Here is a 288,358-nt window from a genome sequence, read left to right on the forward strand (position 1 = left end):
GAAGTTCAAGTAGTGACCCACCGAAGTCCGTCTTCAGGCTGAAGATTTCAAGGACTGCTGCGCTGATGTCTGGCACTCAGCGGCTCTCACCGGCTCGGCCTGGCTTATCTCCTGCTCCGCTGGTCTCGCCCGCCACTCTCGGGCTCCTCTGGTCCCCTCCCCCCTGCCGCGCCGACCGTGCGCAGGGGTCTTACCCCAGCGGAACAGATCCCTCCCGTGGACCCTCCGGTCCAGCCTGGGCTCCGAATCCGTCAAAGTCCGTCACCCACTGGATTTTACACCTCCAAAGTCTGGTCAGACTCTCCCCCCAGATATATCCAGAGGAGTTTTTCCAGGAGCTTAGGTGAGTCGTTGCTTTCACTCCGCCATCTTGGCTCCGCCCCCGGGCTGACAGTTTTCAACAGCTCTTCCTGTTGAGAATGTGGTTTGATCATGAGACTCAGTCACCCCCAGCCAACTGGACAAAGGAATCCATCTCTACCCAAATCACTCCAGTTAGCTTTCTTCTTCATTAGCTGAGTCACCCTATACTCTGATGGAGAGGTGCAAAGACATAGGCTTAATACTTTTGGACTGGAATTCACCTAGATTAAATTCTGCATATACTCTAAACAGAAATAAGGTCACCTACTTGAGGGGGGTCCTACCCAAGATCAGGGAGCATGTACCCTGAGGATTAGGCCAATCTTATATATCAACCTTGTCCTTCGAAGCCTTGCTGAGTAATAGGTGCCAGTTCCTGAATGAGGAAATAAAAAGCCTGGATCCTAATTAAGAACTGGTTATTAATATAATAGAAAAATGTTTTCCCTTCCTAGTATTTATATAGCACTTTAAAGTTTACAAAGTGCTTTACAAATAACTCATTGATCTTCAAAACAATGCTGGGAGGCAAATCTATTGTTATTGCCATTCTACAGAAGAGGAAACTGAGGCAGACAGAGGTTAAGTGGCTTGTACTAGGTCATGCAGTTAGGGAGTATCTGATGTGGAATTTAAATTGAAATTTTCACTCCTCCAGGATAAGAACTCTCTATATATTCATATATATGTATATTATATACATATATATATATATATACATACTGTATATGGCATTTGTGTTGCATACACACAGATAGACATACACACACATATATATGTTAATAGACTGATAGATCAGGGTAATGTTATAGATATAGTTTACATATATTTTACCAAAACATCAAGTATATTATGTGGTTATTGGGACTATAGAGCTAGATAATTAAATGGTGTTCAGAACTAGATGAATTGTAGGATGCAGAGTTTTAATTAGTGGTTCAGTGTCAAGCTGAAAGGAAGAATCTGTGCTGGACCCTGTGCTATTTAATGTCTGTATCAGTAACTTGAAGTCATAAATTGCATGCTTATAAAACATACAGATGATAAAAAACAAAAGAAGGATGGCTAATATAGTAGATGACAGGAAGTATTAAAGATCTTGTCAGTCTGGAACACTGATTCAAATCAAATATAATCAAGTGTTGACAAGGACAAATGGAGAATATTAATTTTGGACTAAAAAAACTAGAAATGTAAATTGGGAAAGTATAGTTAGCAGCTCATCCAAGAAACACCTGGAGGTCTGATGAATGCCGTTAATAAGAGTCAAGATGGTGATGGGGCAATGAGGCAATCTAATATAGTCTTAGATTGTAAAGAATGTGAGAGTATCCAGCAATAGGTAATTTCAGCCCTATCATATCAGGACACCTTATTCCAACCACATCTAGAATGTTATCCTTACTTCCGGGCACCACCTTTTTAGAGGGACATTGACAGACCAGAAGATAGCAACCAGCATTGGGAAGGGAACTGAGACCATGCCATTTGAACATTGGTTGAAGAAACTGGTGATGTTTAGTCTGGAGAAGAAAAATTTTAGAGGGATATCAAGATAACTTGAAGTATTTGAAAGGCTATCAAGGATTGGACGTGTTCTGTTTGTTTCGAGAGGACAAAACTAGGAATTGTGGGTAGAAATTGCAGAGATGGATTTACACTTAATAGAAGGCTAGAGTTCCTATCAGTTATGTCTAGCCATAAGTGGGATGGCTTGGCTTGGGAGTGGGTAAATTCTTTCTTGCTAAACATTTTCAAAGAAAAGGTAGGTGGCATTTGCCAGCTCTATTTTAGAGAGGATCTTTTTTTTCCGCAAGCTGCCTTCCAACTCTATCATTTTTTCAGATTCTCTGACTTTCACTTCACAAGTACCAAGGAATCTATGTATTGACCTGATGTTAACAGTGCAGGAATCTGTTGTCTTTCAATGGCTCATGTCCAGGATATGACAGAGAACCTTGATTCAAAAAATATCTAGGGACTATTCTCTATGTTTCTAAGGTTGGGAATTCTTGTTGTAATTGGAATTATTCCTCTCCTATACCTTTCTGAGGGAGGGATTAAACAGAATATATATGCTGTTACATGCACCTGCTTATAAGAATCAACCCTGATGAATTTTGGTTGCATGGCAATATCCCAGAGCACCTCTCAGAATGGATGATTATTAATGTAATCTTAGTTCTGACTGACCTGTAGCATTTCCTCCCAGAGGTGCCTGGAGGTAAGCCTTTTGTCACTGCCTGTCCTTGACAGTTGGGAGAACGTGAACTTGAGACAAGGGACATGAGCTCTATTGTTTTATTTGACAGAATGGAGCAAGTTTCCTCATTTCTCATTTCTTTAACCTGCAGACTTTTGTATAAGACACAACTCTAAATGGGAGAGGATTGTGAGGAGCTCTTTGAGGTACCAGGAAGTTTGTCAATTTCAAAATATTTTCTAGTTTAGATTTTGAAAGATTCCAAGAAAGCCAAGTTTTTATAGTGACTATGTAAAGGTGTGTGCCAGTGTAAGAGACAGAGGAGAGGGAGGGCTGAGAGAGTGAGAGAGGGGTAGGGAAAGCAGGGAAGAGACTGGGGGTAGATAGCATGGGGAGAGAGAGAGAGAGAGAGAGAGAGAGAGAGAGAGAGAGAGAGAGAGAGAGAGAGAGAGAGAGAGAGAGAGAGAGAGAGAGAGAGAGAGATGCAGGGAGGGAGGGAGGGAAGGAGGGAGAGAAAGAGGGAGAGAGAGATAGTAATGGCTGTCAATGATCCCTTATTCACATAAACTTATAGGAGAATGCCACCCAATGGATTTCTGCTGAATTTCACTTGTATTAAGACATTCTGTATTCCATCAAAATGCATATGTAAAGTGACTCAGAGTTCATTTATTTTTTCAGATTTTCAGTGAAAGCAAAACTCTTACAAGCAATGATTTGAGTCTTCACAGCTCTGGGAGATCATCTTTCTCTCTTTTCTAAAATTTTATTTTTCATGCTTTAACTCATCCTTCCAACCTGGGCCTTTCACTTGCTGCATGATCAGGGGATTCTCTAAACCCCTCTGTGTTTACTGAATTGAATTGATTCTATGCATCCATTTGCTTATCTGTGAAATGAGTCCCCTTATAATGTCTACTTTACTCTGTGCTATGAGAATTAAGTAGATACAAGGAAGTAGATTTTAAAATTATGATGAAAGAGTAGGATTGGTGCAATGAAAGGTAGTATCAATGCTTTTTTTAAATTTTATTTTGATTACTATTTTATCAATCTTTGTTTTATAGCATTTCATTTCTAATTTTATCCATCCATGATATGCTCTACTTCTAGTAACCCATCCCTTATAACAAAGAATCAAAAAGAAAGAGAAAAAAATTACTTCAGCAAAACTAAACAAAAACCCAACTGTATCTGAAAAGTATATGTAACCTTCCATACTCACAGATGTCCATCTTTTCAAAGTGAGGAAGGAAATATATTTTCTCTTTTGGATCCAAGCTTGGTCATTATAAGCACACAGTATTTATTTGCCTGTGGTTCCTTCTGTTTATATTTTATAGTCATTTTGCACATTCATATATAAATACATGTATGTATATACAAATATACATACATATTTTGTTTTCTATGATCTACTTAACTCATCCTGCATCACTTCAAACAAGTCTCCCTATACTTCATTGAATGCTTCTCTTTATTTTAAATGGTGTGGCGATATTATGTTACTTTAATGTGTCCAAAATTGTTTAGCCATTTCCAAAGTACTGGGTGCCTCTATTTTCTCCAGTTCTTTGCTACCATAAAAAAAGGGCTGCTATAAATATTTTACCATATATGAGACTTTGTTTTCATTCTTTAACTTCCTGGAAGAAGTGTAGCCATGGGAAACCCAAGTAAAAACCTGGACTTTTTAATCCCCTATCTCGGTGATTAATTCCATATTAATTCCCAAGTGGTCTGACCACATCACAACTTCCCTAATTATGGATTAGTATGGTCCCAGTGGAACTAGAAAAGTGGCCTTCTTTTTGGAGGCAGCTAGGTGATACAGTAGATAGAGTGCCAGGCCTGGAGTCAGGAAGACTTAAGTTCAAATCCAGTCTCAGATTCTTATTAGCTGTGTGACCCTGGGCAAGTCCTTTAACCCTGTTTACCTCAGTTTCCTCTTCTGTCAAGTGAGCTGGAGAAGGAAATGACAAGCCACTGTCATATTTTTGCCAAGAAAACTCCAAATGGGGTCAAGGAAGAAGCAGACATGACTGAAACAACTGAATAACAACAACTGTCCAGTACAATTACTTTGCTTATCTCCTCCAAGATTATTGGATCACAGGTTTAGAGAGTGGAGGGACTTTGGAGATCGTCTATCCCAAAGTCCTCAGTTTGCTGATGGGAACTCAGTTTTCTTATGTGTAAATGGAGGGGGTTAGACAAGACTTTCCTTCCAGATCTAAAACCATGGGTCTATGAATCTGTGAAACAGTCTCAGAGAACAGACATCATTTCCTCAGTTCATCCAATAGTCAGGGGCAAACAATAGGGGCTTCATAAAGTCTTGTTGAGTCTATTGACTAATTGCTTCGTTTCTTGGAACGATCTCGAAACATCAGCACACTGACAATATTTTAAAAAAATAAACACAAATGAGAATCATTAGGCAAAAAACAATAAACAAGATACCACAGCGGGAAACATTACAAAGACAGGTGGCAGTTATTTAGCAGATGATGGGAAATAAATAAATTTATTTCCATTCCCACATCTGGGGTGCTAAAAACTGTTAGGAAAACCACTGTTTTCTTGCAGGGAAGCCACTTATAAGAGACACTTTATGTCTTCAGGAATTAAGATTAAGGGCAAAAGTAGGTCCATGGGTAATATGGCTAGCTTGGGGCACATGCAAGAATCATTAATTTTGTTTAACATGCTAGCTTCATGTGGTAGTAGCCTTATGGGGATGTTTGAAAGCAGTATGTGAAAAAAGGTGAGTTTATTATAATGGCAAATATATGTTTCTGCACAATCTGATGAAAAATTTGCCCTTGGGGACCCAAGCTGAAGAAGAATCAATTTGATGACGGAAAATTACTGTCAGATATATTCCAGTCAAGCAAGTCTAGAAACTCTTGCTTTGCTTCGCAGCTTGAGTGCATAAGCGAGGAATGCAAATATTCCCAATGAAGTGCAGCTAACAGTGCATAAATCTCAAGAAGACAGTAGGATACACTTATTAAAACTTGGCAAGGATCAGAAATGAAGGACTTTTTCTTTTGGAAATGCCAGCTTCCTTTTTTTCCTCCTCCCTCTCTTCAAGATGAGCTTTATCCCCGGGTTCCATCAATTATAAATAATGGTTTCTTCACAAAATTGGCACCACTAACCTAAAAGCAAATAAGTTGAGAAATTAAATGAATTGAAAACCAACATTGTGACAAACATATTAGTGATTTTTTGATGATTTGAAAAACATGCTCCAAGTTATTTTCCTATCTGTGTCTGAATATTAATGGCAAGTGATGAGAGGAGGAAGGAGAGCACAGCAATAACTAGAAAAAGGAGAATAGAGCCTCAGGATAGTCTTGGGCTCTACAGGATGTTACTTCATAAAAGGAGCAGTGGGGCGGGGTGGGGGGGACTTCTGTCAATGGGCACTCAGAAGTGTTGTGTAGTGGGGATCAATGCTTCCGTGAAACTGTTTTCTGGTATTATGCATGGCTGAAGTTGCCCCAGTGTGGACAATCTCTCCGGATATCCTCATGCTTAGAACATTCTACCCCCTCCCTGATTTCCTTTAAATCCCAACTAAAACAGTACCTTCTATAAGAAGTCTTCCCCAACCCCTCTTAATTCTAGAGCCTTTCATTAATTGTTTCCTATTTATCCTGTATATAGCTTGCTTACTTTGCATGTATGTGTTTGCATGTTGTCTCTCCCATTAGATTTTAAGCGGTTTGAGGGTCAAGACAGTTGTTTGCCTCTTTTTGTATCCCTGGTGCTCAGCACAGTGCCTGAAATATATTAGGTGCCTAATAAATGTTTGATTATTGATTGATTAATGAGACAAGTCAAGGAAGGGAGAGCAAGTTAGCTATAATGTCTGGGGTCATGGTCTCATTTCATTTACTATCACAGCATCATAAATTATACATGGAAGGGACCTTAAAAGTCATCTGCTTCCACCTCCTTATTTTATAGATGAACAAACTGAGGATCAGAGAAGGAGAATCCATCTTGCCTTGGGATCCTGGCACGAAAGACTGATTACATACGTATTGAAGAGTCAGGTTGCTGGGAACCATTCTCAACTTATTAATGTATAGATGTCATGAGCTTCAGGTCAGAATATGTAGCAAATGTGGTTGGCTCATTCTATTGGGCAACTTTCCCTTTCCCTTTCTTTGTCTTTTCTCCCTCTCTCTTTTTGCCCTCTCCCCTTCTTTCTTCTATCTCTGCCCATCCTTTCCCTTTATATACTCCCTCTGTTTATGCTACCCCATAGTCAGTGAATCAATAGACATTTATCAAGCACATATTTTGTTCCAGGAACTGTGTCAAGTGCCAATGTTACAAAGACAAAAATGAAGCAGTTGCTATCTTCAAAGAACTTGTATTCTAATGCATGCTGAATGGATAGACAGAAGATAATATTAGTGGGGAAAGCATTAAGTACTGGTGGGAACCAGGAATGGCCTCCTGAAGAAGATCTTATTGATCCAAGTTTTCAAGAAAATCAAGGGTTTCCTCTTAGAACTTGGGTTTCCTTTAAGACTCACTTCAAATAAGTAAGAATAGAGAACACGCCAAGCCTAGAAGGGAGTCAGTACAAAAGCATGGAGGTGGGAGGTTACCTAAAAGATGACTTTAAAATCATGTATTTAGGGTTAGAAACTATCTTAGAAGTAATTAAATCCATTCCTCTCATTTTACAGACGAAGAAATTGAAAGGTAGAGAGGTTACATGACCTACTCATAGTATCTTGGTTAATAGAAAGTGACAATTTAACTGATATGCAGATTACATCATGCAAAATGCCAGGCTAGAGGAATAAAACCTGGAATTAAGGTTGCCTGGAGAAATAGCAACAATCTCAATATGTAAACAATACCATGTTTGTGGCAGAATGTGAAGAAGAATCAAGAAGCTTCTTGATGAGAGTGAAGGAGGAAAGTGTAAAAGCTGGCTTGAAGCTTAACATCAAATAACTATGATCTTGGCAAGTGGTCCCATTACTTTCTGGCAAATGGAGGGAGAAGAAATGGAATCAGTGCTTGACTTTATATTCTTGGGCTCAGAGATCACTGCCACCATGAAGTTAAAAGACTCTTACTCCTTGAAAGGAAAGCTATGGCAAATCTGGACTAAAAAGGGAGACATCACCTTGCCAACTGAGTTGTCTGAATAGTCAAAAACATGGTTTTTCCAGTAGCAATGTATGGCTATAAGAGTTGAACTATAAGGAAAACTGAGTGCTTCAAAATCAATACTTTCGAATCATGGTACTGGAGAAGACTTTTGAGACTCCCTTGGACAGCAAGGAGATTAAATCAGTTAATATTTAAAGAAATTAATTCATGCTATTCACTGGAAAATCAAATACGGAAGATGAAGCATAAATATTTTGGTCACACAATGAGCAGGTGGGACTCATTGGAAAAGACCCTGATATTGGGAAAGATTGAAAGTAAATGGAAAAGAGGACAGTAGAAATTAGATGGATGGATAGTGTCATGGAAGCGACAAACATGAGCTTGGACAGACATTGGAAGATAGCAGAGGATAGAAGGGCCTGCTTGTTATGGTTCATAGGGTCACAGAGAGTCAGATGGCACTGAATGAAGAAAAACAATTGCGACAGATAACAACCTGGGGAACAGATTTAGAACTCAAGGGACCTTAAAGTTCAAACACACTCAAGCCTAGACAGGTAAAGTCATTTGCCCAAGATCATACAGGTAGTAATTAGGAGAGGAGAGATTTGAACTTAGGTCCTCTGATTCCACCTCTCTTTCTGCTTAGCTATGGGTGTTTTATAAACTAGCATTTTCTAGGCTAGATTATAAATTAGAATCAGAGTATCAGAGCTCTAGAATTTAAAAGGATTTCAGAGATCATCTCATCCAATTTCTTTATTTGATAGATGAGGCAATTGAGGTCCAAGGAGGTTAAATAACTTGTCTAACACAAGTAGTATGGCTCAAAGGTTTGGGAACTCCTCCCATTGATGTAGATCATGTGAATTACAGTATAAGTTTAAATAGTATGTAGTGGAAAGAACCCTGGATGAGATTCAATATCAACCCTGGCAGAAACTATGTGTCCCAAAGCTAGTCACAGACTCTCTAGACCTCAGTTCTATCATGTGAAAGGGAGGTTTGGGGAATAGCTGAACTTATAAGCCCTTCTCAGCTGTAAAATCTTATATATCTATGATTCCATTTCTGGTGATTCTCATGATAAACAACTTTTTAAAAATACATAAACTTACTTACATTGAATTTCCCCATTTACAAGTCCTTTCCATACTGGATGTGAAATGTGGAGAGATGCTATATGACATATTATTATAAAGATGGCCATATTAGTGCCATAGTCTTGGCTGACAATTAGCAGACAGGTAAACTTCTTATCATTTTAGTATCTTCCTTTCCCCGAGCTATTCTACACCTTCATGATTCTTATTTCCTTACCAAGATCTCCTGCTACTGTCCTCTCCTCTGATCTCCTTTCTTGCACAGTGCTCATTCTTTTTCAACTTAGCTGCCTGGTCATATTCCACAAAGACTTTTCTAGGTGTCTTAAAACTCATGCTAGGAACGTGCTTCTATTCTCAGATCAGCACAATGGCCAGCACCATGAAAGTCATGGCCAACTATGGGGAGCCAAATATTTTTCTGATACCCCAGCCTGTAGCATCATCAATTTCTCTATAATCTTCTGACCTCCCTGTGCTCACTAGGTGTCACAGAGGTCAAAATTCTAGTTAATGTTCTTTCAACAATGAAAACAAACAAAAAATACTGCCAAAATAGTACTCCATAGGTCTGTTCTTGTGGCAGGAGGTCTGAGGTTCTGCTCCCAATTTCTACCAACTGAAATATGGCTCTTCTCTTAAATCTAATTTTCTAAAATGTAAAACTTGTTCACAAATTGTTTTTCTACACTGTAAAATTTAAGCATAATTTCCAAAAACTTCAGAAAATACTTTGTATTTGATATGACTTGTGAAAGCTATATTCTCAGGCCTTAGTTGTCCCTGAATGGCTCCTCCTTTTGGAAGTGGGACAGGAGCCTTTTGGCTTTGGCCTTCCAGGGATTTCTACATTTCAATAATTACTGAGTTAATGAAAAAAGGAATTGAAATGAATAAAAACAATTATATGTGCTTACTATACACCAAACATTGTGCTAAGTGCTAAGGCCATAAACAAAAAGATGGTCCTTGTTCTCAAGGAGGTTACATCCTATTGGGGATCTGGGAGACAAGGGAGAAACATCAATTATCTATCTATCTATCTATCTATCTATCTATCTATCTATCTATCTATCTATCTATCTATCTATCTATCCATCCATCCATCCATCCATCCATCCATCCATCCATCCATCCATCCATCCATCCATCCATCCATCCATCCATCCATCCATCTATCTATCTATCTATCTATCTATCTATCTATCTATCTATCTATCTATCTATCTATCTATCTATCTATCTACCTGTCTGTCTGTCTGTCTGTCTATCTGACTGTCTGTCTATCTAATCTATCTATCTATTGGAAGGTTCATCTACAGAGCAGATATACTTGGTGATCCTTAGAGTACAGTGGTGGGGGACCTCCTTGGTTCTTACCTTATTTCTTCATTCCTTGATTTCGAAGATCTGCTTCTTCTCAATCCCCAGTTCCCTTTCTCCTCTTCTTCAACTGTCATTTTCAATCCTGGATATCCTGTTTGCCATGTAATCTTTTGGCATTTATGTCTGTCCCCCTGGGGCAGCTAGGTGGTGTAGTGAATAGAGAGCCAACCCTAGAGTCAGGAAGATGAATTTTCCTGAGTTCAAATCTGGCCTCAGACACGTACTAGTTATGTGAGCCTGGGCAAGTCACTTAATTCTGCCTCAGTTTCCTCATCTGTGAAATGAGCTAGAGAAGGAAAAGACAAAAACTTTCAGTTTCTTTGCCACAAAATCCCCAAATGGAGTCATGAAGAGGCAGACACAACTGAACAAATCTGTCCCCCTATACACTACAGATTGCAAAATTGAGTTTTCTAGGGTTTACTCATGAAAGGAAAAAGTATCACCAAATTGAGAAGTAATACATCATATTCAGGTAATCAGAAGCACATGTAAAAAAAATCATTTCCATTCCTAGGCTAGGTGGCACCTAAGCTTTTTGACTGAATTCTTAGGTCTCTGAAATCATTCATTTCCCTTAGGTCAAAGGCATCTAGTGTCTTATGATCCCATTTGTTAAATGTGGGTTGCCCTCATTTGAGCATTCTGGGTGGAGTTCATTGGGATGTTATATAGTTTAGGGCTTACTCTCATTCATAAAGCCTCTGATTCAACAATTCAGTTCAACAAACATATTGTAAACACCAATCTGTGCAAGGCATTGTGGGATACAGACCAATGTGCAAAATAGCTTCTGCCCTCCTGGGGATTATATTCCACTAAGGGTTTGTGTATAAGTGTGTGAGGGCTGGGGTGGGAGGGTGAGTGGACATAAAATGAACAAAATATGAATTAAACTGAGATTCAAGAAGTCATGAACAACTGGAGAGGGCATCAGAAAAACCTTTCTACAGGGTGTGGAAACCTGAGCCAAGTTGTGAAGGAAGCAAAGGATCCTGAAAGATGGAGGAAATGTATTCTAGGCTGGGGGCAGGGCTGGCCGAAGGAACAGAGTGATGGATGGCTGAGTCTGGGGAACAATCTGGCTGGTTTGACAGAGAATCTGAAGGGGAGGGAATGTCAGCCTTTTAGTGATCTACACACATGAACCACAGGTCCATCTTTTTCTCCCCTTTTCTCTTCTCTAGATAGATCCCTACATGATTGAAAACCCACTACTTTTAAAGTTCTACATCTTGATTTTGGTCATCATATATTCAAATCCATAACTCTGAGCCTTGACCAATACATCTTTATGTCAGGTCAAACCAGAAAAACCATGAATTCAGAGCCAAAGACATTTAAGGAAATATAAATAGCAGGGCATATAAGAAATTTAATCAAGCAATAAATGGCATTCTGGATCAATACCAAATGACTGCCACCTCACGTTCCGCCAGTAGAACTTTAGCCAAGTCCTCTCTTCATCCCTAATGTAGATCATTCCTAGTTCTTAGGTGTCAGAAGAGAGTAGGATCCAAAGATTTTTTACCTAACCCCTTCTGTCTGGAACTCTGCACAGCAATCTGGTAAATGTTGACTTCTCTTAGAATGGAAATCTTCCCCCACTGAGAACATCTTTGCTACTTGGACAGGCTTCCCATCTCTGACTCTTGTAATGATTTGTCAAACTTCTTTGCTGGAGAGTGTTCTCATCTAAACAGATTCTTTATCTTGTGACATCCTTATTCTGTAGGTTAATGCATAGACTTGTGAAATATGTAGTCAATAAATTTCCCCCCAGTGTTCAAGGGTGTCTTGGTCTCTTGGATACATAAAATTGCAAAGTGCTGATAATAATAGCATTTAGAGTTGTTATGAGGATAAAAATGAAATAAAATTTGTAACGGGCTTTGCAAACCTTTGATGTTATTAATGACATATTTTCTATTAAGAATATCTCTTTCCTAACTTTATGTGACACAAAAGGAAAACACACTTATATCACAGTTCAGAATATATTTCCTGGAAACTAAATGACTAGAATAGAAAGATAATAAGAAAAAGCAAACAAAAAACAACAGTATTGAGACTTAAACAATTGGTTCCCTGCTACTCCTAATGCTATCCCAATGCTTACCTGAGTTCATGAATGAATTTTCCAAGGGGAATGCCAGTTATCTGGAGATGTACAGTTTTAGTGTGATCTGAACTCATGCCCTTTCCTACTCTCAGTCTTTAGCCCCTTGAATCAGGTTGACATGGAGTCTTTTATTGGGGAAGTACTCCTTAGGTTCTGAATTCAAAGATTTAAAGAAAAAGGGAAGCTAACAAATCTCATCCAAACATGTTATTCTTATGGTCAAGTAACTCATGAACTAATGCTGTCAGCTAACTGTCTTTGCTACATCTAAGATGAAATGGAATTTCCCATCTAATTAGGCATGGTGCCACATGGGCCAGTAGTTCCTTGGTTTCTAGCTCTAACCCACAGATCCCCAAGAAAATAATAGAAATAGAAAGTAGGGGGATTTCCTAAAGGGAAAATGACCTACCTGGCACATTATACCATCCATATGTCTCTTGCCAGAATTTCTGTCTAGCTATCCTGGCATATGGCCTGGCTACAACTCTTCCTGGTACAGTTCCACCAAGAAGCTAGACCTTTGAGTTTTTAAACTCATTGACTCAATACAGTTTCACAATTCCATCACGTAGGGCCATAGCTCTAGATTTGGAATGTTCCTTTCCTCCAGTGTCCTCATTTTGACAGGTGAGGAAACTCAAACCAGAAACGTCAAGTCACTTGCCCAAGGTCACACTGTAGGATCGCTAGTTTCAAGTTCTCCTTTTCTACTCTTTATTTCTCATCTCTGGAATGAACTGGCCTGGGTGGAAACCAGGAATGTGAGGATGAAGGCAAAGCTGCATAAACATGGATTATGTTACTATAACACCAATAAATCACCTCTATACAGGACTAGGCCTCATAAAGTGCTTATCTCACAACAATCTCCCGAGACAGGAAGTGGAAGGATTGTTTGCTTTCTTTTAAAGATGAAGAAACTGAGTCCCAGAAGCATTAAGCTGTCTCTTTAAGGTCACACAGCTGGAAAGAATCAGTCATCTCTCCCTACCAACTCTACTATACCTGGATGACTCACTTCCCCATTTTCTTACAAGAGGCAGAAATGGAAATACAAATGGGTAATTATGCCAGGGATAATCCTAGCATCTCAAAAATCAGAAAAAAACCAGTTCAATATAGTTCACCCCCCAAACACACAAAGGAACAAAAATGAGTTATTTGAATCAGGCATGAAGGCTAACCCATTTAATTCCTGCTGCTATGAGGCTGATGGACTGCTTCAGTTTGAGAGTTCTGAGCTGTAGTGGGTTGTGAACTATGTGTGTACACTAAGTATGGTACCAGTGTGGTGAGCTTCTGGACTGAGGCCAGACATGGGTGGGCCCAAGGATGGGGGAGCTAGGACAGGTCACAAACATAGGCAAAATTCCCTTGCTGCTCATGAGTTTCTTTTGTGAATGGGGGAAGCCAGGATTGTGTTGAGGCTAGCCTTAAGAGTTGATTGTTAAATTTTCAGTGTGAGCATTCACACCTTGGAAATTGATAAATAAATACAAATTAAGGCTCATTTTTTCTTGATTGGCTAGTCTGGAGAAAATGATGCAGAAAATGTTAATAATTGAAATTAACTTAAAAGTACATTGTGGACAATTTTTGGGGAAGAGATTGTTGTTAATAATTTACCAGCATACTCCTGTCACAGGAAGACCCAGTGTCAAAAAAGAAAGTAAATTATTTGAAAAAACAAAACAACATAGGAAGCATCTTAAATGTCCTTAAGAAATTGCTTATGTCTCTGTATTAGCACGTTATTTTCTGAGGCTATTGTTTTATCTTCTATTTGCGCTTCCCTTTGTCTCTCATCAGAGGTTTGAGAAGGAAGGGCTCTGGATATGGTTTCAGAATACTTTCTCATAAGGCATCACCTTAATAACAATTTCTGGCTCTTGCACTGCTCCACAGTAGTTGGGAGATTCTTATAAATGTAAATGAGATTGTGTTGCAAAAGGTTTTTGGTGTCTGTTCCCTGGCAGGAGCTAAATGATCCTCATAGTTTATTGGCTTGTAAAGTTGGGTCATCTGCCCCCAGTCATTTGTCTGGTGCGGGGTGCCGGGGAGTCAGGAGCAGACTTGGAGCCTCAGAGTCTTAGCTTAGCTGGGGGACCTCGGCCAGTCCCTTAGCGCTTTTGGCCTCAGTTTCCTTATCTGTAACATGTGATAGGCTCCCCGGGTTGCTGAGCGGATCGGAGGAGATCCTGCGTTTTGTAACCCTTACATCCTCGCAGCGATGCTACTTGTTCATTGGGCCACAGAGGAGGAGTTCGGCGCTGGGGATGGAGGCTGCACAGGTGGGTCCCGCGAAGCTCTTCCACCTGCCGGGGATGCCAGGGCGTGACTGGGGCGGAGCCTTCTCCCCCTCACACCTGGCCCGCTTGGAACGCGCCGGTCCGCTCTCCCTGCGGCCCAGCTCCAGCGTGGTACAGTCCGGCCGGAGTGGTTGCCACGGACACGGCGGTCGCCAGGTAACCAGGGAGACAAAGGCGGAGGCGCCCAAGCGCGCGGGGCTGGGCGGCCCGCCCGGGGCAGGCGGCGCTGAAGATGGAGGCGCCGGGGGCCGCAGGTGGGTCCGGGATCAGGTCCAATTCGGAGGCGGGGGTGGCCCGAGGGACTCGGGGCGGGCGATCCGAGCTCGGAGGTGGCCCAGGACGCGCGGGGCTGGGGACCGTAAGGGTGTGAGGGACCGGGCCGGGCCGGGGCGGGGGCCTGCTACCTGCCCGAGGGGGCCCTGCTGCCCTTACCTCCACCTGTGCTTGCCCCACCCCTAGGGCTGAAGCTGGAGGGACAGACACCTGCCCAAGGAGCCCACAGTCCACCCCTTCTCCTTTTACAAATGGGGAAACTATGGCCAGGGTGGAGAGGTGAAAGCACTTCCCCCCATGTTGGTCACACCGATAGCAGGATGATGCGGGAGGGAACGAACAGTGTGCCCATCATTGTGCTAAGCACTTTTCTAAATATTTCATTCGATTTTCACTGGAGGTAGGTACCGTTAGTATCTCCCTTTTATAACTGAGAAAACTGAGGCAAACAGTACATGTGACACAACACTTATCCAGAGAGGATGGTGCCACCACGTATGACACCAGGCAGCTTTCTTAGTCCAGCGTCTTCCTTTTACATATGAGGTGACTGTGGCAAAATTACGTTTATAAAAGGACCTAGGTATCAGAGTCCGTTTAACTCAATCCCTACCTTTTACTTGTGTGGGAATGGGTGTGTGAAGTGATATGCCTCAGGTAGTTATCTGGGTCATGGAACACAGGCCATCTGTTTAACCTCCTCATTTTACACTAGAGGAAACTGAGCTCCACATAGGCCATAGGTTGAGAAAGTGTCAGAGGGCAGGTTTGATTGAGTCCTCATGGTAGGAGGGACCAGCCTCTTAGGGTCTGTCCAAGTGACTGCCCACTCCATGGCCTCACAGTGAATGCCCTGGATACAACCTAAGCTGCTTTTCCTTTTGGCCCTTGTAGTCTCAACCACAGTCAGAATGTCAAAGTAAAAGATAGCTGGCTTTGAATCAAGGAAGACCCTAGGTTCTAGTCTCACCTCTGACATTTCCTGATCACTATGGTGAAGTCATGGGGGAAGTCATTTTAGCGCCTCCCCCTCACCTCCGGCCCCAGGCTCTCCAGGAAAATCTCCAAGAATCTAAGTTTCAGAGAAGGAGCTGACCTTCTTCAGTAGAAGATGTTTCCTTTACCTATGTGGTCCTATCTGATTTTTACCTATGTGATTTTAGTCACTAAAATTACAGGTCCATTCCTAGCCTAGATAGGTATTGTTAGTCCTGAAATAAATCAAAGTTGTAAGTGGAGGAAAAGGCATCTTTAATCGAGATAAAGGGAGTTGAGAGCCTGGGTACCCCCCCCCTCCATGTATGTATGTATGTATGTATGTATGTATGTGTGTTTATGTGTATATATATATATATAATTTATATGCTCTAATTTGGCCCAAACCTTAATGAGGAGGATAGGACACTTCAGAATCAGTTTGGCGGCTGTGGCTAGCTGGAAACACCTCTGTTTACAGGATAAACAGAACAAAGATTCCCTGGGGTGAGGCCCAACCCAACCTAGTACCTAGTAACTTACCTCTAGAGATGGAATGAAGGGACATTCCTATGATTGTTTAGGGAGGGTCCTCTCTTCTTGTCAAAAGATCACTTGGACAGTGAAAAGGGAGTATTCCATTTGATATTAAAAATATGTAAGTTAATTTTCCTGTCAGTAACAAATACTGAGTAAGCATTGACCATGTGCTAGACACTATGCTACTAAGCACTGAAGATAATGATACAAGCCAAAAGAAAGACAGTTCTTGCTCTAAAGAGCTTATAATCCAATGGGGGAATACTGTAGGGTTGGGCATTCTATCCAGTGTGCCATCTAGCTGCCCCATCTACGTGTCATAGACTTGACTTAAACCCCTCTTCCTTATTTCAAGGCTTGCCCTTTCTCTATGTCTGGCAGAGGTACTTAATTAAGGTACTTTAATTAAGAGGTACTTAATAAAAGTCAAAGCAAGTTGTGGAATTCTCTCCAAGTATCACTTCTAATAAAAAGAAAAATAAGGCCCACTTTTCTCTAAAGTCTCACTGAAGTCACATCATGGTATAGAGGTGACTCTGGGTTCTTAAAGCTATACCTGTGGGGTACAGCAGATCCTTCTAAGCTGGAAAGGTTACAGATCTGGGCTAGTCATGAGCAGATTGGCCTCAGACTGACAGCAGTTTAGCCAGTAGTTAAGACCATGTACAAAAACATAGAAGGAAAATAGAAGAAAGACCCAGCTTCATGAAATTGCAGATCTGGGAAGTGTTGCAGTAGAGACAATTTGGTATTTCCATTTCCGTCCCTTCCCTACAGGGTTTTGATTCTCACAACACTTTTATCTCACTTTGCCCCCAAATAAAGGAACACATTAAATCTGAATGAGGAGTTTAGGAATAGTACTAGTATGAGTTTTTTTTAATATGTTGTTTAGATCATTAAGGCAATCTGTCAACAAAAGACCAATGCATTGAACAGTTATGTGTAAGGATTGAAGTGTAAGGAGGTATGGATTCCTTATATACTAAGGTTTATGGTCTAGTTAGGAAGATTGAGCATAACCCAAGGCAAATAAGAGTATAACGTTCAAATGAATGACACAGGGTCAGACATATTCAGAAGGAGGAGGGAGTTAGAGAAGGGAAAGAGCATGTCTTAGGGAGAAGAACAGTTTCATAGTAGAATTGAGTCTTGAGCCTTTGGACCATAAATAAAGGAAGCATAAGATTATTGAATTAAACAGAGAAGGAAGGACAAAAGAGTATTTCTGAAATACATAAAAGTTTTGAATAGGGTGTATTCAGGGATCCAGAGTAGGATATTTTAGTTGAAATGTAATATTTCAGCTAAATATAATATTTCAATTATTTAGCTGAAGAATATGGAGCCCTCTAGGGAGACAAAGTTAGGAGGTAGGATGGGGTAAGATGGTAGAGGGAGAAGTCTGAGTTCCAGTCTTGGGCATATGGACATTGGACTTGATTCTGTAGAGAGTGGGAAGCCATTTAAAGTCTATAATAAGTGGCGTGTTATTTGAAATGCAAAAGCTGTTTAAGCTATTAAAAACATTGTTGTAAAATGTAGCAAATAGGGCTTTCAAAAACACAATAGATTTTCTTCCAGATTTTCTTATTTGTTACTGATTAAAAAGGAGGGTGATAGAAGAATGAATACTTCATCAACAGTTTTCTTAAAGGAAATGAATAATCTTTGTAAAGATATAGGATGCAATTTATGGGATTATGTGAGCATAGAATTTGGAGATGGAAAGGACTTTTAGAAATCTTGCCACTTTCTTAGCAGATGAGAAAATAGAATTCTTTTCCAGATAAAAGGGACTATATTTTAAGTCTAGTTTTAGATCCAGTTTTTGTAACAGGAAAATGATCAGTATTGATAAGGTAGCTTCACGTGTGCATTGTTGGCTAGATGGCATCATACTCATTTTCTGTGGTTTACACAAGATAGGGTAAGATCTGGACCAGTGATTTCAGCAATGTAGGGAATTCTTGGATGAAGAAACTCCCAGAACCTTCTCTGGTTCTAGTTTCCTTACCCTGATTCTCAATCCAATATGCTTCAGAGGCAGTACTTGAACCCAGAGGGTACTTTCAGGCCCTTTAAGCCAGCCCTCTATGTTTATATTTTAATGGGAGAAGGCAAGAGAAATGAGAGCTTGAAGGTATGGTGAATGGAGGGTAGAGAGACAGAAGTATAACCAGGAATGGGGATGAAGGATGGCCAGTCTGTATCCCTCCCCAAAACTGAGATCCCGGAAGGAACTCCACAGTTGAGGAAGGGGCCAGAGCAGAGATATGGTCCAGAGTGAGAAGGTCCAGGAAGCCGCAAGGAAAGTGGGATGCCCAGAAGAAGCTCTGCATTGGGGTACACAGCACCTGCATTCAAAGCTTACCCTGTTACCATCTGGGTGAAGTGGGTCCAATCACTTCACCTCCATAGGCTTCACTTTTCCCATCTGTCAAAGGAAGAGGTTGATTAAATCAGAAGTGCCACGTACACAGCTGGACTTCATGTAGCCAACTGTCAAGGATAGCCCAAACCAGACTAAAATGTAATTGGGAAACATTTAGCAAAATAAATAAAAAACACAATAAAACATAGATAGTATCACGTTTTAAAATAAAGTCAATATGCAGCCTCTCGAGGCTCCTTACATACAGAGAAGTGGCTCCTCTTTCTATTTGAGTTGGACACACTGTATTAGATGACCTCTCAGTTTCCTTCCAGCTCTAAAATTACACAATATGAAGCCAATATTGGAGAAATGTTAAAGTGAACTTTCATAAGATTAAAAATAGAAGACTTTTAAGCTGAGTGTACTTAAAAAATCCCTCAAACCTTTGGTTTGCTGTGCTCATTTGCACTGGAAATTAGCGAGGGTACCAAGGAGCTGGACAATGTTAACTCACTTAAGTATATGGTAGAAAAAACTCTTTATGTTTAACGGATCCTAAAATGGTCTACAGTTTTAAAAGTACTAAGGCTTTGAAATGAACCATTTCCTCTCCCTTTCCCCCCCAAACTTTCCACTTATAAATTTTAATGTACTTGAATAAAGTACTTTCCTTAACCTCCTTTTCTCCTCAGGGCTCCAATAAGGTTATAGATATTAGAGACAGATGAAGTTTGCCTCTAAGGTAGGGTGACTCATTGTGACAGTTGTGACAGTGTGTGTTCTGATGGAGTCACCCAGCTTTTCAGGCCTTCTTGCTTTCCCTGGCTTCATTTCATTGACTGCTTATAGTCTGTTTCCTCAGAATGGGAACATGCATTGTGGGACCATCAAGCCAGTCTTATAATCTAATAAATACAGTGCCTGGAAAAGACATAACATGCTCAAAAGACTTGGGGATCCCATCATCATCACCATCACCATCATCATCATCATCAAACATCTTAGCTTTTAGTACTGATGTTTTTACTTGAATCGTACATTTGTGGTTTTTTCTTATTCTGTTACACTCTTTGACCACAGATTGACGCTTTACTATATTCACACTGGGATTGTCTTAGTATCCCAGCAAAGGTCACTATTTCTCTTTGACTTTAAGAAAAACACTCCTATATACATACAATTTTCATCTCTTCTTAATACCACCCCCCCCAAAAAAGAAAGAAAAATGATTTTGTTCTGTTGTTTATATAAAACACTTAATTGAGAGGAAACTTCATGAGTGAAGTGAAATGTGTAAAATAATTTGGCTAATTTGCATGAAAAACAGTAACTGTAAATGTGTAACAGATCAATATTTAGGAATTGACATGTTTTTCCAGAAGGCAAATAAAGCCAATTGTTTACAACCTATATTATCCATACTTTTTGCAGCAGAGTAATTCCAGAAATTTTGCCAGTCATAATTAAGAAACTTTTCATTCCATTTTTGCTAATGAAGTAATGACACCACTATGATCATAACCAAAGAGCATGTTAGAAATAGCAGACTGAAACCTGGAGCCGCACTGAATTACTACCCTCAGTGTGTTCATGCTTCATTGCCGAAGAAGACCATGCCGTGAGAGAAATGATGATATGACTTGCACTTGACTTTGAGTGAGGGAGGGCTGTGCAGGTCACCAGCCTCACTTCTCCCCCAGAGCCATCTGAATCCGGTGACCAGATATTCATCAGGATGACTGGAGATGACCCAGGATGAGGCAGTTGGGGTTAAGTGACTTGCCCAAGGTCACACAGCTAGTGAGTGTCAAGTGTCTGAGGTGAGATTTGAACTCAGGTCCTTCTGACTCCTGAACTGATGCTCTATCCACTGTACCACCTAGTTGCCCATACTACCCTCAATATGTGCTAAATGGATAGAGTAAAATTTTTCAGACCTTTCATTTAAAACATTGGAAAAAAGATAATTTTCTACACATGAATTTACTAGCCTCAAAGAACTGTCACATTTTCCACATCATTCAGTCAGTGTAAAGAACTTGTGACTCTCAAACATCATAATCAAGTCATATACGTAGTAGGTGATTTTTAAATGGTTACTGAATGGAATTGAACTGAGTTGAACTGAGTGAATGACTTCTGGAAGCCAGTTTTGTTTCCCTCATCTTCTCTGAGGGAAATCCCTCACCCCAATCATTGATGTTTATTTTCTCAGGAGAACTAAGCTGGGCTTAGTTCTCTCCAGGAAGAGCAAATGACAGCTCTGCTTCCCTTGCAAACCTTTGGAAAAGCAACCACAGTCAAACTTTTGACCCTGTCTTTTTCTTCCCTTCCCTTCCCTTCCCTTCCCTTCCTTTCCCTTCCTCCTTCCTTCCATCTTATTAATGGACCCCATAATAGAGTACAGACTTTTTCACAATTCTTACTCCTACTCCAAGTCAATACTCCAGTGACTTCTAGTTTTTGCCAGTATCAACTATGAAATCCTGTGTTTGGTTTTTGAAGCCCTTTATAGCCTGATTCCTTCTTAACTTTCTAGTTTTACTCACCTTACTCCACTCCACATACCCTGCTATATAGTGACACTGGTTTCCTTGCTATTGCCGTCATAAGACAGTCTTCTGACTATGCATTTCACTGGCTGATCCCTATGCCTGGAAGCCATCTCCTAGCTCTGCTTCCTGGTTTCCCTAGTCCATCTGGCAAACAGCTAACATTAAGTATTTAATATATACTAGGCACTGTGCTAAGCATTTGTAATACAAAGAAATGGAAATAATAAAGTCAATTGACCAACCAACCAGCCAACCACCACCACCAAAAGAAATCCAAACAAACCTGTCTCTGCTCTCAAGCAACTCCTAGTCAAGTGGAGAAGGAAACAAGCAAACAATGTAAAAACATACACAGGATAATCTGGGGGTACACTAAGATTAAGGAAGTCTGAGAAAGGTTGTAGCTGAGACTTGAAGGAAGCCACAGATGTTGAGATGGAGATGAGGAGGGAAGAGTATTCCAGGTATGGGATAAAAAGAGTTGAGTCAAGAGTATCCTGTAGGAGGCCAGTGTCACTGTGTCATCAGGTTAGGAGGGCTTTAGAAAGAGATGAGATTAAAAGAGAAGCAGAGGATTTTATATTTGATCTTGGATAGACCAGAGAGTCATCGGAAGTCATAGAGTAGGAGGTGATATGGTCAGACCTATGTTTTGGGAAGATAAATTTGATGGCTTAATGGAGAATGGATTGTAGAGGGGAGAGGCTTAAAGGAGGGAGACCCATCAGCAGGCTAGTGCAGCAGTCCAAGTGTGAGGTGATGAGGGTCTGTGCCAGGGTAGTTGCTATGTCGGAGGAGAGAAAGGGACTTATATAGTAGGAGAGAGTTTAAGATAGTAAGATGGTAGAAACTGATTTTCTCTCTGATTCGTGAAGAATCATGTTTGCCTTCCATTTACTTTTCAAATTTATTTCATTTATTGATATGTTTACCCTATTAGAATGGAGCTCCCTGAAGGCAGAAACTTTTTTTGCCTCTCTTTGTAACCTCTGATATTTACCAGTATCTAACATTGGTTGAGTTGTTGTTATGACTGACTCCTTGTGGCCTCATTTGGATTTTTCCTGGCAAAGATACTGGAGTGGTTTACCATGTCCTTCTTCGCCTCATTTTGTAAATGACACGTGGTAAGTCTGTAATAGATGCGTGATGAATGACTGAAGTCATTTGATCTCCAGTGGTGTGGACATTAAACTGTCTGTTCTTGGTCCCTCCACAGTACTCTCTCATCACCTCCACTTTACCTGATCCCTCTCTTTCTTCAGGATACTATTGAAGCACCACCTTCTCCCCAGCACACTTCCTGTAACCCTTGCCCCCAAATGCTAGTGCCCACTGACCCCTGCTGTTTTGTCTTTCTATTTTAATCTCTCCACATGATTTTACCCCATATATACTAATATTTGAATATTTCTTCCGTGATAGATCATAAGGGCTTTTGAAGCATGGATTTTTTCATATTTGTCTTTTTATCCTTCCACTTAGTATCATGCCTGGCATATAGTAGGTGTCTAATAAATGTCTGTTGATTGATTTAAAGCTGAGATGATAAAATCCTAGTGGATCAAACAATCTACCAAATAAAAGAGTGAATATGCTCTCTATCAGTGAAAGGAGAATCTAAACTTATCGAATAAGGGATCTTTGAAGTTTTCTACATGAGAGACTGTGGGCTCTAGTGGAAAGAATGCTGACCTTAGGGTCAGGGGACTCAAGCTTTAATCTTGGCTTCAACATTTTTAGGCATTTAGGCAAGTCACTGCCTTTCTGCCTCAGTTTGCTTATCTGTATAATAGGTTATCTATAATAAATGGCACTGGAATGGTTTACTTTCTGTATTGTTGTAAAGGAGACTGCTTTGAAAATCTTAAATCATAATTTTAATCCAGCTCGGTCAGCAGTATTATGGATTATATGCCACATTTGTCTAAACATATAGTTCAAACTTTCCTCTGCCCACTCTCATGGCCATGTGGTTTGTATATAAATGGGATGCTGGCATCATTTCTTGCTTCATTTTCAATGTATACCTAATAGCATTTTCCTTTTTAAAGCAATCTAATATTAAAGAGTATACCCTCTACTTGGCAGTGCCTTTATTCAGACTAATACAGAATCTCAGATGTTACATAGAAGAACTTGAGCTGGAGCATGTTATCATGAATTTTTTTGTTTTGTTTTTAAATTTTTCATTGTGTATATGCAGTTTTGACTTGCATTTTATCTTTTTTTTTTTTTTGGCTAAAGCATATCTATTCCATTTGATGACCAGGTTATATGGCATAAAAGAATTCATGAATCAGAATACTGTGGAGAGGATATTATTACATCATAAATCATGAACACCAATGATTTTATAGTTCTTCCGTGGGGAAAAACTGGAAACTCTGTAAAGCTAAAAACCAAGTAAGTGCATGTATTCCATTGACTGTAATTGAAATAATTATGAAAGTTTGTAGATGTCAGAATTTAAAAGTGTTTAAATATAGCTTTCAAATTTAAATGTATAATGTGACTCAAATGTTATGCATCCATAATCCCATTTTTCTCATCCTTCACTATCCAAGTATTTCAAGATATAAACATGAATGTTTCATGCCTAATTTGTCTATAGTTGAGAAAAATAATGGGGATTAAATAGTGTTTGGGCACTAAAATAACTGAAGGAGAAAGTTGGATGTAGATAAGAATGCTTAGGCAGTAATCTCAGCTAGAGATGGACAACGCCTCCATCATGGCTTTTATGACTCTCAGAGATGCTTTCTCATTCAGACTGTAGAAAGTTCTTCAGGGAGAAATAGAGATTTAGGGAGACCTCTAAGCTGTGCGTTACAGTGGAAGGACCGTTTAGCACATAGTTAGAACACACAAGTTCAAGCCCTAGTCCTGACGCTGACTAGTGGTTTGACAGTGGGTAGATTATTTCACCTCTCCAAGGTTTGATTTCCTCATCTGTGAAATGGAGATAATAATCCTCCTATTACCTATGTCACCAGGTTGTTCTGAGGAAATTGTTTGTTGGACACAACTGAACAATCACAACACTGCTCCTAATTCAGGCTGTATAATAATGTGATGGTTGCTCTCCTTTGTCTTTGAACAGGACCAAAATGACATCACCATTTAAAGTGAAATTTCAGTGTGTCTGACTGTGGCTGATCAGATGAATATGAGCTCAGAATGATCTGCCAAAGGTTGAGCATAGATAGTCCATACGAATATTTGAGGTGGATATCCCAAATTTGTGCATCCTGCATTTACTTTGTGCTGTCTCAATTCTGCTTTGCTCAAAGAGCACAACACCTTTTCTTACGTGGGCACACCATGCTGAGTGATCCTGTGCAAGTGTCTCCCATGTTGCACAGTCAAATCCAAAGTTCTTGAGAGAGACCTTGAGAGTATCCTTGTATCGTTTCTTCTGGCCACCATGTGATCGCCTGCCCCATGCAAATTCTCCATAAAATAGTCTTTTTGGCAAGTGTACATTTTGCATTCAAATAACGTGGCTAGCCCATTGGAGTTGAACCCTCTGAAGCATAGTTTGAATACTTGGCAGTTCAGCTTGAGCAAGGACTTCAGTGTCTAGTACTTTATCCTGCCAGGTGATCCTCAAAATCTTCCTAAGACAGTTCAAATGGAAGCAATTCAGTTTCCTGGCATGGTGCTGTTAGACTGTCCATGTTTCATAAGCCTGTAATAATAAGGTCAGCACAATGGCTCTGTAGACATTCAATTTGGTAGTCAGTCTAATACCTCTTCTCTCCCAAACCTTTCTTTGGAGCCTCCCAAACTCTGAGCTAGCTCTGGCAATGCGTGCATCAACCTCATTGTCAATGTGTATATCCCTGGAAAGTACACTGCCAAGGTGTGAACTTATTCACAGCATTCAAAACTTCTCCATTTGTTGTAACCAATGGTTCCACATATGGATGGTGTGGTGGTGGCTGATGAAGCACCTGTGTTTTTTTGATGCTAATTATATAATGTATAATGTGTAATAATGTAAGGAAACTTGAAGAGATGGAATATTTGGAAGAATTTTGATGGCTTAAAACTATTTTAGGGGAGTCTCAGAGGATAACAGTATTTAGTCTGGATCACCAGTTGTAAGTGGAAATTGGAAACACCAGAAGGCTTTGGAAGTGTAAGGTCCTAGTCCTACTACAGTTAACTTTCCAGCCAGCTTATTCCTGAGGGTCTCCCTCCCACCTAGGCTCATTCAGGATACAGTTTCCTGCTGCTGTGATGGATGAGGCTATCAGGTACCTCCTACAACTTCTCTGAAACTCATCTGATTCAATAATGAGAACTCATGTCTGTATTTTACACAAACAAAACTTAGCTAGCTGGGTAACTCAGTTCATCCTCTCCCTTCTGTCTCCTTCTCTCCTTCCTTTGGGGCTTTGGGGTTTACTGGCTAGATGTCCTTCCTTCCTTCCTTCCTTCCTTCCTTCCTTCCTTCCTTCCTTCCTAACCTTAAACCTAGTGCACTTTGAAGCCTATGGGCTGGACAACACTAGGTCCCTGCCCAAGCTCCACTTAATGGCTGATTAAGTGGAGCTAATAGAGATTATCACTGGTAACAGTTCCTGTTGATTTAGTTATTTTTTTCTTTTGTTCATTAAAAGGGCCATTCCTTGACTACTCCTTGTAGAGGCCCATTCACTCAATGTGCATTACCTCCCTCTAAGTGAGTACCTGAAAAGGTCAGCCTAAAAAGTCCAAGATCTCCCATTGCATCCTGGGCCATATCCAGTTATCCTGATGAATATCTGGTCACTGGACGTAGATGGCTCAGGAGGAGAAGTGAGGCTGGTGACCTTGCACAGCCCTCCCTCACTCAAAACAAAGTCAAGTGCAAGTCTTGTCATCATTTCTCTAATGTCTTCTTCGAAAATGAAGGAAAAACACAGAAAGATGGACAGGCAGATTAGAAGGGGAAGTACTGTGGGAAAAACATTCTCCTTAAGGTGGAGATACAAATTGCTAAAGCCATTTTGGAGAAAAATAGTTATTGTACTAAAAAAGTTCCTAAGCTATGCATGCTCTTTGTATCAGTAATACCACCACCACCACCACCACCACCACTATTACACACACACACACACACGCACGCACGCACGCACGCACGCACGCACGCACACATTGGATTTCCTAATTTAGAGGCTGCACCAGGCAGAGTATAACCCCCTCTGGTACCCCTGTGCCTCCTCCGCCTGTGACTAGGCACAGATGAGGTTCACTGCTGTTCTAACAGAATACTGTGTGGTTTGTACCAGCAGCAACTGTAGCAACGTGGACATTTCTGAGTGGGTCCCAGACACCCATCCAATTTTTGGGTTCTGCTGGAGAATGGAGGATGATGGAGAAAGGCTATTGGGTTAGCTTTAGGGATTAGCATTCTCTACTGTGCATTCCTCCAGCCCTGGAGAAGATGCCGGATCCTGTAGTTTGCTGGCCTGTGACTCCTCTCCACAGGCAGTGCGTCTCATCGCCTCTGTACTGTTTGTTTCCTCTGTGCCCATGAGATCAGTGTGTGTTTGTGTGTGTTCCTGATTTTGGAGGCAGTACCATTCTTGTTATACTATCACAGTCATTAATTAAGTCTGACGATAATCATGTAAGCAATAGAACTGGATATCTGGCCCCTCTGGATTGCTTTATAGAATCCTGTGGTGGTGGTAGTGAGTCATGTTCTGGGAACCTGACTTGCCAAGGTGAGTGGGAGTTGGGGGAGTAGTCCCAGAGTGAGTCTCCAGCTACCTCCAAGACTGACATGAGCAGATGCTGGCTCTGGAATGAGAGCAAAGGGTCCTGGGTACACACAGGAGGAACCACAGCAAGCACAGTGGGGGTGGTCCTCAATAGAAGATTTACAGGTAGACATGGGCACATGTCTTAGAATGAGGACAGATGAATGGTTTCCTGTGTGCAGTGGTGGAGGGAGTCTGCATTGTTGAGATTAGGATGCCATTGACAGACTAATTTATATACACCACATCAGCTCTGGAAGCTTTCTGGAAGAGACCTTGTTCAGTTGATCCGTCTTGTTTGACTCTTTGTGATCCTGTGGATCATTCAATCCAAGGGATTTTCTTGGCAAAGATGTTGGATTGTTTTGTCACTTCCTTCTCTTGTGGATTAAGATAGAGGTTTAATGACTTGCCCAGAGTCACACAGCTGGTAAGCGTCTGAGGCTGGATTTGAACCCAAGTCTTCCTCCCTCCAGGCTTGGCACTTTATCCATTTAGCCTCCTAGCTGCTCTTGGAATTTGTCTTGGAGATCTTCAACTTTGTTTTACAGTGCTATCGATGAGATGCTGAGGGACTTTAAGGGACTTGCCAGAGGTCATACTGGTAAACGCATACCAACACACACACGTATATCTCCTTTACTTATTTCCATGGGATCATAATCTTAGCAATATAGAAACTCCCTCTGCCTGTGCATATAGATGCAATGTATCATATGTACATGCATGCGTATCTATATGCTATATGCACATATCCATAAGCATATGTTACAGATGTGTGTGTTTGCCCTTCGTTGCCGAAGAAGACCATGCCATCAGAGAAATGATGACATGACTTGCACTTGCCTTTGTTTTGAGTGAGGGAGAACTGTGCAGGTCACCAACCTCACTTCTCTTCCAGAGCCATCTGAATCCAGTGGCCAGATATTCATCAGGATGATGGGAGATGACTCAGGATGAGGCAATTGGGGTTAAGTGACTTGCCTAAGGTCACACAGCTAGTGAGTGTCAAGTGTCTGAGGTGAGATTTGAACTCAGATCCTCCTGACTCCTGAACTGTACCACCTAGCTGCCCCTATATTACAGATATGCCTACATTTTACACACATAGTTCCTTTTCTACCTTAGGCAAGTAACTATATTCAGCAGATGACTTCTAGGGTGTATTGCAGCTCCATCTCTGTTTTCCTATGACATAAGCAACATATGAATGGGATACAAACAGTCACAAATATGTATGTGTCAGCATATGATAAATACATGTCATCACAAATGCATATATGTGCCTATCCACGTATGATAGATACACGTATTTATGTACACAAATGTGTATTTGTATATGTGTGACACAACTCATGGTGTCAATCCATTTGTCTGGTTGCCTTTCTACTGAAAAACTGGACTTATCGATGGCTGAGTATTTGTGGGGGAATTGACATTAGGCTTTGTGAACCCCAGAACTTTTTAAAAACTACAGCTGGTAATCTCCACCCCACTGAATACCTTTTTATTATTTTGAGAAATTTGTTGTCATTACAATTTCACCAACCACTACTTAAAATATTAGCCGATATTTATATTGCTTTACACTTTACAAAAATGTCCTGTGTATTAATTAGATTGTCTCTAAAACCCTTTGAGGAACGTGTCCTAGGCCTTATTATTCCCACTGAATAGATGAATTAGAATCACTGTAGTTAAATTACTTTCTCGTGCTTACATAGTTAGTGAATTGGAGGCAGAATTTTACCTGATTACTTCTGAATGATCTCACTTCTAGTACACCACATGGCTGAATTAGTCACTTCCATTTTGGGGATGAGGAATAAGTAGAAGGTAAACAGAATATAAGGAAGAGACAGATTTATAGAGAAGAGACAAATTCCTAGAGGGTGGGAAGGCTTGTGGGCTCTTTTTATTTATAGCTTGTTATGAAGTGGATTTGATGGGTTGCTTCATCAGTAAGATCTTAGATTTGTTTGAGTGTGAATTATGCCTGTTTGTGTGGACATCCACTTCTGAATCATATCTGGAGATGAACTGATGACGTATAGTAGCAAGGAAGGCAAATGGATCAATTGACATTTCATTTATGTTTCTATTTTCTAGCCTAAGTATGCATTAATTTTTAGTAAGATGTTCCACTCGGTTTGCAACAGTTAATATTAACAGACGTGAATTAAAAGGTGTGTAGTTTTCCCTTGTTGAGCATTTCATAGAAGGGAGCCAGGTTTTGCACTCACATTTCTCCCAGGTCCTGAAAGAGATTTCCCTTAGTTCTTCTACCCTATCTAGTACTGACATCTTGATCAAGCTCTGTGTTGAAATTAAACTAAGAAATACATTTTAAATAGAAGGATGAAAATAAAGCTGAATTTGAGAATTTTTGCTCTTGTACTTTTAGTCATTATAAATTATAGTAATGAAACAATTAATCTGATTTTGGTCTGTGCCGTGACACATTGTGTTATTTTTCTGCATACGTGTGTATGCGTTAATTTATACATATACACATGTATATGAACTTCAGATAGAAATTACTAATGTTTTCAATAACTGAACTAAGATTTCAGCTTCTGGCATAATTCAAATGTTGTCTACATTGGGAATATTGTCCACGTTGAAGAATTACTTGAAATGATGACAAGAATTTTGACTAAAAGCTATTGTGACTCTGAAAACTTGTTGGAGGAAAGGCACTATTTGATTCTGTCAAGCAATTTTAGATAGAATTCTTTCACATTATTTGGCTAGTGTATTTGAATTTTCTGGGCCCAATTCATGTATAAAAGAAAATGATTTATAATTTCCACTTTTAACGGAGTAGTAGCAGCGAAAAAGTTTAAGATTCAAACAAGCAGAGCATGTAAAGGAAATCTTAACAGAGGCAGCACCTCAGAGATTGAATGCTACCTTTGGGAACATTTTTTCAGAGAAAGTGGAAGCACAGCCATTGTATTCCCTTGAAATTTTCTACTTACTTGCAAAATTTGTTTAAAGGGAAAAAAAACTTAAAATATAAGCTATTAGTGACCTATTTCACTGTTTTCCTCCGGTTATTAAATTATATATTTCATTTAACATAGTATATTATATATAATACTTTTCATATATATGTATATATGCACGTGTACATAATACATCTATATGCACATGCACACACATATGTGTGTATACATATATGTGTGTGTGTATATGTGTGAGTGTGTGTGTATACAAGACAAGTCACTGCCATACACTTCAATCCTGTTTCTTCAGGAACGTACGAGAATTGCGGATAGAGAAGGTACAGTTAGAGCTGGAAACCCAAGAATTGGAAAAGAAACTTCAGCAATTACAATCAAGCATGAGCCGGGAGAAAGAAGAAAGAGAGTAGGTGAAATTTCTGAAATTCTCTAAGTATTTTATATACTAATATCATTTGAGCAAAATGTTTTCCTTAGGAAAATGAGTTATTTCTCTATAATCCAGTGACTTTTATTCCCTGAACATGCTGAAGAATAATGACTTGATTTTACTTCTTTGTGATATCTTATAATTCTGGTTCACATTTTTTTTCCACAGTGAATTTCTTTCACACATCTCTTTCTTCAATAGAATGGAATAGAAAAACATTTATTAAACCCTTTCTAGGTGCCAACCCCTGGGGATGCACCAAGAAAAGAAAGACAGTCCTTGTTTTCAGAGATTTTGTATTTTAATAGAGGAAATGGAACAGAATGGGCAGTTTAGTTTTATGGCCATGGAAAGGCCAAGTGGAAATTAGAGTTTGGCAAGTGAAGTGCCAGGTCAGGTGTCAAGGCCTTCCTTGGTAACAATGGCAGTGCAGTTGCTCCCCTACCCCCCCTCCAGTGACTTGGGAGGAATATAGTAGGGTAAAGGGTAAGGGAGGAGTCAGGACCCTGGGCTGCTTTCAGTGGAGGTCAGGATGGGGCAGGGAAAGTCAGCAGCTACTTCAGTAGAGCACCTGTTTGCCCCGAGCAGTAGGGACTGGTTCGGAAAGGGGTTCTTTTAGACGGTATCTACTCACTTAGAATAGTTGAATAGATGCCTTCACTTGGAATTTGGATGCTATCTGACAAGAGCTTCTTTCGTTGCTTTTCTTAACTCTTCAGAACCCCTCAGCCTTCCTTCCAGTCTCTGAAGAAGGCTCCACCCGCCTGGGCCATGGCCTTGCTCAAGCAATCAGTCCATCTCTCGTGCATTTTCAGTCTCTTCAAATAACTATGTCTATTAATCCTCAAAGGGCTTCCCCTTTATCCTTCTACGCAGTTGAACTTTCAGCCCACCTCTATTATCACCTTTACTGCAGAACCTCTTCAAAAGTTATCTATAGACTTTTGACTCCACTTTATCAAGTAATCATCAAGTATTAAGTGTCTATTATGCACAAGGCACTAGGCATGAAAATACAAGCATAAAATAATATTGTTTTGTTTACTTGTTTCAGTCATGCCCAACTCTTCTGTGATCCCACTTGGGATTTTCTTGACAAAGATACTGGAGTGGTTTGCCATTTCCTTCTCTGGCTCATTTTACAGAAGAGGAAACTGAGGCAAACAGGGTAAAGTGACTTGACCAGGGTCACACAGATAGTAAGTGTCTGAGGTCAGATTTGAATTCAGGAAGATGAGTCTTCCTGACTCCAAGCCAGGCACTCCATCCACTGCATCACTGAGCTGCCCCAAAGGACCACTGACCCTTTTCAGTTTCTCCCTTTTCTGCCATAGCTTAGTCCTACCTTCTCATCTTCCTGTCATTGGTTGCTCCTGGGCTGATAGTTTTTCTGGTTCAATTCTGGATGTTCCCTCTCTCTCTCTTTTCTGTTGCCAGACCTGGCATTAAAATCCATCTTCAGACGCTTACTATGTGTCCTTGGACAAGTCACTTAACCACCTCAGTTTCTCAACTATAAAATGGGCATAAAATAGCTCCTTGAACCTTTGCAGGATTGTTGTGAAGATCAAATGAGTGTTCAGGACAGTTCTTTGTATGTGGTTGGTTGCTTGGCTGTTGCCCTTCATTCTCGAAGAGGACCAGAATGACATCACCATGATAAAGTGAAGTTTCAGTCTGTACAACTATGGCTGATCAAACCAGTAAGAGCTCAGAATGCTCTACCACAGATAATCCATGTAAACATTTGGGGTGGATTCTCCAGATTTGTGCATCCTACATTTCCTTTGTGCTATTTCAATTCGATTTTGCTCATAGAGCTCAGCACTTTTCTGATGTGGGCATGCCATGTGGAGTGGTCCTGTGCCAGTGTCTCCCATGTTGCACAATCAAATCCAAAGTTCTTTAGAGAGACCTTGAGAGCATCCTTGTATCGCTTCTTCTGACCACCATGTGATCACCTGCCCTCTTTGAGTTCTCCATAAAATAATCTTTTTGGCAAGAGTACATTTTGCATTTAACAACTTGGCCAGTCCATCAGAGTTGCGCTCTCTAAAGCATAGTTTGAACTTAATAAATGTGTTTTCTTTTATCCCCTCCCTAGGATTCAGTACTTCTTTCAGTGGCACTACCATTCAAATCAAGTTCCATGTTTTAAATCTCAGTATCTTGGACAGTTCCTTCTGCCATCTTCTCACCCCTTGTAGCTTATCCATCACAAAGTTCTGTCAATTCTGTCTCCGAATCTGCTCTCCTGTATTAGTGTCTTATGACATCTTGACTGTTCTTGATGGTTCTTCTTTAGTACAGAACCTCATTACTATCTCTGGATTATTTGCAGTAGCCTCTTATCAAATGTTTTCAGTTCCATCCTCTTCCCCCTCCAATCTATCCTTCTAGTGCATACTAATTTACCTTACTTACATGTGATCATATCATGTCTTTGTTCCCAAAATTTCAGTGGTTCCTGATAACTTGAAGATCTAACTTCAAATTTCCTTGTTTGGCATCCATGATCTTGGACAATGATCTTTTTCTTTATGTCCTTCTCCTCTCCATTTCTTCTATGATTCAGCTACTTTGGGCTACTCTCTGTTCACTAAACATGCCCAGCAATGTCTTGTGTTCATGACTTTCTTTGTTCCCCTTATTTTGTCTCTCTAGAACTAGGATCCCTATTTTTTGTATCAGAGCCCTTTGGCAGTGTGACAAAGCTAATTGACCACTTTTCAGAATAATATTTTAAATGCCTAAAATAAAATACATAATATTACAGAAGAAACCAATTATCTTCAAATACAATCATTAAAATATTATTATTTTATAGTTCCTGGACCCCAGGCTTTATAAGGCATATCCCTTTCTTCTTTGCTTGTTAAATTCCTATTTGACCTTTGAAACTGAACTCACATGCTACCTCCCCCAAGAAACTTTCCGTGATCTATTTAATGGCACCATTAGGTATCATTTTGTTATATAATTATCAGAGTAGGTGTCACATCCAATATTACACTGTTGGTTCCAGGTGGGTTAAGGCCAGAGCCTATCTACACTTGATTGATTTCCCAGCTCCTAGGGAGGTACTCTTCACATAGGAGTTATTTAATAAAGATTTATTTGATCGAATGAAGAGACTGCTTCTATGCTGTTCACCAGTTACTTTTGGCTGCTCTGAATATTCAGTTGAAAGCTTTAACTCTTCTTCATTGCTTTGGATCAAAGGGTCTGTAATTCATCCTCAGGAGAGTAGATTGTTGAATTCTCAGCTTGGAAAAGTCTTCAGATGTTCCTAAAAATTGACATCATGATGCCTTCCTGGAAACTTGTGCTGCCTGTTAGTGCTGAAATGTTGCCTATTAAAAAAACATATTTGCTTCCCAGAATATTTATAATATTGGATACTGGTCAGTAAGTGTGGGAAACTGGGTGATGATCTCAGGGGTTTCTGTAAGACAGAGTGCCCATAGGGTGGTCAATATTCCACAGTTGAAATTCTAATCTGTATTTTGCTTGTCATTTATACTTTAAGATAACCTTTATGGAAGGGGTTATATGTTCAGAATTATGGAGAACATAATGACTTTTGAGATATATCATTAATCATTTTCATCTAATGAGTCTATTCCAGGCCCTAAACTAGATTTCAATTTCCTGTAAAAGGGAAATATAGATTTGTTTTCATTAGCAATGGAAATATATGTATGTGTACATGTACATACATACATACATACACACATAGTAATTATATCTTTGTTATTTGTGTATGCAGAAGGTCAAGTGGCTATCATTGGAAATCTGGACAGCCGGGCAAATTGGGTAATCCATCACAAGTGATGTCACAAAATAAAGAAAATGTTGTTAAGGTAAGAATACTTCATTTGATAAGTAATAGGATTTTGACTTTCTCTGGCAGCTTGCATTCATCCACAGAGTTGACAACTGAATGTTTTTGAAATAATAATACGGTTGTTGTACATTGTTAGATCTTAAATTGCCCAGCCTTTTATCTCAACATACACCTTTCTTTCTTTAAATAGGATTTAAATCTGTCAGCTAAGAGTTGATGATTTTTCATTTCATTTAGTCTGGAGAAGGTTCAGTCCTGTACTAAAGTAAGCAAAATCATGTTTTATTAGATGTTGTATATAAAGGGGAAAGCTTTTTTAAAATGTTAAATGTTAACATTTTAACATTAATTAACACTAATGTTAAATGTTAAACATTTTCAGCCTTCCCTTCATGAGTATTTCTACATGAGTATAAATTTCTATTTCTATAAAATGTTTTTATAGAATCTCTAGAATAATTCTGTGAACTTTTACACAGGTATAAATTCTATTAGAATAGTACGTCGCTTTTGTGTATTCAAAATAAAAGAAATATTTGTGAATTTCTCTTATTATTATTAATTTAATGATCACATCCCAAATAACTTTAAATAATTTCAAGATTTGTTTTATCAGTTCCTGATTCTCAATAACATTTTGTTATTGGGAATTAGTATTGATAAGACTTGATTATGGCCCAGAATTGGGTACCATTGTGTTAAAGGAGAGGAGGAAATCAAAGGTTACTTCCAGGTTTCAAGCCTAAGCTTATGAGGTGACAGTGATAGCCCCTTAGAAGAAAGAAGTCAGAAGGAGGTTTGGTGGGGAAATGACTCCTTTCAAAAAGACAGGATTTCAAAATGGGAAGAGATCTCAGAGGTTATCTAGGCTAGCTTCTCCCTAAATGGGAGTCTTCTCTACAACATAGAATTCAAGAGGCCCTCTAACCTTTGCTTGAAGACCTCTCTATCTCTGTCTCTGTCTCTCTCTCAGAAACTCACTATTCCTTCAAGCAGCAGCCCTATCCAACTTTTGGATAACTCATTTTGGGGAAGTTTGCTCTCATAATAACCAGGATTTCATAGCATATAGCAGAAAGAAGTTATTAATCTGGAAGAGTTTGGATATAAAAGGCTGAACTGGAAATGAGTGAAGTTTGGAGAAAGCAGGGAGGAAGTGGGAAGGGTGAGAGAGAGATTTTCACTTCTCAATGAGAGTATGTGTCACACAGTCACTGGGGTATAGAAAGCAGGAGGTTGGGAGTTGAGTTATAGAAACCATTAGATCACCCTGGCATTAGATTGTGACTCCTTGAGAGTAGGGACTACCTTTTGCCTCTTTTTCTACTCCTAACACTTAGCCTAGCACATAGCAGGTGCTTAATAAATAAATAGTTGACTGACCGACAGAAACCTGTAAGTGGCAGAAGAAGGGACAATGATAGACAGATAACAATTTTGTTAAGAGAAGCTTGGAGGTTAATTAAATCCAAGCTTCTTATTGGAGGGCTGCTAGGTAACTTAGTGGGTAGAGTGCTGGCCCTGGAGTCAGGAAGGCTTGAGTTCAATTCTGCCCCTCAGATACTTACTAGCTGTGGAACACTGGGCAAGTCATTTCACCCAGTTTGCCTGAGTTTTCTCATCTGTAAAATGAGCTAGAGAAGGAAAATGGCAAACTACTCCAAAATCTCTGCCAAGAAAACCTCAGATGGGGTCAAGATGCATCAGACATGAACCACCATGAGTTCTTGTTGGGATGTCCCTGTGTGAGGGACCCTTGCAGTTGTGCCTCTGGCTGTGGTGGGGTTGGAGGGGGAGGGAATCCTCTCCACATTTCTAGTGAGTGCTCTGCCAGCCTGGCAAGGGGGATGGCCTGGTCAGTGGACCTTTCCCGGGGCCCTGGGCTGACTGTGTATTAAAGGAAAACACTGAGGTAGGGATAGAGATCAGATGAAAATCAAAGTGCAGTAAGTGTGTGCCTTGCTTGAAGAAAAGCAGTCAAAATCTTCATTTTAAGTTGTTTTCTCTGCTTTTTGAAGAACCTTTTAACTATCAGTATATGGTGCAAAAATGAAGTGTAGAATTACAAAAACAAGAGTTTATCTATATTTATATCTGTTTACTCAGTTTGTGTATCTGGCCTGACCCAGCATGATGATGTCCAAACCAAATGATTGACCACATCCCAGTTAGATGTGTTAATTCCATCTGTCTATCTGTCAAGAGATTAAAAAATAATTTCTATCATCAGTAATAATTTTTAAATCAAAATGTGATTTGCTGGACTGGTGATTTTATCTTTTTTAGCTTTTGTGTGATGGATTGTTTTAATACACACATAGAAAGGTTCAGGACGCCAGGTCTAGCACAAGGAAACACTGAAGCCACAAGAACACGGGAAAGCAGCTGGTTTTGTTGAGGGGGCCATACTTACAATAAGGACAAGCAGGGATGATGATGAGACAGGTCAGGGTCTCTGGGATCCCAGGTGGAACTGATCCTGATTAGAATTCTGCTAGTGCCTCAGAGGGAAACGAGCAACCTCCCTCTCCCCCCAACCCTTAATCAGTCTGGTAGGTTTTTACAGGGTTATTACTTGGGTCCAGCAGGACATTAGGCATTGGGGGAAGGGATTTAAGAGCCTAGACCTGGGGACTGGTTCAGAGGCCTGCTAGTGGGGGGAAGAGAAGTCTCTTGAGGAACTGGCAGCTAGTTTATATTCATACCTTCTGCCAACAGCAAAGGAACTTTGGGTCATTACTGCTGGACTTTCTCTGACAGGCTGACTCAGAAGTTTTCAGTTTCCCTTGGGCTTTTTTGTTTACCTGGATGGGGAGGCTACTCCTGGGGTCTTGATGTGGCTTCGTAGAATCCAAGCAACCATGACTTCAGGAATGATGGACGTTGAATTCCATTTCTGAAGCAAAATTGCTGATGTCGTTGAGAAAAAATTAGGGTCATATTTGTGAAGGAGGAGACCGAGGTTGATAAATCCATTATTCTTATATTTACATGTACAAGTTGAGCAACTAAGCATGCAAATTAAAAATTCATCATGAGACATGAAATACATTTGTGGGCAGATTATCCAGTGTGCTTGGGCGTTTTCTTCAGAAATGAATTTAAATCAAATGACTCCGTGTGCAGACAGTTTAGCAAGGTTATCACATATGCAGTTCTCTTATTAATTAATTTCTTGGGCTCTTTGAATCTTCCATACTCTCTAGGCTTATTTTGAAATTCCTGTTTTCATTTATTACCTAACCTTAAATCTTTTTGTCAAGCAAAGTGAAGACATTGGAAAGTGGCAATGGCTGAACCTTGGGAAAGACATTTGAGATCCAAAAAAATGTATTAAGAAATGTAAAAATTTCTTATACTTAGGTGTCATAGACACCAGATGGACAGAGAATGATCTCTCTTGTTTCATGTATAGTCGCACATGTACATGCAAATCGATATGTGTATACACATACGTACATCCTTTTCAATTATATGTGGAGTAACTACAGGTCTTGGTCTGGGAGGACACTTGTCATTGGGGTAACAGAGTTAATAGCTTATATACTTATGGACATAGAGCATATTTAGAGTAACTCAATCTGGAAAAACAGAATCATAGAATTATAGACTTTTAGAGCTGGAATGAACCTTCAGGATCCTCAGAACTCCTTATTTTACAGATGAAGTACATGAGGAAAAGTGACTTGTTCAAGGTCACACAGTCAGTTAATGGTACAAATGGGACCAGAACCCAGGTCCAGTGGGTTCCTCCCAAGTTCCTATACCATGGAACTTCACCTAGAATCAGTTTCAAAAATAATGGACCCAGTGAGAAGTTATTGTATAGCAACTGAATATTTACCTATAACTTTTCTTTACAGGAGACAGTTTCATTTTGTTGTTAGAATTCTAAATAATGACTCCTAAATATTTTTTCCAATTCTTTTTAAAATTTACTTTTTCATGTCTATTTTCCTTTTAAATTGGAAATGTTTAATTGTAAAACATTAGTTTTTATATTATTATGCTTCAGCAGGAAAACTTTCCATTCAAAGTATTGCAAAATGTGAATTATCTTTAATACTTGTTTTCAGTAATAATATTGTCAGTTTTCTTTAAATAAGTCCTATGCATTCTTCAATAATATGGTAAGAGCTCATATTTCATTAATACAGATATCTCCAGGAAAAGTGAAATTAAAAATCCTGAAGGATCAGGTTCAAGGTAAATATTTTAATATTAATTTTTTTGAAGTAAAAAGTATAAAATATTTATTTTTTAAATTTCAACATATGATTCCTTGGTGGTCCTTAATTATGCCTTCAATTAGGAACAATAATAATATTGGAAATTATTTATATTTCTAGAGGGGAAGTTTGTTTTAGGAGCTGGCCATGAGTGTTGACCTTCATGTCAGGAAGGAATAGATTCTAGAGATTCTTCTAGTCACCTTATGGCTGAGTGAGTATGGTCAAGTCACTTCTCAGCAACTCAAGGCACCATTTTGAGATTATAAATTGTAGGCAAGTTGCTGATTTGCATCATGAAGAGAGTTACCACTCTAGGTGTTCCCTATGCTGATATAATCATGAGGCTCCCCACCCTGACCTTTGTATACACACACACACACACACACACACACACACACACACACACACGCACACACACACACACACACACACCCTTTGCTTTTCAGCTACAGAGAAGAATCAATGCAGTGCTTTCAGTACCCACAGAGAGGCCATGTGCTTCACTGAGAGTCATATGCAGAAGTTAAAAAGGAAATATTGTCAATATTTTCTGAAACTCAATTTCCTCATCTTTACTATAGTGACAATAATAGTCAAACTACCTCCTTCATAGGGTTGCTATGGGTAGAGTATATCATAAACATCCCTGCGTGATATAAACGTGGGCTCTTGTCACTATTTTATAATCCTCTAATCCAGTTAGGTGGCTCCTATTATGTTTTCTACATCTGGGGCATGGGATTTCACTAGTGCAGATGTTCTTCCATGACCCTCCTGTGCCTGACTTAAGGGATGGTCTTCTTGGTTGCTGAGGCCAAGAGAATTCATTACCTTCTGGTGATGAGGCTCTTGAAACTCAGTTAAATTGACCTTTGCATGGTAGACATACAGTCTGTGTTCATAGAAAGTCTTTCCTGCTACTTGGTGGGACCATTCAGAGATTTCAAATCTATGGCAAAACTTTGAGAGCTCTCTAGGCCACAGTGAGGGACTCTGGTAGGGAATTCAGTGGAAGAGAACACAGAAAAAAATCAGATTAATAAAGTGATAGGCACAAAATCACATGGCTAGACACGTAATTCAGAACTTGGGTTGACTGCTGCTACCACTGGCTACTGAGACTCTATTCTAAAATCAATCCTAAAATGTCCAGAATTGCTCCAGGTTGCTGGATAAAACTAAAAACCAAACCCAAAACAATCACATGAAAACTGAAAAAGATAACCATATTTGAAATTAGGTTTCATTCAGTTTACTTTGAGTACTTTGTAAGAAATAAGATTAGAATTTGCCTGTTTTGTGAGTACATTAGTGATATTATGACTCTCTCCCCCTTTTATAAAACACGATTTTTCATGTCAAAATTCTTGAGATTCACTTAAAAATCTTAGACAATTGAAAGCTATGTTAGAAGCCTAAAATGTAGTATATTCTTTAATTAATGGAAACTAAAAGAACATGAACAACCTTTTTTAAAATAATAATGAAAACCAGGGAGATCTTTTGAGTTTATAAAAACTCTTCAGAAAATCACGTCAGTTCCCTAAGTTCAGCATTTTTTTTTTCATTATACTTCTAGCCCTTGGGTCAGGATTCTAAATAATATCAAACTCCTAACTTTCTTTTTGGGGGGATATTTTCAATTTCCTTGGTTCAATTTCTTACCCACAAATCTGGGGAAATTTCTCTATTAAACAAGTAGAAAGATTGATACCAGTATCTCCCATTCAAACATTCTCGCTAATGTATAAATCAAATAATATTTCATATTCTTCATACTGACATGAAAGAGAACTTGGTTTTATTGCAGTAAAAAAAAAAGTTGAATGCAAAACTCAGAAACAGCTTATAGAAATGCCAAGTTTAGTGCTTTTAATCACAGGTATTGAGTAGAGAGCCAGGTACCGAATCCCTTTGCTCCTGATTTGGCAGAAGAGAACTTCCTTTGACTAGAGCCCCATAGAGAACTCAGGGCACAGTGAGGCCTCATTGTCCCAACATGCAGAGATGGTCTTCCCAGTTCCTTTGCTTTAGCCTTCTCCTCAGCTGGTGTTCTCCTTTAAGGTTCTGTTCCTCTTTGGTATTTAAGAAGTCTCCTTGGGCTCTCTTTGGGTGGATTGGCATGTCCCATGTTCCACTAGCATCCTGCCTGATCCCCTGTGGTTTACTCAGGCAGGTTTCTATGTTAACTGTCACAAAGTAGGTAACAGCCATCTTTGAAGACATTTGGTACAAAGTTATAGTATGTCCCTAAGGAGATTTCCCATATCTTTCAGTTATGATATACACACATACACAGTTATATACGTATACATATGTATATACATACACACAGACACACACAAATATTTATAGCTGAACATTTTATTTTGATTTGGAAGAGTTGAAATATTTTGGAAACTAAAATTGTAAAATTACAGGATAGTTAATCTAGAGATGAATTATTTTTATGAAATGTCAAAAGTGGAAAAGGATGTATGGTTCCATACATTTTTGCTCCAATATAGACTCCTTTGGTCCATTGAATCTGTTGAGAGAATGTCTAGTTTGGGTACGTAAATATGTAAAGATATGTGTGGTTGGTGGATGGAGACAAGACTAACCATAATTTAACACTGTGTGAACTGGAGTTAAAAATAAAAGCTGTTACAGAATTAGGAAAATATCATCTAATTTACTTCATCAGGAAGTGAAAGAAAACTCCAGTTTACAATTATTTAAGTAATTCAAAAATTTCTTTCTTTTAGAAACTGTAAAACAGCCACTTAACTATAAAATGACAGACATTTCTACCCAGGAGAAAACTAACGGAAAGGGGAAGGTTTGTGGACAGTGTGAGAACAAGTTTGCATTGCTAGTAAGTACCTTTCTTCAGGATTCTCTATTTGAATTTCGGATGGTAATGCACATTCTGTGGAAGTGTTCGTTTAAAAAGAGATGCATGCTTAAATGAGTTAAGATGCATGTCTTATTCCAATAGTATGATATATATCTTATAGTTGGTGAGTAGAAGTTTAAATTTTATTGCTGAAAGTTAAAAATATTTCTGTTTCAATTCATTTAATGGCAGCTTAGATTTAGAGCTGGGTCACCATTTAGTCTACCTTCTCGCTTCGATTTTCCACATGAAGGAAGTGTCACTCGGAGAGATTAAATGACTTGCCTGAGGATGCATAGGTAATAAATGACAGAGCTGAGATTTGGACCCACGTCCTCTAACTCCATGGCCGTCATTGATTCCCCTGGATAACAGCTAAATATGCTGTTGCATATGCATTTATCATTGCGCTGGTGAAATACTATAACGACTATATAAGAGCCCTTCTAGGTTAACCTCTCTAACCTGGTTGGCATTCGTGGACTTGCAGAGTGGGTTTTCTGGGGGTAACTACTCCCATAGGTTCAAAGGATTTTTGATGTTTCTGCATTTTTACAGCTCCTTCCTTTACTGCACGGTTGAACTGTTTTCAGTCATATCTGACTCTTTAGGACCCAGTTTGGGGTTTGGCAGATGTACTGGAATGGTCTGCCATTTTTTTCTCCATCTCATTTGACAGATCAGGAAACTGAGGCAAACAGGGTGAAATATCTTGTCCAGGGTCACACAGCTAGTAAGTGTAATTTGAACTCAAATCTTCCTGCCTCCAGGCCTTGTGCTCTATCCATTGCACTACACAGTGTCCTACAAGTCAGCTGGGAAAAACAATTAGAGCAAATAAAATGTGATTACTATGATAACATATTAGGAACAGAGAATGTAAAATGTTTCCTTCCTGTAAACCTGGGGTACATCCTCTCCCAACTGCCCAAAAGGTCCATGGCAAAAATCATATTGAGTCATGTTATCAAATATTAGGTGCTTACTCTGGGTCAGACTCTGTGCTGAGCACTAAGGACTCAAATAGAAAAGCCAAAAAAAAAGATACCCTTGCCTTCAAAAAAGCTTTCATTCTAACGGTGGGATACCCCACATCAAAGGGGGAAGGAGAAGGGACAAGGAAGGCACATGAATGAGGCATGGATGGCTCAGATAATGAAGGAAAGCTAGTCTGGGGTCTTCCTCAGAAGGAAAAGAGAAGTGAGCCCGTGGGAAAAGGGGGCCACAGTCCTGATGGGAGAAGGCAGCTGAGGCATGGTGGCAAAGTCCAGAGAAAGAAGAGGCCATGGGCAGAATGGAAAGAAATTTAGAGGATGCTGGTATGGAGGTACATAACTGAAAAAGACCTGTGGCCAAGGTCCCTCATGCCTTTGGTTCGATAGGGTGCCTTCCCAGACTCATATTTCCCTTTGGGGACAGGATCTTTGCTGAGCAGTTCGTTGAGCTGGGCTTATTCCTTACCACAACACAACTCTCCCCTTCTCTTGAATGACTGGACTTCTCTGCTGCCATGTTATGTTCCTCAAAGTTGTTTTCTGCCTCAGTTGCTTTCGGCTCTGGCTGGCTTATCTTTTTGGGGTCTCTGACAGTGAGGCTAATCTTTGGCCATCTGATGGCTAGCTGCTCTCTTAATTCTAGCAGAGGTTACTCCTTTATGCCCCATAAAGTTTTAACAAGAAGGCACACTTATTGCTGTACTAGATTTTAATTTAATAACACATAACTGCTGATATCAAGAAGGTTGTGTGGGAACCAGTCCTTCCTTCTCTCCTGACAAATTCAAAAAGCTTTATTTCCTTATGCCAGGAGATTGTTAATAGAAACAGTGCTTTATTGGTCTGGCTACAGTAAATGTTATAGTTCTTTTCAAGTATGATGTCTATTGATTGCCTACCATATGCATAGACCTTTATATGATATGCCATTTCTACCCTCGATGAGTTTGGAGTCTAGTTGGGGAAAACACAGCCACCTGAAAAGTTAGAAGTAATGATATAAAGCTATGATTCCATGCCAGATGAATGATACCAAGTGGTGCAGTTATTCAGTGATTAGAAGGGGTTATTGTGGACTGCAGTGACTGAGGGAAGCTGAAGCACAAGGAGCCATTAGATTAAGATTAAAAGACTTAATTGAATTTGGATAGGCAGGGAGAACGTAGGGCATAACAGTGATTGGGCCCTAAGGAAGGATAAATGCTTGGTGATTATTTGACAAGGGAAAGAGAGACCAAGCATACGCTGAGGAGGAAAAAAAAAAGCATATTTAGTAGTCAATTAATAGACCGTACTAATTTCATTGAAATCTATTTTTTAGAGGTAGTAAGTCATATGACTGGAAAAATATAATGGAACCAGATCATGGAAGGCTTGAAATGCACACTTGGTGAGAGCTGGAACTTCACTGTGTTGGTAACAAGTATTGGTCACTGAAGATTTTTTGAGGAGGGGATACTAAGAAATGGTATGTTAAGATGGTTAATGTCACTTGACCTCAGCCATTTAGAGTCAGAAGAGATTAGAATGGGAAGACTCTTAGAGACTATTGCAAGGCTCAGGAAATGAAGTATTTATGACCTTGCTTGGGTGGTGATAGTGGGAATGGGCAGGAGAGCCTAACTAGGAAAGATGTAATGAAGGAAGATACTGTAACAGTGGTTGACTCATTATGTTTAAACAAGAAGGAAAGAAAATTCAAAGATGATTGGAAAAAATAGTTATTCCAACTTTAATGATCATCAACAGCAGCTTTTTATCAATAAAGTGAGTTTTCAACAACAGTTTGGCTACCAGGTCATGAATTATTTGGTCTTAGAAACCCAACACTGACATCTTGATGCATTAAAATCATTAAGGAGCAACAGTTTTTAAAAAGAGCAGGATTGTATGGATTCAGACCCTGATAATTTAGAATTTGTTATTGATATAGAAGCTAGACTTTATTTACTTCTCAATTTTTTAAAAGTTTTCTCAGGAAGTTAATGTCTTAAATAAGATTTCAGGAGCACTTTCAAAATACACTTTTGAATTACCGTCAAGTAGTTCAGAAACATCCATTCACATATAAATTATTAGTTTGTTACATTATTTTATTGCATTAATCTGAGTAGAATAATTTGATAGAATACTTTGAGCTAATTTTGAAAGGAGAGAAATTTGATTTGTTAAAACTTCTGTAAATCTAATATTTTACTTATCCAGTCTGCTCTTCATCAAATATCTAGAATTTGTTTTAGAATTGTTTTATTATATTCATTATAAGAAGATTGAGAGAATGTTCAAGGCAGTTAATTTCAAGGAATTGATATGATGGTGGAAAAGGCTCACATAAACACTAAAAAATATAGCAGGGGGTACAGTAGAAAGGCTACAGAATTTGTGTCAAAGGTTTTGAGTTCAAATCTTGACTGTGATCTTGGACAAATACTTCTCTGAACCTGAAGTCTACAAAGGAGTGGGTAGACTAGAAGGATGCTAAGATCTGGAACACTGATTTATGATCCTATGAATAAGAAATGACAACCAAACATAGTTACAAAGAAAAAAAATATAAATAAATGATAAATGAGGAGTGGGAAGAATGAAGGATGGACTAGAGATGTTACCACAAGGTAAAGAGGGTTGCGTCAGGACTTAGAAGCCCCAGCTTCTAGTCGCACTTCTGTGTGATGTTGAGCAAAGCAAATTCACCAAATCTCATCTAGGGCATCAGTATGTTGCCAGATTTAATGGTGTGTTGTGTAGAGGGGCATATCTTTGTTGTTGTTCAAACAAGTCTGACTCTTTGTAAGCCCATTTGAGTTTCTCTTTGGCAGAGCTACTGCAGCGGTTTGCTGCCATATCCTTTTCCAGCTCATTTTTACAAATGAGGAAACAGACGCAAATCGGGTTAAGTGACTTGCCCAGGGTCACGCAGCCAGTAAGTATCTGAGACTGGATTTGAACTTGGGAAGATGAGTTTTCCTGATTCCAGGACCACTGCTGAATCCACTGCACCATCTAGCTCCTCAGTATCATGAGGAATAGTGTTATAATGTTTAGGTCTCAGGACATTGAAATCATAAAGACTTGGGAACAAATCCTATCAGAAACTTAGCTACACTGGAAAGTCACTTAACCTCTCTCAGCTTTTATTCCCTTATCTGTAAAATGATGATAAAACAATTGTACTGAAAATGCTTTTCAAATTGTAGAGCACTGCTCTGACGTTTATCACTATTGCTAAGAAAAAAGTCAGAACATTGGCATCTATTTGTGAGATATTCCATAACACTTGGTCAGGATTGGAAAGGCAATTTTTTCTAGAGTGAATTGAATGGAAGTGGAAGCACATTGTCCCTAGCAGAAATGCCTTTTCTGTTAGTTTGCAAGTGATGAATATGTTTGGCAAGATATTTTCAGGGATCCACCAGTGGGTGTGCCAGACTGAAAGGGGTGCAGGAGGCAGATTTGGGTGAGAGGTAAGATCAGACAGGAAAGGGAGCTGTTGAAGGTCTTGTTAAAGGATATGAAAGTGATTGCAGGGAACCTTAATTTAGCTATCAGGCATACTTTTGTAGCTGAAGTTGTTGTATTTTTTTTTAAAGGAGTTCTTTGATCTGAACTGGGGCCTGAGAAAGATGATTTGTGATACTACACAAAGAAAGGGTAGATCAGAAGTCTTCTCAACAAATAATTAAATAACCAGTAACAAACCATTCTTAAGTCAAACTGAGACAGAAAGTCTTGATGAAGTAGGTAAATGACTCAGTTGTGAAATATGTATGAGTGTTCTTGGAGCTCTGGTGAATGGATAATTAGAAGACTTTCATCATAATGATTGTTTTGTGATAAAGTTCTTGTTTATAAGAAATTTCTTTTGACTTGATGCATTAAGTCCCATTACCCACATTTGTAGGCAAAATAAGCTTATTTGTTATTAAAATAAAAATATCAAGTCACTAATAAGCATTTAATAAATGCTTCCTGTATGCCAGCCATGCTAAGCTCTTGAGGATACAAGGATTATCTCAAAGAATAAAAGCCAGTTCCTGCCTTCAAGAAGCTGGGGAATAAAAGGAAGCGACAGAAAAGGAAGCTGAGAAGGAGGGCCTCTGAGGCAGACTAGATAACTTCCCGGCAAGGAGAATGAACACTTGAATGGTCTGGGAGTTGTCCTTAACATGGAGGAAGCCATCCCTGCCCCCTTTCTAATAGGGAAGACAACAAGGGCATACATAAGCATGTACAAAGCATATAAAGTCAATGAACACAAAGACACGCTGAACCTGTGAGGGTCAGCACTAGGAGATAAGGGAAGGCTTCCTGTAGAAAGTAGTGCTTGGGCTCCATTTTGAAGGAAGAGGGGAAATGAGTGGGAAGTGCCTTGCAGGCATGTAGGAGACAGCCTGCATGGGGAGATGGGGAGATGGGAGATGGAGCATGGTATGGGAGGAATAGAGAGAAAGCCTGCTTGGATGGATCACAGATGAGGAAAGCGAGTCATATATTGGGAAGATCGGTTGGGGTCAAGTTGTGAAGAACTTTAAAAGCTAAAGAGAGAGAAGCTGATAATTTGAGCCTAGAGATAATAGGTTGACACTGGAGATGACTGAGTGGGAGAATCACATGCTTACCTTTGTGTTAAGGAAAAAATCACTTTGGCAGCAGTGTGAACTAAAGAGGGAGAGACTTTAATGCTGTGGCATTAACATGGGCAAGAAACAATGAAGGTCTGACCTAACGCCGTGGTTGTAAGTCAGTCAGCAAACATTTATATGTGTCAGGAACTGCACTAAACACAACATATGAAGACAGGTCGTAACATTCCCAGTCTTCAAGATGTTCACTTTCTAATGGGGGAGACAGTGTAAATGAGCAGACATGGACAAGATATATGGAAAGAGAGTAACATGAGAGGAGAGTGGAAGGCATTAGCAGCAGAGAGGACCGTTTTCTGCAGAATATGGGATGTGAGTTGTCCTGAAGGAGGCCAGGGAAACAAAGTTGAGGATGAAGAGGGGGAGCATTCCAGGCATGGGGGACAGACAGAGCAAAGGCACAATAATGGAAGATTGAGTGTTATGGATGAGGAAGAGAAAGCAGACTTGTGTTGCTGGATCACAGAGTATGTGGAAGGGAGTAAAGTGTGAGAAGATTGGAAATATAGGAAGGAGTCAGGTTATTAAGAGTTTTAAATGTCAAAATGGACAATTTATGTTTGATCCTAGAAGTAATAGCCACTGGAATGCATAGAGGTTGACATGGTCTGACTAACATTTTAGGAAAATCACTTTGGTATCTGAGTGGATGAATGGATTGGAGAGGTAAGAAATCTGAGACAGGAGACTGATTAGAAAGTTACTGTAGTCCAGAAGAGAGGTGGTGAGGGTCCTGGATCAGTGTAATGGTGATGTTAGCAGAGAGAAGTGGGTGTTTATGAGAGATGCTGTGAAGGTAGGAATGATAAGATTCACCAATGGATTAGACATGTAGGGTGAGTGAGTACAAGGAATCAAGAGCAAGATATGAGCCCATGTAATTGGAAGAATGGTGGGATCCTTGATGTTACAGAGAATTTGGGAAGAGAGATGGATTTTTTGGGAAAGAAAATGAATTTTGTTTTGGACATGATGAATTGGAGATGCCTACATCCAATCAAGATGTCCAGAAGACAGTTGCTAATTTGATACTGTAGCTCTGGAGAGAGATTAAGATGGATATATAGCTCTGGGATTCATCTACATAGATATGATGATTGAACCCATGGAAGCTGATGAGTTCGCTGAGCGAGATGGTGTAGAGTGAAAAAAAGAGGACCCAGGGAAGAGAGTTGGGAGTCATTTATGTTTTCTGGGTGTGATATGGGTGAAGAGAAATAGGAAAGGAGGTGGATAATTGGGTAGGTAGGAGTAGAACCAGGAGAGAGAAATGTGGGAAAAGCCAAACATTTTAAAACCCAGAGAAGAAAGTAGAGAAGAGAGGTCAATAAGGCTAGAGAAAAGACAATTGGATTTAGTAATTAAGAGATCATTGCTATCTTTGGAGAGAGCAGTTTTAGTTAGATGATAAGGCTAGAAGCCAGATTACAGAATATTTTGAGGAAAGTCAGAGGACAGCAGTGGTGGGACCCATTGTGTACGACATTCCCAGGGAATTTAGCTGAGGAGAGGAGAGAGAGCCACAAGGGATGATAGGATCCGTGGAAGGGTTTTTTAAGGATACGGGTTGAGGGGCATGGGCATTTTTTTGTAGGCAACAGGAAAGTTTTGACCAGTGATAGAAAATTGAGATAAAAGTGAGGGCAGACTGTTGGAAAAGGTAGGAGTGGATGAGACTGAGGGGACAAGTCAAGGATGAGTTGGTCTTAGCAGGTAAGGAGTATTAATTGAATTGGGGAGGCACTAAAGCAGGAAGTCTAGTTAGGAGGTTCTTGCAGTAATACAAATGGGAAGAGCTGAGGCCCTGAAATATGGAAGTGGGGATAAGGTAGTTGGTACAAACTAGGAACAACTTCAGGTAAAATATCTAGCAACCATATGTAGATTTGTCAAGGATTAGGGGCAGAAGAGAGAAAAATAGAATAAAAATTTTTAAAAAGTTCTCAAAAATTCTTTGATAAATTTGTGATCTCTTCCTTGGTATGGGTATCTCCTCCACTTGGGGAGCTCAGAATTCTTCCATTTTAATGAATGAATTAAAAACATTTTATTAAGGAAGCATTCATCATAAGTAGAAAAGCTGGACAGGCCTTACAGCCTATATAATGGGCCCAAAACCCAGGAAGATGGAAGGATTCATAGTTTTTTCTGGGTCTTCTTATGCATTTCTTTTCATAACTGCACCATGGAAGGAGTCTGTCAACTTACTGTATGGATTTCTCTGTGTCTTTTGATGATGTAGATCAGTTACATCAATGCCTTCTCATACTATGCTACTCTCTCTAAAATATTATGTATTATAATTATGTACATATCATATATAATATTATCTGTATAGTGTCTATATCACTCTGTAAATCTTATACAGGATGTCTATCCAATGTATTGGGCCCCCTTCCTCTGGTTCCCTTAACATTGTGTAGATAACAATGGAAACCCCATTATATTTAATTTGGAGAACTTTGAGTCAAATCTGAGCTTTGCTACCACTTATATAACCCACCTCTCTGGGGCTCAGTTTCTTCAACCATAAAATGAGGGGGTTGAACCAGGTAGCCTTTAGAAGCTCCCTTTTAGCTCTGAATCTGTGATCTTATGGACTGTTCTCAGATACTTTTGTGTTTGAGCCACTCTTTTACAGAGCAAAAAGCTTCAGATACTGCAAAAAAATACAACTCGAACCAGTGCTTTTTGATGTCCTCAGTTCTCTGCCACCTGCCTCTTGTTATCACCATGTAGGGAGAGGGGTGATGGAATAAGCCACACAGTAGAGTTTTGGTGGTAGTAGCAGATCAAAAACAAGTATTAAATAGGATATCATAATTAGACTTCCTGTCTCAGCCTTCCCCCCACCCCCACTCTCATGAGCTATCCTTGTGTTTATGGTCAGTGCTCTTCGCCTCCAGATCTTGTCTGAGACACAATGGGGAGCCATCCCATGGTTGGCATTGCTCTCTTTTGAAGTGGCACTGATGGTGGCAGTGGCAGTAGCAGCAGCACATTGTACGCTCTCTTTGTTTAAGTGAAGCTATTTAGAATAAGATGGTTTACCCTATGTTCACCTGGTTCTCTTGCTGCTTGGGAATCTCTCTCAGACAAATGTGAATTTCATCCTTTCATTTTTGAGCCATCTGGAAGATCTTTGGGTGCTACGTTGAGGACCACTGGTAAAAGTAAAAAGTTAAGCATAGTTCTTAACACATAGGAGGCATTTAATAAATGCTCTTTGACTGACCAAATAATACAATCCAAATGGGAAAAAGCTGTAGTATGGAAACTGAGCCAAAGAGATAAAAGCACTGCAGAAAAGCAGCAGCTCAAGCTCAGAGAGATCCTGTTAATGTCGTCTGAGCGACCTTTATCTAAACACTGTGTTTTCACAGGCTCCCTGCACAGTGTGACTTGCCCTGCTCCTGAGCAAAGACCACTCGTCCCTTAGTGAGCTTCGTAGTGATTCCATAAGTGTAACTCTTCAGCGTGGCAGCCTTGACATTACTGTGCAGTATTAGCAGCTACAGCTTGAGGCAGGTTTTCAAAAACGAAAGAGAACCCTTAAATGAATTGTTTTCACAGTTTCTCTAAGCATTCCATCATAAATGCTACCTTGGCATGCCGGGAAAATAATAAGAAGAAATGAAATGATTATGTGAAATTTCACTAGGGATTGTATCTTAAAAGTATCTTTTACTGTTTTTCTCCCTAAGGTTTGCCTTGAATGTGGAGAAAATTATTGTTCATCCTGCTTTGCTAGAATCCATCAGAAGGGGGCACTGAAGCGCCATAGAACAACTCTTTTACAGGTTGGGATTTTTGAAATGCTTTATATGTGTTTTTGTTTCTTTGTGAGAAAATTTGAAAGTATATGTTTCATTATGTAGAAGACAGGATATTTTTCATTAATTTCCAAGACTCCTACAGATAATCTGCATATATCTCCTAAAATTACTTCACTGGATGCTAAATACTTCTTTTCAGTTAATTTTTGTTTTAGAATGAAGTTTTACATTCTTGGTGGAATGATTGGAAATTTCAGGTAAAAATGGGTAATAGTTTGATTCCATGGAGGTTACAAATGAATATAGATTGTCTTAATATTCATATTGTTTGTTCTTAATTTTTGATGCATTTTCATATTGTAATATTTGTTGAAAACCATCATGCAAGACATTTTCTTCATAAACTAGCCTGTCACTTCACTTCCTCTTTTTCCACTTGATTCTTTTTAAAGTGGATTCATTTCTTCAAACGTCACAGTTATTTCCCAATATGCTCCCCGCGACCTGCCAACAAATCTTCTTTTGGGACACAAAACAAAAACTAAACAGTTCAGCAAAATAAGCCAGCAAAGCACCCATATCTGATTGTGTCCTATTTACAGGGGGAAAATAGCCCTGTAATCCTCTGTTTTCTGGGACCAAGATTGTTAATTACAGTTAATCAGATTTCAGGTGCTTTCATTCATATTATTGCAGTACTTATCTGTTATTATTTTTATTTTGTTTTATTTTTTCTGTCACATCATACACATTTCCCAATGTTTCTCTTAACTGCACTTGATTGTTAATTAACTGTAGTTTTTCTTAATTGTAATGTCTTTCAGCCTAATAATGTTCTATTATGTTCCTATAGTATAATTATCCAACTGTTACATATTTTGGGCATTGATTTGGTTTCGGTTTTTTGCTACCACAGAGGGTGCTGTACTGGGGCATTCTTAGATTACAAATCAAAGAAATGCCAAATTAATTTCACTATGCTGCACTTGCTAGAGTAAGAAACAATAGGGTCTGTTAATTTAAAAAAATCAATGACTTGAAAAGAGTTAACCTGTTAAGCTTTAGGGTGGTCTTGTGGGAAAAAATGCTCAATCTAATTTCAGGAAACAGGGCTTTGTATCATGGTGTTCATATTTTCCAGTATATGGCCTTAGGGTAAGTAATTTAAATTATCTTGGATGCCATTTCCTTATCTGTGAAATGGGCACAATGATACTTGCACCATCTGGGTTCCTGTAGGCAAAGCATTTTGTGAGCATTATTATACACATGTGAAGGATGATGTTCATTTTGTGCCCCAATGGATCTGCCAACCTCTTGATATGAGTGTCCCCTTTATAAGTGCAGGTCACACCCCAGACCTGCCTGTCTTCCTATGTGATTCTCATCCATTTCTCATTCTTTCATAGACCCTCTCCAGAGTATCTGCCCATGAAGGAGGCTTGACATTTTCTGGGTATCAGTGAAACTCCCTGTTAACCCTCATCATTACAATGCCATCAGCCGTTTTCTGTCAGCTTTTTTGATAATACCTCTTATGTTACTTCTTGAAGTTAAATCATTATTGGAACTACGTTTTTGCTCCATCCACTTCTCCATTGCCCTCTGGGTAACCCCCAAGTTCGATTCCTCAAGGAATTCCTCAGTATTCATAATTATAGAGTATCACTGCAGAAACATTTTCATTGCAAAGATGGGTCTTTGCACATGAAACAGCTTGGGATAGTTAGAAAGCACTATGCCAATGTTCAAATCCTATACAATTTGCTGTCTTCTTCCTATTCCATTTTGACTCCAACTATAGCCCATCTGCAGTGCTTTCCCCAAATACATGTACTGATGTACTAAGTCATTAGCCTGTCAATGGACTGGTCCTCCAGCTGCCTGTCCTAACCTGACAATGGGCAATTTCTAACTAGTTTTTCCTATAAGATAATTGGGCTGATCATTTTTTGAAAAAGCACAGATTTTTGTAGAGGAGACCCTGCAGTGTTCTTGGAATTGATGTAATTAGAACACAGTCATCCATAAGCAGGGACATCTGGTAAATCTTAGCATCTTTAGAATCATGTTTGAACCTTATCCAAAATATCTCCCATGAAAGTGGTGAAGTACTTTGGATGGGCATGTATCTCTTATGTATTTCACCTTCCTTGGTATGAATAATCAGAGATCATTGAAGCAAGTTATGTCTTGTTGCTTTTATCAACTAATCTTGTATGACCTTGACATAAGTATGAAAAATGCCTTTTGGGGGAGACAATCTTTAACACTGAGCTTTATTCTGCCACTGCCAATGCCTGATTTGTTTGTGGTCATTGCACAGTAAATCCAGTGAGATCTTGTATTCTCTGCCTTTTAGTCAATTATGACAATAAATATGAAGTTTACTGTAGAGAACTATTTATAAAAACTTATATCTTCCTGTTTTCATTGAAAACCCTTTTATTAAAAACAATAGAAAATATTCATATGGACATAGATCAGAATATTCTCCTGATTTTCTTTCTGGGGTATTAATATTTATCTGTGACTTTATCCCCATTTTTTAGATCTTCCTTTCCCTAACAGATCTTTAAAAATGTAATCACTCAGTGCTTTAAAGATTTTGTCATTTCTAGGATAAATTTCCTCAGTATATCCTTGTACTGGTCAGTCCACTGTTCCAAAGCTGGCTTTCCAAGTTCCAGTTCTTTTATTTTGTGTAGGATACTGGAAATTATGTTACCTTTCTCATTCAGAGGAAGATTTTTTTTTTTTTTTTTTTTACAAAAGATGAAAATAGGTCAATTGACATTTATTGAGGCCTTATTATGTTCTAGATACTTTGGTTGGTGCTGGGTTACAAGAGTAAAAAGGAACAAGTGCAGCTACATTGATGTATTTCCTCCATTTTATGCACATATATTTCCTTCTATTTTCATCCATGAATATTCTGGGGATTTTAGAGCTCATTTTGGTCCTGGCCAAGATTTCCGTAGATTCGTCTTTGTCGCTACTGCTTTTCGCTGTTTTAAAAGGTGATCCTTCTCATAATCTTTGCCAGTTTTCTCCATAGTAGTTCTCAAGTGAGATTTGGTTTTGCCTAAGCTGGTGGAACTCTTGGCTATCCTTTTTTTCTCCAGTTGACAAGGAGATCAAGTGTATGCTGGTTCATATTTGTTTCTGCGTTTGGGAGGGCTCTTTGGTGACTCAAACCAGGCAAACTTTCTATAGGGAATGGGGATTTTGTTTGCAATTATGTCTGATTCTCCATGACCCCATTTGGGTTTTTTAGGCAAAGACACTGGAGTGCTTTGCCATTTCCTTCTCCAGCTCATTTTAAAGATGAAGAATTCAAGCAAACACGGGTAAGTGATGTGCCCAGGGTCACACAGCTGGTCAGAGTGTTTGAGGCTGGATTTGAAGTCAGGATGATGCGTCTTTCTGACTCCAGGCCTGGCACTCTGCCCTGCACCACCTAGCTGCTTTCCAGGAATGGTGATAATGAAGGTAAATATTACCTTTTTTCAATTTCCCAATTTTTGGAATCTGTAACTCATTCTTGAACAATTCATGCTGCTGCTGCTGTGACTGTTACCTTTGTCTTCTCATGTTTTAGCTTTTATTATGCTGAGTTCAGACAAGCAGAAAAGTAGGAAACCTGAAGACCAAGAAAGAATTATTGTCAGGGAGAGCTGCTAAAAGCTAGAAATGCAAAAAGCTTAAAAGGGCTGCACTTTGGGTAATTCACTGTGAAACCCAAATGGACATTCCCATTTGTTTGTGATGACCATGAAAGCTATTTTAATACATTTCTTAAAATTGCACAACACATGGCTATCTCTCCTTGATTGAATTAAGACAGTGACATATGTCATCTATCTTAAAAAGCTTCATAAAAATATGGAAGCAGAAAAAGACAAATGTTTTGGGGCTCCAAGTGATCACCTTTGGTTAAACAGAGAACTCTGCTGTTCAGATCATCTCTTATTCTGACCATTATGAGTTACTGAGGTGCCTCTGTACTTTATATTGGGCAGACTGCTCTGCTGATTCTATCGTACTGTTTAAAATAGTTTATCATATTTTTAAATCTAATCCGCTTTTCTTTTAATGGGACAGTGTCATCCTGATTTGAAATCAGCGATATTCCATTGCTTGAAAAAAGTTTTAAAAATGTGAAATTGCTGATCCTCTCTGACAGGCTAGCCGCACTTCCTTCCTGGGTGTTCCTAACATCCAGGACACCTGTAGAATTCTACCTGGCTTTTCTTGCTTTGGCCATCCCAGCTTGTAAGACACAGCGGTCACTGCTCTTAAGGGTGCCACTACTTCCTCCACAATAGCTGATTCTTCCACATTGATGAGAATGCAGATCCAGCATTTCATTCTTCATTCATTTCTTTTCCTTCCCAGGAGCTCCCCTGGACAACTGTTGTAAACATTAGGTGGATTCTGTTATTTCTGTTTATTAAGAGTTACTTATAAATAGCTGTAATTCATTCATTTATTTATTTTTCTATTATACATCCCCTTGGCAGTCTGGGAAAGCCTGTGAACCCCTTCTCAGAATAATTTGGACAAATGCATAAAATAAAGTACATGGGATTATAAAGGAAATCAATTACATTGAAATAAATTAAGGAAATTATTTGTTAAAAAAATCACAAATCTCAAGTGAAGAACCCCTGCTGTCTAGAGCAAAATTGTATTTGGAGAGGAATGACTCTGGACTAGCATAATTTAAAAATGCTCTTTTCAGAAATTAGAAACTTACCTTTATGTGTTTTATATGAAAAGTTACATATGAATACATTTAATAATTCTGAGGGAGGAATGTTAAATTTCCTGTTCTTTATTAATGAATATGGGGGGAAGGAGATAAGAATTTCTATAGTGAATACCTCTGTCAGGTGCTGTGTTAAAAGTTTTTAAAAATGTTAATTTTCCTGTGTTGCATCCTGTAATGCTGTTGGGACTGGAAGCTCAATTCCGTGTGGACAGTCTCGGGCAGGTAAAAGTGGGACTTCTAAATCTTAGAGTCTTACGAGGCCCTCCATGAACAGCGGGGGTTCGAGAAGGTCAGACCGAGCTAGCTCGGCTAGCTCGGGTATTTCCGCCTCTCCCCCGGAGATACCTGATGGGTGGAGTCTCCCTGCCCTCGAGGTCGTCCCGGATTGGAGCACACCTAGTTACCTAACAGCACGGTATTGAGATGCAAACTGTGTGGCTGAAGATTAAGTAGGATTGAGGAAGCCAGAAAGCTCTTAGCACGTGTGGAGCCAAAGAGAAAAGTAGGGCTCCGCTTCTTTTCTTTCCTCTCTCCCCTCCCCCTCTCTCCCCGCTTGTACTTCTACTTCCATTCCCTTAAGCTTAGCCTTCTTAGGAAATCTCCCCCTCTTCGTCCTAAGAAAGAAGAGCCCCTGCACTTGTAACTGAAACCCTGTAATAAAGCTCAACCCCTGTTTGACTCTGGAACGTCCTTTCTCTCATACGTGCATCCGGCGTGGCCAGCCGAAGACCTCGGGAGGTGAGGTAAGAAAGACTCGGGTAGCCCAATACAGGCCTCTAGGCTTGGCATAATGCCAATGTGATACCCCATAGCAGTAGTTATGAATATGCATGTGTATTTCCTGGGTAAAAGTTCACAAAACATAAATAACTCTTTTCCTCAAAGGCAAAACCAAAATATTTATTTGGAACATCATTAGAATACCAGGAGGTAAAGTTTAACAGGGTACTTATCACTAATCCAGGGAACTCTGACATCTTAAACCTTCTTTCGGTCAGTTCTCTCTACACAAACAAGTTCCTCTAGACAAATTCCTCCCTCCTCCCACTCAGAACTTGCTTCTCACTCTTTGTTCCTCCTCTCTCTTGCTCTCCTCCTTGGGCAAGCTCCTTCCAGTCTGAGCTACATGTGACCCTGGCTCCATATGATAGGCCTGTTAATGGGCAGGGAAGATCTTCCTGTTCTACTAACATTATACCCACAACAATCCTGTAGAGTATTTTTAGAATATACTACACACACACACACACCCACACACACACACACCCACACACACGCACACACCCCCCCCCACACACCCACTACACCATAATTTATACTATATCATAATATGACATGATAAGTCTATTAATTATGATCTCCACTTTATAGCTGAGGAACTGAGGCAGGTAGAGGTTATAACTTGTGTCCATGGTCACGCAACAATTAAGCGATGGAGGCCAGATTTGAATGTAGGTCTTCCTGGAGGCCTATCACTGTCCACTGCACCCCCAACCAGTTACCTCTAGTGAAACCATGTGTGGAATATGGAAGCCCAGAGACAGTTCAGTGACTTTAACTTTGTGAAATTGCCTCTTCCATTAAATTTATCTTGATTTTAGATAGGAATGACATATTTCATTCTTCTAAAAGAATGATATGGTTTGGGGAATATGGATGCTGTGATTAAAGCCTTGCATTTTTTATTAAACACACATAATTTAATATTCATTTGACTTTATTGAGTTCTGTTATTTTTGTTGTTATTTGATTTCTGTCCTTTCCCCTCAGCCTTTCCCACCAGATGAACCCTTTCTTGTTATAAAGAAAACATTTAGATCAAAGCCTTACCAACAGCATTGGTATGTGCCATGTATCACATCCATAATCCTCTGCCTTTCTCTTCAAAGAACAGACATTGAAGTTAAATGTATCTTCACAGTTGTTTCATACATTGAAAAAACTATCAAGATACAGAAATTCAATAACATCTTATGAGTTAATTTTCTCACTATGTTCCTTTCCATTCTAAATCACCATTTTGTGGGAGATAGTAGGGAGGCCTGTCTGTACAGTTGTGGCCAACCTAAAGTCATCAGTAACATGTACCAATCTTGATTTTTGCTGGTAGAGGCCACCTCTAGAGCCCCATTCATAGACTTTATCAGAATATAGTCTGAAAAATGTTCTAATACTGATACTTACGGAATGGTCCATGAATGTCTTTTGTATAGATGAAACCAGAGCCAATAAGTCATTTTGACTAATTCTAAGAAAATGAGTTTAGTTCAAATAAAAGAAAACTGCCTTAGGGCACTTTTCAAAGTGTCCTGAGTATATGAGGGGGGAAATATTTGAGAAACTATGTGGGCAACAGCCAGAAAAGAAAAAGATTATAGTTTAGAGTATATCAAATAATAATGAGAATATAATGATCACAAAACCTTAAGATTGGGAGTTGTTCAGTTGTTTCAGTGTGCTCAACTTTTCATGATCCCATTTGGGCTTTTCTTGGCAAAGATACTGAAATGATTTGCCATTTCCTTCTGTGGCTCATTTTATAGAGAAGGAAACTGAGTCAAATAGGCTTAAATGACTTGCCCAAGATCACACAACTAGTAAGTGTCTGAGACTGGATTTGGACTCAGGTCTTCCTGAGTGCAGACCCATCACTTTATCTACTGTGCCACCCAGCTACCCTATTTAATAAAAATTATAGAACAACCAATTTGAGATTTTATTATTGAGATTTGATTCTGTATATTTTTTAAGAAGGGGTATTGTATTTTATTTAGAAGATTCATGGTTTAAAATACTTTTCTTGGGAAGTTTTGGGAGCAGAGACAAGAGGATGAACTAATTTTTCCTTTTGCATTTGGAAAGTGGGAGGGCAGGCATCATTGAGTGCCAGTGGACTTGGCCAGTTTGAGTTCTGAAGCTTGAGAACTCTGAGTGAACCTGATTTCTCCTGATATATTAGTTGCTGAAATTCTGAGAGAGGGGGTGAGTGAGCTTTCCAAGATGTTCGTCAAACTATTGACAATGATTAACCCTTTCTCAATGAGTAAGTTGGCATTTGAGATTATAGTAGTAGTTTGTATGTTCTATCCCATTGACACAACCACCAAAAATAATGTTTTCTTAACTGACCTGAACCTTGTGTTCCAGGACCTCATTTTCTGAAAGGTATCATCTGTCTTGAAATGCTATGAAATATCAAACCTGTTTTGTCCTGATTAATGGTACATTGTCAGAGTGATGAATCCTTCTGGTGGGTAATTTGAAAGATGATATCGTTCTAGAGAAAAAAAGTTCAGGTGAGAATTTAAAACTGTTACTGGATGAAATTCTACCATCTTACTGCAGAGTGAGGAATGTTAGAGAATTCAGGAACATCAGTGATAAATCACCGTGTTTGGTACTTCCTAGTTCGAGCTAGTGTCCTACAGTGAAGCAGATAATATACTGTGTGTTCTGAAGGCGGCTGGATTTGAAAGCTTTTGCAGACTCCAGAGAGAAGTCATCCAAGAGATCTGAATCTCTTTCAAGTGTTTTGCAGTTGTAAAAAGAATAGTGGTACAGTAGAGAGTTGTGCCTGAAGTCAGGAAGACCTGAGTTCAAGTCACACCTCAGGCACTTAGTAATCCCATGTCTCTGGGCAAGTCACTTAACCTCTATCTGTCTTAGTTTCCTCATTTATAAAATGGACATCATAATAGCACCACCTCCCAAGGTTGTATAAGCTATGAATTTGCTAACAGAAATAGTAGCTGTTTAAAAATAAAATAGATAAAACATTAGGCAATTTGATTTTTTTAAAGAAAGAATAAAATGAAAAAAACATATTTAATCATCTCTTATTTTCTTAGATCATTTATCTTGATTATATAATATAGATTTAAAAAGCAAGAAATCTGAGATAATGATGTTTTCCTGACATTATGGAAATATCTGATGCTATCTGTCTGTGACTTTGCACAAGTTATCATATTCTAGATCGGATTCATGCAGTGAATGACAATAATAAAATAATATTTTGCACGCTTTACCAGATTGTTGCAGAGAAAGTTTCTCAGTCCTCTTTGCTGGCTCTTCATCCAGGTCTTGCCCTTTGAGGTATTTCTTATGGCGTTGTCTTGAACCTTCACTTTTTCTCCCCCTGAGTGATCACACTTGGCTATTCCATCAGTTCCTGGGTGTTCAATTATAATCCATATTCAGATGATTCACAGTTGTATAAATTCAACCCTCAGCCTTCTCCTGAGTTCCAGTCTCACATCACCAACTGCTGTTTGGATTATCTTAGACTGAACATCCCATAGCTATCTCAAATTCAGAATTTCCAAAGTGGAACTCACCATCTTTTCTCCAAAACCATCCCTTCCAGATTTCCCCATTGCTTTACCAATGCCATCCTTCTAGTCAACCAGCTTCCCAATTTTGGTGTTAAGTCAACAAGCAGTATTAAGCACCTATCATATAACAGACAATATACTAATAAGCCCTCTGTTGACAGGTGTCATTTGTGACTCCTCTCTCATACTCACCCCACATATCCAGTCTGGATATTCTTTTGTGTCAAGGAGGCAGCATACTACTCCTGCTGAGCCTGACAAAGAAGAACCCACAGATTGTCTGTTTCACATGGGAAAAGATAAAAAGAAGGACTCATGCACAAATTCAGTAAAGATAGAATTTGAAACATTAAATGTTTCAGGAAAAAATAAAATAACTCATTAATTATTGCAAAGGGGCAACACTAAATTTAGATTCATTATTTTGTTCTTGTTAGTTCAAAGATTTATCTATGAAGTTTAATTTGTCTTATTGTATTAGGGTTTCTCATTTATTTCACTTTTTCTTGCTTCTTTTTAACAATCCAGGCACAAACACAAACACATTTTCTCGTCACTGGGTCCAGATGCAAAACTTCCCCTCATTAGTAGAACCTTGAGAGTTTAAGCGCCCAAGGCTATCTTAATGTCATAATGAGATGTTAGAATAAGAATTTAATCTAGGAACATGTGTTTTGGCAAAAAAATAAATATAAGGAAATTTTCCTTCAAGAGGATAGCCTAGATGTGTATGAGTCATAGAAACCTCTCCGTTCTTGCAACAATTGGTGATACTTATCTTTAGTTATTGTGTTTCATCTTGATAATCATTTACCATCATTTGCATCTCTTACCATTTCTCAAAATGTTTTCAAAATATTAATATATTTTTCTTTGACATCCTCTTCATCTCCAAGCATCTCCCTCTCCCTCTGCAGGCTAGTGAGCTATTCCTCATAACATAAATATTATAAAGAAAAGGGGAAAAATCATAGAAAACATTTCAGTCAAACTTATCAACATATTAATTGAGTCTGACAGCTTACGAAACATGTTCCTCACCCATTGACCCTTACTTCTCCAAGGAAGGGGGAGAACTGTCATCTCTCCATCTCCTATTCTGAGACGAGCTTGATCATTGTATTTCCATAGACATGAAATTGTTTTTGTGCGTTCCTTCCATTTGCTTTGTTGTTGTCATCTTTGGACTTTGGTTCTGCTGATTTCATTTTGCATCTCTTTGTATGAATCTTAAGTGCTTTTCTGAACTTTTCATTGTCACCATTTCTTCAGATGCATGTACTTCATGTTACTGTGAGGCATCTACATTGTTTAATGTTACTGGCTGCCATAAGAGTGCAGCTATAAATATTTGTGTTTATCTAAAGATTCTTTATTTTTCCTGTTTTTGATGTTTGGTGGGATCATGCCTAGTCATTGTGATCTCTGGGGCAAAGGAAATGGACATTTTTATCACTTTATTAACATAATTTCTAATTACTTTCCAGATTTTTTTGGAAACAATTAATGAATCTGCCATTAGCGTGATACTGTGCTATCTTTCTGAAGCCCCTGAAGATCAAACATACACATACACACATTCATTTTAGATAATTCTTGCATTTTTAAAAAAAGTTTTTCTGATAGTAGGATTGGTAAAATTTTTGTATCAGGCAGCTTCATGGTGAATATGTTGGACTGACAATTAGTAAATTCAAATTCATTCAGTCTTTTTTAGTCTTTTGTTATTATTCAGATGTTTTCAGTCATGTTTGACTGTGACCCCCATTTGGGATTTTCTTGGCAAAGACTTTTATCATTAATATTTTATTAACATCAAGTGAAAATAGTTATTTTTGTCATCTCAGACATCTGTAAGCTTCAATGCATAGAAATCAAGTTTAAACTTAATGGATTAATCTGTTATATTCATTTTTTAAATGTATGTAAATATCTATGAGGCAAAAGTACAAAGTATAGTGGCAACTCAGTTTTTCCTTTAAAGGAATATGCGTATTTGATTAGTTTTAAATGATCATTTGCAAAATTTGTAGCATATACCACAAATTCAGCTCTACAGACATGTCATGTTTTTCATTATTTCACAGATAATTTGTGAATATAGTATATGATAATTCTGCTTAATTTGGGGTCCATTACCTTATCTTAGAATTAAACTGTAATGAATTGTAGCGGATTTAAAACTGAAGTCATGTTATTAAAAGGTTTGCTGTAGTTTTATCTACTGAAGAGATACAAATGAAAATAAAAAAAAGAATATTTCTAAGAGACAGTACTATTTACACTTTATTATCTAAAAATCTCCTACTTCATTTTAGGAAAGGTAGCGCACTCTCATGGAAAGACTGGTAGTTTTCGAGTCTGAAGGGACCTGGGTTCAAATTTCACATCTTACACTTTGGGTTTTCTGAACATTATCAAGTCATAACTTCTCAATTTTCTCATCTATAACACTGTAGAAATAGTATCATCAACCTGATAGGGTTATTATTAAGGTCACCTGAGATATATATCAAACACATCAGATAGTTGTAGTTCTTTAGAAAATTGTTTTCATTTTTTTGATGGTCTTCATATACTTGTGTGATTGGGACATGTTATTATTATTCATGTGTGTATGTATATATATACGCATACATACATATTTAATATAGTATATATAGGATATTATGCAGATAGATAAGTAACTGCTTTTGGTAGTTGACTAAACCTTATATAGGTTTAAAATATATTAGATTTTATATTAGAATATAGAAATTGAAGTAAAGTGGATTAAGGTATAAGTTTATTTTTGTAGATTCAGTGAAAGCCTATTGATACAGTTCCAGTAAAAACAGAAAAAAGATAACATTTCTCATCCTCTTCCTATATAATTTTGATTTTTTTTTCATCTAGGTTTATTTATTATGAAAGTTGTTTGCCTTATGTAGATTAGAGGCTATGAGTATTGGGTATGGTTACATCTATTAAAATATTGTCCTCAAGTTTATATCTGGGCAGTTGTGGGCAACAGTCCTCTTAGGAATTATGCTGTGGCACCAGTACAGTTTGTTTTGTTAATTTGCAAGGATATTTTAGGGTACATATTTTTAGTATGGAGTTTTATTGTTTCTGAGTTTATAAAGGATATTGAGGTTCTGGCTATACCTAGTTGCCATTAAAATTCTTGCCTCCTGATTGTGCCTTTCTGGAAACCAAGAAATTATACATTTTTACCTTTTTCACTGATGTGCTACACAGGTTCCAGCACTTCATTACATAATTTACATTGAATGATATGTTGGTCCTCCTTAAGGATAACCTTGCTACAATCTCTTATTATTACTACAATCTCTTCCATCTCATTTTTTTTTTCATTGGATTCAGATAAAAATGGTCCTGGGAGAATACTACCATTCTTTTATATCATGTTCTATGGCTTATTGAACAAATGGATAAAATAACTGCTTTTTGGAGTTGAAAAAATGGTAGAATGTAAGTTCATCCTGTGTATGGTTGCTGAGAGCATCTCTGGTTCCTCTCCAGCAGCAGACAGAACCACAGAGATATGTTCTTCATTCTATTACCATACAGCCTCTATTTTGTTGATGCTCAACGCTTCATGGCCCCATTTGGGATTTTCTTGGCAAAGATGCTGGGGTGGTTTGCATTTCCTTCCTCAGCTCATTTTACAGTTGAGGAAACTGAGGCAAACAGGGTTAAATGACTTGCTCAGGGTCACACAACTAGTAAGTGTCTGAGGCCAGATTTGAACTTAAGAAGCTGAGTTTTCCTGACCCAGCACTATATCTACTGTGCTACCTAGCTGCCATTATAATATTCTCTGTTAGACTCCTGTATTTTGGAAGCATTGTTTTTCTCATGTAACTCCAGCATTATAAGTAGTTGACAGGACAATGCATATGGAAATGATTTTCAGTTTTTATGAATTTGTTATATCTGGGTGATTATGGACCTAGATGCATTTTGATCTGTGATAAGTGATCTGATTGACCTTATTGATTGGAATCCTTATGATAGCTGTATGTTTCTATTTGTAGTATGGGGATTTGTCATCTGTCAGAGCACAGTGGGGTTCTGATATTGAATTCTAACCACCAATCTATGTCTTGCTAGATATTAGATAGGTGATAAATTTCATTTTTTTTATACCTATCAATAAGTCTGGGATTTTAAAGGATAACCCTTCTGTAATTTGTATTGGCAATGACCTACCCTTGAATTCTGATAACAAACACCTCTGTTTCCCACTGACAAAGCTGCACATCAGCCATTTGTTTTATCCTGCTTTGTCTATGTGTTGTTGCTGGAATTCACGTAGATGTCAGGGAGGGCTATTGATTCCACTTTTGGATGTTAGCCATTTTGTAGACTCCATCTGGTGGCAGAATACTCTTATGTTTGATAAATTCAATGGTTGTATCTGTTATTAATCTTTACTATTACTCAGGGAAATGATGTTCACTTATTCTGAAAGTATTATGGTCGATTTTGAATCTGTTCGTTATGTGCTCTAAGAATATCTACCAATTCTATTTCTTCTTTTTAGCAAGGAAGTATTAATTTTTCTTATAGCATCCTGAGGATGATGGACTCTGTTTGGTTAAGATTATACGGGTTTTTGTTAGAATATTTTACAAATCTCTTTTTGTCATTTTTACAATTGTGTAAGTGTATATTAAACCAGGTTATTACATAGATACTGGTTGTTTCAAGCATCATCTCATTCTACTTTGGTTTCATGATTCAAATAAATTTTCTTAATGTCTGTAGTCAGTCTGATACTTGTCTCAAAGAGACCAATAATTTATCACTATTGTATCCATCCATTGGTTTAATGTAATCTCCTATTGAAGCTCAAAGCTTTCAGTCTCTATCTTTCCTTGATATAAGTTAAGAAGTTTTGAGTTATTGAATGCAAGTGAAATTTTTATATCATTGGCAAAAGATTCTAAGAAATGAAGAAAATGCTTGATATGTTTTTTGGTGGACCCATGTGACTTGATATAATTTATGTACATCCAGTGGTTAATACAATGTTTAATTGGGAAACCATTTATAAGGCTAGGCAAGAACCTAGCTTCAAAGGACGTCAACTTTTTTCCTAAAATGATCCTGTTTCAGATCATTTATTCTTCTTAATGTTGTGTTGGTGGCAAGTTCCAAATGCAGAGCCATATTCCATGTGGATCTCCGGGCATTCTAGTATTCTCACTTTATCTGGATCAATTACATATTTGGAGTATATGACTAAGCCATTGGTTGAGAACTCAGTCAGAAGCTTTGTAATGATGACTGAGGACATTACAATTTTTACAGGGCTTTCAGCAACTTGGTCAGCAGAGAGAACACCAGTTTTGTAGTCAGGAAGACCTGGATTCAAATCCAGCCTCAGATATTTGCCACCTGTGTGACCCTAGGCAAGTCACTTAATCTTTGCCTCAGTTTCCTCATTTGTAAAAGGGAATAATAAGAATATCTACTTTGTAATGTTGGTATCAAATGAGATAATATCTGTAAAACTTTTAGTACAGTGTCTGCCACATAGTAAATAACAAAAAGTTTAATTTCTCCTTCCTTCCTCCTTATTGAATCAATAAGTTATTCTTTACTCCCTGTTGCATTTTTGGTCCATCCTTTTTTTCTCAACCAATAGTATTGTTTTCTTGTAATTATTTGCAGATTTTTAAGTTGATATGTGAATTCTTCATATAAATTGGCATATATTTGGTGAGGTAAATGGTATTCTCATTTTTTAGTTATAAATACATGAAACCTTCACTTAAGGGAGGTAGATTCAGGTTAGGTCCAAGTGGAAGCTGAAAAGTGCCTTGCCTAGTAATTCATGTACAATTGCAGAGTACAGAGAGAATGAAATTTTAGTTGCCTCTCTCTTTGTAACTGTTCTCCTTCATCACATTAATGGTGTGCACACATTGTCTTTCTCTGTTGACCTAATTTGAATTTTCACTATGTTGGATTTCTTGTTATGTAGTAGAAATCACAATGGTCTCCAAAGTGGGAGGAGCAAGACATGACCCCCTAAGTATAGTTGATCAACCATTCAGAGGGTGGGAAAACAGGTCATATTCCACTCATATTTCAAGAGCCAATCATAGGGTTTTTTCCCAACAAAAACACACCTAACCAGTATTCCCAATATCGACCACACAACTCCCTCCTTTTTCTCCAAGATAACTCCCTCACGGCTTCTGAGACTTGTCATTTCATCAGCAGATTTTTAAGCTGAGCTAACTTGGGACCTCAGGCATTCATCTTATTAGTAACTTCATTTTCAATTTCTTGTTGTTTTCAAAAAAGTGTTCGTGAATCTGCTCCAGAAAGTGCTAAAGTGACTTCTCCAGTGGGAGATGTGTGAATTTGAGAGAGAAAGAGAGAGAGGAGAGAGGGGGAGAGAGAGGAGAGAGAGAGAGAGAGAAAGAGAGAGAGAGAGAGAGAGAGAGAGAGAGAGAGAGAGAGAGAGAGAGAATGAAAGTGAAAGTGGACAAGTTTGTGGGTAGATAATGGGTGCCCCAGTCTTCCCTCTGGTGCTGGCACTGAATGGAACAGCTCCTCAGGCCTGGCCAAGCCAAGCCAAGCCAAGCCAGCTGGGACTAATCCTCAAACATGCTTTTCATAGGAGCACAGTTCAGCCAGTAAGTGGAAAGGGAGATTAGAGGTGGCAGGTGTTGCCCCTTTCTCATGTTTTCCCTTTGGCTTCTTCTGACATCACCCTCCCCATCCTAGTTGATGTTGCCTGTCCTCTCCCTAGCATTTTATGGGTTATTTCATGATTATTGTGTCAGGAAGTGTGTATAGTTTAAGAATTAGTATTGTGTTATAAAGAATTGTATGCAGAAAAGAGTATTTTCAGCAATTTCTAGTGCAAATAACAGTTTTTGGTGGTCTTGCAAACCTAACCTCTGATTTTCTGTAAGTTCAGTATATCAATGTTCATGTTTTTGACTTTCACACCATTTTCTAGGAATATTATTCCATGAAAATTGAGGATTGACTGTAATTGCTACTCACCACATTTGTGCAGGTACCATTCAAAAGATTCTCTTCCCACCCCCTGTCTCCCAGATCACCTGATGGTTATAATGACTACTTCTTGAACCATGGGGTTTTGTGGTAGCAACAGTGAGTGAGCACCCTGCTTTTCTAAACCCTTTTTATTTTAAGAGCTGTGGGACAGAATCAAACAGATGAACTGGTATAGCTAGATTGAGTTCTGTATCAATAGATATCATTTTATTCTTTTCCCCCAAAGCGACCTTTTCAGCCTCCCTGATGCTGTCTGAGGGCACCACATCCTTCCAGTTCCTCAGGTGCTCACCACCTTGGTGTGATCACTGACACCTCACCCACACATTCAATCAGTTGCCAAATCTTGTTGGGTTTACATCTACATCTTTTATATGTATCTCCTCTACACTCAGACAGGCACTGCCCCTCCAGGGCTATTGTAATGGCCTCCTTATTGAATTTCTTGCCTCAAGTCTTTTCCATCTCCCTGTCGTCCTTCACACTGCTGGAAAAGGGATTTCTGACAATTGTCTCTCTTGTCTTACCCCCTTCCTCATTAAATATGTTCTACTTGCTTTTCATTGAATATGATAGGATATAATTTTATTTTTTCATCCTTTTTCACTTCTGTTTTCACTTGTAATGATAGTAATTATTAAGATAGTAGCATGCATATTAATTTCAAAATGAGTAGATATACACATATTGGGGTGGTGCCTAAGAATTTTTTACTGATAGGATTTTGCAATCAAAAAAACTTGGAAACTGCAGATAATGATGACCAGAGATTTTCCCCAGCATTTTCTTTGGAGATTCTCTCTTTGTCCTAATTTAATTACTTCTCAAACCTTCATAATAACGTTTTGATTGAGGTTGGATTGTTTATTTCATCCTTTGTACTGCTTTGACTACTTGTACCACTTTTTAAACTTTTGCTTTCTGTTACTGTTAATTATCTTATAATTATCTTATTCTTTTCAATGGAACTCACATAGAGGTGCTCTTAGGAAAAGTTGCTTTCCAGCAGTTGCTCTTTTTTCTTTAATCTTTGGTAAATGACTGTGTGGGTGTAGAAAACAATTGCTTTTCCTAAGAAAAGAATTGGCAAATAGGCTCATCTGTTGGCCCTCTGAAAGCATTTTTAACCAACTACAGTCAAAGAAAGAATGACATCTCACTTCATCTTTCTGTATGATTTTAGTTTCCTCTGCTAGATCTCTTTTATGGTAGCTTGGATTTTATGAGTATTTGGTATGACAACAACCATTTGAAATGATCATTTTTTTAGATAATGTTAATGGTCATGCATCTGTAGTTGCATCTACGATAATGGTCTAGTTTTGGTACTGTACATTTCTTCAATTCTCAAGCATATTTTGCAGTTATATTTGCGGTGCAGAGATTTGTTGATTGCTAACTTATGAAGAATATCAAGGCTCTGCAACTAGGTGGTTCAGTGGATAAATTTCTGGGCCTGGTGACAGAAATTCTAATCTGAGTTCAAATCCAGCCTCAGACACTTACTAGCTGTGTGACCCTGAGCAAATCACTTAACCCTGTTTGCTTCAGTTTCCTCATTTGTCAAATGAACTTGAGAAGGCAATAACCAACTATTCCAGTATATTTGCCAAGAAAATGGGGTCACAGAGAGTCGGACATGACTGAAATGATTGAACAACAACACAGCGAATATAATTCTGACCATTTTATTTTATCTTGTTAGAGGCCAAGGTTATTAACCTCTATTACTACTACTACTACTACTACTACTACTACTACTACTACTACTACTACTACTACTACTGCTACTACTGCTACTACTGTTACTATTATTACAACCATTTTAGCACCACCATCATTACTACTACTATCAATCAGTAATCAATAAACATTTATTAAGCACCTACTCTGTGCTAAGCACTGGTGATACAAAAAGAGTCAAAAGACAGTCCCTGCCCACAAAGAGGTTACAATACAATAGGGAGACCATATACAAACAAATATGTACAAGACTATATAGAGAATAAATAGAAAATAATTAACAGAGAGAAGGCACTAGAATGAAAGCGGTGGGAAAGACTTCTTGTAGAAGGTAGAATCTTAGTTGAGACTTAAAAGAAGCCAGGGAGGTCAATAGTTGGAGTAGAGGAGGGAGAACATTCCAGGCATGGGGGATGGCCAGAGAGAACGCCCGAAGCTGCAAGGTGGTGTGTCTTGCTCATGGAATAATCAATGTCCTTGGATCAAAGAGTAAATCTTGAAAAGTAAGATGTAAGAAGACTGGAAAGGTGTGAGGGACTGAAGTTTCAAAGACTTTGAATGCAAAATAATCACTTTGTATTTGCTCCTGGAGACAACAGGGTATTACTGGAGGGTATTGAGTGGAGGTGGGGGGGGGGGGAGATTTGATATGACCTGCATTTGGAAAAAATCACCTCAGTAGCCAAATGCAGGCTGAAATGGAGTGAGGAGAGACTGGAGACTGAGATGATGAGGGTCTGCACCAGAGTGGGGGTAGGGCCAGAGGAAAGAAGGGGCCCTCTTGGGGAGTTGTTGCAAAGGTAAAGTTGGCAGGTCTTCACAATAACTTGGATATGGGACCAAGGGACTGGGATAGTGATGTTGCTCTCTACAGTGTAGGGAAGGTAAGACTTATAGGAGAAGGAAGAGTTTAGAGGGAAAGATAATGAATTTTGTTTTGAATATGTTGAGTTTGAGGTGTTTACTGGACATCCAGTTCAGGATGTCTGAAAAGCACTTGGAGATGTGAGATTGGAGGAAAGGTACATTACTCAGGGGTCACGAAACTACTACTACTGCTACTCCTACTCCTACTACTACTACTACCACTACTGCTACTACTGCTACTATTGCTACTACTACTACTTTTGCTACTACTGCTACTGCCACTACTACTACTACTACTACTACCACCGCCACCACCACCACCACTACTACCACTGCTACTACTCCTATTAATATTATTTTATTTTGTTCTCATCTTTTTCATGGAATTCAGATAGAAAAATCAAAGGATAAGTCACTGTTCTGCTCTTTATGTTTAATGTTGTGGAGACTGCTATAGCAGTGGCTAAAGGGACTGCCTTTTGTAACTGAATTAGAGCATTGGTATGTAAGCTCGTCTTCTGTGAACTCACTGCAGTCATCCAGTGATAACTGATCAGGTTCCTTTGCCTCTTGTGCTGTTCCCACATGGTTTTCATTTTTTCTGCTTGGCCTCTATCCTTCCATGTAGTTTGGAAATTGAATAGCTGATGTTTTTGCTGTTTAGTTGTATCAGACTCTTTGTGACCCCATTTGCATTTTTTTTTTTTTTTGGCGAAGATACTGGAGCGGTCTAGCATTTTCTTCTTTAGCTCATTTCACTGATGATGAAACTGAGGCAAAGAGTGTTAAGTGACTTACTCAAGGTCACACACCTAGTGAATCAGGCCAGGGTTGAACACAAAAAAGAGGAGTCTTCCTGACTCTAGGCCTCGTCATCTATCTACTATGCCTCCTAAGTAGTTGATGTGGTCATAAATAATAAAACATTTTTAAATTTGTTATGCCTCAATCCCTAGCCTGGGGGGTCATGGAGAACAGTCCCATTTGTGCTGATGCCCTGATTCCAATGCAGCTTAGTCCTTGCCCTTCTTAAGTTTGGGGTTTGCACTTGCAGCATGGGGATACAGTTAATAGCAGTGACCTTTTCATGCATCATTAGCCATTCTTCCTTCCCTTTTTAGGTATCTTGTAGATGTCAATTTTTATAGCATTTAGTGTTAATGTTGCACAGTTTCCAGGACAAAATCCTCATTGATCAATAAGTATGGTCTTCTTAAGAGGTTAGCTTTTCTATAAGTTATGTTGGTAACAAACTGGTCCTAAATCATAAACTTTTCCTTTTCTGTAAACCAAATCCACACTTCAGCCCCTTATTCAGTTCTTTGTTGATGTTTTTCTTGGTAGAATTCATGTGAACGTCATGAATGGGTCACCTTTTCGTTCCACTTTTAGTAACTTTCAATACTGATGATAATGAAAAAAAACATTTAAGTACTTACCATGTTCAAAACATTGTGCTAGGTCATGGGCATTTCAATAGAAAAAAAAAAAACCCAAGACAGTCTCTGGTCTTTAGGAGCTCACATTTTGATAGAAGACATTCCTATCCAACACAAGTTTCCCCTGCAGGTCATATGGAAAGTCTGTGTTGGTCCTCAGGGTGTAGTTACAGAGTATATGAAAAGGTATGTTCTTTTATGTCACTTCTGTTGATGGGCACCATATTTGTTTCTGATTTTTTTTCAATTTTTTAAAATATATAATTTATTTATTTTTTCAGTTCTCAACATTCACTTCCACAAAAAATTTGAATTAAAAAATTTCTCCCCATCTCTTCCCTATTCCCAACCCCAGGACAGTATGCACCCCAGCCACCCCTTCCTCCAGTCTGTCCTCCCTTCTATTATCTATCCTTCTTCTGTCCCCCTTCCCTTCTATTTTCCTGCAGGGCAAAATAGATTTCTATATGCCATTGCCTGTATGTCTTAATTTCCAGTTTCATGCTAAAACAATTTTTAACATGCATTCTAAAAGCTTTTAATTCCATATTCTCTCCCTCCCTCCCCATTCACCCTCATTGAGAAAACAAGCAATTCAATATAGGTTAGTCATGTGTAGCCATGCAAAACACTTCCATAATAGTTACATTGTAAAAGACTAAGCACATTTCCCTCTGTCCTATCCTGCCCTTCATTTATTCCATTTTATCCCTTGATGTGTCCTCCCAAAAGTGTTTGCTTCTGATTTTCCATTTCCCTCATTTGCTGTCCCTTCTATTATCATCCTTCTACTATCCCCTTTCCCCTTGCCTTCTGGCAGGGTAAAATAGATTTACATATACAATGGAGTGTGTGTTATTCCCAGCATAAGCCAAATACCATGAGAATAAGGCTCAATCGTTTTCTTTCATCTCCCCCTCTTTTCTGTCATTGTAAAAGCTCTTTTTCCCCTCTTTTATGTGAGATGATTTGCTACATCCTACCTTTCCCTTTTTCTTACTCCTAATACATTCCATTCAACAGTAAATTATATTTCTTTTAGGTAACCTACCTTCATATTCAGCTCACCCTGTGCCCTCTATGTATTTGTTTGTACATATATATGTATATATAAACATATATATACATACATATACACATATATGTACATATACATATATACACACAAATATATATACATACACAATAAACCCATGGACATATACATAATTACACACATATAATATGCACATACATTCCTATATACACCTACATGTGTACATATATATATTCCCTCTAACTACCCTAATACTGAAAAAGGTCTCATGCGTTACAAATAACATTGTTCCATGTAGGAATGTAGACAGTTCAATTTTACTGACTTCCTTAAGGCTTCTTTTTCCTGTTTACCTTTTCATGTTTCTCTTGATTCTTTTATTTGAAAGTCAAATTCAGCTCTGGTCTTTTCAACAGGAATGCTTGGAAGTCCTCTATTTCATTGAAATTCCATTTTTTCCCTGAAATATTGTACTTAGTTTTGCTGGGTAAATGATTCTTGGTTTTAATCCTATCTCCTTTGACCTCTGGAATATCATATTCCAAGTCCTTCGATCTCTTAATGTAGAAGCTGCTAAATCCTGCATTATCCTGATTGTATTTCCACAATACAATGTTTATGTTTCTTTCTGGTTGCTTGTAATATTTTCTCCTTGACCTGGGAACTCTGGAATTTGGCTACAATATTCCTAGGAGTTTTCTTTTTGGGATCTCTTTCAGGAGGTGATTGGTGAATTCTTTCCATTTCCATTTTACCTTGTGGTTCTAGAATGTCAGGGCAGTTTTTCTTGATAATTTCTTGGGAGATGATATCTAGACTCCTTTTCTGATCATGATTTTCAGGTAGACTAATAATTTTAAAATTATCTCTCCTGCATCAATTTTCCAGGTCAATTTTTCCAATAAGATATTTTATATTGTCTTCTATTTTTCTTTTTATTCTTTTGGTTTTGTTTTATAATTTCTTTGTTTCTCATAAAGTCATTAGCTTCCATCTGTTCCATTCTCATTTTTAAAGAACTATTTTCTTCAGTGAGCTTTTGAACCTCCTTTTCCTTTTGGCCAATTCTGTTTTTTAAAGCATTTTTCTCCTCATTGGTTTTTTGACCTCTTTTGTCATTTGAGTTAGCCTATTTTTAATGGTGTTATTTTCTTTAACATTTTTTTTGGTCTTCTTTAGCAAGCTGTTGGCTCGATTTTCATAATTTTCTTGCATCTCTCTCATTTCTCTTCCCAATTTTTCCTCCACCTCTCTTACTCGATTTTCAAAATCCTTTTTGAGCTCTTCCATGGCTTGAGATCATTGAATATTTTTTTTTGGAAGTTTTGGGTGTAGAAGCCTTGACTTTTATGTCTTCCTCTGATGGTATGTTTGTTCCTCCTCATTTGAAAGGATGGCAGAAAATACCTTTTCACCAAGAAAATAACCTTCTGTAGTCTTATTTTTTTCCCCTGTTTTGGGCATTTTCCCAGCAAGTTACTTGAATTTTGAGTCCTTTGTCAAATAGAGGGTATACTCTAGGGACCTGTAAGTTCTCAGTTTCTCCAAGGTGGCACAATCAGGGGAGAGGATTTTCCTCCTCTCTTGGCCTGTGCTGTGGTCTGGAAGCAACCACTCTTTTCTGCCCTGAAACTGAGAGTAGGATTCCCTCTGCACTACTGCCATCAGCTCCTCCATGCCAGGGCTCCTCCTCACCCCAGGATGGCCACTCAGGACTGAGACCCAGATCAGCAGCTTGATTTCCCCAGGGTGTTTAGACTGAGGGTTCCAAAAGTGGAGGCTGCTGCCCCAGTGGCTACCATTGCCCTGGTTCCGGGGCTGTGCCTAGACTACCTTCTCACCCAGGTGAAAGAGCTATCTTAGTGACCTTTGAAGCTGTCTTTGATGTTTGTGGGTTGAGAAATCTGGAAACCACAGATGCTACCCATGATTCTGTGCCCTGAAGTCTGCTCTAGTCCTGTCCTTGCCATGTGGCCCAGTCTGGGTTGCACTCTTCTCCAAGCTGGTGTGATTGATCTTTCTTGTCAGCCTTTCAGGCTGTCTTGGGCTGGGAATCTGTTTAACTCTGTCAATTTGTGGCTTCTATTGTTCTAGAATTTGTTTAGACTAATTTTTTACAGGTATTTTATGGTTTATGAGGAGAGAGCTAGAGCAGGTCCATCCTTCTACTCCACCATCTTGCCTCCACCTTTGTTTCTGATATTGTACTGTATAATACAGGAGACTTCAGGGGAGGTAACTTTTGTTTCTGGGTCTTTAGTAGCAGTGACTGCCTAGAAGGCAGGTGGAAATTTCAGTACCTGTAGACAGTTGCCAGGTGGCATCTCCACAAGAGTGGCTCTTCTGGATGGTGATTGTAGAGACTGGGCTAGAAGTAGGGTCAGTGGTCTGGGTGAAACTATTATTCTTGGGACACTTTGATGCAGGCTCCTCAGCTGTCTTTACCTAGGTCTGAGGGGAGCTGCTGATGACATCAGTTTGACCTGCCCAAGAACATGCTACCTCTTGTTGCTCCATTGGGAATTTTTCCTGCTTTAGTCAGGCTGACTTGCCTGTCTTGACAGTGGTCTCATTGGTGGAAAAGATGATGGACCTTTGCTCCACAAAGGCTACTCTTCTTGGTGAGGTGCTTCATCTCATTCCCATATATTTTTATTTTTTTGTACCAGCCTTTTGTATTTCAAAATCTTTTGGTTTGGGCAGCTTGGTGATTCTGAATATTTGGTATGCCTTCATCTGTTTAAATACTGCTTTTAAGTTTCTATGGATGCATGTTATAGAGGGTGATTTTAGGCCACAGTTTGATACATGATAACATGTAAACCACACCAGTTTATAATTTAATTTCTCAAGGCTATTTGGAGATCTTCATTTGTAGTTTGTCAGTCCAGGAACATAGCTAACCTGTAATGTGTCATTCTAATCTAGACTCTGGTTTGACCACCTCTTACTTAGATCTGCCAACATCTATTTTACTATGACAACAGTTTAGGACTAGTATTGCATAGATGTTAATTGCTTAAAATGTGTTCTTCCCGTTAAGCTTTGACTTCAGGATGCCAGGCAGTCCTGGATAGCTTTATGCTCGAAGTGTTTTTCCTTGAGAAGACCAAGGTATTTGTGAGTATTGTTTTCATCCATTGGTTCAAAATTAACTTCCAGATTCAGGCTTAAAGATTTCAGGCTCTATTCTTGGTGCACTTTATGAATTTTTTTCTTGTTGAGTACATAAATACTTTGATATTATTGAAGAAAGTTTCCATTAGGTGAATTGTGTAATGTTCTTCTCAGTAGAGTCATGCAACTTATTTTATACATATACATCAAATGCTTAATATAGTGTTTTGTTATGACCAAGTTATATATCTTGAAAGCCATATTCAGTTCTATTCAAGAGAATTTAAAGTTCGGTAGAACCATAAGGAGCTTAAGTTGTCACTCTGGCAGATGGCAAATTTTATATAAATTGTTATTCATGTTATTATTTTGGTGTGACCCTTTTCTCCTAATATGAAATTTCTTTTGGTTATCCCATCAGCTCTCATAGATCTAATTATCATCTTGATGCAGATGATTCATAGATTTCTATCTAAGCCAACACTCACCTCTCTCCTAAGCTCCCTTCTAGCAACACCAACTGTGCTCTAGGCACCTTGAACTGAATGTCTCTTAGACTTCTCACACTCAGCATATCCAAAACAGAATGCATCATCTTCCCATCCAAACCTTCTCCTTCTCAGAACTTTTCTGTTACTATCCAGAGTGCTACCACCTTTTAAGTTACCCATGCTTACAACCTTGGTGTCACCATTGACTCCTCTTTGCATATTTCTAGTCTGTAACCAAGTCTTGTAGCTTCTACCTTCATAACACATCTTGTTTATTTCCCCTTCTCTTCATTCTCACAGTTACTAACCTGTGCAAACACTTGTCACCTCATGCCTTGACCTTTACATTAGCCTTCTGGTTGGAATCTCCACTTCAAGCCTCCTTGCTCTGATCCATTCGCTTTTCAGCTACCAAAGTGAAGTCAGACCTTGTCACTTCCCCATCCCCAACTCTAGAAGCTTCAGTTTCTCCCTATTCCATATTAATTACAAAATCCTGTTTGACTTTTAAAGTCCTTTACAATCCAGCCTTTTCCTACTTTTCCATCTTCATTTTCACTACCTTGTCCATACTCTGGGATCCAATGATAATGGCCTGTTTGTTGTTCCTTACATTGGATCTCCTGTCTCCTGCCTTTGAACCTTTGTACTGACTCACTCTCTTACCTGGAAAACACTTCCTCTTTTTCTCATTCTCCTGGCTTCTTTCAGAACTCAACTCAAACCCCACCTTTTGCAGGAACTTTTTCTTTGTCCTCTCCTCTGCTCATGCAACTTCTCTGAAATTACCTTCCATCTTCTCTCTCTCTCTCTCTCTCTCTCTCTCTCTCTCTCTCTCTCTCTCTCTCTCTCTCTCTCTCTCTCACACACACACACACACAGACGCACACACGCACACATACACATATATATGTGTCTTGCAGCTTTTCTCCTCTGTTTAAACGTGATCTCCTTCAGACAAGGAGTGTGCTTTTCATTTTCTTTTTGTCCTCAGTGCTCAGCACTGTAACTGGAACAGAGTAACAATCAACAAATGTTTTCTCACTGGCAAGTATTAAATAGAGATCAGTTAGCATGTGGTCATCGAGTGCTTTTGTGTTCTCACAATGTTTAGGTTCATTGTAAGTGACTTGGTTATGAATGCATAAGTCAAGTAGTGCAATAATTAGTAAAGATAATCCAAATGTTATAGAGATTCCAGATTTCTTGTTCACTAATCATCAAACCAATTGTGAATCATTCTTCTTTTTGCCTTTGCTTTTTGTTCCTCAGGCAACATATTGGTTTCTAAGTATTTGTGGAATTTTAAAAATTGATACAAGCTAGAAATGATTTGTATAAAGCACATAAACTTATAAGTAGTCTGTAGTTGTAGGAGGCACTGGTTTTCTCATCTTGTAATCCATGTGTGATGCCTTCTCTATGGAAAAAGGGGTCAAGTTTGCATTAGAGTGAAAGCTGGTAAAGTGTTGTGCTTTTACATCATACACCACTGTGAAGTAGAGTCAAGAAGACCTGATTTATCTGTGTGATGCTGGGCAAGTCATTTTACTTCTGTCTGCCTCAGTTTCTTTATCTGTAAAATGGGTCTAATAATGGCCTTTATCTCCTAAGGTTGCTGTGAAGATCAAATGAGATAATATTTGTCAATTTTTTGGCACACTGACATGTAGTAAGCATTACATAAATGCTAGCCATTATTGCTATTATCATTATTTTGACTTGCTTTCCAGTTTTGAAGAGTATAGGGTTCAGCTACCGTTCTTAACCTAACTGCTCATTCCTTATATTAAAGGCTGGTAAGCTTTCTGTCACACTGGATGAGTCATGATGCTTTGGATGATCAAGCATTTTTCACATTCTTCTTGTCTGGGGGTTCGTTCTAATTTCTTTGCTTCTCAAGCTTCTGTCCTGGAGCCTTTGTTTGTTGTGGAGATGTTTTATTCTTTCTGTCTTGACTTCATGTTGCTTTAAACTTTGGACTTTCACTTTCAGTTTTTGACTAAACGTTTTAGGTATTTCTGATATAGTTCTGTGTTTTGAAGGTCTTTCTGTATTTTCCTTTTTTGCTGTCTTAAGTAAGTGAGAGATGGTGTTCTGGCTTTTACTGGGCATAGCTGTTAGATGATGATGTAATATTCCATTAATTTTCCACTGATCTTGTGTCATTGTCACAAGTAATTGTGCAAACTAAGTAACTGTGACAAGCTGCTTTTACCATAGTGGGATCTGGCGCCTTTCCTTAGGAATATTCCCATACAGCATCACCTTTTCCCCTAACTGTTGCAACAACCACAGCATATACTCTGGAATGCAGTGTCTGGAATGTTTTTATATTTCCTCTGAAGTACTGTTGGAAGAATACTTTTGTTCATAATGTTTATAGCAAATTCCAGCCTTTTAAAAATGTCTTTGGTATAAGTGGTAATTGGACTCATGCTGTGACACTCAGAAAAGAACTGCAAGCATTCCACTCTAAGTACATCCATCTCCCTTTCAAAATCGTTCAGGACATCTGCATTATTTTTGCCATCTGTTTCATTATTCAGTCGCACTTGTGGAGTTTGTTTTACATGCATTATTTCAGTACCTTCAGCTATAAACAACTTTCATTTCTGCTCTTATTTGTTCCAATTTGTGCTAAGGAGGGTAGTCATTATGATTCTTCTCCATTACATTGATTTAGTAATTGGCAATACATTGTTGTGTAACTTAGAACTAAGGATATCACTGAGAAAAAGCAAGATGGCATCCTTGCCTTTAAGTGGTACAAAACCTTTCCAGTTCTGCTGTGATGTAGCAGTGATGCATAATAAGAGCACATGCATCTTCAGATAGTCTATTTCATGTGCACCCAGGGTTTGCCTGCTTGAGTGGTCAGTACCCTATGTGCTGAAGGATTACTGCCCTGTGGGGTATTATTATTTTTTGATTTGTTCTGCTATAATGTACAAAGACATGAGGGAATGCTCCTTTCCCCTTTATCCTCTGTGCCAATCTTATCATTACGATACCTCTGGGTAGGGCCAGCATGCCTCTGTATACCACCCCATCCATCTCTTAGATTCATAAGAGCAGCTAAATCCCATTGCCTGGGGTGCCAACCTGATCTGTGGGGTCACTAGCACCCAGTTGGTTGGCATTTTAGGCTTCTTGCCAGACCGAAACAGTGGCTGGAGTCATCACAGGGCACACCAGCTCCTGTTTCTTTGAGAGAATTCTGGAGGAGTGTATGAATTTCGTGCCTCTGAATATTAGATACTCAGATTTATTAAAAGTTCTGATATTTTTGTAGTAGTTCTCTTTAATTATTTTGAAATTTAGTTTATAAATTATGCTTTGTATAGGATGCTCATGAAGAGCCCTTAAACATACCGTGTTTTTGAGTTTTTTAGACCTAGTTTTGAACATTCACTTCTAAGAACCTTATTTTAGGCAGATGGACTTCTACCACATTTTTCTTTGTTCCAGCAATGACATTTTGGTCTCCTGTAAGTGCTTATCAGGCACTAAACCCATCTAGCTCTATTAGGATAGTTTCCTACAGGGACTTGTGCCTCTTCCCGTAGTATGTTGTCCTGCCATCTGAGGAGTAAAGTCGACTGGGTTTTGACATAATGCATGAAGTGCATGAATTCGGGATATTTGAGCCTTAGAAATAATGGTTCTTGACAGCTTGTACCTTGAAAGTTATAATCCCTTGTATCTTTCATTGAAAATAAGAGCATAAACTTGTTGTCTTAATAAAGTGTAGTGATGCATTTTGTTTTTATATCAGAGTATTTCTCATCATTTCATCTAGATTCAACTCCCTCTTATGAATAAGCAAAACAGTTAAGCAAAAATATTCCCTAAAGGTATTGTGTGTGACACTGTATATTCTGCTCTCATGGTTTTTCTCCATTCTACCACGAGAAAGGAAGTATGTTCTGTTATCTGTCTTAGAAGTGGAATTTATTAAACATTCAGAATTAAGATACTCATTGGTCATGTGGGGGAAATATTAGCCCACAGACAAATAAATGAGCATTGCTCATCCAAATAAGGACAAACTTTATCAAATTATTTTGCAATTGGAACTTTGCATTAGCAGCTCCTTCCAGTAAATCCTACATCCCACAGTCAAACAGAAAAGACACAAATAGAAGGGAAGTGAACAGGTGTAAAGTTCATGAGAGGGAGAAGACACACACACACACACACACACACACACACTGTTGGGGGTGCATAGTCAAGGTACTTTTGGGAAAAGGAGAAAGAGCAATAAAGACACATTCTCTAGCTCTTTCTGGGCTGCAGTGACACGACTGGTTATACTGCTGTGAAAACTCCTTGGAGCTGCTAAGCTTTTAGAAAGAGAGATGGCATGGTGGAGGCCGAGTTGGGGCAGGGGTTCGAGAAGGGGCGGGAAGCTTAAGGGGGAGAATGGTTTGCAGAAGAGTACCTTGTTAGCTCTTTTCTACTGCAGAGAGTGAGAAAAAAGAAATTAAAAACCCATAACTTAAAACCATTCTTTCCAAAACACAAATTACCAGAAAGAGAGAGAATATGAGGAAGAAAAACCTGTCCTATTGCAAAAAAAGTCTGCCTCTACATGTTTATGTGTGTGTGTGTGTGTGTGCGTGAATTTCAAATGTCAGGTATATCTATGTCATCTCCTGTTCTCTCATACTGGAAAGATAGATATAAGTTAAACACTTTTCCACTAAATATGAACTCATCATATAAATACACACATAATATAAATGTCCTTTTTTTCCTTTTTTAAACTATTATATAAGCATTATTTATTTTGTTTTTTTTTTAAATTTATTTATTTTAGGTTTTCAACATTCATTTCCGCAAAATTTTGAGTTCCAAATTTTCTACCTATCTCTCCCCTCCCCCTACCCCCAAACACTGAACATTCTAATTACCCCTATCACCAATCTGTCCTCCCTTCTAGCATCCCTCCCTTCCCTTATCCCCATCTTCTCTTTTGTCCTGCAGGGCAAGATAAATTTCTGTACCCCATTACCTGTATTTCTTATTTCCCAGTTGTATGCAAGAACAATACTCAACAGTTGTTCCTAAAACTTTGAGTTCCAACTTCTCTTCCTTCCTCCTCCTCCACCCATCTCCACTGGAAAGACAAGCAATTCAATATAGGCCATATATGTATAGTTTTGCAAATGACTTCCATAATAGTCATGTTGTGGAAGACTAACTATATTTCCCTCCATCCTATCCTGCACTCCATTTCTTCTATTCTCTTTTGAACTTGTCCCTCCCAAAGAGTGTTGACTTCTAATTGCTCCCTCCTCCCGTTGCCCTCCCTTTCATCATCCCCTCCACCCTGCTTATCTCCTTCTTCCCCACTTTCCTGTATTGTAAGATAGGTTTTCATACCAAACTGAGTGTGCATTTTATTCCTTCCTTGAGTCAAATGTGATGAGATCAAGCTTCACATTATCTCTCTCACCTCGTCCCTTTTCCCCTCCATTGAAAAGTTGTTTTCTTGTCTCTTTTATGAGAGATAATTTGCCCCATTCCATTTCTCCCTTTCTCCTCCCAATATATTCCTCTCTCACCCCTTAATTTCATTTTTTTTAGATATGATCCCATTTTATTCAACTCACCCTGTGCTGTCTCTCTCTCTATTATGTGTGTGTGTGTGTGTGTGTGTGTGTGTGTGTGTGTGTAATCCTACCAACTACTCAGATACTGAAAAAGGTTTCAAGAGTTACAAATATTGTTTTTCCATGTAGGAATGTAAAGAGTTCAACTTTAGTAAGTCCCTTATGATTTCTCTTTCCTGTTTACCTTTTCATGCTTCTCTTGATTCTTTGAAAGTCAAATTTTCTTTTCAGCTCTCGTCTTTTCATCAAGAATACTTGAAAGTCCACTATTTCATTGAAGGACCATTTTTCCCCCTGAAGTATTATACTTAGTTTTGCTGGGTAGGTGATTCTTGGTTTTAGTCCTAGTTCCTTTGACTTCTAGAATATCATATTCCACACCCTTAGATCCCTTAGTGTAGAAGGTACTAGATCTCCTGTTATCCTGATTGTATTTTCTCAATACTCAAATTGTTTCTTTCTAGCTGCTTGTAATATTTTCTTCTTGACCTGGTAACTCTGGAATTTGGCTACAATGTTCCTAGGAGTTTCTCTTTGTTTGGATCTCTTTCAGGAGGTGATTGGTGGATTCTTTCAATATTTATTTTGCCTTCTGGTTCTAGAATCTCAGGGCAGTTTTCCTTGGTAATTTCATGAAAGATGATGTCTAGATTCTTTTTTTCATCATGGCTTTCAGGTAGGCCCATAATTTTTAAATTGTCTCTCCTGGATCTATTTTCCAGGTCAGTTGTTTTTCCAATGAGATATTTCACATTATCTTACATTTTTTTCATTCTTTTGTTTTTGTTTTGTGATTTCTTGGTTTTTCATAAATTCATTAGCCTCCTTCTGTTCCATTCTCATTTTTTTTTATTTTGTAATGTTTAACAGTCACTGCCATACAATTGTGATTTTATCCCCCCCACCTACCCCCCACTCCCCCCCTCCCTCCCCACGACTGCATACAATTCTGTATAGATTCTACATATACTTTCCTATTGAGTATATTTTCACTATAGTCATGCTATGTAGTCAGACTAAGATAAATGAAAGAAATCGTATAACAAATCAGAACATGATACACAAACACATACACATACACAAACATGATCTGCTACAATATGTGAGTGACTTCCATATTTCTCTCTCTGAGTGTGGCAGGCATTTTGCCTTGAGATCCTCCATTGGGATTTTTTTTTTTGGTAAGAAGTTCTTGTGTTATTACAAAAATCTAAGTCTACCAGAAAAAACTCTCACACACTGTGGTTGTTGCTGTGCATAAAGTTCTCCTGGTTCTGCTCCTTTCACTCAGCATCAGGTCATATAAGTCCTTCCAGGCCTCTCTGAAGTCTTCTTGTTCATCATTTCTTATGGCACAATAGTACTCCATTACATTCATATACCATAATTTATTCAGCCATTCCCCAATTGATGGACATCCCCTTGACTTCCAGTTTTTGGCAACTACATAGAGTGCTGGTATAAATATTTTTGTACATGTGGGACCCTTTCCCATTTTTATGATCTCTTGGGGATATAGTCTTAGTAGCGATATTGCTGGGTCAAAGGGTATGCACATTTTTGTAGCCCTTTGGGCATAGTTCCAAATTGCTCTCCAGAATGGTTGGATGCGCTCGCAGCTCCACCAACAATGAATTAGTGTTCCAACTTTCCCACATCCTCTCCAGCATTTATCATTTTCTTGTTCTGTCATGTTTGCCAATCTTATAGGTGTGATGTGGTACCTCAGAGTTGTTTTGATTTGCATCTCTCTAACCAATAGTGATTTAGAGCATTTTTTCATATGATTATAGATAGCTTTAATTTCTTCCTCTGAAAATTGCCTGTTCATATCCTTTGACCATTTATCAATTGGGGAATGACTTGTATGATTGTACATTTGGATCAGTTCTCTATATATTCTAGAAATGAGGCCTTTATCCCCGAGCTTAGCTGTAAAAATTCTTTCCCAATTTACTACATCCCTCCGGATTTTGGTTGCATTGGGTTTGGTTGTGCAAAAACTTCTCAGTTTAATGTAATCAAAGTTATCCATTTTGCATTTCATAATGCATTCTATCTCTCCTTTAGTAAAGAATTCTTCCCTTCTCCATAGATCTGATAAATACACTATTCCTTGCTTCTCCAGTTTATTCATGGTATCAATCTTTATACCTAAATCATGTACCCATTTGGACTTTATTCTTGTGTACGGTGTCAGGTATGGGTCTATGCCTAATTTCCGCCACACTGTTATCCAGTTTTCCCAGCAATTTTTGTGAAACAATGAGTTCTTATCCCAGAAGCTGGGGTCCTTGGGTTTATCAAACAGAAGGTTGCTATATTCCTTGCCTACTGCATCTTGAGTGCCAAGTCTATTCCACTTGTCTACCTCTCTGTTTCTTAGCCAATACCAAGTGGTTTTGATAATTGCTGCTTTATAGTACAGTTTGAGGTCTGGTAGCGCTAGGCCACCTTCCCAAGCATGTCTTTTCATTAGTCCCTTTGATATTCTGGACCTTTTGTTTTTCCAAATGAATTTTGATATTATTTTGTCCAGCTCTAGAAAGTAATTGTCTGGTAGTTTAATTGGTATGGCACTAAATAAGTATATTAATTTGGGTAGAATTGTCATTTTTATTATATTAGCCCGGCCTACCCATGAGCAACTAATGTTTTTCCACTTACTTAAATCTGACTTTATTTGTGCAAAAAGTGTCTTGTAATTGTGTTCATATAATCCCTGGGTTTGTTTTGGCAGGTAGACTCCTAAGTATTTTATACTGTCTACCCTAACTTTAAATGGGATTTCTCTTTCTATCTCTTGCTGTTGGACTTTGTTGCTAATATATAGGAATGCAGAAGATTTGTGTGGGTTTATTTTGTACCCTGCAACTTTGCCAAAGTTGTTTATTAATTCTAGTAATTTTTTACTTGAATCTCTGGGATTCTCTAGGTAAATCATCATATCATCTGCAAAGAGTGATAACTTAGTTTCTTCTTTGGCTATTTTAATTCCTTGGATATCTTTATCTTGTCTAATTGCTACAGCTAACATTTCTAGTACCATATTAAATAATAGTGGTGATAATGGACAACCTTGTTTCACCCCTGATCTTATTGGGAATGCATCTAGCTTATCCCCATTGCATATAATGCTTGCTGAAGGTTTTAGATAGATACTGCTTATTATTTTATGGAAAGTTCCCTTTATTCCTACATTCTCCAATGTTTTTAGTAGGAATGGATGTTGTATTTTGTCAAAAGCTTTTTCTGCATCTATTGAGATAATCATGTGGTTTTTGTTAGCTTTGTTGTTGATGTGATCGATAATGCTAATAGTTTTCCTAATATTGAACCAGCCCTGTAGTCCTGGTATGAATCCTACCTGATCATAATGTATTAATCTCGTGATAAGATGCTGTATTCGTTTTGCTAGAATCTTATTTAAAATTTTTGCATCTATATTCATTAGGGAAATTGGTCTATAATTTTCTTTCTCTGTTTTGTCTCTTCCTGGTTTGGGTATCAAAACCATATTTGTATCATAGAAAGAATTTGGGAGGACTCCTTCTTCCCCAATTTTCAAGAATAGTGTATGTAGTATTGGAATTAACTGTTCTTTAAATGTTTGATAGAATTCACTTGTGAATCCATCTGGCCCTGGAGATTTTTTCCTAGGGAGTTCATTGATGGCTTGCTCAATTTCTTTTTCTGAGATGGGGTTGTTTAAGTAATCAACTTTCTCTTCTGTTAATCTGGGCAATTTGTATTTTTTAAAATATTCATCCATCTCATTTAGATTATCGAATTTGTGGGCATAAAGTTGGGCAAAGTAGTTTCTAATTATTGTTTTAATTTCCTCCTCATTGGAGGTGAGTTCACCCCTTTCATTTTTAATATTAGTAATTTGGTTTTCTTCTTTCTTTTTTTTAATCAGATTGACCAAAGGTTTATCAATTTTATTAGTTTTTTCATAAAACCAACTATTGGTTTTATTTATTAATTCAATAGTTTTCTTAATTTCAATTTTATTAATCTCTCCTTTGGTTTTCAGTATTTCTAATTTGGTATTTATTTGGGGATTTTCAATTTGTTCTTTTTCTAGCTTTTTCAACTGCAAGCCTAAGTCATTGATCTCCTCTTTCTCTATTTTATTTATGTAAGCATTCAGAGATATAAAACTTCCCCTAATAACTGCTTTTGCAGTATCCCATAAGTTTTGGTATGTTGTCTCACTATTGTCATTCTCTTGAATGAAATTGTTGATTGTTTCTATGATTTCTTCTTTAACCCAACCCTTCTTTAGAATTAGATTATTTAGTTTCCAATTGATTTTTGCTTTCTCTTTCCCTGGCCTTTTATTACATGTAATTTTTAATGCATTATGATCTGAAAAGGATGCATTGATTATGTCTACCTTTCTGCACTGGATTGTGAGATTTTTATGTCCTAGTACATGGTCAATTTTTGTAAATGTTCCATGTACCACTGAGAAAAAAGTATATTCCTTTCTATTCCCATTTAATTTTCTCCAAAGATCTATCATATCTACCTTATCCAGAGTTTTATTTACCTCCTTAACCTCTTTCTTGTTTATTTTGAGGTTGGATTTATCGCGTTCAGAGAGGGGGAGGTTGAGGTCCCCCACTAGTATAGTTTTGCTATCAATTTCTTCCTTCAACTCCCCCAACCTCTCCTCTAAGAATTTGGATGCTATACCACTTGGAGCATACATGTTTAGTAATGATATTGCTTCATTGTCTATGGTGACTTTTAGCAGGATATAGTTTCCATCCTTATCCCTTTTGATTAGATCTATTTCTGCTTTTGCTTTGTCTGAGATTAGGATTGCTATTCCTGCCTTTCTTACATGAGCTGAAGCACAATATATTCTGCTCCATCCTTTGACCTTTATCCTATGTGTATCCCCCCGTTTCAAATGTGTTTCTTGTAAGCAGCATATTGTTGGATTATGGCTTTTAATCCATTCTGCTATCCGTCTCCGTTTTATGGGAGAGTTCATTCCATTCACATTCACAGTTATGATTACAATCTGTGTATTTCCCTCCAACCTCTTTCCCACCATTTGTGCTTTTAGCTCTCCCGTCTCCCTTCCCCTCCTCAATAGTATTCACTTTTCTCCCCCTCCTCCTGCAGCCTTCCCCTCCTTCTTTTGACCCCCCTCCCTTTTAGTTCCCTTTACTCTTATTGCTTCTTTCCTCCCTTTTAGCCACCCTTCCCTTTCTTCCCCCTTCCCCTCCTACTACCTATAGAGCTAGTTAGGATTATCTACTTAAGATTATTGTTCCCTCCTTTGAACAAATCAGATGAGAGTACCTCTCAAACAATGCTCATCTCCCTCCCCTCCTTCCCTCTACTATAGTTTTGTACTTCTTCCTGTGATATAATTTGCCATTTTCTGCTTCCCCCTTTCCACACCTCCTATTACATTCCCTTCTCATACTTAAATCATATTTTTGACATGACATCATTTACTTTATGCCCGTTCCCTCTACATATATCCCTTTTATCATAATAGCTGCACAGTTCTCAAGATTAACAGGTATCATCTTCCCTTATAGGGAGGTAAACAGTTTGCCCTAATTGAGTAGCAAGTTTTTGTTTTTGTTTTTTCCCCTCTGTTTACCTTTTTATGATTCTCTGGAGACCTGCATTTGAAGATCAAATTGTCTATTGAGTTCTGGTGTTTTGGTCAGGAAGCTCTGGAAATCCCTTATTTCGTTGAATGACTTTCTCCTTGCCTGAAATGTTATGCTGAACTTTGCTGGGTAGTTGATCCTTGGTTGAAGTCCCAACTCCTTTGCCTTACGGAATATTGGGTTCCAATTCTTTCGATCTTTTAATGTAGAAGCTGCAAGGTCCTGTGTGATCCTGACTGTGTGTCCTTGATATTTGAATTGTTTCTTTCTGGCTGCTTGTAGTATTTTCTCCTTCACTTGATAGCTCTCTAATTTGGCAACTATATTTCTTGGGGTTTTGAGTTTGGGATCCCTTTCGGGAGGGGAACGGTGGAGTCTTTCGATGACTATTTTGCCCTCTGAGTCTAGTACTTCTGGACAGTTTTCCTTGATGATTTCCTGGAAGATATTGTCCAGACTCTTTTCTTCATCATGGGTTTCTGGCAGGCCAATAATTCTTAGATTTTCTCTCCTGGATCTGTTTTCCAGGTCAGTTGTTTTTCCAATTAAATATTTTACATTTTCTTCTATCTTTTCATTCTTTAGATTTTGTTTGACTGATTCTTGTTGCCTCATTGAGTCATTAGTTTCTACTTGCCCAATTCTAATCTTCATCGTAGTGTTTTCTTCAGTTAGCTTTTCCATCTCCTTTTCCATCTGACCAATTTTTCCCTTTAAGGAGCTATTTTCTCCATTTAATTTTTGTACTTCTTTTTCCAATCGACCAATTTTCCCAGTTAGGTTTTGGGTTTCCTTTTCCATCTGATCAATTTTCCCAATTAGGTTTTGGGTTTCCTTTTCCATTTGATTAGCTCTTCCTTTTAGGGAATTATTCTCTCCAGTTAATTTTTGAACTTCCTTTTCCATTTCTTCAATTTTCTTTTTCAGGGTGATGTTCTCATCAGTGAATTCTTTTTTTATAGTTTTAAAATCATTGGCCAGTTTTTCTTTTATATCCTTCTTCAGACGTTCCAGGTAATCTAGTTGTGCTTGCGAGAAATTCATAGTCCCATCTGAGGTTTCAGATGGAAGTACAGTCTCAGCTCTAACCTCTTTGGTGTTTGTGTTTTGGTCCTTATCCCCATAGAAAGATTCTATGGTTTTTTCACTTTTCGTCTGCTTTTTCCAATTCATGATGTTGGCTGAGTGTTGTAGCTTTTGGTTCTTTCAGTCAGAAGGTACAGATCTTTAAGTTGAGCTGATGTGTGTCTAGGCTAAAAGCAGGCTTTTGTTTTTTGTTTCCCCGATCAACCTTGGGGTTAGCTTGTTAGGTGTGTGGGAGGTGTGGTCTGGTCTCAGGCTATCTCCTCAGCTGACTTGAGGCAAAGCCAAGGTCAGGGGATGGTAATCCCAGCTTCCCTATTGTCTTCCCTTTTCCCCTGGAGGGCTGGGGCACGCCTAGAAGCTAACGCGTGTTCCCGCCCCTCCTTGGGCTCGTCTCCCGGCTCTGAGGCTTGCGTGGGTCTCAGTGCGAATTTTCTCTGCCCTGGGTCGTCTGTCCCTCCAGATCGCCTCCACCACACTAGGAAGAATTCCCCTTTGCCACTTTTCCAGCCTCTGGTGTTATGAGACCACCCGCCCCCTTCTGCTGTTCCCGCTGATCCAGGATTAATCTGGGGAAGAATTTTATGGTTCCCTCAGGGTCATGAGGGGGGAGGAGAGAGCACTTACTGATCACTCTGCCATCCCAGTTCCTGGAAGTTCAAGTAGTGACCCACCGAAGTCCGTCTTCAGGCCGAAGATTTCAAGGATTACTGCGCTGATGTCTGGCACTCAGCGGCTCTCACCGGCTCGGCCTGACTTATCTCCTGCTCCGCTGGTCTCGCCCACCACTCTCGGGCTCCTCTGGTCCCCTCCGCCCTGCCGTGCTGACCGCGCTGCGCTGTGCGCCGGGGTCTTACCCCCGCGGAACAGATCCCTCCCGTGGACCCTCCGGTCCAGCCTGGGCACCGAATCCGTCAAAGTCCGTCACCCACTGGATTTTACACCTCCAAAGTCTGGTCAGACTCTCCCCCCAGATATATCCAGAGGAGTTTTTCCAGGAGCTTAGGTGAGTCGTTGCTTTCACTCCGCCATCTTGGCTCCGCCCTCTCCATTCTCATTTTTAAAGAACTATTTTCTTCAGTGAGCTTTTGAACTTCCTTTTTCATTTGGCTAATTCTGCTTTTTAAAGCATTCTTCTCATTGACTTTTTGAACCTCTTTTACCAATTGTGTCAGCATATTTTTAAAGGTGTTATTTTCTTCATCATTTTTTTGGAGTTTCCTTTAGCAAGTTGTTTACTTGCTTTTCATGATTTTCTTGCATCTCTCTCATTTCTCTTCCCAATTTTTCCTCCACTTCTCTTACTTGATTTTCAAAATCCTTTTTGAGCTCTTCCATGGTCTGAGACAAGTGACTATTTATTTTGGATGTTTGGGATACAGAAGCCTTGACTTTTATGTCTTTCCCTGATGATAAGCATTGTTCTTCCTCATCCATAAGGATGGGAGAAGATATCTGTTCACCAAGAAAGTAGCTCTCTATAGTTATATTTTTCTCCTTTTTTGAGCATTTTCCCAACCAGTTACTTGTCTTTTGGGTCCTTTGTCAAGAGTAGGGTATTCTCTGGGGCTCTGTAAGATCTCAGTTCCTCCAAGGTGACACGGTCAAGCATGTACACTACTCTGGGAGTAACCAGAAACTTTTGTGCCCAGAATCTGTGAGTAATAGAGTTTCTTCTCCACAGCCACCTGGCCTCCAGTTCCACCAAACCAGCACTGAGGGCTGAGATTAGATAAGCTTCTCAACTCCCCCAGGGGCTTTCAGTGGGGGCAGGGCCACCATTCAGTGTGAGATAAAGATCAACTGCTCAATTTCCCCAGGAGCAGTAGGTGGGGGCAGAACCACCACACAGAGCTGAGGTAAGAATCAGCTGCTCAGTTCCCCCAGGGGTTTTATGATCTAACAGTGAATGCTGGCTGCTGTGGGATCTGGTACTGCTTGATGTGGTCTCTGCTGCCACCACCTGAGGCCAGAGCTATGGGAAGACCCCTTCTCCCTTGGATTCCTTGTTCAGTCAGCTGAAAAAGCCCTCTCACTGACCTTTGGCACCTGTGGGTTGAGGGATCCCCAGACCACTGCTACTGCCACTGGAGATTCCACCCCTGAGGCATGCTCAGGTCCTCCTCCAGGCACCATGCGCAAGGCCAAGGCTGGGCTGGGCTCTGCTCCATGTCTCATGCAAAAGACCTTTCTTGTTGGTTTTTCAGGTCACCCTGGGCTGGAAATCTCCTCCACTCTGTTGTTCTGTGGCTTCTGCTGCTCTAGAATTTGTGAGAGTCTTTCTTCACAGTATTTTATAGGCTGTAGGGGAAGAGCTAGTGTATGTGCATCTTTCTACTCCACCATCTTGGCTAGGCACAATCCCTTTCTTCCTGGACGCTCTAACTCATCTCTTTATACCTCATTTAGTCTTGCAGCCATTTCTTTCTTTCCTAAATATTGCTACTACAAACCAGAATTTATGTAGTATATTAAAATTTGCAAAATGTTTTACATTTGATGCTCACAACCATCCTATGAGGTAGGTACTATTATTACTCTTTTTTACTGATGAAGAAACTGAGACTGGAGGTTAAAAGTCTTACATAGAGTCACACAAGAGCTAAGTGTCTGAGGCAGGATGTAGGATTCAAGCTCTTGTATTTCTCATACCAAATCTAGTGCTTTCACCCTTTGCCACTTGTGGGGGTACTTACTTTTTTTTTTTTTTTAAAGAATCAGTTTTATATTCTTCAGAAAGAAAGAGGGAATATCTGTGGTGACCTCTTGTACATTGTGTTGTGGTAATTATTACTCCTGTAGAGCTGTTTTCTGGGCCCATATTATTCTTACACCCTTTTAGTCTTAGTTAAAATATGATTGTGATAGTTTCAGTTCCTGTGGTGTAGTTTCATACTGTGCATGGTCTATCTGTAATAATCCTGTCTGTGGGCAGGCTGAGCCTTGCACTTTTACCAGGGCTTCAGCATGTCTTTCATAAGCATCCTATCAAGCAGGGTGCCAATAACTCAGAGGTAAGATTTCTTGGCAATTTCCTACATTAAAATTTTCCACTGAAGTTGAATTTTCTGAGAGCTTGTAAGTAAGTAGTAGTAGTCAGAGAATGTTTTTCCTATGTTATATTGAATTCTTTCAAGTCATGCTAAATATTTTGGACCTAATAGATGCTTAATAAATAAATGGACCTAATAGATGATTGATTGAATGAATGAACAAATGAGCTTTTACCACTTACATATATTGTGGTTAAAAATTGATCAGTGCCAGTACCAAAGAACAATCAGCAATTTCTGAATTATCCTTCTGTTCACATGGAAATTGGAAGTTCAACTTTTTGAAAAAGGGGATAATTTAAATCAGTACCCATGCCTTGATTAGTGATATTATTGTTTGAAAATATTGGTTGAGTTTGTTTTTGTTGTATGAAATGCATGCACAGTTTGTAATATTTGCATATATTTTCAATATATAGTGAGAAATTTAAATAGTATTTAATTTCAGTGGTTGCTAGAGCCCTATAATCAGCTGTAAACTCTTAATTGAAAAAAGAATTAACATTGATATACTTTCCACTGTCTTGTTGAATTGAATTCTTGAGTTGAATAAATTTTCTAACTTTTTCCTCTGATGCAGATAAGTATTAGCTATTAATTGGGTTCAGTAGAATATCCAGATTATACACATATCAGGGTTTTATCATTAAATATATTAATACAAAACATAGTCTTAATATAATAAAAGGATTTATATATATGCTCCCTTTCTTGATTCAGGTTTCAGCCTTTCCCCTCACCACCTGTCACCACATACACTCCAGAATATAGACTCAGACACTTTAATAAATTGTTGTGACTCCAAATTAAATCATTGCCTACATTTGGCCAACCAGTTCTTTGCTGGTGAACAGCTATACCTGGAAAGAGGCTGTTGCTTGGCTGACAGATATACTCCTCTTTGTTTATTTTGTACTCAAAGCCCTTCCAGCATGGTGAGACTTATTAGATATTGTGAGTCACTAGTTTGAGACCTTTGGAAAGCCTGGTTTATGACTATACCAAGAGGAGGTCTCAGAGTAGCACTTTCATGGTGAGGATATGCAGATAGTGAACTAAAATTCCTATTGCTGTGCATAGATGTTAAAGCTCAAAATCAAGCAGTAGTCACAAAGTATATATTTAGAGTTTATACTTTTGACTTTATAGTCATATGTTGGTCTTCTTTTATAGACAAGAGCCCAAGTTTTATCCAGATTGGATGTTGCCCATCGATTTTTAAAGGAAATTCATCCTGATGAATCTCAAGAGGAACAGAATTTGAAAAAAGAGAGGAATAAAAATGGAAGTGCCTTACAAACTCAGTCTATGCAAGTCAGTGACGCTGAGGTAAGGGGAAGGAAAACAAGCTCAAACTTTGTCTTATGTGAACTATAATTCATGTTCATCTAAATCTCTATACTTATTTTGGAACTTTTATTGCAATAAAATTTAGCGTTTCCTTTTTAAGAAGCAAGTTTGTCCTTATTTGTTAAATAAGCCTAATTAAGGATAACAAAAAAGAATGCCCCAGAGCAGTCATGCTTCATCCCCTCAGCTTTGGCCTTATGCCTCATTGGCCTTCTCCCTCTTCTCCTATAGTCCTCTTCTCTTGGTGAGTTCCTCCCAGAACCTTCATTTGGAGAAAAGGTTCAGACCGACCATGCTTGACTTTCTTGACTTTGCCTTCATTCTCCAAGCTGGGAATTTACATTTTATGTGTTTTGTTTCTCCCCAATAGAATGTGACTCCTTGAGGACAGGACTGCCTTTCCTTCTGCTCATATTTGTATCTCCAAAACTTATCACAGAAGGCAGCACATAATGAGCACTTAATAAGTGCCTACTAGGTGACTTTCCCTCCCCCCCAGAAATGCCACTGAAAAGCGACATTTTGTTATAGAGTTTCCAGGCTGCATGTGAGTTTGAAGGAATGAGAAATGGAATTTGGGTCCCATGTCTTGTGCTGCAAATACCTCTGTGCATGTCTCTGTCTCTGTCTCTGTCTCTCTCCCTCTCTCTCACACACACACACACACGCACACACCCACACACACACACACACACATACATATTGTCACACCAAAAGAATGTATGTTCTGAGGAGCCTGGTATTTTACGATTTTTATCATTGTCTCCTCATTTGCCTAGCACAGAGCCCAGCAGATAGATAATAGGTGCTTAATAAGTTCATGCTTAGTGACTGAAAGATTTATTCACAGGCATGTAATACTTGGAAAATTTTGCATTGCAAATGTGTTTTTTTTCTTTTAGGATAACAGTATAAGATTGTTAAAAGTGTAATGCAGTTTCTCCAATGCAAAATGGCCCATTCTCTTCCTACTATTTATTTTTGGCCCCAATTCTCATTATAAATTCACAGTTTTTATTCAGAGTATTTGCATTGATGAACCAATTGAATGGGTCTCTATGCTACAGAGTTTTGCTGTAGAAGACTCAAAGATCTGTAAAAATATACAACAGTTTTGATTGTGCTATTTGTACCTGTGTTCTTCCTGTAGGTTAGGCCCACATAGTATTGGGGTTTCTTCAATTAACTGAAATAACAAGAAAGTATAATTCTAATAGTTATATGTAATAATTAACTTTTTAAAGTCACGTAGTATCCCTATAGTTATGGAACTAGAAAACTGAGGATCTTGAATTAAATGATAGGTACAAAAGAGAGTGTTCCTCTGTCCATAATATGCAGTGCTGAGATTTGACAGCTATGTAATGGATTTAATTGCTGTAGAAAGCCATGTTAAATAATTCAGGTCCCAGCAAAGAATTATTATTATCCTTTTTTAGTTGAATTATCCAGTTTGACTGGCTACAGTGATTTCCTTCACTGAATGATTGAAGAATCTCTCCTTTGTTTTGCTCTCAGTGTAGGCAGAGGCAGTCTTTACATATACATACGTACATACACACATGTGATACACAGTATCACATGTGTGTATGTATGTATGTATGTATATAGTTAGTGAATCTGTCTAGACTTCTGTCACTGAACTTTAAGTTGTGTGCAGAACAATAGATCAGGTTGCTTCATCTTATCTAGTATTGTTTTTCATATGTTCACAAACTCTAATTGGAATGTTCACAATGCTGAATAACTATAGAGAACGTTGGAAAGTATAGAAACATGCAGGTTTTTGATAAAAATTTCAGTATAATGTTCATATTTGGTAGTTAGTAGATAGAATTTAATTTTAAGAGGTCATGATGTAATGCCTAAGATGTTAAAATCATAAAACTTTGCCTAACAATTTTGATTAATGCTTGAAATTGAATTAGGTTGATTCTATACCATCTGAAAAGGCTGAATCGATAAATCAGACTGGGGGGCTCCTGCTTCAAGGTTCATTTGATGAGGAGGAGTCTGCTCGATCATTTCAAGAGATTTTAACTCAGTGGAGAAATGATAATCATGTGAACAAAGAGAAACATATCCAAAAGAATCCCAAAACAGGTAGAGATGGACTTTCACAAATTCATGTCTTTTTTTTTTTTTTAAGAAAGTATGGTTATTTTCGTTTCTGTTTGGAATACTATTTTGTGGATTGTTACTTATTCATTCTCAGAAATCCCACTCTATCTCAAGTCTACTGGAAAGAGAAACACATAAACACGAGATATCTAGATGGTGTGGTGAGCAGAGTGCTAGGTCTGGAGTCAGGAAGACATGGGTTCACAGTCTCAGACCTTTATTAGTTGTGTGACCCTGGGCAAGACATTGAACTTCTTCCTACTACCACTCCCCCTGTGCACCAGATTTCCCAAAGACATATCTGTTTCTTGAAAAAAACCCAAGATATCAACTGAATATTGTCAGTTTAGGAATTATATCTTAATATAATATAGAGTTATGGGTGTGGGCATTGCAATTATACTGGAATCTCATTAGTGGGTGGATTTCTATATACTTCTCATTGTCCACAGTACTTTTGTGTTTCTTTTATTTACATTTTTATATTTTGTATTTGTAATCTTTTCTTTCCTGTTAGGGCATAATCATTTAATGGGTAGAATCCAGAACAGAGATTCCCAAATTTATTTAGACTACTACCCCTTTAGAAAAAATTATGAAGTACCTTTCTGGAAATCTACTTTCTTTAGCCCTTTAGGGGTTTTTTTTAGATTTGCATTATTTCAAAGAATTTAAAATATTTTTTAAAAAGATATATCTTAGTATAATTTATTGTAAATTTGTACTATTTTTTCCTGCATTGAAATTTTGATGATGAAATATCACATCATGGTGTATATGTGTGTGTATGTGTGTGTGTGTGTGTGTGTATAGTATCGTATTGTAAACAAGTCATTACGCGCAAATATTCCTGTCCCTGCATGCTGGTCTTCTTGTCAAAGTGCAACACATTCACCTACCAACACTTTCTTATTAAGGCTTGTTGGCGGAATTGACCACTGATAGGTTATAACTTACATTTTGTGTTTATTTGGAAATAATGTTATCATTCTGACTTTAACTGTGTCATTCAACAGATGACACACAGATGAATGAGTTTTTCAGATTTTTCGTATCATTTCTTCTTGTGCTTCCACTGCCCCTTTGTTTTAATTCAGTGCCCCCCATTTGCTCCCGAGACTACTGCTGGATCATTTGGATGCTTGGATCATTTCAGTGCCCCTGGCGAAGGTGTTGCCCACTATGGGAACCGGTGGCTAGAAGAAAGAGAATTTAAGAACGTGAACATGAGCAGTAGTTCTTTAATTGCTCTAAACTTCAGTTTTATCATCTGTCAAATGAGGATAATAATGCCCTCCATGTTTACCTCGAAGTTTTTTGTGAGGATCATCTCAGATCATAGCTTTTCAAATACAAGTTCTTAATGCATTCCTTTAGGATTATCCATCTTGCCTCTTTGAGATGTTCTCTTATGATTAAGTAGCCAATAATTTTTTAAATAGATTGATGAATGCTTCCTGTCATCCAAAAGTATTATTGTGCCCCTATTGACAATAAATATGACTTTTGAAGGTAAAAACCTAATTTTTTATTGATATGTGAAGCATTTAGCCCAGACCGAGCACACATAAATACTATATTAATGTTAACTATTATGATTTTTACTATTAACTGTTAATTTTGATGTCATAAATTACAGTGAAAATTTCCTAGATTTGGGAAATCAGTGCATCAGATTAAAGAGAAAGTTTTTCATTAATAAATATCTGAGCATCAGCTTGGAGAATATCCTAAAGATATAAATTCTGGCAGGCAGTTGTCTTCTGCGAGTGTCATTGTTGAATATTTCTTCACTCTGTGCTCTAGAGTGTTAACGTTGTATGGCTGATGGAGGAGCAGTACATCTATTTAATTTCTCTTTCTCCTTCAGAGTAATCAGTTTGCTCAAAAAGACAAGCATAGGAATTGTTATAAGGTTGTAAGTAAAGAAATAATTGAAGAAAATAATATATGCATTTCAAGCTTAATGATTTTGTTGCTAGCACTTTGTAAATTGAATTTGTATTTGTATTCTAAAAGTCTCGTATATTCAGTAGAGTCTTTTACAGTTCTTTTGAAGTCTAAGCCTACTGATCACAGGGATAGACAAAACAAACACATACTTCTTGAACTGAGCTGCATTTGATGAGTTATGGTAATTAATGAATTACTTTTGAATGATAGATGAACAATTTATTTTTTTTAGAGCAAATGGAAGCATCTGAGGTACAGACAAATCTTAAAATCTGGAGAGAACCACTTCAAATTGAATTTAAAGATGACAGCCTGACTTATATGGAAAGATTGTGGCTAAAGAAACATAGAAGGTATTTACCCAATTTATACAATATTAACGAACAACACAAAAGCTATTAAACATTCTATACTTGTGTAAAGTGCCTCTCTACAGCTAATTTATCCATACTCTTCATAATTGAATAAATAACAATTTGAAGGTAAGATTAAATCACTATGAAACTCCTGTTTTTCTGCTGAGAATTCTAATTCCATTTGTTAGTATGACAGGTCATTATTTTTGGACCCAGTGTTAGAGAATAAAATTTTTATATAGAAAAAAAGACAAATCTGGCATAAGAGGTCAGAAAACCAGTAAGTTAGAAATAGGCTAAAGTTTCATTCACTTGAATGAAGGATTTATTTTACCTCAGTTTCATACTTAGTGTTTAAAACTTTAAACCCAAGAAATGTTAGGAGTATTTCAGTCATATTGTATTACATTTTCCATTTAACTCTGCATTGGTATGCAGTGCTGAGACAGAATTCAAAAACAAAATATTTCTGAGAATAATGTCCATTATAACTCTTGGTCGTACTGGTTCATGTTCCTTTGTACATTGTTACTGGTCTCTGTAGCTGTAGGCCTGGGTAGATAAGTCAGGCCTATCAGTTTGACCAAAAGTTTGACCTAGAACCATGATTGAAATGTTTCTGATTTTGAACATGGAGATAGAACTAGATAAACTCCTTAGGCCCAGCCTTAACAAAAACTCATTTTTTTCCAACATGTAAAGGGCAATACCTTTGGACATTTTAGTCACAGTTGTAAGACATATTTGAGATCATGTGGGCCATCTGTCTACTCAGATTGTTAGTCAGCTTCTGTTTGAGCACTTCCAGGTGTGGGCAGTTTACAGTCTTACAAAGCATTTCATTGTATTTGTGAATTCTTCATAATTTCAAAGATCTTCCTCCTGCCATTTGAATCCCTGAAACTTTCACCCATTGGTGATCATGCCATCTTCTGGTGCTATATAGAAAAATTGTAATAATAATTTCAACGACTATAATTCCATGTATTATTGGTTAAATGATTTCTCCCAAGTACAGTACAAACAGTGCAGAAGGTGATCCGTGGTGTGAATTATCACTCCTAATGGAAAACAAAACAAGACAAAACTTGAGGCCAGGAATATAAAGACCTATGTCTTCTTCATTCTGGTTGTTTCACTTGACAGCCTTGCAACCTCGACATTATGCCATGTGAGCAGTCACCTGAAGTCATCTCAGACTTTACTTTGAATATTCTGTAGTCTAAGATCTTTTTTTTTCTTGTCTGCAAATACCAACTTTTAAATAGAATTTCCCTATTAGGATTCATTTAGCTCAATTAGAGAAAATGTAATAACACTAGGTAAAGACCAGTCTTTCAATCATTCTATAATGATTGTTAGATTATTTTTATAGAGAAAAAGCTATCTTATGGTCCCAGACTCTACCCATGCTGTGCTGAGGTGTCTCAAAAAGGTGTTCCAGTGGTCACAAGGATGGACTGGTAAGAATGTTGAGAGCTCAGTAGACCTTGTTTTTACCATTAGAAAAATAGCCCAAAGTAATCTACTGACAAATGTCTCTCTCTTTCATGTTTATCATATATACCTGTGCTTATTTTTACATACATGTGGATTTGTATTCCTATAGTTTCACTTTCTAGTTACAGTTACACATCAGTATTAAAGACCAATGATCAATAAGGAAGTTCCCAGTCTTTCCCTTTCCTAGCATATAGATCGCATAACCTCACTTCTCAGAGACAAAGACTTCTTGTCCTGTTAGTGTGGAGTGGGTTTCAGTCATGGTGCAAATTAGCATCTCTGAGTTAGAAAGAACCTCAGAGGCCATACAATATGGTCTGTTTCCCTGAGAACCCCCTTTATAAATCTACTGTACAAAAGTGATCACACAGCTGTTTTCATTTTATACTTGAAGTTCATTGCTGAAAGGGAATCTCCTCTCTAATGAGGTATTCCTTTCTTGTTATTATTTTTCATTTAGTCGTGTCTGACTCTTCATGCCAGTACTGTCTGTGGAGTTTTCTTGGCAAAGCTATTGGAGTGTTTGCCATTTCCTTCTCCAGTGGGTTAAGGCAAATGGGAACCAGTGACTTGCCCAGGGTCACACAGGTAGCAAATGTCTGAGGCCAGATTTGAACAAAAGTCTTTCTGACTCCAGGCCTAGTTCTCTATCCACTGTGCCACGTTGCTGCCTCCTTCAATTCTGAGAGAGTTCTGATTCTCTGTAAGTTCCACCAATTGTTACTCGGGGCAGTGGGGGTGGAGTGGGGGAGAGTAGAACAAGTTTAATCCCTGGTCCATCAAAGATCTTTTATATTCTCAGAGATAGCTATATGCTTGACTTGTTCAAATCTTCTCTTTTTCAAACTAAACACCCCATGCTCGTTCAATGACTCTTCATCTTGTTTTCCCTCTTCTAAATGAATCCACATTATTAATGCCCTCCTTTAAAGGTGATCGAGAACTGAAGCCAGTGCTGTGGATCTGAAAGTGGTCAGGGTGTTTGACCCTCTTCATGGAGCCTGCACAAGAGGGCTCTTAAGGCTACTGAAGATTGTGCTACTGATGCATGCTGAGCTTGTAGTTCTTAGGATCAGTTACTGCCAATAATTTTAAAAGCAGCTGTATTTTGTAGTCACTCTTTCCTGCAGACTTGGGCTTCTTTCTATTACAGGAATAGTAGGAATGGAGGAGAGATTACAGGAGATTAGTTATCAGACACAAATCAGAAGAATATTGACTGTTCTGTGTTCCTGATTAGCAGCTTGATTAGGGGTAAGACATTTAGCATTTGTATGCTCAGTTTATAGATTTATTAAAATGAAGTACTTGGACTACGTGATCTGTAATATTCCTTCTGGTCTAAAATTACATGACTATGAACAGATCTGTCATGCCTTATCATGGAAACCCCAAACTTTATGTAGATGTTTCTGATTTTTCAGTGAATCTAAGCACTGTCTGTGAAATTCTTATTGGTTTAAGCTTGTCAGGATGAAAATTTTAGTGTCACAGCCCAATGAGTGCCATGTCTGGGGAACTGGCTGAATGGACCTACTACTTGCTTGGAAATTTAGCCAGTTTCTTGCAGGACATATCTTTACAAAAATTAATAGGTTTTTTTTTTCATATTTAGTGCAGAGGCATTTTGTGAACTTTAGCATTTTGTTGATAGCCTGATGTTTTCTTAGAGGACCATGCTCTTCTAACTAATTAGGCATAATCTCTCTTCTTGGTAATATATTGTGAAATAAAGAAGTCAAACTTGCTTATAGGAAAGGTTTTTTTAATCACCTTTTAAGACTTTCATTGCTCTTTTGTTTCACAGGAACCCACTTCATTGTGCGAAGGACGTATCACTGGAGAGAGAGCTAAGTCCATGTATACCCATTAGTGAACCATCTACTCTTTTAGCAACTTCTATCGAAGACATGATACTAAGTGAAAAAGATGATAGTATTGAAGGTGCACTGAAATTTGATAATATCTTGATTATATATGATTTTAATTTTAATGCATTAAGCCTCTATCAGGGACATTTGGTTTTTCTTGGATGTAAATTACCCTCAATTAGAATGGCCAGTCAGAGATTACCAAATCCCTCAAACATGCTTTCTTTTTTCTTTTTTTAAAGGTCCTTAGTCTTCTATGGAATGAAAAAAAAATAAAATAACCATCTTGTATTAAGTAAAATGCATTTTTAAAAAGTAAAGATGAGAGACAGGAACTGTGCCTATGATTTTACTGCCCTGGGGAGCTCTTGAGTGAAGAAAGTCCCACTAGTATAAGTTGGAATCTTCTCATTGTCTTATCTGAATTGTCTAGAGCACTGATGTCAAACTCAGATAGAAATGGGCACCACTAACCCATACACAAGAATCCCTGTAGGCAACATATTGACTTTATTTTAAAATGCATTATATATGTTCTATTGAATTTATTTTGCTAAATACTTTCATTTTTTAATTTTAAATTTATTTATTTTAAGTTTTCAACATTCATTTCTACAAAATTTTGAGTCCCAAATTTTCTCCCCAACTCTCCCCTGCCCCTACCCCAAAACACCGAGCCTTCTAATTACCCCTACCACCAATCTACCCTCCCTTCTAACATCCCTCCCTTCCTTTATCCCCATCTTCTCTTTTGACCTGTAGGGTTAGATAAATTTTTATGCCCCATTACCTGTATTTCTTATTTCCCAGTTGTATACAAGGACAATATTCAACAGTTATTCCTAAAACTTTGAGTTCCAACTTCTCTTCCTTCCTTTATCCCCATCCATGCCCATTGGGAAAGCAAGAAATTCAATATAGGCCATATATATGTAGTTTTGCAAATGACTTCCATAATACTCATGTTGTGTAAGACTATTATTTCCCTCCATCATATCCTGCCCCCCATTTCTTCTATTCTGTTTTTTGACCTTGTCCCTTCCCAAGAGTGTTGACTTCCAATTACTCTCTCCTCCCTTGCTCTGCCTTCCATCATGCCCCCCGATACTGCTTATCCCCTTCTTCCCTACTTTTCAGTACTGTAAGAGGTTTCCATACCAAAGTGAGTGTGCATTTTATTCCTTCCTCAAGTCAAATGTGATGAGAGTAAGCTTCACGTTTTCTCTCTCACCTCCTCCCTTTTTTCCTCCATTGAAAAGTCTTTTTATTGTCTCTTTTATGAGAGATAATTTTGCCCATTTCATTTTTCCCTTTCTCTTCCCGATATATTTCTCTCTCACCCCTTAATATCATTTTTTAAAAATATGATCCCATTCTATTCAACTCACCTTGTGCTCTCTGTCTCTCTCTCTATTTTATGTGTGTGTGTATGTGTGTGTATCCCACCAACTACCCAGATACTGAAAAAAGTTTCAAGAGTTACAAATATTGTCTTTCCATGTAGAAATGTAAACAGTTCAACTTTAGTAAGTCTCTTATGCTTTCTCTTTCTTGTTTACCTTTTCATGCTTCTCTTGATTCTTCTGTTTGAAAATCAAATTTTCTTTTGAGCTCTGGTCTTTTCATCAAGAATACTTGAAAGTCCCCAATTTCATTGAAAGACCTTTCTTTCCCCTGAAGTATTATACTCAGTTTTTCTGGGTAGGTGATTCTTGGTTTTAGTCCTAGTTCCTTTGACTTCTAGAATATCATATTCCACACCCTTAGATCCCTTAGTGTAGAAGGTGCTAGATCTTGTGTTATCCTGATTGAATTTCCACAATACTCAAATTGTTTCTTTCTAGCTGCTTGCAATATTTTTTTCTTGACCTGGTAACTCTGGAATTTGGCTACAGTTTCTTTTTTGGATCTTTCAGGAGGTGATTGGTGGATTCTTTCAATATTTATTTTGTCCTCTGGTTCTAGAATATCAGGGAAGTTTTCCTTGATAATTTCATGAAAGATGATGTCTAGGATCTAGTTTTGGTCGTGGCTTTCAAGTAGTCCCATAATTTTTAAATTGTCTCTCCTGGATCTATTTTCCAGGTCAGTTGTTTTTTCAATGAAATATTTCACATTTTCTTCCATTTTTTCATTCTTTTGGTTTTGTTTTGTGATTTCTTGGTTTCTCATAAATTCATTAGCTTCTGTCTGTTCTATTCTAATTTTTAGAGAACTATTTTCTTCAGTGAGCTTTTGAACCTCCTTTTCCATTTGGCTAATTCTGCTTTTTAAAGCATTCTTCTCCTCTTTCACTTTTTGAACCTCTTTGCCAATTGAGTTAGTCTATTTTTAAAGGTGTTATTTTTCTTCAGCATTTTTTTGGGGTCTCCTTTAGCAAGTTGTTGACTTACTTTTTATGATTTTCTTGCATCTCTCTCATTTCTCTTCCCAATTTTTCCTCCACTTCTCTTACTTGATTTTCAAAATCCTTTTTGAGCTCTTCCATGACCTGAGACCATTGAATATTTATTTTGGATGTTTGAGGTACAGAAGCCTTGACTTAATGTCTTTCCCTGATGCTAAGCTTTGTTCTTCCTCACCCAAAAGGATGGGAGAAGATATCTGCTCACCAAGAAATTAACCTTCTATAGTCTTATTTTATTCCTTTTTTGGGCATTTTCCCAACCAGTTCCTTGACTTTTGAGTCCTTCTTCAAGAGTCGGGTATACTCTGGGGATCTGTAAGATCATAGTTCCTCTGAGGTGGCACTATCAAGGGTGTACACTGATCTGGTAGCAATCAAAAAGTATTGTGGCCAGAATCTGTCAATAGTAGTTTCCTCTCCATAACCACCTGGCCTCTAGTTCCACCAAGCCAGAACTGGAGGCTGAGATTCAGACAAGCTTCTCAATTCCCCCAGGGACTTTCAGCAGGGCCAGGGCTGCCATTCAGAGTGAGATAAAGATCAGCTGCTCAATTTCCACAGGAGGATTAGGTGGGGGCAGGGCCACCACACAAGGTTGAGGTAAAGATCAGCTGCTCAGTTCCCCCAGTGGCTTTATGATCCAACAGTGGATGCTGGCTGCTGTGGGAGCTGCTGCTGCCTGATATGGTGTCTGCTGCCACCACCTTAGGCCAGAGTTATGGGAAGACCCTGCTCCCTTCTTGGTCAGCTGAAAAAACCCTCTCACTGACCTTTGGCACCTGTGGGTTGAGGGATCTGCAAACCACTGCTACTGCCACTGAGTATTCTGCCCCTGAGGCCTGCATGGGTCCTCCTCCCAGCACCATGCGACACAACCTGTTGCTACAGGCCTTTCCCATTGGCCTTTCAGGTCACCCTGGGCTGGAAATCTTCTCCACTCTGTTGTTCTTTGGCTTCTGCTGCTCTAGAATTTGTTGAGAGTCTTTCTGTACAGGTACTTTATAGGCTGTGGGGGAAGAGCTAGTGTACGTGCGTCTTTCTACTCTGCTATCTTCCTCCACCCCCACTAAATATTTTCCAAATGCATTTGAATCTATTTTGGGTCACATGTGGTCATGGCAACATGTTTATTCCCTCTGGTCTAATGCACTAAAAGGTTATGTGATTTGCTCAGGCTCATACAAGCAGTCTGTGGTGTTTGGCCTTGAGGCCGAAGGGCTACCCGAGTCTTACCTTTCACCTGTCGCAGGTCTTTGGTGGCCAAACTGGATAAACGTGTTGAGAGAAGAGACTTTCCAGAGTCGAACAAGGGTTAGGCTTTATTCAGGATCTCAGTTACATGTGCAGGGTGAATTCTTCCTCAGGAGAGAGGAATCCTCCTCCTCCCAAGGAGGCAAAGATCGTACAGCAAGAGGTTGGGAGCGGGAGAGGGGAGGGACCCTCTGCCCTCTAAGGGCCCCTCAGTGCAAAGAGTGCCTTCAGGCTTTCCTGACCCTACTTAAGCTCTCCCACCGCATAGTTTGCACCTGAATACTGTGCCTGCTCTCAGCCTTTAGCTAGTCAACGACAGGTGTGCTCAGACCATGGGTTAATCTCAAGGGTGGGATGTTCTCCCCAGCAAGTTTCCCACGGAGAAGAGGCGGAAATGCACGAGATAGCCCATGTCTTATGCCTCAATTCCCAACTGTTCCCTGGGGGGCCTCATGAGAACTCTCAGGTTTAGAAGTCCTCACCTTTACCTGCCCGAGACTGTCCACATGAAACTGACCTTACACCCCCAACACTGTGGCAGAGGCTTAACCTCTCACCATGATTTCCTGATTTCAAGGGCAGCTCTCTATCTTCTACATCATACTTTGCAAACTTAAAATTATTTCACTTCTGATGTGGGCTTTTGTTAGAAGAAATAAATGATCTTGCATTAATTCAATATTTTGATTATATGCTTAAAGTTATATTTCACTTGTGAGCTTTTGTGAGAACCAGATCCTTTTACATTCATGAAAACATACTTATAATTACATAATTAAAATGTGTATTTTACTTGTGGAAAGTTATAGTCTTTATACCCTCGTGAATGTAAAGGAGAGCAGCATCTCTGTACAGAAGGTTATACTATTTTGAAGAAAATCATTCAATAAAGTAAGAAATATTCTTTGATATGTGATGCTTTTCTTTTATGTTACCTCCTAGTTGAAGTGCTGAAAGAAAGCTATCCAGATCCTTTCCTGTCACAGCAACCTGAAGTAGAGAACATTGAGTCATCTGTGAGGATAGTGGAACTTGATGATGTGAGTGTCTCATGAAGAATGACATTACTTCTCTGCAAAGATTAGTATGTAATAAAGTACAGAAACTCATCTTCAAGAATCAAAAATTAGAAGTCATTTAGGAGGAAAGGTAGAAGTGATGGAATTTAATATAGTTGTAGAATAAAAACCCAGCTGATACATTTCTGAAGAGAGAGCACAAATTTGCCAACTGGATTGAGGCTCAGTTTCTCAGGAGTTTGAAGGCTGATTTGCAGATACAGTTGACTTAGTATTGGTGCTATAGCATGTATGTGGAAAAGCAAATTCTTACCATAAATTAATTCTATCCTACCTTAGAATTTCTATTTGTTTATGGTAGTATAATATGGATCCCTCACCCAATATTACTCAAGGGGTGGGCTCTTGAAAAACTATATGTAAATAGATTTTTAAAAGAAATTATTTTTATAATTTTGGTGAGGTAGCTGTGTTCAGCGAGACTGTTGTTTCTACCCTGAATATGTATTAATAGCATGTACTGGAAAGATTTCTAGAGTGGATAAAATACATTTTAAACTTACTTTATGTATTGAATGATTTTATCCCCCTCTCTCTGTAGGTGTCTCCCTGTTCTCCCATAATATAACCCAGTTTTGAAAGCCATTTGATGATATGAGATCTTTATAGATTTTCTTCTGGTTGTCTTTGCCTTATTTTGTCATTTGATGTTTCTTGAATAGAATACATGTATTGATATTTTATTATGGGAGGGGAGTCAGAACATTCAGTTTGTAAGAAACTTAAATTCATATTTGGTTCTTGCAGAATCATAATGCATTTTACAACTCTGAAGATTCAGAATTCCTGGGGTAGTAGTGGGATGAAAATGAAACCTATACATCCCCCAAGTTAATTGTTTTGTTTATGTTAAGCATACTGAGTTATATTAATATTTCACAACTTATTTTTTGATAAGAATTATGAACAGGAACCTGGAGAGTCAGGGGATTTTGTGCCTTACAAAGTTGATTTGGCTGACACTGATAATCAACAAAGGTAAGAAGTCATCAATGAGACAGATTGATTTCCGCATTGCTGTCTCTTCCCTTTGTTTTCACCTCACATGCACTTCCCAAATATGCTATTCATACCACAGAACAGTCAAGAAGATCTGCCTGTGGTGACTGTCTGTCAGAACATCACACAGTGTCCACTACCTGGCACTGCTTGCCTCTCTATGGAAGAGAGGGATGGGCATCATCATTTGTTCTCTGGGACCAAGACCATATTTGTGTCTCTAAGTGTCATTTTTATTTTCCACGTTTCTTCCATGGTTTCATAGAATCTCTCATATTTTTTGCTGCTTCAGTGTGTTACTATTCCATTGCTTTCACATCGTAATTTGTTCTTCCATTGTCTAATCAATGGGCACCCACTTTATGTCTAAGTTTCTTCTTTGTTAGTATAATTTAGTTCCTTATAGAAGGAAGTACTTCATTTATTTTTTAATTTAAATATTTAATTTATTATTGTTTTCAGCATTCACTTTCATAAGTTTTAAATTTTCTCCCCTTCCCTCTACCCTTTCTTCCCAAGGCAGCATTGCAATCTGATATGGCTTCTACATATACATTTCTATTAAACACATTAGTCATGTTGCATAGAAGAATTAAAATGAATGGGAAAAACCATGAGAAAGAAAACAAAAGAAAAGAGAAAAGACTCTGCTTCACTCTGCAAACCAATTCCATAGGTCTTTCCCTGGATGTGGATGGCATTTTGCATCATGAGTCCTTTGGAAAAGTTTTACATCCTTGCATTACTGGGAAGGGCTAAGTCTCTCTTGAACTCCTTGAACACTGTTGCTGTTACTGTGTACAGTATTCTCCTGGTTCTGCTCACTTCACTTAACATCAGTTCATATAAGTGTTTTCAGGTTTTCCCAAAGACTGCCTGCTCATAATTTCTTATACAATAATAGTATTCCATTGTATTCATATACCACAACTTGATCAGCCATTCTCCAATTCATGGGCATCACCTCGATTTCCAGTTCTTGGCCACCACAATAGAGCTGCTATAAATATTTCTGTACATGTGGGAGAAGGAAGTACTTTAAAAGTGTAATTATCAGGCTATTTAGGTGGACAATTCATGCTGACTAAATAGTTCAACTGAATTTTGCAAAATATTTTATTTTTTTTGTTTTATTTTTTAATTATTAATTTGTTTTTACTTTTTCTGCAATCACTTCCATAAGTCTAAGGTTTTCTCCCTCTCTCTCCCCTCTCCCTCCCCAAGACAACATGCCATCTTACATGATTTTTACTCATACACTCTTATTAAACACAATTTCATATTAGTCATTGTATAAAAGAATTAAAATGAATGGGAAAAATCATGAGAAAAATGAAAACAAAACAAAACATAACACAGAAGAAAATTTTCTGCTTCATTTTGTGTTCCAGTTCCATAGTTCTTTCTCTGGATGTGGATGGCATTTTACTTCAAGAATCCTTTCAGAATGATATAGGACCCTACATTGCTGTGAAGGGCTAAGTCTACCAAAAAAATTCCTTGAACACCGTGGTTGTTGTGTACAATGTTCTCCTAGTTCTGCTCCTTTCACTCAGCATCAGTTCATATAAGTCCTTCCAGGCCTCTCTGAAGTCTTCCTGTTATAGCACAGTAGTATTCCGTTACATTCATATACCACAACTTGATCAACCATTCTCTAATTGATGGGCATCCCCTCAGTTTCCAGTTCTTGACCACCACAAAGAGAGCTGCTATAAATTTTTTTTATACGTGTGGGACCCTTTCCCATTTTTATTATCTCTTTGAAATACAGTCCTAGAAGCAATATTGCTGGGTCAAAGGGCATGCACACTTTTGTAGCTCTTTGGGCATAGTTTCAAATTGCTCTCCAGAATGGTTGGATCAGCTCACAGCTCCACCAAAAATAAATTAGTGTTCCAACTCTCCCACATCTTCTCCAGCATTTATCATCTTCCTATTTTGTCATGTTAGCCAATATGATAGCTGTGATGTGGTACCTGAGTTATTTTGATTTCCATCTCTCTAATTAATAGTGATTTAGAGCATTTTTTCATATGACCATAGATAGCTTTAATTTCTTCCTCTGAAAACTGCTTGTTCATATCCTTTGACCATTTATCAATTGGGGAATGATTTGGATTCTTGTACATTTAACTCAGTTCTCTATATATTTTAGAAATGAGGCCTTTATCACAGACACTGGTTGCAAAAATTTTTTCCCAGTTTTCTGCTTCCCTCCTAATCTTGGTTGCACTGGATTTGTTTGTGCAAAAACTTTTCAATTTAATGTAATCAAAATTATCCATTTTGCACTTCATAGTGTTCTCTATGTCTTGTGTGGTCATAAATTCCTCCATTCTCCATAAATCTGACAATGTAGGGTCCTATATCATTCTGAAACAATATATTGTTCCTTGCTTCCCTAGTTTATTTATAGTATAGTATTTCTCCTTAGAAAATGTATCCATTTGAACTTTATTCTTCTGTACAATGATAGGCATTGGTCTATGCCGAGTTTCTGCCACACTGTTACTCACTTTTCCCAGCAGTTTTTGTCAGGCAGTGAGTTTTTATCCTAGAAGCTGGTGTCCTTGGGTTTACCAAACAGTAGATTGCTATATTCATTGATTAGTGTGTCTTGAGTACCCTAACATGTCCCACTGGTCTATCACTATGTTTCTTAGCCAGTACCAAGTAGTTTTGATGATTGCTACTTTATAGTACAATTTGAGATCTGGTAGGGCTAAGCTACCTTCCCTAGCATTTCTTTTTATTAGTTCCCCTGATATTCTGGACCTTTTGTTCTTCCAGGTGCATTTTGATATTATTTTTTCTAGTTCTAGAAAATAATTTTCTGGTAGTTTGATTTATTATATTAGCTCAGCCTATCCATGAACAACTGATGTTTTCCCACTTACTTAGATTTGACTTTATTTGTGTGAAAAGTGTTTTGTAATTGTGTTCCTATAATCCTTGGGTTTGTTTTGGCAGGTAGAATCTCAGATATTTTATGGTTTCTACTGTACCTTTAAATGGGAATTTCTCTTTCTATCTCTTGCTGTTATGCTTTGTTAGCAACACATAGAAATGCACATGATTTATGTGAGTTTATTCTGTAACCTGAAACTTTGCTAAAGTTGTTCATTATTTCAAGTAGTTTTTTGCTTGATTCTCTAGGATTCTCTAAGTGTATCATCATATCCTCTACAAAGCCATAACTTAGTTTCTTCATTGCCTATTCTAATGGCTTCAATTTCTTTTTCTTTTATTATTGTTAAAGCTAACATTTCTAGCTCCATATTGAATAACCGTGGTGATAATGGACATCCTTGTTTCAGCCCTGATCTTATTGGAAATGCATTTAGCTTATTTCCAATGTGTATAATGCTTGCTGATGATTTTAGGTAGATACTGCTTATTATTTTAAGGAAAGCTCCATTTATTCCTGTGCTCTCCAGCATTTTCAGTAGGAATAGGTGTATTTTGTCAAAAGCTTTTTCTGCATCTATTGAGATAATAATATGGTTTCTGTTAGTTTTGTTGTTGATATGATCAATAATGTTGATAGTATACCTAATATTGAACCAGTCCTGCATTCCTGGTATAAATCCTACCTGATCATAATGTATTATTCTTGTGATAAGTTGCTGTATTCTTTTTGCTGATATCTTATTTAAAATTTTTGCATCTATATTCATTAGGGAAATTGGTCTATAATTTTCCTTCTCTGTTTTGGCTATTCCTGGTTTAGGTATCAGAACCATATTTGTATCATTAAAAAGAATTTGGTAGGGCTCCTTTTTTTTTTTTTTTTTTGCCAATTTTCACATATAGTCTATATCGTATTGGAATTAACCATTCTTTAATTCACTTGTAAATCCATCTGGCCCTGGAGATTTTTCCTCTGGAGTTCATTGATGACTTGTTCAATTTCTTTTTCCGAGATGAGGTTATTTAAGTGTTTCACTTCCTCTTCTGTTAATCTAGGCTATTTATATTTTAAAAAAAATTCGTCTTTCTCACTTATATTGTCAAATTAATGGACATACAGTTGGGCAAGGTAATTTCTAATTATTGTTTTAATTTCCTCCTCTTTGGAGGTGAGTTCACCCTTTTTGTTTTTGGTATTAGTAAATTGTTTTTATTCTTTCTTTTTTTAATATGAGCATTTTCAATTTGTTCTTTTTCTAGCTTTTCCAGCTGTCTGCTCAATTCATTGGCCTCTTCTTTTTTATCATATAGATGTTCAATGATATAACAGTCCCCCTAACAACTGCTTTTGTAGTATCTCATAAGTTTTGGTAGGTTTTCTCATTACTGTCATTCTCTTGAATGAAGTTGTTGATTGTTTCTATTATTTGTTTTTTAACCCATTCCTTATTTAGGGTTAGATTATTCAGTTTGCAATTAATTTTTGGTTCATCTTTCCATGGTCTTTTGTTACATATAATTTTTATTGCATTATGATCTGAGAAGATGCATTGACTCTCTCTGCCTTTCTGCACTGGATTGTGAGGTTTTTATGCCCTAGTACATGGTCAATTTTTGCATATGTGCCATGTACTGCTGAGAAAAAAGGTATTTTCCTTCCTATTCCCATTCAATTTTCTCCAGAGATATATCATATCTACCTTATCTGGAGTTTTATTCACCTCCTTAAGTTCTTTCTTGTTTATTTTGCAGTTAGATTTATCAAGTTCAGAGAGGGGGGAGGTTGAGGTACTCCACTAGTATAGTTTTGCTGTCTAATTCTTCCTGTAACTCCCTTAACTTCTCCTCTTAAGAATTTGAATGTTATACCACTTGATGCATATATGTTTAATAATGATATTGCTTCATTGTCTATGGTGCCTTTTAGCAGGACATAGTTTCTTTTCTTGTCTCTTTCATTTAGATCTATTTCTGCTTTTGCTTTGTCTGAGATTAGGATTGCTACCACTGATTTTTTTTTTACATCAGCTGAAGCATGATATAATCTGCTTCAACCCTTTACCTTTATACTGTGTGTGTTCCCCTGTTTCAAATGTATTTCTTGTAAACAGCATATTGTTGGATTATGGTTTTTAATCTATTCTGCTATCTGCCTTCGTTTTATGGGAGAGTTCATCCCATTCACATTCACAGTTATGATTACTGTCTGTGTCTTTTCCTCCATCCTCTTTCTGCCTGTTTATACTTTTAGTTCTCCCTTCTCCTTTTCCCTCCACAGTAGAGTTTTAATTTTTGACCACCACCTTTCTCTGTCTTCCTACCCTTCCATCAGCTCCCTCCCTTTTATTCCCCTTTTCTCTTACTACTTCTTCCCTCCCTTTTATCCTTCCCTCCCTTTTCTTTCCCCTTTCCCCTCCTACTGCCTATAAGGTAAGTTAGATTTTTATACTTACCTGAATATGTTGTTCCCTCCTTGAAGCAAATCAGATGAGAGAAAATCTCAAATAGTGCTCTTATTCCTTCCCTCTTTACCTCTGCTGTAATATGTTTTTGCCTCTTCCTGTGATGTAATTTACCTTTTTCTGACTCCTCCTTTTCACATGTCCCATTACAATACCTTCACACCCTTAAATCACATTTTTTATCATCACATCATTTAATTTATACCCACTCCCTCTATGTATAGCCCTTTTAAATATCATAATAAATATACAGTTCTCAAGATTAACAACTATCATCTTCCCTTATAGGGATGTAAACAGTTTGCCCATATTGAATAACAAGTTCCCCCCCTCCCATTTACCTTTTTAAACTTCTCTTGAGACTTGTATTTGAAGATCAAATTTGATATTGAGCTCTGGCTTTTTCATCAGGAAGGTCTGGAAATCTCTTATTTCATTGAATATCCAACTCCTTGCCTGAAATATTATGCTCAGTTATGCCACAGCAAGATCCCACTATTCTTGGTTGTAGTCTGAGCTCCTTTGTCTTACAGAATATCAAATTCCAATCCCTCCAGTCTTTTAATGTAGAAGCTACAAGGTCCTGTATGATCCTGACTGTAGTTCTCCGATATTTAAATTGTTTCTTTCTGGCTGCTTGCAGTATTTTCTCCTTAAATTGATAGTTCTGGAATTCGCAACAATATTCCTTGGTATTTTCAGTTTAGGATGTCTTTCAGAAGGTGATTGGTGGATTATTTCGATGACTATTTTGTCCTCTGGATCTGGGACCTCAGAGCAGTTTTCCCTAATGATTTCTTGGAAGGTATTGTCCAGGCTCTTTTCTCATCATGGCTGTCCATTAGACCAACAATTCTTAGATTTTCTCTCCTGGATCTATTTTCCAGGTCAGCTGTTTTTTAAATGAGATATTTTACATTTTCTTCTATTTTTTCTTTCTTTATATTCTGTTTGACTGATTCTTGATATCTCATAGAGTCATTAGTTTCTACTTGCCCAATTCTAATTTTTAAGGGATTGTTCTCTTCAGTTAACTTTTGCATTTCCTTTATCCATTTGTTTGATTGTTCCAGTTAGGTTTTGTATCTCTTTATCCATTTCTCCAATTTTCTTTGTAAATTCTTCCATGTATTATTTTTTCATATTTTTAAAGTCATTGGGCAATTTTTCTTCTACCTCTCTAATCTTTTAAGCTTTTAAAATCCTTCTTCTGCTCTTTAAAGAGTGCTCTTTGTGCTTGAGACCAGGTCATATTCCCTTCTGAGGTTTCAGATGGGAGTACAGTCTCAATGCTCACTTCTGCAGTATTCGTATTTTGGTTCTTGTCCCCATAATAAGAGTCTATGGTCTTATCTTTTCTGGTTTGCTTCTTGCTCATGATGATTGCCTTTTTCCTGACTTTTAAAGTGAATGTCTGTTTCTGCAGCACAGGGGCCTCTGTCCCATGGTTCTTGGGCTTAGAACTTGAGGCTTTGTGTATTGTGGCCTCTAGTTCTTTCAACTAGAAGCTAGAATGCTGCAGCTTTGCTAGGGCTGAGCTGGCTGGTGTGCCAAAGTAGAGGCTAGGTAAACTCTTTCTGTGTTTCCCCAGAGTTACTCTGTATCTTGCTGCCTCAGGCATGGGGGAGAGGTGTTCTGGCCACAGGAGTTCTCCTCACTTGAGCTAGAACACAGGCAAGCTCAGTGGTTGGTGGACCCCCATCTACAGTAATATCTTCCCTATTCCCCTGAATGTGCTAAGGCATGCTTGGGGTCCTGGTGTTGGTGCTTATGAATTTCTCCCCTTGAGGCTCAGGATCTCCTCCTGGTTCCTTGAGGTGGGGCTGTGTGGGACAGCTCTAGGCCTGCACTGCATTCAGCCACAGCAAGAGGAATCTCCCTTTGCAAATTTGCTAGCCTCTTGAGCTAAGAGACTGTTTACTCCTTTGATTGATTCCACTATTCCAGTATTTTTCCTGGGGAAATATTCTCTGGGTTTTTCTAGGTCAACAAGGGGAATGGGAGAGCCCTTACAGATCATTCAGCCATCTTGGCTCCCAGAATTTAAAGTAGGTGACTTACAGTCATTTAATCTGTGGACTGATAGTCTCAGGAGTGCCTGTTGCTGTTACCTGGGCTTCTGTGCTTCTCCCTTACTCAGTTCCACTGGACTCTCATCCAGGACTGATAGGTTTGAGAATTTGCACTGCTGCTTCTTCTTCAGTCTGCCTGGTGGTTCCTGCTCGCCTGTGCTGTGGTGGGGTCTGCCCTGATTCAGCCTGTGCCCTCTGTTCTCCTCAGTCCTGTGCAATAGTTCTTCCCTGTTGACCTTCCAGCCTCTCCTGGGCTGGAAATCTGCCATACTCTGTTTTCTGTTGGATTCTGCCACTCTAAAATTTGTTCAGATTCTCTTTTTAGAGGTACCTGAAGGGGTTTGTTGTAGAGCTTAGATGGGTACGTGCTCTCACTCCTCACTCTTGGCTCCACCCCCAAAATATTTTATTTAAACCATGTTTAAATTTGCACGTGCCTTATAGTTGATTTATCATCATCATTATTACCTTCATCTGAAATTCACATAGTAGTTTTAGCTTTGCAGAGTGATTTCCATATGTTATTTCACTTAATCCTCACAAAACCCTGTGATGCAGGGATCACTATTATGCTCCCCTGATAGACTGAGAGGTTAAATCCCCTGGACAGAAATGCATAGGTAGTCAGTGTGTGAGGTAGGATTTGAACTTGGGCATTCCCAGTGCTATCTTCCCTATGCCACCTATGGAGCACAAATCTGATTCATTTTCTGCAGAAGGAGTGGACACTCACAGTGCCCTTCTGGAAACTATTTTCTGTCAAGATTTGCTTTGGTTATTATGAACTCTGAATAGTTTTCTGGACCTATACTCTTCTAGTGCTGTTTTGATTATGTTGAAGGGATGGTTTCAGACCTTTTTAGTTCTGGTGGTATATCATCATGCTACCTGAGGTGGGATTTTCACTCATGTCTTCCTGACTGTATCAGTTTTATCCTGCAGGCACCTGGCTGTGCCATAGCAAGGAGTGGTCAGTGAACTGTGGCCACATCAGCTAAAATGAACTGACTCCTAAAACTTTATCAAATTGGCACCATTTTGTTTGGCCTGAAAGCGATCCTCTCAGTGGTGTTTATTCTTTTTTGTTTTTCCTCCTTAACATTGTGCTGAACATGATTTTGGACCACAGACTCTTGCTTTTGTTTTTGTATATGCATCATCTACACCAGAGGTGTCAGACGTAGATAGAAATGGGGGCCACCAAACAACGCCTAAGAACCTCTGTGTGACACATGTTGACCTGGAAAATGACATATTAATGTCATCCAAGTTCTGGTGTATTTTTACTTATTTTAAAAAAATATTTCTCAGTTCAATTTTAATCTGGGTCAGGACAAACTTGGGAGTATTACAGGCCTCAGTGCAACCTTTGGGCTGCATATTCAGTATCCCCATCTTGCTTTATGCCCGGCACATGGTCAGTGCCTAATGTACATTTCTTGGGTGAATGGAGGAATAGGGAATTAAATTGTAACCAGCATCACCATTTCTCACTTATCTTCTTAATAAAAAATTAGGTGGTTAGACGGTGAAAACTTAAGGAAAACTTAAAAAAAATACAAGTTTCTACACCAATTTCACTTCTATTAAATATACTAATTGACATAAATATTTTAATTTATGAAAATTATATGGTTTTAAGATCTTAAAATGAAAAATAATTGAGCTGTGCTTATTGATAATGATACATACTTTCATATGTACTGCTGATGTATGTTGTATGTGTTTTACTGGTAGACTTAATTTGTAAGTGATTGATCTTTTGGTTTTCTGAAATGTTCTCTTCTTCAATTTTTTCTTGCTTTTCTTAATTAGAATAATTAGAATGGGAAGGAGAGAATATTTTTTAAAATTAGAAATGTTCCAGTTGTAAGGGTAGTCAGAATATTAAGGAGAATGCTTTGTTTTCTAAGTTTTAAAGCAAATTAAGGTTCTTCTGTCTGTTTTCTTAAACTGATTTTTTAAAAAAAATTTCTTTAGTGATTCATTTTTTTCCACGTTTTTTTTTTTTTGGTTTGAAACTGAAGTTGGGCAGTTCATCAATATCAGAAGAATGATTTTCACTTTGGAAAAGACTTACCCCTTTCACTGATGAAGGTCACTGATGCTGTGCGACAGCATGGATATTCAACTAAGGATAAAGACGTGTTTTCTCAATGCAGCAGAATAATCTCTTCAGCCTCCAAAGATACTCTGAAAGGTGTGATTAAAAAATATCCTCATTATAAGTGTTAATATAATTTAAACTGATACCAATTTACATTTGTAAAAATTGTAATATTATACAGTTTATTCTGAAATCACAGTTATGTTTCTATTATAATTCTAATCAATACATTGTAAAATAAAGACATAAAATTCCTAGCTCTGGATCTGTTAAAATAACGAAAGGCAAAAAAAGAAAAAAAAAGATAGATGGAGACAAGGTGCAGTGGAAAGATTCCTGGCTTTGAAGTCAGAGGACCTGAGTTCAGTTCCATCTCTAAGACTACCTGTGTGGCATGGAAAAGTAACTTATCCTATCTAAGCCTCAGTTTCCTCATCTGTAAAATGAGGATGATGGACTAGATTGCCTCTGAGGTCTCATATACTTCTATATCTATATTTGTATAAAGTAAAAAGAAATAAATAATAGAAAAATATAATGATAAAGAGAAAATGACAGATATGAAATCTAGTAAATATTTTAACAAATTTCCATTAATTTCAGCAATATTTACCTCGGTGAGAAAAAGTCACCAAAAAAGAACTTCTCTAAAAAACATTATTTTCTCTTCCCACATTATGATCCAAGCCATTCATTAATGGAGCTTTTAAATCTGGAGTGGGGAGCCTGTGGCCTCGAGGCCACATGTGGCCCTCTAGGTCCTCAGGTATGGCCCTTTGACTGAATCTGAACTTCACAGAATAAATCTCCTTAATAAAAGGATATAAAGGCTCAGTACAAAGCTCAATGAACCTTCACATGATCACCTGCTGAACCATCAAAGCCTTCCATTGACATCATTTACGTTGCAGACCTCAGGACCTGGATAAGGAAATGACTTTCATCCTTGGATTAAGTCAAGGAATTGATGTCACTCTCTTTTTTAGTATGGTCATATTCACGTGTTTATAGAGGTACTTAGCCTGTGCTCATGTTAGATCTTAATTTCTACGACCTAGTAATTCTCATAAGCAAACAGCTCACGTATAGGATGAAATCAGAGAATTTTTGTTTTACATTTACATATGTATGTATGTATAGTTATAGCATACGTGCCCTGTGCAACTACTTTTAGCCAGGGAAGCTGGAGTTCATTGCTTCTAGCAACCTCCAGATTAAGAAAATGAATAAAGGCAAAGTTGAGGCAGGTCTGTCCCAAAGTGAGAGACTTGATTGTCCACTTGTCCCCACAGGACAGAATTACAAGTAGTGAGTGTTAGGTGCAAAGTGGGAAATTAGGGCTTCATGTCAGGAAAAAGAGCTGTCCAAAAATGGGCTGCCCTCTAATGACGGTGGATCAAAGGAATTCTTCTTTGGGATCAAGGGGCCGTTTCTTCAGGCTTTGAAGGCTCTTTCACTTTTGAGCATCAATGTGCTTTGAAATCAGTATAACTTCAACAGCTTTATGAATTTGATTATCCTCAGTAAGGTATCTCTCATGTAGAGATCTCTCTCTGTTATTGATAACATAGACACTTGGGCATCCCTTTCCCTCTTTGAAATTTAAACTGCAGTTTAATTTTAAAAGACTTTGCAAAGTCTAACTGCTTTGCATCTTTACTAGGCTGCGTGGGACCCGTGATGGGCTGTGAAGCCATGGCCTCTACTGTTTACAAGTCCCTTAGTGACTTCCTAGTTACAACACTTCTAGGGGAGGGGACAGTCTACTGGCTGCTCCATTCAGACCAGAGAAATTGTGTCATTGCATTGCAAAAAGCAAAACAAAAAAAAACACAAAAAACTCATAAAGAATTTTCTTTCCTCCAAAATTAGACTAAGAAGTCTGAAATCAAATTCAGTGGCAATTCTTTGAGCTGCCAACTTTGTATTCATATACGTAATACAGGTTTGCCCACTGCCCCCTGTGTCTTTACCCCTTTTGTTGTGTGCCCATTAGCCACTCTTCATCAATGGGCATTTAGAGAAAAATTGAAACTCAAACTGCTTCAGTTTTGCTGCTAATTATTGTTGCTGTTTGTCCTTTGTTCTCGACGAGTATCATGAAATCAGGAAGGTGATGCCATGACTTGCAAGGGAATTGGATTTAAGTGAGGGATGGCTGTGCAAAGGCGCCAGCCTCACTTTCTCCTCTGGAGCCACTGGGTCCAGTGGCAAGATACAAGTCAGGACTACTGGAGATGGTCCCCACTGCTCATGAATAGGGCTCTTATAAAGTTTGAGTGGGGGAAAAATTTCCCTAACTGAGTCAATTATAAGAAAAATTCAGATTGACTTTCCCATGTTTAGAATGTTAAAATTGATCCAGTGGATCATTAGAAATTATCTAGGCCCCACCCTTTATGCTATAATAGATAAGGAAGTGTCTACAAAGAAGCATGACCTCCCCAATGCTTTTCTGGTAGTTGATGTCAGAACTTGGGCTATAGGGTAGGTCTCCTGAATTTCCCTATCTCCCCCTTGGTGCAGTTTATTATGTTAACAATATCTATAAGTAGATGTGTGTCTACACACACATCTCACATTTGAAATACATGCTTGCATGTATATACAATACTTTCACACCAAACCACTTTTAAATAATTTGATAAAAGTCCATTATGTCATGTTTATTTATAGATCTATGTCCTGTGTAACTTTCGAATGACACGGACAAATCATTTATTGTTTCTTTTTATTGTAGCTTCATTATCAAGAAGCTCTACTTCAGATTCTCCTCGAGTAACAGAAAGAGTGTCGACTGTTTCTAGTGAAAAAAATGTAACAAAAAAGAAAAGCTTTGTATTGGAAAATAGAAAACCTGATGAGAAAATCCATTCTTCACATCAAAGGACCCCTTACCACCATAATGTTGATTTAAGGGATTCCCATGGTGACAGACTGACATACAATTGTAAAGGTTCCCTGGAAGGGAACAGTCTTCATGAGAACAGCAACTCACATGAACCTAGATCTATGAAGTCTTCCAAGGTAAAGCAATAGGTTGTTTAATGATTTAAAATTGTTCCCTCAATCTAATTACACCCTATAATTTGACCAGTGAATTTCACATTGATTAAAAGAGGATTAATATTTATTATGGAGAGACAGTGCTTTGATGTGATAAGAGCTTAATAAGTAACTCATTTGGGAGTAAATGATAATGAATTTAAAGTCATATCCTGTTACAGTGAATAACCATCAGGGCAAAAAGGTTTCCATCAGAAAATGATAACTGATACATTGTGATAGTGTAACATGCATTCTGAATGATGAAATTCACTACTGTGAATAATAATTCAGTACAAAATCCCTTTTATCTAGTTGGTACTTAATAAGTCACTTATTATAAGGATATATATATATGTGTTTTATATACATGAATTTGCATAATATACATGGTATATGAAACATGCTGATTTAAGTAGGAACAAAAATGCATTGTCTACTCATGGCAAAACATTTTTTTCAGTGGACCAAGGAAATAAATGAAAAAAAAAATTCAGGTTTTTTTTTGAAGGGGAGATGGAAACAGTGAGTGAGTAAGTCATTCTAGTGTGAAAAAAATGAGACGATAAGTATTGATTACCATCTGTTATCATGTGTATGCAATGTCTGGTCTGTAAGTTGGCATAGTGAATTGGTTAATACTAAAGAGTAAAACATTTAAAAAAGTATTATGTTTTATTTGACTTTACTTTGAGTAATATCAATTCATTTTAAAATTATTTATCCTTAATTTTTATATAGCTTTCACTTATCCATACATGCTTCTCCACTTTTCCCTCTGGAGAGGTATCTTTTATGCCAAAGTACAAAAAAAGAATGAGAATAAGTTGAGCAAAGCTCACCACTTCACTCACATCTAACATTATATTGGATATTCAACATCATCTGGGAGCCAATCCCTATGAGGCACTTCAGTGGTGTAGCAGATATTGCTGTGGGCTTGGATCATGAGGACCTGAGTTCCAGTCTGGCCTCAGACATTTACTGTGTGACCTTAGCATCTGTCTGCCCCAGTTTCTTGAACTACAAAGCGCAAATAATAACGACACTTACCTCACAGAGTAGTGAGGATCAAATGAAATAAAAAGTGTTTGTGAAGGACTTGTCACAGTGTCTAGCACGTAGTAGGCTGTTTAAATGCTTATCCGCTTCCCTTCCCCATCTCCTCCCATCAGTGCAGTCTTTGAGACTGAAGTTGATCATTACAACTAAGCAGTGTTTGGTGTCCTTGTAGTCATTGTTCTTTTGTTTTACGTTTCTTAGTCGTTGTGTATATTATTTTCTTGGTTCTACTTATTTCATTTTGTATCAGTTTGTATAAATCTTTCCATGCTTCTCTATATTTTTTATATTCATTTCTTAAAAGCAGGGGTGCTTAACCTAGGTTACAGTTTAATGTCTTAAACTTCTGTGATGTTTCAGGGAAAAAGAGGCATATTTTTAATGATTTATTCTAAAAGCATAGAGGCTATAAATAACAGAATCCCAGATACTTGCTGAATAAATTAATTTATGAAAATATGGTACCCTTGCTTGAGTAGCAAGAATGTTGAATTTGGCACCGAAGGACCTGGGTTCAAAACCCAGGTCTGTCACTTGTTAATTTTGTGACTTTGGGAAAAAACAGTTAACCTCTTTGAGCTTCATTTTTCCATCTGTAAAATCAGGGAGTTGTACCAATGATCTCTAGAGTTTCTTTCAGCTCTAGATTTTATGATTACCAGATATTCTGGGAGATATAGAAGTATAAGTAATGTTTCCTGCTTGTAGTAAATCTTCATTGTAGTTGTGGTGGTAAGATAGGTGAAGTATCAGTCAATAATCTATTAGAAATATAACATAACTCTTTTCACCATTTTTCATTTCCCCATTCTGCTCATTTTATGCTGCCTAATATATATCCATACTCCAATTCAAAAAACACTCAATGAGAACCTGTCATATGCTAGGTACCATGCTAGGCGTTAGGTAGGGATACAAAGCCAGGAACATCCCAGGTCCTGCAATCAAGTAATTTATTTTGCACTGTGAGGTTACACCATATACAAATAAGTAAGGGCAGTGACTGTACAGGAGGAATTGGAAGTAATATCAGGGGTGCTACCAACTGGGGGCAATCAGGAAAGGCCTCAGGAAAGGATGTGTCTCTTGATCCAGAACTCAAAGGGAATAAAGGGTTCTAAGAAGTTGATATCATGACGAAGAGTGTTTTAGACACAGAGGAAAGCCTACAAGGTGTGGGTGTGAGAGTATCTAATGCATAAAAAGGAGAACTGTACTTAGATTGGCTGAAGCCAAAGTGAGAAGGGTTTCTAATTTCCATTCCCCACTTCCTCCAGGATTGGCTACCTACGTCCTAAAGAGTACTTAAGCCAGGGAGACTCCACAACCAGATGATAGTATCACAGAACAGAATTAAGATAAAAGATTTTGAGCAGGAAGGGGACCTAGATGGCGCCAGACCAACCCTTTCTTTTGAAGGTTGGGAGACTGAGCCTGAGAGTGGAAGAAAAGTGAAAAGACTTGCCCAAGGTAATCCACAGAGTTAGTAGCAGAGCCAGGATTTGAATCCAGGTCCTCTGATTACACACCCATCATTCTCCTCTAGCCAACGTTTGCTCTAAATCAGTGAATAAGTTAAGTTGTTAAGTTTGCTTCTATCTATCGCTGAGTCAGTGGCTGCATTAATGTAAAATCCATGGTGCAGATTACAAACCTTGCATATCTCTTCCTCTTCCTCTTCTTCCTGGTTGATATTCTTGTGGATGTTCTTCCATTACCACCCCAGAGAACACCTCCTCCATGAGGTAGTTTTTCTCCTTAGGTCTTTTTAGCTTTTATGAGTAATGATATAGCACTTGAGCTGCCTGTTAGTGGCCATTTCCACTACATGACTAACCTTCCTTCTTTCTTATAATTTCTTTATGGCAATCTTTAACTCACTTCTCACATGTCGTTCACCATCTGAAATGTACTACAACCTCCTTAGTTCACCATGAACATCTCTCTTCTAGACAATAGATGGGTTACTTGGGTTATTTGAAATCTTGATGCATTCTAAATTGTTTTAAGATTTGTTGTCACACAGCATCACTGGAAAAATGTTCATGTTACAACAATGAATTGTAGCTTAGGATCATTAAAAGTCCTGCATGACTTTCCAAATGAAATCAAGCCTGTTTTCTTCCTCCTCTTCAATTCTAGGCCAGGTCATGTCCATCATGTCATAGATAGATAGGTAAAGATAGATAAATAGAAAGATAGATATACCGATAGACAGATAGATAGTTATGTTGGCCATCCACCTAAATGTCAGAGTACATTTTCATCCATTTAGTTCATCTGGTTAATGATGGATCTCACTGAGGAAGTCCTTTCATATCTTGATACAGTCATTACAATGTCATTCCCATACAGGAAAATCTGGAGGACCACAGTATCTGTAAGGAATTGATCTTCCATTTAGACGCTAGATAGGATGTTTTCTATTACAATGATGGTGAACACTATTGCTGAGTATGCATCTCTGTCTTCTGCCTCACTTAATGATAATAAAAAGGGGATGAAAGTAAATACTATGAAGAAATATTGGTCAATCAAGAATCGTCCAAGTGGAAAACACCAAAGAAAATACATCTGCACTAGAAACAAAAGTCTTAGAGATAAAAATGTCTTAAAATATAAGTACCTAGAAAAATGAAGCCAATGAGTATAAATGACAAGAAAGTTATGGGAGAAGGAAACAGAGAATTAATTGTTTTAAACAAAAGGTAGCAAGCCTTTCCTCTTTTGTTTTGCAATTTTTTTAAGTTTTAAACTTAAATACAAAATGAGACAAGGAAAAGAAAACAAATTGCCATGTGTACAGCAGGCCATGAGAAGATTCAATATAAAACAATAAATTTACATTTCAAGAAAATCTATATAATCCATTCAGGTTTATACTTAATATTGTTGGCTAAGTTACCTTTGGTTGCAACCTTGGCTCTTTTGCTACACAGAATATAGTAGTATTTCAAGGTTACAGTCCTTCAACATAGTAGCTGCTACGTCTTGTGTAATCCTTATTGTAGCCCCATGATATTTAACTTTTTTTCTTATTACTTCCAATATTTTCTTCTTAACTTGGGAGCTTTGAAACTTGGCTATGATATTCCTGTAAGTTTTCCTCCTGGTTTCTCTTTCAAGTGGTGATTGATGAATTTTTTCTATTTCTTCTTTACCTTCTTGTTCTAGAACTCCTTGACAGTTTCTTGTAATATTGTATCAAGAGTTTTTTAAATCATAATTTTCAGGTAGTCTCTGACTATTCTTATATTATTTCTCCTCAATCTCTTTCCAGATTGGTTGTTTTTCAGATAATGTGTTTCACTTCTCTCTCTCTCTCTCTCTCTCTCTCTCTCTCACTTTTCTTTCCATTCCTTTGCTTTTGTTTTATGATTTCTTGTTGTCTTAGAATATCATTAGTTTTCTCTTGCCCAGTTCTAGTTTTCAAGGAATTATTTTCCTCCTTAAGTTTTTGATTCTCTATTTCCAGTTGGTTGATTTTTTTCTCATAGTTTTCTTGAATTACTCATATTTTTCCTGTTTCTCCTCAATCTCTTATTTGATTTTTAATTCTTTAGCTCTTTTAATTCTTTTTTAAGTTCTTCTAAGAACTCCTTTTGTTCTTGGAACCATTTGACATTTCTCATTGAAAAAATGAGAAAACTGAAGAAAATGCAGAAATGAGAATATTCTCATTGAAAAACTCTTATTGTAAAAGGAGTGTTTTTTTTTTTGTTAGGCTCCATTATCTTCCTCTGAATTTGAACCCAGATCTTCCCTATCCCCATAGTAATTATCTATGTTTGGGTTCTTTCTCCTTTGTTTACTCATTTTAATTTATTTATTTTTGTTTTATTTTGTGTTTAGCAGCTGTTAGTGTAATCAAGTGGTAATCTCAAGGTATAGGGGATGATGCCTCAGGTCCTTCTTACTGTTATTTTCTGAGGTCTCTTATGGGGCCAATTTTGGGCCCTCTTCTCCACTCACAATCCACAGTTAGGGCCCCCAGCCATACTGTCCTTCAAATGATCTTGCTCTCTCTGATGTCTCCAGTGGCTGCAAACTATAGTTATTCTCTCTGTGACAGAACTGAAACCAAAGTCTGTTCTCCTGCAAGTGCCCACAGTCAGTGGAGCCTTTGCCCCTCACTACTGCACTCACCAGGTAGGTGCTACCTTCTCCTTGCAACCACAGTCCAGGACACATCTGGTCAGCACAACTGTGCTTGGCATACTTTGATAGTGGAAGATCCTTTAATCTTCTACTCAGCCCTCACACTGTTTACAAGATGAAAATTTCTAAGACTGAGACTGCCTCACAACCCAGATGATCCTAGGGTTTGTTTCTTGTTGATTCTGCAGAGTTGGTCTGGAGGTGTTCACATTTCATTCAGGCCAGACCTCCACCCCTGCTGGTCAGGTGTTTTCTAGGTGTTCTCAAAAGTCTTAAGAGGAAAACTGCTTAATCCTTTATGTACTTCTGTGTTCTGAGGTGATGTTCTGTCTTATTTGAGGAGAAAATTCACAGAGCTGAAAGTTTTCTGACATATTCTGCCAGAATCCTCTTGGCTAACCTTTCCTGAGAAATGAACTTCCTGAAAATTGAAATGGATCAAACATAAATCAATAATTCCATGATATGAGGGAATATTAGAACAAAACAAAATATTACAATTTATAGTATCTATTTTAAAAGAAAACAAAACAAAGGAATGGCCTGAAATATAGACCCATGAATAATCACAGAGCATCATTGAAAACATCAAAAAACTTGCATATCATTTTTCAAAAAAGTTACAAATTAAAATGTCCTAAAATCTATTAAAACTGGAAGTCAAAGTAAAAATGGAAAGAATCCACCAACTATCTGCTAAAAGAAACTCCAAAGTAAAGGGTCCCAGCAAATTGCATAGCCAGAATCCAGAACTTCAAGGTTGAATAGAATTACTGTTGGCAGCTTGAAAAAAAGTTCAAGTACAAAGGTACTATAGATATCACAGAAAACTTCAAAACTACTACATTGAGGGAGAGGTGTGATACTGGAATACAGTATTAGGGAAAAAAAGCTAAAAGATAAATGCTCATATCCACTGTGAAACCCAACAGCATATATTTTTTTTTAAATAAGAGACACACTTGAAATATAAAGATTCATAGAGAGTTAAAATAAAAGGCTAGAGTAGAATTTTGCATGCCTCAGGTGAACTCTGCTGTAGGTGTTAATTAAGCAAGTTCTTCCTTTTCATCTTTGACTTTGGGATGCCCACAAGTCTCTTAACCATAGCTTTCTCCATGGGTTTATATTTGACACAGACCAAGATATTTGGAGACTAAGATATTTCTAGGTTTTATGATCTTCATCTACAATAAAAGTCTAGGATGGACAAAGGCCCTACTGAGCATATTGTGACTGGTATTCTATTACTTTTGCTTTTGTACCACTTTTGCATTCATAATGGAAAGATGTTACAATGGACTTTAAAGGGAGAAGGAGGAGGTGGAGGATGAAAAAAAGATGAAGGAGGAAGAGGAGGAAGGTGAAGGAGAAGGAAGAAGTAGAAGAAGAAAAATAAAAAGAAGGAAAAGAAAGAGAAGAAGAGGAGGCATAGGAGAATGAGAAGGATCAGTGTATAGTGGTTAATGATCTCTAAAGTCCCTCTGAAATTCTGATTCCATATATCATAGAAATAGACCATTCAAGCTGTAATTATTAATTAACTATTAATTAAATTAATTAAATTCTTACATTTTATGTACTCTTAAGGTTATTTGAAACTTTGATTTCTGAAGTTCTCAACTTGTTTGAAATCAATTATTTTTAAGAGGAAGATTCTACCTGATAAAAGACTCGAATATCAGATATATATGTCTTTGGCCTCAATTTTCCCAGAAAAAAGAATGCCATTTTAAGAGGCTGCCATTTCTGAAAATGAACCTTTGTATACAATAATCCAGTGAGTTTTCCCATTTGGACTTTCCCTCTGTGGACATTGGGTATGCTTAAACTGAAACCTTCAGTGGTTGGCACAAGCAATAAATTTACGTAAGATCTAATTAGGTTTACAGAATGCTGCCACGGTGGGTTTTGTTTAGCTTTTGCATTACCATCTGCCAGTGGAATTCAGTCACCAGTCAATAAGTAAGTCTTATTGTCTAAGAGTATCTACAAAATGTGACTAAAACCATAGGTGGTGAATGTGGCTACAATTCGGTTTTTTGAGTCTCTGGATGATCATCCATCTGAAGGCATTTGTTTTTGGCTTCCATAAAGATATAATTTATGGCTGATGGACTCATTTGAAAACAGTTCTATAAAACGACAAATCTAACATTAGCATCATGGAGAAAGTATCCTCATTTTTAAAATGTGATCATAGAATTTTAAAGTTGTAAGTAACTTAAACTTTTTTTTTGTTCATTGTTCTCTAAATATTATTTTCAAGCATTTGTTAAAGTTCAAAGCCCCCATCATTTTGTCTTCCATTTGTAGCCCCTTTTGTGTCTGTGAGACCTTTGGTGAGGATTAGCCCCATGTTTAGAATGGCTTGCTGAAATCCTTCCCTGCCCTTCAAGGCCCACCTCAGGTGCCATCTTCTCCAGGAAGCTTTCTTAGTCCCTCCCCCCTCCTCTCTCTCCAATTTTTCGTAGAACAAAACATGGATCTTTGCATCATAGTTACTTCTGTTCCTCTTGGAAGTGGGTTAACTTCCATTGTATTCTTGTACACTGTGTGAACACTACCTTACACACAAGAGGTCCTCAATTGTTGTTGTCCTTCATTCTCCAAGAGAACCAAAATGACATAACTATACTAGAGTCAAGTATCAATGTGTCCGACTGTAACTGATTAGACTAATACAAGCTTGGAATGCTTTACCACAGGCAGGGCACAAATAGTCCATGTGAACATTTGGGATGGATACTCTAAACTTGTGCCTCCTGTGTTTCCTTTGAGCTGTTTCAATTCTGCTTTGTTCATAGAATACAGCACCTTCTCTGATGCAGGCCTGCCATGCTGAGTGGTCCTGTGCCAGTGTCCCACAATAAATTCTGAAGGTCTTAAGAGAGACCTTAAGAGTGTCTTTGAGTTGCTTCTTCTGATCACCATGTGAACACTTGCCCTATATGAGTTCTCCATAAAACAGCCTTTCTGGCAAGCTTACATTTTGCATTCAAACGAGATGGCCAGCTCATCAGAGTTGCTCTTTCTGAGGCAGAGTTTTAATGCTTGGCAGTTTAGTTTGAGTAAAGACCTCAGTGTCTGGTACCTTATCCTTCCAGGTAATCTTCAGAATCTTCCTAATACAGTTGAAATGGAAGCAGTTCAGTTTTCTGGCATGGTACTGCTAGACTGTTCAGGTTTCATAGTCACTCAGCAATGAGGTTAGAACCATGGCTCTGTAGACCTTCAGTTTGATGGTCAAGTTATATGGCAAGAGAAGGTTATTCCTTAGAAGTTCAAGGATGCCTCCATTGTCCATCTCTCTTTAGAGATAAAGGAAATAGGGTAAAGGAAATAGATTGTCCTGTGATAATCATGGGGGTGTCTCTCTCTTAGTCATTTCTGGCAAGATTCTTGCCAGAGTCATTCTCAATAGGCTGATCCTTCACCTGAAAGATGGTCATCTACCTGAGAGCTTCAAAAAGGACTGAGGAAGAGTCGATATGGTGGTTGCTACCCGACAACTCTAGGAAAAATGCCTGGAGTAGAAAAGAGTTCTGTACACAATGTTTGTAGATCTGACCAAGGCCTTTGATACTATTAGTCATGAGGACTTATGGAAAATTATGTCAAAATTTTGTTGCCTAGAGAAGTTTATTAGCATTGTACATCAACTGCATGATGGCATGTTTGCCCGGTTTCTAGATAATGGACAATGCTCTTGTGCTTTCCCAGTCCCCAGTGGAGTGAAGCTAGACTGTGTGCTTGCTCCTATGCCTTTTAGCATGATGTTTTCAGCCATGTTGTCAAATGCTTTCAATGAGAATGAACACGGCATCAAGGTGAGCTACCATGCTGATGGTAAATTCTTCACCTTGCAAAAGCTCCAAGGCAAGACCAAAGTGGAGGGAATGTTGATGCATAATTTTCTGTTTGCAGATGATTGTGCACTCAATGCAGCCTTTGAAGCTGAGAGGCAACAAAGTATGGATCAATGCTAATTCTGACCTAATAATTAACACCAAGAAAACACAGGTGCTCCATCAACCACCACCACAATCAGTTACAGCAAATAGAGAACTTTTGAAAGCTATGGATAAGTTCGCTTACCTTGGCAGTATACTTTGCAGGGATGTACGTGTTGGTAATGACGTTGACACACGCATTGCCAGAGCTGGCTCAGTGTTTGGAAAACTTCAGAGGAAAGTATGGAAGAGCAAAGGTAGTAGCAAAGGTCCTCAGTTATAGCACAAAGGAATTAATCTTAATGTCCAAGAATATTTGCTTCATCCTCACATTCCTTTCGCTTACATAGCTTGTATGTATGGTAATAATTCAATCCAATTCAGTCTAGTGAGCCTGTTAAGTACCTCCTATGTGCCATGCACTATGCTAAGCACTGGGAATACAATTACAAAAAGAAAGTTTCTGCCCTCGAGGAGCTTACAATCTCATGGCAGGGGTGTGGGGGGGAGGCAGCACACAAAAGGAGAAAGAAAAGGGTGCGGAGAAGAGACCAGGGGCCCCTGGGCAGGGGAGGGGGCCCCCTTATTCCATGGAGTTAAAACCAGACAGAACATATGCAGAGTGGAGAGAGCTGAGCCTAACTTCTGCCCTCCAGAAAGGAAGGCATTGGGAGGAGTTTTGCACATCCTCCTGCTCTCCATAGTCCTGCCAGCCTTGAGGTCGCAGCCTGGTGATGAAATTAGAAGTGATGAGCTTAACTTGGGAGGGGTACCTTTTTCTTGGGAGTTGAAACTAGGAAGAGCAGCAGCTGTAGGACAGGCTCTGTCTCCACTAGTAATCTTAGAAAATCTACAAAATTATTTTCTGTGTAGGTGTACATTCACTGTGTATAGCTCTCTAGAAGGTAATTTCTCATAATTCCTAGGAAAAATTGGTAAGGGAAAAAGACAGGAGAGGGAAAAGAAAAACAATCAGAAGAAAAATGGAAATTCTCTTTCCCGAACTCTTCATATTCCTGTGTAGATAAGGTTGGGTTATGTAATTGTTATTTCCAAATGATTTTTATTTTGAATTATGCCTTTTTTAGTATTTATGATTCCAATTTATTTCTTCGTGTTGATAAGTGATCAAGTTATTTTTGCTACATGTTTTGTTTCCTAGTTACAAAAAATTGCCCTGAGGAGTAAGCCCATAATGGAACAGTATCAAGGACTTGAGAAATTCTTTGTCTTTGGGAAGAACCCTTTACATGAAAGGTCCAGATTAAACCTGGCAATGAAATCAGAGATCAGCCCTTCCAAGAGCAGGATTGCACTCGCAGGTAAGGCTGCATTATGTCATACCAGTTTGCATTAGAGTGCTGTAAGCTGTATGTTATCCATTTTTTCCCTTAAAACTCTCTCCCTATTAAAGATACTATGGTAGCATTGAATAATGAACAGCATCATTCTTTTCTATTTGCCACTCAGACATCACTATTAATTTTATGCAAAGACCTATGGGATGATTCTAATGCTGTTATCTGAATAGGAACCATTTTTCTGTGAGAAAAGTAAAGAGAACATTTTAGCTCATGGCCTATTTTATTTGTAAATCAGTAAGAAACTTTGGAATCAGATTACTTTATGTACTAATTATTCATGTATCTTAAAAGGAGAAAACATTTGCATTAATTGATTTGATTAATGGATGAAAGACTCCACTTATTCTCAGGTTACCTCAAAAAACAAGTTTCAGACTCTTTGAAACTTGAGAAACTTTTACATGTTCTCTTAAAAAACAAAACAGAACAAAATCAAATATGTTGCTGCTGGCTTTTGTCTTTACATGGTAGGCATTTTCCTCCTCTCCAGACTGAGACCTCCTTTGTGACAAAGAAAAACAATTAAGTCAAGATATCCTGACTTTGTGTAATAATTTATAAAATATTCTGTCCTGGTTGTTCCCTACATCTCTGCCATGATTTAAGATGCGCTTTAGAATCTACAGTTTTAAAGTTTTGTTTCAGATACATCCACATGTACTTTGTGTTTGGAATTTTTCATGTACTAGGAATATGGACATATTTATTTATCTATTATTATCTATTATAAACAACCACCTTGATGATAGTATAAATACCTGTCTTTGAAATGCTTATCACCAATATGTTTTTTAAATATCAAATAATTATTTTTTATTTTCTATTTTAATTCATTATAAATACTTAGGGAATATCAACTGTGTAAAAATGTTATTCTCATTTTTCTTATTAGTGTATGCTTATGTCATTTTATATTTAATAACACAATAAATAAATATATATTCTTTTTACAGCTAAATCAACTGTGCTACAATGGTTACGTATTCCATTTAAGTACAACTCTTAGAGCAAACATCACGAAAATGGACTATTTTTCAGTGTTTAATGTTAGATTTCTATTTTGCCTTTTTTGATTTCAGGAAATCGACAGTGGATATCTGAGAGTAGTTTAAGTGAACATGCTGATGATTCAATAGTTCAGGATGTTGTTTGGAATAACCAGAAAAAAGTATCAGGTGTGCTACATCCTGGTAAGGATATTTCTGAGACATAAATAATATCTGTTGGTGTTGAGATAGGGTTGAATAACTTGTATATTGAAACTTTCTCTTCTGGGTATTTGGGAATTATTCAAGTCAAGTCAGCAACTTTTATTATATACTTGCTATGTGTCAGACACTGTGTTAAGTTCTTCGGATACAAGAAAAGGCCAAAAGAGCTCCTGCCTTCCAATAACTAAGCATCTAAAGAGTCAGGCAATATGCAAACAGATTGGGCTTTCAGAAGGAAGGCACTAGCATTAAGGGGATCAGAAAGGTTTCTTGTAGAAGGAGGAACTTTAGCTGAGACTTGAGGGAATTTAGGGAAGCTGGGATATATGGGGAGGAGGGAGAGAATTCCAGGCACAAGTGAAAATACACACTCCTAGAGGGGAGAGTGTCATGTGTGAGGAACATCAAAGATGTCAGTGTCACTGGAATGGAGAGTTTGAGGAAGTGAGTTTTATATAAGAGGATTAGATAGCTAGGAAGGGTGAGTTTACAAAGGGTTTTGAAAGTCAAACAGAGGACTTTATATTTGATCTGAGTATGATAAGGAATCACTAAAGTTTATTGGGTAGAGGAGAGACACAGTTCCATGTCTGTTTTAGGAAGATTGCTTTGACAGCTGAGTGGAGAATGGACTAGAGTGGGAAGAGGCTGGAGGCAGAGAAACCAACTAAAGGCTCTAATTACATAGTCCAGGTGTGAGGGGTTGAAGGTCTGTGTGAAGGTAATGGCTACGTATGTGTAGAATAAGGGCTTTATCAAAAAGATTTCTAAGGTAGCATTACCAGAACTTGTTAACAGATTGGATATGGGGCTTGATAATGAGATGTCAAAAACAATCCTTATATTACGAGACAAAGTAACTGAGATGAAAGTTGTGCCTTCATAATAATATGAAAGTGAGGAATAAGGGCATGTTTGAGAGGGAAAGATAATGACTTCAGTTTTAAATTGTGTTGAATTTATGATGTCTATAGAACATCCAATTTGAGATGTCCACTTGGCCATTGGAGATGCTACAATAAAGGCCAAGAGAGAGGGAGGGTTAGCGCTGGATAAATAGATCTCAAAATTATCTGAATTGAGATAATCGAATATATGGGAGCTGATGAGATCACTAAGCAAAATGGGTTAAATGGAAAAGAGAAGAGGGCTAAGGATAAACTGAGCCTTGGGAGATTCCCACAATTAGTGGGCATGATCTGGATGAAGGAAAATACAGCAAAGGAAACTAATAAGGAATGATCAGATAGGTGGGAAGTAAAGCAGGAAGGTACAGTGTCTCCAAATTGTAAATGGTTCCATTGTGGTGGTGGTTGTTGTTTGTTTTAAAGATGAGGTGGAGGGAGGGTGGGGGACATAAATTTGTTGCTCTAGCAAATGGGGTTGCATCTTTAGTTATAGGTGCCCCTCTTTGATTGACAAGGCATTTTGTTGAAATAAGCACCTTGGTAAATGAAAACTCCCTTAAAATACTACAAAAGTTTTAGTAATGCATTGATCAAGTTACTGGATTTGTTTTGTAGGAGTTAATTGCAAAGAATTAGAAATGTAGTGATGAGGCTGCTCTGTTGGAGAATTGTAAATTATAAGTTAATCTTGCAAATGTTTTAAATGCATTCTCTCTCTCTCTCTCATGCACAGACACACACACACACACACACACACACACACACACACACACACACACACACACACACACACACACACACCAAAAACCAAACCAAACCAAACCAAAAAACCCTAGAGAGAATAGATTATCAAGGGAAAGAGAGTGCTCAGCACTGACAGCCTACAGCATGATCCAGAGGGATGAGAATTAAAAAAAGGCCATTAGCTTTGGCTGGTAACAGATCAATGGTAACTGGAAAGGAGCCATTTCAGTGAATCATGAAGTTGGAAACTTGACTACAGAGATAAAAAGAGAATGAGAAGAAAGAAAGTCGCTGCACAGGTGCAGACAACTTTCTCAAGAAATTTAGCCATAAAAAAGAAAAGAGTTAGAATATGCTATACAGCAGAGAGAGATGGATCAAGAATTTTGTTCTTGCAGTTCATTGGTTTGTTTTAAGATGTTTTACTTTTGTTTATAAAATACAAAGCAAGAACTAGCTATCTCTGGGAAAAGTGTGAAAATATTACTAAATATCCATCTTTCCAGTACAACTGATCTGTTTGGTTCTTGATGGGATGAACTCCTCTTAATTGGAAATTCTTATATTTGTCTTATTGGAAACAAAATAAAACAAAAAATGATCAGAAATAGAATGAGAGAATAGTTATGAATCTCTTTTTTCTCTTAGGAATGCTTACTGTTCCTTAAATTTTGTAAGTGTGTATCATAGTTCAATGGGTGGGCATTGTAGTAGATGTCTGCTGGTTGCAATACCTGCTTAAATCAAATCAGAATTTAGATTTATTTTTTGATACTTAAATTGAAACAATTTGTTTTGCAACTCTTTAATGTTATTTATTTTTACACTTAAGAACTTTGATTGTAGCTTCGTTTTGATCTTGGTAGCTGAGATTTAAAGGACATACCTATCTTTGTTCTCCGTGCTTTGGACTCTTCCAGTAATTTTTCTTTAGGCCCAAACGCTGATTACATGTAATCTACTGACCGGTTTTCAGTTAAGCCACAGTTAAAAACTGTAGTTTTTAATATCTCAGCATTGAATAGGGTATATGGCAAACACTGTCCAACTTTATAGTCAGTTTGATTGAAAATTGTTATTTATGATTTGGTGAATGATTTGATCAACTCATAGTAATACTTCACACACATTCATATTATGATTCCCCTTTTATTTAGGAGGTGTCCTTTTTAGGTAAAAAAAAATATAACTTCCATTAAAAATTTTTACATTCGTTTCATAAAAGCACTCAGAAAATAATATTCAAACTGAAATTTATCCCATAAGATGATACTCTGTGCAGCTATGGGCCAGCATTTTCTAGGCTACCTCTTCGTTGCTGGCTGCTGCTTCAGTCCCATGCCAAGAGAAAACCTGTGGATTTGTGAATCCCCACACAGTGAGCACAAGTAAGGGCCCTCTCCCCTTGAAGTTTGTACCGTCTCATATCCTCTCCATCTCCTTTTTATTGTACTTTAGGTCATTTTCTCCCTTCCTCAATGACTTCAGTATCTGATTCTTAGGTTTCACTTTTATCCTGGACCCCTAACATCATGCTCGGTGACCTCAGTATATTCGCACTGATGACCCTTAGAACACTGGCTTTCTAGTTCACTCCTTTCCTTAAGTGCCACGATCTCCCTCTCCATTTGACCTCACCCACCCATAGGTTAGTCATCCCTTGAGCCTTGCCATTACCTTAAACAATTAACTCTCCAAAATTCTGAACTCTGTAATTCCTCTCTCTGATTTTCTTCTGACCTTTTTCCTCTCCGACTGCCTTATTCCTCCTGAATCTGTTACTATCACTCATCCCAATCTCTATTTAGTTTTGGGTTCAATTTCTTCCTAACCTTGGCTTTATGGTAATCATTTACTTAATGACTGACTCCCATGTTCATTTGTCTCACCTTTTTCTTTCTTGTGTGGGTTATTCTCCCTTTTCCCCTCCACATCCTCTCATATCATCTACATTTTGGGGCTTCTATACCTTAGTAATAGATCTCTTCTGGAGAATGTTAAAAAAAATGTACTGACTGGACTTATTATAAATCCATGCTCTGAATCTCATTTTGGGCCTCACTGCCACAAAGATTCTTCTTATTAATTTCTCATTGACATCCTATCACTTCCCCTCATGGCTGATGAGACAGAATTTCTCATCTCTTTTCTCAGGCCTCTGATTCCATCTTTGTCAGCTGATTACCTTGTGTGTCAGCAGATTGCTTTACTGAAACAAATAAAATCATCCTCATGACGTCCTTCCTATCTTCCATCCTTTCTGCATCTTCATCTATGGTATCCATATTTGCTTTAGCTTCAGAGGGTGAAAGGGATCTCTTTCTGGTTAAGGCCAAGCTCTTGATCCAGAAAGAATTCATTCTGCGTCCTTCAGTCTCTCTGCTCCTCTCTCTCTCCTTTGTCTCCACCTCCCGTTGCAATTTGCAATCATTTTCAAGTCTTCCTGTCCTGAAAGCTATTCCTGCAGGCCAGTCTTCTATATCTCTTCTTTTATTTCACTGTTAGATTTCTAGAAAGAATACTTTACAGTCTTCCACTTCCTATTGCCTTGCATAATCCTTAGCTTTTTGCAGTCTGACATTTGAATTCATACTTGACTGAAATCATTCTATGCATAGCCATTGGCTTCCTACTTGCTAAATCCAGCGGTCTCTTTTCAATGTTGATCTTTATCAAACAAATAATTCTCTTGACAATTTCAATTAATACAGGTTTGTTGAATCAAATTATATTATTGGATTAGATTGAGCACTTATTTTATAGGAGATAGGAAATCTGAATTGTATTTCTAGTTCTGCTATTAACTCCCTTGTAAAATGCCTTAGCTTCCTCAGCCTTACTTTTTCCCATCAATAAAATGAGAGCATTGAACTGTCCCTTTAATTCAAATTATCCAGCATTTATTAAATGTCTGTCATATGTCACATATTTGGGATACAAAGAATTTGTTCCTGCCTTCAAGAAACTTACATTCTTGTCAAAATTCTAGTTCAAGGTTTGCATATAAAGCTATACCTGATTGGTTCTGTCATATAATCACAGAATTCTGGATTTTGGAGGTGTCTTAGAGGTCACTGAACGCAAACATTGAGTCCAGTCTGAAACATGAACACCTTTTATAACATCTTTTCAAATCTGCTATGTGTAAGGTACTAGTTTAGCAGGGCTGGGGACACAGAAGAATCATGGTTCCTGCCCTCACATTGCTTACTCTGTAGCAGAAGTAAGACATATACACAAATGACTGCAGTAGAAAATAATAGAATAACATCCTGCCTCCCTGAAGATCTCAGCACTCCCAGATAAAGCAAATAGCCAAAAAAGGGACCTTCACCACCAAAAAGAGGGTCAGAAAGTCCAAGTACTGAAGGCACATGGGCTCACAACTGAGGGTCATCCTCAACCCCTCCCTCTCTCTTACTCTCTATTCCCAAACAGTTGTCAAGTCCTGTCATTCTTACCTTTGCAGCACCTCTACAATATGCCTTCTTCTCTCCTATGACACAGCCAGGACTCCAGACCCAGCAAAAGTTACTAATGGGTCTCCTTCCCTTGAGTCTCTGCTCACTGTGGTCCTTCTACCACCCAATAATGAAATTGAGCTTCCCACAGCACTGAGAGGTCTGACTGCCCCATGCACCTTATCAGTGAACTCCTGAGGCTCCTTGTTACATCCAGGATGAAATCTAAAATCCTCTGTTTTGCTTTCAAAGCCTTTCATGTCTATGCCTTTAAACTCAAATCCCTCTGGCTCTCACTGATTGACCAATAGTAGGTCCCAGTGCAAGCCTTACTTGCTCATTGTTTGACTTTTGCTGACTCAGAATGAGCGTAAATGGCAGTTTCTGCTCTGACCAGAAATTCTGAGGGTCTTCCCCTCCCAGCCTGATTCTTTTGATTAGGCAAACTAGGCCATTTTTTGCCTCCATTGTTATCTAGCCTTTAATCACTGAATGGGTGTTGCCTCAGACAAACTGAGACATGGGAAAAACCTTAGCTTAAAACAACTAGGGCCACCCACTGTATGCAGGGCCGTGCTCCCAGTCAGTCATCCTGACCTGTGTCTTGCTACTGGACTCCAGTGACTCTGGAGAATCGAGGCTGATGACTTTGCAGAGCTGTCCCTTCTCTCTCCTGCCTTCCCTGCAAGTCTCATGCATCTTTTTACTTTCTGCAAGAAGTATTGCCCAGTCCTTCTTGATCCTGGTGCCTTCTCTCTGAGACTTACCTCAGTTGAACTCGTGTGCTTGTGCATACCTGTTTACACATTGGCCCCTGCATTAGATGCCAAGCTTCTTTAAACTAGGGATTCTGTGGCTGTTCTTGCTACTGTTTTCCTTTCTTTGTATCCCTAGCTCTTGGCACAGTGCTTAGCTCATAGTAGGCACTTAATAAATGCTGATTGACTATGACCGTGGCCATGGGTAGAGAGCAACCCTTATTCTTACTTTGGCCCTAATCTTCAGTCATGACGTTTACATGTCTAAGTTTAAAGCAGATGAGAAACAGCAGATCAGAAGGGAGATAAGGACTCCTAGCAAGACGGCCACTGACTGGCACCCTGATGGTGAGGACAAAGAAATTCAAAACAAGATAGACACAAATACTTCAAACACACAGCTGTCTCTGTAGGGCAGCATCAGAACCCTTCCCACTTCAGGAGCCACACTGTTGGTCTGCCATTGTGCTGGATTTTGTCTCTGTAGGTGATGCCACTGACTCACTCGATGGTTTTGAGTTCTCTCTCTGCGTGTGTGGCTGGACTTGTGCTGAACCCCCTCCCCCCCAGCCTCTTATGAATCATCACACACACATAGGGGAAAATGATTGAGTTGGGGCCTCTGCCCATCAACATGTTTGTTCCCATGCAAGGCTCCCTGCTCTGTATTTCTCCAGTTGGTCACCAAAGACTGATCAGGTTGATGTTCAACCTAAATTAATGTTCCATAAAATTACAAGATCATACTTCTCATTCATTAATATACTGGAACCTATCCATGCCCATAACTGTATTATAGAAAAACTCTATTTCATAACTTTTCTGTATAAAACAACATTTTGTATATCTAATAATAAATACACCTCAACCTCCCATATATTGGATTTTGTGTTATGAGATTCCCAAGTACATACACTTTTTAATAAACTGAATCAAAATGATGACTTGATGCAATGGAGTATTGGCCAAATATAAACATAATTTAATGTAACTAAATATAAAACTAAATATAAAATTCCATGCCAGAATTTACTATCTCTGAATGATAATTGTGTGGCAGATCTACTGGGGCCTTTTAACCCTCTTCTCTGACTGCTTTACTATAGTTTTTCTTCTTTGCTTGGGTTATTTAACTCCTTTTTGTATGTGCTGTTGCCTCACACTGGTGAGCACCTGTAGAAGAATATTTGTAATACTTGCCCATTCTTCAAGGAAATCTCTAACACTAAATCAGAAATGTTTTACAGATCTGCCTCTGCAGAGGAACTCTTCTTCACCAAGGAGTACCCATCCCAGATGAAATCTCAGGTTCAAATTAAGAAACAAAGCATTCAGACTTAGATCAGCTTCTAAGATTGAATATCCTTTTTTTTAACTCCTGAGTCATTTAGGAAAGTACCTTTTAAGTCATTTGACTTTAGAAAATTGATTTTAATCATTATATATCTTATTCTCTTAATTTATTCTGCATACCACTGAAGCTAATCATATTTGCTTTTTCACAAAAATCCCTGTATTATGTCACAAAAATCTTCCCTATCCAAGATATTATGGGATCGTAGATTTAGAGTTGAGACCTTAGCAAAAGGGAAGAGAGTAGACGTTTATGAAACACCTGCTATGTGCCAGTCAGCATAAAGCATTTTACAAATATCATCTCATTTGATTCTTAGAAGACATATGTTCCCAACCCTCTCATTTCAAAGATCAGGAGCTGAAGCCAGGAGGGCCTGCAACATGCCCAGAGTCACACATCTGTGAATGGATAGATGCTGGATTATGCAGTCCTAGAAATCAGCATTTTGAGATCAGGCACTAATGCTCTAGTGTCTGAGGCAGGATTTGAACCTTGGTCTTCCTGACTCTAAGTCTAGCGCTTTATCTACTGCACCACACTTTATCCTACTTGACCCCAGATTTCAAGACTCCATGTCCAATGTACTTTGTGCCACCTCATGTTCTTTTATCGACATGTATGGAACCATGAAAGTTACCAAATCGATTGTTGATCTAGAGGTTATTATAGTTTATATCCATATCAACAGTATTCATACATTTTTATCATCATGATGGGTTTTTATATAGAGAGTACTGTATATTTAATCCATTCACAGTCAAGACTGAGATTTTACTATTCTTTAACAAAACTGGTGGGCTTATTGATACAACCCACAAGAACCAGGGGGTGGAGTAGCTTAGAGTTTTATTTCCCATGGTCTTGTTAGTTGTCACACAACATCTGGTTGGCATCAAGGACCTGAATTTTCCTTCATTGTGTTTTGTATTGATATACAGGAATGCTTTCCTCAAACCCTATAACATAATTTTCCAGTTGATTGACATACTTAACCTTAGATGTAAATTAATTATAGTTTTAGCTGAATTAGTATTGACAAGTGTCCTGGAGCTCTCTTTTGTTCCTTTTTGACTCTGCTCTTATGGTTTAATTTTTAGTTTTTCTTTTGGGTTAACAGTCTCAAAATAGTCTCAAAAGTTGAGCCAAAAATGGACCCTGTTAAAAATAGTCTAACTTTCTATGAAAGTAGTCACCTTTTCATAATCCACAACCAAAACAGACTTTTGGTATTAATACATTCATCTCCTACAACTTTGATATGTTGACTAATTTCTTCAATTTCAATATTTCTTGATTGATGGATATTATAAAAATTAACATTGATCTTATGTCTGATTTTCTATTATCATTGTTACTATTATTTTGCACTTTATCACCATAACTCTTTTTTAGCCTTCACCGAAGTCTTTTACCAATGCCTTCTCCTGGTGTGGAAGTGACCCTGGTTTCTGAAATGCTTTGCCAGCAGAGCTTGGCTCAGGAGTATTACCTTCAGGGGAACTTATTTCAGAAACAGTGACTCATACAAAGGCACAGAGGAGTTGCCATTTGACTTGTAACCTTGATTTTTTGACATGAGCAGCCAACTATGTTAAAGCCCACACTGGTCTGGCTTTCCATATCTTTTCAGAGACTTTAGTGCACCTCTGTTTGACTGTCTGCTCTTCAGACTTTAACCACTAGATGGGAATATTTCCTTTTTTTGATAGCATGAACCATTCGTTCTTCATATTCACCAGTTAATAACTTTAGAAATGTTAAGACAATTCCATGCCTAATTTTATTTTTATTCTTTTTTTCCTTCATAAATTAACTCTTTGTCAAAACATAAGCAATAATATTATATAAATTTTCTCTGGAAATAAATATCATTCTAAGTTCATACAAAGAAAATATATAACATGTCCAATTGAGAATATTTCATTGATATTTTCCCCTTTTAATTGTTTATGAACTAGAATTTGGGCATATTCCAAGGACATTCTGAATTCTGTACACATGATGAAGGAAGTCCTAACCTTTACCAAATTCTGAGAATCCAAGTATTATTTCATATTATAAAGATTAGTGTTTTTAGTTAGGTTCTGTAAGTGTTCTCTGTTAGTATAAATATTGATCCCACCCCCACAAAAAGAGTAGTCTCATATTTTTTTTAAATTATATTTTATTCTTTCTCCTGGCAACATGTTAAAGCAATTTTTCAATTTTTTTTTAACGTTTTGAGTTCCAAATTCTATTCCTCCCTGAGACAGTAAGCAATTAGATATAGGTTATACAAGTGCAATCATGTAAAACATTTCCATATTAGTCCTTTTGTACAAGAAGACTCAGATGAAAGAAAATGAAAAAATAGCATACTTGAGTCTGTATTCAAACAATATCAGTTCATGCTTAAAGGGCTATAGAACTGCATACCCTTTGATTCATCAATACAACTACTAAGTCTGTATCCAAGGAGATCATAAAAAAAGGAAAAAGGACCTACATGTACAAGAATATGTATAGCAGCTCTTTTGCTGGAGGCAAAGGGTTGGAAATTGAGGGGATGCCCATCAACTGGGGAATGACTGAACAAGTTGTGGTATATGAATGTGATGGAATACTGTTGTTCTGTAAGAAATAATGAGTAAGTGGATTTCAAAAAAACTGGAGACTTACATGAACTGAGTGAAGTGAGCAGAACCAGGAGAACATTGTACACAGTAACCACAACATTGTGCAACGACTGACTTTGTTAGGCTTAGCTCTTCTGAGCAAAGCACTGATCTAAGACAATCACAAAAGACTCATGATGGAAGATGCTATGCACCTTCAGAGAAAGAGCTATGGAGTCTGAATGCAGGTGGAAGCATATGATCTGCTCTCTTTCCCTCTTTTTTCTTTCTTGTGGTTTTCCCCTTTTGTTCTGATTCTTCTCTCACAACATGACTAATGGGGAAATATGTTTAATATGATTGTACATGTAGAGCTTATATCAGATAGCATGCAATCTTGGGGAGGGGAGAGAGTATGGAGGGGGAAAATTTAGAACTCAACATTTTATAAAAGTGAATGTTGGAAATTAAAAATAAATAATATTAAAATAAAAATAAAGTCTTAGCACGTTTTTCTGAATCATCCTCCTTGTCATTTCTTATAGCACAATAGTATTCCATGACAATCATATATCACAGCTTGTTTAGTTATTTCCCAGTTGATGGGCATCCCTTTGATTTCCAATTCTTAGCCATCAGAGAAAGATGCTATAGATATTTTATACATTTAGGTCCTCCCCCTTTTTTTTCCTTAAAAAAAAACCCTAGTTATATTTATTAATAAGAAAATATTAGCTGATGTTTATATGACATATTTTGCAAAATACTTTATATATACTTACATACCTACACACACACACATATACACAATTACACCTTCATAAAGACTGCTTTAAAAATCAAGTTCTGAAACATTAATCAAAACTGGTTTCTACTGGAAGTCATACCAGTAATTGGATATATAATTATTCCTTGTAAATTTTTCTTTGGGAACTGGCTATATGGAACAGTTAAGTGGCTTGGTTTATAAAGTGCTGGGCCTAGAGTCAAGAGGACCTGAATAAATGTGCCATGTACTGCTGAGGAAAAGGTATACTCCTTTCTGTGTCCATTCAGTTTTCTCCAGAGATCTATCATATCTACCTTTTCCAGAGTTCTATTCACCTCAACTTCTTTCTTGTGTATTTTGATTTTAAATTTATCAAGTTCAGAGTGGGGGAGGTTGAGGTCCCCCACAAGAATAGTTTTACTGTCTATTTCTTCCTGTAACTCCCTTAACTTCTACTCTAAGAATCTGGATGCTATACCATTTGGTGCATATTTTTAGTAATGATATTGCTTCATTTTCTATGATGCCTTTTAGCATGATATAGTTTCCTTCCTTATCTCTTTTGTTTAGATCTATTTCTGCTTTTACTTTGTCTGAGATTAGGATTGCTACCCCTGATTTTTTTACATCAGCTGAAGTGTAATTTAATCTGCTCCAACCTTTTACCTTTACATTGTGTATGTACCCCTGTTTCAAATGTGTTTCTTGTAAACAACATATTGTTGGATTATGATTTTTAATCCATTCTGCTATCTGCCTCCATTTTATGGAAGAATTCATCCCATTCACATTCACAGTTATGATTACTATCTGTGTCTTTCCTTCCATCTTATTTCCCCTCATTTATGCTTTTAAGGAGTGAATTCTCTTTTCATATTTTAAAAATCACTGGCTTATTTTTCATCTACTTCTCTAATTTGGCTTTTAAATTCCTTCTTGAGCTCTTCCAAGAGTGCTCCTTGGGTGTGAGACCAGTTTATATTCTCTTCTGAAGTTTCAGATGGGAGTACAATCTTAAAGCTGACCTCTTTGGTATTTGTGTTTTGGTCCTTGTCCCCACAGTAAGATTCTATGGTCATTTCTTCTGTGGTTTGCTTCCTGCTCATGATGATTGCCTTTTTCCTGGCTTTTAAAGTGCATCTCTGCTTCTGGGGAACAGGAGCCTCTGTCCCATGGTTCTTGTGCTTGGAACTGGAGGCTTTGTGTATTGTGGCCTTTCATTCTTTCTACTAAAAGCTAATGCTGCAGTTTACCTGGTGCTGAGCTGGCTGGTGTGCTAGAGCAGAGGCCAGGTGAAATCTTTTTGAGTTTCCCTGGAGTTACCCTTTAGTCTGCTGTGTGAGGTTTGGGGAAAGTCTGGTCTGGCTGCGGAAGGTCTTCTCTCCTGAGCTAGAGCACAGGCAGGTTTAGCAGTTGGTAAACCCCTTCTGCTCTAGTGTCTTCCTGATTCCCCTGGCTATGCTAAGGCATGTTTGGCGTCCTGGTGTTGGTGGTTATGGAATCCACCCCATGGAGGCTCAGGACCTCCTCCTGGTTTGCTGAGGTGGGGCTGTCTGGGACAACTATGGCCCTGCACTTGTCCCCTTCAACCACATCAAGAGGGATCCCCATCTTTGCAATTTTCTTAGCCTTATGGGCTAAGAGACTGTTTACCCCTTTGGCTAATCCCACTATTCTAGGATTTTTCCTGGGGAAATATTCTCTAGGTTTTTCAAGGTCAGCAGTGGGAGGGGGAGACCTTTTACAGCTCACTCCCCCATCTTGGCTCCCAGTGTCACAGCTTTCATTCCACTTCTTGAGCCTTTAAGAACCCAAGCAATAGTCTAAGCCAGTGTCTGGCACTGGAAAAGAATTGTGAGAATTACAAAAAATAACTCATGTCAAAATTACTTTGATTTCTGTGAACTTATATCAACAAGCGGTGAGAGGAAAATATAAGTCAGAAATCTGCTTCCTGGTAGGAGAATCCACATGAAATATATACTGTAGTGAATCACAAAATTCACAGTTGAGATGATTGCCTAATGAACTTTTTTTGTACAAATTGATTGCTTACACATATAATATGTTTACTTATTTGCATCCTCTGATGTTTATTGATAATAATAATAATAACAACATTCACATTCTTTGCATTGCATTTTAGGGCGTATTTCCAAGAGACCTTCATCAGCAAATATACCAATTTGTAAAATGATTCTTAGTGGCTCCTGGAGTCACACATCTCTGCACCAAAGACCAAGAAGCGCAGTTTCTCGGGCAATATCCAGAGCTCCTTCAGAAATTTCAGAAATTGAATACCTTGATGTAACTGACCACAATGAACCATTCCTTGATGATGCTGCAGATAATCAAACCTTAGACAATTTGGAAAGAGAATTAAATACATTGAGGAATCTTTCAGGTAATTTGAATTACTTTTAAAGAATATATTGTGCATTCATTCTGATTTCAACCATACTTGCCCCAAGATGGGGGAAAAGTTCTTTCTTTTAGCCTTTGTCCATTTTGAGCCACCAGCCTATATTTTACTTCCCTCTGAAATTCTCTTCTAAGCCTTTGGAGGTAGTAGAAGATGTAAAAATAGTAACAGAATTTCCCTTGATGTACAACATTCAATAACTGAGCAGACCATCACTAAATCTGTATACTTCACATGGTAGATGGTGAAAGAATTGCACTGAAATTCACCCTTTTGATTGGCCAATCAGAGAACATTTTTCCCTTCCCGTGAGCCCATAGAAGTTTCTTTTTCTAAAAAGGGAAGAGTACAATCTGCAAAAATCTTGTGGATTATTATTATTATTGTTATAATTTTTAACAAAGTCTGTATTCTATTCGGTCTGACTATATACTTTTCTGACATTAAGCAAGATAAGGAATCATTCCATGAATTCATAAAATGCATAATTCACCTGCATATATGGCTATTCTCTCTGTTACTTTCCCATATGACTACAGAGGCAGTATAGAGCTGTGTTGGGGAGTTCTAGGGCTGCCATTTACATCCCAGTAGGAGCGTGCGCTTATTGGCATAGTCAGAAGTATTACATGAAGCTACTCTCTTCTGGTTGATGTGGGAGGAAACATTATTTTCCTTTTTATAAACTTCAAGGTTTGTGTGCCCTAAAAAGGGGGAGGGAAAAGGAGTTGTATGAATATATTTCAGTAATTTTGACTTAATCTCCTGGCAGAATTATGGGACTTAGTGAAGGAATGGTTTGTTAATATTTAAAAAGGGAAGTGAATACTACCAAGAGCTGTATGACTTTATTAAGCCATCCATATTATATTTTCTTGACATGCCATCCACAGATTGTTTTCTTCTTTGATGGAGAATATTTGCTGTGTATGTTGTCTAGATTTCAGGATGGCATTGAACAAAGTCTTAAGCTATCATGTGACAAGGATGGAAAAGTGGGGACTCAAGGACACTTAGTTGGATTTTGAATTACTTGAATGTTTGGACTGAAAGACCAGTTATTAATGCACCAATGTTAACTTGGAATAAGGTGTCTAATAGAGTGCACCAAGGATCTCTCCATGCCACTGTTCTAGTCAACATTTTAAGGAATTATTGGAATAAATCAATCACATCTTTACAGAGTCTCTGATGAACGACTTAGGAGGGATGACTAACATCCTAAATATTAAGATCCAAAAAGAGATCAACAGATTAGAATAAGCCATTTCTAGTGAGATAAAATTTAATAAATATAAATATGACATATTACTCTTGGGCTCAAGAAATTGACTTTAGAAGTACAGTGAGGGAGAGCTTCAGCTCGATAACAGTCCATCTGAAAAAACTGGGTTTTGATTTCTGGTAAGAAAAGTTAATAGCAATAAGAACCTTGCGACATAGTGTCAAACACAGGGGAACTGAGTAGTCTGAAGGATCTCCGGACTCTTCCCTGGTTAGAGGACATAGATAGCATTGTGTTCAGCTCTAGTTTCAACATTTTTGGTGAAACATGGGGAAGTTGGAGAACATTCCAAGAAAATTTACTGAAGGTCATGAAGTCCATGCCATGGAAAGTCTAACCTCGGATTTCTCGTCTTTTTCTCTCTCCTCTCTCTTGGTGGCCTCATCAGTTCCTTAATTCTTTCTATACTGATGACTCCAAGATTTGTAGATCCATCCCGAGCCTTTCTTCTGAGTTCCAGCTGGGTATTTTATACTTCCTATACTGATTCATTTTGAACTGGATACCCCCAAAGCATGTCAAACTCAGTATGTCTAAGCAGAATTTGTTGTTTTTTACATGAAATCCACCCCATTTCTTAAACTTCCTCTTTAATATTGAGCCTATCACATTCCTTCCAGCTTCCCAGGTTCTCAACCTCAGTGTAATCCTTGACTTTTCCTTTTCTCTCTCCAGATGTGTCTAAATCAGTTGCCACATCTTGTCATGACATCTCTTGAGTCCATCTCCTGTCCACTGACATAGCCAACCATACAAATTCAGCCCCTAATTGACTCTCATCTGGACTAGTGGCAGTAGTTTGTCACTGCATTCGGGCAGCCTCAGGTCTCTCCTTCATTCTAATCCATCTGCCACTTGACTGCCAAAGTAACCTTCCTAAAAGCACAAGTACATCCACACCAGGGAACTCCTTTGGCTCCTTCTGTGTTCAACAGTGACAACAACAGTTCAATAATTCAGCACCTCTGTTGGGCGTTGAAGTCCTTCACCACCTGGACCCAAGCTACCTTTCCAGCCTTATTGCACATTCCTCCACATGATCACTATGGTCCATCCAAACTGACCTCTTTCCTATTCCTCATATGTGGTTCATCATCTCCTACTAGCAATGCCTGTATATTGCTGTCCTTGCCTGAAATTCATTCCCTTTGCATCTGTGCCCTTAGAATGCCAACTTTCCTTAAAGACTCAACTTAAGCACTGTCTTCTAAATGCAACTTTTCTCAATCCTTTCAATTTCTAGTACCTTTCCTCTACAATTATCTTCTATTTTTACACATACTTATGTTTGTTTATGTTGTCTTTCCTGACTGTATTGTCAGGTCCTTCAGGGCAGGGACTGAACCAAATTTTCTCCCATTTCTCATGGAAAGGTGATCACACTTGTTCCTTTTGGCATCAGGGGCAGAATTGGGAACAGTGGTAGTGATTTCAGAAAGGCATATGTAGAGAATGAGAACATTCTCAACAATTTAAACCATCCCAGTGAGGGAAGGAGGTAATGCATTCTCCTAAACTGAGGTTCCTTAAGGTATTGATGAGTGCCAGCTTCTTGGTAGTACTGTGAAGAGAGTCCTGGATAAGGATGGATTAGCCTGGAAGATCTCTGAGGTTCCCTCAACCTTTAAGACTGTGATGATCATGTTATTAGCTTCTTTACCTTTTAGGAAAGCCTGCTCCAGCATGCCTTTCCTTGAATGTTGGGTTATTTCTTTTGAGTATTTAAACTTAGGGCATTCTGCTTTCCCAAAGTCCGTGAATACAGTCTAGTAAACCATACTCATATGTTTGAATATACAGGATCTCTGTTCTGCAAAGAAGCAATTAAACCAATAAGAGCAAAGGATCTTCTTTTCCTTTGAATTTAGAATGTCCTTTACTATGTCCTATAGAACGTAGAAGTAACCTGCATATACACAAGAAGCCCTCCAAATTCCCTGCCTCTTGCACCTCCTACTACCTGCTTCGGATCAAGTTCACAGTCTCCTCATGTTAAATAAGTTCCCATATTAAAAAACTATAAAAGCAAGTTTTGTAGTAATCAGCATCTCAGAGGCCAGGTGGTAAAATTTATACAAGGAAATAACCATCTGGTATGCATAGGAAATATCTATGTACATATGTATGGGAAAATAACACATGCTGAGCTAGTTAAGTTCTTCTTTTTGTAATCCATTCATTAGGAAATGATCAGAACATTCTTTTAACATGTGCACACAGTCCTCAATAATGGAAATAATGGCCTTGGAGAAATAGACTTCTATCTCTGCTGTTTTAAGTTTCCTTCAATAGCATTGTTTATGATAATGTAGAGCTATCAATTTTCTGCTTGGGAAATTGGTAAGTCCCCCATTAAATCATTAACAGTCTACAATTATATCTCTATTTTAAGCTTCACTTAATGCTTTCCTGACAGCAACCTTGTAAAATGTAGGTATTATGAATTCAATTCAATTTAATAAGTGTGTATTAATCACTACTATATCCAGACTACTGCACTACAACCAGAGGATACATACAGTCATGGCCCTCAGGGGACTTAATATTTAATAAGTCATTTATTACCTGGATTCATAAATTCAGGATTTTTCAAAGGGGTTGTATTTCCCCATGTCAAGGCTTTTTGTTGACTGTTATTTTTCTAGCGTTCAAGTTCCATTTACTAACTGTACTTTAATTCACCCATGAATTCTGTAATATAGTGGCATTATAGTCCATACACATATCATGACAGATATACTTAGGGAAGTCCCAGTCATGGGCTGACCAGAGCTCATGAAAAAACAAAACAAAAATGAAACCAACCAAACAAAAAAGCTTATTCATTGCTTTGCATCTAAACAGTGGGTTATTTATTAGATAGCGGCATGAAGAAAAGTTCCCCAGGGCGGACACCCCTCTCTGCTGGCTGTGCTAGGTTTGAGGCTAAGCTAAGTCAGGCTAAAAAGGCAAATCAAAAAATACAAAAACCTATTCAATGACCTTGATCTGGAGGCCAAGACTTTGTTTAGATTAGAGCGAGCATTTTTTTTATTCCTACATGTATACACACACATATATATATATATAGGACTGCATATATGCATACCTGCATGCATGATTGTATATGTCTATATAGATATATGTAAGCATATGCATATCCGTGGCTATGTAGATATATGATGCACACATATGTGTGCATATATGTATGTGCGTGTATGTGTGTATACTGAAACCTTGAAGAATCATATGTGATTAGTACAGCTTGAGCAAGTCAGTTTAACCTCTCTGGACCTCAGTTTCCTTATCTGTAAAATGAAGGACTTGGATTCTCTAAGACTACTTCCAAGTTTATGATCCTCTAGTTCCCTCCCCCCTACCTCTTATTTTATGATAGCAGTTTTTGAAGTCCCATAGCAAATTGCATCAGACATACTCCCCTCATAATTACTCCTTGGTTTAAAAAAAATAGTACATACCTTTCATGTGCCAATATAAACCCATTTCTTTTTTGTGGAAAACATTTCTTTCAGCAGCTTGGCTCATCTTATTTTCTGTTAGTCCTAAGCTAAATCTTCTTCCTTCCTATGTAGATTTCTTATGAAACAGCCAGACTCAGGAGGTAGGAGGAGGAGTGCTGTAGCATCAGGATGATTAATGCTACCATCCCTGGCCTTGCCTTTTAGTCCAAATGGGTATGGGTCCTTTAACAAGGTCATGTTAGAAAGAACCTTACCAGGGAAAAGTTATATCCTACGGTGGATGCTCCATTAGCAAGCATACACACATGCACGCGCACACACACACACACACACACACACACACACACACACACACACCACCACCACCACCACCACCACCACCACCACCACCACCACCACCACCACCACCATCACCAGCAGCAACAACAACAGGCACTTCCCACAGAAAGATGTGGAACTTCCCAGAAGAGTGCCCCATAAACACATTGGACTCCCTTCCCTCCTCCATTTCTTCATCACCCCCACCTCCACCCTGGGGCATGTGGAGTTGAGCTGTGTTAGCATTCCTTCCCATGTAAGAGATTTGGCAAGGAAAATACAAGAAGAAGGACTTCTCAGTTTATGGAAAGACATTGAAAGTCATTTTATCATTTCTCTTCTATCATCATGGCCTGGAGAGATGCAGATCACTGAAGGAAAACATACTACATTGAATGTTACAAACACTACACTTTAAAGCATTCCCTTTTTGTTAATTCTTTGGAAAATATTTCCCCCCCTGAAACTGATTGTATTTTTCAATTTAAGGACTCTGTTTGAAGCCAAGGAGATATTGGTAGAGTCTGTAAACCCCTATGGTGTAGGAAAGTCTGGAAAAGGTTCCCATATAGTTAAATCAACTAAATAAATGGAGGAAAGCAGTTTTTCTATAACATTGAAAAGAAAATTCTTGAATATCGACAAATTTAGCAGTCTTGTTTAGGAAATAAAGCATTGCAGCCACATCTTCATCAGAGATTGTGTCCTATTTTGTAGGTTAATATTAATCATAAAACAGTGGATAAAAGTTGAAATTGCTATTCTGATAAGAGACTCATGATAACTAAAATGACCGGACCAGAGAAGGTGACTCTTTTTACTATAGAAGTTGATTGAGTGGAAGTTTTTAAAAGAGAAAAGTCAGGAAGCTCCTACCCCCCAAAAGAATTTGTACTCTACAAGGGGAAGTTCTTGGAGAAGGAGAAAGCAGGTGGCTTGCTACATCTCCTTTCATATGCTCTTGTCTTTTTTCTGGCATATACCCATTAGATTGTACCCAGGACCTGAGGGAGGAGACCGTTCAGGCCTGGGTCTTGGGTCACTGTGGTTGATGTGTGTGTGTGTGTGTGTGTGTGTGTGTGTGTGTGTGTGTGTGTGTGTGTGTGTGTATGTGTGTGTGTATAATCCTGCCATTAGTAATTCCTTTATGCCTCCTGATTCGTGCTGCCATAATGAACTACTTAGAATGCTTGAGGCCTTCCTCTGGATCCTTTGCCACTTAAAGAAGAAAACTTAATTTAGTCAAAGTGCATCTTTAAAAATGAAGAAATGTAAACTATTCTTAACTTCTTTAGAAATTAAAACCAGGAAACAGGAAACAGTACAACAACTAATACTCACTAAAAGTTTTATAGAACTTTTAACTTTACAAAGTGCTTTACAAACAACTTTTGTCCTTTAAGGCAATCCTGCCATGAAGGCAGTGGATGGTATTATTATGCCCAATTTCAAAATAATGAAATGTCCAAGTAAATTACTCAGGGTCACATAGAAAATGACGCAGGAGTTGAGCCCAGGTCCTTGGACTAAAACCATCTGTTCTTTTCCCCATAATAATTCCTATTATTGTTTGTTTGTTGTCCTTCATTCCAGAAGAGGAACAAAATGACATCACTATGTCAAAGTCAAGGTACATACAGTGTGCCCAGTGTGGCTGATCAGACCAATATGAACTTGGAACAGATTGGGCATAAATAGTGCATGTAATTTCCCTATTATAGTCAAGTAAAGGAAGTAGACACAATTTATTTATAAAAAAAGAGAGAGAAAATGGAAAAAGATGAGTAAGAAGAAAGGAGAGAATGAGGAGCAGAGCAGGAAAAGAAAAGGTTAGACAGCTCTTGATGGTTTCCAGGCAAGAAGTCATAGATGGGCTTGAAGTGGAGCCAGTTGGCCAGCTTCTCTGTAATGGTCTTCTCTTCTCTTACCCCATCATGTCCCAGCTCTGGACTCAATACCTCAGTATATATTGTGCTATACAAGTAAGTGAAAATACTGCATAAGAAGATGGTTAGCCAGAAGAAAGGGATGTAACTCATTGTATACAGAAGATAGCTAAGAGAAGGGGCATAATTTTAAAAGGCTGTCTTCAAGATCAATCCTCAAGCACTGTTCTAGGCACTGCAGAGAAAATAAATGAAGTAACCCCTACTTTTAGAGCACTTACAGCCCATTGGGGATGACAATACACACATGTCAATGTATACATGATAATTAGCAAGAAGACACAAACTAGTCAGGGGGGAAAAGTGGTAACACATGCACGTGGAGAGATCATAAATTTCTTCCCATGAGAGGATGAAGGAAGAGAGGTAAGCTGTGAGGTTAAAGTGAGGCATGAGTGGGCTGCCCAGATGAGGGACCAACAGGCAACACAAGGACACAGACAGGATTTATTGTGTGTAAACAATAGACAGAAGCAAGTATGGCAGACTTGCTGAGTGTGGAAGGAAGTAAGAGACAATGAGTCTGGAAGACAGACCATGGAGCTCGGTTGTGAAGGACTTTAAATGTTAGAAAGAGGACTTTCTAGTTTACCCTAGAGGCAACAGGGAATTATTACACCTATTGTAATTAAGAGGGCCCTTTGACCTGCCTTACAGTAACCCTGGGAGGTCCAGGGAGTATAGGCATCATTTAAAAAAAATATTAAAAAAAATTTTTTTGGACCAAAGACAATAAGATACTCTCATGGGCTGATACACCCAATGTATGTCTGGTCTGGAATTAAGACTTCTATTTCTAGCCCCAAATCTAGCATTCCTCCTAATACCCTCCATGAACCAGAGGTGTGGTTGGTTTTCACCTATGTCCAAACTTAGTTCTTATTTTCTGTCTAAGCTAAACTGTCATTGACTAGAAGAAGTTTGAAAATTATGCTGACATAAAAAATGTTGATTTCTGTGAATTAATTACCTTTTTTTTGAGCTAAATCAGCAATTTCCTCTTGTAGAACAAAATAAAATTGGGAGGCAGCCTGATGTCTGATGGACTACCTGGGAGTGAGGAAGTCCTAGATTCACATCCCATCTTGTGTTATGAGCTGTGTGACCTTTGGCAAGTCACTAAAAATCTGACAACTTCAGCTTATCTGGAAAAAAGTAGATAGGATACTACTTTATATGGCTGTTATGAGGTGAGATGTGTAGAATGTGTAGAATGCTTTGCAAAGCTTAAAGCACTCCCTAGATGTTAGTTATTAGTGTGATTACATTGGCATGATCTTAGAACACTATGCCCTCTGTCCTGCATTATCATCAGCAATTTTTTTTCAGTACTGGGCTCTATTCTGGGCACCACATTTTGGAAAATTGACAAGCGGAGAATCCAGAGTAGAGTATCCAGGTGGATAACGCCAAGGGCTAGCTAGAGGCTATATCATAGGCTCAGTTGAGAGAATTAGGGACTTTTCTTCTGAAAGAAGACAGAGTAGACAAAATACCTGTTTGAAAGTGTTTAGGGTTAAAGAAAATAAAGGTTAATTTGGCTGAGACAGAGCTAAGATGAGAAATGATAGAAAAGCATATTACAGTTCACAAAATTAGCGTGATTCTAATGAGCATAATCCTGAAGTGGAAGAGGCTCCCTCCCAAGGGAGAATTGTTCAGGAGGGATCATTTGGAGGGGAGTTTGATTCATGGCTGAGAGGTGACGCTGACTCAGGGCTTCAGGACTTCCAAAGCACCTTATGTTCCATGTTTCCTCTGATACCTCAAAAGTGGGCATGGACTTAGGCCACATGAAGGGTGACAGTGTCTAGGAATGAGCAGGGCATCATTCATGTGTACTCTCCCCTAGAAATAGTTTGTTGAGTTCTGGATGGCACATTTTAAAAAGGAAATAGTTACAAGGGCTTCTTTGACCTGTCACCTTGTCAGCGTCATAGCTGATCATTGAACCTTAGTTATCTGTAGGCGGAAGGGTCCCCTCCTTCACCTGACTCAGAAGGCACAGGGGTAACCCTCAGGGTTTTGGTGATGGGGGAATAAATTTTTATTGTGAGTTTCTCACACTTTTATGATGATTGTAAAGGATCGCATCTTCATTATATTTATTGGTGGCGTTTTTGATAGTTGTACATTTCCAGCGATCTAGGAATTTCCTCTAATGGTGCATATGCCTAAGAGCTAGAAACATGTATTAGAATTGTCTTTTTATACTTTCATGATGGAGCTAATACTTTTTGTTGGTAGTGCATGTGTTTCATAGTCTGCATAAAATCTCTGTCTTTCTCTGTCTCTGTCTTGCCTATCTGCCTGTCTCTTGAAATTGTATTTATATCATTGTTTTGTGGGGCTCCAGTTTCCAGTAACTCCCAAGTCTACAGCCTGATCTCTCCCAAGAGTGGCAGAAGGCACAAGGATGTACCTATCCTCAAGTCTTCACCTCTTCATGCAGATTCAGGAATAATAACGGTGAACTAAAGTGCATCCAAAAGGTCAAATAGGATGATGAAGGGCCTCAGGCAGTTAAAAGATCTGGGAATATTTCATTCTTAAGAGAGTTAATGGGATATGATCATTTTTTTTCAGCTATTTGAATGGTTTCCACATGGAAGAGAAGGGATATTCTCCCTCTCACCCCTTTGGTCCCATTGGGTAGAATTTGGAACAATGAATAGGAGATGCAAAGATGCAAACTGAGGCTTCAAGACAGTAAGGAAAAACTTCCTAAGAACTAGAGCTATGCCAAGGTGAAAGGGGGTAGTAGTGGTGATGGCTCTCCTCTCACTAGAGATCTTTAGGTTTGATATGTTGTAGACCAGTGGTGTTAGAAATGGGACTCACTAAAGGCTGCATATTGACTTAGAAAACTACATGTTAACATTATCTATGTTCTGTTGCATTTTTGTTCATTTTGTTAAACATTTTCCAATTCCATTTTAATTTGATGCTAGTGCCCTTGGAGTACACCATATGTTTGATACCTTTGCTGTACAGAGGATTTTTGCACAGTTGTGGTTGGAACTAAGCCATATCTCATGTGCTTTCTAGCTCTGAAAAGTCTGTGATTTTGTTACTATGTGAAATAAGTGCCATTTTGTAGAGAAGGGAACTTCTGAGAGATCAGCAGACTTGCCACAAGTAGGTATTTTCAGAGGTGGGCTTATTCCTCATTTTATGTCCCACACTTTTTCAAATTTTAGAATCCTCAGAGGAAGAGCCAATTGACTTTCCCAAAGTATGGCATGCAGCTACATAGGTAATTGTTGAGTCAGTAATATGCATCTCCCTCAAACCACTGCTGCATTTAGAAAATAAGTGTGCTGGCCCATCATTGAATATAGGAGGATTTTGTACCAGATCAATAAATTTGGGAAAATGTGTAACACTTTCAGTGATCTTATGCTAATCCCTGCTATATAAGGTCATTTTTTATATCAATATTCTTCCATTTTGCTATGTGAAAATTGCAGAATGAGTTTTCACTAGACAGATTGACACAGAATTTTCTGTTTGACCTTAAATAAAGATCAAAAAATAACTTAGAACAACTAGTTTATAATTCCTAACTACATGTTCCTCAAGGGATTTAAGAACCAGAACCACGATTTCACAAATGGGAGGCTTTCTTGTTCAAAGAGATGCAAAGTAATAAGGGGAGTTAGAAGGACATGGTGAATTGGGATGGCCCTGCCTGCCCTGGTCTGGATGGCTACAATCTCCATCACCTAGAGCTAGTCTGACTCTTTGGGTGGTGATGGCAGGTGGTATTTCCTGCAGGCGCTATAGGTACCTTTTCTTACATGGTAGACGGATGCTGTGGCATCAGGAACACTCTTGAATCAAAAGTAAGCAGAGACAAAAGTCAAAGAAGAGATTGTGTCTCAAACAGTAGATTTCACTGCTTGCAATTTAGATCAGGGCTTAGTTGTTAACTGTGTTAAGCCTGATAATAGAAGACATTGGAGTTCTTTATGACTATAACAACCCATAGTTATATAGCATTGAAAGTGCGTTTCATACTCATGGAGTTCACAGGAGGTATTTAACTCCTTTTTGTTTTGTACTACTAGGTCAAGGTATATTCATACAACATGCAACATTCCATTCACAATATGGCTCAAAACTAACATCACTGGTGGAAATTAAGATTCTCAAAAATAAGACTATAATGTGAAGTTTTACCCTCTCCCCTTCCTCCCACCCCCAACAAAAGAATATGAGAGTAAGCAGAAAAATGATTGAGGCTTTTTTTAGGTCAGCAATGAACTAGTTTATATTAGCCAGAATGACTTAATGTCTCTGAGGTTGTATATTTATTTTCTTCTTATGGATGAGGTGAGATGTTTCCAAAACATTCATTCTTTTATTTTGTAAACTTTCTCACTAATATAGTTAATAGCTAAGGTGTGACACCATTCTAACAAAATATTCTCAAGGGGGGGGGGTGTATTTTGATACCCCAGGGCTCTAAGTGTTCTTCTTTGATTGTTATAAAAACAAAGCTTTCTAATTAAAGAAAAAAAGACTTTTCAATACTTCAGAACAAGATGTTAACATGTTGTGACATTATCTTAAAAGTTGGAAGACATCTGGTATAGATATTCAGTGAGGTTAAAGTCTTTAAGTCTGAAAACTGTAGTCTTTTCAAAACTAGGTGTGTATTTTCCTGCTGTTATTTTATTCTAAATCCATAAGGACTTTTTTACAATGGCAAGATTCTCAATTTTCCTATCCTATTGTTTGATATGAACTGAATTTTAAAATATTATCAGAAGCTCTAATTAATTTAACCATACACATTTCCCAATTTTAGTTTTAGCTTGAATTTTGTCTTTATAGAGGCAGCAAGCTGACTCAGTGGATAGAGTGTGTGAGACCTGGCTTCAAATTCAACTTCAGACATGCACTTGCTGTGTGACCTTTAACAAATTACTTTAGCCTCTGTTTGCCTAATCCACTGGACAGTATATCATGACTGAATGACAGTATAGCCTTTCTCTCTATAGCATTCCAGATCTAAGGCACATTCAGTATTATATTTTTAAGGAAACAAAACAAAAATTTCCAAATAGAACTTCTTTCAAGCACATTTGAAATATCACACTATAATACATATATTTTAGGACACAAAATGTCATGATGTTTTTACTTTAGAAATAAAATACATTTTTGTCACTTCAGGAAATGTTAGCTCCAGCTTACAAATCATTGCTTCACCAGTGCTTCTAATAATTACTTGATCACAGCAAAATAATCAAAGGTTATTCTCATCTGTTTTAGGAATTCTTTTAGCACAACTAAAAATACTTCACAGTTCTACTTTGAAAACAAAATACTTTCCCCGTTCTGAAGAACACTATAAATATGGGTCTGTTACATAGGTGTAAGTAGAGAAATGCCCATATTCTGTAATTCTTTCCTCTCATTAAAAATGAATTACAGATATTCAGTCTTCTTTTTTTGCTTAAGTATTTTAAACCTTATATGATAAGATAATCAGGAAATCCATACCATGGAAAACAGTCAGAGTCTGATTACATTTGTAAACTTAACCTCAAATATTTAATTTCTTTGGGGCTTTTTTTTCCTTCTAGAAAAACTATAAATATGGGTCTGTTACATAGGTGTAAGTAGAGAAATGCCCATATTCTGTAATTCTTTCCTCTCATTAAAAATGAATTACAGATATTCAGTCTTCTTTTTTTGCTTAAGTATTTTAAACCTTATATGATAAGATAATCAGGAAATCCATACTATGGAAAACAGTCAGAGTCTGATTACATTTGTAAACTTAACCTCAAATATTTAATTTCTTTGGGGCTTTTTTTTCCTTCTAGAAAAGACATCACCCTTGGTATATTTTTCATGGCAAAAAATGTTTCAGAAGAATGGAGAAATAGTGAAACCTGTCTTTTGCCTCATTCTTCTAGTTTTCTGCCCTTTCCACAACAAATCACCAGATTCCAAATAGAAAGGAGAGATTCACAGCTGCTCAAAGTTAAGGGTACCTGGGAATGGCACAGGGCTTAGAACACCTCTGATTGCAATCGCCATCGCCCCAGTCTGAAGCACCAGACTGATGGAGAGTCCTGATAACGTCAATGTAACCAGGCGCCTCAACCTGTCTTGGGTGAGGAGACCTACTCAGGGAGTCCCTGAAAATCTGACAATCATCATGACTTAAGCTTAGTAACTAAATATTTAGGAAACTTAGAATAACTTTACTGACTTCACTTGACTTTCTAAAAGAGACACTCAGATACTGTAGCTATATTAAGTGTCAAGCGTCAGCAATGCCAGCAAGCACAAATACATACTTCCTCCTCCATGTTAATGGAACCAAGAGGATAAAGGTTACTGCCCAGCTTAGGGCAACAGTTCAATTTAGGGAGGTTTCTTATCATATACAAATAGACACAAATCAAACCAAATATTTTCCAAAATTCTCGCATACTTAAACATCTTAGAAAAAGATAAAGATTCACATCTAGACATGCTTTTTTTTCCATAATTGCCTATCCTGACAATTAAATCTCTGGAGAGCAAATCATAGAGATACTGGTGATCCCTTTGTTATGAAACTTTCTCAAACAGATTAAGGCAAATGGAAAAAGTAGTGAGAAGCTATTAGCTTACACCCACATTTCCAAGGGAGTTCAACTGCCATGGAGTCAAGAAAGCTTAGCTGGGCTGGGAAAAAAGAAATTGATAGAAGAAGAGAAAATCCAAAAACATACAAGTGGGCTTGGCGGGGCTGGAACCAGACAAATAATAAGCTCATTTTCTCGAGGGAAAAACAGTGTGCACCCCCCCCCCCCCATCTGGCAACTTCAACAGTCATTTACTAAGCACAATACTATGTGTCAGGCATTGGGCTTAGTGTGAGAGATACAAAAAAAGGCAAAACAATGCCTGATCTCAGGGGACTCACAATAGAATGGAGGAGACAACCTGCAAACAACTATGTTAAAACAAAATATAGATCTGATAAATTTGGAGTAAATAAAGAGAGAAGGCACTATCATGAAGAGGGACCAGGAAAGGTTTCTTGGAGAAGCTGGTATTTCAGCTGAGATTTAAAGGAAGTCAGGGGAGGCAGGAAGTGTAGACTAAGAGGGAGAGATATGGAGGAGAGCCAGTGAAAATTTATGAAGTGCCTTGTGTGTAAAGAACTGCAAGGATGCTAGTTTGTCTATTGCAGATCATGGAGAAGGGAGGGAGGGAGTTTAAGACTGGAAAGGTAAGAGGGAGGGTCAGGTGGATGAGCTTTTACAGCCAAATGGAACATTTTATATTTCATCTTGGAATTAATGGGGAACCAATGGAGCTTATTGATTGGTAGGTGGAGGGGGATGTAGTCAAACCTGCAATTGAGGCAGATTACTTTGTCAGCTGAGTCAGATAGATTGGTGTGGGGAGATTTGAGGCAGGCAGATCCTACAACAGGTTATTGTAGCAGTCCAGGTGTGAGGTGATAAACGCAGTGCCAGGGTGGTGATACTGTCAGAAGGGAGAAACAGATGCATATCACTGATGCTATGAAAGTAGACTCCACAGGGGATTGCTGGGGGATAGATTAGATATGGGGAGTGAGAGAGAATCCAAAGGGTTGAGGATACCAGACTGGGAGCCTGAGTGACTGGGAGGATGGTAACACCATCATCAGCAGTCACAAAGAAGCAAAAGTTGTGAGAAGATGATGAATTCTGGTTTAGCCATGTTGAACTTAAGAGTCTGTGGGTCATACACTTTGAGGTTGATTCCATACTGGAATTCCCAATAGAAATTAAAATTGAATAAGTAGATCTGAGAATCTTATCTGCATTGAAATGATCATTGAATCCACAGTGACTAATGAGATCACCAAATGTTAGAGAATAGAAATGAAAGAAGGTCCAGAAAAGAGACTTTGGCCCAAGAGAGAAATGAAATGAAATGAAAACTTAACAGAGAAGAGGGTGATTGGCACTGTTAAAGGCTACAGAGAGGTCCAGGATGATGGGGATGCAGACGAGACCGTTAGTTTTGGCATTTAAGAGATCACACTAATTTTGGAGACAACAGTTTTAATTGAATATTGAGGTTGGAAGCCAGACTGTAGCGAGTTCAGAAAACACAGAGGAAAGCAAGTAGAAATAACCATTGGTGTGTTAATCCTCAAGGAGATCAGCCATGAAAGGAGGAACGTACTGGATGTTAGCTAATGAGGATGGATGGATCAAGTGAGTATTTTTAAAACTGGGAAGATATGAGTCTGTTTGTAGGGAGTGGGGAAATAATAAGGAGAGACCAATAATTAGTGAGAGAATGGGAATGATAGAGGGGGCAGTTTGCTGGAGAAGAATATATGGAATGGGATTACCTCTTCATGTAGAGGAGTTTGCCTTGGCAAGGAGAAGGACCACCTCTTCCAGTGAAACTGGATTTAGGAAGAGATAATGGCATAAGACATTTGGATGGAACTCTTGCAAATAAATGGCCTACGCTTTTTTAGTGAAGTATGAGACAAGATCTTCAGCTAACAGAATGGTGGGAGGGGCAGCCATGGGAGGGCTGGAAAAGGTTGGGAAAAGCCTCTGTAGTGAGTTGTATAGTGAATTGACCATATATATATATATAAGGATTGCTAGTGATGGCTCAGTTGAGGTTATATAGGATTAATTTGTTATGGACCTGGTCAGCATGTTTTCACTATTTTCTCCAGCTTCATTTTGTGATATATGAATAGGAGGCAGATGTTCAACAGACCACGTCTCCCACAATCCTTTCTGGAGGTAATAACTCAAGTTCTATTGTTGGTTCTAGGGCATCAGAAGCTTAGGATCCTAGAATCCTAAGAACTTGAGTCAGCTAGACTCAAAATGAAATACAGTAATGAGGATCAAGGCTTTTGATCACCTGAGAAAAAGGGAAATTCCAAACCTCAAAGAAATATGGAACTATAGGCACCAATATTCCTGAGCCCCCTGATGGTAATTAAAAAGGACTAGCTTTCTTCCCTCAAATATGATATTAAGAGGAGAATGGAAGAATTAGTTTCTTCTTACCCCTCTATGCTTAGGACTCACTAACAAAATTACCATGGAAAGAAGACACATTGCTTAAAATCGAGGGATTCAGTCAGTAAAATGTGTGATATTGTTTGTCATTGGAAGCTAGCAAGTGAAGAAACCCAGAGAGAAGGGAAAGTCTCTCAGGGCCAAGTGGGCCACTGTAAAAGACTCATTTTTCCATCGATACTTATTGTACATAGAAAGCATATCCTCATTTTAGGTTCACACCCAGTCAAGCACTGACCTCGGAGTCAGTTTATTATTTTCTAAAGGAGGGGACAGAGCTTCCTACTTTGCTAGTCTGTCATTATCCTTAGTGATTCAAGACAGGACTTTTTGTCTGCTGTCTTTTGACTTTTGACAATGGCTGAGGTAAAGAAGAGCCAAGACACAGTGAGTAGAAGTAGTTTTCCATTTATACTGAAAGGGAGTCTTATTCTAAAATGGCATCACTCTCATCAATAAACAGACCACATAGAGCCTCCGTGCCACCACTGTAGCCATCATGGACGTCTATGGCCAGAAACTGCAATACCCAATCATACAGTGAGAGCAAGAGATTCCAGATAGATAAGTTGTCCATCACATTTATGAGATGTTAAAAGACATCTGGAGGAAGACTGTGAAGTTGTTAGTTATGTGTTCTGTGGAGGTGGATGTGGAATGTGGAAGGATGAAGATGAGAATTCCATAAGATAAGAAGGTACCAATGAGCTTCTTTCTGTAAAGGTGGAAAGAAAATGCACATCGCTGAAATCATAGATAGATTTGTATAAATTCCATGTGGAAGTACAAAAGACTCTATTTCCTATATACTCCTATATTTCCTATGTATTCCATTTACTTATTTTTTAAGAACAAAAACAATTTATTCAGTGAATTAGGAAACAGGCAAGGTGATAAAAATGTGTGGCCTTTAAGAAAGAAATCTAGCCCATAAACACCAAGATATCCCATGAAGTGGTAGCTCTGCCCTAAAGAATGTAAATTTTGATCCCTGAAAACCTCACAAAGCATCCTGGGGTCTACAGGCCAGATCTCCTTTTTTAATTTTTTTTTTTTTAGATTTCGACATTCATTTCCACAAAATTTTGAGTTCCAAATTTTCTCCCCATCCCACCCCTCCCCCACCTCATAACACCTTACATTCTGATTACCCCTTCTCTCAATGTGCCCTCTCCCTTCTATCACACCCCACCCTTCCCTTATCCCCATCTTCTCTCTTTTCTTGTAGGGCAAGATAAATTTCTATACCCCATTGCCTGTATTTCTTACTCCAGTTATATGCCCTAACAATTCTCAACATTCATTCCTAATACTTTGAATTCCAACTTCTCTCCCTCCCTCCTTTCTTCCCTCCCCACCCATCCCCACTGAGAAGGCCAGCAAATCAATACAGACTATATATGTGTCATTTCACAAAAGACTTCCATAATAGTCATGTTGTGTAAGACTAACTATATTTGCCCTCCATCCTACTCTGTCTTCCCCTTTTTTTCTATTCTCTCATTTGACCTTGTCCCTTGCCAAAAGTATTTACTTCTAGTTACTCCCTTCTCCCATTTGCCCTCCCTTCTATCACTCCCATCACCCCACTTGTTTCCTTCTCCCCAACTTTCCTGTAGTGTAAGATAGATTTTCATACCAAATTTAGTGAGCATGTTATTCCCTCCTTAAGCCATATGTGAAGAGAGTAAGCTTCACTTTTCTCCTGTCACCCCCTTCCTTTTCTCCTCCACTGAAAAATATTTTTCTTATCTCTTTTGTGAGTGATAGTCTGCCCCATTCCATTTCTCCCTTTCTCCTCCCAATATTTTAACTCTCTCACTCTTTAATTTAATTTTTTTATTATGGATATCATCTCTTCTGATTCAACTCAACCTGTACTCTCTGACTGTATATATATGTGTGTGTATGTGTGTGTGTGTGTGTGTGTGTGTGTGTGTGTGTAATCCCTCCACCTACCCAAATGCTGAGAAAAGTCTCAAGAGTTACACATATCATCTTTCCATGTAGGAATATAAAGAGTTCAGCTTTAGAAAATCCTTTATGATTTCTCTTTCCTGTTTACCTTTTCATGCTTCTCTTAATTCTTGTGTTTGAAAATTAAATTTTCCACTCAGTTCTGGTCTTTTCATCAAGAATTCTTGAAAGTCCTCTATATCCTTGAATGACCATTTTTTTCCCTTGAAGTATTATGCTCAGTTTTGCTGGGTAGGTGATTCTTGGTTTTAATCCCAGTTCTTTTGACTTCTGGAACATCCTGTTCCAAGACTTTAGATCCCTTAATGTAGAAGCTGCCAGATCCTGTGTTATCGTTATTTTATTTCCACAATACCCGAATTGTTTCTTTCTAGCTGCTTGCAATATTTTCTCCTTGACCTGATAACTCTGAAGTTTGGCCACAATATTCCCAGAAGTTTCTCTTTTCAGATCTCTTACAGGAGGTGATCGGTGGATTCTTTCAATATTTATTTTGCCCTCTGGGTCTAGAATATCAAGGCAGTTTTCCTTGATAATTTCATGAAAAACAATGTCTAGGTTCTTTTATTGATCATGGCTTTCAGGTAGTCCCATAATTTTTAAATTGTCTCTGCTGGATGTATTTCCCAGGTCAGTTCTTTTGCTAATGAGAGTTTCACATTGTCTTCTATTTTTTCAAACTTTTGGTTTTGTTTTGTAACTTCTTGGTTTATTGTATAGTCATTAGCTTCCCTGAACTCATTTTTAAAGAACTATTTTCTTCAGTGAGCTTTGAACCTCCTTTTTGGTTTGGCTAATTCTGCTTTATAAAGCCTTCTTCTCCTTGTTGGCTTTTTGGACCTCTTTTTCCAATTCAGTTAGCCTATTTTTTTTTAATTTATTAACTTTTAACATTCATTTTCACAAAATTTTGGGTTCCAAGTTTTCTCCCCATTTCTCCCCTCCCCCACCCCAAAACACTGAGCATTCTGATTGCCCCTATCACCAATCTGCCCTCTCTTCTAACAACTCTCCCTTCCCTTGTCCCCATCTTCTCTTTTGTTCTGTAGGGCCAGATAACTTTCTATACCCCATTACCTGTATTTCTTATTTCCTAGTAGCAAGAACAATACTCAACAGTTGTTCCTAAAACTTGGACTTCCAATTTCTCTTCATCCCTCCCTCCACACCCATTCCCTTTGGGAAGGCAAGCAATTCAATATAGGCCATATCTGTGTAGTTTTGCAAATGGCTTCCATATTAGTTGTGTTGTGTTAGACTAGCTATATTTCCCTCGATCCTATCCTGCCCCCCCCCATTGCTTCCATTCTCTCTTTTGATCCTGCCCCTCCTCAAGAGTATTGACTTCAAATTGCTCCCTCCTCCCGCTTCCCTCCCTTCCATCATCCCCACCACCCTGCTTATCCCCTTCTCCCCCACTTTCCTGTATTGTAACATAGATTTTCATACCAAAATGAGTGTGCATTTTATTCCTTCCTTTAGTCGAATGTGATGAGAGTAAGCTTCATGTTTTTCTCTCACTTCCCCTCTTTTTCCCTCCACTGAAAAGTCTTTGCTTGTCTCTCTTATGAGAGATAATTTGCCCCATTTCATTACTCCCTTTTTCCTCCCAATATATTTCTCTCTCACCCCTTAATTTCATTTTTTTAAAGATATGATCCCATCCTATTCAATTTACTCTGTGCTCTCTGTGTGTGTGTTTGTGTGTGTGTAATCCAACCAACTACCCAGATACTGAAAAAAATTTCAAGAGTTACAAATATTGTCTTTCCATGTAGGAATGTAAACAGTTCAACTTTAGTAAGTCCCTTATGACTTCTCTTTGCTGTTTACCTTTTCATGCTTCTCTTCAAACTTGTGTTTGAAGTTCAAATTTTCTTTTCACCTCTGGTCTTTTCATCAAGAATGCTTGAAAGTCTTCTACTTCATTGAAAGACCATTTTTTCCCCTGAAGTATTATACTCAGTTTTTCTGGGTAGGTGATTCTTGGTTTTAGTCCTAGATCCTTTGACTTCTGGTATATCATATTCCACGCCCTTCAATCCCTTAATGTAGAAGCTGCTGGACCTTGTGTTTCATGATTGTATTTCCACAATATTTGAATTGTTTCTTTCTAGCTGCTTGCAATATTTTCTCCTTGACCTGGGAACTCTGGAATTTGGCCACAATGTTCCTAGGAGTTTCTTTTTTTGGATCTCTTTCAGGAGGTAATGGGTGGATTATTTCAATATTTATTTTGTCCCTTGCTTCTAGAATACCAGGGCAGTTTTCCTTGATAATTTCATGAAAGATGATGTCTAGTCTCTTTTTTTGATCATGGCTTTCAGGTAGTCCCATAATTTTTAAATTGTCTCTCCTGGATCTATTTTCCAGGTCAGTTGTTTTTCCAATGAGATATTTCACATTCTCTTCCATTTTTTCATTCTTTTGGTTTTGTTTTGTGATTTCTTGGTATCTCATAAAGTCATTAGCCTCCATCTGTTCCATAGTAATTTTTAAAGAACTATTTTCTTCAGTGAGCTTTTGGACCTCCTTTTCCATTTGGCTAATTCTGCTTTTTAAAGCATTCTTCTTCTCATTGGCTTTTTGAACCTCTTTTGCCAATTGAGTTAGCCTATTTTTCAAGTTGTTATTTTCTTCAGCATTTTTTTGGGTCTCCTTTACCAAGATGTTGACCTGCTTTTCATGCTTTTCTTGCATCTCTCTCATTTCTCTTCCCAGTTTTTCCTCCACCTCTCTAACTTGATTTTCAAAATCCTTTTTGAGCTCTTCCATGGCCTGAGCCCATTGAATATTTATTTTGGATATTTGGGATACAGAAGCCTTGACTTCTATGTCTTTCCCTGATGGTAACCATTGTTCTTCCTCACCCAAAAGGATGGAAGGAGATATCTGTTCACCAAGAAAGTAACCTTCTATGGTCTTATTTTTTTTCCCTTTTTTGGGCATTTTCCCAACCAGTTACTTGACTTTTGGGTCCTTTGTCAAGAGTAGGGTATACTCTGGGAATCTGTGAGATCTCAGTTCCTCCACGGTGGCACAATCAAGTGTGTACTGGTCTGGACTTAGAGAGAGATTTTTGTGCCCAGAATCTTAGCAGATACCTCTCCACAGCCACCTGGCCTCCAGTTTCCAAGTCAGCACTGGGGGCTCATTTTCAGATAAGCTGGATGGGCAGGGCAGCCATTCAGTGTGAGACAAAGACCAGCTCTCCCAAGGCCTCCACCCAGGGCTGAGGTAAGACTCAGCTCTTCAGTGCCCCCAGGGGTTTTTATGCTCCAACAATGGAGCTTCCATATGGGCTGCTGTGCAGCCTCTGTGGCCGCTGCCTGCTGCTAGAGCTATGGGAAGGCTCTTCTCCCTTCCTGGCCAGCTGATAAAACCCTGTCACTGACCTTTGGCGCCTGTGGGCTGAGGGATCTGAGGACCCACTACTGGGACTGGAGATTCCGCCCCCGAGGTGTCCTCCTCCCAGAGTCTTGTCGTGCCACATGGCCAAGGCTGGGCTTGGCTCTGCGTCTGGTGCAACCAACGTTTCCATGGGCCTTTCAGGTCACCGTGGGCTGGAAATCTCCTTCACTCTGTTGTTCTCCACTTCTACTGCTCCAAAATTTGTTGAGAGTCCCTCTCTACAGGTATTTTATGGGCTGTGGGGGGGAGACCCTGTGTAAGTGTGTCTTTCTAGTCTGCCATCTTGGCTCCACCTCCCTTTGAGTGAGCCTATTTTTAAAGGTGTTATTTTCTTCAGCATTTTTTTGGTTCTCCTTTAGCAAGCTGCTTACTTGCTTTTCAAGCTCTTCTATGCCCTGAGCCCATTTCATATCCATATTAGAGGTACAGGGCGCAGAAGCCTTGACTTCCTCTGACAGCATGCCTTGTTCTTCCTCATCTGAAAGGATGGAAGGAGATATCTCTTCATCAAGAAAGTAACCTTTTATGGTCTTATTCTTTTCCCCTTTTTTTGGGCATTTTCCCAGCTGGTTACTTGACTTCTTAATCCTTTGTCAAGAGGAGAGTCCTAGTGCTCCTCCTTCCCCCAGACTGTGCTCAGGGCTGAGATTTAGATAAGCTACTTAATTCCTCCAGGGGCTTTGGGCGGGGGCGGGGCCATCACTCAGGGCTGAGGTTCAGATCCCCTACTCCATTCCCCCAGAGACTTTAAGCTGAGCTTCTTGGACAGTGGACCCAGGCTGCTTCGATGGCCACTGTAGTCACCCACTGCCTGCTGCTGCCTAGGGTCAGTGCTAGGGGGATCCCTGCTCCCCTCTTGCCCAGCTGGGAAAGCCCTCCCACACTGACCTTTTAAGCTTTCTTTTTCATTTGTGGGTTGAGGGATCTACGACCTTCCCTACTGGGGATTTTGCCCTCGAGGCCTTTTTTGATCCTGTTCCTTCCCTTGCTGCATGTCTAAGGCTGGGCTCTGCTCCTCTCAGGGTCCAGTGGGATAGACCTTTTCTGTCAGCCTTCCAAGTTACCTTTGGCCAGAAATGTCTTTCACTCTGTCGTTCTGTGGCTTCTGCTGTTCTAGAATTTGTTGAGAGTCATTTTCTACAGGCATTTTTTGGGCTGTGGGGGAAGCGCTAGAGTATATGCAGCTTTCTACTCTGCCATCTTGGCTCCACTCCTCTCCAGTTACTTATAATTAGCAAAGTGGAGCTTCTATTTACCTCTCAACAATATTGTTAGGGTCAAATGAGATTGTGTGTGTAAAGTGCTTTGCAAGTCTTAAAGTATGATATGTGTAGCAGTGGTGATTATGAATATTATTGACATATTTTCTTTTTGACTTATTTTTTCTCTGTAACCTCTTCTGGCTTGTGTAACTTCATTATATCACTATGCAGCTGCTTACTCCTTCATTGATTTATGGCCTATAGCTCAACAGGATCTGGAAGCAAGGAATTGAATGAAATTCCATCCTCTAAAACTCAGAATTTTAATTGCCTCTTGAATCCTAAGGAACATGTCTGAACTATATAGAACAAGGTACCTTAACTGGAAAGGGCAGCTTTTCTAAGGAATCACTCTGCTTCAGAATCACTGATATGAAGGTTGGAAGGGACTTCAGAGGTCATGTAGTAGTCTAGGGTTAATTAGAGTATCTCAGCACAGTTGCTGTAATTTCTAATTATGAAGAGGACAGCAAGAAAGAGTTGATTGTGGGGTCAGTATAGAGTAGCATCCTGGTCTCACTGAGAAGCTTTAGCAGAAATTCTCTTAAGCTTGGTGAATGTTTTTGACCATCAGACAGTCTTTTATAAATATAATTATAAAGCTATCCACAAGCTGATTTTTGATTATTAGTCACTTTAGATGTCTGTATCACTGACCTTCCATCTCTACTTGGTACAGAGAATGGAGAGTTTATTGCATACATGAACTGATACACCACACTCTTTACCATTCTAGGTAACTTGTCAGTCCAATATGCTGGGCTTTTTTGTCATGAAGTAGAATATTGACAGTGTCTCATATAAAATATTTCAGATGCTTCAGAAAAACTTTACAGTTCAGACTCTGAAAAGTTATCAGGCATCAGCAGACATTCAGAGAAGATAAGTAAGACCAAGACAGATGTCCCAAAGATGCCTGGACTAAGGGACTCCAATAGATTTGACATTTCAAGGTAAGTAACAAATGGCACTTGGTGAAATTGCTGACATGCCAAATTCCTTTCCTGAGCAACATAATGAAATATGCGGCCCACAAGTGCATACTTCCTATGGCTGTTCTTTGTAAAATAGTGGAGGGCACTGACTAATTACATTAGAGCAGATTTTGAAAAAAGGCTAACAATTCTTGAAGTTGCCCCATGTCATATTTGTAAAATTATATTATACTGTTTCAACTTGGAAGAGGTAAATGGTTCTGTGCCATGCACAATATGCTAGAAAAAGGGGACAGTGTTGGGGGAGAACCTTCTAGGAGTCTTCTGACACTGACTAAAAGTAGCATATATGTAAATCTCATTGGCTGTTTGAATAAATTACCTTATTGCATCCCAAGCTCTTCAGCACTGATTTCTCCTTGATCCATGGAATAATATATATGTAATCCTAATAACTGTGATTATTCCTGACTTCAGTGAACTTCTTCCTTTGACTTGAGGCTACCTTATTCAGTGATTCTAATTTTATATTTTTGTTCAGTCATTTCAGTCATGTCTGATTCTTTATAACTCCATTTGGGGTTTACTTTGCAGAGATACTGGAGTGGTTGCTGTTTCCTTCTCCAGCTTATTTCATAGATGAGGAAACTGAGGTAGACAGAGTTCACTTACTTGCCCAGGGTCACACAGCTAGTAAGTGTCTGAGGCCAGATTTGAACCCAGAGAGATGAACTTTCTTGACTTCAGGCCTGATACTCTATCCGGAGCACCACCTAACTGCCCATATTATAAGTACTATAAAAATTCATCAAGTAAAGTGAATGTACCAATCAAGAATAGGCACCAGTTGATAGGGATTCTGTATTTTTCAGAATGCTAATGAATTAACTTTTTCACCCAAGGTAGCTTACTGTACAATAGTGTGATAAGTGTACCATGAAAGACAGCATGGAATAATGGATAGAGAATATTTCTTAGAAGCCGGGAAGACCTGATGTAAAGCCCTGCCTCTGATAGATCCTACCTGTAAGACCTGAGGCAAGTCACTGAACCTCGCCATACCCAGGCATTTCTCTTAAGTCTATACATTGCCTATAAACTGATGATCTGCATGGATGGAAGCAGTTTCCTTGGTGAAACAAGAAGCTGCCAACTGCAGTCCTTCTGAGAGCCATTAACTAACAGTGAAAACTCCAGGTGATCCCAAATCAGCTTCATGCCCTCCATTATTTGTGTGTAGTACCAGCCTTAAAGACCTTCTCACACCTACATTTCTCTTCTCTGTACTGATTGTCAATGTGTTTTGAATCCCCTAGTTTGGACGCTGAACTTAATGGTCTGTTATCATCATTGGAAAGCAGCATCAATGATGAGGAAGACAACTCTCTGGAAAAGCTACAAGTCATTGCCCTCCATTGACCAAGAGGAAGAGACTGATCAGTTCCATATTTTTAACTTGTGTATTCACAGATTAAAGCAAATATGAGACAAGATTTAACCAATTGAACCTACATACTGGTCTTAGCTAATGAAAAAATGAATTACTGCTGTCTCATTTCAAAGCCTGCATACTAATAAAAGTTGCTGAAATTGTTGTCAGTTTAAGACATTTCTTTTGAATGATGAAAGATCACTAGTTATAGTAGTAGTGGCAATAATAATAGCACATTGAGATAGCACTCTAAGGGTTTACAAAGAAATGTGTCCAAATGTACCTTGTTCCTCAGATCTCATAAATAGGATCTATTTTAGGACCCTGGTTGTGAGTTCCATGCTCAAGGAAACCATATATATCAAAAGAGAACAAAGCATTTTAATAAAGAAGTTATTGTTAAAAAACATTTTTAAGCATTGAGTGATATTGTCTTTTCAGAAGAGACTAATTTTACTCCAACACAGCAATTTACCAACTTCAAATCAGATGAATTCATTCTTAGTGAAGAGAAGCTATATCTTTCTATTTATTAAAAAAAAAAAAGACTTGTCTTTTATCTTTAGGAGTTCTTTTAGTTTCAGAGAGGTCTTATGGTTACATGATTTGTGCTTGTCTGAGACTTCTAGTCTTATAGTTAATCTTATAGCTAAGGAGGCTGAGGTCATGTATGTGAAGTGACTTTTCCCAGATCATACAATAGTAAGTAATAGTCAAAATGAAAGCCCAGGTCATCTGGCCCCAAAATGAATGCTTATTCTACAGTAACATACTCAATCTTGGGAGAGCAAAGATGATTCAAAACATTGTTTTGAAGTTCATAGAACACATAGACTTTAAACTCTTTTTCTTAATTTTTTTAAAAGGTAAAAAAATTCAGATGTACAATGTATATGGTAGTGAGCTTGGTTTCAATTTCTAAAAATATTTCAATTTCATATTAAAGAAATGACTAGTGAACAACTAGAAAAGGAAGCAGTAACTGTACAGCTCCAATATGTTTCCATCAAGGTCAAGTTATGCCAGACTTAACTTGTGTCCTTTGTTTTTCCTTTTTAAGAGAGTTACTAAACTGATGGGTTAGGGGAATGCTGAAGATTCATCTTACTTAAATTTTAGCAGAGCATTTAACTAAATTTCTTTTTTTGTATGGAAAGGTTACAGCAGTATGGACTAAAATGAGAGTACAATTTGGTATATTTAGAGTCTTTTTAAACGACCAGACCCACAGAGTAGTCATTGTTTGATGTCAGCTTGTAAGGAGATCTCCATAAGTCCTACAGTAACCTATGCTTTGCCTAATGTTGTTTAATTGTTTTTTTTTTTTCCACTCTGGAGATGGGTATACACTCCTTTCCATTTAATATATATATATGTGCAGTGCTATATACTTTGAGATTTTTCTTATTTAATAAAGAACAAATGTTCATCAATTTTGATATGTGAATACCCACTATCTAGCATAGTACTCAACATTTAAAACAATGAAATTTTGTAAAGTATTTTTTGAAAGTACTGAATAAAGTTATGTTCATGAATTAAATGATTTGAAAATTTGATGTCACTGATAACTATATTACCTATTATTTATCACGTATTTCATAATCTCCAACTGATCATTATAGAGTATGTTTCTAGATTCTTATAAACCAAAAAAAGTAGTATTCAGTCTCCGAGAGGGAGGCACTAGGGATGTTGGCAGGGGTCTCCTATAGTAAATGGGATTTGAACCAAGTCTTGAAGGAAGTCAAGGAAAGCAATAGGCAGAATGGAGGAAGGAGGACATTCTAGGTATGGAAATAGTCATTCTAAAGAGTACAGGGGTGGAGGAGTAAAATGTGAAAAAGACTTTAAATGTAGGTAGGGGACAGGTTATGGAATTCTTTAAACTCCAAACAGAGAAACATATGTATGTATGTATGTATGTATGTATATGTGTATATGCATATATGTATATGTATATGTATATATGTATATGTGTATGTATATATATATATATATATATATATATATATATATGCATTGTTTTTGATTTTGGAGGTGATGGGGAGCCATTGGATTTTATTGAATAGTTTATTTCTATACTTTTAAAAATCACACTGCAGATAAATGGAGATTTATGCAGAGAGAATTGAGGCAGGGAGACCAATTAGAAACTATGATAATAGTAAAAGTGAAATGTAATGGGAACCTGAACTGTATTTGTGGCTCTGTATGTGGAGAGGAGGGAAGTATACAAAAGATATTGTGAACATAGAAAACTCATCATTTGAAAATGGATGAATTATGGGGTAAAGTGAAAAAAGAGGAGTTATGGATAACAACAACATTGAAGCTGGGTAACTGGGAAGTAATTGGTGCCCTTATTAGTAACAAGTTTAGAAAAAGAGAAAGTTGGGGTGGGGGCAGGAAGTGTATGAACTCTATTTTGAACATGCCAAATTTCAGAGGACTACAGGGTATCCAGTTCAAGATATCCAAAATGCAATTCTTGATGTATGACTAGCTCATTAGAGAGACAACGGTTGTATATATTCATCTGACAATCATCTGTAAAGAGGTGATAATCGAACGCATAGGAACTTGTTCACCACATGAGATAGAATGAAAAGAGAAGGCAGAGTCTTGGGGGACACCCATGGTTAGTGTATGAAGTGTCAGAAAAGTAGACTGAAAAGATATCAGACAGGTAGGCAGAGACCAAGGATAGATAGGGTCATAAAAAATTTAGAGTAGAAAGTATGCAGGAGGAGAAGGTGGTCAGTAGGATCAAATGATGCAGAGAACTCAAGAATGATGAGGATCTCATTGAAGAACCTTAAATTATGAAATTCCAGAGGCTCACTAACATACCAGCAGACTCCTGTGACTACCACTCCATTGCTTCTGAATCAGTTACTGGGTAAAAATTCATCCAAGTTTTGCCTGTATGCTTGCTTGTAGCTTGGATGTCTATGGTATACTATAAGTAAAGGAATTTCCTATATTAAACTTTGGAAATTTTGAAAAAAAATGGACTCTTTCTTCCGTCATGGGTTCTCTTTTCTCTCTGACAACCTCTGTTCCTTGGTGATATCATTATCACTTCTGGATTCCATTATCGTTGCCATGTTGATGACTCCCAAATCTATAATCCAGCCTGAGTGATTCTGAGCTGTGGTCTCATATCATCAAATATCTATTGGACATTTCCAACATGTCCAACTCATTATCATTCCTCCAAGATCTATCCCTTCTCTTAATTTCCCTGCGTCAGCACCACCATGCTTCTATCATAAGAATTGCCTACAACTCTTCATTTTCCTTGTTCCTCATCTAATCATTTCCCAATTTTCTAGAATTCTGCCTTTTTGACATTTCTCATGTCTGTCCCCTTGACTCATGTATCCATTAAGTGCCTTCACGCAAATATGCCCTCATCTCTCACTGGGATCATTGCAACAGCCTCCGCATTTGCCTGCTTCCCTCAAGTCCCTATCTCCAATTCAGTTTCCACTCAGCTGCCAAAAACGCTAGTCCCAAAGCACAGGTCTGTCTGGTGATCATATCATACTCTTACTTTTAAAAAATTAAATTAAAACTCCATTAGCTCCCTGTTACTTCTGAGATAAATATACAAGCCCATCTGTTTCAATCCCTTTAAGCCTCTCATTCCAGGTTTATTAAACATCCCTCAGCCTCTCTTTGCTGTTCATCACACATGGCATTGTATCTCCTATCTCTCTGCCTTGGCCCAGGCTGCTGTCTCTTCACCAAATGCCCTTCTCACTTTTGGCTCTCAGGATCCTTAGCTCCCTTCAAAGCTTAAGTGTATCCTCCTTTCATGAAACATCTCTCAAACCACTCCAGCTGCTGGTGTCCCCCCGAAAACTAGAAATAATTTTCCCTTCACTTTGCTCATGTTTTGTTTGTAGGTGCAGGTGTTATTTCCATTGATAGAGCATACTATCCCCCAGGGCCAGGCACACTACCTAGGCACATAGGAATGAATTAATAAAATGTTTTTTGGATGATTAAAAAGTGATTATAGGAAATATAATTTTTCATCTCTCTGTCTCTCTCTGTCTGTCTCTGTCTCTCTCTCTCTCTCATATTCATTGCTAGTCACATTTGCATGGAAGCAATCTTTATTTCCATAGAGTTCATCTGTTCCTGCAGTTCAGCCCCCTCCCCCATCGCAAGTTATAATTCTTTGTTTGTGACATATCCTGATTGTTTGCTGTGTAAATGATTATGATGTTGCAAACAGGATTATGAGTGGAGCTGGGGAATAACCAGCAGGAGCAGATGAACTCTGAAGAACTAATGATCCTCTTTTCATGCAAATGCCTTTTATAGTTAAGGAAAAGAGAAAACAGGGAGAGTTGTCCAAGAAATACCAGGTCGATAACTTGAATGTTCTCCTATGTTGACATGTGGAATTTTTCCTGTCCTTGAACTGCCTGCAATTCAACTAAAATGTTTTCTTAAGCACCTAATATGTGTAAGGTACTGGGGGTAACAAGACAAAAAAGAAAGGAATACTTCCCCTCCCCACTTTCTCTCAAAGAGCTTAAATTTTATCCATTGTGTACAATAGCAAAGTCATCTGAGTCTGACAGGAAAGTCAGACTTCTGCCCTAATGAAGAACTATTGTGACAATGTTATTGTTTGGTCATTTTTCAGTCATGTTTGACTCTCTGTGACCCAATTTGGTGTTTTCTTGTCAGAGATACTGGAGTGTTTGCCATTTCCTTCTTCATTGCATTTTAGAGATGAAGAAACATAGGCAAACAGAGTTCAGTGATTTTCCCAGGGTCACACAGCAGTAAGTGGCTGAGGCCAGATTTGAACTTGGGAAGATGAGTGCTTTTGACTCCAGGGTTGGGACTCTGTTCACTGGAGCTACCTAACTGTGACATTATCTGTGTTTATTTCCATATGACCATAATAAGCCACCATGTTCAAGATGTAAATGATGTTAACTTAAGTTCTGTCATTTTTTATAAGTGCATTTCAGCATAATTAAATTCCTTTGTAATCTTATATATGAAAAGATGAAAACATCTTTTGTTTTATGAAAACATTATTCTGAGAAGGCATTCTACTGGCCATACCAGACTAGAATAGGGGTAGAATAGGGATTTATGGCTCAAACAAGTTTAAGAGCCTCTTTTAATAGAAGTTCAAGATATTTAATACTTAATTAAAAACAATACTTCAGTTGAAAATTGTTCTTCTTTGAGAAGTGATAATGTCTCCTCTAATTTTTATTACTTAAAGAAATCTCATTTGCCCAATATTTTTTTCTAACATGCATATGTTAAGGCACATTTTTTTAAGGGTTGTTATTTTCTAATTTTTTGTTCTAGGCAATACATACACACACACACACACACACACACACATATATATATATGCATATATATGTATATGGGGAGAGAAAGAGTTCTATGCTATGTATACATATATATAATATAAAACATATATGTATAAATAATGTACAAAATATGTAAATGTGCACACACATACTTGTTGATAAGAATTGCTTTTGGTTTGGTTTGGGACTGTAACCCTGAAGATCATCATGTCTAAACCTTTCCTTCACATTCCACTCTTGGGGCAAAAAAAATATAAACAGAAGAGACTGGTAATAGTAATTGTAATGCCAAGTCAAGGGCAGCTTGGTGGCGCAGTGGAGAAAGTGTTTGGCCTAGTGTCAGCAAGACTTGCATTCAAATCCAGCCTCAAACTCTTACTGGCCATGTGACCCAGAGAAAGTCACTGAACTCTGGCTCAATTTCCTCATCTGTATGATGAACTGGAAAAGAAAATGGCAGCCAAAAGGGGTCACAAAGAGTTGGGCATGACTGAAAAATGACAACAGAAGTAGCAACAATGCCAACTCCAATGTTGGTTAACTTGACCATGATAGCTAGCATTTATGGGGCACTTGAAGGTTTTTAGAGTACTTTACCAATATTATCTCATTGCAGCTTTGGTGCCATTATTTCTATTTTACAGATGAGCAAACTGAGCCTAAGAGAGATTAAACTATTTGCCCACAGTCACATAGCCAGTAAATGCTTAAGGCAGGTTTTGAACTCAGGTCTTCTTGATTCCAAGTTCAGCACTCAATCCATTGGGTCATCTACCTGACCCCTTACCCCCCACCCCCCCAAACAAATCTGTACTTAAACTAAAAATGAATAGTTATTAGTCAGTGACAGTAGAATGGAAGTTAGTTAAGAAATATAAATGCAATTTGGGAGAAAGACCAAGGGAGAGTTGTTTTGACCTGATGCTTACCTCCACAGATATTGGTTTGAGAAGAGTTCTCATAAGAATCTTGCTAAGGGTTGGACAGCTACATGGTAAAATGGGTATAGCATTGGGTCCGGAGTCAGGAACACCTGAGTTCTTATGTGGTCTCAGACACTGACAAAGTCACTTAACTCAGTTTACCTCAGTTTCCTCATCGGCAAAACGAACTGGAGAAGGAAATGTTAAACCAATCCACTGGACATAATTGAACAAGACAAAAAGAATTGATTGGGTAACATCTTAGCAGATTTTTTTTTTCCATTTTTGACCTCACCTGCCACACTGTACCTTCAGCAATGGCTAGACAATGTTGATAGAATTTCTCTCTGGACCCAATTCTAATCAGGTCTCATCTGTGTTTTTTTATGCATGCACCCATTGCTAAGAGTAGTTTTACCTCCTTCCCTTTCTTCTCAATAGCACTATTTCTCAGGAAGAATATGTTTTAGAGTACATTGTAACTTAGGCAGTTGGGAGTTTTTCCTTAGGCATGATTAGAAAAGAGCAACCACGGAACATGCAACCTAGAATATGTTGAATTTTTTTTTTTTAATGAGGTAGGGTCACTTGGAATGTGAAATGAACAAATGAAAAAAAGTACATAGTTATTTTTATACTGCCTGCCTATTAAAATGTGAGCTTCTTGAGAGCAGCCATTGTTTTTTGCCTTTTTTTTTTTTTTTGTATCCCTGGTGCTTAATACAGTACCTGGCACAAATAGAGGTCTAATAGATACTTGTTGACTTAATTCAGAACATCGATGTGCTAGGTACTATCTGGAGTTCTTGGGCTATAAATACAAGCAAATAAGACCTCTGTGCTCAAGGAGTTTACATTTCTATAGGTGAAGACCACACTTCTAGGAAAGCAAGATTTGGAAAAAGGACAGTATGGGGCAGAGGAGAGAGCCTGGAGTGGCTTGCAGATGACTAAAGGTTGTTGTGATAGACCTGGGACTGGGTATGAAAACTCATGGATCAAAATTCCAGAGCCCAGGACCACACTCAAGATCAAAGAAAGGAGTGTTGTGAATATGAAAAGGACTAAAGTCCTTCATATATAATGTAAATTGTTAATCTTGTTTCAGTCAGAAAGAGTTCACTTTAGTTAAACCAACATCTGCTTAATCATTATTCAGGTTTTGTCATTTTGCAGTTGGATTCCTTGAAAGGAATTCTCTGAATTAAGAAATCTAAGTTTTGTCCTTAAACCTCTGTCTTTGGTGCTGAAGGCCAAACACTATTCTATCCCTTGTTTTGTTTTTCTAATCTTCTTCCCCCAAAGTACAAGTGCTCAAGTGCATACACACACATGTATGTATGCATATGTGCATATGTATAGACATGTGTGTATATATACACGTGCACACACACATATAGGGATTAACTACAATTTATTTTAAAAGACTAATGCAAACATTATTATAATGTTTTAAAATGTATAATGCATCAAACTACTAAGATGGATATATTAAGATAGAATAAATGAAAAATTTCTTTCTTTAGGAGTATGCCATGCAAATTAAATGAGTTCTAGAGCTCAGGTCGGAGTCAATTCCACTGCATCTGTATTATGAGGAAATTATAGGATCCTTTCAAGAGCGACCTTAGCAATCGAGAATGTACTTTCTACTTTTCTAGGTTGCTGTTTGCTTGTGGGCTGCATGTGCAAGAGGGAATCAAGCCCCTCTTTAGAGCACTCTTGCAAAACAATGTGGCAGATGATTATTATGGCAGTTCAAATCCCTATCTCTCATTCCCCCCTCCCCTTATTGATTCTTGGAATGTTCCCATTTTCTTCTTTATGGAGAAGAAACAAAATCAGAACCAGATGCTTGTGATTAAAATAAGAGATAATGATAATAGAAGAGAATTTTGTACCAAGCTACATCTCCTGCTACCAGATAAATGCCAAGGTGAAAACGAACCATTTATCCTCAAAATAAACATTATACTCAGATTGAATACTTTATTATCAAAGTGTGAAACAATTATATTAAGACAGCACAAAGATTTAGGTTTATTATAACAAATCATTTTAGAGAACATTGAGATATTAATGGAACAGATTTGATTGCATTATTAGGGAAGAATTAAAAATAAAGCAGATCAGAAGGAGAAATACTCATTTCAATGTGTGCATTTTAAAAAATGTGTTTCACGAATGATTATTTTTTATTTACTAAGGTGTGACACGTACTTTAATAACCTAAACTGAATTTACTTGGTCAGAAAATAAGCAAGGTCAGTGTTCCATCCTCTTTGCACATTCCTCACTCTCATCCCCACCCCCTTGCATATTATCTGCTTAGGGAAGTTGAAGCTTAAATGACCCTGCTTTCATTTGGTAGAAGAGAAATTATGTTGATTAATTCTCCTCTGGCATCAGAGAAACATAATCTTAGAGTAAGAGAATGCTTCCTATAACTCTCCTCCCTCCCCTCCCTTTAATTTTCTATCTATCCCACATTAAGAATCAGATTGAATAGAGAATTTGGAAAGAATAATTTGGGAAGCATTTTCCTTCCTAGCTTTCAATGTACAGGCAGAAGGGGTACATGGGAAAAATGTTTGGACAAGGAAGGGAATCCTCCATCTACACCCTGGCCTTGCTCCCCACAAGTGATCAAGATATTTGTCTAGAGTGCCCTTCTATGAATATTTAATAACTAAACCTGAAAAAAGCTAAATTGCTACCATTTTATTTAACTCATGAAAACTCCATGGATCTGTGAAAGCTGATAATTTGACCATGTAACGTTGAGAATTGGATTTGTTATATTTTCATATCTAGTCTAGTGACACAAGTCATAGCTCCAAGAGATAGGGTGGTGTAATGGTAGGGCACTGGATGTGAAGTCAGTATAACCTGCATTCAGATTCTACTTTAGACATGTGTTATGTGAATCCTCTCTTGGCCTCAGTTTCCTTATCTGTACAATGAGAGGATTGGCCTCAGTGACCTCTGAGATCTGTTCCAACTTTACATCTAAGACCTTATGTCTTTTCTTTCTGTATTATTGTTTCTCCACTTCTCAGGATGACTAATGGGATACTGACTGGCCTTCTCTGTGTGATGTCTCTCATTCCTGCTGTATAACCAGGCTACCTCCTTCCCCAGGCACACATGACTTCAATAATGTATTATTATTGCAAGAAGTTATGTAAATACTAGAATCATTTTTATTTTAAAATATTTGTGCATAATTTAAGTAAACTATATTTTGATTCTGAAAAGTAGTCAAATGATGACAGAGGTCCTGGTGGCCAGTTTTGTACCATTACCTGACCCCAGTAATTACTATCTGTGTGACTTTGAGAAAGTTTCATCAACTTAGTGGGCTTCACCTTCATCAGTAAAACAAGTGATTTGAACTAGATGATCTTAAGCCCTAGGCTATAATTCCATAAACTTTTATCTAGATTGATTATATGTCTTAGCCTTGCTGTTTCTATGGACCTATTTGTCCATATATGTGAACATGCACATGTGTTCAGACTCTGTGTCTTTCCACTATTGGACAGGAGTGATGTTGGAAGACCAGAGTGTTGGAACTGGAGGGTGATTATTTTGTCCTTCGTTCATTAGCTAAGGTAGCATTTAGCTTTGTGGGGTTCCCAGACATTAAAAATATATACGTATAAAGTATCTCACATGTAATAGGCACTTAATAAATGCATATTCATGGATACTTGCAAGCAAATCCAAGAAGCCTATAATATGAGTTATTTATGTATGTTTGGAGACAGCTTTGGTCTGGTTTGTGTCTTTGATTTCAGATCTTTAGGGAATTCCCAGTGTGGCAACTTCTGGGTAGCATGCGCTTGCCTGGGGCTCAGTGATTAACTGACTTGTCCATGGTTACACAGATGCTGTGTATCAGAGGTAGATCTTGAACCTAGGTCTGCCACCATTATAAGGCATTCCATGTGTTAATATATATACATAGGATCTTCTAAAAGCTTTAGTTTTAAGATAGTTTAAAATTTCACTAAGGCTTTGGGGACATTCTGTGTGTATATCTATATCTATATATCTATATATCTTCATATCTATACCTATAGATATGTAGAAATATAGAGAGAGCATATATATATATATATATATATATATGCTCTCTCTATGGGGAGATAGAGAGAAAGAGCGAGAGAGAAAGAGAGACAGAGAACACACACACATACTGAATAAATGTATATACACATATACATATATGTACATATATATTACACACATATGTACACACATCTATCAATCTATACATCCATCTACCATTTGACCAGTTCTGATTTGATTGGTGTAAGTAACTAAATGAGGAAATTCCCTCCAGCAATGTAGATAAGCATCTACTCAGTAATCTACTGTCTTGGACCCTTTTAGCAATGCTCAGGGCAGACACTAAGTGACGGCTCACCTTGGGTTGCATATCCAGCATTAGAGATGAGAGCTGAACCAAAAGCTATCTTCCTGACTCCAAGCCCAGTTGTCTCTGTCTACTATGTCACACTTCCTACCATATGTAAAATACAAGTACTGAATAAAATATTTGTGATAACAGTTTCTAAACAATACCCTGTAACCAATACATTATTGTACAAGGAACTTGGCAAAAACAAGACATAGCAAACAAACAAACAAACGAAAACCAGCCAGTAACACTTCTCAGCTTTATATGGGACATGTCCCTGTCTGGGACATGTTTAGTGGCTTGGCAGTCATTGAAAGTCCCAAATGAGAATCTGGGCTTCTAGCTGTCAGGGTCACAGTTTCACCAAAAGATGGGACTGTCCAAGCTCCATGGATATTTTCTGGCCTTTCTGCTGAGACAACTTGAAGGTCTCTTCTCACATGCTTATCTCTTAGGTAAGTATGCAGGAATGGGGGGAAAGGAGGAAGGCAAGAAACAGGAGCTCCATTCATGATATTCTGAAGCATCAGAGGACAGAAGCATTTCAGTGAGGTAAGCTAGACTGAAATAACTTGATCAAGTTTGCAAAGGCATGAGCTTAACAAGGTATCCTTTGAACTCCTCCATGTTTTGTGAAATATTTTTCAGTGTGCTTTATGGAAATTGGCAATTTTTTTCTTTAAATAAGCCTGCATTGTTTTATTATTTGTAGCTTGAAGAGCAATGTGATGAAAGATTTACTGAATCAAAGACTCATGCATTCCATTTCATTCAGAAAGCTAAGTGCCTTTTGTAATTAGTATTCTGTTTCATCTCAAATAAAATAGCATGAAAATGCATGAGATGTATGTGCATAAGATTATGTGCTTAATATCTTGGATGAATGTATCACACAGTATCATATATCTCATGACATAAAATAGATTGAAATTATCAATAGCTGTATTTTCTCAATAGAACTACCTTACCCAGAAATATTGAGTAAGTCTCATGATTGCCCCCCCTTTTTTGTTATGCTTTGGTAAGTCACTGTTTTTCTCCCAGCCTCAGTTTCCTGATGTTTAAAATGGGGACAATAATAGAACAGGGCTATTGTGAGGATCAGATGAGATAACATGTGTAAAGCCCTTCAGAAATTTTAAAATACTTTCTAAGTGCTATCTATTATTAATGTGTATTAGAGGTAAAAACAGTGGATTAAGTCAAAGGATTTGGGATTAAATCACAGCTATATTGCTTACTAGTCCAATGACCTTTGCCAAGTCATTTGTCCTCTCTTGGTCTCTTTTTCCTGATTTATATAAATGAAGGAAGGGGGATCTAGACATATTCATGAACAAAGCATTCCATAAAGTGAGGGAGCTTATAAATCTGAGAGAGTCAAATGAAAGACAGAAAAAAGGAAAACTGAAACAGAAAATTTGAGATACTAATATACCCTTGTGTACCTTCTCTTCCCCATTCACATTCTCTAGAGTCCCTTTTTATGTTGCTTTGCCCCATCAAATGTAAGCTTTGGGAGGTCCAGGGTTCTGATGTCATCCATATAGCAATCACTTCAAATCTATATGTATCTATGTATCCACCCACCCATCCATCCATCCATCTATCCATCCATTGATACATCCATCTCTCTCTATTTATCATCTATCTATATATAATCTATTTGTCTATGTATGTATCTACCTATTTATCTGTGTATCAATGTATATATCTACCTATCCATCCATCATCTAACTATCTGTCTATCTATCTATCATGTACCTATGTATGTATGTATGTATGTATGCATGTACCTATCTATATATTAATGTATCTATGTATCTGTGTATCTATCTCTATATATCCATATATGTATCCATGTATCTTCTATCTCTCTGTGTATCTATCTACCTTTTATCTTTCTATCTCTATTTTTCCATCATCTCTCTATTTATCTACCTTCTATTTGTCTGTCATCTATCTATAATCTATCTTCCATCTCTCTATTTACCTAACTTCTATCTATCCACTTATCTTATCTATTTTTATCCATCTGTTCATCTCATCTCTCCATCTCATTGTGTATCTACTTTCTATCTATCTTTCTGTCTCTTTATTTTCTATCTTTCTACTTTCTTTCTATCATCATTCTACTTCCTTTCTATAATCTATGTATAATCTCTCCATCACTCTATTTATCTCTGATCTCTAACTGCCTAATCTCTCTACTTATCTACCTACCTATCTATTACCTATTTATCATCTGCCTATCTATCTATCTATCTATCTATCTATCTATCTATCTATCTATCTATCTATCATCTATCTGTCTGTCTGTCTATCTATCTATCTATCTATCTATCTATCTATCTATCTATCTATCTATCTACCTACCTATCATCTCCCTACCTACCTATCATCTTTCTATCTTCTTTTTATCATTTATCTATACTATATTTCTCTATCTGTCTCTCTGGGGGCTTGTTGCTTAGTTTATTGGTAAAACCTTCCAAAGATTGTGTTCCATCATCATAGCCTTACATAATTCATATAGTACCATGACTTTAGAACTAGAAGGGACCTTTGAGGATAAATGGGACCACCCCTCCATTTTACAGATGAGGAGACCAAAAGAGGTTAAGTGACACCTGATTTTATCAGGTCATGGATTTAAAGCAGGAATGAGTCTCAAAGGCCACCTAGTTCAACACATGTTACTTTTACAAATGAGGAAACTGAGGACCAAAGAGGCTGGAGGTCATCCAGGTCTTAAGAGAAAGAGGTGAGGTCTGAACGTAGTTCAAGAAATGATGCTTTTCAATTTGAAACTATGCCCAAAGAGTTACAAAAGTGTGCATGCCCTTTGACCCTGCTATATCTCTTCTAGGACTGTATTCCCAAGAGATCATAAAAATGGGAAAGGGTCCCACATGTACAAAAATATTTATAGCAACTCTCTGTAGTGGCCAAGAACTGGAAATCAAGGTGATGCCCATCAATTGGGGAATGACTAAATAAATTATGGCATATAAATATAGTGGAATACTATTATGCTATAAGAAATGATGAACAGGAAGACTTCAGAGAGGCCTGGAAAGACTTATATGATCTGATGCTGAGTGAAAGGAGCAGAACCAGGAGAACTTTGTACACAGCAACAACCATAGTGTGTGAAGACTTTTTCTGGTAGACTTAGAACTTCATTGCAATACAAGGACTTAAAAATTCCCAATGGTCTTTTAAGGCAAAATGCCTTCCACATCCAGACAAAGAACTATGGAATTCAATGGCAGATTGTAGCAGATCATTTTTTTTTGTATTATGTTTTGGTTTGTTATATGATTTCTCCCATTCGTTTTAATTCTTCTATACAACATGACTATGGTGAAAATGTATTTAATAGGAATGTATGTGTAGAACCTATATAAAATTGTATGCCATCTTGAGGAGGGAGGTGGGAGGTAGGGGGCAAGGAGGGAGAGGGAGGGAAAGAAAAAATCTATATTGTGTGGTAGTGAGTGTGGAACATGGAAAATAAATAAACAAACAAAGAAAGAAAGAAAGAAAGAGGAAAAAAAGAGATGATGCTCTTTCCTTACAGCCACTGCTGTGATGTGATTAGGCATAGGAGTAGTGAGGAAATTCCATGACATCTCCCTATTAATTCTCTGATAAGTTCGACATTGATTGCTTAAGGTTTGGGATGCTCTCCTTGCCTCGAATATCTCTTGTTTGAGGGCTAGCAAACAGTGAAATGGCAAAAATGCCAAGAGCCAGAAGAATAAAGAGAAGCCAATGACCTGGATAATTTGCAAACTGGAAAATCAGTTACCGAGTAATGGAGTGCTGGCTTCATGTAATACAATTTAGATGCCATTTGATTCTTAGCAGCTGTGGAAACCAGTCAGGAGTTTTCTGTAAAGGAAAAGGCCTTAGTGCTACCTGACGTATACTGTAAAGGGCAGTCTGGCCATCTGTGATCGTCTCCAGCAGGTAAGAATGTCTAGTGTATGCTTGTTTTTACAGATTCATCTGAAGACTATATTTGCTCTGCCTTTCAGAATATTTTTAGGAGGATAAGTTGTTTCATTCTTCACAGTGAACAAAGTTGATTGGACAGTTCTATGCAACATCTTCCACAATCAATAAACACATGACTAGTTCTGTAGCCACTAACTGCAGTCCCATAACCACGCATGTGGAGATGACATAATGGATAGGGTGGGCACTGAACTTGGAATCAGGAATAACTGGATGGGGATACCATCGCAGACACCAAATATCTGGGCAAGTCACTAAAGCTCACTCAGTCACAGTTTGATCATCAGCAAAATGGTGGCAATCCCATCTGTAGCACTAACTCTAAAGACTTTTACAAGATTCGAATGCAATAACAGAGACTAAGTACATTTCTAGCCTTAAAGTGTAAGATATTGTTAGCATCATCACTACCACCATCACCATTATTAGACAAGATGCGTGCCCTATCTTTGCTCTCGTAAGTATCAGAGCCTTGACCACCATTATACCACTGTTATTGTAAGGATAGAGAGGCAACCTGATGTAGTCTATAGAGAGAACCAGCCTCAGAACCAGGAAGACCTGACCTCAGCTCTGAAACATAGTGACCCTAGGCAATGTAGTACTCCCTAGTTAGCTTTCTAAGACTATGAGTCACAGAAAAAGAATCAATCTGCATTTGTGGATGGAGTTTCCTCATGTGGAAGTTCCCTTTACTAATGAAACTCTAGGTCCAGTTCCAATCCATTTGGAAGGATAGCATTTTTAAAAAAAATTATTGCTTTACATGTAACCAGAAAGGCATATTATTGGCTGACATAAACTCTTTTCAAAGAACTATGTCCTCAATTGTCTCTCTATTTAGGTTATGGTATAGGAGGAGGGGAAGGAAAGGTAACTTTCTTTCCTCCAGTGCATTCTGGGTTTCTGTCACCTACAGGTCTCACAGCACTTTTTCCTTCTACAATGAAGTGAAAGTAAGAATCCCAGAGGTCTAACTCAGGAGTATGATATGAATTGAAAACTGAGAAAGATTTCACTTTGAGAAACAATCTCTCTCCTCTTTCCTATTCATTCCAGTGTAAATGAAAGAAAAAGTAAGGAAAATCCAGGACAACCTATCCATAGAGGACATGACAGTTAGCATCAATGCTCCTGGCTAATGTTGGGCCTTCAAGACTGACAGGTGCCTTTATCTGTGGCTTCAATCTCCATTAGGCTAGGAGTTTGGTTTGGTTTTTAGAATGACAGAAACCCCAGTTCTTTCTGAAGTCATGAGTCTGTCTTTTAGTTTCAGTCAACTGGAGAGGGAGCAATATGGTGCACCTTCAAATAATCATTAAAGTCAATGTAGATTTATTTAATAATCTGCATAACTAGGAATACATACAGAAAGGGAGAGAAGACAAATGGGAAAAGGAAGGTCTATGTCTTAGTTATTCATGTTCTAAACAAAAATACAGAGAGAGAGAGAGAGAGAGACAGAGAGACAGAGAGAGAGAGACAGAGAGACAGAGGGATAGAGAGAGAGGATTATAGATTTAGAGCTGGGAGGAAGGTGAAGGAAACAAGCATTTATTAATTCCTACTGATCTAGGTTCTAGGTGCTACTGTGCTAGGTGCTTTATTATCTCTTTTAATCTCCACAATAGCCTGAGGGGTGGGCACTCTTATTATCTCCACTGTATAGTTAAGGAAACTAAGCCAAACAGCTTAAGTGACTTACCCAGGGTCACTCAACTAGAATGTAACTGACGTCTGATTGGATTCAAGTCTTCTGGGCTCCAAGCCCAGTACTCTGTCTACTGCCTATCTAGCTGCCTCAGGGAAGGAAAGAAGGAAGGGAGGAAGGAAGGAAGAAGGAAGGAAAGATAAAGGAGAAAAAGGAAGAAGGAAAGGAGGGGAGGAAGGAAAAGAGGAAGGGAAGGAGGAAGAGAGAGAGGGAAAAGCAATGGATAGAGGGAAGAAGGAAGGGAAGAAAGGAAAGAAGGAAAGAAGAAAGGAAAAAAAGGAGGAAGGAAAGAACATGTATTTAACAAGCACTGTGCAGAGTTCTGGTGATTCAAATACAAGCAAAAAACTAGATAGTTCCTTCCCTCAAGAAGCTTCCAATCTAATGGGTGAAGACAACCCACAAACAGAATATTCAAAGTAGGGAGAAATGGGGAAGGGCCCCAAGACATCATCTAATCTGACCCCTTCAATTTGAAGGTGACAAATTTAGTCCCTGAGAAGTTGGGTGACTTGAAGGTCATGTAGGTGGGATTCCTACCCAGGTCCTCAGGCTTCCCAGCTAGTTATTCCTTTCATCGTGCCAAGCTTTTTTCACTCATATAACTTTTCTTTTACAGGTAAAATTTCCCTTTTTGGTTGGGGTTTGTCATATTTCTGGGTTCAGATTGACTGCTGAAGCTGCCTCTTGCTGCCAGTACGTCCTAGATTAAAATAAGAACCAATGAAGGGTCAAGCTGCCCTAGTGGATACCCAAAGATAGGTTTTCAATTGTTTTCATAATTATTTTTCAAATATCCAAGTATTGTCAAGAGATATTTGAAGTACTATGCCTTTCTCTGAAGAACTTACAATCCTAGCAGAGAATAACCTGTCTCATATTTTCTGAGTTCATTGATTATGGGTGTGTGTATGAATAGTCTGTACTCTTTGTATGTTTATGTACACACAAATCAATATTGTCTTTCTTAGGGAATTAATATATACATGTATATATTATCTGTATACTTGTGCATATATATATATATATGTATCAGATAAAGAACAGGTAGATCTCCATTAATGTGAATAATGAATTCCATGAAGTAATTTCATTACTTGAATCACACTCCATATTTCTATTGGGTTGGAACCAATTTCCATATTTTACATTATTATAACTTCAAATAGTATGAATTTGAGTACTTGTAACCACTTCAGGGGAATCATTATTCACATGGATAGGAACCTTGCTCTATATGCTCTAAAACAAATTTATTGAAATAGGAATGAAATGAACAAAACTTATTAATTAAGTGCATACTATGTGCTAAGCACTATGGGATACAAATAGAAAAATTAAGACAATTCCTAATCTCAGGGAGCTCCCATTCTCATTGGAGAAGATGACATGTAAAAGAAAATTCAGTTCCAAGGCATATGGATAGTTCTGGAAGTCCTAAGGATGAAAGGAAAAACCAGAAGACCTCAGGCTACAGAAATAGGTCAGATGATGGTACCAGGGACTAAGGGTAATGGTAAGACTGGGAGAACCTTTAGAAATCAGTGGCAGTACAGATGGTAAATGTGGATAACTGGGAAATCTTATAAAATTGTTTCAAGTCACATAACTTTATGTGTACAGAAAATATTAGCAAACGTACAAGGGGGTAAAACAGATTGACATCATACACAACAACTGACCTTGAAACCACAAAGACTTGAGTTCAGATTCTACCTGGATCCTCATCAAACACTTAGTTTCTCTGTGTTCTGGGCAACTTTCTAAGACCATTAGCTGATCTGCATGGGTAGAAGGAAATTCCTCTTCTGCGAGTTCCTCGTTTCTACTAACGAAATTGCAGGTCCATATTCTATCTACTTCTTTCCCTACCACATGCCTCCCCTACCACATCCTAACTCTGAAAGATAACTTGCCCATTTGTGTGTGTATCTGTCTGTATTTCTAAAGCATGAAAGATAGTATTAATGTGGACATGTGGGTGTGTGTATTCCCTAACTATGAAAAATGAGTTGAATAAAAACAAAAGTTTCTCTCTACAGTAAAATTCCAGTTATCCTTCTTAATAAACTGGAAAAACAACAGGGATAATTGATACATATGGATAATGCAAATCAATTAACAAAACCTGGTTGGCATTGAGAAACCACCATGGTCAAATTTGAATACCACTGAATGTAGCAGAAGGTAAGAGAACCTGAGGCCCAACCCAGCACCAGTGGAGGCTCAGTCGTCTCTGTATCTCAGGTTCTGTCCCCATAACCAGGCTTTTTTCCTCCTTGGAGACCATGCTCTAATCACTGAAAAATCAGGTAAACTGCCTAGAATATGGATGGATATTGAATATGCCTTCACAAGCCACAGGGCAGAGGATTGAAGGACTATGATGAAGAAACATGTCAATTTCTCATTCATTTGCTGTGTGACCTTGGACAATAATCTCTCCTTTTTCACGAAGGACTGATACCTGTCCTTCTTACTTCACAGTGCTCTTATGAGGATCAAATGAGTTAATGTGATTAAGGCAGTTTTAAAAACTGCATTATCATTTGGAGGCAGCATATTTGGGGTGGACTTAGTGATAGATTGAGAGTCAGAGGTCCAGAGTTCAATTCTGTACTCAGCTGTTTACTCCCTATTTTGCTAAGTCATTTGCTGAAGTCCTTTATTCTTGAGGTCTCAGGTTCCTCATGTGCAAAATGAAGGGATTGAACTAGAATGCATTTGAGGACCTTTCCTAGTCTAAGTATATGCTCCCATTATAATTATAGCTGTTTCCTTCTTGTGGATGTCTAGCAAGATAGTGGCCATGAAAAACAATAAAGATTCTCAGCTGCATTTTGGGGGAAAATGAACTGGAAATATAAGTGTTGGGAAAACCAAACTATATGTCCCAAGACCTGAAAACATCCTGACTGAACTTGATTCCATTTTGTTTAATTTGCATTTCTCAATAGAAATATTAATTATATATAAAATATACATTATTTGGATAGACAACCTACTTTAGACAAGCATATCAAGGCTACATAAATTTAAGTGAATAGAGGTAAAACTGCTTATAGAAAGTCTGAAAGTAATACAGAAATATGCCTGCAATCAGCATGCATTGGAAGGAGATGGCTGGTTAATTCGGATGCATATTGGGAAACCAATCTAGCACTGATGTGGGGATAATGTACTACTAATTACCGTTCATTTGGGCCTGTCAATATCTTGTTTCCCACCCGCAATGTTCCCTCCTGTTGTCACGTCTGCCAAGCAGATCGACCTGAGTCATTTGATAAGGTGAAAGTGCTGGAGGCATTCAAATCTCCAACCATTTCTGTTTCATCTATAGCTAATATTTTTAACATTTCAAAGAGGAAAAATTGGAACAATTAGCCATCATGGGGAAATCATCCTGTTGTAGGGTCACACACAAATTTATATTTAGAGCTGACTGAGATAAAAAGGAAAAAAATATGGTGACATGAGAACTGGAGCTTGTAGCTACTTTGGAAGACATTTAACAGCTAACTGGCTTGGTATAACTGGGGTTTCTAGATCAGTGTTGGAGAGTATCCTTGGGAAGACGTGGAATCTCAAGGACTTAAAGAATTTGAAGATAAACTGAACATTAAAAGACATTTTGTAAAAGAAGATTTCCCTCTCACCACTTAGGAGGTTGGTCCAATAAACTGTAGGGTCAGATAGCAGGGAAGGGAGAGTAGAAATCAATTCCTCTAACTCCCTCATTTTACCGATGAGGAAGCTATTTCAGAGGGGAGCACTGACTCACCCAGTGTTCCCTCTGCCTGGAATGCTCATCTGCCCCAACTCCCTATGGAAACATCATTGCTATCATTATTTTTAAAACTATTATTTTTATTAAGCATAATGCATTATGGATGAATTGGGGACTTAGGGAAGGTTTTAAGGATGAGGTGAATAACAGATAAGATTTAATACGTGTCTGTTGTCTCCTACCAGACCATGAACTTGAGTGCAGTGACTATCTTCTTCCTTTCTTTGCTCCCACAATGCCTAGTACACTGTCTAGCACATGATAGGTGAGCAGTAAATGTTTATTGACTTACTGAGTAAATGTAATGAACTAGGGTAGAGGAAGACATTTCTGCTACAGGAGACAGGTGGATTAACGACCAGGGGGTAGAATATGTGGATGGTGTAGCATGAATACTGAGTAATACCACTTGGTGTTTAAATAACCCTGGTTCAACTTTTCCTTATGTAGATTATCTCATCATGTGAGGTAAATATGCAGGCATTATTCTTATTTTTACAGAGAGGAAACTGACCCAGAAGATATTAGAGGACAAATTTCAGTCATCTTCGGTGTCATCTTTTCTTTTATGCTTCTTTTGAGCAACTGCAGGTTGAAATGTCCAAACTGATGCTAAGGGTGGTACGAAACTTACCTAGAGTAACAGCTAGTGAATAGGATTTGAAACCAAGACCTTCTGATTCTACATTCAATTTTTGTGCCAATGCATAGCACTCTACTTCCTTTTAAGATTACATGTTGGAACTAAGGATGAGGTCGGTATGATTGGAGTCACTTCAATGGAAGCTGATCATATGTCTTCTCATTTTATAGGAAATGACTAAGACCTTGATATTTAGTATGTAGAATTGCAGAGTTAGTTTTCATTTCCTTTTCTACTGCTGGGATTTTCTGAGATACCTTCAGGAATTTAAAAGATGCTGGTACAGGTAACTTCAGGACCTGTTGCCAGCATGACTCATGTATTCCCTTGGGAAGTGTACTTTGAAAGTTTGGAATGTCCTTAGAATGTTGATCCAATGAGCTTAAGATGAGGTAATTATAAAAGTTAAGAACAAGCAAACAAGAAAACCCTTCTAATGAGTTCTCAATCACTAGGATCTTGAAGTAGAAGCTTGGTGATCTTGCACTGGGGATGAGGCAGAGGAAAATTTTGTTCAGGTTTTATTTGGGTTAGTGACCACTGAGACACTTTCAAAATCTGAAACTCTATTACTATTCCATTCCCTACATATATATCCACCCCTTCCCATCTTCCTGTTGGAAAATGTTCATCATATGTTCATCATATTTTTCTGCTTACTGCCTGATCCCTTTTAAAAGCAGTTGATGATGTAGTGAATAAAGCACTGGCTCTTCATTCAGGAAAAAGTTCAAAATCAGCCTCAGATACTTACTAGCTATGTGATGCTGGGCAAGGCACTTAACCTCCATTTGCTTCCTTTTTCTCAGATATAAAATGCGAATAATAAAGCACCTACCCAGGAGGGCTGCTGTGAAGATCAAATGAGATAATATTTGGCAAAAGGAATAAAGGGAGGAGACCTATCCGGTGACTGGCACATAACAGGTACTAATAAATGCTTATTTCCTCCCTTACCCCCTTACTACCTATTTCCAGGTTAGGTGATATTTGGAATGGTCAAAGGAGATGCAGATGTGTCCTTAAACACACATCAATCACTCTGATGGTAGACCCCATGCTGGAAAGAAGTTAAGAAATTCTATCTTATATCTATGATGTGCTAATTTACCATGATAATGCTGGTCTCCACAAAACGTGCTGTGAGATGTTTCACACAACCCTAGAATCAAAGAATGTGAGAGTTGGAGGGTTCTCAAAGGACATCTCTTTTAACCTACACTTAAATAAGAATCCCCTTGGATATATCTCTGAGAAGTGGCCATCCAACTTTCTCCTGAGGACCTCTAATGAAGGGGAACTAACTGTTGCTGCAAAACAATCAGTTCTACCTCTGGCTAACTTTAATTTTTAGGGCATTTTTCCCCTATGGGGCAGTCTAAATTTCTCTCTTTACATCTAAGGGAGGACCTCAGGGGACCACACTGATCCTTGTTTTACTATCTGAGCTGAAGAGGAATACATCTGTTACTTCTTCTACATGGCAGCTCTTCAAATACTTGAATTTGGTTGACACTCTTTCCTTAAGTCTCCAAGCTAAATAACATTATTTCAGTTAATTAGTCAATGAAGATTTATTTGGCACCCTTACTATGTGCCAGTCTTTGTTCCTTTCCCTTATCTTTCTCTCGCGTGATGGTGAGATCAGTCATCATACTGGATGTCCATTTCTAGAGGGTTCTCTAGCTTATCAATGTCCTATTCAAAATGTGGTGCCTAGAACTGAATACAGTACTGCAGATACGATCCAACCAGAATAAATGACAGAAAGTTTACAACCTCCCTAGTGAGGACAGAAGATCTGATACAACTGAGATCACATTCAATTTTTCCCTTTTATTCTATCACAACAAAAATGTAAACCTTTGCTATATGGAATTTGAACAGTGTTCAAAATGATCTGACTCTTCTTTATAACAAGTAAAACCTTTGGACTTGTATGCTAATCTTATTTTTTTACATACGTATATATAGCCAATTCATGTTAAATTTGTCCCCTAAAACCTCCAGATCTTCTTTCACACAACCTGCAATTTAGCCACACCTTCAGTCTTATACTTGTGATGTTGAACTTTCGAACCCCAGTTAAAGACTTTAAATTTAGCTCTTTAAAACTTCTTTTTTGAATAAGCCAAATGTTTTAAGTCTTGGGAGATCCTTTTATATCATGATGTTCAGGCAGAATGTTAACAATCCTTTGATGGAAGGATATATAACTCAAATTAAATCAACATTGTTTTGCTTTGTTTTCCATATGGTTAGAGAACTGGCCTGGAAGCCAGGAAGACTTGGGTTCAAGTCCTTCCTCTGATATATAATGTCTGAGTGACCCTGGGCAATTCACTTCACCTATCTTTACTGTAAGCAACTATCGCTAAAGTTTGTCAAGTGCCAGCTTGCATTCGTAGGAGGAATTTTCTGACCTAGGAGTTCCCTATAGTAGTGAAATCATAGGTCGATTTCCTATTGCCATGTATACGATACTGTGGTAGGCACTTGTGATGACTGGGAAGACAACACTGTCCCTAGTGTCCAGGAATCTGCGATCTAATTGTCTGCGAAGCTTCTTGTGTCTTTGAGACAGAGCCTATAACCATCCTTGCTCTTGATGCAACATGCCTATTTTTCATATCAGCTAGACAGGTTGATTCATTCTCCATGTCCCTTCTCCCTTTTCCCCCCCAATAAAAAGTTTTCTTGATGCCCTTTGGTCTTACATTTCTTCTCTCTTACTTAATGATCCTTACATTGTTAAGAGACCATTAAGCCCCTGTCCCCAATTCTTCAGCCCCCTGCCCCACCTACCACCAAACATGCACCAGAATTATCTTGAATTTGTTTTGTGTATGTTTGTGTACTTGGGTGTATCTGTGGTTTTGCAAATAGAATATGAGCTCCTTCAGGGTAGGAACCATTTCATTTTTGTCTATGTATCCCCAATGTCTAGCATAGCTCCTGACATGTAGATGCAACTTAATGAATTTTTGTGGATAGGCTGATAGATTGAATAAAGCAAAACCATTTAAGCCAGACTCACCAACACTGACACTGAATTCAGCCACAGGTGGAACATTCCTCAGGCTGGTTTATCCTGGCTTTGAGGGTCAATCCAAACCATGGATGGGTATAATTATAGTTATAATGTGAAGACATCTTTTAAGATGTCCCAGACAGGGTGGAGCTGCCCTGACTGGGGTCCCATAACAGCATCAGTCGTTTATTCTAACCAGCAGCAGTGAAATAGACACACCGATCTTCCAGTATGGCTAAGGAGGCTGTATCATGGTGGTGACAATTGCATTCTGTCATCAGTAACATTAAGAGCTGCCATGGCTAGTTAGACTTGATTGGAACTGAAACTCTGAATGCATGGAATCCATGTTGGAGCCTGCCTTTTGAAAGCCTTCATTTCTGGATGTTCTCTGTGACTCATTTTAAATTTCAGTGATATGGTACAGAGGGTAAGAAGATGCTTTAACTCCTGTTCCTATCTTGTTTCCCACTTGTAAGGACTTTTGTGGCTCAAAACATCATAGCGGTGTCAATGTGTTAGCAACAATTAGATCAGCTCTGTAAGTTATTTGAAAACAACAAAAAAATAAAGGCTAAATGTTAATTGATGTGGCTGCATGTCAATTCTATCTACCCAGCACTTAATAAACACCCACTGAGGGCAGCAGCAGGCCAGAGGTCAAGAAGACCTGAGTTCAAATGTGACCTCAGACACTAACTAGCTATATGATGCTGGGCAAGTCACTTAGCCCTGTTTGCCTCAGTTTCCTCATCTGTAAAATGAGACTAATAAGAGCACCCATCTTCCAGGATCATTGTGATGATCCAATGAGATAGTAATTGTAAAGTGCTTAGCATAGTGCCTGACAGAGAGTGTTTTTATTCTTGTTATTATATACCAGGCAGTGTAAATAGTCACTGGGAATAAAGAGACCTCAAGAAGCTTACATTTCTGTTGGGGAAAATAACATTTCTGCAGATAAGAAAATACAAAGTAGACATGAAGTAATTTACGAGTTGTGAGTAACTAGAAAAATCAGGAAAATCTGCAAGCATGTGGTCCTTTAGCTGAGCATTCCTTGGGAGTAAGGATTCCAAGCCACATAGTCAGGAATTGTATTCCATACATAGGGAGCCACAGCTTGTAAAAATGCAGGGAGGCCAGGCATGGGATTTTCTTTGCAGAGAACAGTGAACTGACAAGTTGAATGGAACCACCTACTGTGTGAGGGGGGATAATTTGAAATGTGTCTAGAATGGTAAATTGGGTTGAGAATATGAAGGAATTTAAACGTCAAGTCGAGGATTCCACATTTTAGCTCACAGGCAATAGGAAATGACTTAACCTACTAGCTATTTCTCAAGGCACTTTTGTGGTTAACCTGCATTCTCAGGCAGTCAACAAACATTTATTAAGCATTTCATGTATGCTAGGCATTGTGATATAGTCTTGGGGATAAAAAGAAAAGTTAAAAGCAATCTGTTCTTCAGGGGCTCACATTCTAATGACAATGTGTACATAGTTAAGTATGTATAAGATATATACAGGCTAAATGAAAAGTGATCCCAGTCCAGGAGACACTATGAGCTAGAAGGACTGGGGAAAGCATAGGCAGGGTTTTGATGAGTCTTGAAGGAAGCCAGGGAAACTGAAAGGGAGATGTAAAGAACAAGAAAATTACAAGTATGGGAGAGATTCACTTTACATCAACTAGATGTGCTGTTAGTTAAAATGAATACACCCAAATGACCTCTTAGAACCAGCAAGAAAGATACTTATCCATTATTTATTATTATTTTCATCATTGTTATTATTTTCAACTTTCTCATTTTATTTTTGATGTACTTCTGGTAGAAATTGTCTTACGTCAAATGACCACATACCATAATCCAGTTCCATTTAATGTTCAGTAGAAAATTCCACAGATGGATAAAATGATTACTTTTGGGGGAGAGGAATTGAAAAAAGATGTCTGTGTATAAATTCACCTTTTCTAATTTCAATGAAAGGCTCTTTGAAACAAAAGCAGAAAAATCAGAAAGCAGAAAAAAACCCTGCAGGATGCCATGTAATTTATTTGGTAGGAGTTCATCAAAATAGCTGTCTGTAATTTGTGCAAAGATTTATACTTTTAGGAGTTTGACTCAGTTGCTGCTAATTTTAGACATTTTTCCTTTTCTGTGGTTTACAGAAAAACATGAGCATTCTCCCTGTATTTACTGCAATTCACCTTATGTGCACCTGAGTCAATTACATCAGTAATATAAAACATCTAAGCATTAGTTTTAGTTTATTTCATCCCTTGAGACTGAGAATGTATATAGCTAGACTTTGTCTCTATGTTTCTTTCTCTCTGTCTCTGTTTCTCTCTGCCTCTGTCTTTATCTCTGTCTGTCTCTGTCTGTCTGTCCTGTCTCTGTATCTCTGTTTCTTTTTCTTCATTTTATATCACTAATTGCAATCTTTCAGCACCACAGTGTTTGCAAATTGCTTTGGCCAGAGGAATTTTTTCTTGATAAAAAATGAAAACCAAAAAATAAAACAAAACTTTAATGAGAATTAAGTTGCGACTTTCTTTTTTGAATGGGAGAGGCAGAAAGGCCTGCATATTAATGAAATAGGTTCCTGAAAGATATTAAGTTTTCACAACACATTGATAGACTTACAAATATGGCTTGAGAGGGGAAAATGACTCATCTTTCCCTAATACTAACTTGTGATTACACTGTGAGCTTCTTTAGGTTAGGGACTGGTTTTGCCTTTTTTACAGCCCCAGTGCTTAGCAGGTGTACTTAATAAGTGATAATTAACTTGTCCACCTGATAGTTACTAAAGACTTTGAAGGTCTACAGAGTACTTAACCAGCAACAACCATTTGAATCAAGTGGTGAGTGCATCCTCTGCATCTTATAGATGGAAAACTTAAAGCTCTAAGAGATGGGAATTAGAAAGACTTGACCAAGGTCACAAATCAAGTGAAATCTCCCATCAAGAAGAAATTCACCCCCTCCCCCCCAGATTTTAGTACCTTTCAAATTCTTTTTATAACTGAACAGCGTATATGAGTGCCCTGTTCCCATTCTCCACCAATGACCTTTGTGCAGTGTAAGCAGAGGGAGCCATGATTCCTGATTGGCTGACAGAATGCTGACCCATAAATGCTGCGCATGGTGAGTGAAGAAGAGACTTTTTGGGATGGGTGAAAGACTCAGAGAGGCAGTCATGAGACGTAAATATAAGCTTTCAAATGGATGCTAGGAACCCCCATAATTGCAGATATGTAGGGAGACCTGCTCTCCACCCTCCACCTTCACATGTCCTTTGATTTTTAGTGCTTGCAAAACTGCCTATGATGTGGCTCCATATGAATGCCCTATATTGAATTGCTTGTTTTCTCAATGAGGGTGGGTGGAGAGGGAGGAAAGGAGAGAGTATGAAACTCCAAGCTTTAATAATGAATGTTAAAAATTATTTTAGCATGCAAGTGGAAAATAAGATATATGGAAAACAGGGTATAGAAATCTATTTTGCCCTGCAGGAAAATAGAATGGAGGGGATAGAAGAAGGGGGGTAATAGAAGGGTGAACAGAATGGAGGAAGGGGTGGAGGGGGTGGGGAGAGATAGGGAGAAAATTTTGAATTCAAATTCTTGTGGAATAATGTTGAGAATGAAAAATAAATACATTATATATTAAAAAATAAAGCTAGCTGTGATGGAGAGTAGAATTCCCCTTGGTGAGGTCATTTTCTCTCTTAGTTTGTGCTGAGATCCTATCTCTCTCTCAGTCTAAGAACTCATTTACTCTTGTGTGTGTGTGTGTGTGTGTGTGTGTGTGTGTGTGCTGATTGGTTTGCTGGATGGAAAAGTGGTGGAACATTGGGCCCAGGGTCAGAAAGATGTGAGTTCAAATTCAGTCTCAGACACTTACTAGCTGAGAGGCCCTAGGTAAGCCATCTTCCCCAGTTTCTTTATTTGTAAAATGAGGAAAGTAATAATACCTAGTTGGTAGAGTTGTTGTGAAGATAAAATTAGATATTTGTAAAGTCCTTTGCAAACCTTAAAGGACTATATTACTACTACTACTACTACTACTACAACTGCTGCTGCTGCTGCTACTACTACTACTACTACTACTACTACTACTACTACTACTACTACCACCATCAGTATAATTGATGTTGTAAGGTCTATTCTAATCCATACAATTTCCATGACTTCTTTTTTGAACTTATTTTGATAAAGTGGCATACCAGCTATTTGTGATGATGGCCTTTGTTTAAGTTGTATTCAGTGGGAGGGAACTAAGCTGGTGAATGTAAGCTAAGTATTTCCCCTTCCCTGAGAGTGAGAATGACCTGAGAAAATGGCATTGATCCTACTCCTCTCCTTACCTAGTACTGTATTGCTAGTTTAACCACATCTGAGGTGTGGTGGGTAGATGTAGACAGATAGCCCAATCCCCTACTTGGAGACAAGATAGAAAAGAAGCAGATGTCCAGCCATGGAACTTGCCCTTCACAAAGTCAGAAGTTATAGTCTCCAGCTAATCATCCACCCATCCATCCATTCAGCCACACATATGTCTTCTATTTTACTTCGTATGTTTGTAGTTTTATATATGTAATTTTACGCATATGCAATTTCCCCTTAATAGAAGGCCAAGAATTGTTCTGATTGTGCCTTTTTTTCTCAGCTGTTAGTAACATTGTAATGAATGCTTAACTTTTAATAAACATTTGTGCATGCGTGTGTGTGTGTGTGTTTGTCCTTCGTTGTCAAAGAAGACCAAGCCATCAGAGAAATAATGATATAACTTGCACTTGACTTTGTTTTGAGTGAGGGAGGGCTGTGCAGGTCACTAGCCTCCCTTCTCCTCCAGAGCCATCTGAATCCAGTGACCAGATATTCATGAGAATGACTGAAGATGACTCAGGATGAGGCAATTGGGGTTAAGTGACTTGCTCAAGGTCACACAGCTAGTGAGTGTCAAGTGTCTGAGGTGAGATTTGAACTCAGGTCCACCTGACTCCTACACTGGTGCTTTATCCACTGCACCACCTAGCTGCCCTATAAACATTTGTATAACTGTAATGATCATTTAATAAATGCTTTTTGAATGAATTTATACAAATGTAGAGGAAAGGACAGAAGAGGTGTGTTTTAGCATATCTTCAGTAAAATAAAAACACATAATTAAAGTCCCAAGCATGTAACCAAAGACTTCTCAACTCTATCATTGAATCACATTTCCTTTCAGCTACCTTCTCACACCTTAGGCTTTTCTATCAGTGGTGTTTCTGATACTCTGACCTCATGAGACCTTGCCTTGAGGGTACTTAACCACGTAAGATTGGAAATTCCCATTCTTTAACCTGTACCAGAATGATTGATAAGTGTGTCAGAAAGTCTGCTATATCGATCCAGCGCCAGTCATTCTCCACATCTTGACATCCTTCTCTGCCTCCCCCATTCCACTACTGCCACTTTTTAGCTTTGGACCATGATCAGATCACTTATAGCTTAGCTACTGAAAAAGGCATGTCCATCAATTGCCCTATAAATCCACTGACCATTTATGTGACTGCCCAAATCAAAACTCTGGCTACCACTTCTCTATGTGTGTTATCTCTCCTGTTAGAATATAAGTTCCTTAAGGTCAGGGACTCCTTTGCTTTTGAATGTGTATTCTCAGTGATTATCACAGTATATGGTACATAGTAATCACTTAAAAAATACTTTTATGTTCACTCATTGATGAGCTGTGCCCCTCATAGCCTAAATTACATAAGAAAATACACAAATTTTCAGTGTGTGTAGTTTATGACAGTCTCAGGTAAATCTTTCCTGGACTGACTCTAATTTTCAGGCTGTGAAATTTTAGGGAAAGGAAGGTCATCTGGGGAGCCTGATGTTCTATGCTACACTAGGGAATCATAATGAGGATCTCATTTTGTTCTGGGTCTTACAGCAATTTAACTGAAAATAATTAGAACTTTCTGGAAAACCCAGAATGGAACTTTCCTCCCTACCTAATCATTCTTCCAGATCTGTGGGAGCTGGCCATATAGCATCTAGGGCCAGTAATGAACCAAAGGATTTAGACAGTTACATGGCTCTCACAATTTGACCTTTAGGGCATTCATGGCTACCAATGGAAGCTGTCATCATTGAAGGTTCTCTTGGAAAGTGTACAGGTCTCTGGGTTTCAGTATGTAGAATATGAGATGGTCAAGAAGTAAAACAGATGTTCATCTGAATTATTATGATGGACAGTATATAGAGAGAAAGTCTACAGGAGTCAAGCTAGGAACACTCAGAGACTAAAGGGAAAAAAAAAGAAGCTTGTGAATACTGGCAGGACATTCAAGTCACTTAAATAATACTTGAAAACAAAAAGATGATATTACACTAAGGTTCCCCTAAATTGTTGTGAAAGACAGTCTGATTCGGTAGAAAGAGCCGTAAGCTAAGGGTCAAAGGTCCTGGGTTCATGCCTGCTCACTGATCCACTTATAATGACATTTTAGACAAATTTACCCATCTGTCAAATAGAAAAAATATTGTGCTATCTCATGATGTTATGATGAGGAGAAAAGCTATCACTTACATATGGTTGAGTAAATACATGAGTCAAAAGTCAAACACATATTAAGTACCTACTATATGTCAGGCATTGTACTAAGCCCTTTCTCAAGGGTCACTTATGGGCTTTTATTTTATTTTTTTAAGGTATGATTAATTGTATATAATTTGAACCAGGGTTAACAGTCTAGTGGTCTAGTCCAGGCCTCTAGGCCGCATGTGGCCTTCTAAAGGTCCTTGGGTTGACCTTTTGATTGAGACCAAGTTTTACAGAACAAATACTTTTAAGGGGATTTGTTTTGTGAAGTTTGGATTCAGTCAAAGCACCACACTTGAGGACCTAGACATGTGGCCTCGAGGCCTCAGGCTCCCCGTGCTTGGTCTGGTCCAGCCGATATCTGCACAGAAGTCCCTTTGACAGAACACTGTAATGTTTAGCGCTGACTCTGCTAGTTGACTTACTGACATCTGAAAACCCTTCTTTAGTTTCAGCTCAAATATCTCATATATGGGGCAAACCCAGTTGCTCCCGAGGCATCCCATTCCTCATTGGCACAATTCTAACAGGCATCCACCTTAGATTTGCCCATCTGTCAATTCCCTGTTGCTCCCTGCTTCACCTCTTGGGCCAAGCAGAGCAAGCCTACTCCCTGTGCTCTGTGACAATGCTTCAGATTTTTTAAGACAACTATCATGCATCTTCTAAGACTTCTTTACTGCAAATGAAACACACTTATTTCCTTCAACTACTGCTCTTCTGGCATCCATTCAAGAGCCTTCACCTTCCTGGCTGCCCTCTTCTGTGTGATCTCTATATTATCAATGAATTCATTAAGCTTTACTTCCTAGAACTGAGCACAATACTCTAGAGGCAGATTCTGGGGGAAAAAACTCTGAATTTGAAGTCAGGTGTGGGTTTGCACCCTGGTCCCCTCATTTGCTCTCTGTGTACCTTAGCAAGTCTATTTGTCATTTAGAGTATTTGTCATTTAGAGTATACTTCTAATAGCCCTTCCAATTCTAACTTCATGTTTTATTCTTAATACATTCTGATCAGAGGAGAGAACATTGGAATTTATGACATTTCATCTGAGTATAAGTTTGTTCAGGCAGGGTGGTTGGAATGCTGGGCTTGGAGTCAGGAAGACTCATCGTCCTAAGTTCAAATCCACCCCAGATACATACTAGATGTATGACTCTGGGCAAGTCACTTAACCCTGTTTATCTCAGTTTCTTTATCTGTAAAATGAGCTGGAGAAGGAAATGGTAAACCAGTGTCTCTGCCAAGAAAACCCCAAATGTGGGATCAGGAAGAGTCAGACTTGACTGAAATAACCAAACAGCAAAATAAGTTCTTTCCCAAATCTCCAAAGGCTTTAACATTGGACCATATCCTATGTGTAACTAAGATACCTCTTGGGCAGTATTAGGCACTTTTGAAAAATACATGAATTCATTAATAAATCATAACCCATATTCCTTAGAGTTCACGGTGCCTTTTAAATGCCTAACATGTAGTAAGAAAGCAGTGAAGATCTTACCCAGTACTATTTAACAGCCTGGGTTTGAGTTCCCATGTGGTGAGTATTTCTACTTATATTTTGGCTAGCAACCTGATGGGATGACAACTATGACCGTTTAAACAAGACTCCTTCTTAGTCCATCTTGTGTGACTTCTTGAAACTGATATTTTCTAGCAGAATGACTTACTTGTTTAGATTGTAGTTTTCAATCAACTCTCCTTTCAAAATTAGACAGAGTAGAAATTGATCTTTGTAAGTTTCATGCTGTTTTCTGAGCCAACAGCTAAGAGAATCTGAATCTTTGATTGTTTTTCCATTAAAAGAAGATGACAAGAGATTTGGATGTTTCTTCCTCTCCTTTCTTTATCCAGACTGTGTAAATGATTTGATCCCAATTCCGGTACATATGGTCCTTCTCCCTAAGCTGAATCATCATACTTCAGATCATTTGTACTCTGTGTTCCAACCAAAGTGGCTTACTAACTGCTTCTTCTACATGGCCTAATATTTCTTGCTTCTGTGCCTTGGCAAAACTGTCCTCCATGCCTGGAATACTTTCTCTCATCATGTTTAACTGTTGGAATCCCTAGCTCCCTTGACATTTCATCTCAAGGCCTTCCTTTCACTGGAAATATTTTTTGTTTTCTTATACCCAATCCACAATTTTTAAAAATCTGTATTTGCTGCTGTACATAAATGTTGTTCCCCTACCCCTGGCCCCAGTAAAATGTAAGCTTTTCAAGGATAGGGCAGGGAATGTTTTCATTTTCAATTTTGTATCACCAGAACCTGGCACATGATACTTGTTTTTTAAAATTTCTTTCTTATTAAATATAAAAGCAATTTTAACATTGTTTTTTAAAAAATTTTTGTCCCAAATTCTCTCCCTCCTTCCCTCCTCCTTGAGAAGGCAAGCAATTTGATGCAAGTTGTACATGTGCAGTCATGGAAAATATTTCCATATAAGTTATTTTGTGGATGAAAACAAAGATTAAATCTATTTTATATATGTATATATATAGTGAGAGAGAGAGAGAGAGAGAGAGAGAGAGAGAGAGAGAGAGAGAGAGAGAGAGAGTTTAAAAATACTTCAATCTCAATTCAGATTCCATTCAAATACCATAAGTTCTTCCTCTGGAGGTGCATAGTATTTTTCATCATAAGTCCTTCAGAATTATCTTGGATCATTGTGTTTCTGAGAATTGCTAAGTCATTCCGAGTTTATTATCATACAATGCTGCTGTTACTATGTGCAATGTTCTCCTGGTTCTGCTCACTTCACTTTGCATCAGTTCAAGAAAATCTTCCTAGGCTTCTTCTTTTTTTTTTAAAGCATCCTGCTTGTCATTTTTTATGGTAAAGTAGTCTTCTACCATAATTCCAATTCTTTGCTGCCACAAAAAGAGGTGCTATAAATATTTTTTTCATACATACATTTTTTTCTTTTCTTAAATCTTTTGGGGTTAAAGACCCCAAAGTAGTGGTATTGCTGGGTCAAAGGGTATGTATGGTTTTATATCCCTTGGGGCACAATTCCAAATTGTTCTCCAAAATGGTTGCATCAGTTTACAACTTCATCAACAATGCTTTTGTATTTCAATTTCTCATATCCCCTCCAATATTATCATTTTCCTTTTCTGCCATTTTAGTTAACTTGATTGTGTGAGGCGGTACCTCAGAGTCATTTTAATTTGTATTTCTCTAATCAACAGTGATTTACAACACTTTTTCAAATTACTAGAGATAACTTTGATTTCTTCATTTGAAAACTGCCTCTTCCCATTCTTTGACCATTTCTCAATTGTGGAATGACTTATATTCTCATAAATTTGACTCAATTCTCTATATATTTGAGAAATGAGACCTTTATCCAAGAAACTTGCTGCACGTTTTTTACAGTTATGATTACTATGCATTTTCTTCCATCCTATTGTCCTGTTTCTCCTTCTCACTCTCTTTTTACTTTATTCCTCCTCAAAAGTATTTTGCTTCTGACCATTGCCTCTCCCAATCTGCCTTCCCTTCTATCCACTTTTCTTCACTTTCTTATTTCTTTCCTTTCTACTTCCCTGTAGGGTAAGATAGATTTCTATATCCAACTAATTGTTTGTGTTATTACATCTCTGAGACAATTCTGATGAGAGTAAGGTTCAAGCTTTGTCTACCCCCATTTCTCCTCCGATGTAAAAGCTCTTCTGTGCTTTTTCTTGTGAGATAATTTACTTTATTCTACTTTTCCTTTTCTCTTTCTTACAATGCATCCCTCTTTTTCACCCCTTCATTTTATATTTTTTAGATATGGTTCCCTGACCAATATTGATGTTTAGGGGTGCCGGGACCCCAAAATAGTGACCCATGGGTCCTGACCAGATGAATTGGATCCAAGAGTTCTTTTAGCCAAAGACAAATAAGGTTTGTTTAAAGATCTGACATATTGGCCAGACTTTTAAGCAATCTGAACATTTGTATTGCTAATGCAAGTAGACCAGATTGAATCTAATCAGTTTCATGGAACAAGATGGAAAATATGTGTGTGTATGTATGTGTGTGTGTGTGTGTGTGTGTGTGTGTGTGTGTGTGTGTGTGTGTGTGTGTGTGTGTGTGTATCTAACGGTGACTGGAGGAGGTCTAGGTTGGATCTTGATAGGAGTGGCCAGTAGGCTGGGGTAATGAGGTTGTACTTCTGGACCCAGAGAATGGGCTTTAGATAAGATCAAGGGTGGGAAGCAGCAGGAGGCAATCAGGAGGTAAGAGATGATAAAGGGCTAGACTACATTAAGGGTAACCAAGAATTTGGCATAGTGATAATGAAAGGTCAGTTGAGAGGTTTATAGCCTCAAGTGAACACTAGATCAAGTAGGAAATTCAAGGAGAGTTCAAGAGGGTTTCCAGAGCCCGTACCCAGTCAGTATTGTCTAGGAACTAAGTGGTCATCTAGGCCAACTCTCCCATTCTACAGATGAGAAAACTGAAATCTATTGAGGTTGTGATTTCTGTGCAGCATGTCACACAGGTAAGTAAATTCCAGAGCTAGAATTTGAACCCAAAGCCTCTATCTTCTAAACAAATGCCATTTCTTCTCTGTTGTATATGATACATGATCACACTTAAGTCACTCATTATGATATCAAGAAAACATTTCACCTCTATGAGTTCTTTTCAGCAAACATATTCAATGTCACAGTTCACTAGTGTCAGCTTACAATGGGGTTTGGAATAAATGCTGGGGCCAATGCGTATGACTTTGGTATCATGGCCCAGCCCATCTGCCAGTTATATTGTTGCCATTCATTTATCACTGCTAATGAATTCCTTCTGTAAAACACTGTGCTCAGTGGGGGAATCAATGCAAGGACTGTAACATCATGAGTCATTTTTAGTATTCTAGGCACTCAGATAAATCAAATTCAGGACATTTTTATGTCCAACTTCAAAATTCTCTCATATTACTTGCTACCCTGGATGGCAATATACTTAAGTATATGTTTACTACTAATAGTGTGTTTTAGACTTGGTCTTCATTGGGCTCATTTAGATTTATTCTTGAAGTGTTAATTGGAGCTGCCAAATTTTCCATGACTTACTGTTATGGTCCCAACTACCATTTGCTTTCATTCTAATTAGCTGCTGTAGAAGGTAATTGTGCAGTGACAAAGGAAGGACTGTCTCCATCACTCAGAGACCCAAGAGTCATGCCCTGTGGGTACTGACTTCTCTGAAAGCCTTCAGTGTCAGCCATTAATTGTCAGTTCTTTATTTGCCAAGGTTCGACTTTTTTAGAATTATTTCACTCCTTGTTTCAGCTCACATTCCTTCTCCTTTCTTGAATAAAACTGACTCTTCTTCTCATTAAGCCACCATGATCCAAATGACAGCAAAACATTGGGAGGAACAGATTGCATATAGTACAATTTTAACACGAAGCCGTCAATATGCTATTTTACCACCCATTGTCAGTGATAGATTTCTCACAACTCCCACCACCCTGCCAGAAATGTCTTTTGTTGTTATATTTGTCATCACACTTGACAAACAGAAACGCCTCTTTTGAAGAGGGCTGGAGTCATGTAGCCATGCAACTGGGGGATGGAGAAGACAAAGCAGCTCTGTTGTTGAATTGCTGCTTCATTCCCTCACCTTTTCCTGCCTCCACAACAGTTCTCTAACTAGTAGTATTGAACACCAGTAGATATTGCCATCTCTCCCCACACGCCAATGAGAATAGACTTTAAAAAAGATGAAGAACTGGAAAGATTTTAATGATGGAAGAAAAATGGCAGACAGCTGAGTTTGCTGAAGATTAAGATTTCTTTCCAACAAAATGTTAAAAATTAGAGGATTTTTCTTTTACTGTGTGGAAACCTATAAGGTATGTGGAACTTGAATTGTCCAGCCTCAATAATAATCTTGGTGCTGGTCCTGGCTCCCATCTGGAATGTTGTGGTCAGTTTTGGACACCACAGATTGGGAAGTATGCAGATAATTGAATGATTGAAGTTTTTAGAAAGTGATTGCTATATGCAAAGCATGATGCTAACAAGTGGGAATACAAATAGTCCCTGATCTCAAGGAGCTCACATTCTAATAGGGAAGATGACCCATAAGCAAAGTTTCAGCTTCAAGTCAGATGGAAGAGTCCTATAGTTCTCAGGCAAAGTATATAGCAATCCCTCTTCTTTACTTTATTTCTACTTATCATTTTCTGAAAGGAAGTATGTGTGTGTGTGTATTTAAGGTTTGAAAAACATTTTAAAACATTATCTTATTTTATTTTCACAATGACCTTGTGAGGTAGGTGTTATTATTATCAATCTGATTTTACAGATGAAGAAATTGAGACTTGGAAATGTCAAATGAACTATCCATGATCACATAGCTAGACAGTATCTGAGGGAGGATTTGGACTCATACTATGAACTCTAAACTGAGAGTTCAGAGTAGTATAAATTACCTTGAAAAATCATTGTTTATTGGGCAATTCCCCAACATGTTTGGGGGCACAATTAGAGGTAAAATGTATTCAATTTAATTGTAGCCTTGAAGCTCAATCCTGAATTCATTTAGTTATTTATCTTCAGGCAGTCTAGGAAAATAAGCTTTTAAAAGAAAAATAAACAAATTAATGACCTGGTTTTCTCCATCTCTTTGGGACCAAGAAGAGAAAATTGGATTAGAATGTAACATGAGTGATTTAATGAGGTCATGTATTTGAAAATACTTTGAAAAATATAAAATACTGATAATTTCAAGATGCATTAATATTTATAGTTCAAATTTTTAACTTTATAGGTCTTGAAACATATAGACATCTGCAATTTACAGAACATTTTAGGATAAGTATGGGGACTTGAACGATGATTTCTTTGGTACAGAGATATCTCCTGTAAAGAAACTCCCTCTGCCTAAATAGAATGGCACCTTCGTTGAAACAGCCTTAGAGAGTAGTTTAAGATGCTGAGAGGGTAAGTGATTTGCCCAGGGTTCCAGAGATAGAGTCAGAGACAACTCTTAAGCTCAGGTCTTCCTGGCTTCAAGGTCTGATGTCTATCCACTATATAATTCTATATACATACACAGAATATTTTATGTTGAATTATATGCAATAGGGAATTTTCTAAGCATGAAAATGGGAAGGCTTTTTGCTGTCACTCAGAAAGCTTTGAGAAATCTTACACTTGAAGGCGATTCTTATCCATTTAGTTTGAAGGTAGAACTGTCAAAATTTTCAGTGTTCCTTTTTTCAGGGGCAATGACACTATGATTTGTGACTTCAACAACATGTGTCCTCCCTTCATTGTTTCATTACTTTAAAAACCGACATATCTCAGGGAAATGTATCTTAATCCTTCCGCACTGATGAATTACGTGAGTCAAATTGTGAAAAATCAGAGTTTATGATGAATATTATCATGGATGTGAAACCGACATCATTGTAAACTAAAGTACTTTCCCCTATGTGTGCTTGGCAGACTGTTATTTATTTTAAATACTAATCCAAAAATTAGTACTTGCTATGTACTTATTTGTAAATAGATTTGTATCATTCACATAAAGGCAAAGAAATATTTTGAAAGTCATTGGTTTAAGATATTTCATGATAAACTAATCTTCCATTCCTAGAACTTGGATGATATTCTAGCAAGACAACATTTCTCTTGTTTTCCTGAGTCCAAATTGTATTTGCTTAGTAATTAACAAACAAACGAACATAAATTTGTGGAAAGCTGTTGCTTGAATCACTGGCTTTGGGAGACATATAATAGAGTGGTTTCCATTTTGGAGTAGAAAAGATATTTATGTGAAATATTCTGATGTATTCAAGTGAGTGTAGGTTGGAATTGCAGGGTTGATAAAGTAAGTGAGATTGGCTATATCTGAGAAAGTAAAATTATTCAACATTGTGTCTTAGGTTATGGTAGCAGATTGATGAGATTTCAATTCTATATTTAAGGCAACTCAAATTTATAGCTCTAAGCACTGGACTGGTTTAGAGGGAGGGGTCAGGAATGCTTAATGTTCTCTTTCAAAAGAGAAAACTTTCCATGGAAGTGCCACAATTTATTTGTCTATTACTAACTGTTCACATAATTCTGTCATTACTAGGAAGCTAGGTGGCACCGTGATTAGAGTACCAAATTTAGAGTCAGGTAGAGTTAAGTTCAAATCCAGCTGCATAATACTTAAGGTGCAAGTTACTTAACCTCTGTGTGGTTCAGTTGGCTCACCTGTAAAATGGGGCTAATGATAACACAGCATCAGGGTTCTTGTAAAGCACTTAGCACAGTGTTTGGCACATATTAGGCCTTTTATAAGCCCAGGTTCATACAACTAATATGTGTCTGAAGTAGCATTTGAATTTGTCTTCCTAAGTCCCAATAGTACTCTCTATACATAGGACCACCAATTTGCCTTTTTTGGGGGAGTGTGATTTAGACTAATTTGTAATTTTTTTCATTACCAAAACAACATTAGTGTCAAAAAGCCTCCCCCCTGGCCCTTGAGTTTTCATTCACTCAATAAATACTTACATGCCAGGTACTATGTTTAACACTGGGTAAATAAATACAAATAAGGAAGACAGTGTCTTTTGTTAAGAAATTTATATTCTAAAGGCAAGGTAGCACATTAAGGTGGTGGTGGTCAGGAGCTATGTTTTGTTCAGGAAAATCACAGGAAATGAGTATCAACATGGCAACATGTCCTTCCAAGAATGGGAGTGTTTATGTGACTATTATTCCTGAATCTAGAAGTGGGGGAGAGAGAGAGAGAGAGAGAGAGAGAGAGAGAGAGAGAGAGAGAGAGAGAGAGAGTGTGTGTGTGTGTGTGTGTGTGTGTGTGTGTGTGGAGGGGGGTTCTGGTAGTGATCATGGCTGTTATGATGTAAAGATGTATAGGTTTGAGATTAAAAACGACGAATGCTCACTGATCAAAACCTTAGGCACTCATGGTGGATTGCTGTAATGACAGGTCAAATATGAAGTCTAGAGCAAAGGGGTCTGAGTTGGTCTAGAAATGATGAAGGCTCAGGAATCAGGAACCCACTGACCCAGAGTCAACTGACCCATGTCAATAAGATGCCAGGTCAGAAGTAGTTTTTTAAGCAGGAGCAAGGTTGAAGATGATGTGAGAGCTCAATCAATCTACCCTCTTCACTTCAACCTATTTATTTCTAAGTCTAGTGCATTACTTATGAGCTGTGCTGACCAAGATATATTTACTGATGAACTAACTCAATGGATTACCCATCAAACTACATGTCAAAATCTGTGGGTCATCCATTCTTCATCTACATTTTTTTTGGTTCTTGAGAGTATCTCGTTGAAGAGTCCCTGTAGAATACTGAGAACTTTTATAATTTATAATTCAAACTAGTTATTCAAATGACAGACATTTCCAATTTAGATGGACATACCCAATTTAGATGACCTGAAACATGATGGAAAATAAGGAGAATTTCTACAGATGAGAGAAGGGCAGATATTCATATTTCCCAAGGAGATAAGAAATTAGCACTTGAAAGTTACAGGTAAATTCAATTGGCATCTATTCCTGGTTAAATTCTGGAATCTCTTATTAAAGACAGAATTATTATTATTGAAGGTAGGTAAACAGCTGGGAAAAGATTAGATTATCTTCCCCTTCCCCGCCCCCCACCCCCAATCAGCATGACTTCAATAAGGGATATTCTAGACCAATTTTGGAGAAGGTAATTAAGGTTAAGAGACTGACGAAGACATGGTTTGCCAATATTTCAATAAATCATTTGATAAAGTACCTTAGGTTATTCTTATGCAAAAGATGTAATTATATGAGTTAAACAGTGGTTCAATATGGCATATTTGAACCTAACTGAATGGCTACAAAAAAAATATAGCTATTAATGATTCAGTGGTTCCACTTGTCAGGGAGTCTGCAGTGTAGTGCTTCAGGTGTGTGCGCTTAGCCCTGTGTTTAGCATTTTTTTCTGTGTTTTGGATGAAGGCACAGGTGTCGTATTTTTGAAATTTGTAGGTGAATTAAATTAGGAAGAACAGCTAGGAGGACAAAATCAGGATCCCCAAATCTTGACAGATAGGAGCAGCTGTTATTTTACCCATTTTTCACTCATGATTAACTTTGTAACCCTTTTTGTAGCTTTCTCGGCCAAGATGCTAGAGTGGTTTGACATTTCTTTCTTCAGCTCATTTTACAGATGAAGAAATTGAAGCCAACATGGTTAAGTGACTCACCCAGTGTCACACAGCTATTAAGTGTCTGAGGCTGGATTGGAACGCAGGTCTTCCTAACTCCAAGTCTGTTCCCCTCTTCGCTGTGCGACTTGGGTGCCTGATAGGAACACTAGCCTGAGTTTATTATAATGTAGTTCCATAGGCAAGAAAGTGGTTTATTCAGAATATAATCTTCAAAATTTCAGGGTGTCATTGTTAGAAAATAGATGTTTCAATGGACTGTAAGCTCAACATGTCTCAGCAATGAGACAAGATAGTAGGAAAAAGCCCAACTCTGAGCTTCAGTGAGAGAGCCATTGCTTCCAGGAAGATGGAGATGATGGAGTCACTCCACCACTCCATGCGTAGACTACATCTCACTAGACTATTATAGTCCATTCTGGATGACACAGTTTAGGGAAGCAAATGATAAACCAGAGCAGGGGTGAGGAACCTACGGGTTCAAGGCCACCTATAGTCTTCTAGGTCCTTATGTACAGTCTGTTGACTAAATCCAAACTTTCCAGAACATGTCAGGATTTGATATGAGAATCTATTGAAGAAACTATGTATACACTGTGTCCCAGTTGTCAGGAGGCAGATTGAGGCTTGATACTAGGTAAAAAAGAAGCAGTTAGAGCTAACCCAAAGCTAAATGGACTGTCTTGGGAGGCAATGGGTTATCTTTCATTGCAAGTCTTTTGAGTAAAGGCTGACAGAGCACTTGTCATACACATTGTAGAGAAGATTTTTGATCATGTAAGGGTTAGACTAGATGATCAATAAGATCATTACAGATTAGAAATTTTCTGAGCCTGTGATTTGGAATCAGAAAGTCTGATTTTTGTTCTTGGTTTTGATGGTTGTGTGACCTTGAACAAGCTACTTAACCTCTCTAGGCATTTGTTTCATGGCATCTGTTGAATGCCTGCTTTCACAAATTTTCGTTCATTGAGAGGGTGTGTGTATGTGTGATATTTCATCACTCTAACAATATGGCAAGTCATGGCCTGGACTTTATTTTCTACTATTCTTTCAAATTCAGAGTCCATGTGTGTGATCCTTTTTCTCTCTCTCTAAGTAACTGACAATGTCCAGAAACTCTTCTTCTTTCTCTAAAAGATTGAATTCTGAGAGCTTCTTCTCTCTGTGAAAGACTTGAAATCACCCCAGATGCCTGCACTTCTTTTTATATTAAAAAGAAAGTATCAAGGCAACCCCAGGATTAGTGGGTCTCAGTTTACTCATATTTTTAAATGAAGAGGATGGAATATATGACCTTTAAAGCCTTCTCCAGACTCCAAAATCTACAATCCTATGATCCTATAGGCTGATCTCCCTTCTGTGAGAAATGAAAAATGGGCTCAAAAGAATGATTGTCTACTATCCAGATTATAAGGCAGGAAGAAAAAAAATGGTGAAAAATGTCAAAGAAAAAGCAAAGAAGAAAATATATAAAGAGAAACAGGTAAAAATGACATTTTGGGGTCTTTGAAGGGTGTACGAGTAAGACAGAAGTGAAAAGAAAGGACTTCATAAAACTGGGACTTCATAATAGATATGAGGTTCATTTTGTAGTGGGACAAAAAGCTGGACCTTCTAAAGTTGAAGTGACTATTTACCCTTTCCAGAATGATGATCCAGCTTCAAAGATGATATCCAGAGAAAATTCCTTTAATCAGAGTCAAAAAAAGAAGAGATGAGGCACTATTGTTTAGTGACTTCTTTCTGAAGAGCGTAATGACAGATATTTGTTGAGTTGACATTAACAATAGACACATCTGCTGTCTTCTCATGGCAAATATCCAAGATGTGACAGACAACCTCCTAAGACTTGTCAAATCTGATGCGTACTACCCACCTCTGGTGATTCATGAAGGGACAAATGATGCCAAAAGGAATACAGAAAGCATTGCCAAGGATTAGGAAGTTCCTGGGAAAGGAACTGAAGACCTAAGGAGACAGGTGGTGTTTTCATTACAGTGACTGATCAAGAGCAAGGACTGTGGAAGAGAGAGGTGCAACTAGAAAGTGAAAGCTGTTTAAGAAAATGGTGTCTGAGAACAGATTATAATTCTCTCCCCCTGCCCAAGATTAAAACACAGGAATGATGGACTCTTGAACATTGATGGCGTGGACCTGGAGATGACTGTTCAAAATGCCTACCACAGGGGCATTTAAACCTAGGCTCCATTGACTTATTTTTGAAGCATGTTTTCATGACTATACATCAGGATAATTGGTTTCCTTTGTAATTTCATATACTTTCATGCTTTTCATGTTTATGAGAAGAGGTTGCATAAGCCTCTCATAAGGGACCCATGATGTTAAAACAAAAACAAACAAAGAACAACAACAAAACATTTAGGAATCCCTGACCTAGAGTTTGGAAAATATAATTAAATGAGCTTTAAAAACCTTAAAAAGACAAACATTAACGTTTCCTTATACATACCTCATAAGATAGTAATTATAGACAGTAGCCATAGTGTAAGAAGATAAAAAGTGTTAGAGGTCCTAGTAATCCACAGAAGATACAATCTCAGAAAAGATACAGCAATAAAAAAAGTCATAATTTCATGTGTTTTTTACTAAATTTTCATATGTTTAATTAGCATAAAAAACTCGAAATTTTAAAGCATGGATTTAAATATGGCAAAAAGTATATCTGAGACTTGAGGGGATAGACTTGAGCCCTATAACATAGAAAGATATATCTTGTTCAAAATAACCAGGATGGGTAAAGGGAGGAGGGAGAAGAGTTGTATAATACATTAAGAACCTAGCCTCATGAGAAAAATCCAAGAAGTAGTAGGGGAACCATGGCAAAGAACATTTGGGCAGAGATCGACCAAAAAAGAAATAAAAATTATATTCTTTTCAGAGGGTACTGTAGACCACCTTAACATAAAAGGTCAATAGATGAAGTTTTGGGAAATCATACATGCTCACATTATATATATTCACATATTCAGACACACATATATATGTATATACACACATATATACATTCATAACAATTTGTTCTGGATGCAGTAGGAAGCTAGTACATTGACTGAGTAGGGGATACCCACAATTAGGATTTGGGTTTAAGAAAGGTTACTTTGATAACTGCACAAAATGGACCATCATGTTGAAAGACTTCAGGCAGAGACCAATTAAGAGGCTATTAACAAAGATTTAGGTGAGAAGTGATGAAAGTTTTAATTAAGGTGATAGGAAGGAAGAAGGTATCTGATGCAAGAGATTCTGGGAAATACAAATAAACCAACAGCTGTGGGCTGGTCATGTAGCAATAGGAAAGCTGGCTAAATATGTATCTTGTGGGATCCCTTAATATCCTCATCATGTCAATGGAAAGCAAGGAAAGTCCCCAGCCTTTGTCAAACTTATGAGAAGATATGGGTACTAGTAATTAAAGATCAGCATATTGGAATCTGGATGATTAGAAGGAGTGTCCACTTTGACTAAATCAGGTATCTCTTGGAATATTAGGATAGTAAGTTGTGTCATGCACAAAGAAGGAAAACACTCACAATGCAATGGAAAGGGTAGCGTGCACAAATTAGTTACAATACATTAAAAACACAGAATTGTGTTGGGAGATAAAGCATATTATCATCAGAAGCATCACCAGCATAAGGGATATCATCAGGGAAATTTATGATAGAAAGGATAAGGTAGGTTGTGCAGGGAAACAAAATAACTGATATCTAGCCTATGAGTTACCTGGGTGTCCATGTGGTGTCAAGATCACAGAATCCTAGATCTAGAACTAGAAGAAACATTAAAGGCTATATAGTCCAGCCTCATCATTTTATAGATGAAATTGAGGCCCATGAAGAATGATGTCCAGGATCACATAGACATTGAGCATCATTAAACATCAACTCTGACCATTAGCTCAGCAGACTTTTGAATATACCTCTTGGCTGCTAGAGCAAGAGATCTATAGGAAGGTTCCCAGCACGCTGGAAGAACTCCCCTCGAGAGAGCTTGTGGGATGACATTGAGGAGAGTATCACCAGAGAAGCAAGGATGAGTGGGTTATTATCTGTACCCCTGAAGGCAGTACCTACATGGAAGAGTTAGAGCCATTGTATGGCTTAAAAGTATTGAATTCTTACAGGTGCTAAAAAGAAGACACAAAATGATCAGGTGTTGTCATGCAACACATTGTTCATGCAGAAGTCATCTTTCTGTGCATGATATTTGTAACTATTTGCCAGTTGTTACACACTTGGTTTGCTTAGTGTTTAAGCCCCTTTGGGAGAGATCTGGCTTGAATCTCTTATTAAAAGATCTAGAAGTAGTTAAGAAATCTGGCTTGGATCTCTTACTAAAGCCGAGGCTTTAGTAAACTTGTCAATGGACTTGCTGATCATCTTTTACTGACTCAACAGCTTCTGTTGAATACCCCATAATAAGCATGTGTTTCTATACAAAATGTACAAAAATGCATATAAATACATGTATATGTTTATGTTGATATAATTTGCTTATCTCTCCATCTATTTGTCTATCCACGTCTATCCATATATCTGTTTGTCTTTTTGCTTATCTGTCATCTAGTCATTTATATCTATGTAGCATCAATCTTATCCATCTTATCTGTATCTATATCTATCTATCTGTATTTATCCATCTATCCATCCATCTATAAGCATAGTTTTGGATCCTTCCTTGCACAGATCAAAGAGTTCACCAAGAATACTGGTTTTTGTTTTTTTTTTGTACTCATACTTATACAAAGCATTGCAGAAATGGAGAATTTCTTTAAAAGTAAAACAATGCTTTGATAGACACCAACATTTGCGGTGATAGGACTTTATTTATTTTAGAAAAAGTCTCTCAACAAACAACTACAAAGAGATCTTTTAAATAATTATGCAGCATCTCATTATTAAAGTCTCTTTTTTGGGCAAAAGTTAAGGAAATACCAATTTGGTGTGTTGCTATGGAATCAATACTGAAAATTAAGTAAATAAATTCTGTCAGAATGAATGAGGATGGCTTCAAGTCCTAAATGAGCTTGTGGTTTCTTTTCTGGTTTCTGAGTAAATATAACCTGTGCAAAACATTTTCACTTTGCATCAATGCTGAAGGCTTTCATTTTGATGGATAATTTGGAGAAGTGTGCTGTTCATTTGATCAGAAACTCCAAAAAGGTCACAGCTGCACATTATTTTCTGTAATCCTCACAAAGTGAGTTTTTGACAATTTAACAGACAGTTTAAAGTTGCAAGACTTCAAAGGACAACCTTGTAGAGAGTATTCATTTCAGGCATGGATTGCAAATTAAAATTCTTCTGTCTTAGATAAGCATCACCAACTTAAATTTCGTAGGCTGTATGAGATGGGTCTGTTTTGAAAGTCAAAATCACTTTACCCAGTGTGCATTTTGAATATTAAGTTTTTGTCACCTGGAAAATGTTCAGCATTATAATTTTAATGAAGCTGACAAGTAGTGCAATGATTTTCTTCAGCCAAATCCATGGATTGATTAAAGAACTGTAGTATGCTGGTCACTGTATAGACATATAGCCATACGTGTGTGTGTGTGTGTGTGTGTGTGTGTGTGTGTGTTATGATAAGAAGAAAAGGGAAATGTAGATAGGAAAGACAAGGTAAAAACAGATACATAGTTTAAATTTTTTTTAATGTATTGACTAGAATGATGGCAAACATATGTGACCTAAAGACTATTGAAGAGTTGGCCCTGCCAAGTTCACCCCTGCCTCCTCACCAGGGATATTAAAGGCAATAACTAGCTTCAGACAAGAAAAAGGGAACAGACCATGTAGAGTTATCTCACTTTGGGACTTGGTCCAACTCCCTATGACACAGGAAAATAGGGTGTATCCAAAAGGTCCAGTTAGTCCTGTTAAGAGTGACCCGTCTACATGACCCTGTCCACTTGAGGGCTACAAGAGAATGATCAGAAAGTGCTCATCCTGCCATTTCTGTAATTGTCTTAATGAATTGCTTTTTAGACTGACTCATTTCTTATCCTATGGCTCATCTCTCCATGGTCTTCAGTCCTGACCTTTGTCTTGTCTATTTTATCAATTGAATTCCAGTATTTGAGATGTTTCAGGCACCTTCATGGATTACTTCACTTAAAATGATGACATTTTAATGGCTTACCCAGGCTTCATTAACACTACATTTCTGCCATCAGACTTTTCTGGGTAGTACTTATTATTAAAGTTACATGGATTTCTCCCAATACCGCCTTGATTGGCCGTCAAAGTATGATGTAAAATTAAAAAAAAACCATATATTTATTGTTTACTTTTTTCCTGGAACTGTGTTCAGTAATATTATTACAACTTTACCACTGTCAATACAAGTGGCTCCACTGAGCCTCTTGTCTGAGTGGATGACTCAAGCTCTAGGGTTTGGCAGAATTGCGGTCACATCCTTATTGAAAGATCAAATCCATGATAGAAGAAATATTTTTGTTGTACATCACACCCCACACAAAACAATAAATTGTGATAGTCCACAAAATATGGTAGCAGGATGATTTTTATGAAGCTATGCGTTTGTATACAAGTAGTGTACTTTTTTCCTAGTTACTTTTTATTATGATGATTCAGGAATGCATTCTCTCAGGAAAATGCAGATCTCACGTTATTATGTACAGATTTCAAATGTGACAAGAGTGTATAAAGTAAAACACCAAATAATAAAAGCAAAAAGCAAAGAGAAGAGAAAGAACAGATACCTCTTTAAAACATGACAATAAAGACAGAAAAAAATAAACAAACAGGTCACCAAAGGCTAGATTCATATGTTAGGCAGGCTAGAAATCCAGTGCAATTCAATTCAATCCAACAAACATTTTAAAAGTATATCTAACTTATGATGAAAAAATGCTATCCATCCCCAGAGAAAAAAACTCATGGTGTCTGAATACAGATTGAAGCACACTTTCTATTTTACTTTATTTTAATTTTTTTATGTTTTCTTTGACAACACGACTAACATAGAAATGTTTTGCTTGACTGTACATGCATAACCTATATTGAATTGCTTGCCTTCTCTATGAGAGGAGGTGGGGAGGGATGAAGGGAGAGAATTTGGAACTAAAATTTTTAATATTGTTTTTACATGTAACTGGGGAAAAATAAAATACTAAATACATTTAAAAAAAGGAAAGGGATACCTCCATATGTTTATTCTGGAGAAAACCTCATTTTCTTCATTGATTTTAGAATCAGAAGATTTGGGTCTCGAAGGATTTAGGTCTCAAAAGGGATTTATTTTTTCTCTAGTTCATAGCATTAATTTTACAACTGAGGAAACTGAGGTCCAGAAAAATGACTTCATATAGACAGGAAGTGACCAGGGCAAGATTTGAACTTGAGTCCTTTGACTTTGGAACCATGCTCTTTGCACTATCTTATGATCAATGTGCTCTTCAAGATGCTCATTCAGTTGGATGAGTGTCTGTTACAGGGCCCTCTAGTGTACATCATGGACAACTGTGGCAGACTGCTGAAATCTGAGCCCCTTCTTAAATAAATAAAATAAAATATGAAGATGATAAAGCAAACTGATTATATCAAAAAGTTATCAAAATATACAAAATAAAAACAAATTCATTGACCTTGGGTTAACAACCCTGGATCAGTCCAATCATTTTATTTTAGACCTGTGGAAAACAAGACCCAGAGAGATGAAGGGACTTAACTAAAGCTACATATTGGCAGAGCTAGGTTTTGGACTCGGGTCCTTTGAATTAAAATCCTGTCCTCCTTCTATTGTATCAAAAGCAATGCATTGCTCATTGTACTCATTTGGGTACAATCTGTGTCTGTTTGTTTAGAGAGAGTGAATATGATGTGAGCACACTCTGGTTCAATCTCTATGTGTCAGCCTTGACCTTTCCTACATGGATTTCAGAGAAGCTCATGAAAATTTGAGGAAAATGAAGTTAATTTCCTAGATAATTCATGCTGTCCCTTTTCATCTTATCTCTCTATCTTTCAACAGTCTTTTCCCTCCATTATAATTTCCCTATTGCCGGTCCATTATCAGAATAATTAATTCAGTTCTCTATTGCATGTTGTCTGGGCAGACAGACTTATTTGTAATAGTAAGAAGTTGCAATATAGAAATTGTCAGGATAGCAAAATAAAATTAAAAAAAAAAAAAACACTGGCTCTGGAATAAAAGGATCTGAATTCAATTCCTGGCTCTGACGCTTTCTACTTGTGTGACCTTAGGTAAGTCACTTAACTACCTTGATTCTCATTTACTTCAGCAGTAAAATAAGGGATATAGGATTAGATGGTTCTAAAATTCTTTCTAGCTCCGAATCTCTGACATGATGGGACTAAATAAGAACCAGATTGTGTAGAAGCTAGAAGCTAGAGTAAGGAAGACTTGAGTTCAAGAACTGTAATGTGTACTAGCTGTGCGGCCATGAAAAAGCAACAAAGATGAGTTCCTGATTTACATAGGCAGACCAGAAATTCACATTGAGAGCTCCTTATGGGGAACAAATCATAAGACTGCCTGATAAAATCAAGGGTTACATTCAGATTCTCAAAATGCATTTTTATTCTAATAACAAGGTATAAGGTCAATAAAAATATTATGGTCTAAAATCATAATACAAAGAATGATAATTCATATGTGTGTGTAGATATATATGTGTGTGAATTATATATGTATACACACATATATGATATATATTATGCATTTCTAGGAAAAGTATACTTTTTACTAATTATGTTTAATTATGTGTATATATGTATGTGTATGGACATATATTCACATTCCTAATAAAGACTTGGAAGTGACCTGGGAGGGAATATCATGGAACTTTTTCATTTTACAGATGAGGGACTGAGGGAGGCCCAGGGAAATTAAGGTCACACAGACATTCTGTGGAAGAGCCACAATTCAAATTCACTTTCTGTGAACCAAAGTTCAACACTCTTTCTATGGCATTATATTACCTTTGACAGAAGCAAATTCAGGGGAAAAATAAAGAAAAGTTCTTTTTTGATGAATGAAGAAAAGGACAAGGAGGCGCTAAAAGATTATATGCTAACAATGAGGAAATCTCAAAAAAAAAGTGATCTCCCTATCAGTCACTATGCTTCAAGGGGAGAGATTTGGAAACTGGAGGGAAGAAGAATTATGGAGTGGTTGAATTTTAAAGCTGAAAAGTACATGGGGATATTACAAATGAGGAAACTGAAGGTTGGAGGTGTTAAATGACTTGTCTAAAGCTGTAAAACTCCTCCAGGTAAGGTCAGTCCCTCTCTCCCTCTCTCCCTCTCTCCCTCTCTCTCTTTCTCTCTCTCTCTCTCTCTCTTTCTCTCTCTCTCTCTCTCTCTCTCTCTCTCTCTCTCTCTCTCTCTCTCTCTCTCTCTCTCTCTCTCTCTCTCTCTCTCTTTCTCTCTCTCTCTCCCCCTCCTCCTCCGTCTCTCTTTCCATCCCCCTCTCCTCTACATTTCCCTCTCTCCCTTTGTCTCTCCATCCCCTTTTCCTTCTCCTTCTCTTTTTCCCTCTATCCCCCCACCCCATACTCTTTCTGTCCTCCATGTCCCCTTCCTCCTCCCACTACTATCTCTCAGACATAAGGTGGATTTTAGAAGAAAATGTCCCGAATGTAGGTTTTCTTGTGGTTAGGGATGTTGTTCAGGGTGATGGTAACGAATAAAATCACGAGGTGCATATTTTACAGCAAGTGGCACAGTAGATGGCAAACTGGACTTAGAATTAGGCAGACCTGAGTTAAATGTTCCCTTATATATTGTGAGATAGAAGGCAAATCACTTAGTGCCATTCTGCCTCAGTTTCCTCACCTGTAAAATGGGAATAATAAAATCACCTACCTCCTAGGGTGGTGGTGCAAGTCAGATGAGATAATAGATACAGTGCTTCACAAACCCTAAGATCCTTGTACATGGGAGCTATTAGTTTTGTTTTCACCCATTTCAAAGTTGTTGTGGTGAACGGCCAAAGCCTGAGATGGAGGATCGTTAATGCTTTTCTCTTCTCCTGCCTTCCTGGCCTCAGGACTGAAGGCATTTCTTTTAAGTCTAGTCTGCAGTCTTCACCCAGCTGCTCAATTACTGTTAGCAATAAAAATCACTGAGGGAAAAAAGTCCATTTTTAAAGGAGTTGGCAAAGATTCATAAAGAATATATCTGGCCTGTCAGATCTTTGGATATCTGATAGATAATGCATACATTAATGCAGCAGATGAGAGGTGGTTGTAAGCATAACCATTTTAGATTTCAAAGTCTTGTAGTATACCATAGATTGAAAATGGATCTAAGATTAATAAGTAAAAGATTAGAGAAAGTGTTGAATAGTTTAGTTTATTTGGGAGTTGGTTAATGGCACACACAGACACAGACATACACACACACACAAAGATAGAGAATTAATATAAGTTGTGTAATGGAGGAAAAAATAACAGGCAACCAGATTTGGACAAACCAGAAAAAGACCTTGATCCACTCCTTTGTGCCTGGACCCTCCTCCCATTGATGCTGCCCAGAACCTCCATCTGAGGGAGTGCTTGGGCCAGCCATGGCTCACTCTTCTTCTGGCTCTGTCCCTGAATTCCTGGACTTTTCTGCTTCCTCAACTTCGACATGCCTCCACCCTTGTGGATGAGGGAACTCCTCCTTCCAGGTCAGCCTAGGAGATGAACATCTCACCTCTTTCTCAGCTCTGCCCCAGATTCTCTTGACTTTTTATACCTTCTCCCTATTGGATACTTTCTCTCCCACTCACCCCTTTTCAGTTCCCTTTTATGTGTAATCTTCTCTCATTAGAAACCAGGTTCCTTTAAGTGTAGGAATTGTCTTTTTGCTTATATTTATATAACTAGCATTTAACACCACTCCAGACACATCACACACTGTTAATAAATGTCTGTGTGTCTGTCTGTCTCTCTCTGTCACTCTCACACACACCCACATTTGCTTGAACAGAATTTGTAGGGCAGTTAAAGCTTTAAAGTAATGCTTTTGGGATACCCGATATGATCACACTCTGTATACATTACTGCTCCTATAGTAAAATGGATGCTTTCGGAGGACAAAAACTATATCATTGTTTATCTTTGCATCTCTCTTTCCTGACATATGATGTGCTTAATAAATGTTTGTTGAATTTGGATTGGGAACAAAATGTCTGTGTTCATTTTCTCCCTGCTAAGTACATACCCCTAGAAATCAAGGGCAGAAAGGTGCTAAACATACCAATATATTCATAGCAGTGATTTTTGTGGTAGTCAAAGCCTCTAAACAAAGTCAATGTATGTTTATTGGGAAATGCCTGAACAAATTGTTGAAAACATATAAAATATAGTACGGTGGAAAATGAAACAAGTATGAGAAATGCATAGAAATAATAGCTAGTGTTTATATAGTTTGAAGGTTTCCAAAAGGCTTCATCTATGTATCTCATTTGATCCCTGCAAGAGTGTGATATGGATGCCATGATTATTCCCATTTTACAGATGAAAATACTGAACCTGAGAAAGCACAAAGTATTTGCCCATTGTTCACATACCTAGTAAGGCTTTGAGAAAGCAGTTAGCCCTTCTTTACTCCAAGTCCAGGACACTACCTACTATGCCATTTAGATGCTTTTAAAAATGGAAAAATGGATAGTTTTGTATCAGCTGGCTTAAATGAGGTAAGCAGAACCAGGAAAACGATAAATACAATGGTGTTTCTATTGTTTGTCTTTTGTTCTCAAGGAGGATCATGACTTCGAGAAGATGATATCATGACTTGCAAGTGAATTGAATTTAAGTGAGACAGGGCTGTGTGACATCACCACCCTCACTCTCTCCTCCAGAGCCATCTGGGTTCAGTGGCGAGCTATAGGTCAGGATGACTGGAGATGGCCCAGGATATAGTGGGAGACCTTTGTCTTCTTAAGCTAATGTCTTTCCCAAGTCTCAGTTTGTCTGAGGCAATGCCCATTCAGGGATTATGGCCAGGTAAGAAATGAAGCAAAGAATGTCTTCTTTTACTTAATAAAAAAAATCAATTTGTGAGGGGGAGACCCTCAGGGTTTCTGGCCAAAATAGAAATGATTGTTATTTATAATGAGAACCATTAGAACCCAAACAATGACCAAATGAGACTTGGACTGGGATCTATTATTGACCAATCAATGACAACCAAAGTAATTTGGGTTTTAGGCATGATCCGTAAAACAATGAATCTAGCCTGTAAACTCCAAGGTATCTTGGGTGATTTCAGATAAACAACATAGTCTCACCCCCAATAAAGAAATACACAAATAAAGAAGAGAAAACCCAAATGCTATGTAATTAAATGGACACTTTGGTGACAGCGTAGATAAAGTACTTGGCCTGAAGTCAGGAAGACTCATCTTCCTTAGTTCAAATCTGGCCTCAGATACTGACTGAGGCAAGTTGCTTTATCCCTGTCTACCTTAGTTTCCTCATCTATAAAATGAGCTGGAGCAGGAAATGGCAAACCACTCCAGTATCTTTGCTGAAAAAAAAACAAAAAACCCAAACAGGGCCATTAAGGGTCAGACAGAACTGAACAACAACAAAAAATATAATTAAATGGAAAAGTATGACTCAGGAGAAGAGATGAAGGATTGTATTTCCCTCATTTCTTTGGACTAGTGGGAGAAGGAGATACTATGGGTGTGGGGTGTTGCATATACTGTCAAAAGTAGGCAATGTGCCCCATACCATAGCTTAACTCTTGTTTTTCTCTTTCTTATATGGGCATGTTCATTAATGTACCATAATTTATTTATTCATTCCCCAGATTATAGGGATCCACTCTTTTTCTAGTTCCCTGCTACCAAAAAATTATTGCTATGATTATTTTTTTTTCTGTCTCTGACCTCCTTGGGCTGTGTGCTTAGTGGTAGGATCTCTGGGTCAAAAGTTATGAGTTTATTCAATAAACATTTATTGAGTATTCAGAAATGCAAAAAACAAAGACATCCTTGAACCTTTAAAAATGTGAAAAAATGACAGAAATGAGGAGATATTCTGAATATGGAAGAAGCATATCATACAATGGTGACAGTTAAAAACTGAGTGAGCAAATAATGAAATGAATCCCAGGAGCCAGAAATAAAACTGGTGTAAAGGTTTGTGCCTTGAGGATGGAAAGGCTGTAACATAAAATATATTTCTATATAAAGATGAGATTTGTGGCACTCAGAATAAACTCATAAAAATCATTCTTACCACGGTCCATCCAAAGGGCTGAAATGGAAGTGTATTCAAGTACTATTTATTTCCAGATGACTGATCTTACTCATTACACTTTTAGCAACTACACATAAAATTGATCCTCCTCCCATTCCCATGTTTACCTGTTAAAACCCTACCTTTAAAATGCTTTTAGGTTCTTCAGAACCTAACTCAGGTGCCGTCCCTTCCATGGTTCTGATATCCACCAGCTAGAAGCAATCTTGTTGCATTGCTCCCTTAAACTTATTGTAGTTAGTCTATTTTGCATTATGTTTTCTTTCCCCTAATTTAATGTAAGCTCTTTGAAGTCAAGGAATATGTCTTATTTAATCTTTCACCCATCAGAACCGGGCACCTTGTGCATAGTAAATACTGAACAAAGTTTTCAGGAATCAAAGGTTTTAAATCAAAAGTTTAAATATTAGTCTTCAGGTTTGAAGTCAACTTCCCGCCTACTAATAGATATGGCCTTCATAAATGATCATTCCATGGACCAATAATGTATTATGGGAAATGATTTCAATTCAAGCCTAGACAGTTAAACTTTAAACATTGACTTTGCATTTTAAATGAGATCATGGGTTTTACTTCTCCCCACATGAACTGAATCATCCATTACTAATTCATTTAAAAATAATTATTTTTCAATTAAAAAACATTTATTTTTTCTCACTTTCCCATCTCCCTTCTGCAATAGGAAAAGCAAATAGAAACAGGTCTTGTAATAAATATTCATAGTCAAAAAAAATAAATTCTCACACTGCCCATGTCCACAAATATGTGTCTCAAGTTGCATCTTGATTCTATCACCTCTTTGTCAGGAGACAAGTAATATTCTTCATTATCAGTCCTCTGTAATCATGGTTGGCCATTATTGATCAAAGTTCTTAAGTCTTTCAAAGTTGTTGTTATTTTTAATTAATTTTTGTTTGTTTGCTCAGTGACAGAGGGAGTTGAGTTTTCAAAAATCAGAGAAGCTTAAGACTGGAGTGAATCCTAGAGATCATCTAGTCCAATTTGCCAAGCAACATAATATTACTGAACAAGTGGCTAATCAGACCATGTTTGAAAACTGCCAGTGGTGGAACTGGTAGAAGACCATCCCATTACTGAAAATCTTTGCTTAATATTAAGCTCTTCCTCTCAGTAAGCTGAAATTTGATTGCTTGTAGCTGCCATCCAATGCTCCCAGTTCTGACCTTTGGCAACAATACTGAAGAAATTCATGCTATTTTCTACTAGTCCACAAGACTGATACATCAAGTGAGCACACTACAGTATTGTACTTAAATTTAAAATCTCTGAGGTTACCAGATGACATGATGCCAGGAGATGATCATGTAATTAGAAAATTTCCAGCTAATTGGAGAACCAGTCCCAAAGAACCAGAATTAATGTGAATCTGAAAGGTGGTCTCTATTTGATTGATAGATATCCAACCTTGACCTTGTTCTGTTCAGATTAATATGGCAGTAATTTGGATGCAAGCATAAATGTTGTGCAAATCACCCATTTATAGCCAATATAAGTGTAGAATAACAAGCTAACGCATTACATAATGGAACCAGGATTGCAAAAAAAAAGATTCTGACAGATTATTATGGGCCAAATTTAAAAATATGATTTCACTCAGATATATGGAAAATTTTAAACTTAAAAAAATGTCACGCATATAGACATAGGATGTGGGAGGCATCCCAAACATAGAAGGAGTTATTGAGAATACATAAACACCAAGAACTGTTTTCAATATGGTAAGTGGTCAAAAAAATGAGTAAGGAGTTTCCAAGGAACAATCATAGACTACAAATTATCACATAAAATGTCCCAAACCCTAAATAAATAGAAATCAAGAAATGAAGATTAAAACGTCTTTGGAGTTTTCTCACTTCATGCACACTGAGAAAGGTGTAAAGCATGGGAAGAGCCAAAAACGGAACGCAGACACACTAATACCTTATTGGTGGAGTTGTGGAGTCCAAATGTTTTGGATATAAATTTAGAATTATGCAAGAAAAATGACTCACGAATCCCTCTATTGGCCATGTAGTTCGAGGAAGTGAAAGATGGAAACAATGTCCCAATATACAGAGCATTCCAGAAGTTTTAGTGTGGTTTTAAGCTGTTAAAAGTTAAGTCTGTAATACTTTTGGGATGTTTTGTATATCCAAAATATTCACTGCAGTGCTCTTTGTGGTAGCAAAAGCTTGGTAACAAAGTTGGAACCATTGGTTGGCGAAGGGCTGAAAAACTATATCACATTATAGCAATGTAATATTATTTGAATAAAGACATTATGAATGTAAGGAAGTCAGAGAAAATGGAAAAATCTGTAGAAACTAACACAGAGCAAAATAAACCACATGACAACAGCCACATTTTATTAACTTGAGTGAATGAATGGATTACCTAAAGGATTCAGACCCTGAGTAATGGGGGTGGCTGGGAATAAAGTTTATAGAGAACAGAAAATGAAGCAATTCTCCTCCCTCACATGAAAGAGGTGGAGGACTACTCGAAAATGCTGAGGATGTCGTCTGATGTGATCACTGAATTGCTTAAGTGACTTATGCTTGTCACCCTGGAAAAACACTCACTTTAAGGTTGATTCTCCTGATTGATGAGACGCCAGTCTAGACAATCATTTCATGATCACTTTATTTCTATCTTAACTCTAAGACTTTCCCATCTACTTACCAGCCCCTGCCCCACCTCCTCCAGCTCCTTTGATGTGTTGTTTTTTCCCATTCCAGCATAAGTTCCTTGAGGGTAAAACTGTCTTATTTGCTTATGGTTGTAACCTCAGTATCTAGTATGGTGCCTGGCCACATAATTACTGAATAATTGTTTTATCTTTCTGGGTAGCTAGGTGGCACAGTGGATGGAGTACTGGCCCTGGAGTCAGGAACCTGATCTTCCTGAATTCAAATCTGGCCTCAGACTTTACTAGCTGTGTGACCCTGGACAAGTCACTTAACCCTGTTTGCCTCAGTTCCTCATCTATAAAATAAGCTGGAGAAGGAAACAGCAAACCACTCTAGTATCTTTGTGAAGAAAACCTTAGACAGGATCACAAAGAATAAATACAACTGAAACTACTAAACAACGACCACGTGTCTATATCTATTTATGCAAAACCTAAGAAAATTATCTTTAGGAGTTTTAGTTGACTGCAAGCTCATGGTGCCAATAATGTGGTGTTGCTAATATAGAAAGGTAATGTTATCCTTGACTCCAGTCACAGACGTTGAGAGTCTAGAAGAAGGTAGTCAACATCCTCGCTGCACTCTGTTCTGCTCAGTTTACTTCTGGAGGATTATTTGCAGTTCTTGGCATTGCACTTTAAGGAGAACATTGAAAAACTCAAGTTTTTGGAGAAAAGCAACCAAGGTGGTGAGAAGACTGTAAAGTATATTGTACTTGGAACTGGGGATGTTTTCCTGGGGAGTGATCTCTAATTTCTAGTATTTGAAGGATTGTTCCACAGAAGAAGGGTTAGATATGACTTACTGGGCCCAAATATCAGAACCAGGACTAGAAGGTGTAAAGTATCAGTGTTCTGAGAGTCCTCTGGCATTAGGGAGTCCCTTCTAGGAGGATGCAGACTTCTTCTATTGACCCTTGCTTTCTATAGCTGGGTTGATAATGTCATACTCTCCCAGTGTATACGTCACCGTCAATCAGTTAAGTCCTAGCCCAGATACCTAGTTTATTTCAAAGGAAAGGCATGTGGATCAGCTAGAGTTGTCAGGGAAAATCACCTTTGAATGAGTTGGGTCCTGAGAATATTAGAAAAAGCAATAGGAGTCATTAAAGGGAAAGCTTTATTCTAAACAACAGAGAAAAGGGGGAAGTTGTGAGAGGAAAAGGAGACCCAGCATAGCAGATATACTAACACTGACTATAATTCACTTAAAGGCAGCATAGAGACATGGGTCCTTTCAGCAGAATGGGGATGCTCCAGCAGCAGGGTGTGCTCTCACTGGAGGTCTCACTGGAGGGGAGGGTATGCACTTCAAAGTGCTCTTGTGAATGTGAGGTTTTCATACTATGTTTTTTGGTAGCCTTCTTGGACCTGGCCAAGTTGCATGTCAAAAGTGAGGAAAAAATATTATTTTGGAGGGTTTGTTACTAGGGAGAATAAACAGCTGGCAGTAGCTAAAATATTTTTTGGGGGGTTTGCAGATCAGGGAAAAATCAAACTGGTGGTACTCAAAATAATGTTTTGGGGACACAGTTATACTGATCCTCCAAAAATGTCATTGTCAGTATTTTCCATAAGTGAGTTCTATTAAGTTTATAGCCTCCTTTACAGGGGGGCTGTCATAGGGGCCTCAAAACCATCAGGCATAATCTTATAACAATGGTTTCCATGCATAAATTCTATAATCTACACCCTCCCTTAAAAGGAACCTGTCATGGTGGTTTCAAAACCACTAGGCTTCATTTTATAACAGGTTTTCAGTTAATTCTGTACTAAGTGAAAAGCCTTCCTTACAATAAAGACATCCAAAAGTGTGATGGGTCACCTTAGGATGCAGTGAGTTTCTCCTGCAAGAATATTTTAAAGTAAAAATATCTGATAGAAGGACTGTGTCAGGCACATGATGAATCGTACCACATGACCTCAATATTTCCTTCCAAGTCTGAGATTCTGTGATTCTGTTAAGTCTTCAAATAATTAAACATAGCTATCATCTTTCTCCAAGTCTTATGTACCCATTTTTTTTTGTTCTTTAACGAAAATGTTTTCCAGACTTCTCACTGTCCCGGTGATGTTCCTGTGGATGGAGATAAATTTCATCCATAAAATGCCTCATGTCATAGACAAATTTGATAAACCTGCCATCTAGGTTTTTATTCAATTCAAACAATAAACAACTGAATATGACATGACTAAAGGCAATATTTTAACTAAGATTTTTAGGGTGCTATCCCAAGAAGAGAATGATAGGCAAGATTATGGGTTGAATTTAGGATGACAAAATTCAGTATAAAAAAATTCAGCTTCTTAGATACAAGATAGAGGAGGCAGGATTAGATAGAAATTGTCCTGAAAAAGATCTGGGTTTTTTTAGCAGATCACAAGTTCAGTTTGAGTCAGCACTGTGATGTAACAACCAAAATAATGATAAAATCTTGGGCTGAAATGAAAGAGGCATACATTCCAATAGGGAGTTGATAGTCCCATGTACTCTACTGTCACCAGACCCCATACGGAGTGCTGTGGTCAGCTCTGGGCATTATAATTTTAGATGGCATTGATAAGTGGGAGAGTGTCTAGACAAGTTCAACGAGTTTAGTAAAGTGTCTCCAGTTTGTACGTATGAAGATCACTTGGAAAATAGAGAGATGTATAGCTGGGAGAAAAGTCAGGGGGCACATGATAGCTGTATTCTAGTATTTGAAGATCTGTCATGTGTCAAAGGGACTAGATTTATTCTGTTTGTTACCAGAAATTAGAAACAGGAGCAGTGGAATTTGCAAAGAAGCCAGTTGGTGTAGGTGACAAGAAAACAATGAGGCCAACTTCCTAATAATTAGGGCTATCCCAAAGGGGGAAGCAGTGAGTTTCCCTTCATTGAAGGTGTTCTTTCTGGCAGTGGTTGGATGGCTCCTTGTTCAGTATGTTATATAGTGAGGGCTCCTTTCATGTGGATGCTGGACCAAGTAGCACCTCCATTCCAACTTCTGGGATGCTATGAATTTTATGAGGGATTCCCAATGTGTTGGAGGAGTGGGAATTCCACTCAAAGCTAGTGATTAAAGCCAGAAGTAGAATAAGTTGTGACTGGTAAGAATTAAGGATTAGTGAAAAAAGTAAGAGTTATGCAAATATGAAGCACACATACTTCATCTCCTCTATATATTCCATGATACAGTAACTCTGCTCTATCTTATGTTTTTCCAACAAGAAACTCTATTTCCAATCCTGGGAATTTTCACTAGATATCCCCTATTCCTGGAATGGTCTCCTTCCTTTTCTCAACTTCCTGATTACCCTGAATTCATCTGGGGCTCAATTAATATCTCACTTTGTGCAAGAAGCCTTTTTTGGTCTCTCATAATTCTAGTGCCTTCCTTCTGAGAGTATTTCTAATTTTATATCTATATATCTATATACATATAGGTATATGTATGTAGATACACACACATCTACATTTATATCTTGTTTATATGTAGTTGTTTGCATGAATTCCTGGAGAGAAGGGACTGTTTCTGCCATTTTTTGTATCCCCAGTTTTTAACACAATGACTGTTGCATAGTAGACACCTAAAATACTTATGACTTGACAACTAGTAGGCATTTGTCCCTAGTCCACTCCTCATCTCCCTCCGGAAATCTCAGTTTACTTACCAAAAGAATAACTGTCTGGCTCATGAAGTCACAGGCAAGTTTCTGCTATTAACTTAATGGTGGTCAATTAATTAGCCTTTATTAAACACCTACAGTGTTCTAAGTTCTGTGTTAAGTGCAAAGAAAGGCAAAGTAGGATTATAGATTTAGAGCTGGAAGGGGCTATCTAATCCAGCTCCCTTATTTTACTGAAGAGGAAACTGAGGTCCAGAAAGGTTTAGTTACTTGCCAAAGGATACATGAGCAATAAGACAGAGAACGAGGATTTAAACTGAACTCTTCTTTCTCTAAATTCCTCTCACTTTTCATAGAACTGTGGAGCCTGTAGATCATCCTATTTGCACATAAAGTTACTTTAAAAAATTCTTCTTTGTGTGTTGAGATGATTGTATCTATTGATAATTAATAAAATTGAATTCATTTAAATGAAGGAAAAGTACTCAAGAACCATAAGCATCCTGTGTGCTGCTAGCCTTGGCAATCCAACCTATCCAGTGACAGTGAATTCACAGTATCATTGTTTGATCTGAGACTCATGGGTAATTTGGTGCCACTTTTGAGAGAATTTCAATGATCCTGTGTGGAGTCATTAGAGGCTAGCAGGTCAAATGGCATCCTGAGAAACCATTGAACATCCTTGCCTTCTGCTGCAAACTCTCTGGGTGCTCCACTGGAGACCAAATGAGGAACAAGGGTTAGGAACTTCATCTATTGTCCAGACATCTGTAGGCACAGCAGGCTGTCAAAAGAACTGCTGTCCTGGAAGCCAAAGTCACCCAGGGGGCTCATCAGCTCCAAAGCAAGACCAGAATCGGAGACAGCTCCAAAGTGCTAACAATGTTAACTGATTGTATTTCCTGCCAAGGAGAGCGATATCACTGCCAGGATCAAATAACACTTCCCTCTGCTTGCTTGGGGAAGTCATAATTTTTTCACGACACTTGGAGGAGAATAGGGGTGGAATGTGAGCTGTGCTTCTGGGAAACTTAAGACCAATCCATCTGGTGAGAAAAAGTTCAGTTTGGGAAGTTTGGCTGGACTGTGGGCCAAGGAAACAGAGTTAAAAGCAAACTGGTGGGCACTGGGGAGTTGGTACAACTTACAGAAAGGTTTCATTCCCTCATCACTCTTGCTTATTCTCCATTCTGGCAGCCAAAGGAATTAATGAGCAGCACTCAGAAGTTATTTAAGGAAGGATCCTCTCCCTTTTGACTCCTGTTCTCCCGCTGTTCACTTTAAAAGCTCATAAAGGTCTTGCGTAGCTAGCTATATTTCATGGTCTTGGGCTTTTTATTTTTTTGGTCATATTTTAATGGGATGCTGGTGGAGAACAAGAGGGAATTAAAATGAGTGTGACTCATTTTGGTCTCCAGATTATTGCCCTGTCTTCTTCTTGTCATTTCATTCATAAATGTCACCCATTATGTTTTGTCTCTTACCCTTTAATGCACTCATGCCCAGGAAAAGCATGAAATCATTCTCTTGATTTTCTGAATATGATACTGTTTTATTCAAATACAATACATCTAGATGCCTCATCTCACTTCTTTCATGTAACTATCCCCCCAACCCCAAACTCTCATTTTTTCCCCTAAAGATTAAGAGCCAAAAAGAAACTTGCTAACTTTCCCCATCCCCCAAACCAAGTTTTCTCCAGCCTTAATTGTTTCTGTTGTGGCACCACCAAATTTCCAGTTACTGGACTTAGGTCTTTGGAGCCATTCTCCACTTTTCTCTCTTCCTTGCACCCAATGTTCAATTAGCTACCAGGCCTTCTTGAGTATCTCGTCACTCTACCTCAGACTAACATCACTGATCAGGTCTCCAAGCTCACCTCTCTACTTTCAGCCATTCCAACTGAGTGGAGGTTCAGTTACCAAGATAATCTTCATGAAGTATAAATCTGAGTATGGTATTGCCCTTCAATAATCTTGCCTTGAGGATGAAATATAGAGCAAATAATGAAGGCCTTCACCATATCTTTCCAAGAGAAATCACAATCACTCTCCTCATGTATTCTAGGTCCCATTCAAACTGGACTACTTGATATTCCCCAAACTTTGCATCTTATTCCCAGCCGGCATATCTGGGAAGCACTCCTTCCTCACCTCTACTCTTACCAAGTATTTTTGCTTCCTTCAAGGCTCAGCTCATAGTACACTTCCCTGATATTCTTAGTTTCGAACATTCTTTCCCTCCTCAAATTATTTTGCTGTTTCATATTTACATTATTGTTTTATCCTTCAGTAAAAATAAACATCTAGGGATAAGGATTGCTTTGTGTTTTGTGTTTGATATCTTGGACATAGTAAATGACTAATTTTTAAAAAAATGTTAAATGTAATATAAGTGAATGTGAGAACTAGGAATGTGAGAACTATGTGAGAGCATAGAGATGACTGAGTCCAAGTCCTGACCCATTTTATAGATGAGAAAAATGATGTTTCGAAGCTGAGGTGTCCTGTCCGTAAGCAACAAGTAGCAGCTTTCTCATCCGCTACATGGTAGCTAGTTGTTTTCCTGATTTTTATGGTTGATTGACTGATCAAGGATCACAGATTTAAAGTTAGAAAGTACCTCAGTTCATTCAGTTCAAACTGTCATTTTACAGATGGGGAGACTGAGGACCTGGGATGGAAAGAAGATAGTTGGTACAGTGTCTGGATCTGAAATCAGGAAGGACTTAGTTTAAATCCTGCCTCAGTCATCTGTGTCACTGTGGGCAAGGCACTTAACCTCCCTCAGGCTCTCTCTGCCTCCTCTGTAAAATAGGGATAATAGTAACACCTATTTCCCAAGGTGTGGTTGGGAATCAAATAAGATAACATTTATAAAGTGCAAGCTTTAAGAACCATATAAATGCTAGCTACTGTGAAGCCACTTGTTTTAGTTCAACTCAATTGTAAGCCACAGAGACAGGATTTGAACCCAGGTCTTCTGGCTTCAGATCCAGTGCTCTTTTAACTGTATCACATTGTCTCTGAAGGGTCATATCTTTGCTTCCTAAATTCTGATCCAGAAATGCCATTGATTCTGCCTTTTGTATTAGACACCATAGCCAACTTCTAAAAATACTGTGACATTGGAGAGGGCATTTCCTCGATGTTCTATTCTCACAAAGAAAGAATTAAGTTGCGTGGGAGATGGGGAATGACAGTGTTCCACTCTCAGTAATTACTGAAGGAGAGGAAACCAGCCACCACTATAACTAGTTATAAACCATAATGAAGCCTCTTTGGCCAGGTAGGTCATTGAAGGAGATTGTGGGATCTCCTTGTCTAGAGGCTTTTAGGATAAATTCCTATATGTCAGGCAACTGCTTCATGGCTTTCGTAGATGTGCTTCTGCTTAAAATCAGAGAAAAGGAAAGTCCCTTAGTTATTTACCCAGTATAATACTATATTGTGACAAGTGGCAGTGAAGGATGTTTTCAGTTCTTGTTTCTTTAGTATATTTGCCTGGAGAGGAGTGGATAGACTAAGAAAACAGTATAAACAATTCCATCCAGTTCCATCTTTGTGTTTGATTTTAAGACTCCATCATACATTATCTCCAGATTATTTTCAAGCGATGCATATGGGGAGAACTAAGATCACTGGACCTGATTCCTATTTCTATCCATGCCAAGTTAAGGGGGAAAACTCTAACCACTCCCTTTAGGATGCAAATTCCTTAGACTTGCACATTCTGTCCCCCACATGCTTTTCTAGTATTATTTCCCTCCCCATAACACCAACTCAACCCCAATGACTCACAGCTGTTTGTTTCCCAGATCAGAACCTATGCCTTGGTGAACTCAACCTTTTTCAGCTTAGAAGGCTTAGCATTACTCCACACCCCCTTCTGATTGGCCAATGCCTCCTGTGGCCACTAAAGCAAATCTAGCTCCAACCAAAAGTTCCTTCCCTGCCAGGTTGTCCCCTGGCCTTCTGTCTTAATAGGCAGGTTCCCACCCCCTACTTAGTTCTGTAACCATAGCTGGTCATTCCTACTATTGCTCCTCGGTATGACAGTCTATATTCCATTAGGAATTCCCTTTCTAGCACCTTCCAAATTTTCAAGCCAAGATAGCATTCTCCTGGCTGCCAGAGTATTAGGCCTAAAAGTATTGTCTCTCCCTATTAAAAAAAAAAAGGTTAAGTTCCTTGAAGGCAAGGACTGACTTTGCTTTTGTGTCTGTATCTTTCTAGTTTGGTTTTGTTTAGTCATTTTCAATCATGTCTGACTTTGTGACCCTACTTGGGTTCTCTTTGGTTTTTGTTTTGGCAAAGATAGTAGAGTGGTTTGCTCTTTCCTTCTCTAGCTCATTTTACAGATGAAAAAGCTGAGGCAAAGAGGATTAAGTGACTTTTCCAGGGTCACAGAGTTACTATGAGTCTGAAGACAGATTTGAGCTCAGATGTGGTACTTTATCCATTGCATCACCTGGTGCCCACATTATAGTTTAATCTTTGTAGTTTAGCATGAAGTTTAACAATGACCATTTCCTGTCCTCACATTTATATATAGCCTTTATGGTTTGCAAAGTGCTTTGCATACTACATTTCATCTGCAAGTTAAGTGCATCTTATTATACACTTTTTACAGGTGAGAAAACTGAGGCTTAAAAAGGTGAAATGATGCCCAATGTTGCCCAGATGGTAAGTATATGAAGCAGGACTTAAGCCCAAGTCTTCCTGAGTCCAAGCCCAGGGAACTCAGTTCTAGATTTGAAGTTCAATGCTTCATCCTTTACTCCAACTGCCTTCATACTCTCTTTGCTCAATCAAACTAGAAACCACCATACTCTGTTGTAAACCATTACTTTGTGATCTTCTCAAGGGCAGGGGTTGTCTTTTGCCCATTTTTGGATCCTCATTGCTTAGCACAGGACCTGGGACAAAGAAGGGGCTTAACCAATGTTGATTGATTGTCTGACTGTCTGTTCTTTACCAGCCATCCCCTGCCTCTGTACTTTTGTTTAGGTGGCTACCTACTTTTGGAATCCATGCCCTTTGCCCTCTCTGCTTGTTAAATTTCATCCCTTTCTTCAAGGTTTAGATCAGGTGCTGCTTTTTTCATTGTCTCTTCCGAGAATCTGAGCTCTCCTAAGAATGTTCCCATTTTAACAGTAATCTCATTGATAGAAGCCGCTTTATGCTTAGAGTTCTTCAAATCTTATCCCTTACAAGGGATTTTTATCATGTGGTGCTATCTGTCAACTGGACTGAATGGGCCTCTAACCTGTGGATGCTTGGAACTAAACAGAGCAGGCTAGAGACATGAGAGTTAGGAATCAAACAGAAGTTTAATGTCAAAGTGAAGAAACAGTTTGTAAGCAAGGACACGTGTTGGAGCCCAGCCCCTAGTGGGGGTAGTGAGGCAATGGGGCTGAACCTAGATTTATATACCTGTGGCTAGACAAAGAATCAAACAGTGTCGTGTAGCAACAGTAGTGAGACATAACAGCAACAATGAGACAAGGTTGTCTAGGGACAAAATGTCTGTTCATGGCAGAGCTTCATGTCTGGCCCTGCTGGCACATCCAGAGGACAGAGGATTGTTATGTCAAGCTCAGGGCATAGCTTGCTGTGCCTTAGCTCTGGATAACAGGGTGTCTCCTAACAGTGTCTTGACAAGTTCAATTAAAAGATTGGTTGTAAGGCAGTAACTTCTTCATGGAAAGATTGTAGGGGCGAGAGATTGGTCATTGGTATTAGATTTTTGGAATTTGATTCAACTTGGCATCTGAGTTCAAATCTCAGCTCTGCCACCTCCTATGCATGTGAATTTAGGTAAGTCATCTCATCTTCCCAGCTCTCCGTTTCCTCATCTGCAAAATGAGAGTTGGATTAGATAACCTTGAAGACCTCTTTCACCTCTAGACTAATGAAATTGCAGGTCTTTTATAAAGTTAAAGTAGTATAAATTCTGTATTCTCATAGAATTTGGAGCCCAGCTTCTCTGGGGCAAGAAATGATGGGCCTTCATCTCAAATTCAGATCAAGACGTTGTGGTATTGCAGAAAAGGAAGTAAAAAAGGGAAACAGACATTTATTAAGCATATGCACTATGTGCTAGGCAATTTACAAATGTTCTCTCATTTGATATTTACAACAACCCTGAGAAGTAGGTGCTATTCCTATCACTATTTTATAGTTGAGGAACCAAGGTGGACTGAGTTTAAATAACTTATTCAGGGTCATACAGCTAGTAAGTGTCTGAAGACATATTTAAATTCAAATCTTCATCACTCTAATGACCATGACACCTAAACACCTCCTACAAAACAAAATGAGAGAAAGAACTCATGAGGAAGAGGTCCTGGTTTGGAATGATGGCTCTACTACCATTCTACATGGTAGAAATAGGGCAAACCACTTAACTTTTCTGGGCCTCGGTTTTCTTATCTGTAGAATCAGGTAATAGGAACAAGGAATCTTAAAGTTCCTTTTGTGAGCCAGAGAGAAAATCTTCTGAGTGCAAGATCTTTCTATTTTTTTTTTTTTTTACCACATTGACTTTGGAAAATTTCAGTTTCTCTCTCTCTTTTATAGAGAAAACATTAGCAAAATCTCTTCAAATGTATAAATGAGTGAATAAAACGAATTGTAAATACTTACTATCTGCCAAACAAATGCTAATTACTGGGTACACAAATAGAGAGGGGGTGGTGATACCTATAGAGAAATAGGGACCAGAGAGGGTTGTTTTGGTTTCAAATTCACTGGGATGGTGAGTAGTCATCATAGGAGAGTTGACTGACTTGCTGTTTCAATTAGCAATTGCAAAATCTATTCTATTATGATTCCAGGGCTAAATAATAGGGGAAGAACACTGTGGGATGTGGAAGGAGATACTCAGGTGGAGGCTAAATGAATAAAAAATAGAAAACATATTGGGCAGAATGCAAAGTATAGTGGCAGCTAGCTAAATATAGTGGGTATGTGCTATACTCAGATGAACTACCTAATCAGTACAACATGGTTACCAGGGCAGGAATTCCAGTGCTTAACTCAATCCCATAAACTTTAGGGCCTAGAGCATGGCCTCTGGTCCAGAAGATGCAGTGGCAGTGCTGATGGCAAGGTTCAGAGTGCACAATGTCAGACAGAGCAGATGGAAATATGTTGAAAGGGCTGGGTATAAAACATGGCTGACATTAGCTAAATATAGTGGGTCATGTCAGGTACTTCCCAATCATAATGATATAGGCTCTAGCATCAAAATTCAACATCTAGCCATAGATAGAGATAGTGGAACCATCTGAACCATCAGTACTAGTATGATACATGATAACTACCAGGGAAAAATATGTGGTAGAATGTATGAAACTGTCATTTGGACCCTGTGAGTAAGCAAACTTGATATCACAACCTCTGACTGGAGCTAATATACTATACCCATCATACTAGGTAAAATGAAAGACTGAGAAATAGGAAGATTTGATTCTTAAATCTTCACTCAGACATTTACTACCTTAAGAACCTAGATAAATCACTTAGGATCCATGGACCTCAATTTCCCTGTCTGCAAGATAAAGAAGTTAGTCTTTATGACCTTTGATGTTCCTTGAAACTCTAGATCTATTTACTTAACTTTTCTCAGACTCATTTCTCATTCATAAAATGGGGATAATATATTGCTAGACTTGTCTCTCAGGGTTATTATTGATCAAGTGAGATTTTGTATGAAAAGAGATATCCAAGCTTAAGATTATACACAAATATCATAGATCATTATTATCATTATTACTAATGCTAATAACAAAATTATAATTTTCACTTTTTTTTTGAAAAGCAGTAAACCTATGTTATAATATAAATTTTGTTTTATGAAACTGAGTTCACAAATAAAGAAGTCAATACAACAGAATGGTAGAGCTCTGGGATTTTATTTCTGGCCAAACCTTCCATTCCCTGTAAGTGAGACTTCTGACTTTTGACTTGATTGACTTGTACCTCAGTCAACCCAGATGTTAAAAAGGATAATAAGCCAACACTCCCTGAAAACCAGCTACTGCATCTGAGCTATGATTTTCCTAGTAAATGGATTACAAAATATCTGGTCTATTTGATAGACTTATCATATGATATCCTTTGAAATGATGTAGCCTAAGGCCAAATTAATAACAATAATAATCATATTAACAATCACAGTAATGAGGATGATGGAGGCTTTCCTATGTAGGCACAACTGGGAACTTAATCAACAAGCATTTGTCAAACTCTCTTTGTCTGTCAGACTCCACGTTAAATTCTAGAGATACAAAGACAAAAGGGAAACTGTCTCTACTCTCAGAAAGCTTATATTATGAAGAATGAGATGATGCATGTGTAACCATACCCTTTATGAATTAAATTTTTATTTATTTACTTCCTATTTACACCATTTACATTTTCTACTTTATCTCTTCCTCTACCTACTGCACAGGAGCCCTAGCTCAGAATAAAGAAGAAAAAAATGGACTAAAAATTCAGCAAAACCGATGTTATACGTAGTTCTCTACATGCGCAGACCCTCACCTCTATGAAGAAAGGAGAGGGATGGTCTTATTTCAAACTTGGTCATTATAATATTGTGTTATTCAATTTCAATTGTTTGGTTTCTCTGTTTGCTTTCGCTTTCAGGTCCTACATATACCAAAATTCATAGCAATGCATTCTGTGGTGGCAAGAAATGAGAAAGAAAATAGGTCTCCATTGAGAGTAGAATAGATGACCAAATTGTGACACATGAAAACAATGGAATATTGTGCTGTAAGAAATGAGAAATGCAAAGAATCTAGAAAAAACATCTGGAAATTTGTGTGAATTGATGCAGTTAGGGAAGCAAAATCAGGAAAACAATATGCACAGTGATTGTGCGAATGTTCATGAAAAGAATACCAAAACAAAGTTACCCACCATGTAATCATAATGATCAATCTTGCCACCAAAGAAGGGAGGAGGGGCTTGAATCTTCTTTTCTTTGGAGCTGTCCAGTCCTGTGCAGTCCTGAATGTTGCATTCACTGTGGGATGGGTTCTGTGCCAATTGTTTTTATTTAATAATCTTTCTCTGTTACAAAAGAAGGTTCAAATGGTGACCAATGGATCAATATGGGTGTATATCCAGAAATATCAGCTATGTAAAAACTAAAGTCATGACTAAAACTTTTATTTTTAAAATCTGCTTTCTAATGAAAAGGACCTTAAAGCTTTGGCTTAAGACATTGTATGAGATCCTGGGGACACAAACATAAACATTAAATTCATTGCCCTCAGAGAACTTACATTCTGTCAGTGTGGGAAGAGTGTATAATGTATATAGAACAGAAACAAAATAAATGAAAGCTAATTTTTGAGACAACAGAAATGACATTGACAACAACTGTAACATTTTCATTCGGAAGTTACACCAAAGTAAATTTAAAAAAAAAAACCTAGAAATTGGATTTTTAAAATCAGAACAAATACGACATACTGGCCTAATGCAATGGGATAGCTGCTAATATCATCAGTGGGTGAAAAATAAGCTTTTTTAAATTTGTAAAATCTTAATAAAAAGGAGATGAAGAAAATAATATTGGCAGCAGTGACTCAAAGAGTACACAAAAGTGGTGGAGATTAAGTCCCATTCAAAGAGATAAGAAAAGTATCCAGTGGAGCAAAGGCTTCCCAGGGACATCTAGTTTAAGAAATTCAAGAGGTAGTTAGAGATGCAGTACTAAAGGTCAGGAGAAAGGATAAGACTGAACAAATAGACCTGAATGTCATCTGTTTAGGGATAACAACTGAATACATGGGAGCTGATGAGGTCATTGCATTAAATAGACTAGAGGGATGTTAGAAGAGGGCTGAAGAGGAAGCTTAGCCAGAAAACCAGTGTTGACAGGCATGACTAGAACAAAGATCCAGCAACAGACTGATAAGGAGTAGTCTGACAGATTGTAGAATAACAAGGATGTTTAAGTATCACAAAAAGTTTAGAGAGAAAAGAGACTATCAAGAAGAAAATGGACAACCCTCTCAAAGGGTGCAGAGAGGACAAGAAGGAAGAAGACTGAGAAAGTGACATTTAATTTGGCATTTGACATTTGGATTTAACATTCATAACTTTTGACAGAGCAATTTAAGTTAAATGATGAAGTCAGAAGCTAGATTCTAGATACGTAAAAAGAGAATGTTAGGAAAGAAAGTGGGACACTGACTGTAGATGGACTTCTCAAAGAATTAAGTCACAAAATGGAGGAGAGCAAGGATTAGATATTGTGTTTATAAATATGAGCTGAAAGAACCTCAAAAGCAAAGTTACTTAATGAAGGTGATAGATTCCAATTCCCACAACACAACCCGTGAGTTGGATGTATAAGTAAAAGTAAGAGAAAGGGTTGCCAGAGGCTGTGTCATCAGGGGGAATCTATATCTCAATGAGTGCAGGAAGATGGAATGAGTCAGAAAATAAAATATTTGAACTATGGATCAGAAATTCCTGAAAAACATAGTGGAGGAGGTGGTTCTGTCTGAAGACAAGTTGAGAGAGTTGATTGAGGAGAATGAGATTAAAAGGGTGGGCAGTGGAAGATGGTGAAGTAGGTTTGTACAATGGTAGTTGAAGGTTTAAAATCTCTGGGATGAATGAATAGGATTGGATGGGAATATGCTAACTTCAGGCAAATGCCTGGAAAGAAGTCCATTGAGGCAGGAAGGTGATTTGACTGTTCCCATCAATCTTTTAATTTCCAGTCGAGCAAATGGTGCTACTCAGCTCTGTGGAACCCAGAGAACCTATCTCACAATAGGCAAGAGCAAGCAAAGTTACATCCTGGGACAGGGGGTCCAGATAGGAGGTTAGAGCTGAGTTTAGTCTGGGAATAGGAATACTGGATACTACCCTCTGCCAATGGCAGGAGCCAGAAACCTGGATCTGGGACTGATGGAGCGTAGCCTAGAAAGGCATAAAAGCAAGGAGGGCACAGGTGGGCAGGCAAGATGAGGGCTGACATAGGGGCAAAGGCAGAGGGAATGGGCTGACAGGATGAATCCAGTGCTCCCTGGAAAATCTCAGAGGCAGTAACAGAGGCTGGGGTGGATCAAGGCAAAAATGTGCTCCCTAGAAAATTATACAAAAGAAGTGTATGATGTGAGCAAGCTATGTTGTAAAACTATATAATCTCTGAAGAAGAATAGGATTGAAGGACATCATCAAGAAACTGTAAGATAGGAAGAGAAGATGGGATCTTAATGAGATATGAGACAACAATGGCAGGGCCAAAACGCTCCACCTGGACCTTCATGGGAGAAAAGAAGGGAAGACTAGAGCGTCTTCATGTTCTCTCTGTGGTATAAAGGTTTGGCAGCACATGGAGAAGATCCACATAAGGCGAGCAGGCATGTATGGATTAAAATCTGTATCAGTGGAGGTTATTCCTTACTTTGTGTGAGCACAGAACCACTGGGGTGTTGAGCAACTTGGGAGCAGGGAGTGAACTTTCCTTTTCCCATTCCTACACAATCTGAGTGAATTTTCAAACTTCTTAATGCTAAGAATTGGACTGCAGTCATCTAGCATATTTACTGATTCCTGAAAGCAACAATCACTAATCTTCTATAAGGAGATCTACTTGTAATTTTACCAAACCTTAAGATCATTAGTTGAGATGAAATTGGGTAGAATGTTGATAATTTCTGAGCGGTTGTGGGGCAGAAATGATCATATCTTCTTTAGGCACTGAAAGAATCTTTACTTTAATGTCTTTAATTTGAATGTTGTTTCTGAACCTCAGTTCTCCCCTCCCCCACTGATAAATCTGTTTATTGTTATTTATATAATAAAGGCAGCATGGTGCAGTGACTAGACAGCTGGAACACCCGAGTTTCAGTCCTGCCTGAGACATCTACTCTCTCTGTGACCCTAGGCTAATTCTCTGACCTCTCTAGGCCCTAGGCAACTCTGCAATACAGTACCTGCAGAGAAGCTGCAGACCTACATTGGTAAAGAGAGTTTATTTACCTGGAAATTTTCTATACCAATGAAACTCCAAGTCCCATCCCTATCATGTAATTTAATTCTTATTTATTTTCACCTACAAGAATCAGGTTCTTTAGGATTAGAGTACATTGAACCCGAAACTGGTCTAAACAAACAATAGCTATGCAAAATCTTTGTTGCATAGTGTCTGTCTAGGAATGCCTATATCAGAAATAGTAACCATAACTTATATGTACAGAGATAATAAGAGCTTGCCTTTATGTACTGCTTTAAGTTTTGCAAAGCACTATACATATATATATATATAAAATTTCATTGGATCTTCACAGCAACCCTGGGAGGCAGGGACTATTTTACAAATAAGGAAACTGAGGCTAAGAGACTCATTCAGGGTCATGCAGTTAGTGAGGGTCTGAGGTAAGATATGAACTTATTTCTTCCTAACTCAGAGATCAGCACTGTGCTCCACTGTACCAGCTATCTGCCATATACAGAAAGGCTACACAATGTACTAGTAGCAGAAAGATCACTGGTCCCCAATTCAAGACAGACATGGGTTCAAATCCTACTCCTGTTGCTTTCTAGCTGTGTGTCTCCATGCCAGGTATTCAACCTCTCTGAATGGCAGCTTCCTCATCTATAAAATTAGGGCAATCCACTCATCTAATTTCCTGGATGCAGGATTGTTGTGAGAATCAATGAGGTGATGTAGGCAAAGAACTCTTTAAACCTTATAGATTTCAGTCCCGTGTATAACAGGCTTTCCCATTTACAAAAAGTCTTTTCTAACAGCAGCAACAAAGAGTAGCATGAATATTATCACCCCTTTTACAAAGATAAGGAGCTAAGGATCAATGGCTTGCCCAGGATCCCATTCTTTGTTAAGTGTCAGGGCTTGGATTTAAAGTTAGATTTGTGTGAACCTAACTCCAAGTTCAATGGTTTTTGTCTTTTCTATACTCCACTTGGTCACTATCATTGTAAAATGTACATTCGTGGTTTAGCTGGTCTAGGGACTCATCTGCCAGTGGAGATTGGTACCATTCTTTCAGGAGTTGACTGGGGCACTGAGAGGTTGTACCTTGCCCAGGGTTATGTAGTCAGGATCTATCAGGAGTTGACCTGAATCGAGGTCTTCCTGACTTTGAGACCTCCAGCCACTATGGCATGAAAACTCTGTCCCAAGTAGTGTAGTCTAGTTCAAGACTGGGGACCCTGTGGCCTCAAGGCCATGTGTGGCCCTCTAGGTCTCAAGTGAAGCCCTTTGACAGAATCCAAACTTCCCAGAACAAATAAAAGGATTTGTTCTATAAAACTTTAACTCAGTCAAAAGGCCACACTTGAGGAGAGAAACTCAAGTGACCTTGAGGCTGCAGGTTCCCCACCAGCGGTCTAGTTCCTATATATAGAATACTTGTGTTATACTTATTTCTGTTAATACAATCTCTGGAAGTTTGCTTGAGGGCAGGCATTGCACCATTTTAAATTTCTCTGTCCCTGTTATTTTACACAAAATAGAATAGTCCACAGAGACTAGGTCTGTGATTCCATTGCTAAAGAGAACCCCTGGATAAAAAACAAAAAACAAACAAACCTGCTCAACTAATACAGATCAATACTTTCTTAGAAGCTCAGTCTTAATGAATTACTTACAACACTGAAAGGTTCAGAGACTTACATAGTCGGTATATGTGAAAGATAGGACTTGAACCCAGGTCTTCCTGGCTCTAAGGTGGTTCTCTATCCATTAGACTGTACTGCCACTCTTGGTAAATAAGTGCTTCACAAATACAGAATTGAATTGACTCAAACTGAAGACACTACAGAGATGTTAGCTAACCTCCCTGTATGTTCACTAAGTACCCTTTGGGACTCTCCTAGGAAAAGAAAACACGTTGTTTTCCTTATTCTATTATCTGCAAGCTGTGCAGGTCCTCACTGCTTATGTGAAAAATCTGCTTCTTTCCTTAAAATGCCCTATGTAGGTGTAATGACAAGATTACAAGCCATTTTCCTCATCTCTCTAGAATCTGTTATACAGCACAAATAGTGAATGTTTCATGTTTTTGGTGTTCTGTCTTTGGGGAATTATATTGTGATGGCATTTCAAGGACAGATGACAACACAGACACCCCACTGAATCACACAAAGCATTTCCTTTTAAAGCAAGCTCTGTTCTCTGTTTGAACAAGGTCGTTATCTTCTAGGTCAAACAGAAGGCAGTGTCCATAGGATAAAGATGACTAAGAATTGATCCTGTACTATTAAGCAGATAGCATTTATTTTATCCCTACTTGTTTTATTATAATGCCCCCCAAATTCTGTGATTTTCCAAGCTCTTCTTGAAGTAAATGTTAGGAGTCTGACTGCTTACTGTCTACCATAATGGCAAATACTGTGACTCAAGTCAGTGAGTCTTGGCTCGAACCTTGCCTCTGATATTTATTACCTGTGTGACTCTGGACGAGTTCCTTGACTTCCTTGAGCCTCAGTTTTCTCCTTTGCAAAATGAAGGGGTTGGAAGAGGTGTAATCACAAGATTTGAATTCAAATTCAGACTCTTTCCATTCACTCCATGTAGAACCTTTAACAAATTACTTACCATCTTTTGGGTTCAATTTTATTCTCTATAAAGTGAGGGACTTGGACTGAATGATCTCTACTTCCCTTCATAGCTGTAAGTCAAATCAACACATTTTATTTTTTTTCTGCTTCCTAAAAACAACTTAAATCGTATTTTATTTTTTCCAGGTATACATAAAACAATTTTAAACATTCATTTTAAAATAAAACTTTGTCATCAAACATTTATTAAGTACCCACTATGGGCCAGACACTTTGCTAAGCACTAGCAATGTGAAGAAAGGGAAAAGAAGTCTCCCCTCAAGGAGGGGAGTCTAATGAGGGAGTCAATACATGAACAACTATGTACAAGCAAGATATATACAAAATCAACTGGAGATAATTTTAGAGGGAAGGCACTAGCATTAAGGGCTATCAGGAAAGTTTTTTTTTTCAGAAGGTGGAATTTTAGAAGAAACTTGAAGGAAGTCAGGGAAGCCAGGAGGCAGAGAGCAGGGATACTATTTCAGGCACGGGAGGATGGAGCAGTGAGAGAAAACACCAGGAGCCAGGAGATGAAAGGTCTTTTTCCAAGAACACCAAGGATGCCGCTATCCCTGGCTCTCAGAGTATGTGGAGGGGAAAATGGTATAAGAAAATTAAAATAAGGGCTCAGGTTATAAAAGATTTAGAAATTCAGAAGTTGGGCTCAAGTCAAACAGATATTTTATTTGATTCTTGAGGTAATAAGAATTCATTACCTACCACAGTTTGTTGATTGGAGATGGGTGGGTGACATGAACAGACCTGAACTTTAGGAAGATAACTTCAAGAAGTGAGTAGAGGCTAGATTGTAGAGGGGAGAGACTTGAGACAGAAAGACCAAGCCACAGTCCATTTGCTATAGTTCAGTAGAGGTGATAGAGCCTATAGCAGCCCTGGTACCAGCATCAGAGGAGGAAAAGTTCACATACAAGAAAGGTTATGTAGGTAGAATCCAGAGAACTTGGCATCAGGACCCTACAATCCTATGTTTCACCTGACTTAAGTATTATATGATACTATGAAGATGCTTTAATGGAAAGTTTAGAGAGAGGGTGAAAGAAGGGAAGAGGATTCAGGTCGGTGCCTTAGGAGACACCCACATTTGCAGGGCAGGAGGAGGAAATTGAACTAATAAAAGAAATAAAATAAAATACTAAGAGGAGTTGGTGGACAAGTTATAGTACATGAATTTAATATAATACTATTGTGCTTTAAGAAATGACGAAGGAGATTGTGTTTCAGAGAAATCAGGGAAGTTTATGACGTGAGTACAAGAACAGTAGCAGATAACATTGTTGGTGCAAGTAGCTGATGTGGCATTCCCAGGCCTGGAGTCAGGGAGATTCATGTTCTTGAGTTCAAATCTGGCCTCACACACCAGCTGTGTGACCCTGGGCAAATCATTTGTTTTCCTGTTTCCTTACCTGCAAAATGAGCTGGAGAAGGAAATGGCAAACCACTCCAGTATTCTGCCAAGAAAACCCCAAATGCAGTCATGAAGAGTCAGATACAACTGAAAAATGACTGAACAAAGGACTCATGATGCAAAATGCCATCCACATCCAGAGAAAGAACTAGGGAGCAAGAACACAGAATGAAGCAAACTATTTTCTCTTCTTGATTTTGTTTTGCTTTTCTCATGGTTTCTCTCATTCATTTTAATTCATCTATGCAACATGACTAATGTGAAAATGTTTTTAATAAGAACATATGTGTAGAGCCCGTATAAGATTACATGGCATCTTGGGAAGGGTGGAGGAGAAAATTTAAATCTTATGGAAGTGATTGCTGAAAATTGAAAATATAAGTAGATTTGGGAAAATGACTGAACATCAACAACGATATTGTAAAGACAAATAACTTAGGAACTCGGATCACCCCAAGGATCCATTGCAATTCCAGAATACTCATGATGAAACGTGCTACATACTTGTAGATGGGAAGGTCATGAACTCAGAGCTCAAATTTAGGCATTTATTTTTGGACAAGGCCTGTCCAGGAATTTGCTTTACTTTGTAATAGGTTTTGGTTTTTGTGTTTTTTCAGTGAGCAAAGAGAGAGGTAGAAAGGAAAGAATTCAGAACTGGAAAAAATTGAATTAAAATAATGAATGGTTAGACAGATAGGAGGATAAGCAAGAAATAAGAATGTTACTGAAGATATTAATTATTAATATTAATCATCAAATCTCAGAATTTCTAATTTAGAAGGGAATTCAATAAAGGCCATCTACTCCAATCCATAATTGAAAAAACAGGCTTGTTATTTTATGACTTGCCTTAATGATCCTTTTATTGTGAAAGGGAATAGAAACCAAGAAGAAAAAAAATCAATTCTAATTTTTAATTTGCAAAGGACTGGTTGATGGGATGGAAATGAATGGGAATCTTTGCAGGGAGATTCTGTCCTCACATTTGTGATAGAGGAGAAGAAAGTTGTGTAGAGGTTGACATGAATTCTTGACTTAGGGAGAGCAGATTTCAAAAAGTTTAGATAAAAGGTAGGAAGGATGCCAAGGACTAAGATTTTTATAGAGGAAGGCAGCCCAGGAGGAATGAAAACCTCCCAAGACTGACACTCTTAAGACACAAAGGGAAACAATTCTGAAAAAAAAACATGAGTTTCTTAAGAGATCACTGGGCATCTAGGAAACTTATCAATCATCTTAGAGTATATAAAAATTGTACAGAAGATAGAAGCAAGGGCAAGAAAGAAAGGAGAAATAAAAGAGCATGATCTGGTCCTGTAAAAATGATGTCAGATGCACTGAATCTCAGAATCAGATGAAGCTGGCAAGTAAAGTCAGGAATAGTTAAAAACAGAATTTTTTTTCTATATAGAGGAAAAAGGAGGATCAAAGAAGGAATAGGATTGATTTAAGAGATAATTAGAATGATACCTGATATGAGAGAGAGAGAGAGAGAGAGAGAGAGAGAGAGAGAGAGAGAGAGAGAGAGAGAGGAGTAGACTTGCTTAATTCTCACCCTCCTTCTGTTTTCCCTACCTAGAAGAAGGACCTTTGATTTGAAAATGACAGTTTACAAATGTCTAACAGCCACTTGATACCCAAGAAACACAAAGAGACAGTCAATGAGAAGTCCATTGGTCTTCAGGAATCAAGTCACTTGACAGAGATTTGCTACATCTTTGGAGACTTATGGAACCAGTAGATGTCATTGCTGAGCCACCATTACAGATGTTTGAACAATTATGAGAAAAAAGAAAGGATCTGCAGTACTCGAAATGAAAAAATGTCTTCAATGTAAGGGTGGAAAAGGCAAAACACAGAGTTTGAAAAACTGTAGACCAAAAAAGCTTGAGTTTGATACATGGAAAATTGGTGAATAGATCATTTAAGAGATGGTTTATTAGTGAACATCTAGAAAAACAAGTGATAATTAATAATAATATTTATAGGATGCTTTAAGGGTTCTAAAGAATTTTGTATGTGTTAGTTCATTTCATCCCCACAACAACCCAGTGAGGTAGGTGCTATTATTATCTCTATTTTACAGATGAGGAAACTGAGACTGAAAGAGATTATATGGCTACCGAGGGTCACATATCTACTAAGTGTCTGAAGCTTGTTTGGAACTCAGTTCTTCCTGACTCTATGTTCAGCCATTCATACACTGTGTCCCCTAGTTGCCTAATGTAGTTTCATCAACCACAAGCTATTAACAAACAAATTTTATTTTTAATTTACTATTTATTTTTAAACATTTTTCTTTTTAAACTTTGAATCACAAATTGTCACTCCCTCCCACCTCCTGCTCTAAGCATTGAGAAGGCAAGCCATACGATATCAATTATACATGTGAAATCACACAAAACATATTTCTATATTATCTATATTTCAATACAAAACAACAAAAATGAAAGTTAAAAATTATATACTTTCATTGCACTCGAAGTTTATCAGTTCTCTCTCTGGAAGTGGATAGCATTTTTTCATCATGAGCCCTTTGAAATTGTCTTGGATCACTGTATTGTTTGGAGCAGCCAAGTCTTTCATAGTTGTTCACCATTACAACATTGCTGTTACTGTGGACAATGATCTCTTAGTTCTTCTCTCTTTACTTTGAATCTGTTCATATAGGTCTTGTCCTATAGATCATATATTTTTGGAAACCACCCCCACTGTCATTTTGCATAGCACAATAGTATTCTTTTACAATCATATGCCATGACTTGTTCAGCTATTCCTCAAAAGATAAATATCCCTTTGATGTCCAAATCCTTGCCACATAATGTCCTTTCCCTTTCTCTTTGATATCTTTGGGATATAGACCTATTGGTGGCATTACTGGGTCAAAGGTCTTTTGGACCTAGTTCTGAGTTATTCCACAGAATGGTTGGACCAGTTCAATAGTACATCAGTAGTTCATTACTGTGACGTTTTCCCCCCTCCTCCCTTCCAGCATTTGTCATTTCTGATAAGTGTGAGGTGGCAACATACAGTTGTTTTAATTTGTATTTCTCTAATCAGTAGTAATTTAGAGCATTTTTATATGACTATTGACAGTTTTGATTTCTTCTGAGAATTTCTGACCATTTATCAATTGGAGGATGGCAATTATTTTTTATGAATTTAACTCAGTACTATTCCTGATATGTATTTAAGAAATGAGGCCTTTATCAGAGAAACAATTGGAATTGCTTTTGATATTACTTAATTGTCTATGGTACCTTTAAGCAAAATATAATTTCTCTGATTATCTCTTTAGATCTATTTTTGTTTATTATTTGTCTGAGATCATGACAGCCACTCCTGCCTTTTTTTAATACTTCAACTGAAGCACTTTAGATTGTGCTCCAGCCCTTTATTTTAACTTTCTGTTCATCTTTGCATTGCAAGTGTATCTCCTGTAAACAATATATTGTTGGATTCGGGTTTCAAATCTATTCTGCTATCCTTTTCCATTTTATGAGTGAGCATATCCCATTTACATTCATAGTTCTAATTACTAACTGTGTATTTCTCTTCATCCCATTTTTTTTCTGTATCTTCCCTCCTTTTATCTTATCCCTCTTCAAAAGTTTATTTTGCTTCTAAACACTGCCTTCCTTCATCTGTCTTCCCTTTTATGATACCCCTTTCTTTTATCCTCTTCTCTTTGCTATTTCCTTATTGGGAAAATTACATTTCTATGCGCAATTTTTCTTCTCTCTTTGAACTAATTCTGATGAGAGTTAGGTTCAAGCATTCCCCAAACCCCTCATTTTCGCTTCCAGTGCCAAAGGTTTTCATTGCATGCTTCTTTAATGTGAGAACATTTTCCCCACTCTAGTCTTCCCTTCCCCCTTCTCCAAGTGCATCCCTCTTTCTCACTATTTTATGTTGTTTTTTGGAGATCATTCCAACATAATTGAATTACATTCATGCTGTTTATCCATATAAACTCCTTTTGACTACCCTAATAATGATAAAGTTCTTAGGAGTTATATGTATCACCTTCCCATATAGACATGAAAATAGTTTTACTTTATTGAAGCCCTTATGATTACTCTTTCATTTACCTTTTATGCTTCTTTTGAGTCTTTTGTTTGAAGGTCAGATTTTCTACTCAATTCTGGTCTTCTCATTATGAATTCTTGAAAGTCCTCTATTTCTTTAAATCCCCCTTTCCCCAAGATTTTACTCAGTTTTGCTGGGTAGTTTATTCAGGGTTGTAATCCAATCTCTTTTTCATTCCAGAACATCACGTATCAAGGCTTTCCCTTCTTTAACAAAATTTCACCTTACACAGGCTGCTAAATATTGTGGCTTGTGACTCCACAGTATTTGAATTGTCTCTGGTTGTTTACAATATTTTCTCTTTGATATGGGAGCCAGGGAATTTGGCTATAATATTCCTGGGAGTTTACTTTTGGAGATGCCTTTCAGGAAGCCATTGTAGATTCTTTCAATTTCTATTTTGACTTCTGGATTTAAGATATTAGGGTAGTTTTCCTTGATAATTTCTTGAAATATAGTATCTAGGTTTTTCCTTTAATCATGTCTTTCAGGTAGTCCAATAATTCTTTTTAAATATATAATGTATTTATTTTTCAGTTCTTAACATTCACTTCCACAAGAATTTGAATTCAAAATATTCTCCCCATCTCTCCCCACCCCCACCCCAGGACAGCATGCACCCCATTCAGCCCTTCCTCTAGCCTGTCATCCCCTCTTTTACCCACCCTTCTTCCATCCCCTTTACCCTCTATTTTCCTGTAGGGCAAAGTAGATTTCTATACTCAATTGCATGTACAGCTTAATTTCCAGTTGCATGCTCAAACAATTTTTAACATGTGTTCTTAAAGCTTTACATATTCTCTCTTTCCCTTCCTACCCACCCTCCTTGAGTAAACAAGCAATTCCATGTCGGTTGTACATGTGTCACAATGCAAAGCACTTCCATGAGAGTTATGTTGAAAAAGACTAACCACATTTCCCTCTGTCCTATCCTGCCCTTCATTTATTCCATTCTCTCCCTTGACCTTTCCTCCCACAATAGTTTCCTTCTGATTATCCCTTTCCTCAATTTACTGCCCCTTCTATTATCTTGCCTCTCCTATCCTCTTCCCACTTGCCTTCCTGCAAGGTAAAATAGATTTCCATATCCAATTGACTGTGCATTATTTTTTCCTTAAGCCAAACCCCATGAGAGTAAGGCTTAATTTCATTTCATGTCTCCCTCTTCCCCTCCATTGCAGAAGATCTTTCTTCCCTCTTGTATGTGAGATGATTTGCTACGTTATACTACTAGTACATTCCATTCAACAGTAAATTTTATTTTATTTTATTTTTTAGGTATTCTCCCTTCATATTCGGCTTACCTTGTACCCTCTGTCTGTCTGTGTGTCTTTCTCTCTCTATGTATACACACATATATGTGCATATATACACAGATGTATATATACACACATACATGCATGTACACATATATACCTATACATATATAATATACATGTGCATATATATCCATACACACCTACATATATATACACACATACACACACATATATACATATATATGTACATATGTATATGTGTGTGTGTATATATATATATATATATATATATATATATATATATGTATTCATTCTTATATTCCCTCCAACTACCCTAATCCTGAAAAAGGTCTCATGAGTTACAAAAAATATCTTTCCATGTAGGAATGTAAACATTTTAAATTTAATGAGTTCCTTAAGGCTTCTAGTTCCTGTTTACCCTTTTATGCTTCTCTTGATTCTTGTATTTGAAAGTCAAATTTTCTATTCAGCTCTGGTCTTTTCAACAAGAATGCATGGAAGTCTTCTATTTCTTTGAAATTCCATTTTTTCCCCTGAAGTATTATACTCAGTTTTGCTGGATAGACGATTCTTGATTTTAATCCTATCTTCTTTGACCTCTGGAATATCATATTACAAGCCCTTCAACCCGTTGGTGTAGAAGCTGCTAAATCCTATATTATCCTGATTGTATTTCCACAATACTTGAATTGTTCCTTTCTGGCTACTTGTAATATTTTTCTGTGACCTGGGAACCCTGGAATTTGGCTACAATATTCCTAGGAGTTTTCCTTTTTGGATCACTTTCTGCACCCTGAAACCTGCTCCAGTCCTGTCTGTGCCACATGGCCAAAACTCGGCTGAGCTCCACTCTGAGCCTGGTGTGATAGACCTTTCCTGTTGGCCTTCCAGGGTGTCTTGGGCCAGAAATCTCTTTCAATCTGTCATTTTGTGGCTTTTACTGCTCTACAATTTGTTGAATCATTTTTATAGGTATTTTATGGGCTATGGAGGAAGAGCTAGAGCCAGGTCCATCTTTCTACTCTGCCAATCTTGACTCCACTCCCCTAATCCAATAATTCTTAAACTATCTTGCCTGTGGCTATTTTCTAGGTCTATAGTTTTTTTGGATGAGATAGTCACATTTTCTTTCATTTTTTGTTCCTTCGAATTTTGTGTTATGGTTTTTTTGATGTCTCATGGAGTTATTGAGTTTCCCAATTCTAATTTTCAAGGAACCATTTTCTTCAGTTAGCTTTTGCATTTCTTTTCCCATTTGACCAATTCTGTTTTTTAAGGAGTTCTTTTCCTCGGGAAATTTATGTGCCTTTTAAAAAATCATTTGGCCAATTCTATTTTAAGGTGGTTTTTTTCAGCATTTCTGTGCCTCTTTTACCAAGCTGTGAATTTTTTGAAATAATTTTATTGCACCACTCTTGTTTTTCTTTTCCCAATTTTATCTCTACCACATATCCCTTTCTTTAACTCTTCTAGGAATTCTTGCTGGGCTTGAGTCCAATTAATAATTTTCCTTGAAGATTTCTTTGTAGTTAGGTGATCCTAGGAGAGATATGGTCACTGCTCTCTTGGTTTGTACTCTGGTCTTTACTCAGAAAGGATCCAGGTCCTTTATCAGTCACAAGTGCTGTCCTTTTCCTTGCCTTGGAAGTGAGAGCAGGAGCCCTGTTTCTTGTGACTGACCACCGGCACTCCTCATTACCCTGAATCTGACCCAGAACTGTGTATGGGCAATAGAGTTTCCAATTAGCACCAGGTGTACCTGGTGCCACCAAACAGTCCCCTGAAATCTCTTACTAACTCCCTTACTATATCTATTCTGAGAGCTCTTGAAGATGCTCCTGCTGCTATGGCTGATTTTGCTGCCACCTTAAGAGTGGATTCCAGGCCTCCCCTCATTGTCACAAACATCTTCTTCCAAATTCCTAAATTTTGTTTAGCTAGAAAAATATCTCATGCTCACCTTTGGTTGGCTCTGTAATTCCAAAATTTATTTGAGACATTATTATGATGTTGTTTGCTGGGGAATATTGAGAGAGTTCATCTGAGTTGCCTGTAATATGTCATCTTCTTTTTTCCTTTTTCTGAAAGGATTGCAAAGCTTGTAGGATGAGTCCTCATAAAAAAGGCTCTCCCAGGTCCAAAGTATTCCCTACATTCCTGCCCACAAATAATATAGCTCATAATCATTTTCTATTGGGTCTATCTTTAATAGTTGGACAGTGACACACTTATTTTAAAGTAAAGGCATTAAAATAAATGATAATAGATAGAAAAGAAGCAATCATCCCCCCCCTTAAACCTAGTACTTGTTCTTCCTCCCAGTGAGAAGGATAGATAGATAAAGGTATCATATGTAGTTGCATGGCTACTCAGGTTTTTGAGCAATGCAGTTCCTGGGAATGCTGCCTTGCCTGTTCTCCAATTCTCTCTGCTTTTCTGGGCAGTGTTCTACTGGTTACCTTATGCTTAATGTTTACTGGACACTGTTCCCTTTGCTGGATATTGTTCTCCCTGACTGATAGTCTCTGCAGGACAGTTGGATGTTACTCCTCTCAACAGTTCCATGGGGTATGTAGTCTCTTCCATATGCTACTCTGTTCAGTAGAACTCTTCTGGTTGTGTAAATATTACGACACATGGTCTTTCTGGGCTAGACCATGGACTACAGAATTCCCTTATCCTTCCAAGTCTTAGATTCAGCAAAAGTCAGAGAATCTTGTATTTAAAGCTGAATGAGAACTTAAAGGTCATTAAGTCTAACCCATTATTTTTTAAGATGAGGAAACTGAGGCACAGAGAGGTTAAAGTGATTTCCTCAAAGTCATGCAGCTGGTATATGAGACAAGATTTGATCCAGGTCTTCTGAACTACAAGTCCAGCATCCTATCCATAGTGCCATGTCTCTTGTTTTCACTGGAGGCCTATATATTCTTCATGTGAGTTCTGTCTGCTCTTTTAGTTTAATAAACTTTAAAAAATAGCTCTTCTAAGAAAATGCCCTTCCTCAGTCATAGAATCAGAAGGATGGGCAGTAAGGAAGAGATCCTTCTTGACATTTCTTTTTCAATTACCAAGCAACCTGTTCCTTTCTAGAGGCTTAGTTTGATGACCTTTCTCTCTGCAGTAGACAATTCACTGACCCAGGCACCAAGCTTATTGGAGAACACATCCAATTTGCCATACTTCTCAGGGTTAATCTCTTCTTTGTACTGAACTTTCTGGTCATTCGGCTCTGGAATCTAGGAAACATGTTTTTCCTTCTTTTTCTAGCTTTCAATGACTCTTTTCTATTAATTAATTAATTTTTAGTTTTCAACATTCATTTCCACAAGATTCTGAGTTCCAATTATTTCCCCATCTCTCCTTTCCCCCTCCACCCAGAGATGGCATGCATTCTGATTACCCTTTCCCCCAGTCTGCCCTCCCTTTTACCATCTCCTTCTTCACCTTCTTAAAGGGCAAGATAGATTTCTATACCCCATGGCTTATAAATATTATTTCCCAGTTTCATGTAAAAACAATTTTTTAACATTTGTTTTTAAAACTTTGAGTTCCAAATTCTCTCCTTTCTTCCCTCCCCACCTAACCTCATTGAGAAGGCAAGAAGTTCAATATTTCTTATATATGTGTAGTTATTAAAACACTTCCATAATAGTCATATCTCTTCATCCTATCTGCTCCTCCCAACTTATTCTATTTTTTCCTTTGTCCCTGTCCCTTTTCAGAAGTGTTGTTTCTTCTATAAAAATGTGCATACCCTTTCACCCAGTGATACTGCTTCTAGGCCTGTATTCCAAAGAAATCATAGATAAGGCAAAAGGTCCCACATGTACAAAAATATTTGTACCAGCTCTCTGTATGATGGTCAAGAACTGGGAATCAAGGGGATGCCCATCAATTGTGGAAAGGCTGAACATGTTGTGGTGCAGGAGGGTAATAGAATACTATTGTACTATACAAAATGACAAACAGGAGGACTGCAGAAAAACCTGGAAAGACTTACATGAACTGATGCTGAGTGAAATGAGAAGAACCAGGAGAACATTACACACAGTAATAGCCATAGTGTGTGAGGACTGTTTCCGATAGACTTAGCCCTTCACAGCAATGTAAGGAGCTAAAACATTCCCAAAGGACTTTTAAGGCAAAATGCCATTCACATCCAGAGAAAGAACTATGGAATTGGAACGCAGAATGAAGCAAGTGATTTCATTTTGTATTATGTTTTGTTTAGTTATTTCTCATGGTTTCTCTCATTCGTTTTAATTCATTCATGCAATGTGACTAATGTGAAAATATGTTTAATAAGAATGCATGTGTAAAGCTCACATAAGGTTGCATCCCATCTCAGGGAGAGAGGGAGAAGGGAGGGGGAGAAAATTTAAGACTTATGGAAGTGATTATTGAAAACTGAAAACAAATAGATTAATTAAAAAACGTATTTGTTTCTGATTACCATCTCCTCCAGTTTTCCCACCCTTCTATCACCCTCCCCCTTCTCCTTCCTCCAGACTTTCCTATAGGATAAGATACCCAGTTGAGTATGAATGTTATTCCCTTCCTAAGCCAAATCTAATAAAACCTTCTTATTCCTTCTCACCTCCCCTCCATTGGGAAACCTTTTTTGTAAAATAATTTACCCCATTCTATCTCTTCCTTTTCTCCCAATATATTCCTCTCACCTCTTAACTTTATTTTTTAGATATCATCCCTTCATATTAACTGACCCTGAGTCACCTACCTACCTACCTACCTACCTACCTACCTACCTACCTACCTACCTATCTATCTATCTATCTATCTATCTATTTATCTATCTATCTATCTATCTATCTATCTATCTATCTATCTATCTATCTATCTATCTATCTATCTATCTACCTACCTACCTACCTACCATCTATCTATCTATCTGTCTGTTTGCCTGCCTTTCTGTGTGTCTTGTCTGTGTGTCTGTTTCCTTCAGCTACTCTAATACTGAGAAAGATCTCATGAGTTATAAATATCATCTTTCAATGTAGGAATGTAAACAGCTCAACTTTAAGAAGTCCTATGATTTCTCTTTCCTGTTTATCTTTTCAGGCTTCTCTAGATTCTTGCATTTTAAAGTCAAATTTTCTATTGAACTCTATGGTTTACATCAAGAATGCTTGAAAGTCCCCTACTTCATTGGGTGTCCATTTTTTTCCCCTGAAGGATTATACTCATTTTTACTGGGTAGGTGATTCTTGGTTTTAATCCTAGCGCCTCTGACCTCCAGAATATCATATTTAAAATCCTTTGATCCTTTAATGTAGAAGCTGCTAGATTTTTGTGTAATCCTGATTGTATTTCCACAATACTCAAATTGTTTCTTTCTGGCTGCTTGCAATATTTTCTCCTTGACCTAGTAACTCTGGAAATTGACTACAGTATTCCTAGGAGTTTCCCTTTTGAGATGTTTTTCCAGTGGCTATCAGTGCATTCTTTTGATTTCTATTTTATCTTCTACTTCTAGAATATCAAGGCAGTTTTTCTTGATAATTTTTTGAAAGATGATGTCTAGGCTCTTTTTCTGATGATGCCTTTCAAGTGATCTAATACTTTTTAAAATGTTTTCACTTCTGGAGTGGTTTTCTGGGTCAATTGTTTTTCTTTTTATTTATTTATCTTTTTATTTTAAGTTTTCAACATTCATTTCCACAAAATTTTGAGCTCCAAATTTTCTCTCCATCTCTCCCCTCCCCCCCAAAATGCCATGTATTCTGATTGCCCCTTCCACCAGTGTGTCCTCCCTTCCAACACCCCTACTTTCCCTTATCTCCATCTTCTCTCTTGTCCTGTAGGGCAAGATGAATTTCTATACTCCCTTACCTGTATTTCTTATTTCCCAGTTGTATACAAAAACAATTCTCAACATTTGTTCCTAAAACTTTGCGTTCCAACTTCTCTTCTATCCTCCCTCCCCACCCATCACCACTGAGAAGGCAAGCAATTCATTATAGGTTATATATATGTAGTTTTGCAAATGACTTCCATAATAGTTAATGTTGTGTAAGACTAATTATATTTCCCTCCATCCTATCCTGCCCCCCATTTCTTCTATTCTCTCTTTTGACCTATCCCTCCCCAAGAGTGTTTGCTTCTAATTGCTCCCTCCTCCCATTTGCCCTCCCTTCCATCATCCCCCTCACCCTGCTTATCCCCTTCTCCCCTACTTTCCTGTAGTGTAAGATAGATTTTCATACCAAATTGAGTTTGCATGTTATTCCTTCCTTGAGCCAAATGTGATGAGAGTAAGATTCACTTTTTCCCTCTCACCTACTCACTTTTCTCCTCCATTGGAAAAGCTTTTTCTTGCCTCTTCTATGAGAGATAATTTGCCCTATTCCATTTCTCTCTTTTTCCTCCCAATGCATTCTTCTCTCACCCCTTAATTTTAGTTTTTTTAGACATGATCCCTTCCTATTCAACTCACCCTGTGCTCTCTGTCTCTGTCTGTCTGTCTGTCTCTCTTTCTGTGTGTGTGTATAGTCCCTGCAACTACCCAGATACTGAGAAAAGTTTCAAGAGTTACAAATATTATCTTTCCATGTAAGAATGTAAACAGTTCAACTTTAGTAAGTGCCTTGTGATTTCTCTTTCCTGTTTACCTTTTCATGCTTCTCTTGATTCTTCTGTTAAAAAGTCAAATTTTCTTTTCAGCTCTGGTCTTTTCAAGAATGGTTGAAAGTCCTCTATTTCACTGAATGATCATTTTCCCCCCTGAAGTATTATACTCAAGTATACTGAAGTATAATACTGAAGTATTATACAGTTTTGCTGGGTAGGTGATTCTTGGTTTTAATTCCAGTTCCTTTGACTTCTGGAATATCATATTCCATGCCCTTTGATCCCTTAATGTAGAAGATGCTAGATCTAGTGTTGTCCTGATTTTATTTCCACAATACTCAAATTGTTTCTTTCTAGCTACTTGCAATATTTTCTCCTTGACCTGCGAACTCTGGAATTTGGCTGCAATATTCCTTGAATTTCTCTTTTTGGATCTCTTTCAGTATGTGATTGGTGGATTCTTTCAATATTTATTTTGTCTTCTGGTTCTAGAATATCAGGGCAGGTTTCCTTGATAATTTCATGAGAGATGGTGTCCAGGCTCTTTTTTTGACCAGGGCTTCAGGTAGTCTTATAATTTTTAAATTGTCTCTCCTGAATCTATTTTAAAGGTCAGTTGTTTTCCCAACGAGATATTTCACATTATCTTCATTTTTTCATTCTTTTGGTTTTGTTTGGAATTTCTTGGTGTTTATAAAGTCATTAGCTTCCATCTGTTCCATTCTAATTTTAAAGAACTATTTTCGTCAGTGAGTTTTGAAACTTCTTTTCCATTTGGCTAATTTTGCTTTTCAAAGCATTCTTCTCCTCATTTTCTTTTTGGACCTCTTTTGCCATTTGGGTTATCCTGTTTTTAAAGGTGTTATTTTCTTCAGCATTTTTTTTTTTTTGGTCTCCTTTAGCAAGGTGTTGACCCACTTTTCATGCTTTTTTTGCATCTTTCTCATTTCTCTTCCCAATTTTTCTTCCACCTCTCTTACTTGATTTTCAAAATCCTTTTTGAGCTCTTCCATGGCCTGGAACCATTGTATATTTATTTTGAAGGTTTTTCAATACAGAGGACTTGATTTTTATGTCTTCCCCTGATGGTAACATTGTTCTTCCTCATCCAAAAGGATGGGAGAGAATACCTGTTCACCAAGAAAGTAACCTTCTATAGTCTTATTTTTTCCCCCTTTTTTGGGCATTTTCCCAACCAGTTACTTGACTTTTGGGTTCTTTGTCAAGAAAAGGGTATACTCTTGGGACCTGTTCCTCCAAGGTGGCACCATCATGGGAGAGGAGTTTGTTCCCTGGCCAGGCTCATGGCTGAGATTCAGACCAGCTGTTCAATTCCTCCACAGGCTATAGGTGGGGGCAGGGCTGAGGTTCAGATCAGCTGCTCAGTTCCTCCAGGGGCTTTAAACTGAGGCTCAAGAAATGAAAGCTTGGCTGCTGCTGCCTCCACTGCTGCCTGGGGCTGGGTCTAGGGGAGGACCCTGCTTCCTTGTCATGGAGTTGATAAAGCTCTCTCACTGACATTTGAAATCTTTGTTGCCTGAGAAATGAGGGACCTGAGAACCTCTGCTGCTGCTGGTGATTACACCCCTAAGGCTTGCTCTGTCCCTGCTTCTCATGGCGCCATGTGACCAAGGCATACTCCCCTCCCCATCAGGTGTGACAGACCATTCCAGGTCACCGTAAGGTGGAAATCTCCTCCACTCTGTCTTTCATGGCTTCTGCTGCTCTAGAATTTGTTGAGAGTCTTTCTTTACAAGTATTTTATGGGCTGTGGGAGAAGAGGTAGAGCATGTGTGTCTTTCTACTACACCATCTAGGCTCCACTCTGTCAGTTGTTTTTCCAATGAGATATTTAACATTGTCTTCTATTTTTTCAATCTTTTGGTTCTCTTTTAGAATTTCTTGACTTCTCATAAAGTCTTTACCTTGTATGTACTCCATTATAATTTTAAGGAATTATTTTTTTTTCAGTGAGCTTTTGGATCTCCCTTTCAGTTTGCCTAATTCTGCTTTTTAAGGCATTCTTCTCCATTGGCTTTTTGGACTGCTTTTGAATTTTGGGTTAGTTTATTTTTAAGGTGTTACTTTCTTCAGTATTTTTTTGGATCTCCTTTAGATGCTGTTGACTTGTTTTTCATGATTTTCTTGCATCACTCTCATTTCTCTTTCCAAGTTTTCCTCTACTTCTCTTACTTGATTTGCAGAATCCTTTCTGAGCTCTTCAATGGCCTGCAACCAATTCACATTTTTCTTCCAGGCTTTTAATGAAGGAGCTTTTCATCTTCTTCTGTTTGTATGTTTTGATCTCCTTTTTCACCAAAGTAAGATTCTATAGTCTAAATATTTTTTATGCTGTTTTCTCATCTTTCTAGTCAAATATTTGATTTTCTAGCTCTTTGTTAATGTAGGACTCTGCCTCCACTGGGGATGGGGATAGGGGTGGGTCTGTGGTTCAAGCTTCAGAGGTTTTGTATCAGCCACTTTATCCCCCACCATCTGTGGTCCCAGAACCCCAGAAGCAGCTGCCACTACTGGTCCTGCCACCACTACCACCACTGCCACCACCACCACCCCAGGTCTGGGGACAAATCCTGGACAGCCCAAATGCTCCTCTTTCACTCAGGTCCTTTCAGTCAGAGTTTTCCCATTGACATTCTATGCTTTCTTTGGCATTTGTGGATTGAGAAGTCTGGAAACTGCTGCTGCTACTAATGATTCAGTCTCCTGAGGTCTGCTCTGGCCCATTTGTACTGATACAGCCCTCACTAGACTGTACTCCACTCCCTGCCCAGTGTGATACACCCTTCTTGTTAACTTTCCAGGTTGTCTTAGGCTGGAGATTTGTTTTACTCTGTCATTTTATAGGTTCTATATATCTAGAATCTGTTTAGAGCAATTTTTTACTGGTATTTGGAGGGCTTTGGGGGAGAGCTCAAGCACATCTCTGCTATTACTCTGTCATCTTGGCTCCACTCCCTGCTTTCAATGATTCTTTAAGGAGAGGCACTGACATCAGGGACATATAGAGCCAGGTTGATTGTGCTGCCTGTTACATTAAATAATTGGCAAGATATTGACTGATATATACAGCAAGCAAAGTGAATATCCTTTACATGATGAGTGCATTCTGACTAATACATGCAACGTGACTTAGTCAACAGGAAAATCAAAGAGAAGGAAATCATCTCCTAATAACCAAATCCAAAGAAACAGTTATAATGGTGTCCTGCCCACTCCCAGACCTATCACTTACCTCAACCATCATTTCTGGTAGCTAGAGATCTTTAGAATTTTGACCAACTGCCCTCAGATTTTTTTCCTTTATACAATGAAACCCTTAGACTTTGGTGATGTGTACATCTCATCTATTATAGATAATGGATCCTCTCCTTTTTGTTCAATGCTGACCTAGAGGCCTCCTAGTCCTTAGAGAGACACAATAGCATGGTGGTTAGAAAGCTATCTTTGGATCAAGAAGACCTACTTTTGATTCCTATCTCTTCACTTCCTAAGTATTTTTTTGTCTCTGGGTAAGACAGGTAACCACTCAGTGCCATCAGGCAATTTTTTAAGCCTAAAAATTGAAGACAAGGTGCCCAGCTATACAGACTGGGGTGAAATTCCACTTCAGGAATCCTTGCCAGTGATGAAATGACAGTTTTTGATAAAAGCAAAATAAGCTTTGTAAAAATCCATTATTTTTGTCTGTTTCATACCTGTAGCATTGGCCTTTCTTTCTTTGCTATCTATGCTTTACCATTCCTTTCCATTTTGCAACTACCTGTAGTAAGTTCTATTCATTCTAGGTCCACCATGGTTACACTGAGTAAGATGAATGAATAATAACTGAATTCTTATATGATTTTAAGGGTAGCAGAGAAACCCCAACACTTGAGGATATTAATCACAAAGAACTGGGGAAGTCATTATCAGGGACAGACTAACAGAGGTTGAGGATGTTAGAAAAGTAAGGACAGTTCTTTACCCTAGTAAACAGGGAGACAGAATTGCCTGGAACAGCCAGATATTATACAGGCCTGTTTTAGAAACCTTGAGTTATATCTTCAATGTCAGTTTTAGTTGTGCTGATGGCCCATTATTTATTTCCATTTACCTTTTTCCCCTGAATTTTCTCACATGCATCACCTGTTTTTCCCTTCCCAACAACTGATAAAAATAATTAAAGTATATATTATCATTGAACTTCCACCATAAGCCCAGACCCTTTTTTACATAGCTGACCCTTAGCATAATTTATTTATTTTAAATAACAGAGTGGAAGAGGGGAGATCAGAACTCAGTTCTTCTAACTTAGTTGGTGTTCAGACTTCCTACAAGGCCCAGGGGAGATTTCAATTTTTAAAAATGCCTAATATTTTCAAAGACTTAAGCTAGACTCTGGCAGATAGATACAGAAACAGACACAATAAAAAGTCAAAGCATCCCTTTCCACAGGAAGATTGAAATTAGGGACTGTCTCAGTTGAGTCTTTCTATCCCTAGAACCTAGCATTTCACTTTAAGCATAGTCACCATTTGGCATTTCATATTTATTTGACTGAATTGAATTATGGTGGATTTGTGAAAGTAACAAATAGGATTTCTGATTAGCAGAGTGAGGAAAACAATCCTGAAAACCATTGGGGGAAATATTTTAGCTAGAATTAAAAGTAGGAAGAAGACCATTATTATATATTGTAATAGGAATCTAGAGATAATCTCAACTTCTTCCCATTGATGAGAAGGCAACAAACCTTCCCCTTTGGGTCCAGAATTATTAGTCTCTAGTTTGCTGGAGGATGCTTCTTATGTTACAACGTAATTTACTAATTCACTACATAGGTTTTGTGCATGGGCATTCATTACCCATGTTAAGTATTTACTTCTTCATGTTTTTTTTTTTTTTTGAGAGGAGGGGTTTAAATTAGAAGGAATTTTTAAGAAGCCAGATTTGTCTCTCATTTTTGATTGCAAGTGGAAAAGATGAAGAAAAAAAATTGTTGGCATGGTGTGATGGGAGATCATAATGTGTGTCTGTATTTTTGTAAGTGCACATGTTGTGCCAGGCCAAACCCTTCGGTTGCAGTGTAGCCAACATGATGCCTTGCGCTGTATACTTATTTGTGTTTAAAAGATGTGCTCTTGTTTCTGGAAGGAATTTAGGGTTACTTAAAGGTCTATGCAGTTTCCCAAAGGCAACTCAATTTAGTTCTCTTTCTCTTATTTCATTTTGGGCTAGATTGCCTTTGAGAAATTATCTGGGAGTGTTAATGACTCTCCACACTTCTCCCTTCTTGTTTACAGTAATATATTTACAGGGATGTTCCAGAGCATGAGATGCCATAGTCTGTGAGGAGCAAAAGATAGATGCAGGTCATGCAAATGGCAGTGGAGCACTCCCTTGTGGGGCATGAGTATTTCTAGTATAATACCAACAAGGGAACTTACTAAGAATTATACAGGGGGAAAGCAGATGGGCTGTCACCTTGGTTATTCTGGGATAAGGTTGATGATCATTCATTTTATCTTGTCCAATCTCAGGATCACCATATTGCTTCCCTGCCATCTCCAGGCCATGTCTTCTGCTTTCTAGTTTCTATTTTGGACCAGAATTTGGGTTCCCATCCCTAGGACACTACACTCTGAATGGCAGTCACATCAACACTACCATTCCTATAAAGGACATGCACTCTTTGACTTCATTCACAACTCCCTTTTTCTTCCTTCTTCAGAACAGTCTTTCCTGACTATCACACCCCTGTATGTATAAACAGAGAATAATTCTTAATTTTTCATGCATTCATTCATAGTATCAAAGAAAAGCATGAACATAAAAGGATATGACCCAGTCAAATAATGATGTGAGCAAGGGATAACTGGACAACCTATATGCCCTTTTAGTGTCCTGAAATGTCCAACCATTTAGAGGAAGATCCCCAGCACATTGGGTGAGACTCTTGTAAAGCACTGATGACAAGAGATTGGGAGAGCTTGTGCAAGATAACAAGGGGCATGTATAAATTGTGATCTGCTGTTTTAAGAAGAGTCCCTCATTAATACACATTAGCAACATATAGTTGTTAATAAATGCTCAATGAGATCCAAATCTTTAGGTGCCAGGATTCTCACCTCAAAAATGATGGGGTTGGACTGGATAAGCCCTAAGATCTGCATCGTTGATGGTATAATTCTATCTATAGTTATTTGTTTTCATGTTTAATGTTGTTTCAAATGAAATATTTAACTCAAACTTTTAAAGAGTCTAAGAAGTCAGTTTTAATACACAAATAATTTAATTGCTAGGTTAGTAACAAATTATATTAATGGTTATTTAGTAATTATTAGATCAATATTTTTTGAATAATGATTAGACTAAAATTGCTTCATAATATCTCAGTTAATGATTACATAAATTAGATCAATGATGAAAGACATTCATCATTATTAAATAATTGTTATATTAATAACAATAAAAACCTCTTTAAAAGTTCTATGGGAAGTGACTTCCTTTTTTTTTTCTTCTTAAAACTCCACATTCTCTACCTAACAAATAAAATTAAGTATTGAGAGGAATGTAGTGGGAGAAAGAGAAAGGGAGAGGTAGAATGTAGTACATTATCTCACTTAAAAGAGGCAAGAAAGAGTTTTTACAATGGAGGAGAAGAGTAGGAAGGTGAGAAGGAATAAGTGAGCCTTACTCTCATCAGATTTGACTTAAAGAGGGAATAACACCCACTCAATTATTTATGGAAATCTATCTTTCACTGCAGGAAGGCAGTGGGGAAGGGGATAGAAGAGGGAGGATAATGGAAGGGATAGTAGATTGGGAGAAGCAAACACTACAGGTCAAGGGAGAGAATCGAATACTTGGAGGGCAGGATAGGAGGAAATGTTTTTAGTCTTTTGCAACATGATTGTTATAGAAATGTTTTGCATGGCTACACAAGTATGACCTTGTAGTGCCAATGCGATATTCACAGCCCCAACAGCATCTATGAATATGCCAGTACACTTCTGAATGGCAAAATATGATACTCTCCACATGGAAGATAGAAACAAAACATTTATTCAAACACCAGAAAGACAATTCCCAACAACAGAAAGCCAAATCCATGGTAGTAACCAAGAAGTCAGTACACATTAGTACTGCAGTGGACAAAGTCATTCCCAAGCTTTCCCCTCCCCTGCTAGGACCTTTGCACAAACAAACACTCATGAACCTAGCTATCTGCTTACCTGTGTCCTCTCCTCCCTCTATTCTAACTGCTTTCACCAATTTCCTTCCAGTTCTGTTCCACCCTTCAGCAAGCTCCTCTCACCACATGTAACTTAGGTTTCGATGTGACTTAGGCAGGTTACATAGGCTTAACAATGGATGGGAAAGATCTTCCCATTACATTAAAAAATACATTAACAATACAGACTTATATTCAATTGTTTGCTTTCTTAATGAGGGTGGATGGGGAGGGAGGAAGTGTGAGAATGTGAAACTCAAAGGTTTAAAAATGAGTATTCAAAATTGTTTTTTGCATATAATTGGAAAATAAGATGTATAGGCAATGGGGTGTAGAAATCTATCTTGCCCTACAGGAAAACGGAAGGGAAGGGGATGGAAAAAGGAGGGTGATAGAAAGGAGGGCAGATTGGGGGAATGGATGGTTGGGGTGCATACTGTCCTGGAATGGGGCGAGGGCAGAGATGGGGAGAGAATTCAGAATTCAAAATCTTGTGAAAGCGAATGTTGAAAACTGAAAATAAATAAATTATATAATAAAAAAAAAATCACAAAAAATTCTTTCTTAAAAAATAAAATCCACATCTTCCCAATGATCCTTACAAATATGGTTCAGTTATTTTCATACTCATCTTTGAGATTAAATTAGGAAAAAAAATGAGAAGTTGGTTCTTGGGAGCAGAGCTCATTTGCCTCTGGATCCCTCTCTGTAGACAAGGAAGATAGATTTTATGGTGAATTAAAAATGAAAGGGAGACTGCATTTATAATTGATTTGATATAGCCAAAAGGCCAGGGAGTTTGTTTTATTGCTTTAAGTGTTTTCTGGTGTGAAGCTTTATTTGTTTAAATTATCAGACTATGATGAGAAACATAACGCAGAATTGCCTTTCCAATGTGATATATTGCTATGGCAAAACAGGAAGAAGGTATGACCAAGATCATTGAAATTTAACTGTAATACTGAAAATATTGAAGATTCAGGACCCCTTGGGAAGGAAATATTTATTTCTTTCAGAAATTACAATGATTTACTTTGTTGGGGAATTTCCTATTGGCCATACTTTTTACTTCTATCTCTCATGAAAGCTCTTATATATTAGGGCTTTCCTGATTGTAGATTACTTAACAAGTTTTCTCATTGGAAACATTAACATATAGAAAGTGTGTGTATACATATATATATATATATATATATATATATATATATATATATATATATACATATATGTATATATATTTGTAAAAGTATATGATATTAACACATTTTATGCCTGATTTTTACACCTCTCACTCTCTCTTTCTCTTCCCTTTTTCATTCTTTTCTGTAGATGTCACTATTGACTAGTGGATAGAAAAGTAGATTATGCTTCTGAAAATATACAGTTTCTCCATGTAAATGGAAAGAAGGTGGTGATCCAATTTATTATGCCAGTGTTGTCATATCAACACCAAGGTTTCTAAGCAACATGCAGAATCAATTGTTTTATAGTTTTATTTACTGATCCTCATCGAATGGGCCAAAATGGAGAATGTGCCTTTTTTTAAAAAAAACTGTGATTATGTGGTAATTAACAAAAAGTCATTATTCAGGAATTGCTCATTAAATTCACATTAATATGAAGAGTTCAAAATGAATCTTGTGAATACATAATCCATGACAAAGGAATTAAGAAATGCTTTGCTTCTGCCAAGAACATGTTGGTGTTTGGCATGGAGGTAGTTTCGATCATTGGTTTCTGAGGTCTACACTCCGTGATTTGTGTGTGCTCCATCCAAATTCACTCCGCCATAGCTTAGGTATGTTATACTAACTATACTCACATTCATCAAAATGACCTCTGTGCAGTGTTTTATGTAATTGAGCAGTGTTGTAACATCCCTTTGTTAGGCATATTGCTTGCTCTTGTCTTAAAAGACATCCAAAGTTATGGTTCAGATGAGAGAGTGAGTTATCAATACATGTGATTGTAATAAGGGCTGCAGGGACTTCTTTAGCATTCAAGCTCCATGTAGCTAAAATCTTTGGACACTTTCAGAATTTTCACTGCATTTGAAGTCCTGGCTTATTTTTTACTTGGGGGAAAGCCTGACTTGAATGTATCATAGCTTTTCTTTTGGTCCCCTGTCCTTTTGTTTTATTAAAACCTTTTCAAAGATTTTTGCTTTGCCCAGGATGCTGGCACCCAGAAGAAAGATCTACATTTTTTTCTTAACTCAGGTAAAGGTAGCCAGCACCTGCCATACAATCCCTGGACAATGGGCTTTGTATCAGACTGCTGCAGACACTTTTGTTGGTGGGGAAACTTATTAATAGCCATATAATACACCCCTTTAGTCTTCCTTTCTCTTATCCCATGGTGTCTTTTCATTGTCTCAGTCTGCTTTTTTCCTGTTTGGAAATATGACTTTCATTCAACCACCCATGTGGTAGACCTATAGAAATGAGGGAAGATGCTCCTATTCAATTTTATTGAATAATTACAAAAGATTTCAAGACATTCAACGAGTTCTTCAAACTTAGAACATTAAAATGCCCATATGCACATTTTCCAGTTATAGAAGGAGTTTCTTCTAAATCATTTGTCTAAATCCATCCTGTTTGGTCCAATAGCCAGATCTAAATGCAAGTTATCATCTCTACATGGGTGACTCCCAGATCTATGTATCCACCCCTTTTGAGTTCTGGTCCCACATCACCATCAACCTTTTAAACATTTGCACCTTGCTGTTCCATGGATATCTCATGCTAGACATATTCAAACAATTGTCTTTTCTCTGAAAACACTCCTCTTCTGAGTTTCCTTATTACTAATAATTTTCCCTTCTTCCAGTCCTCCAGGTTTACTATCTTAAATTATTCACAACCCTTACCCAATGACATTTCCTACATCAGTTGATGATGGTTTTTACCATTGTTATTTATTTAAGCTTCCTTGACCGAGTGCAATTTTCAAATCTAACATTTTTCCTTTTTTTTTTAATTTGATAGAATCATCATCTGAGTCACTATCACTTCCAAAATGAATAAATAAATAAACAAATAAATAATTTTAATATTCATCATCATGGCACCCATACCCAGACCAAGTAAAGCACCATTTCCATTTTAAAACTAATTTTCTTGCTCCCACTGGGCTCACCTCCTTTGTGTCACAAGTAGTGTACTCTTTGGAAATTTTGTTTTTATCTTCTCTGTAGGACTCAATTTATTTTCATCTTATCCTGTCATAGAATTTGCTAGGAACCTTTTCCTCATTTTGTATTTCAGTTCCTTTGAGTGAGGTGTGGATTCCAATCTTGTTTATGACATTAACCATGACTTCCACTAATAAGAAAACTTGCACAAACCATCCTTCATTATGGACATCAAAAAAGCATAAGTGAAAGGAAATTCACACTCATGCTCTTTTGACATTCATAATGAAGTGTGGTTTGAGTTTGCAATGATTCCCTGGGATCCAAATGGAAAACATTTTCTCTAGTAACATATTTATAACAACTAATTCAGATCTGGCCTCTTTTTACCTAGTGTGATTGACTTCCTAGCTTGGTTATGAACAATTAAATCAAATCCAGGGAGGGAACACTAGAGATTCTAGGAGGAAGAAATAAATGGACAGAAGTAAATTCTGACATAACCTCTGCAAGGAAGGCAAAGTGATGATATACAACATATTGATTCTATGGAAAAGCAAGAAAGTCGGTGTTGTTAGAACGAAAAGTGCACGAGGGAAAGTAAACCTATAGACTGGAATCAGATTACAAAGGAGGATTATATGTCAAGGGGAGGAGATTATATTTTATCCCCCAAATGATAGGGAGCCAGTGGAGTTTCTTGAGCAGGGGAGTGACAGGGTCAGACTTATGTTTAATTTTATCAATTTAGCAACTATATGAAGGGTATTTTGGGAGAGATAGAGAGTTTAGGAAGAGTAGATGAGAGAGTCTGGAGGCAGAGACATTTAGTAGTTTATTATGAGAATACAAGTGAAAGAAATTGTGGCTTGAACTAGGCTGGTAATTATTTGAGAGAGAAGGGGAAGGATGAGAGAAATGAACAATACTTTCTAGCTATTTGAACCCATATCCAATACTCCCAAGATGAAAAGTTAGGAAGAGGGAAGGGTAGAGTATGATTCATGTTCTCACACATCATTGACTGAAAGGATAGTGGTGGTCTAAACAGAAACAGGTAAGTTAAGAAGAGAGATGTTTTTCAGAGGAGACATAATTAGTTCTGTTTTTAAAAATGTCGAATTTGAGGTGCCAAAGGATATCAAGGTAGATGCCAATAGACACATAGGATGGTTCAGATCTTGCTGCCTAGAAGGAAGGTACTATCCTCAGGAGAAACAGGGAACTTAGGATAAAGGATAATTTTTTTTGGAGGAGATAAATTCTATTTGTAAATCCTGATTTGGAGGCACCTACAGAATATCTAAGCATAACATCCTGCACAAAGATGGTGATGTGGAGCTCCAAGAGGAGATGATAATCCATTTCTGTCAGTGATACCATAATTCTCACCACATCCCAAGCTGGAAACATTCAAGGCACCTTTGACTTGTTCTTCTTCATCCATATCTCTATTTTGTCACTCAGTCTTGGCACTTATTTATTTAAAATTTCTCTTTCTCTCACTTTCTCTGTACCTTATGTATCTGTTTTTTGTTGAGATTCTCATCAGCCAGATGCTGTGACATAATGTGATATTAGGGAAAAGATGCTGAACACTGAACCAGGACATACCTGGGATTAGGTCCCACCACTTGTATGGACTAATTAACCTCTTGAAACCTCGATTCTTCTCCCTGAGCTATAATTACAACCTCTTTTACAGATCACTAAGGATCAAATAAATCTAATATCATTACCATGACCTTATCTGATTTCTTGATAGCATTTGACAGTGATGACCCTTCCTCCATTGTGATACTCTTCTTTCTTTGACTTGCATGATCATCTTTGCCTGTCACTTCTCTGTCTATTCAATGGATTGTTTTCTTATTATATTTCTTATAAAATCAACTTTGTCCCTAACTGTGAATGACAATTATTTCTATAGTTCCCAGGCTTAAAGTTTGGGAGTAATTTTTGACTTCTCTATATTTTGTGACACTCGTGATAAAAAAATAAATTGACAAAGTTCTATCAGTTCTCTCTTTTTGATTTATCTGATATCTATTCCTTCTCTTCTATTCTTATTTCAGCCTCCAAGTCCATATTACTAAGACTCAAACATACTACACCTGTATTATGACAACAGTCTCCTAATTTGGTTTTTCTGAATTTAAATTTATATGACTTGAATTTATCCAATCTGATTTTTGGTCAAACATCAAAATAATCTTTTGAAAATACCATTTAGATCATGTCATTCACTGACTCAGAGAATAATAAACCGGTGAGTTGTAAGAAATCTCAGAGGTCATATAATATGCCCCATACCTGAACAAAAATCCCTTTTTCCATTTATTTGTGAAATGGTCATCCTGCCTTTATTGGAAGCCCATAGCCTTAACTTTCTTAATTGTAAAATAGGGATAATGATAGCACCTAACATATAGGATTGTTGTGAGGATAAAATGAGTTAACAAATTAAAAGCAAACTTTATAACCCTATATAAATGGCAGCTATAAATAGTATTTGGAAGTTTTTCCTGACACCAAATTTAAATTTGCCTCTTTGGATTCTCTACTAATTCTCCTAATTCTGATCTCTGGGGTCAAGTTCAACTCTTTTCTACTTGACAGCCTTTCAAATTCTTGAAGACAGGTCCAAGGGTGGGAACCTGTGAACTTGAAGCTGCATGTGGCCTTCGATGTCCTTAGGTGTGGTACTTTGACTGAATTCAAGTTTTACAGAACAAATTCTTTTGTTAAAGGAGTTTGTTGTGTGAAGTTTGGATTCAAAGGGCCACACTTGAGGACCCAGACAGCCACATGTGACCTTGACACCACAGGTTTTCCATTCCTGTAATAAACTTAGACCCTTCCAAAGTCTTTCCTTCTCCAAGCTGATTATTCCTAGTCCCTTCACATGATCCTTGTATTACATAGTCCTTTTATTACATAGTCTTGGGGCCCTCAATTATTGTGATTGCATCCCATTTGATGCTGTCTTGTTTATTAATGGCTTTCTTCTCTAAAATGTGGTACCTAGAACTAATTGCAGTACTCCAAATATGATCTAACTAAAATGAATCCTAGTAGGGCAATTTGCTCTTTAATCCTTAATACTATACCTTTTCTAATTCAACCCAACATTTCCTCAGTTATCTTGACTGCCATTGCATCATTGTTTCATATTGCAGGTGCTAAAATCTTCACATATTTTCAGATGACCTACATATCTATACCTCTTCCATCTTGTACATATGAAGATAACAGTTTCAGTACAAGCACAAGATTTTGTTCTTTGTTCACACTTGTGATTTCATTGGTCTAGGAAACCCCCTCCTCAATGCAGATCCAAATTCCTTCCCAACTTAAAAACTTATATAATTGTTCAAGGCACTTTGTGGGAGTTGGCCAGAAGACTAGAATTCAAGTCTTCCTGACTCCTACTGGATCTTATCCACCAAGACATGTTGCATCTCAAGACTGCAGTTTATTTCTATTACATATAATCTTATATTCATACCAGGATTTTATCTATTCACTCAGGAAAAAAAGAAAAAAAACATTGATCAATGCAGTGACCAACTATGATTTAAAAAGACTGATGATATTCACATCTTGACAGAAGACTTGAAAAACTCATGTATCAGAACCAGTCCTACATTTTGGGACATGGGCAGCATGAGAATTTGTTTGTCTAACTACGATTATTTACTAAAAGAATTTTTCTCTCTTTTCTTCACTCTTCTTTCCCTTCCCCTTTCTTCCCCTTCCTTCCCCACTCCTCTCATCTCCTTCTATCTTCTCCTCTCTTGGTATAATGGGGGAGACAACATGCAAATGATTAAGAACAACTATAACATATGTAAGATAAATGGGAGAAAAACAAGAAAGAAGACGCTAGGATTAAAGAGAATCACGAAAAGGTTCTTGGAGAAGGTGTGATTAGAACTGGCACTTGAAGGGAACCCAAGAATCCCAGAAGTTCATATGTAGAGAGAGGATTCCAAGAATGGTAGAGAGCCAATGAAAATGCAGTCAGGTGATGGAACCTATTGTTCAAGGATGAACAAGGTGACTAATGTCACTGGATCGCAGTTTGGAGTGAGAGGAAGGAGTGAAGTGTAAGAGGACTTAGAAAGGTAGGGAAGGCAGGGTATGAGAGGGCTTTGAATTACAAACATAGCATTTTATATTTGACTCTGGAGGTGATAGGGATTTATTGGAGGTATTGAATTGGGAGGTACATGGCAAGAGTTATGCTTAGGAAGGTAACTTTGACAGGTGAGTGGAAGGTGAACTGGAGTCAGGAGAGACTTGAGATAGGGAGGTGTGAGGAAGAGAAAATAATTACTTGTTATTTGAAAAAAATGTCATGTTAAGCAAAAATCAAGGTAAGACAAAAGGAAGTTTGTTAGTCTGGCATGGGCTGTTCTTGATGAAGCCATATTGCCTCTTCGTGATCACCCTTTCCTTTTCTAGTTGCTCCCTAGCCATCTTTTTATAAATAGGTTCTAGTATTTTGCCAGGAATCAGGCAAGTTTACTGGTCTATTGTTTGCAGATTCTATTATTTTTCTTTTTTTTAAAAAAAATCACATGGGGGCGGAGCCAAGATGGCGGAGTGAAAGCAACGACTCACCTAAGCTCCTGGAAAAACTCCTCTGGATATCTCTGGGGGGAGAGTCTGACCAGACTTTGGAGGTGTAGAATCCAGTGGGTGACGGACTTTGACGGATTCGGAGCCCAGGCTGGACCGGAGGGTCCACGGGAGGGATGTGTTCCGCGGGGGTAAGACCCCGGCGCACAGCGCAGCGCGGTCAGCGCGGCAGGGCGGAGGGGACCAGAGGAGCCCGAGAGTGGCAGGCGAGACCAGCGGAGCAGGAGATAAGCCAGGCCGAGCCGGTGAGAGCCGCTGAGTGCCAGACATCAGCGCAGCAGCCCTTGAGATCTTCAGCCTGAAGACGGACTTCGGTGGGTCACTACTTGAACTTCCAGGAACTGGGATGGCAGAGTGATCAGTAAGTGCTCTCTCCTCCCCCCTGATGATCGTGAGGGAACCATAAAATTCTTCCCCAGATTAATCCTGGATCAGCGGGAACAGCAGAAGGGGGCGGGTGGTCTCATAACACCAGAGGCTGGAAAAGTGGCAAGGGGGGATTCTTCCTACTGTGGCGGAGGCGATCTGGAGGGACAGATGACCCAGGGCAGAGAAAATTCGCACTGAGACCCAGGCAAGCCTCAGAGCCGGGAGATGAGCCCCAGGAGGGGCGGGAACACGTGTTAGCTTCTAGGTGTGCCCCAGCCCTCCAGGGGAAAAGGGAAGACAATAGGGAAGCTGGGATCACCATCTCCTGACCTTGCCTTTGCCTCAAGTCAGCTGAGGAGATATTCTGAGACCAGACCACCCCTCCCACACACCTAACAAGCTAACTCCAGGGTTGATCTGGGAAACAAAAAACAAAAGCCTGCTTTTAGCCTAGACACACATCAGCTCAACTTAAAGATCTGTACCTTCTGACTGAAAGAACCAAAAGCTACAACACTGAGCCAACATCATGAATTGGAAAAAGCAGACGAAAAGTGAAAAAAGCATAGAATCTTTCTATGGGGATAAGGACCAAAACACAAACACCAAAGAGGTTAGGGCTGAGACTGTACTTCCATTTGAACCCTCAGATGGGACTATGAATTTCTCGCAAGCACAACTAGATTACCTGGAACGTCTGAAGAAGGATATAAAAGAAAAACTGGCCAATGATTTTAAAACTATAAAAAAAGAATTCACTGATGAGAACATCACCCTGAAAAAGAAAACTGAAGAAATGGAAAAGGAAGTTCAAAAATTAACTGGAGAGAATAATTCCCTAAAAGGAAGAGCTAATCAAATGGAAAAGGAAACCCAAAACCTAATTGGGAAAATTGATCAGATGGAAAAGGAAACCCAAAACCTAACTGGGAAAATTGGTCGAATGGAAAAAGAAGTACAAAAATTAAATGGAGAAAATAGCTCCTTAAAGGGAAAAATCGGTCAGATGGAAAAGGAGATGGAAAAGCTAACTGAAGAAAACACTACGATGAAGATTAGAATTGGACAAGTAGAAACTAATGACTCAATGAGGCAACAAGAATCAGTCAAACAAAATCTAAAGAATGAAAAGATAGAAGAAAATGTAAAATATTTAATTGGAAAAACAACTGACCTGGAAAATAGATCCAGGAGAGAAAATCTAAGAATTATTGGCCTGCCAGAAACCCATGATGAAGAAAAGAGTCTGGACAATATCTTCCAGGAAATCATCAAGGAAAACTGTCCAGAAGTACTAGACTCAGAGGGCAAAATAGTCATCGAAAGACTCCACCATTCCCCTCCCGAAAGGGATCCCAAACTCAAAACCCCAAGAAATATAGTTGCCAAATTCCAGAGCTATCAAGTGAAAGAGAAAATACTACAAGCAGCCAGAAAGAAACAATTCAAATATCAAGGACACACAGTCAGGATCACACAGGACCTTGCAGCATCTACATTAAAAGATCGAAAGAATTGGAACCCAATATTCCGTAAGGCAAAGGAGTTGGCACTTCAACCAAGGATCAACTACCCAGCAAAGTTCAGCATAACATTTCAGGCAAGGAGAAAGTCATTCAACGAAATAAGGGATTTCCAGAGCTTCCTGACCAAAACACCAGAACTCAATAGACAATTTGATCTTCAAATGCAGGTCTCCAGAGAATCATAAAAAGGTAAACAGAGGGGAAAAAACAAAAACAAAAACTTGCTACTCAATTAGGGCAAACTGTTTACCTCCCTATAAGGGAAGATGATACCTGTTAATCTTGAGAACTGTGCAGCTATTATGATAAAAGGGATATATGTAGAGGGAACGGGCATAAAGTAAATGATGTCATGTCAAAAATATGATTTAAGTATGAGAAGGGAATGTAATAAGAGGTGTGGAAAGGGAGAAGCAGAAAATGGCAAATTATATCACAGGAAGAAGTACAAAACTATAGTAGAGGGAAGGAGGGGAGGGAGATGAGCATTGTTTGAGAGGTACTCTCATCTGATTTGTTCAAAGGAGGGAACAATAATCTTAAGTAGATAAGCCTAACTAGCTCTATAGGTAGTAGGAGGGGAAGGGGGAAGAAAGGGGAGGGTGGATAAAAGGGAGGAAAGAAGCAATAAGAGTAAAGGGGACTAAAAGGGAGGGGGGTCAAAAGAAGGAGGGGAAGGCTGCAGGAGGAGGGGGAGAAAAGTGAATACTATTGAGGAGGGGAAGGGAGACGGGAGAGCTAAAAGCACAAATGGTGGGAAAGAGGTTGGAGGGAAAAACACAGATTGTAATCATAACTGTGAATGTGAATGGAATGAACTCTCCCATAAAATGGAGACGGATAGCAGAATGGATTAAAAGCCATAATCCAACAATATGCTGCTTACAAGAAACACATTTCAAATGGGGGGATACACATAGGATAAAGGTCAAAGGATGGAGCAGAATATATTGTGCTTCAGCTCATGTAAGAAAGGCAGGAGTAGCAATCCTAATCTCAGACAAAGCAAAAGCAGAAATAGATCTAATCAAAAGGGATAAGGATGGAAACTATATCCTGCTAAAAGTCACCATAGACAATGAAGCAATATCATTACTAAACATGTATGCTCCAAGTGGTATAGCATCCAGATTCTTAGAAGAGAGGTTGGGGGAGTTGAAGGAAGAAATTGATAGCAAAACTATACTAGTGGGGGACCTCAACCTCCCCCTCTCTGAACTCGATAAATCCAACCTCAAAATAAACAAGAAAGAGGTTAAGGAGGTAAATAAAACTCTGGATAAGGTAGATATGATAGATCTTTGGAGAAAATTAAATGGGAATAGAAAGGAATATACCTTTTTCTCAGCGGTACATGGAACATTTACAAAAATTGACCATGTACTAGGACATAAAAATCTCACAATCCAGTGCAGAAAGGTAGAGATAATCAATGCATCCTTTTCAGATCATAATGCATTAAAAATTACATGTAATAAAAGGCCATGGAAAGAGAAACCAAAAATCAATTGGAAACTAAATAATCTAATTCTAAAGAAGGGTTGGGTTAAAGAAGAAATCATAGAAACAATCAACAATTTCATTCGAGAGAATGACAATAGTGAGACAACATACCAAAACTTATGGGATACTGCAAAAGCAGTTATTAGGGGAAGTTTTATATCTCTGAATGCTTACATAAATAAAATAGAGAAAGAGGAGATCAATGACTTAGGCTTGCAGTTGAAAAAGCTAGAAAAAGAACAAATTGAAAATCCCCAAGTAAATACCAAATTAGAAATACTGAAAACCAAAGGAGAGATTAATAAAATTGAAATTATGAAAACTATTGAATTAATAAATAAAACCAATAGTTGGTTTTATGAAAAAACTAATAAAATTGATAAACCTTTGGTCAATCTGATTAAAAAAAAGAAAGAAGAAAACCAAATTACTAATATTAAAAATGAAAGGGGTGAACTCACCTCCAATGAGGAGGAAATTAAAACAATAATTAGAAACTACTTTGCCCAACTTTATGCCCACAAATTCGATAATCTAAACGAGATGGATGAATATTTTAAAAAATACAAATTGCCCAGATTAACAGAAGAGGAAGTTGATTACTTAAACAACCCCATCTCAGAAAAAGAAATTGAACAAGCCATCAATGAACTCCCTAGGAAAAAATCTCCAGGGCCAGATGGATTCACAAGTGAATTCTATCAAACATTTAAAGAACAGTTAATTCCAATACTACATACACTATTCTTGAAAATTGGGGAAGAAGGAGTCCTCCCAAATTCTTTCTATGATACAAATATGGTTTTGATACCCAAACCAGGAAGAGACAAAACAGAGAAAGAAAATTATAGACCAATTTCCCTAGTGGTCTTTCTTGAACAATATATCATATCATGTTCTCTCTTCCTTCATCCTACTCCAATTTTGGCTACAATGGAAGAAGGAGCACTGAATTTGGAATAATTGGACTTGGAATGAAATGGTAGCTATAATTTACCTTATGGAATGACACACTGGATGTGGAGTCTGGCAGATATGAACTCAAATCCTCCTTCATACACTTAATAATTGTCTGTCCCTAAGAAAGTAACTCAGCTTCTGTTTTGCTATCCACAAAATCAGAATATTAATAGTACTCGCTTCAAAGGTTTATTATAAAGATCATTTGAGATGGTTAGATGGCATAGCAGATATAGCCCTGGATGTGTAGTTAAGAACATCTGAGTTCAAATGCAGCCTCATTCATTTGCTGTCTGACTCTGAGCATATCATTTAATTTTTTTTCAAAAAAAATATTTTATGAATTAATGAAAAATTAATCAAGTAAAATCAGAACCATGCATCCAATGACCATAATAACATAAGGGGCAGGAGAAACACTCTAAAAGGCAGCAGCAATTCAGTGAAAGCAACTCTCAAACTGGATTTCAGAGAACTGGAGATGAAACCTGGGTCTCTCCTTTTCACCGAGATGTGCAGACCTGCAGCACGCAATTGAGCAAATCACTTAAATTCTGCTTGCCCTGGCTTACTCTTTAGTAAAATAGGGATGATTTTTCTTCTTCTTCTTCTTTTTCTTATAATGATATTCTTATTATTATAATGATATTGTCCAATATCTGTCACAGTGCCTGAAATAAATCATGTACTCATTGATTGCTACTTACTCTATCTGGGATCTTGGGCAAGTCTCTAATTTCTCTGTCCCAATTTATTCATCTGTAAAATGTGTCTGTCTTTTTAATCCAGGTGTTCTTAACCTGGAGTCCATGAACTTTTGTTTTTAATATTTTGATAAATATATTTTAAAATGGCTTACATTTTGATCCTATATATATAAATTCTACATAATTCTATTTTTTTATGAATTAAATTACATAGTTTTTACCAGATTCCCCAAGGGGTGTAATATTAAGTGACCTTGTTCTAAAGGCTCTAAGATTACTTCAACTTCAAATCCAGAATGAAATGATTCTTAACGAATGATCTATCTTCAAACAAAAGAAAAATACAACTGTACTAAGCATTGTGTTAGTGATTGGGGACTCAAGCACAAATAATGAAACATCCTTTAGTGGCAGGGATTGTGGTGGTTCTTTAGTCATTTTCAGTTGTGTCTGACTCTTCATGATGCCATTTTCTTGGCAAAGATGCTGGAGTGATTTGCCATGTCCATCTCTAGTTCATTTTATGGATGAGGAAATTGAGGCAATTGGAGTCAAGTGACTTGCCCAGGGTCACACAGCTAGTAAATGTCTGAGGCCAGATTTAAATTCAGGTCTTCCTGACTCCATGCCTAGTGCTCTCTCCACTGTACCTTTACCTGTCTGTATTTGCAGGGAAATTTTATTCTAACAGAGGAAACAACAAAAACAAATAAAAAGATACACTGTAGCATAAATATAAAGTTGATATATGCATACACATATATAATAGTTCAATACAAGGTAGTTTGTGAAGGAAAAAGCTAGCAATGGGAATAATTAGGAAAGGCACACACTGAAGATGTGATAGAGTAGGAAGAAACCAGGGGACATATTATTATGGAGAGAATGAGATTGAGGAGAGAGGTTTTTTTCACTAGTGTTGGTCTGTTTACAAAAAAACCCCCCAAAACAAAAAAAACCATACCGGTGAAAGTGTTTTCATCTCTGCCTCCCCAACAACTGCAAGACTCTAGTGCTGTGGTCCTTCTACTGTCTCCCCAAACAACTCAAACACTGCTCTTAGATAAGATGAAATGCATAAATGCATGGCAGAGCCTGAAGGAGGACATCTCTCTGGAGGTGGTCACCAAATTTAAAAGTTACATTTCAGCATCCTGAGTCTCAGGGAATTCTTCCCTTACAGAAAAAAGGACACAGGATGGTGAGAGGACTGTAAAGTATGCCATACAAGGGTTGATTTCAGAAAGTGGACATTTTAGTTTTCAGAAGAGGAACAGGCAAAATGGTGGCTGTGTTCCAGTGTTTTAAGAGCTATCTTATGGACAGCCAAGGAGACTTGCTCTCTTTGTTCTGGGAGGTAGAATAGGAAACAAGCAATGACTGGGGCAGGGTAGTTGAAGAAAGGCATTTTTGAGTTCATATGAAGAAAACTAAAAAAAAAAATACTTGGAGCTCTCTGAAAGTAGGGTGATCTTTCTCACGAAGGAGTAGAGCCCTTTCACTGGAGGTGCTCCAGAAAAAGAAATTGATGATTGTTTTTAAGTGATTTTCTGGCCAGTTTCACTAGACAATTTCCGGGGTTCCATAAAGCTCTTAGATTCTTCGGTTCCTTTTTGTCCCACCACCCTCTCTTCTCTCTTTTTCTCCCCAAACTTTCATGACTGTTTCTTTAATGTATCCTTTCTCTAGCCTGTAGGACAAGTTCTAAGTAGCCTTTATCTCTATCAAGGTAATTGTACTCATATTCTCATCCAGAGATTCTAAGTCTCTGAATTTTTGTTGCTCCAGGAACATTTTGATATTCAGAGTAGGGGGATCACCTTTTTTCGTGGAGATGGTAATGTGGTATTGAGAGACGAAATGAGATAGATATCTCTTCAGGTAGTGCCTCTTTAGTAAAGACAAGCCTGGGAGATGTAGTGAAGCACAGTTATCTTCAGCACTTGGCTCTGGCAATGTGGAATGGGTAAAGGGTAGTAAAGAATAAATCCAAGCCTTTACGGAATGTTACCTAATACAGAACTCTTTCTTTTCATGGGTATATTACTATATATTATAAAGATTAACCTATACTCTGCTCTGGGAGAAAAAATTAAAAATGGCATTACTTATAGAAACCAGAAACTCAGTGAGAAGAATACAACTATGTCTTTCGTTTGGCTGAGGAAATGTGGTACTAATTATAGCTATTAATGAAAATTTTGTCATTCATGGCTAATTGTTAGACACACAAGGACTTCATGTATATTATAATTACTATAATATCAATATGACATGTATCAATCATATATGCAGTTTTTACATATGTATGCAAACATGCAAGAATTGTATGTCATATATTTGTGTATGCTTATATACCCATACAATTCAAACACACACATGTATATCCAATATATGTGTATGCATATATGTGTGTGGGTATACATATATATATACACATACGTATATATGTACACACATACATATACATACAATACACACACGAGTATATATCATTAATTCAGGCTTCTTATTTTTGCATACTTCAACAAAAGGTCATTCATTTCTCTATGAATGCACAGTCTTTTGTTCATCTATGATATTTATTTAATCTACATGCTGAGTAAATTTTATTGCAAATTGATTTTAAAAAGCATGTATTCCTTGTGCTAGGCACTGAACTAAACTTTACTGATTCAGAGGAATGTATGTAAGATAGTCCCTTCCCTCAGGGAGCTTAAATTCTAATGAAGAAAGACAAAATGAAAAAGAAAGTAAGAAAAAAAAAAAGGAAGTCCCAGGAGCTGAGATCACTAGTTCTGGTGAGAGAGGGTTTAAAAGGGTGGCTTTAGTGGAATTGGAATAGTCTGGAAAGGGCATGCAAAGGATATGGTGTACTCTTCGGGCAGATAAACAAGGGCCCACCTCTTAGAGGTTAAGATCCTGAGGGGTAAAGTCCAGTTTTAGTTGGAAAGGATTGAGGAAGATGGATGAATTGGATATTTTATGCATGATTTTTTTTCTTTTTACATCACTGTCTTTCCAACAACCATACTCTCTATGCCCCTTCCCATAATATCCTTTGTAATAAAGACAGACACTTCTGCAAAACAAATGAAGATATTTATATACCATGTATGACAGCACATATAACATTCTGATAATCCACTGTGGTATGTTGTGTTGTTAGGACTCTGGAATTAAGAAGAGATAATGCATTTGTCTGAGTCCTGAAGCTGTTTAGTGTCCCTTTACACTTTGGTCATGGAAAATATAGTGTTTCCATTTCTGCTTTCTTCACTGCATCATTTGTTACCAATATTTCTAAATTTTTATTACTGTGCCTGAAGCACAATACTATTCCATTATATTCTTATCCCACAATTTAGCCATTCCTCAATTGGTGAGCACTGACTTTGCTTCAACCATGAATATTTTAGTGTATGTGGGAGTTTTCCCTTGTCTTTGACCTCCTTAGCCTATATGCCTAATATTGGTGGATGAAGCCTATGAATGACTTCATGAGTTTTCTCACATTCCAAATTGTTTTGAGAAATGGTCAGAGAAATTCATAATCTTACTTATGTCTTTCTTCAGCCCTTCAATCATGATCTCATTTTTTTGTTCATCTTTTGCATTTGGGATGTGTGTGTGTGTGCGTGTGTGTGTGTGTGTGTGTGTGAATTACTTCAATCTGAATATTTCATCAAGTTGATGAATGTGAAGTACATTTAAGTGAATTGATGAATAGTTAAAATGCAGTAGACTCTATCTGAACAATCTTAGGATATCAACAGAAGGACCTTCTTCCCCTCCTATTACTAAAGTTGAATTAGGGAATCTGTGTGGTATAACACATAAATACTGACTCTGCAATGGAACATTTGGGTTCAGATCCTTCCTCTGACTCTTATCTCTGTAACTCTGGGCAATCCATTTAACTTTCATAGAGCTCAGTTAATTCATCTTTAAGAAGGGGTAGCAGTGTGTGGATTAGATGGCCTCTGAGATCCCTTTCAGCTCTAAATCTATGTTCCTATGACTCCTCACATAGGAGTCAGGAGGGACATGTATTTAGCATCAGTTTTCACTTGACTTTCTATAAACATAAAAAAGACTTACAGCCTGTTGGGCTTACTCAACATTTGATGGATGAAACAATTTCTGAGGGATTACAAATGACTGATATCCCTGAAAAATTAGAAGGCTTTTTGTATACAGAAATGGTATTATCCATGTGGCTTAACTAAAAGTACATGAAGCATTGATTTGAGGAGTATTTTTTCTCCTATTTTATCAAAGACAGAGATTCCTTCATTGCTGTCCGTGGTCATCTTGTCTTTGTTTATTCCATAAAAGCAGTGAATAGTATTTGGGACAAATTTATTCATAAAGAACAAAAGTAACTCCTTGAAAAAGCTACATAGGTTATCAATCCTCATCCCTGAATGGATTTTACATGCCTGGTATTTTGCTTAGCAATTTCTCCCAGTGGTATGGAATTGTAATTACCTACAGCTTCTATAGAAAAAAAATGAAGTGGTATTAGACAATAGGGTTAAGATTAAAGGCTTATCTTGAAATAGAAGCATGACATAGTGGGCAGAAAACTAATTGGATTCAGCAAGTCTTGGATTCAGATCTTGCCTCTGACATTTGCAAGATGAATGAACTTGGGTGAATATAGCAGCAAACTCCTTGGCATACCCAGGATGACCTGTTATCACAGGTTCTTAGATCTGCTTTTCCAAGAAAGCAAATTAAAAGGGGTCAACAATCTTCTTTAACTACATATGCCAAGAGAGAAAATATAAGCAGAGAAACAAAGACCAACAGACAGGGCCTCTGACCATCTGGCCATAAGCAATGTATCCATCACAGATCATATACATATATATATATATCTATACATATATCTATATCTATATCTATATCTATATATATATATGTATCCAGAACTTTGTGACCCAGTGCCTCATTATAATTAGCAAAAGGTGTGGACCTTCTTATAAAACATGCCCCCCCAATCAAGCTTCCCTTAATGGGCTTCATTTAAGTCCTATTAATGGGTAGGGAAGATCTTTAATGCTCATTAACATAAAGCTCACTAACATTACAGTGAGTGACAAACTGATATTTTGGCTATTTTCTTCCCTGCTACTGCTCCATCCTCTTAAACAAAACTTCAAATACCATGCCTAGGAAGAGTTATGACACAGCTCTGAACTATCTGGAGCTATGAAGCCTTTTCATCATTCATTTTATATTCTGTCCCCTTGATTAATAATCTCACTTCACTCTCATTTTCTGTCTCTTGTTCTAAGAACTGTAATCAAATACCTATAACCATTGCTTCTGGAAATTGCGTGTCAATGATTGTTCCACTCATTGTGCTTTGTATTTTTCCAGATTAAGACATGACTTCACTTGTTCATCACTACTCCCCTTTTAGTGTTGTCTCCTTCATTAGATAGCTAGAGCATATCCTAATATCATGCAATGTACCATGCACTGTGTTAAGGAATGGGGGTCCAATTACAAATAATTCCTCCAAGAGTTTGCATTCAAATAACAGAAGATTTATACAAAAACGTACAAAGGGAGTGGGGAACATATCCATGGAGAAGGGGAGTGGGTGTATCTTTAAGCTCTGGGAGGACTGAATCTGATTTAACCTTTGTGTTTTCCTGTGATTAGCATAATGCTTCTTACAAAGTAAGTACTTAATAAATGCCTATTTATTCATCCACCCAGCATCATATTCCATAAAATGGGTATAATGACTGATATGAAATTTAAGGTATGTAGATATTTAATGCATGTGACCTTGAACACATCACTTAATCTCTCTAAGCCTCATTGCAGTATAGGATAATAATAGCACTCACCCTATAGGGTTGTTGTGAGGATTAGATAGTATTATGAAGGGAAGAGAAAAGGAACAGGCATTTATTAACCTCTTCTATGGGCCAATCACTGAGCTAAGTGCTTGACCAATGATCCTCTCAATAACCTTGAGGTAGGTGGTATTATTTTACAGTTGAGGAAGTTGAAGCAAACAGAAGTTGTGACTTACCCAAAGTCACATAGATAGTAAGTTGTATGAGCAAGAACCCTATAGGTATATAGGGTGTATAGGTGTATAGGTTCTTAGATCTGCTTTTCTAAAAGGAAAGCAACTTTTGAGGTGTCAAAAATCTACTTTAATCAAGCACATATATCATTCACTTAGTTCAGGGGGAAAAAAGTCAGCACCCTAAACTTCAGAGAAAATACAAACAGAAATTACAAGCAGAAATTATAAACAAAAAGACCAACAGACAGGGCTTCTAGCCATAAGCAATATGTACATTACAGATCAACAGACAGATCCAACTCTCTGACCATTACACACATACATAGTTGCCAGAGAGAGAAGCACCAACATCAGGAATTTCAAAGCCAGGGGGCCTCCTTAACGACTACCCAGAGTTTTATCTGACCAAATGACCTTTTTCTAATGAGTGAGTCCCAAAGCAAAACCTCACCTCACAGTATTTATATACTTTTCAGAGCAAGAGTTCATGATGCTCTGACCCAGTGCCTCAATAGAAATTAACAAAAGGTACTTGAAGCCTATTGATGGGTAGGAAAAATCTTTAACTCTTCCCTCTACCCACCATAAACCTTATATTAACATTACATAAGTATCTGAGGTCAAATCTGAACTCAAGCCTTTCTGACTCATCTCTCTGATTCTGTTTCCTCATATATAAAAAGAGGTGGTCCTGTCCAGTTCACCAATCATGATGCTTGACGATATTTTTGTCCATATTTAAATTTCTCCTTTTAGGCATTCAGTGACTATCTTTGGGAGTGCCAAGTATTGTAATATATATGTATATTAGTATAACTAATATATGGGTATATATATATGTATATGTCACATGTATACATACATACATACATGCAAACATATACATACACACAGATACATAAAGGAAACAAAAGTAAGAATTTCAGAACATGTGTATCCCTCATAATGCTGTTTTGGGCAGTAAATATATGGAGGAAATATTGACAGTGATTAATCTCCTTCAAAGATAGATGCTCCCTGGATTCCAAACATTACATATATATATATATATATATATATATGTAATTAAGATAAGTTTAGTGCTTATTTTAAGTCATCCCCAACAGAAAAAAGTGTATAATCATACTCAGCTTTATTTTAAACAAATGGCAAGTATAGGATGTGGTGATCAATAGGGAACTGTAGATCTTATGTAATATTTTATTTTCCACCAACTATATGTAAAATAATTTTTAACATTCATTTAAAAATTTTTTTCTCCTCTCCCAACTGCATTGAGAACATAAACAATTTTGTATGATTGTACAAAACATATTTCCATATTACTCATGTTGTGAAAGAATACACAGACTCCCCCTTCAAACAAAACAAAACAAAGACAGTTTTAAAAAGTATGCTCTGACCTGCATTCAGACACCATCAGTTCTTTCTGTGGAGATTGATAGCATTTTTCATCATAAATCCTTTGAAATTGTTTAGGACCACTATATTGCTGAGAATATATTCATAGCTGATCATCATACAATATTGCTATTACTATGTATACTGTTCTGGTTATGTTTACTTCATTTTGCATCAGTCCATTTAAATCTTCCTGGGTTTTTCTAAGAGCATCCTACTCATCATTTCTTTTTTTTTTTTTTTTTTTTTTTTTTTATCTGAAAATGTCTGTTTTATTTTATTTTTTTTTTTATTAAATTTATTTATTTAACTTTTAACATTCATTTTCACAAAATTTTGGGTTACAAATTTTCTCCCCTTTTATCCCCTCCCCCCCAAACACCAAGCATTCTAATTGCCCCTATGACCAATCTGCTCTCTCTTCTATCATCCCTCTCTGCCCTTGTCTCCATCTTCTCTTTTGTCCTGTAGGGGCAGATAGCTTTCTATACCTCTTTACCTGTATTTCTTATTTCCTAGTGGCAAGAACATTACTCGACAGTTGATCCTAACACTTTGAGTTCCAACTTCTCTTCCTCCCTCCCTCCCCACCCCTTCCCTTTGGAAGGCAAGCAATTCAATATAGGCCATATCTGTGTAGTTTTGCAAATGACTTCCATAATAGTTGTGTTGTATAGGACTAACTATATTTCCCTCCATCCTATCCTGTCCCCCATTACTTCTATTCTCTTTTGATCCTATCCCTCCCCATGAGTGTCGACCTCGAATTGCACTCTCCTCCTCATGCCCTGCCTTCTATCATCCCCCCCACCCTGCTTGTCCCCTTATCCCCCACTTTCCTGTATTGTGAGATAGGTTTTCCTACCAAAATGAGTGTGCACTTTATTCTTTTCTTTAGTGGAATGTGATGAGAGTAGACTTCATGTTTTTCCCTCACCTCCCCTCTTTATCCCTCCACTAATGAGTCTTTTGATTGCCTCTTTTATGAGAGATAATTTGCCCCATTCAATTTCTCCCTTTCTCTTCCCAATATTTTTCTCTCTCACTGCTTGATTTCATTTTGTTTTAAAGATATGATCCCAACCTATTCAATTCACTCTGTGCACTCTGTCTCTATGTATGTGAGCGTGTGTGCATGTGTAATCCCACCCAGTACCCAGATACTGAAATGTTTCAAGAGTTACAAATATTGTCTTTCCATGTAGGAATGTAAACAGTTCAGCTTTAGTAAGTCCCTTATGACTTCACTTTGCTGTTCACCTTTTCATGGTTCTCTTCATTCTTGTGTTTGAAAGTCAAATTTTCTTTTCAGCTCTGGTCTTTTCATCAAGAATACTTGAAAATCCTCTATTTCATTGAAAGACCATTTTTTCCCCTGAAGTATTATAGTCAGTTTTGCTGGGTAGGTGATTCTTGGTTTTAGTCCTAGTTCCTTTGACTTCTGGAATATACTGTTCCATGCCCTTCGATCCCTTAATGTAGAGGCTGCTAGATCTTGTGTTATCCTGATTCTATTTCCACAATACTTGAACTGTTTCTCTCTAGCTGCCTGCAGTATTTTCTCCTTGACCTGGGAACTCTGGAATTTGGCCACAATGTTCCTAGGAGTTTCTCTTTTTGGATCTCTTTCAGGCGGTGTTCTGTGGATTCCTTGAATATTTATTTTGCCCTCTGGTTCTAGAATCTCAGGGCAGTTTTCCTTGATAATTTCATGAAGGATGATGTCTAGGCTCTTCTTTTGATCGTGGCTTTCAGGTAGTCCCATAATTTTTAAATTGTCTCTCCTGGATCTATTTTCCAGGTCTGTTGTTTTTCCAATGAGATATTTCACATTATCTTCCATTTTTCCATTCTTCTCTCTTTGTTCTGTGATTTCTTGGTTTTGCATAAAGTCATTAGCCTCCATCTGTGCCATTCTAATTTTGAAAGAACTATTTTCTTCAGTGAGCTTTTGAATCTCCTTTTCCATTTGGCTAATTCTGCTTTTGAAAGCATTCTTCTCCTCATTGGCTTTTTGAACCTCTTTTGCCAATTGAGTTTGGCTAGTTTTTAAGGTGTTAATTTCTTCAACATTTTTTTGGGTCTCCCTTAGCAGGGAGCTGATCTGCTGTTCATGCTTTGACTTCATGTCTCTCATTTCTCTTCCCAGCTTTTCCTCCACCTCTCTAACTTGATTTTCAAAATTCTTTTTGAGCTCTTCCATGGCCTGAGCCCATTGTGTGGGCTGGGACACAGAAGCCTTGATTTCTGTGTCTTTGCCTGATGGTAAGCATTGTTCTTCCTCATCAGAAAGGAAGGGAGGAAATGCCTGTTCGCCAAGAAAGTAACCTTCTATAGTCTTATTTCTTTTCCCTTTTCTGGGCATTTTCCCAGCCGGTGACTTGACCTCTGAATATTTTCCTCACACCCACCTCACCTCCTGATCCTCCCAGCCCGTGTTTGTGGTCTGAGATTCAAATGCTGCTTCCAGCCTCAGGGCTTTTGGCGGGGGCAGGGCTGCTATTCAGTATGAGATTATGATCTGGTGCTGAGATCAGGGCGGGGCCACCTCTCAGGCTCAGTTCCCTCAGGGGGTTTATGCGCAGACCTTCCGCAATGGATTCAGGCTCCCGCCTGCTTGGGGAGCCCCTGTCTGCAGCCGCCTCTTAGCTTCTACCTCCCGGGGGGGGCCTGAATTATGGGGGCACCCCACTCCCCTCTCGACCCGCCAAAGAGACTCTCTCACCCACCCCTGTCACCTGTGGGTGGAGGGACTTGTGCGGCCGCTGGAGATCCCGTCCCTGAAGCCTGCTCGGATCTGTTTCTCTCGGTGCCGCAGCCGTGGCCGCAGCAGGGCTGGGCTGGGCTTTGTGTCTGCAGCGCGACGGACCTTTTGCGAGAGGTTTGCAGATCCCTCTGTGGGTGGAGGGACCCGCGTGGCCGCTGGAGATCCTGTCTGTGAAGCCTGCTCGGATCTTTTCCTCTCGGTGCCGCGGCCGCGGCAGGGCTGCACTCAGCTCCCAGTCCCGGCGCCCAGTCCGCAGCGCGAAGGACCCCCCCGCGAGAGGTTTGCAGGTCTCTCTGGAACAGAAATCTCCCTCGCTCCAATGTTCCGTGGCCTCTGGGTGCGGAATTCGCCGTGAGTTACTTCCCTGTAGCCATTCTATGGGTTGTGGGTTCAGAGCTATGTGTATGTGCGTCTTTCTACTCCGCCATCTTCCTCATCATTTCTTATAGCACAGTAGTATTCCATCATGATCTTATAAATGGTCAACCACTCCCAAGTTGATGAACCTCTCAGTTTCTAATCCTTTGCCACCACTGAAGGACCTGCTATAAATATTTTTGTACATATGAGTCATTTTTGTCTTTGTTTTTTTATCTCTTTGGGATACAAATTTGGAACTATAGATCTTGAAAGTAGAAGGGAACTTCGAGGTCATGAGGTTTAGTCATCTGCCTTCAGTCTGTTAAGGAATTAGGACCCTTTTAGCCCAGATGTCATGCTTTCCTGTCTGGTAATTATGGTGAGACAGCTGTTTATCTGTTGAATTATGGTCAAACAGAGGAAGTTGTATCCGTTGATAACTTTGGGTTTCAGGGTGTTGACTCCCCTGAACTAGGTGAATGATGTATGTACTTGACTAAAGGACTGATACATGTGCTTGATTAAAGTGATTGTTAACCCCTCAAAACTTGCCTTTCCTTTTATGAATGCAGGTCTAGGAACCTATGACTATGATTCCAAGTCCAATATTAGACCCACCCAATAAAGCATGCCTCTTTATACAGCTGTCTCTATATCTTTAAGCAAAGAAAAAGATCTCTTCTATTGGGGAAAGTCTTTGATAGAACAGACAGCCACACCTAGAAAATAGGGATAAGAGAATGGTCATATCTACCTAGGTCAGGGGTGGGGAAATTGCAGCCTCAAGGACACATGTGGCCCTCTAGGTCCTCAAGTGTGGTCCTTCAGGTTCTCCACCTCTGACCTAGGTAAATAGTAACCATCAATGTGGTAACAGGAGAGATATTATTCTTCAAGGCAATGATATACACACACACACACACACACACAAACAAAATGTGCATATAGTTTATATACACACACGCACACAGCACAGTGCAAAATAAATGTTAGTATG

The 288,358-nt window shown here is 38.1% G+C and overlaps 1 protein-coding gene across 3 annotated transcripts; it reads left to right on the forward strand.

The window, feature by feature from the left end:
- The first annotated feature begins 14,693 nt into the window (after window positions 1–14,693).
- ZBBX (zinc finger B-box domain containing) lies at window positions 14,694–168,622 on the forward strand. 3 transcript variants are annotated; one of them, XM_072618557.1, is made up of 20 exons: window positions 14,694–14,894; window positions 23,633–23,766; window positions 30,372–30,485; window positions 34,279–34,372; window positions 38,514–38,562; window positions 41,336–41,445; window positions 50,809–50,904; window positions 92,298–92,453; window positions 94,403–94,577; window positions 96,781–96,901; window positions 100,215–100,351; window positions 104,879–104,976; window positions 105,914–105,993; window positions 115,489–115,661; window positions 118,309–118,595; window positions 128,949–129,108; window positions 130,230–130,340; window positions 143,099–143,356; window positions 166,908–167,046; window positions 168,345–168,622. In XM_072618557.1, the coding sequence occupies exons 2-20, from the start codon at window positions 23,699–23,701 to the stop codon at window positions 168,445–168,447; spliced, it is 2,529 nt and encodes an 842-aa protein (XP_072474658.1). In that variant the 5' UTR covers window positions 14,694–14,894; window positions 23,633–23,698; the 3' UTR covers window positions 168,448–168,622. The 3 variants fall into 3 exon arrangements, with proteins under 3 accessions (XP_072474658.1, XP_072474659.1, XP_072474660.1); XM_072618558.1 differs by having other exon boundaries at window positions 14,804–14,894; window positions 23,608–23,766; XM_072618559.1 differs by lacking the exon at window positions 14,694–14,894 and adding an exon at window positions 14,939–15,313.
- Window positions 168,623–288,358: the final 119,736 nt, after the last annotated feature.

This window comes from Notamacropus eugenii, chromosome 6, assembly GCF_028372415.1.
Source record: "Notamacropus eugenii isolate mMacEug1 chromosome 6, mMacEug1.pri_v2, whole genome shotgun sequence".
NCBI lineage: Eukaryota > Metazoa > Chordata > Mammalia > Diprotodontia > Macropodidae > Notamacropus > Notamacropus eugenii.

What these genes read in the sequence shown, in the direction of transcription:
- ZBBX (XM_072618557.1), top strand. Translation starts at nt 23,699, where the DNA reads ATGAACACCAATGATTTTATAGTTCTTCCGTGGGGAAAAACTGGAAAC. An exon ending in CGGGAGAAAGAAGAAAGAGA is followed by an intron (nt 30,486 to 34,278) that starts GTAGGTGAAATT and finishes TTGTGTATGCAG; the next exon opens with AAGGTCAAGTGGCTATCATT. An exon ending in TGGCTAAAGAAACATAGAAG is followed by an intron (nt 96,902 to 100,214) that starts GTATTTACCCAA and finishes TTTGTTTCACAG; the next exon opens with GAACCCACTTCATTGTGCGA.